Source organism: Somniosus microcephalus, unplaced genomic scaffold (genome assembly GCF_052327205.1).
Source record: "Somniosus microcephalus isolate GS21.2 unplaced genomic scaffold, FLI_Smic_1.0 scaffold98, whole genome shotgun sequence".
Lineage (NCBI taxonomy): Eukaryota > Metazoa > Chordata > Chondrichthyes > Squaliformes > Somniosidae > Somniosus > Somniosus microcephalus.
In genome coordinates this window covers 461,329-749,686 of record NW_028225285.1, presented here as the reverse complement: position 1 = coordinate 749,686, position 288,358 = coordinate 461,329, and the positions used below count along the sequence as shown (strand labels likewise).

Below are 288,358 nucleotides of genomic sequence, written 5' to 3'. Positions count from 1 at the left end.
GCGCGGGAGAGAGCAAGGGAGCGGCACTGCGCCTGCGCGGGGGGTAAGGGAGCGGTACTACGCCTGCGCCGGAGGGCAGGGGAGCGGCACTGCGCCTGCGCGGGAGAGAGAGAGAGTGCGAGAAAGAGAGAGGAAAGGGAGCGGTACTACGCCTGCGCGGTACAGCTATGTCGCACGAACGGATCACTGTCGCTCCCAGTGGTGGGAGGACTACATCGGAACATATACAGGCCCAGGTTACCGGCAGCCATCTTTGTAAAGGAGGAAGGAAAGTTTCAGTGCGACGTCACCATATGCCTGAGACAAAGAGCCTTGTGTCCAATGCGGGGAATAAAGGCCCACAGCCTCCCCGGGCCCTGAACAAGGGACTGGAGAAACTCGCTGCCCTGCGGATCAGACAATCAGCCGGCGCTAGTCCCGCCCCTCGGGCTCCCCGATTGGTTGGAGGACCCGCCGCCGGCTCGCACCTCCAGCCCCGCCCACTGGGTGCCGCTAGTCCCGCCCCTCGGGCTCCCCGATTGGTTGGAGGACCCGCTGCCGGCTCGCTCCTCCAGCCCCGCCCCTCAGTCTCCTCGATTGGTTGGAGGACCCGCCGCCGGCTCGCTCCTCCAGCCCCGCCCCGCTCGCACCCTATTGGTCGAAAGCTCCCGTCAATCAGGCCGCGGGCCCGGGTCACGTGTCCCCGATGAGATCACGTCACCGTCCAACTGCCGCTGCTCGGTCCGGGGCCTCGCGGACTCTGAGGTTTTTCTATTTCTCTCGATTCTCTCCCGATCCACCCCGCGCCATTCTCCACCCAATCGGAGCGGAGAAAACTCAATTCGCGTCACCGATCGCGACTCTGGAACCGACACCAAGGCCTTTCCCTGGAATGGCCCCGCGCCGACTCCGTCCGGCAGAATCCGAGTGCGCAGGCGCAGCTCCGAGTGGGGGGAGGCGGGCTGGTCTCCTCTGGGCATGCGCGGTCATTACCCTTGGTGACCGGGAGGTGTCGCTGTGCCGGACCCGGCCCAAACCGCGGCTCCCTGTGCGCATGCGCGGGCTCTCGTCTGTCAATCAACCAACCGCCAGAAGAGGTCGCTGCTGAGACCAGTGAAGGAAGAAAGACTTGCATTTATATAGCGCCTTTCACCACCACCGGACGTCCCAAAGTACTTTACAGCCAATGAAGTACTTTTGCAGTGTAGTCACTGTTGCAATGTAGGAAATGCGGCAGTCAATTAGCGCACAGCAAGCTCCCACAAACAGCACTGTGATAATGACCAGATAATCTATCATTTTTTATGTTGATTGAGGGATAAACATTGGCCCGGACACTGGGGATAATTCCCCTGCTCTTTCCCACATTGCAACAGTGACTACTTCATTGTAGTACTTCATTGGCTGTAAAGCACTTTAGGATATCTGGTGGCACTATATAAATGCAAGTCTTTCTTTCCTGAAATAATGCCATGGGATCTTTTACATCCACCTGAGAGAGCAAACAGGGCCTCAATTTAACATCTCATCCGAAAGACGGCACCTCCGACAGTGCCGCACTCCCTCAGCACTGCACTGGAGTGTCAGCCTGGATTTTTGTGCTCAAGTCTCTGGAGTGGGACTATGAACCCACAACTTTCTGACTCAGAGGCGAGAGTGCTGCCCACTGAGCCACTGGCTGACACTAAAGAGCAAGCAGTTCTGACGAATGGTCATCGACCTGAAACGTTAACTCTGTTTCTCTCTCCACAGATGCTGCCTGACCTGCTGAGTATTTCCAGCATTTTCTGTTTTTGTTAAAGAAACGAGGGAGTGATTGCTGACGGGAAGAATGTTGGGTCGTCCTGCACATGCGCACCTCCCTGGCGGCTGAGGCGAAACACCGACTCACCCCCACCTGAGCCGCTCACGCGTACCAGATGTTGCGGCTCCGCATGCACGCCCGATGTTCCAACCGCGGGGTTTTGTGTGCTGAGCATGCGTGTTGCGGACCGATCGGGACGGGCGATTGTAGAGCAGGAGGGAGAGCGCGGGGGCCATGAGCACATGCACGGGACTCAGAGTCAATAGAGTGCTTTCTGGAGCGCGGGGGCTTGTGGGTATTACAGCCGCCATTACTGCTGATCCTTTCAACCAACCTGTGCAGCAGCTGGGGCCTGAAAATCAGCTTCACTGCCCCTAGGTTCGGAAAGGGGAAAATTAAACAACAGTTTGCCTCTGATCCTTTTCTGATCTCAATTTACAGGGTTATAGAAGTGGAGCAGTTACAGGCGGGAAGCTCAGACCAAACATCACGTCAAGATCTGACAGAGTCGCTGGATTCATCAGGACCTGAATATCATCGACCTTTGCACATGGAAGGAGAGAGCAGGGATCGCAACGCAGACAAACCGCACACGTGTTCAGTGTGTGGACGCGGATTCAGCCGATCGCCTGACCTGGTGAGACACGTGCACCGTCACACCGGGGAGAAACCGGGTAAAGGTGGGGACGGCGAGAAGGGCTTCAGTTCCCCGTCTGCATTGAAAGTTCAATGGCGCAGTCACACCAGGGACAGTCTGTTCACCTGCTCCGTGTGTGGAAAGGGATTTGTTTGTTCATCCCACCTGCAAACACACCAGGGAGTTCACACTGGGGAGAGACCATTTCAGTGTCCTGACTGTGGGAAGAGCTTTAAAAGCACTCAGTATCTGAAGGGACACCAGCTTGTTCACACTGATGAGAGACCATTTCAATGTTCTGACTGTGGGAAGAGCTTTAAAAGCCCCCGGGAGCTGAAGAAACACTGGTTCCTACACACTGGGGAGAGGCCGTTCACCTGCTCTGTGTGTGGGAAGGGATTCACTCAGTCATCCAACCTGCTGAATCATCAGCGAGTTCACACTGACGAGAGGCCCTTTAAATGTTCTGACTGTGGGAAGAGCTTTAAAAGCTCCGGGGAGCTGAAGGGACACCAGGGAGTTCACACTGACGAGAGGCCCTTTAAATGTTCTGACTGTGGGAAGAGTTTTAAAAGCTCCAGGGAGCTCAAGAAACACCAACACCTACACACTGGGGAGAGGCCGTTCAGCTGCTCTGTGTGTGGGAAGGGATTCACTGATTCATCCAACCTGCTGGTACATCAGCGAGGCCACACTGGGGAGACGCCGTTCACCTGCTCTGTGTGTGGGAAGAGATTCACGCATTTATCCAACCTGCTGACACATCAGCGAGTCCACACTGACGAGAGGCCCTTTAAATGTTCTGACTGTGGGAAGAGCTTTAAAAGCTCCAGGGACCTGAGGGTACACCAGCGAGTTCACACTGGGGAGAGACAGTTCACCTGCTCTGTGTGTGGGAAGGGATTCACTCAGTTACCCAACCTGCTGATACATTAGCGAGTTCACACTGACGAGAGGCCCTTTAAATGTTCTGACTGTGGGAAGAGCTTTAAAAGCTCCGGGGAGCTGAAGGGGCACCAGCGAGTTCACACTAACGAGAGACCCTTTAAATGTTCTGAGTGTGGGAATAGTTTTAAAAGCTCCCGGGAGCTCAAGAGACACCAACACCTACACACTGGGGAGAGGCCGTTCACCTGCTCCGTGTGTGGGAAGGGATTCACTCAGTCATCCAACCTGCTGACACACCAGCGACTTCACACTGATCATAGAATCTAACAGCACAGAAGGAGGTGATTCGGCCCATCGTGTCTGTTGGAGGAAAATTTAAAATGGCACCGTAGTGCCTGCTGAAATACTTGACATTTATTGACATTTTGCAGAGACTGGCATAACAGACAGCTGACTTGATCTGCTTGCACCAACTTGTGATATCACTTGTACAGATGTAAGACAGGAACGGCTAGTCAACTGTTGGGGTAAAAGTGTAAGAGCGAAAAATTATGTTTAGGAAGAACAAGGGAGGTAAAGGGTGTTTAAGGGCGGGGTTACGCAACTGGCAGGACACAGGTATCACTGTGAGAATAGGGTTGCGAAATACCAACATGTCACATGAAAGAAGCTAGCTAACAGTAATATAATTAAGTTGTTTGTGAAAGAAGCTAGCTAACGGTATAATAATATAATTAACTTGTTTTTGACAGAATGTGATTAAGGGTTGCTAAGGTATCGGATTGGCCAAAGTTGAAGGATGCTAAAGTACCAGATTGGCCAAGGAATTAATGTAATAACTGCTGATATGGTACCTTTCCTGTTTTTAAACTGTATAAAAGAAGCTCGGCTACTATTGTAAAACCGAGAAGCTGGCAGCTGAGACCGCGGGGTCTACTGTTCTTCTCCTAGAGCGCTCTGTACATTAAACTGTGCATTTTTACTTCTCTCAAACTATTTGGTTGTGTGAGTTTATTCACATAAGTCTAAGTTGGGTACCGCGTCGACCTGGTATATCACTTGGCCCGCTCAGGCTCCAATTAGACCCTAACAAATTGACGTAGTCGGCAGGATCAGCTCGGAGGGCGCCGGAGCACCCAGAGGTGATCTCGGGCGAGTAGTCAAATTTTTGACCATCCATCAATTAGCGACGCTAGACGGGTGACACCAGAGCACCGACTGATCAAAAGAACAAGAAAGGGGTTTGACGAGAGGTGAGAATTCACAGTTAACCGAAAGTTTGTGGTATTCTTTGTTTGTTTGTATCTCGTAGAGCATTTATAAGGATCATAAGGTAAAACTCGTAGATGTCGCTTACTACCTTCGGGGTTGGACCGGCAGAAGGTCCCGGGGAACCACCGATATATAGGTTGCACGTACGCTTGCTTCTCTTCGTGAGGAGGACGTACCTCTGACAACACAGGGTAAGAAGAGGATTTACAAGATCACAGGTAAGGGTCAAACATGGGGGCCTTCGGGCTCCCTTAGTAATCAGTATATGGCTGATAGGAGAACCCTAATTAAAAAAATGCGGAGAGATGGATGGGATACGAGTCAGACATTGGGAGCACAAAGAGAATGGTGGGAAACAAGGACACTTTGCTAAAGAATGTAGAGCCCCGCGACAGGAATGCTCATTTTGTAAAAAGAGAGGTCACACATGGGACAAATGTTATAGTAGATTAAATCCAGAACCGGGAAAAATGACCAGTGATGAATACCGAGAACTCCAAGCCTTTAGGGATGCTCGGGACGGAGGGCACTGACATGCAGCGGCCCCCGTAATTAAAGATAAGGGAGATAGTAGAATTTATGTGTCCGCACTAGTAGGGGGCCGACAGTGTAACATGCTAGTGGACACTGGCACATCGATGTCTATAACCGATTTACCTTTACCCATCACACAAACTAACATTTATTTGACCGGATTAGGGGGGACAAAGACCCCCGCCTTTTTAAGTACAGTACAAGTGGTCGAATTAGATGGCCATTTGATCCCGATGAGATTTTATGTGTGTAAAAATAATGAAGGAACTATAATGGGAAATGACCTTATGAGGGAATATAAAATCCTGATTGACTGTCATAAAGGAAAATTGATCTGGCCTAGACAGGATGGAAGTAAAACTGAAGTAAACCAATATGCTGCAAATTGCACTAAAATAGCAACTGCTAAACCTCTTTCCCGGGATTGGAAATTAGAAACTGGTAATTTTGGAACAATATGTAATGCCGTAAAAGGCGTATGGGCAGAGGATAAATTAGAGACCGGAAAAGTAAGAATGGAACCAATTAAAATCCCTGGACCAGAGCATAAACCGCACAGACAATGCCCAATAAAACCCGAAGCTAAGAAAGCAATTACGGAAATAATTAAAACATTGGAAGAACAGGGAGTAGTGCGTAAAACGGAAAGCACAACCAATTCCCCTACCTGGCCGGTAGGAAAACCCGATGGAACTTGGAGATTAACTATTGACTATACCGCTTTAAATAAAGTAACACCAAAGTTACATCCTATTGTAGCAAGTCCAGCGACAATATTAAATGGGTTAAGCGCAGAACATAAAGTTTTCACAGTATTAGATATTGCAAATGGATTCTGGTCATTACCTTTGGACCCAGAATCCCAGGAGAAATTTGCGTTCACTATAGGAGATACGCAATACACATGGACCCGCTTGCCACAAGGGTTCCATAACAGTCCGGCTATATTCCATAGAGTCATGCAGTCTCTACTGGAGACAGTTGACCTCCCAAAGGGAAGTACTATTCTACAATATGTGGATGACCTCTGTGGTGTATGTGCCTTTAAGAGCAATTGTGGTGTATGTGCCTTTAAGAGCCCCAGGTGTGCGTAATGCCGGTAATTGCCACTTGGGCTATATAAGCCTGTGTATTGTGTATATCCTTTAGAACCCCCCCCAGACTTGCTTAGTAAATACCTATGAACCAACTCCTGTCTTCAGTGTCTTTATCTACACACGGACACTACAGTGGCGACGAAGTGGAAACGGACTTACCTGCAATTCGGCAGCACCTCAAGGACATCGATTCCTCCAGCGTCCAGAAGACTCAAAGAAGTAAGAGAAATTGTGGTTTCACCAGCTGGCCAAGCTGGTGGCAGGTACTGCGCTAATCCTTCCTGGGCGTCAGGCTGGGGCTCCAGCGGCGGGCTCTACAGCTGAGACAGGCAGCAAAATCGGAGGCAAGCAATAACGGACTGGGAGGGTGCACTCGGGAGACGGCCGGCGCGGCAAGCAGGTCAGCGTTTAGACCTCCGTCGGGAACGAGTCTCCAACAGTGAATAAACGGAAACCACAGTGAAACATCGTTGTTATCGGTAGCAGCGGCGGGAAAGTGCAGGAAGCGCCATATCGTTGCTACAGAGAAGAAGAAAAAAGCGCGGGAAGCGCCATATCTTTTTTTTGAAATGCCTAAGTCTGGCAATATTGATGCTTTTGATAAGGAAACAGAGCCTAACTTTGGCAATATTGATGTTTTTGATAACAAGATAGAGGATTGGACCACATATGTAGAAAGAGTGGAGGTGTTTTGCACCGCAAATGGAATAGAAGATGAAAAAAAAGCTTCAGTGCTTCTGGATCTAATGGGCGCAGAAACATACAAGCTGTTACGCAACTTAATCACTCCAGCCGAACCGATGGACAAGAATTTTGAAGAGATTGTTGATACCCTACACTGCCAATTCGAGGCAGGACTGGCAGATTCTCTGCAAGACAAATTCATCTGCGATCCCCTAAGTGTAGAAACACAAAAAAAGGTATCTTCTGGAAAAGATTTAACACTGGACAAGGCTTTCAGTACAATAGGAGCGGCAAAGATACAGCAAAGGCCACAGGACTTCGGCACCCATGAAATGACACGCGGTTTCGAGAGATGTTATCGCTGCGGCAGATCCAACCATGACCAGAGGGATTGCTGGTTCAAAGAAAAAGCATGCAGGCAATGCGGAAAGATGGGACACATTCCATGTGTATGCCGATCTGAAAATAAAAAATCCACTAACGGGAAAAGAATCAATAAGGAAAAGCACAGAAAGGTACAAATGATGACGGACAGTAGCTCCAAAGACCAGAAGAGCGATAGCGACTCCGGGAACAAGAGACTAAGCTCTCTCAAATTACATAATGTAATTGCCAATGAAGATTACCAGACCATTTGGGTTACCCTCATAATAGCAGGGTCCCCAGTTAAAATGGAGCTAGATACAGGATCAGCTCTAACCGTAATAAATCGACGAGATTACGAGAGGCTATTTTCGCATATACCTCTAAAAGACACATCCATTATCTTAAAAACATATACGGGGCAGAAAGTATACCCCAAAGGAAAAATAAAGGTGCCTGTGGTATAAAACGGCAAAGAAATACAAAAGTTGTATTTATACATTCTACAAGATGGTGGTCCACCGTTATTGGGACGTGAATGGATAAGGAAGATACGTTTAGACTGGCACTCCATTCAGGCACTGACGGTGACCAATAAGGAAAAAAACAATGATGACATCATACCTGAACGATTAAAAGACATCTTGGCCAACGCCAAAGAAGTGTTTCAAGAGAAACTAGGAAGCTTGAAAGGCATCACCGCCTCAATAAAATTGGAAGATGCAGCAATTCCAAAAATTTTTAAGGCAAGGCCAGTGCCATACGCAATACGTCCGGCAGTCGAAGCAGAGCTGGAGAATTTGGAAAAGTCAGGCGTATTATCCAAAATAGATTGGAGCGAATGGGCAACACCCATCGTTCCAGTCATGAAAAAAGCATTGAAAAATAACTTTGAGGAACAGAGAAAAATTCGCATCTGTGGGGACTTTAAGGTGACTGTAAACCCGGTCCTTCACACGGTACAGTATCCTCTTCCGAGGATAGAAGATATTTTCGCCTCACTATCCAGAGGGAAACGTTTCACAAAAATTGACTTGGCACAGGCATATCTACAAATGGAGGTTGAGGAGACCTCTAAAAAGTATCTCGCAATAAACACACACAAAGGCCTGTACCAGCACAATCGACTGGTTTTTGGAGTAGCATCAGCTCCAGCTATCTGGCAAAGAGCTATGGAGCAAGTCCTGCAAGGGATTCCAGGGACTCAATGCTACCTAGATGACATCCTTATAGCAGGCGAAAACGACAACGAGCACCTTGCCAATTTGGAGCAGGTGCTCACTAGACTGAAAGAACGGGGCCCACGAGCAAATCGCCCCAAGTGCGAATTTTTCCAAAATCAGATATCATATTGTGGCCACATAATTAATAAGGAAGGGTTGCATAAGTCACCTGAAAAAATTGAAGCAGTTATAAAAGCCCCAGCACCTGAAAATGTTTCACAATTGAGGTCATTCTTGGGATTAATAAATTACTATCCTAAATTTTTACCAAACTTATCAACTATTCTACACCCTCTTAATGATCTTCTACACACAGGAGTGATTTGGAAATGGAACGAAGACTGTAAACGTGCCTTCCATAAATGTAAAGACTTAATCACATCCGAGAAAGTTTTGGCTCATTACAGCCCATCACTACCAATCAGACTGGCGTGCGATGCATCCCCTTACGGCATAGGAGCGGTATTGTCCCATAGATTCCCTGATGGCTCGGAACGGCCGATAGCTTTTGCGTCACGCTCACTGAACTCAGCTGAGTGTAACTATTCCCAGATAGACAGGGAATCACTCAGCCTGGTATGGGGAGTGAAGAAATTCAACCATTACCTACACGGACAAAAATTTACCTTGCTGACTGACCATCAACCCCTCATCTCCATATTCAACCCTAAGAAAGGTGTCCCCATTATGACGGCACAAAGACTACAGAGGTGGTCCCTTTTTCTAGGGGCACACCAATACAACATTGAATACAAAGGGTCAAAACAGCATGGGAATGCTGATGGTTTATCACGCCTGCCGTTGCCAACGATAGAAGAGGCACCTACAGTAGACCCAGTAGAGATATTCCACTCTACCATAGTGGAATGTCTACCGGTGACAAATTCTGCCATTGAAAGGGAGACAAGAAATGACCCTACTCTCTCACGGGTCTACGATTTAACAGTGAAGGGATGGCCAGCACATGGCGAACCACTGTTGCCAGCATTCTCACAAAGAAGAGAACAGCTGTCAGTGTGCCGAGGAACCTTGATGTGTGGATCCAGAGTGGTGATTCCACCCAAACTCCAGGATAAAGTGCTAAAGGAGCTTCACGAGGGGCATCTGGGTGGAGTGAAAATGAAGAACCTAGCTAGGGCGTTTGTATGGTGGCCAGGTATCGATGGAGACATCGAAGACATGACCAAGAGCTGCCTAGGATGCCAGAAGGTCCAAAATGCTCCGCCACAGGCCCCTCTACATCCATGGGAGTGGCCCTCATCTCCCTGGCAAAGGGTGCACATCGACTTTGCTGGTCCATTTATGGACTCAATGTTCTTAATCGCAGTTGATGCACACTCCAAGTGGCCGGAGGTAATAAAGATGTCCTCCACCACCACGGAAAAAACCATCACAGTATTAAGGACCATATTTGCCAGGAATGGGCTGCCGGAACAGATATGTTCTGATAATGGACCGCAATTTGTGTCCGAAGAATTCAGAAAGTTCTTAAAGAACAATGGGGTAAAGCACTATACGTCCGCCCCATACCATCCCGCCACCAATGGATTGGCTGAAAGGTTTGTCCAGACCTTCAAGAAGGCCATAAAGGCCATGGGTAATGAAGACATAAAACTTCAGCACAAGGTGGATAACTTCTTATTTGCATATAGGAATGCAACACATATGGTTACAAACCAAACTCCCGCCATGATGTTCTACAATAGAAACCTAAGATGCCGGCTGGATTTGGTCAAGCCCAACATCCGAAGGGATGTGGAGAACCGGCAGTTTCAGGGCATGAATGAAAGGCCAACTAGGGCCTTCCAGATAGGCCAACCGGTTTTGGCCCGGGACTACCGTACCGAGAAATGGCAGCCTGGAACTATCTGCACACGACTAGGACCACTGATGTATACCGTGGACATCGGAGAAAGCATAATAAGGCGCCATGCTGACCAAATCATCAAGTCATCCGAAAAGGGACAACCTACACCACCATGCTATACATCTAACGATGAAGTAGAGATACCCATATCTACCTCCGATCCGGTGATACTGGAACCCGATGAACCCGACACTGGCCTTCAAGCCGAATCAGCCTTGCCAGAAGAACCTACTACACCACCAGAAACTACTACACCCCCGAGGCGTTATCCGGACCGAGTCAGGAAGCCTCCTGAGAGACTAACTTATAATTAATTAATACAGCAATGTATATTATTTTGCATATAACATGTAATTAATAATTACTTAAAATATGATGTACTAGTTAGCTAGAAGGGGAGGAATTGTGGTGTATGTGCCTTTAAGAGCAATTGTGGTGTATGTGCCTTTAAGAGCCCCAGGTGTGCGTAATGCCGGTAATTGCCACTTGGGCTATATAAGCCTGTGTATTGTGTATATCCTTTAGAACCCCCCCCAGACTTGCTTAGTAAATACCTATGAACCAACTCCTGTCTTCAGTGTCTTTATCTACACACGGACACTACAACCTCCTCATTGCTTCAGAGAAGGAGGAAGACCACAATTGTGCACTCGATTTGCTGTTATGAGCACTAAATAGTAAAGGGTTTAAAGTGAACCCCAAAAAAGCGCAAGTTGGGAAATCAGAAGTAACCTATTTGGGCCATAAAATTTCGCAAGGAACTAAAACAATGCCAGAAGATAGAAAAGCGGCTATACAGGCTATGCCCAGACCCAGTACAGTTAGAGGAGTTAGGAAAGTATTAGGACTCTTTAACTATAGTAGGAACTTCATCCCCAACTTTGCTAAAATAGCGGAGCCAATACAAAGATTAGTAAAAGGAGGGAAAGCGGCCCTCGATCAGATAGAATGGGGATCGGAACAAGAAAATGCGTATACCGAACTAAAAACTGCCTTAACATTAGCTCCAGGATTAGGATTACCCAATATAGGTAAGCCATTTCACATCTATTGTGAAAATGAAGGAGGCTTCTACGCTGCGGTAGTCACTCAAGACCACGGGGGTGATAATAGACCGGTAGCCTATTATTCCACACGACGATGTCCGGCAGCAGCCGGACTTTCGCGGTGTGTAGCTGCCCTGGATTGTGCAGCATGGGCGGTAAAGGTTAGTGAGCCCATCGTAATGACAGGAGAAATTATCCTCCATACCAAACACACCTTGGTAGAAATGTTAAATACCGGAAGATTAAGGTCAGTTTCAAATATGAGGAGGGCAAGATGGGAAGCCGTATTAGTACATAAGAACATAAGAACATAAGAAATAGGAGCAGGAGTAGGCCAATCGGCCCCTCGAGCCTGCTCCACCATTCAATAAGATCATGGCTGATCTGATCCTAACCAGTGGATAAATCAGTACGAATAGTTCGGGACACCGGAGTTAACCCAGCCGCAGGAATGTTAAACGAAGGAGAACCACATAAGTGTGGGGATATAGATGAGGAAGCTGAGGAAAGTTGGATTAAGGAAGAAGCTTTGGAACAGACAGAAGAGGTCTTCTATGTAGATGGATCCCGCAAACATATTAACGGCTTACCTAGAACAGGCTGGGCAATAGTGGACAATCCTCTTAAAACAGTAAAATCCGGGCGATTAGAAGGAGGACTATCCGCACAGGTTGCGGAGATAGTCGCCCTAACCAAAGCCCTTGAATTAGCAGAAGGAAAAACTGTCAATATTTATACAGATAGCCGGTACGCCTTTGGGGTAGTACATGACTAGTACCATTATTCAAGAAGGGTAGCAGGGATAAACCAGGGAATTACAGGCCAGTGAGCCTAACATCTGTGGTAGGGAAATTATTGGAAAAAATTCTGAGGGACAAAATTAGTCTCCACTTGGAGAGGCAAGGATTAATCGGGGATAGTCAGCATGGCTTTGTCAAGGGTAAATCATGTCTGACCAATCTGATTGAATTTTTCGAGGGGGTGACTAGGTGTGTGGATGAGGGAAATGCTGTGGATGTGGTTTACATGGACTTCAGTAAAGCTTTTGACAAGGTCCCGCATAGGAGACTGGTCAAGAAGGTAAGAGCCCATGGGGTCCAGGGGGCCTTGGCGCGTTGGATCCTAAACTGGCTGAGTGGCAGGAGGCAGAGGGTGATGGTCGAAGGTTGCTTTTGTGACTGGAAGCCTGTGTCCAGTGGGGTACCTCAGGGATCGGTGCTGGGTCCCTTATTGTTTGTGATCTACATAAATGATTTGGATGAGAATGTAAAGGGTATGATCAGTAAGTTCGCGGATGACACGAAAATTGGTGGGGTGGTAAATTGCGAGGAGGAAAGCCTCCGGCTACAGGACAATATTAACGGGTTGGTCAGATGGGCGGAAAAGTGGCAAATGGAATTTAACCCGGAAAAGTGCGAGGTGATGCATTTTGGACGGACAAATAAGGCAAGGGAATACACAATGAGTGGTAGGACCCTAGGAAGTACAGAGGGTCAGAGGGACCTTGGTGTACATGTACAAAATTCCCTGAAGGCAGCGGAACAGGTAGATAAGGTGGTTAAAAAGGCTTATGGGATACTTGCCTTCATTAGCAGAGGCATAGAATATAAGAGCAGGGAGGTTATGATACAAAACGCTGGTGAGGCCACAGCTGGAGTACTGTGTACAGTTCTGGTCGCCTCACTATAGGAAGGATGTGATTGCTTTGGAGAGGGTGCAGAGAAGATTCACCAGGATGTTACCTGGGATGGAGCGCCTCAGCTATGAAGAGAGACTGGACAGGCTGGGGTTGTTTTCCTTGGAGCAAAGAAGGCTGAGGGGGGACCTGATTGAGGTGTACAAAATGATGAGGGGCATAGATAGGGTAGATAAAGAGGAACTTTTCCCCTTAGTAGGGGGGTCAATAACAAGGGGGCACAGATTCAGGGTAAGGGGCAGGAGATTTAGGGGGGATTTGAGGAGGAACTTTTTCACCCAGAGGGTGGTTGGAAGCTGGAACTCACTGCCTGAAAGGGTGGTAGAGGCAGGAACACTCACAACATTCAAGAAGCATTTGGATGAGCACTTGAAATGCCATTGCATACAAGGCTATGGACCAAATGCTGGAAAATGGGATTAGACTGGACAGGGAGGGACGGGCGGCGCAGACACGATGGGCCGAAGGGCCTCTTTCTGTGCTGTAAAACTCTATGGCCTAGAAATTGGGTTTTGGCGCAGCGACGGCTTTAGCGCCGGAAGTTAGTGCCGGAGCTAAGTCGCGCTGGGCGGGCCAAAAATTCAATAGTTCTGTGCCCAAACGGCTGCCGGCGCTGCTGAGAGCTGTTTGCGCCTGAAAACTGGCGCTAACTGCTGAATTTCGGCGCTATTCCGGCGCTGCGGCGCCCGCTGCGGTGCGGCAGGTTCGGGAAGTGCAGGCCTCCTCCTTCCCTTAAGGAGGAGCTGCCTGCACCCGGCCGCGGCCCGCGAAAATCTTTTTAAAAATGAGCCCGGCACCTCGGACAAGTGCCGGGCTTGCTTCTGTTCCGGGGGGGGTGGGGGGGGAAGTCCGGGGAGGGAGCTGCGGCCAGGCGGCCGGCGACAAAGCGACCGGCCGCCGCGGGGCCTTTAATGCGCCGGCGCAAACACTTGTTGGACTCTGTTGCCAGAGTCTTAGTTGCGGCTGCCACGGGCGAGGCGGCCGCAACTGAATTTCGGCGCTGGGGCCCGTCGGCATGGCAACCGGGACGCTGCGCACACCGATGACGTCATCGGTGCCGGCGCAGCGCTACCGGTCTACCGCGGCGGAAGGGCCCCAGGCAATTTAGGCGCCGGCGCCAATTGCAGCGCGAGGCCCTCTAGCGCCGCAAAATCGGCGCTAAGGGCACTGAATTTCTAGGCCAATGACTCTATGACTATATGACAGCCTGGGGAAGACGTGGATTTGTAACCACTACTGGGGAACCTATTAAACATCAACAATGAATAAGAGCCTTATTAGATGCGGCGGCAAAACCAAGTAAGGTAGCCGTTATAAAAATAAAGGCACACCAGAAGGCCCCAGAACAGGGTAACCCTGACTGGCTAAAGCAACAGGGTAATCAGGCGGCCGATTTGGCAGCCAAGGCAGCTCTAGAATTAGAGGAAGAGGAAGACAGTTATCCCGTAGGGAGCGTACAAATGGAAGAAATTGAAATACAGAAATTGCAGAAAGATACCCCGCCAGTAGAAAAGGATGAATGGAAACAGAAAGGGGTAGTACAAGGATCAGATGGAATCTGGAGGAAGGATACTAAAGTATTAGCACCAGAGTGTGTAAGGTTAACGTTACTGGATCTGCATCATGGCCTGACGCATTCAGGACGAGATGCCATGCAGGAAGCTCTCTCAAGAGATTGGTGGTGGCCTGGAATGGGAAGAGATATAGCAAAACACTGACGTGTGCACAATATAATCCAATGTAAGAAGTCACACAACACCAGGTTATAGTCCAACAGCTTTATTTGAAATCACAAGCTTTCGGAGCGCTGCTCCTTCTTCAGGTGAAGGGGCAGCGCTCTGAAAGCTTGTGATTTCAAATAAAGCTGTTGGACTATAACCTGGTGTTGTGTGACTTCTTACATTTGTCCACCCCAGTCCAACTCCGGCATCTCCACACCAATATAATCCAGGCAGGCCTGCAAAAATTAGAATGGCACATCAGCCTCAACCTAGGGGACCTTGGGAACACTTACAAATTGACTTTACTGGCCCCCTGCCATCATCACATGGAAAAATATATTGTTTAGTAATAATTGATCAGTTTACAAGGTGGGTAGAGGCTTTTCCTACCCGAAATTGTACCGCATTAACAGTTGCGCGTCTTTTGGCAGAAGAAGTTATCCCAAGGTGGGGAGTACCATTGCAAATAGATTCTGATCAAGGAACGCACTTTACTGGAACAGTGGTAAAAACCATTTGCAAATTGATGGGAATCAAACAGAAATTCCACATAACTTACCACCCCGAAAGCTCCGGGATGGTAGAGAGAATGAACAGAACTTTGAAATTAGCTCTGGCCAAAGCTATAGCCGAAACTGGAAAAACATGGGTGGAGGTGTTACCCATAATATTAATGAAGTTGAGAGCAACTTCCAATCGTACCACTGGACTAACCCCTTATGAACTAATGACAGGACAAGCAATGCAATTACCAGAAGGCATTATAACAGGTGGAGCAGATGTGGGGCCCTTAAAAGACAGGCTAAAACGATATGTGTTGGAACTAAGTAACCAACTAAAAGAAATGAGGGCGGGGGTTAGGAACCGTCAACAGGAAAGGGACGAGGAGCTGAAATTACAAATGCTCCCCGAGGTTCCACCCGCTGGATCTAAGGTAATGTTAAAAAACTTACCTGGAAAACCGGGATTTGCCCCAAAATGGTCTGGACCCTATGAGGTTATAATCAGTGGAGACACCTGTGCCTGTCTGGACATAAGGGGTGTAGGAAAGTGGAAACATTGGACCCAATTAAAAGTCTATAACCCATAAATTGTTCCCGAGAGAAAAAAACCATGTAATTTAAACCTACAAATTGAATACTGCAAGCAAACGGTGACAGCCCCAAAACAACATGAGGCTGTTAAGTGTTTTATGTATAGTTGCGTTAATTGGTATTGTCACGGAAGGTATACTTAACTCCCGCAAGAAAAGAGAGCTGCATGTAAATACGTTTTTATAAATGTAATATAAGTAATCCAAACTGAGTGGGATAGATGCCTGTTGGGTATGTCGCCATACTCCCACTCATGCGAAAGGAGGGATACCCTTGAACCTCACAGATATGGCAGAATGGATAATTAATAAAAATCATACGAAACAGAAAAATACCACCTTATCCACCTTCGGAAAAACATGGGAACAGAAATGGACTAGCCTAAGGAATGTGTTCCAGGGGGGAGGATATTCGTTCGAAAATTTTAAAGAATGGTATAAGCCAACATATGATTATACGAAAGAACCCCCCTTTTTAGTTCTTAACAATACGTCAGGAAAGGGCCAGCCGATCGGGGAGATATGTTGGGAGCGCGGTACAGAACAGACTGAAGGGATCAGAATTGATGTGGGAAAAAGTCATTTTATACAAAATTTTACCACATATAATGCAGGAAATTCCATGGAAAGCTGGTGGTTCAATACCACCAATTTGATGAATTTGACCAATAATAAACCATGGAATGGGACCAGTTGAACAGATACTGAAAACCAGATGGGTTTTACCGTCTTCCGCGCCAACATAAACCCCGAACAACCGGGACAGATAATGACAGCCTATAATGGGACATACTTCATATGCGGTCACAGAGCATACCCCTAGCTACCAGAGAATTGGGCAGGATCATGCTATTTGGGGTATGTAGTACCATACGTACACCACATAAAGGAATTGAAAGACCACCACAAGCATAGTCGTACTAAAAGAGAACTTCCCACCTGGCAGGTGGTACTAGGAGCTATGTTCCCCATGGCTGGAATAGTGTTTATTTCTCAAGAAATATGGTTATTGGCAACCATAATTGAGGGAGTAGCCAATGACATGGCTGAATCCCTGAGAGAGATGAGTGCCGAAATGGTAGCCCTAAGAACTGTTGCCCTACAAAATAGAATGGCACTAGATTACCTACTAGCTGCACAGGGAGGTACACGTGCCATGATCGGAGCAGAATGCTGTACATATATCCCAGACAGTTTTGAAAATATTACCAACCTAGCGGACCATATTCAAAAACAAGTAGCTTTGCTCCATCAATCCAATATTGGAGGCGGATGGTTTGATTGGTTACTGGGAGGATCAGGCTGGGGTGCTTGGCTAATGCAAATGATATTGATCATGGTTGTGATATGTATACTGCTGTGCTGTGCATTGAGTATCATTAAAATGTGCTGTCAAACTGCTGTGAAAGCTGTGCTGCCAGTAGCTTCTGTCGAAGAATACACCGACCTTCTGCCCAGAAATACGGGTGAAGAAGAAGAAACGTATGATGACGTGGCCGGAACGGCCGGTTCTCACGAGATGAGTCAGTGGTTGTAAACCAACCCTGTGAAGAAACGAAGAACGATGGTCATCTGGGAGCAAGAGGATCGTGCTCCAGGACCAAAAGGAGGAGCTGTTGGAGGAAAATTTAAAATGGCACCGTAGTGCCTGCTGAAATACTTGACATTTATTGACATTTTGCAGACACTGGCATAACAGACAGCTGACTTGCTCTGCTTGCACCAACTTGTGATATCACTTGTACAGACGTAAGACAGGAACGGCTAGTCAACTGTTGGGGTAAAACTGTAAGAGCGAAAAATTATGTTCAGGAAGAACAAGGGAGGTAAAGGGTGTTTAAGGGCGGAGTTACGCAACTGGCAGGACATAGGTCTCACTGAGAATAGGGTTGCGAAATACCAACATGTCACATGAAAGAAGCTAGCTAACATTAATATAATTAAGTTGTTTGTGAAAGAAGCTAGCTAACGGTATAATAATATAATTAACTTGTTTTTGACAGAATGTGATTAAGGGTTGCTAAGGTATCGGATTGGCCAAAGTTGAAGGATGCTAAAGTACCAGATTGGCCAAGGAATTAATGTAATAACTGCTGATCTGGTACCTTTCCTGTTTTTAAACTGTATAAAAGAAGCTCGGCTACTATTGTAAAACCGAGAAGCTGGCAGCTGAGACCGCGGGGTCTACTGTTCTTCTTCTCCCAGAGCGCTCTCTACATTAAACTGTGCATTTTTACTTCTCTCAAACTATTTGGTTGTGTGAGTTTATTCACATAAGTCTAAGTTGGGTAACGCGTCGACCTCGTATATCACTTGGCCCGCTCAGGCTCCAATTAGACCCTAACCCCAATCCTAACCAATAACCACTAGCCCCAACAACTAACCCAAATCCTAACCAATAACCACTAACCCCCAACCACTAACCCCAATCCTAACCAATAACCACTAACCCCAACCACTAACCCCAATTCTAACCAATAACCACTAACCCCAACTACTAACCCCAATCCTAACCAATAACCACTAGCCCCAACCACTAACCCCAATCCTAACCAATAACCACTAGCCCCAACAACTAACCCCAATCCTAACCAATAACCACTAGCCCCAACCACGAACCCAATCCTAACCAGTAACCACTAGCCCCAACCATTAACCCCAATCCTAACCGATAACCACTAGCCCCAACCACTAACCCCAATCCTAACCAATAACCACTAACCCCAATCCTAACCAATAACCACTAACCCCAACCACTAACCCCAATCCTAAACAATAACCACTGGCCTCAACCACTAACCCCAATCCTAACCAATAACCACTAGCCCCAACCACTACCCAATCCTAACCAATAACCACTAGCCCCAACCACGAACCCCAGTCCTAAGCAATAACCACTGGCCTCAACCACTAACCCCAATCCTAACCAATAACCACTAACCCCAATCCTAACCAATAACCACTAGCCCCAACCACTAACCCCAATCCTAACCAATAACCACTAGCCCCAACCACTAACCCCAATCCTAACCAATAACCACTGGCACCAACCACTAACCCCAATCCTAACCAATAACCACTGGCCCCAACCACTAAACCCAATCCTATCCAATAAACAATAGCCCCAACCACTAACCCCAATCCTAACCAATAACCACTAGCCCCAACAACTAACCCCAATCCTAACCAATAACCACTAGCCCCAACCACTAACCCCAATCCTAACCAATAACCACTAAACCCAACCACTAACCCCAATCCTAACCAATAACCACTAGCCCCAACCACTAACCCCAATCCTAACCAATAACCACTAAACCCAACCACTAACCCCAATCCTAACCAATAACCACTAACCCCAACCACTAACCCCAATCCTAACCAATAGCCACTAGCCCCAACCACTAACCCCAATGCTAACCAATAACCACTGGCCTCAACCACTAACCCCAATCCTAACCAATAACCACTAACCCCAACCACTAACCCCAATCCTAACCAATAACCACTAGCCCCAACCACTAACCCCAATCCTAACCAATAACCACTAGCCCCAACCACTAACCCCAATCCTAACCAATAACCACAAACCCCAACCACTAACCCCAATCCAACCAATAACCACTGGCCCCAACCACTAACCCCAATCCTAACCAATAACCACTAACCCCAACCACTAACCCCAATCCTAACCAGTAACCACTAGCCTGAACCACTAACCCCAATCCTAACCAATAACCACTGGCCCCAACAACTAACCCCAATCCTAACCAATAACCACTAACCCCAACCACTAACCCCAATCCTAACCAATAACCACTAACCCCAATCCTAACGAATAACCACTAGCCCCAACCACTAACCCCAATCCTAACCAATAACCTCTGGCCCCAACCACTAACCCCAATCCTAACCAATAACCACTAACCCCAACCAATAACCCCTATCCTAACCAATAACCACTAGCCCCAACCACTAACCCCAATCCTAACCAATAACCACTAACCCCAACCACTAACCCCAATCCTAACCAATAACCACTAGCCCCAACAACTAACCCCAATCCTAACCAATAACCACTGGCCGCAACCACTAACCCCAATCCTAGCCAATAACCACTGGCCCCAACCACTAACCCCAATCCTAACCAATAACCACTAACCCCAACCACTAACTCCAATCCTAACCAATAACCACTAACCCCAACCACTAACCCCAATCCTAACCAATAACCACTAACCCCAATCCTAACCAATAACCACTACCCACAACCACTAACCCCAATCCTAACCAATAACCACTAACACCAACCACTAACCCCAATCCTAACCAATAACCACTGGCCCCAACCACTAACCCCAATCCTAACCAATAACCACTAACCCCAACCACTAGCCCCAATCCTAACCAATAACCACTGGCCCCAACTACTAACCCCAATCCTAACCAATAACCACTGGCCCCAACCACTAACCCCAATCCTAACCAATAAACACTAGCCCCAACCACTAACCCCAATCCTAACCAATAACCACTGGCCCCAACCACTAACCCCAATCCTAACCAATAACCACTGGCCCCAACTACTAACCCCAATCCTAACCAATAAACACTAGCCCCAACCACTAACCCCAATCCTAACCAATAACCACTGGCCCCAACCACTAACCCCAATCCTAACCAATAACCACTGGCCCCAACTACTAACCCCAATCCTAACCAATAACCACTAGCCCCAACCACTAACCCCAATCCTAACCAATAACCACTGGCCCCAACCAGTAACCCCAATCCTAACCAATAACCACTAGCCCCAACCACTAACCCCAATCCTAACCAATAACCACTGGCCCCAACCACTAACCCCAATCCTAACCAATAACCACTGGCCCCAACTACTAACCCCAATCCTAACCAATAACCAAGAGCCACAACCACTAACCCCTAAGCCTACACCCTAACCCCAGCCCCTAACAAAGGACCATTGACAGGGATCAATGGAGGAAATAAAGACCTGATAATGGAAGTATTTGAAATAATTATCTCGATGAAAGAAATAGTGCAATGTATGTTAGTAACAAGAGATTAAATCAACTGGACCATCAAGCTCAGAAATTACTACTACAAAGATCAGAACCTTTCAAAGGTTATCACGTGCAGTCCGTGTGGAGGAGTTTTACTAAATCGAATCCACAAAGGGTTAAATGATACGGATAATAACAGATTTCAAAACTTATGCAAGTAGTTCTATAAAGTTATGGTTCAAAGGAATTGCAGTTGAGTGTGCTCTTTTGTGTTAACAAATAAACTGTAGCTTAACTTAAAACATTAAAGGAAACTTAATAATTCAATTAACATTTCATTACCTGTGGTGATAAGCACTCCAGTCCCTGCGGTGTGTAGATGAGTTTACTCTTTTGTAGGGACCATAAACAAATAAACTGTAACTTAAAAAACCATTAAATGAAAGTTAACAAATTAAATTAAAATTGTGTTGGCTGGGGTGATGATACACTCCAGTCCCCGCAGCGCCCACTGGTCGCGGAAGGCCTTGAGCCTGCCGGCGGACACCATGTGCTCCATCTCCAGGGCCACCGGAAGAGAGGCAGGCAGTCGGGCCGAACGACCCCCTCGACCGCCCGCTGCCTGGACCAGTTGATGGCAGTTGAGTGTAAGTGAGACACTACAGTTCAGTCTATGACACCCACAAGTTGTGTACTCAAACGGAGCAAGCTTGGGGTTTGATGTGGTAGAAGGCGAATGAGATGAGAATGGAAATAATCTCGAGTAAGAAAAGGCCCGAAAATTAAACAGTCTGGAACAGAACATCAATTCGTCTTCTCTTATCATGGAGAAATCAAATACTTGGCACACTGTGTGTTTGAAACAAAGCTTATTTATTCACTGAAATAACAACAGAAAATGCTGGAAATACTCAGCAGGCCAGGCAGGATCCGTGGAGAGAGAAACAGCGTTAACGTTTCAGGTCTGGGACCCTTCATCAGAACTGGAAAAAGCTGGAGATGTAACAGATATTGCTAAGGTAAGAGGCAGGAAAGTTATCCTGGGTGGATCTGAAACACGAAGGGTGGAAGTTCAGTTGGAATCCACGTGGAATAAGTTGGAACCGGAGACAGGTGCTGAGGAAAGAAATGTGGCTGTGAAACCGAGTCTTGGAAAATGTTGCAAATGGGGATGGCAAAATCATACAGCATGTAAAATGGGAGTAAGGGTTAAAGTCTGAAATTGTTGAACTCAATGTTGAGTCCAGAAGGCTGTAAAGTGCTGAATCGAAAGATGAGGTGCTGTTCCTCGAGCTTTATTTATTCACTATTTAAACAGAATATTAATCTCCAGCGCAGATACAGGAGTTATTAAGATCAGCAGAAACAAACCATGACTACTAGAATGAACATGGTTCAGTCCTCAATCTGATCACAGTAAATCATGTTCCATTCACTAATCTGGTCTTTTACCCAGCATTCCCCGCGGTGGACCACGTGCCGCACCCAGACTACAAGAGCCCAGCGCGCAGGCGCAGGAGGGACCGGTATATTGAGCATGCGCAGTGCGTTACTGGAGATGGAGAGGAGCTGAAGCCGGGAGCGCGATGGGTGGGTGGGGAGGCTTCATAAACAACTCGTGCAGGAGGCAAGCCCCCGAATAATAACTTGAAGATCCCATGTTTGCAGTTGCGGGGATTTCTTCCCCTTACAGGCCCAGGTTAATGGCAGCCATCTTTGTAAAGGAGGGCGGAAAGTTTCAGTGTGACGTCACCCTATGCCTGAGACAAAGAGCCTTGTGTCCAATGCGGGGAATAAAGGCCCACAGCCTCCCCGGGCCCCGGGCCCTGAACAAGGGACTGGAGAAACTCGCTGCCCTGCGGATCAGACAATCAGCCGGCACTAGTCCTGCCACTCGGGCTCCCCGATTGGTTGGAGGACCCGCCGCCGGCTCGCTCCTCCAGCCCCACCCACTGGGTGCTGCTAGTCCCGCCCCTCGGGCTGCCCGATTGGTTGGAGGACCCGCCGCCGGCTCGCTCCTCCAGCCCCGCCCCGCTCGCTCCCTATTGGTGGGAAGCTGCCGTCAATCAGGCCGCGGGCCCGGGTGACGTGTCCCCGAGGAGATCACGTGCACCGTCCAAGTGCCGCCGCTCGGTCTGGGGCCTCGCGGACTCTGAGGTTTTTCTATTTCTCTCGATTCTCTCCCGATCCACCCCGCGCCATTCTCCACCCAATCGGAGCGGAGAAAACTCACTTTGCGTCACCGATCGGGACTCTGGAACCGACACCAAGGCCTTTCCCCGGAATGGCCCCACGCCGACTCCGTCCGGCAGGATCCGAGTGCGCAGGCGCAGCTCCGAGTGGGGGAGCGGGGTTGGTCTCCTCTGGGGATGCGCGGTCATTAACCTTGGTGACCGGGAGGGGTGACTGTGCCGGACTCGGCCCAAACCGACGCTCCCTGTGCGCATGCGTGGACTCTCGGCTGTCATCAACCAACTGCCAGAAGAGGTCGCTGGTGAGACCAGTGAAGGAAGAAAGACTTGCATTTATATAGTGCCTTTCACCAGCACCTGACGTCCCAAAGTGCTTTACAGCCAATGAAGTACTTTTGCAGTGTAGTCACTGTTGTAATGTAGGAAATATGGCAGTCAGTTAGCGCACAGCAAGCTCCCACAAACAGCACTGTGATAATGACCAGATAATCTATCATTTTTTATGTTGATTGAGGGATAAACATTGGCTCAGACACTGGGGATAATTCCCCTGCTCTTTCCCACATTACATAGATACATAGATACATAGAAGATAGGAGCAGGAGTAGGCCATTCGGCCCTTCGTGCCTGCTCCGCCATTCGATGAGATCATGGCTGATCCTTTAATTCAGTATCCCGTCCCCGCCTTCTCTCCGTAACCCTTAACCCCTTTTGCCCGTAGAAATATATCTAATTCCCTCTTAAATATATTTAATGAGCTGGCGTACACTGCCCTCTGTGGCAATGAGTTCCACAGGTTCACCACTCTCTGAGTGAAGAAATTCCCCCTCATCTCTGTCCTAAATGGTTTAGCCCTTATCCTTAAATTATGTCCTCTAGTTCTGTTCTCACCCGCCAAGGGAAACATTCCTTCTGCATCCAGTCTGTCTAGACCTGTCAGAATTTTATACACTTCTATGAGGTCCCCTCTCAATCTTCTAAACTCCAGTGTGTACATCCCTAAACTACATAGTCTCTCCTCATAGGTCATTCCCGCCATTCCTGGTATCAGCCTGGTGAATCGCCGCTGCACCCCCTCCATGGCAAGAACATCCTTCCTCAGATGAGGCGACCAAAACTGTACACAGTACTCGAGGTGTGGTCTCACCAGTGCCCTGTACAGCTGCAGCAAGGTATCCCTGTTCCTGTATTCTAACCCTTTTGCTATGAAGGCCAGCATACCGTTTGCCTTCTTGACCGCCTGTTGCACCTGCATGCTCGCCTTCAGTGACTGGTGTACAAGAACACCCAGGTCTCTCTGTACTTCCCCCTCTCCCAATCTATTGCCATTTAAATAATAATTTGCCCTCCCGTTCCTGCACCCAAGGTGGATAACTTCGCACTTGTCCACATTATAGTGCATCTGCCATTTATCCGCCCAATCGCCCAGTCTGTCCAAATCGCTCTGGAGCTTCCTGGTCTCTTCCTCTGAGCCCACCCCCCCTCCTAGTTTAGTGTCGTCTGCAAATTTGGAAATGCTACATCCGACTCCCTGATCCAGGTCATTAATGTAAATTGTGAACAGCTGGGGGCCCAGGACAGATCCCTGTGGTACCCCACTTGTTACTGCCTGCCATTCAGAAAATGAGCCGTTTATTCCAACTCTCTGTTTTCTATCTGACAGCCAGTTCCCTATCCACGCCAAAACTTTCCCCTTTATCCCATGAGCCTCAATTTTCCATGCTAATCTTTTATGTGGGACCTTATCGAAGGCCTTTTGGAAGTCCAGGTACACCACATCTACTGGCTCTCCCCCATCTATTCTACCAGTTACTCCCTCAAAAAATTCCAATAGATTAATCAAGCACGATTTACCCTTTGTAAATCCATGTTGACTCTGTCCTATCCTGTCCCCATTTGCTAAGTGCTCCGCTATTTCATCCTTAATGATGGACTCCAGCATTTTGCCCACAACTGATGTAAGGCTTACAGGTCTGTAATTACCTGCTTTTTCCCTACCCCCCTTTTTGAATAGTGGGGTAACGTTAGCTACCCTCCAATCCATCGGCACTGTTCCCGAGTCTAATGAATTCTGAAAAATCATCCTTAGTGCATCCGCTATCTCTAGGGCCACCTCCTTCAGTACCCTAGGATGCATGTTATCAGGCCCTGGGGATTTGTCCACCTTCAATCCCTTTAGCTTCCTTAACACCATATCCTTAGAGATATTGATTTGCGTCAGTTCCTCCTTTGCCAATGTCCCTATTTTTCCCGATATCCCAGGGAGGTTTTTTGTGTCTTCCTTCGTAAAGACTGACCCAAAGTATGCATTTAGTTGATCTGCCATTTCCTTATTTCCCATTATATATTCCCCCGTATCTGACTGCAATGGACCAACTTTGGTTTTCACCAGTCTTTTCCTTTTGATATACTTATAAAAGCTTTTGGAGTTAGTTTTTATATTTTCCGCCAGCTTGTTTTCGTAAGCTATTTTGCCCCTCTTGATTATGCCCTTTGCCCTCCTTTGCTCTATCTTAAACTGTTCCCAATCTTCCGCTCTGGCGCTTTTTTTGGCTATTTTATACGCCCTACCTTTGGATTTTATGCTGTCTCTAATTTCCCCTGTTATCCACGGTTGAGTCACCTTTTTAGATTTCCTTTTATGCCAGATTGGTATAAACAATTTTTGCAATTTTGTCATTCTATCTTTAAATGTTTGCCATTGTTTATCTACCTCCAGTCCTCCCAGGAACGTTGTCCAATCAGACCTACTCAGTTCCCGTCTCATGGCATCATAATTCCCCTTGTTTAAATACAACAGTAACTACTTCATTGTAGTACTTCATTGGCTGTAAAGCACTTTAGGATATCTGGTGGCACTATATAAATGCAAGTCTTTCTTTCCTGAAATAATGCCATGGGATTTTTACATCCACCTGAGAGAGCAAACAGGGCCTCAATTTAACATCTCATCCGAAAGACGGCACCTCCGACAGTGCAGCACTCCCTCAGCACTGCACTGGAGTGTCAGCCTGGATTTTTGTGCTCAAGTCTCTGGAGTGGGACTATGAACCCACAACTTTCTGACTCAGAGGCGCGAGTGCTGCCCACTGAGCCACTGGCTGACACTAAAGAGCAAGCAGTTCTGACGAATGGTCATCGACCTGAAACGTTAAATCTGTTTCTCTCTCCACAGGTGCTGCCTGACCTGCTGAGTATTTCCAGCATTTTCTGTTTTTATTAAAGAAACGAGGGAGTGATTGCTGACGGGAAGAATGTTGGGTCCTCTTGCGCATGCACACCTCCCTGGCGGCTGAGGCGGAACACCGACTCGCCCCCACCTGAGCCGCTCACGTGTACCAGATGCTGTGGCTCCGCATGCACGCCCGATGTTCCAACCGCGGGGTTTTGTGTGCTGAGCATGCGTGTTGTGGGCCGATCGGGACGGGCGATTGTAGAGCAGGAGGGAGCGCGCGGGGGCCATGAGCACATGCGCGGGACTCAGAATCAACAGAGCACTTTCTGGAGCGCGGGGGCTTGTGTGTATTACAGCCGCCATTACTGCTGATCCTTTCAACCAACTTGTGCAGCAGCTGGGGCCTGAAAATTGGCTTCACTGCCCCTCGGTTCGGAAAGGGAAAAGTTGAACAACAGTTTGCCTCTGATCCTTTTCTGATCTCAATTTACAGGGTTATAGAAGTGGAGCAGTTACAGGCGGGAAGCTCAGACCAAACACCACGTCAAGGTCTGACAGAGTCGCTGGATTCATCAGGACCTGAATATCATCGGCCTTTGCACATGGAAGGAGAGAGCAGCGATTGCAACGCAGACAAACCGCACACGTGTTCAGTGTGTGGACGTGGATTCAGCCGATCGCCTGACCTGGTGAGACACGTGCACCGTCACACCGGGGAGAAACTGGGTAAAGGCGGGGATGGCGGGAAGGGCTTCAGTTCCCCGTCAGCATTGGAAGTTCAATGGCGCAGTCACACCAGGGACAGTCTGTTCACCTGCTCCGTGTGTGGAAAGGGATTTGTTTGTTCATCCCACCTGCAAGCACACCAGGGAGATCACACTGAGGAGAGACCATTTCAATGTTCTGACTGTGGGAAGAGCTTTAAAAGCCCCGGGGAACTAAAGCTACACCAACTTGTCCACACTGATGAGAGACCATTTCAATGTTCTGACTGTGGGAAGAGCTTTAAAAGCGCTCGGTATCTGAAGGGACACCAGCTTGTTCACACTGATGAGAGACCATTTCAATGTTCTGACTGTGGGACGAGCTTTAAAAGCCCCAGGGAAATGAAGGGACACCAGCTTGTTCACACTGATGAGAGACCATTTCAGTGTCCTAACTGTGGGAAGAGCTTTAAAAGCCCTGGGGAACTAAAGCGACACCAACTTATTCACACTGACGAGAGACCCTTTAAATGTTCTGACTGTGGGAAGAGCTTTAAAAGCCCCCAGGAGCTGAATAGACACTGGCTCCTACACACTGGGGAGAGGCCATTCACCTGCTCCGTGTGTGGGAAGGGATTCACTAATTCATCCCACGTGCTGGTGCATCAGCGAGTTCACACTGGGGAGACGTCGTTCACCTGCTCTGTGTGTGGGAAGGGATTCACTGATTCATCCTACCTGCTGGTACATCAGCGAGTTCACACTGACGAGAGACCCTTTAAATGTTCTGACTGTGGGATGAGCTTTAAAAGCTCCAGGTATTTGAAGATACACCAACACCTACACACTGGGGAGAGGCCGTTCACCTGCTCCGTGTGTGGGAAGGGATTCGCTCGGCCCTCCAGCGTGCTGGTGCACCAGCGAGTTCACACTGACGAGAGACCCTTTCAATGTTCTGACTGTGGGAAGAGCTTTAAAAGCTCTGGGGAGCTGAAGGGACACCAGCGAGTTCACACTGGGGAGAGACTCTTGCTATGTTCTGAGTGTGGGAAGAGTTTTTAAAGCTCCGGGGAGCTCAAGAAACACCAACACCTACACACTGGGGAGAGGCCGTTAACCTGCTCCGTGTGTGGGAAGGGATTCACTCAGTCATCCAACCTGCTGACACATCAGCGAGTTCACACTGGGGAGAGACAGTTCACTTGCTGTGTGTGTGGGAAGGGATTCACTCAGTCATCCAACCTGCTGATACATCAGCGAGTTCACACTGACGAGAGGCCCTTTAAATGTTCTGACTGTGGGAAGAGTTTTAAAAGCTCTGGGGAGCTGAAGGGACACCAGCGAGTTCACACTGGGGAGAGACTCTTGCAATGTTCTGAGTGTGGGAAGAGTTTTAAAAGCTCCGGGGATCTCAAGAAACACCAACACCTACACACTGGGGAGAGGCCGTTCAGCTGCTCTGTGTGTGGGAAGGGATTCGCTGATTCATCCAACCTGCTGGCACATCGGCGAGTTCACACTGGGGAGAGCCCGTTCACCTGCTCCGTGTGTGGGAAGGGATTCACTCAGTCATCCAACCTGCTGACACATCAGCGAGTTCACACTGACGAGAGGCCCTTTAAATGTTCTGACTGTGGGAAGAGCTTTAAAAGCTCCGGGGAGTTGAAGAGACACCAGCGACTTCACACTGATCATAGAATCTAACAGCACAGAAGGAGGTGATTCGGCCCATCGTGTCTTTGAAAGAGCTGTCCAATTTAGTCCCACACCCCAGCTTTATCCCCAGAACTCTGCAAACTAGTCCTCTTTAAGGACTCATCCAATTACTGTTTGAAAGTTCCTGTGGAACCTGATTCCAGCATCCTTTCAGATGGTGCGTTCCAGATCTTAACAACCCTCTATGAAAAAAATTCCCCTCATTTCCCCTCTAGTTCTTTTAGCAACTATTTTAAATCTGTGACCTTTGGTTACCGACCCACTTGCCAGAGTGAACAGTTTCTCCCTACTTGCTCGATCAAATCCCCTCATCATTTTGAACACCTCTATTAGGTCTCCTCTTAATCTTCCCTGCTCTAAGGGAACAATCCCAGCTTCTCCAGTCTCTCCACATAACTGAAGTCCCTCATCCCTGGTACCATCCTGGTCAACCTCCTCTGCATCCTCTCCAAGGCCTTGACATCCTTCCTAAAGTGTGGTGCCCAGAACTGTACACAAGACTCCAGCTGAGGCCAAAACCCTGCAGCTGTACAAAACCCAGGTTAGACCGCACCTGGAGCACTGTGAGCAGTTCTGGGCACCACACCTTAGGAAGGATATATTGGCCTTGGAGGGAGTGCAGCGTAGGTTTACCAGAATGATACCTGGACTTCAAGGGTTAAGTTACGAGGAGGGATTACACAAATTAGGGTTGTATTCCCTGGAATTTAGAAAGTTAAGGGGTCATCTGATCGAAGTTTTCAGGATATTAAGGGGAACAGATAGGGTAGATAGAGAGAAACTATTTCCGCTGGTTGGGGATTCTAGGACTAGGGGGCAGAGTCTAAAAATTAGAGCCAGACCTTTCAGGAGTGAAATTAGGAAACACTTCTACACACAAAGGGTGGTAGAAGTTTGGAACTCTCTTCCACAAACAGCAATTGATGCGAGATCAATTGTTAATTTTAAATCTGAGATTGATAGGTTTTTGTTAACCAAAGGTATTAAGGGATATGGGCCAAAGGCGGGTGTATAGAGTTAGGTCGCAGATCAGCCATGATCTCATAAGAACATAAGAACATAAGAAATAGGAGCAGGAGTAGGCCAATCGGCACCTCTAGCCTGCCCCGCCATTCAATAAGATCATGGCTGATCTGATCCTAACCGCCAATCCACTATCACAGAACCATCTCCTGAATCTAACAGAATTAGACACACGAAATAGGAGCAGGATCAGGCTACACGGCCCCTGGGCCCGCTCCGCTACCCACAGGGCCACGACCGATCCGAACCCAGACTCATGTCCAAATTCCTGCCCGCTCCCCGTAACCCTTAATTCCCTTTACTTCTAGGAAACTGTCTATTTCTGTTTTAAATTTATGTAATGATGTAGCTTCTACAGCTTTTGGGGCAGAATATTCCATGGACCTACCACCCTCTGAGTGAAGTAGTTCCTCCTCATCTCAGTTTTGAAAGAGCAGCCCCTTATTCTAAGACTATGCTCCCTAGTTCTAGTTTCACCCATCATCGAGAACATCCTCCCCGTATCCGCCCGATCCAACCCCTTCACAATCTTATATGTTTCAATAAGATCGCCTCTCATTCTTCTGAACTCCAATGAGTAGAGTCCCAATCTACTCAACCTCTCCTCATATGTCCATCCCCTCATCCCCAGGATTAACCGAGTGAACCTTCTTTGTACTGACTCGAGAGCAAGTATGTCTTTTCTTAAGTATGGAGACCAAAACTGTACGCAGTATTCCAGGTGCGGTCTCACCAATACCTTGTACAACTGAAGCAATACCTCCCTATTTTTATATTCTGTCCTCCTAGCAATGAAAGCCAACATTCCATTGGCCTTCTTAATCACTTGCTGCACCTGCATACTAACCTTTTGAGTTTCGTGCACCAGGACCCCCAGATCCCTTTGTATTTCAGTACTTTCCAGTTTCTTGCCATTAAGATATTAAATTGCTCTACGATTTTTCCTGCCAAAGTGCATAACCTCACACTTTCCAGTATTGTATTCCATCTGCCAAATCTCTGCCCACTTACTTAGCCTGTCTATGTCCCCTTGCTGGTTTTTTATGTCCTCCTCACTCACTACTTTCCCTCCCATTTTAGTATCATCTGCAAACTTTGATATGTTACACTCGGTCCCCTCCTCCAAATCGTTAATATAGATTGTAAAGAGTTGGGGACCCAGCACTGACCCCTGCGGAACACAACTAGTTACTGATTGCCAGTCTGAGAATGAACCATTTATCTCATTGAATGGCGGAACAGGCTCGAGGGGCTGAATGGCCTCCTCCTGTCCTATGTTCCTAACTAGTGATTTGTAAAAGTTTAGTGTAACTTCCTTGTTTTTGTATTCAATGGCACTGTTTACAAAGCCAAGTATCCCATACGCTTTCTGAACCGCCTCACCAACTTGCCGTGGCACTTTCAAAGACTTGTGAATATGGACCCCCAGGTCCCTCTGCTCTTGCACCCCCTCAAAATAGTCCCATTTAGATTATACGGCCTCTCCCTGTTGTTTCTCCCAAAGTGCATCACTTCACACTTATCCTCATTTAATGTCATCTGCCTTGTGTCTGCTCATTTCACAGTCTGTCTCTGTCCTTCTGAAGTCTGCTACTACTACACTCACAAAACTTGGCAACATAGTAAATAGTATCATCCGTAAACTTTGAAATTGTTCACCTATTCCCAAGTCCAGGTCATTTATATCTAACAAGAAAAGCAATGGTCCTAATTCCGACCCCTGGGGGAGCCCACTGCATACTTCCCTCCAGTCAGAAAAACATCCCTCAACACTGCTCACTGCCTCCTCTCCCTTAGCCAATTATATACCCAAATTACCATCAGCCCTTTAATTCCCTCTGCTTCTATTTTCAGAGTAAGTCTCTTATGTGGTATTTTATCAAATGCCTTTTCAAAGTCCATATATACAACATCTGCTGCACTACCTTCATCAACCCTCTGTTACTTCATCAGAGAACTCAATCAGGTTAATCAGACACGATTTACCTTTAACAAATCCATACTGGCTGCCCCTTATTAATCCATGCTTCTCCAAGTGAGAATTAATTTTGTCCTTGACAATGGTCTCTACTCGTTCACCCACCACTGTAGGGGTCGCAAAATCCCCTCAGCCCCCGAAGATCGGGAAATATTAATCCACATCGTGGACGAAGACTTGTGTGACTTAAATTGTCTCTGGGTTGGACAATGTTTTAAAACATACCCAGAACCGCAAAAGGCTGCGTTAAAAAGCTCGTAAGCTAGGCAGCACTTGGACACTGGAATCAAAGAACGTTGTGAAAATCACACACTTTAAGATTGTACATTTTATTAAAAGATGTACTCTTGAGTTTTGGACTGTTTAAATTGCCCAGGGCATAAAAATGGCTGAACAGACCTCATGGAAACAGAATTTTAAAAGGCAGCAAAAAAGGACAGACAGGCTGTTAGCATATGAAAAGCTCAGCGCTGCCCTGTAGTAAGTTTGAATGGAGCCCGAGCTGTCAGTCACCCTGGGGTATTCGGTGAGTCCGGTAACCTACAAGCTGCTTGTTTACACTGGGGAGTGGCCCATTTGAATCAGCCAATCATCGGATGGCAAGCACAATCGGTTGTTAACACACATCCATTCACTGAAATTGATTCTACTACGTGATGTCTCCATGTATGAATGGAGGAAGTTAAAAGCCCTTCTCTTGTGTATTCGGACTTTTCGGCGCGAAAACAGCAGGGACTCCCAGGGTATAAAGATTAAGCCCAGGAAGTCCTCTGCCCCCTTTTTTGTCTCTTTTACTCTTTGGACTGCAGGTGAGCAAGGCTTCTGACCCACTAGCAAGACAATCTAGGGAGAAGTAAAGGGGTGGTAATTTAAGGGAAATGTTGCTAAGATTGTACGGTTAACATTGTAGCCATTTATCCCTCGTTTTTGCCATCTGCCTTCCCCTGTTAAGCAATTTTACCGTGATTACCTTGATCGTGTGGTGTAGTTTCTTTAGTTTTAATAAAATTTGACTTTCTTGCATCCAGACCATTTGTCTGTTTTTAATATATCATTAATTATAAGTTCCTCCAGTCAGAACTGGAGGGGGGGTTTTTAGCAATTCGAAACCGCTGATTGAAATTGGTCACAGTGCAGTGGCAAAGGCTGCCTGACCAGGTAAATTACCGTAAACCAGGTAAAGGATGCCCACCTACAAATTGGCGACCGCGGCAGGACTGGAGGCAGTTTTTGATAGGATAATTGGTCTGGATCTGGAGAAAGCATCAGCTCTTGCTTTTCTTGCTTTCAGTCTGTGGGTAGCCCTGCAGAAGTTAGTGGCAGCATGTAAGCTGACCTATTATACTATAGGTGGCTGGGTTAAGAAGGGTGAGATGAGGCTGCGGGAAGAGGTTACAGAGGCCAAGAATCGGGAGTCAGAGTTTGAAAAATGCCAGGCGGAGGTAGAACGCCTCATAAGAAAGGTGAATGAGGCCAGAGATAGTGGGATGAGGGTGTGGGAAGAAAATGCACGCCTCACACTAGAGGTCACAAAATGCCAGGCAGAGATAGAGCGTCTTGTGCAGGGAGTCACAGAGGCTAGGGACAGTGAGATGAGGCTACAGGAGGAAAACGCACATCTCACCCAAGAAGCTAGCAAGGGCAAAAGCCACACGAGGCACAAGGTAGAGTTCCTAAAGTGCCAAATTACAGAAGCAAAGAGTAACGAGATGAGTCGGCGGGAAGAGAATGCCCGCCTCACCTCAGAAGTAACAGAGCAGGATGAAAAGGTTAGGGAGGTAAAGGCAGCTTATAAGCTGGCCTGCGACCAAAGATTTAGTGGAGCAGATCATACCCCATGTAACAGACAGATAGAGAATTTGGGTATGGAGTTATTAAGGACTAAAGGGATGGTATGTCTCATAAGTCCGAAGGGAAGACTGTTGGACAGTACCAGCAGCCGAAATCAAACCGCCCCACGGGCAGCACCCAGAACACAGCTGGCTAGGGAATTAGAGATCCCAAGACTGCAGCCCACAGCTCCGAGTTTTGAGGAGCTCTGGCAGCAAGAAGGGGTGGACAATGGGGTGGTAGGAGAACACCAGCAAGTCCCACTAGGCAGGCAGGGACCAGGACCAGTGTACCCCCTCCGACAACGGAGGTACGGTCCGCCCGTGAACGATAATGACCCAGGGGCTGTACAGCATACCTATCTGGTACCCTATGATACCCAACAGCTCAGAGGCCTAGTGAAACATATTCCCCTGCTCTCCGAAAAGGGAGACCCCTCAGTGCACTTCCAAGAGATAGAACAGGCAGCCTGTGTTAACGGTTGTGATGATGAAGAGAAAGCCAAAATGTTGCTTTTCTCTGTAGATAGTAAGCTCTATCAGACCCTTTCAGATGAGGCTCAGAGAGGGCAGAAGGGTTTTGAGGACCTAAAGGAGGAAACACTGGAAGCCATGGGTGCGACCGACGGCAGTCCGTTCGATCGCATAGGGAAAACTCTGCAGAAGGAAGGGGAGACCCCACAGGCATTTGCAGACAGGCTGTGGCCAGTCTACAACAGCGCGTGTACAGGGGGACAAGATAGGGCACACCTGAACCAGCGGCAGCGGACCCAATGGCTTTGTTGCCTGGTGTCCAATTGCCTGCCCCAGATAAAAGCAAAGGCTGATACTTGGTTTGACCACCGAGACCCCCTAGCAACCGAAGAGACTGTAATCCGGCAGCTCATGGTAGCATATAGGAACGGTAGGAATAGTGGGACCCCCCAGCAAAAGGGTAAGGTCCACGAGGTTAAACCTGGGGCTCAAAACAAGAAAGAGTGGCGCCAGGAGGGGATCCGTCCCTCCCAGAACAAGGTCACTTGTTACAGGTGCGGGGAGGATGGCCACTGGCGCAGGGATTGTGAAAAGCCTGGGAGAGATGATAAAGCCAGGACCCCCGAGGCCCAACTCAGAAGGCAGAGACAGAAACTTCTCCCGATACAGTCGAGTCCATCATGGAGTCGATAAAATCTTTCCTCAGGGCCAATCAGGGAAAGGTAGCAGCAATCAGTGGTGCTGCAGCCCACTCGCCCACCTCTGCCTCCCCACAATGACTGGAGCCCGCGCAACCTGTCCGTCTGTGTAATCTCCGGTACGATGAATGGAAGAGACCGCTCGTACAGATGGAGGTAGAGAAGGTTACAGGGACTTATCTATTGGATACGGGGGCATCATGCACCGGGATCCATACGGATAATCCCACCACCTCACCTCTGTCTAACGGGGTTCCATACATACTATCGGGATTCACCGGTCAGGAACAGGCGGGGGTAATTTATGGGCGGGCAGCAGACAGCATGGGGAAGCAGCATCGGAATAACCGGCTGCTGCTCGAGCCTAGCAAGAGCCACCAGTGGGAGATAGGAGACCTAGTGATGGTAAGAAACTATGCCCAGGTGGGAAGTTTAGAGCCACTCTACATGGGACCCTATAGTATAGTTGATAGGGCCAGCCCCACGGTCTATGCAGTAAAACTACCCCGGTGCACAAAGTGGTTCCACGCCAACCAATGTAAATTGTATAAATCTGACCATACAAGTTCAAGTTCACAGGCTGTAAAGACAGGCGCTGTGGCTTGTTTCAAGGGAAAAGTTGTCCGGCCCACCAATTGGGACACTTCCCCGCCCCAGTGGGACCTAAGTTTTGGCCAAAGTTTAAATTTGAACCAGTTATTTAGTTCAGAAACAGAGAAACCGCAGCCTGAGAGTAGAAATCTGCAGGCTGCTGCGAGTTCATTCACAGAAAATCGCTTGGGGGGCTCCAGGGAGGAGCCGCCTTTTGAAGAGACTGCCTGCTCATGCGTAGTCGCCGGTCTGGAGACAGGAATTCCCCAGTCTTTTGAGCGGCCTGTTCGCGCAGGTGCAGTTCCCCAGCCCGTGACCACAGCGGCTCCTCTTCAGTTTTCTCACGCAGGCACAGTCGCCTGGTTAAAGGGACAAGCTTCCCAGCCCGCTTCTAGAGTGGTTCCCCCTATGGTGTGGGACTCTGGGAGGAAGGGATAGCAATTCCTCTTGCAGGGGACATATGGAAGGAGCTGGTAGCATGTTTTGGACCTGGAGAGGAAGATTTTCAGCCACCAGCAGCGGGTTGTGAGGGGATACCTGCCCCCAGTACAGGAGTGGGTAGGGAAAAGGAGACAAACCCGGATTACTGGCAGGCTGCCAGGTGTATTAAACAGTGCGGGCTGTTTGCATCCGGGGAAGAAGGTTCCCAGACAGCTAGGGCTGTGACCCAGGCTCAGGGTCCGTCAGCCAAAGTTTCCCCCACAGAGACGCCCCTCAGAAGGTCTCAGCGGGTCCACAAGCCCAAGATAAGATGGTCAGCAGAGTACCCACCACAAAGAGCAATCTCCCGAGCCGGGGAGGAAACATCACAGAGGTCCCCAACTAGCAGCCATAAGCTGCCAGGGACCAGAAGCAGGAGGCAGTCCAGCTTTGCTGCAGGCAGCAGTAATCTGCGACAGTGACACCAGAGATTAACCTGGCCGTCCGGAGATGGGCGGCATTTGTATTATAGCTTTGTGTTAAGTTACCAATGTTTATAGCTTGCTTTTAAGGTGTTTAAATTTTAAGTTTAGAATGTAACTAGTAGTTTTAAGTTTAGGTTCAAGGTTTAAGTTTATTAGTGTGCGAAATGCTTGTATTTTGGTCCGAAGTTGAGGGACCTGACCATGTCTCCACCTAAGACAGCAGGTCAGTGAGAGACCTGGCTGCATGTCCTTTTAAGTTCTTTTGCAGGAGAGTGGACAAAGGAGCAGCCCTGTTCGCCCAGCCCGAGCTGAGCATTGAATGAAGATATGGTTATGCAGAATGTTGGGGATCACCTCGCCACTGGACGAATCCAGGAGGAGACCCCGCAGCGACCTTCGGGAGAAACCGGACAGGGTCCGGAGGAACCTGCCTATTCATCCTACGTGGAAGAGATGGCCCCAGCTGGGTGGGGCACGGCCCCAACCCAGCACTATCCTGACCGAATTTCACTTGCGGGAGACCTCGCTATTGAGGAGTCATGGTGGGGAAGTGCAGGCGCCTTGTCAGATAGGGACGCGTTCCCCGGGAGTGGGTGGTGGTGGCCAGGGAAAGATTGTAAAGGGGAGGGGTAGACCCAAGAATCGCGTGGGTGCGTTCGGGGAAAGGAGGAACTCATCCAGAGCCCACGGGCAAAGTTAGAGTGTAAGTGTGGCTGGGAAGGATGAGTGGGTGGCCGGATCTGGGATCCAAGTTTGAGTGTGGGGCCAGTGAGAGCCGCCACACAGGCACCCATCATTTTCTGCAGCCAGTCGAGGGAAGACGGGAGGGGGAGGGACTGGGAGTCACAATCCCATACTCCCCGGTCTCGGTCTGTGAAACATGAGGGTTACCCAGCCTCCACAAAGGGACAAGGGAACGGCTCGGGGCTGGCGGATCAGACTGTTCTGTAAAATCAATTCTGTATGTTTTAAAAGTTTAAGACCATTAAAGGGGGGGTGGAAGGAACATTTACTGCCCAGGTGGGAGGAGCAATACCCACTCGAATTTCGCGACCCATCATTGGCACGTGATGGTTGGGGTTTATTTCAGCGTTTTGTTTCAAATGTTTAATGAAGATATTTGTATGTCACTCTGGAGCATACGCGATGCTGAGGATGTTGTGGATAGCACATTCAGTGAGTTGGTCACACCGCAGGTAAAGGCTAGCTCAGACAGTAAATGGGTGACCAAAAGGCAGGGTAAAGGCAGGAAGGTAGTGCAGGAGTCACCTGCGGTCATCTCCCTCCAAAACAGGTTTACCGTTTTGGGTACTGTTGGGGGAGATGACTTATCAGGGGAAGGCACCAGCAGCCAGGTTCAGGGCACCATGACTGGCTCTGCTGCACAGAAGGGCGGGAAAAAGAGGGATAGGGCTATAGTGATAGGGGATTCAATTGTAAGGGGGATAGATAGGAGTTTCTGTGGCCGAGACCGAGACTCCAAGATGGTATGTTGCCTCCCTGGTGCAAGGGTCAAGGATGTCTCGGAGCGGGTGCAGAGCATTCTGAAGGGGGAGGGGGATCAGCCAGTTGTCGTGGTACATGTAGGTACCAACGATGTAGGTAAAAAGAGGGAGGAGGTCCTACAAGCTGAATTTAGGGAGTTAGGAGCTAAATTGAAAAGTAGGACCTCAAAGGTAGTAATCTCTGGATTGCTACCAGTGCCACGAGCTAATAAGTTTAGAGAGAGTAAGATAGATAAGCTAAATACGTGGCTTGAGCAGTGGTGCAAGGGAGAGGGATTTAAATTCTTGAGGCATTGGAACCAGTTCTTGGGGAGGAGTGACCTGTACCAAGGGGACGGTCTACACCTGAGCTGTGAGGGAGCCGATGTCCTCGGGGTAATATTTTCTAGGGCGGTTCGGGAGGATTTAAACTAATTTGGCAGGGGGATGGGAACCTAGATAGTGGAAAAGAGGGAAGTCATATGAAGTCAGAAATAGATGGTAGAAAGGTGAGAAGCAATAAGCAAAGGAGAGAAACACAAAGGGCCAAACTAATTCATAATGAGAGTGTGAAAAAAGCAAGCCTGAAGGCTTTGTATCTTAATGCTAGAAGCATTAGGAACAAGGTGGATGAATTAGTTGTGGAAATAGAGGTAAACAAGTATGATTTGATTGGGATTACAGAAACGTGGCTGCAGGGTGGGCAAGGCTGGGAACTTAACATCCAGGGATATACAATATTTAGGAAGGATCGGCAAAAAGGTAGGGGAGGTGGGGTAGCATTGCTGGTAAAGGAGGGGATTAATGCAATGGAAAGGAAGGATATTAACTCGGATGAAACGGAATCTGTATGGGTAGAAATGAGAAATAGCAAGGGGAGGAAAACGTTAGTGGGTGTGATATATAGGCCTCCAAATAGTAATATGGAGGTGAGGGAAGGCATAAAAAGGGAAATTAGAGAAGCGTGCGATAAGAGCACAGCTGTCATCATGGGTGACTTTAATTTACATATTGATTGGACTACCCAAATTAGTAAAAATTCTGAGGAGGAGGAATTCCTGGAATGTTTTCGGGACGGTTATCTGGACCAATATGTCGAGGAGCCGACTCGAGATCAGGCCATTTTAGACTGGGTATTGTGCAATGAGAAGGGACTTATCAACAATCTTCTTGTACGAGGCCCCTTGGGTCAGAGCGATCATAATATGATCGAGCTCTCAGTCGAGATGGAGAGTGAGGAAATTGAATCAGAGACTAAGGTCCAGAACTTAAATAAAGGGAATTACGAGGGTATGAGACGGGAATTGGGTAAGATTGATTGGGTGGTGTTTCTGGGGGGATTGACAGTGGATAGACAATGGCAAGCATTCAAAGATAGAATGGAAGAATTCCAGAACATGTTTATACCGGTTTGGCATAAAAATAAACCTAAAAAGGTGACTCAACCGTGGATAACGAGGGAAATTAGGGACAGCATAAAATCAAAAAAAGGGCATATCAACTGGCAAAAAAAAGCACCAGACCGGAAGATTGGGGGCAGTACAGGATACAGCAAAAGAGGACAAAGGGATTAATCAGGAAGGGGAAAATAGAATACGAAAGTAAACTTGCAGCAAACATAAAGACAGACTGCAAAAGCTTTTATCGGTATATCAGGAGGAAAAGACTGGTAAAATCCCAAGTCGGTCCCTTGCAGTCCGATTCGGGAGAATATATAATGGAGAATAAGGAAATGGCAGACCAATTAAACTCATACTTTGGTTCTGTATTCACAAAGGAGGACACAAATAACCTCCCAGGAATATCGGCAAACATAGGGACTAATGAGAGGGAGGAGCTGACAGAAATTAGTATCTCTAGGGATATGGTGTTGGGTAAGTTGAGGGGACTGAAGGCCGACAAATCCCCGGGGCCTGATAAACTACATCCTAGGGTACTTAAGGAGGTGGCCCTGGAGATAGCAGATGCTCTAAGGATCATCTTCCGGAACTCCATTGACTCGGGAACAGTACCCGTGGATTGGAGGGTAGCTAATGTTACCCCAATATTTAAAAAGGGGGGTAGAGAGAAAGCAGGGAATTATAGACCAGTAAGCCTTACATCGGTTGTGGGCAAAATGCTAGAGTCCATTATTAAGGATAAAATAGCGGAGCACTTGACAAATGGGGAAAGGATCGGACAGAGTCAACATGGATTTACAAAGGGTAAATCGTGTTTGACTAATCTGCTGGAATTTTTTGAGGAAGTAACTGGTAAAATAGATGGGGGAGAGCCAGTGGATGTGGTGTACCTTGACTTCCAGAAAGCCTTCGATAAGGTTCCACACAAAAGATTATCATGCAAAATTAAGGCTCATGGGATTGGGGGCAAAGTATTAACGTGGATAGAGAACTGGCTGGCGGATAGAAAACAGAGAGTTGGAATAAACGGCTCGTTTTCGGAGTGGCAGGCAGTGACCAGCGGGGTGCCGCAAGGATCTGTCCTGGGACCCCAGCTGTCCACAATATATATAAATGATCTGGATCAGGGAATTGGATGCAATATTTCCAAATTCGCTGACGACACTAAACTAGGAGGAGGGGTGGGCTCTGATGAGGATGTCAGGAGGCTACAGTGCGATTTGGACAGGTTGGGAGAATGGGCGGATACGTGGCAGATGCACTATAATGTGGATAAATGCGAGGTTATCCACTTTGGGGGTAAAAACAGGAGGGTAGATTATTATCTAAATGGCAATAGATTGGGAGATGGGGAAGTGCAGAGGGACCTGGGTGTTCTTGTGCACCAGTCACTGAAGGAGAGCATGCAGGTGCAACAGGCGATTAAGAAGGCAAATGGTATGTTGGCCTTCATATCAAGGGGGTTCGAGTATAGGAATAGGGATACCTTACTACAGCTGTACAAGGTGCTGGTGAGACCGCATCTGGAGTATTGTGTACAGTTTTGGTCGCCCCATCTGCGGAAGGATGTTCTTGCCATGGAAAGAGTGCAGCGGCGATTCACCAGGCTGATACCTGGAATGGCGGGAATGACCTACGAGGAGAGATTGAATAGTTTGGGCTTGTACTCACTGGAGTTTAGAAGATTGAGAGGGGATCTCATCGAAACATATAGAATTATGGCAGGCCTGGACAGGCTGAATTCAGAGAGAATGTTTCCAATGGCGGGGGAGCACAGAACCAGGGGCCACAGTCTGAGAATAGCGGGCAAATCATTTAAAACAGAGATGAGGAAGAATTTCTTCACTCAAAGAGTGGTGAGCCTGTGGAATTCCCTGCCACAGAGGGCTGTGAAGGCTAATTCAATAAATATTTTCAAGAGAGAATTGGATATATTTCTGAAGGCTAAGGGGATTAAGGGTTACGGAGAAAAGGCGGGGACGGGGTACTGAACTGGTAAGATCAGCTAAGATCTCAGAGGAAGATCAGCCATGATCTCATTGAATGGCGGAGCAGGCTCGAAGGGCCGAATGGCCTACTCCTGTTCCTATCTCTATGTTTCTATGTTTAACTGTGAGGGAGCCGATGTCCTCGGGGTAATATTTTCTAGGGCGGTTCGGGAGGATTTAAACTAATTTGGCAGGGGGATGGGAACCTAGGTAGTGGAAAAGAGGGAAGTCATATGAAGTTAGAAATAGATGGTAGAAAGGTGAGAAGCAATAAGCAAAGGAGAGAAACACAAAGGGCCAAACTAATTCATAATGAGAGTGTGAAAAAAGCAAGCCTGAAGGCTTTGTATCTTAATGCTAGAAGCATTAGGAACAAGGTGGATGAATTAGTTGTGGAAATAGAGGTAAACAAGTATGATTTGATTGGGATTACAGAAACGTGGCTGCAGGGTGGGCAAGGCTGGGAACTTAACATCCAGGGATATACAATATTTAGGAAGGATCGGCAAAAAGGTAGGGGAGGTGGGGTAGCATTGCTGGTAAAGGAGGGGATTAATGCAATGGAAAGGAAGGATATTAACTCGGATGAAACGGAATCTGTATGGGTAGAAATGAGAAATAGCAAGGGGAGGAAAACGTTAGTGGGTGTGATATATAGGCCTCCAAATAGTAATATGGAGGTGAGGGAAGGCATAAAAAGGGAAATTAGAGAAGCGTGCGATAAGAGCACAGCTGTCATCATGGGTGACTTTAATTTACATATTGATTGGACTACCCAAATTAGTAAAAATTCTGAGGAGGAGGAATTCCTGGAATGTTTTCGGGACGGTTATCTGGACCAATATGTCGAGGAGCCGACTCGAGATCAGGCCATTTTAGACTGGGTATTGTGCAATGAGAAGGGACTTATCAGCAATCTTCTTGTACGAGGCCCCTTGGGTCAGAGCGATCATAATATGATCGAGCTCTCAGTCGAGATGGAGAGTGAGGAAATTGAATCAGAGACTAAGGTCCAGAACTTAAATAAAGGGAATTACGAGGGTATGAGACGGGAATTGGGTAAGATTGATTGGGTGGTGTTTCTGGGGGGATTGACAGTGGATAGACAATGGCAAGCATTCAAAGATAGAATGGAAGAATTCCAGAACATGTTTATACCGGTTTGGCATAAAAATAAACCTAAAAAGGTGACTCAACCGTGGATAACGAGGGAAATTAGGGACAGCATAAAATCAAAAAAAAGGGCATATCAACTGGCAAAAAAAAGCACCAGACCGGAAGATTGGGGGCAGTACAGGATACAGCAAAAGAGGACAAAGGGATTAATCAGGAAGGGGAAAATAGAATACGAAAGTAAACTTGCAGCAAACATAAAGAAAGACTGCAAAAGCTTTTATCGGTATATCAGGAGGAAAAGACTGGTAAAATCCCAAGTCGGTCCCTTGCAGTCCGATTCGGGAGAATATATAATGGAGAATAAGGAAATGGCAGACCAATTAAACTCATACTTTGGTTCTGTATTCACAAAGGAGGACACAAATAACCTCCCAGGAATATCGACAAACATAGGGACTAATGAGAGGGAGGAACTGACAGAAATTAGTATCTCTAGGGATATGGTGTTGGGTAAGTTGAGGGGACTGAAGGCCGACAAATCCCCGGGGCCTGATAAACTACATCCTAGGGTACTTAAGGAGGTGGCCCTGGAGATAGCAGATGCTCTAAGGATCATCTTCTGGAACTCCATTGACTCGGGAACAGTACCCGTGGATTGGAGGGTAGCTAATGTTACCCCAATATTTAAAAAGGGGGGTAGAGAGAAAGCAGGGAATTATAGACCAGTAAGCCTTACATCGGTTGTGGGCAAAATGCTAGAGTCCATTATTAAGGATAAAATAGCGGAGCACTTGACAAATGGGGAAAGGATCGGACAGAGTCAACATGGATTTACAAAGGGTAAATCGTGTTTGACTAATCTGCTGGAATTTTTTGAGGAAGTAACTGGTAAAATAGATGGGGGAGAGCCAGTGGATGTGGTGTACCTTGACTTCCAGAAAGCCTTCGATAAGGTTCCACACAAAAGATTATCATGCAAAATTAAGGCTCATGGGATTGGGGGCAAAGTATTAACGTGGATAGAGAACTGGCTGGCGGATAGAAAACAGAGAGTTGGAATAAACGGCTCGTTTTCGGAGTGGCAGGCAGTGACCAGCGGGGTGCCGCAAGGATCTGTCCTGGGACCTCAGCTGTTCACAATATATATAAATGATCTGGATCAGGGAATTGGATGCAATATTTCCAAATTCGCTGACGACACTAAACTAGGAGGAGGGGTGGGCTCTGATGAGGATGTCAGGAGGCTACAATGCGATTTGGACAGGTTGGGGGAATGGGCGGATACGTGGCAGATGCACTATAATGTGGATAAATGCGAGGTCATCCACTTTGGGGGTAAAAACAGGAGGGTGGATTATTATCTAAATGGCAATAGATTGGGAGATGGGGAAGTGCAGAGGGACCTGGGTGTTCTTGTGCACCAGTCACTGAAGGAGAGCATGCAGGTGCAACAGGCGATTAAGAAGGCAAATGGTATGTTGGCCTTCATATCAAGGGGGTTCGAGTATAGGAATAGGGATACCTTACTACAGCTGTACAAGGTGCTGGTGAGACCGCATCTGGAGTATTGTGTACAGTTTTGGTCGCCCCATCTGCGGAAGGATGTTCTTGCCATGGAAAGAGTGCAGCGGCGATTCACCAGGCTGATACCTGGAATGGCGGGAATGACCTACGAGGAGAGATTGAATAGTTTGGGCTTGTACTCACTGGAGTTTAGAAGATTGAGAGGGGATCTCATCGAAACATATAAAATTATGGCAGGCCTGGACAGGCTGAATTCAGAGAGAATGTTTCCAATGGCAGGGGAGCACAGAACCAGGGGCCACAGTCTAAAAATAGCGGGCAAATCATTTAAAACAGAGATGAGGAAGAATTTCTTCACTCAAAGAGTGGTGAGCCTGTGGAATTCCCTGCCACAGAGGGCTGTGAAGGCTAATTCAATAAATATTTTCAAGAGAGAATTGGATATATTTCTGAAGGCTAAGGGGATTAAGGGTTACGGAGAAAAGGCGGGGACGGGGTACTGAACTGGTAAGATCAGCTATGATCTCAGACGAAGATCAGCCATGATCTCATTGAATGGCGGAGCAGGCTCGAAGGGCCGAATGGCCTACTCCTGTTCCTATCTCTATGTTTCTATGTTTCTATGTTTTACAGTTCCAAGCGGTGCAGAGGCATAGGACCCTCCCCATGCTTGGGGTCATTTTGATTACATTGTATAGCCAAGATTGCAACATTTTGTAATATGTTATAATATAACAAGTGGTGCAGGGGTATGACACCCCTTATTGTAACATTTTGTAATTGATGTATCTGTAGATGCCTACTGTACCATGGTTTTTCTCGGATTTGAGGGGAATAGACGGGTCGGGGAATCAGTGATAGGTAGCTATAGGTAAATACAGGGGATGATTGTTTGTGGGTGGTCAGAAAATTTTGCTCACTTCTTCAAGAGGATACTACAAGCAAGTTGGAAGTATCCAACGGGGGAATGTAGGGGTCACAAAATCCCCGCAGCCCCCGAAGATTGGGAAATATTAATCCACATCGTGGACGAAGACTTGTGTGATTTAAATTGTCTCTGGGTTGGACAATGTTTTAAAACAGACCCAGAACCGCAAAAGGCTGCGTTAAAAAGCTCGTAAGCTAGGCAGCACTTGGACACTGGAATCAAAGAACTTTGTGAAAATCGCACACTTTAAGATTGTACATTTTATTAAAAGATGTACTCTTGAGTTTTGGACTGTTTAAATTGCCCAGGGCATAAAAATGGCTGAACAGACCTCATGAAAACAGAATTTTAAAAGGCAGCAGAAAAGGACAGACAGGCTGTTAGCATATGAAAAGCTCAGCGCTGCCCTGTAGTAAGTTTGAATGGAGCCCGAGCTGTCAGTCTCCCTGTGGTATTGGGCGGGTCCGGTAACCTACAAGCTGCTTGTTTACACTGGGGAATGGCCCATTTGAATCAGCCAATCATCGGACGGCAAGCACAATGGGTTGTTAACACACATCCATTCACTGAAATTGACTCTACTACGTGAAGTCTCCATGTATGAATGGAGGAAGTTAAAAGCCCTTCTCTTGTGCATTTGGACTTTTCGGTGTGAAATTGCGCACGGACCTTTTCGGCGTGAAAACAGCAGGGCCTCCCAGGGTATAAAGATTAAGCCCAGGAAGTCATCTGCCCCCTTTTTTGTCTCTTTTACTCTTTGGACTGCAGGTGAGCAAGGCTTCTGACCCACTAGCAAGACAATCTAGGGAGAAGTAAAGGGGTGGTAATTTAAGGGAAATGTTGCTAAGATTGTAATGTTAACATTGTAGCCATTTATCCCTCGTTTTTGCTGTCTGCCTTCCCCTGTTAAGCAATTTTACCATGATTACTTTGATCGTGTGGTGTAGTTTCTTTAGTTTTAATAAAATTTGACTTTCTTGCATCCAGACCATTTGTCCGTTTTTAATATATCATTAATTATAAGTTCCTCCAGTCAGAACTGGAGGGGGGGGGTTAGCGATTCGAAACCGTTGATTGGAATTGGCCACAGTGCAGTGGCAAAGGCTGCCTGACCAGGTAAATTACCGTAAACCAGGTAAGGGATGCTCACCTACACCACTGACATTAGACTGATTGGCCTGTAGTTACCAGGTTTATCCCTCTTCCCCCTTTTTTAAACAGGGTGTAACATTTGCAATCCTCCAGTCCTCTGGCACCACTCCCATATATCTGAGGGAGATTGAAAGATTGTGGTCGGAGCTTCTGCTATCTCCACCCTAGCTTCCCTCTGGAATCTAGGATGCATCCACCTGGACTGGATGACTTGCTAACTTTGAGTGATGACAACCTATTTAGCACCTCCTTTCTATCCAGTTTTATCCAATTTCTCTACTCCCCTCGCCTCTAATGCGACATTAACTTCATCCTCTTCTTTTGTGAAGACAGATGCTAAGTACTCATTCAGTACCTCAGCCACGCCCTCTGCCTCCGTATGATGAGCTCTTATTTGGTCCCTAATCGGCCCCACCATTCCTTTAACTATCCTTTTACTTTTCATATGTTTATAAAAGATTTTTGGGTTCCCTTTTACATTACCCACTAATCATTTCTTGTACTCTCTCCCTTGTGCCAGCTGTGGCTCAGTGGGTAGCACACTTGCTCTCTGCGTCAGAAGGTAGTGGGTTTTAGTCCCACTCCAGGGACTTGAGCACATAAAGCAAGGTTAACACTCCAGTGCAGTGCTGAGGGAGTACTCCACTGTTTCTGATGAGACTTTAAACTGAGGCCCCGTCTGCTCTCTCAGGTGGATGTAAAAGATCCCATGGCACTCTTTTGAAGAAGAGTAGGGGAGTTATCCCCGATGTCCTGGCCAGTATTTATCCCTCAACCAACATAACAAAAACAGATTACCTGGTTATTATCACAATGCTGTTTGTGGGAGCTTGCTGAGCACAAATTGGCTGCTGTGTTTCCCACATTACAACAATGACTCCACTTCAAAAGTACTTCATTGGCTGTAAAGAGCTTTGAGATGTCTGGTGGTCATGAAAGGCGCTATATCAATGCAAGTCTTTCTTTCATATATCCTTTTTCAATTTCCCCCCACTCTCTGTATTCTCCTGGTTTTTGACTGTATTCTGTACCTCCTTTTTCTGTTTTATTCTAACGTCTACATCCTTTGTCATCCAGGGAGCTTGAGCTTTGGACGCCCCATCTTTCCTCCTTATGGGAATATGCTTGGTTTGTACCTGGTGTCAAATTTTGTTTTATAACGCTCCCGTGAAGCACGTTGGGACATTTTACTACATTAAATACGTTCTATAAATACAAGTTGTTGTTATTGTCTGAAACTAACACATTCCACAGAGGAAAAATAACAGTATTTTTACTCCCAAATATTAAATATTTTGTTCCACGAGATTTATTTGCTTTTATTGATGAATTTAAAAAGTCTCTATTAAAACCTGAGTCAGTGTGTTGTGAGACAAAGAGCCTTGTGTCCAATGCGGGGAATAAAGGCCCACAGCCTCCCTGGGCCCCGGGCCCTGAACAAGGGACTGGAGAAACTTGCTGCCCTGCGGATCAGACAATCAGCCGGCGCTAGTGCTGCCCCTCGGGCTCCTCGATTGGTTGGAGGACCCGCCGCCGGCTCGCTCCTCCAGCCCCGCCCCACTCACTCCCTATTGTTTGGAAGCTCCCGTCAATCACCCGGGCAGTGCGAGCTGAGCATGCGCGGACCTTGGCAGCTGCCACTGACACATCAGGTGAGAGAGCTCAGGCAGCGGGTTAATGAACCCCAGGGGAGGCTGCGAGATTCTCAGCAGCTCAGCTCTGCTCGGTGCTGTGTGAACGGGCTGCTCCACACCCCGGCTGCTCACGGGGAATGTCAGTGCGGAGGGCCCAGTACAGAAGACCCAGGGTGGAAGACCCAGAGGAGAGTGTCCTAGGCGGGGGGCCCAGCACGGAGGACCCCAGGCGGGGGGCCCAGCACGGAGGACCCCAGGCGGGGGGCCCAGCACGGAGGACCCCAGGCAGGAGGCCCAGCATGGAGGACCCCAGGCGGGGGGCCCAGCATGGAGGACCCCAGGCGGGGGGCCCAGGGCGGAGTGGCTGGTCAACAGAAGCGGAGTCGGGAGATGCTGTGGGTGAGCATGCTGCACGGTTTGTAAAGTTGAAGAACGGTCTCCGGCCCGAATGAGTTCCAGCGGCCCCGCCTGTGCTTCGTCTGGAGGCAGCTGTGAGGCTTTGTTTCGGTGATGGGATCGGGTTTGTGCGCTGCCATTTTGGTGGAGGAAAGACAGACTGGTCCTATCTATAGTCTGGTGCTTGAACAGCCATAAGATGGGAAAAGAGAACGGGATACAAGTGAAAAAGGAAAATAAAAGACAAAACAAGGTGTATCGGCAAGGAATAACCAATGTCTTGATGGCTGGGTCCTGTGAGTGACAACAGCAAGAAGAAGGAAATTTGAGTACTCGTTTTCCTCTTTTACGGGAGTTGAGAAAGTGGTCGGCTTCTTTTCTGTGGAAAGGTTGAAGACTGTGGATAAGGATTATGACATTATATGGTTGGATAACATCAAGTGAAGACTAGGAGTTATTAGAGTGCCAATAGGACTGGCGTTGAACTGGTATTACTTGTTTTTTGAAGAAGTTTCGGGTTCTGGTTAAAAGTAGTTTACTTGAAGTCTTAAGTGATTTTTGGATATGGTTGTAGGACTTTGTATATTGTGGTGTTATTTAGTGTTAAAGCCTTCCTTAATCGAACGAACGAACGCTCTAGTGAACGCACGCATGCGGATACAAATATATGCACACACGCACGCATACACAATGGAACTTACGTTCGACCGAATGAAGGACCCTCACTCCCCAGGATGAAGGCCCACTTGGTGAGCGTGAAGCCTGCCGGATGGATGAATGAACGCACGCAAGCATGCAGATAGAAATGGCACACATGTACACAGTCATGCACAATGGAACTTACACTTGAGCGAACGAACAGACGAATGGAGGAATGAATGATTGAACGATGCCAGTTGGACTGGTGTGTATGGATTCTTGGTTTATTAAATAGTTGTAGTTTGTACTGTAAATATTATTGATTTACCTGTAAAATTTATTGTTGTGTTTATATTGTTGACCATAATTGGTCAATGAATGTAATGGATTTACTATGTAACTGATGAGTTGTATAAGTACTGTTGTACTTGAATGTTAAAATTTTAAAAAGGACAACAGGTTATACCAAGCAAAAATAACGAGTTACTAGATTGCCAGTAGGACTGGTATGTATTGTTTTTTACTATGGGTACCTGTATTGTTGACATTGTTTTTGTCTAGAAAAATGTATTATTGTATTTGTACTGTTAATCTTAAAGCTGTTTTTTTTTAAGGCTTAGCCTTATTGTGGTTAATGAATGTAATGGATTTATCATGTAATTGATGAGTTGTAACAAGTACTACCAGATTTAAATAAAAGAGAAAAAATGAACCCCGGGATCCCTGATAGCCAGCCAGGAATCTTGTGCTCAATGGACAATTAATGGATATGAGGTGCCTCTTTAGAGAGAGACAAAGAGAGAGAGAAAGGGGGGTGGGAAGGAGGGAGGCCGCAGGGGCTGGGTCTCCACTCAAGATGGTGGGTGGGTGCTCGCAGGGGTGCACTCTGTGAAAAATAAGTCTCTTTTGATGGTCTTCTTGTGGGGGGAGTAGATGTCTTCACCTGGGAAAATAAAGCTGGAGATGCCCAGGCTCAGTCCACCACCAGGTCTTAACGATGTGATAATTAAATGATGACTTCACCTGGGCAGCTCCAGCTGTCCCAGGTCAAGCAATAGGGAGGGGTGTTTGCTGGTGGTGTGTGTGGCCTAGTTTTTACAAGAGCCACACACTCACACACACCCCTAGATGTTTTCTTCTCCTTCTTCTTTCCTCCTCCCCACTTAAATACAAAGGCCTAGAATTTCACTATCGCCGCACCAGGTGTTTAGCGCCCGAAATTTAGCGCTCGCCCGGATTCCCGTAGCGCCCGCCTGAAATTCAGTTGCAGCACCCCAAGAGGGAGGCGGGCACTATTGCAGGGTTTGGCCGCCTCACTTGGGGCGCTGAAAGTCAGTTTCAGGCGTCCAGCTGCCGCTGCGCCACCCGATGCGGTGCGGCAGGCTGGGGTACTGCAGGCCTCCTCCTTCTCTTAAGGAGGAGCTGCCTGCAGCCGTGAGATCACCGCTGGATTCCCCCGGCAAATGAGCCCGGCACCACGGAGAAGTGCCGGGCTCGCGGGGGTCAGACACCAATGCCGCGGGGGGGTGGTGTGGGAGTCCGGGGAGGAAGGAGCGGCCAAGCGGCCGCCGGTAAAGCGGACGGCCGCACCTCCACCTTTATGCCCCGGCCTCTCAGAGCTGCAAGGCCCCGTTTTACAAACACTCCTTGCGCCCGCTACGGGTGAGGCGGCGGCAAGTGAATTTGGGCGTTGGGCCGGCATCGCGTTGAAACCGGGGCGCTGCGCACACCGATGACGTCATCGGTGCCGGCGCAGCGCTACCGGTTAATGCCACCATTTGCGCTACACTGAATTCCAGGCTACCAACAGCGCCGGCGCTAAAGACCTCTTTAGGCGCTAAGTGGGTGCTAACACCACTGAATTTCTCGGCCAAAGTCTTTATGAGAGTGCACCATGAAACACCCACCTGTAGAAGTTTTCCAACGGCTCTCCCTCCTTCTGAACAGATGTAGGATGTTCGTTTTTCTCACCTCTCTCCCTCTCCTGTAATGGAGACCAGTTGGGGAAACAGTGATGGAATGGCTTCCCTTTGTTGTTAGCTCTGATCTGGTCTCCTGGTCTCTCCTCTCCTCTGGCACCCCAATAGTAGCTGCAGCAGCAACAGATATGGTCTCTCCTCCTGGACACAGAGAGAGAGACCTCACCTGTCCTGTCCTGTCCTGTCCTCTCCTCTCCTCTCCTCTCTTCTGGCACAGCAGCAGCACAAGATTCCTGGCTGGCTATATCCCAAGGTTCATTTTTTCTCTTTTATTTAAATCTGGTAGTACTTGTTACAACTCATCAATTACATAATAAATCCATTACATTCATTAACCACAATAAGGCTAAGCCTTAAAAAAACAGCTTTAAGATTAACAGTACGAATACAATAATAAATTTTTCCAGACAAAAACAATGTCAACAATACAGGTACCCGTAGTTAAAAACAATACATACCAGTCCTACTGGCAATCTAGTAACTCGTCATTTTTGCTTGGTATAACCTGTTGTCCTTTTTAAAATTTTAACATTCAAGTACAACAGTACTTATACAACTCATCAGCTACACAGTCAATCCATTACATTCATTGACCAATTATGGTCAACAATATAAATACAACAATAAATTTTACAGGTAAATCAATAATGTTTACAGTACAAACTGCAACTATTTAATAAACCAAGAATCCGTACACACCAGTCCAACTGGCATCGTTCAATCATTCATTCCTCCATTCGTCCGTTCGTTTGCTCAAGCGTAAGTTCCATTGTGCATGACTGTGTACATGTGTGCCATTTCTATCTGCGTGCATGCGTGCGTTTGTTCATCCGTCCGGCAGGCTTCACGCTCACCAAGCGGGCCTTCATCCTGGGGAGTGAGGGCCCTTCATTCGATCGAACGTAAGTTCCATTGTGTATGTGTGCGTATCATTTGTCTACCTGTGTGCATGCGTGCGTTCGTTTATCCATCCGGCAGGCCTCACACTCACCGAGTGACTCCCGTCCTGGGAAGCGGGCCCTTCATTCAGTCGAATGTAAGTTCCATTGTGTATGCGTGCGTATCATTTGTCTACCTGTGTGCATGCGTGTGTTCGTTCATCCGTCCGGCAGGCCTCACACTCACCGAGTGACTCCCGTCCTGGGGAGCGGGCCCTTCATTCGTTCGAACGTAAGTTCCATTGTGTATGCATGTGTGCATATATTTGTATCCGCATGCGTGCGTTCACTAGAGCATTCATTCATTCGATTAAGGAAGGCTTTAACACTAAATAACACCACAATATACAAAGTCCTACAACCATATCAAAAAATCACTTAAGACTTCAAGTAAACTATTTTTAACCAGAACCCGAAGCTTCTTCAAAAAACAAGTAATACCAGTTCAACGCCAGTCCTATTGGCACTCTAATAACTCCTCGCCTTCACTTGATGTTATCCAACCATATAATGTCATAATCCTTATCCACAGTCTTCAACCTTTCCACAGAAAAGAAGCCGACCACTTTCTCAAATCCCGTAAAAGAGGAAAACGAGTACTCAAATTTCCTTCTTCTTGCTGTAATCACTCACAGGACCCAGCCATCAAGACATTGGTTATTCCTTGCCGATACACCTTGTTTTGTCTTTTATTTTCCTTTTTCACTTGTATCCCGTTCTCTTTTCCCATCTTATGGCTGTTCAAGCACCAGACTATAGATAGGAACAGTCTGTCTTTCCTCCACCAAAATGGCAGCGCACAAACCCGATCCCATCACCGAAACAAAGCCTCACAGCTGCCACCAGACGAAGCACAGGCGGGGCCGCTGGAACTCATTCGGGCCGGAGACCGTTCTTCAACTTTAGAAACCGTGCAGCATGCTCACCCACAGCATCTCCCGACTCCGCTTCTGTCGACCAGCCGCTCAGCCCTGGGCCCCCGCCTGGGGTCCTCCGCCCTGGGCCCCCCGCCTGGGGTCCTCTGTGCTGGGCCCCCCGCCTGGGGTCCTCCGTGCTGGGCCTCCCACCTGGGGTCCTCCGCCCTGGGCCCCCCGCCTGGGGCCCTCCATGCTGGGCCTCCCACCTGGGGTCCTCCGCCCTGGGCCTCTCGCCTGGGACACTCTCCTCTGGGTCCTCCGTACTGGGCCTCCTGCCTGGGGTCCTCCATGCTGGGCCCCCCACCTAGGGTCCTCCGTGCTGGGCCTGCCGCCTAGGACACTCTCCTCTGGTCCTTCCACCCTGGGCCTTCTACACTGGGCCCTCCGCACTGACATTCCCCGTGAGCAGCCGGGGTGTGGAGCAGCCCATTCACACAGCACCGAGCAGAGCTGAGCTGCTGAGAATCTCGCAGCCTCCCCTGGGGTTCATTAACCCGCTCCCTGAGCTCTCTCACCTGATGTGTCAGCGGCAGCTGCCAAGGTCCGCGCATGCTCAGCTCACACTGCCCGGGTGATTGACGGGAGCTTCCGACCAATAGGGAGTTAGCGGGGCAGGGCTGGAGGAATGAGCCGGCGGCGGGTCCTCCAAATAATCGGGGAGCCCGAGGGGCGGGACTAGCGGCACCCAGTGGGCGGGGCTGGAGGAGCGAGCCAGTGGCGGGCCCTCCAACCAATCGGGGAGCCCGAGGGGCGGGACTAGCGGCACCCAGTGGGCGGGGCTGGAGGAGCGAGCCAGTGGCGGGCCCTCCAACCAATCGGGGAGCCCGAGGGGCGGGACTAGCGGCACCCAGTGGGCGGGGCTGGAGGAGCGAGCCAGTGGCGGGCCCTCCAACCAATCGGGGAGCCCGAGGGGCGGGACTAGCGGCACCCAGTGGGCGGGGCTGGAGGAGCGAGCCAGTGGCGGGCCCTCCAACCAATCGGGGAGCCCGAGGGCGGGACTAGCACCGGCTGATTGTCTTATCTGCAGAGCAGCGAGTTTCTCCAGTCCCTTGTTCAGGGCTCGGGGCCAGGGGAAGCTGTGGGCCTTTATTCCCCGCATTGGACACAAGTCTCTTTGTCTCACAACACACTGGCTCAGGTTTTAATAGAGACTTTTTAAATTCATCAATAAAAGCAGATAAATCTCGTGGAACAAAATATTTTATATTTGGGAGTAAAAATACTGTTATTTTTCCTCTGTGGAATTTGTTAGTCTCAGACAATAACAACAACTTGTATTTATATAACGTATTTAAGGTAGTAAAATGTCCCAACATGCTTCACGGGAGTGTTATAAAACAAAATTTGACACCAGGTACAAACCAAGCATATTCCCATAAGGAGGAAAGATGGGGCGTCCAAAGCTCAAGCTCCCTGGATGACAAAGGATATCGAGGTTAAAATAAAACAGAAAAAGGAGGTTTACGACAAATGTCAGGTACAGAATGCAGTCAAAAACCAGGAGAATACAGAGAGTGGGGGGAAATTGAAAAAGGATATATGAAAGAAAGACTTGCATTGATATAGCGCCTTTCATGACCACCAGACATCTCAAAGCTCTTTACAGCCAATGAAGTACTTTTGAAGTGGAGTCATTGTTGTAATGTGGGAAACACGGCAGCCAATTTGTGCTCAGCAAGCTCCCACAAACAGCATTGTGATAATAACCAGGTAATCTGTTTTTGTTATGTTGGTTGAGGAATAAATATTGGCCAGGACACCGGGGATAACTCCCCTACTCTTCTTCAAAAGAGTGCCGTGGGATCTTTTACATCCACCTGAGAGAGCAGACGGGGCCTCAGTTTAAAGTCTCATCAGAAACAGTGCAGCACTCCCTCAGCACTGCACTGTCAGCCTAGCTTTGATGGGCTCAATTCCCTGGAGTGGGACTAGAACTCACAAACTTCTGACTCAAGAGAGCAAGTGTGCTACCCACTGAGCCACAGCTGGCACAAGGGAGAGAATACAAGAAAAGATTAGTGGGTAATGTAAAAGGGAACCCAAAAACCTTTTATAAACATATGAAAAGTAAAAGGTAGTTAAAGGAATGGTGGGGCCGATTAGTGACCAAATAGGAGCTCATCATACGGAGGCAGAGGGCGTGGCTGAGGTACTGAATGAGTACTTAGCATCTGCCTTCACAAAAGAAGAGGATGAAGTTAATGTCGCAGTAGAGGATGGGGGAGTAGAGAAATTGGATAAAAATGGATAGAAAGGAGGTGCTAAATAGGTTGTCATCACTCAAAGTTAACAAGTCACCCAGTCCAGGTGGATGCATCCTAGATTGCAGAGGGAAGCTAGGGTGGAGATAGCAGAAGCTCCGACCACAATCTTTCAATCTCCCTCAGATATATGGGAGTGGTGCCAGAGGACTGGAGGATTGCAAATGTTACATCCTGTTTAAAAAAAGGGGAAGAGGGATAAACCTGGTAACTACAGGCCAATCAGTCTAATGTCAGTGGTGTAGGTGGGCATCCTTTACCTGGTTTACGGTAATTTACCTGGTCAGGCAGCCTTTGCCACTGCACTGTGGCCAATTCCAATCAGCGGTTTCAAGTCGCTAAACCCCCCCCCTCCAGTTCTGACTGGAGGAACTTATAATTAATGATATATTAAAAATGGACAAATGGTCTGGATGCAAGAAAGTCAAATTTAATTGAAACTAAAGAAACTACACCACACGATCAAAGTAATCACGGTAAAATTGCTTAACGGGGAAGGCAGACGGCAAAAACGAGGGATAAATGGCTACAATGTTAACCGCACAATCTTAGCAACATTTCCCTTAAATTACCACCCCTTTACTTCTCACTAGATTGTCTTGCTAGTGGGTCAGAAGCCTTGCTCACCTGCAGTCCAAAGAGTAAAAGAGACAAAAAAGGGGCAGAGTACTTCCTGGGCTTAATCTTTATACCCTGGGAGTCCCTGCTGTTTTCACGCCGAAAAGGTCCGTGCGCAATTTCGCGCCGAAAAGTCCGAATACACAAGAGAAGGGCTTTTAAGTTCCTCCATTCATACATGGAGACATCACGTAGTAGAGTCAACTTCAGTGAATGGATGTGTGTAAACAACCCATTGTGCTTGCTGTCCGATGATTGGCTGATTCAAACGAGCTACTCCCCAGTATAGACAAGCAGCTTGTAGGTTACCGGACCCGCCCAATACCACAGGGTGACTGACAGCTCGGGCTCCATTCAAACTTACTACAGGGCAGCACTGAGCTTTTCATATGCTAACAGCCTGTCTGTCCTTTTCTGCTGCCTTTTAAAATTCTGTTTCCATGAGGTCTTTCAGCCGTTTTTATGCCCTGGGCAATTTAAACAGTCCAAAACTCAAGAGTACATCTTTTAATAAAATGTACAATCTTAAAGTGTGCGATTTTCACAAAGTTCTTTGATTCCAGTGTCCAAGTGCTGCCTAGCTTACGAGCTTTTTAACGCAGCCTTTTGCGGTTCTGGGTATGTTTTAAAACATTGTCCAACCCAGAGACAATTTAAATCACACAAGTCTTCGTCCACGATGTGGATTAATATTTCCCAATCTTCGGGGGCTGAGGGGATTTTGTGACCCCTACATTCCTCCCTTGGATACTTCCAACTTGCTTGTAGTATTCTCTTGAAGAAGTGAGCAAAATTTTCTGACCCCCCACAAACAATCATCCCCTGTATTTACCTGTAGCTACCTATCACTTATTCCCCGACCCGTCTATTCCCCTCAAATCCGAGAAAAACCATGGTACGGTAGGCATCTACAGATACATCAATTACAAAATGTTACAATAAGGGGTGTCATACCCCTGCACCACTTGGTACATTATAACATATTACAAAATGTTGCAATCTTGGTTATACAATGTAATCAAAATGATCCCAAGCACGGAGAGGGTCCTACGCCTTTGCATAACTTGCAACTGTAAAACAAAATACAAAAATCTTCATTAAACATTTGAAACAAAACGCTGAAATAAACCCCAACCATCACGTGCCAATGATGGGTCGCGAAATTCGAGTGGGTATTGCTCCTCCCACCCGGGCAGTAAATGTTCCTTCCACCCCCCCTTTAATGGTCTTAAACTTTTAAAACATACAGAATGGATTTTACAGAACAGTCTGATCCACCAGCCCCGAGCCGTTCCCTTGTCCCTTTGTGGAGGCGGGGTACCCCTCATGTTTCACAGACCGAGACCGGGGAGTATAGGATTGTGACTCCCAGTCCCTCTCCCTCCCGTCTTCCCTCGACTGGCTGCAGAAAATGATGGGTGCCTGTGTGGCAGCTCTCACTGGCCCCACACTCAAACTTGGATCCCAGATCCGGCCACCCACTCATCCTTCCCAGCCACACTTACACTCTAACTTTACCCATGGGCCCTGGGTGAGTTCCTCCCTTCCCCGAACGCACCCACGTGACTCTTGGGTCTAGCCCTCCCCTTTACAATCTTTCCCGGGCCACCACCACCCACTCCCGGGGAACGCGTCCCTATCTGACAAGGCGCCCGCACTTCCCCACCATGACTCCTCAATAGCGAGGTCTCCCGCAAGTGAAATTCGGTCAGGATAGTGCTGGGTTGGGGCCATGCCCCACCCAGCTGGGGCCATCTCTTCCACGTAGGATGAATAGGCAGGTTCCTCCGGACCCTGTCCGGTTTCTCCCAAAGGTCGCTGCGGGATCTCCTCCTGGATTCGTCCAGTGGCGAGGTGATCCCTAACATTCTGTATAACCACACCTTCATTCGATGCCCAGCTCGGGCTGAGTGAACAGGGCTGCTCCTTTGTCCACTCTCCTCCAAAAGAACTTAAATGACATGCAGCCAGTGTAGTGTATGTACTTTGAAGAAGGAACTATATTCTGCAGCCTGTATACTGCAATACCAGTAGTGACCACCCCTGTATATAAGCCTTTGTAGTAACTTTGCATAGTTAGTTCCCATTTGTCTCCACTCAGTAAAGACCTGTTATAACCAACTCCTGCAGTCCGTGTCTCAATTACACACGGACATAATACTGGCGAGGAGCAGATCCGAACTTACCTACAGTCTGCACCACCTCATGGGGATCCATCCCTGAAGCGAAGTTGCCAGAGGTCGAGGCCAGAAGGAAGAAAGAGAAAAAAAACAAAGAGAAGAAACGGGCGTCGACCGTGGGCAACCGCCTCTGACAGGCTTGGTTATCCTGTCGATGGTGTTACAGCTAATCGGGCTGGTGGCAGGTAGTACACTGATCCTTCCTGGGCTGCAGCGGGCTAGAGCTCGATCGGGTGGCTTTTCAATGGGGCCGAGCAGCGTTGTCGGGAAGAGGAGAGAGGGTGGAGCACACAGGGCGTGGCTGGTACTACGAAGCCGGGCAGCGTACAGACCCGAGAAAGGGAGGAAAGTGTCCTGTGGGTTGCTCCGACGACGGGGAAGATAAAAGAAATTAGAAGTGCAGAAAGCCGCGAGGAGCTGCAGTTTGCCACGGGAACCGCGGAGAGCGGCGTTAGCAGCAGCGCGGGGGGGAAGTGCACGAAGACCATAGGGCGTCACCATCAAGGCATAACATGCCAGCAACAGCGCTAGCAGCGGCGGAGAAGACGGAAAGCGCGGGAGGCGAAGACGGAAAGCGCGGGAGGCGCCATTTTGTTAAATCGGGGAAGAAGGCAAAGTGCGGGAGGCGCCATCTTAGATTTCCAAGATGCCAAAGACTGGCAATATCACTGCCTTCGATAATGCAATAGAAGACTGGACCACGTATGTGGAAAGAGTCACAGTATATTGCGAGGCAAACGAAGTAGCCGATGAGAAAAAGGCATCGGTACTACTAAACTTAATGGGCGCAAGAACGTACGGCCTATTGCGGAACCTGATTACTCCAGCCAAACTGATGGTGAAGAGTTTTAACGAAATTGTTGATATCCTACAGGAACACCTAAATCCTACACCGCTGCTGATAGCAGAAAGATTTAAATTCCACAGGAGAAATCAGCATAAAGATGAGAGCAATGCTGATTACCTTACGGAACTACGCAAGCTATCAAAGCACTGCCAGTTTGGAGCAGGACTGACAGATACTCTACGGGACAAATTTGTCTGTGGACTCCTCAGTGAAGGAACCCAGAAGAGGTTACTCTCAGAGAAAGAGCTGATGCTAGATAAGGCTTTCAGCGTGGCAGTATCGTACTGTGAGGACCGGGACTCGGTGAACCCAACTGCAGTAAGGCAAACTGAGGCAGAGGTTAGGTTGCAAAAACAAAGGTAAACTTTACTTGAAATAAACAAAATAACAACAGCACAGAATACAGGCTAGCAGGCCAGCAAGAGGTATCACAAGGCAGTGAAACTCAAGACTGAGCAATGAACATAAACTGAACACTGATGCACTATCAATTACTACAAAAGACTGGAAGTTGAGAGAGTAACAAACAGGCTTTTATTACCAAAGAACAGAGCATGCCTCTTGTGGTTGCCTGGTATCCAAAAGGGCCGGGGGCTGCCGAGCAGCCACCTTTATACCCAGCCATGAGGGTGGAGCCAGGGGCGGAGTCAGCTGAGGCATGCACAGACAAGTACAACAATATGCAAGAGTGAACAACAGTACTAACAACCGTGGTTTACCACATTCACCCCTTGTTTAGAATTGAGTCCGGCGGGGTGAAGTGCACTAAAAATTCGTGTACTGAAGTCTATCAGGAGGCCTTGTAAGCCGTCCTGAGCATCGCAGCAGCGGCGGTGATGGTGCAGCATCCAACGTTGAACCCGGTGTCTCGTTCAGAGGAGGTGTAGCCGGTGACGGGCCCTGGGGCTGCTGCATGCCGTCTACAGGGGTCAGAGCACGGGTAATGGGAGGTAGCGATGGTGGTCTCTCAGAGGCACCCGAAGGTGCGAGGTCTCGTGCGGGGACTGTGTCCTGGGGGTAGGCAAGAGTAGCGGTGGGTGGCGAAGAGGGTGTTTCAGGAGCACCCGCAGGCGCGAGGTCTCGAATGGAGACTGTGTCCTCCCGCCCATCTGGGTACACCACGTAAGCATACTGTGGGTTGGCGTGGAGGAGGCTCACCCTCTCGACCAGGGGGTCCGCCTTATGGGTCCTCATGTGCTTCTGCAGTAGGACAGGTCCTGGAGAAGTCAGCCATGTTGGTAACGAAATCCCCGACGTGGACTTCCTGGGGAAGGAGAACATTCTCTTGTGAGGAGTGGCATTGGTGGGTGTACAGAGCAGCGACCGAATGGAATGGAGCGCCGCAGGGAGGACCTCCTGCCAGCTGGAGGTCGGAAGGCCCTTAGATTTTAAGTTTAAAAGGACTGCCTTCCAGACTGTCGCATTATCCCTTTCCACCTGGCCGTTCCCCCGGGGGTTGTAGCTGGTGGTCCTGCTTGTAGCAATGCCTCTCGCAAGCAGGTACTGCCGAAGTTCGTCGCTCATAAAAGATGAGCCCCTGTCGCTATGGATATAGCTAGGGAAACCGAACAAGGCGAAGAGGTCATTCAGACATTTAATGACCGTGGTACTGGTCATGTCCGAGCAAGGGATGGCAAACGGGAAACGGGAGTACTCATCAATTATATTGAGGAAGTACACATTGCAGTCAGAGGAGGGGAGGGGCCCTTTAAAATCGATGCTCAGCCGCTTGAAGGGGCGCGTGGCTTTGATCAGGCTCGCTCTGTCTGGCCTATAAAAATGCGGCTTGCACTCGGCACAGATTTGGCAGTTCCTGGTCATGGTCCTGACCTCCTCGATGGAGTAGGGCAGGTTACGCGATTTGATAAAATGGAAGAACCTGGTGACCCCCGGGTGGCAGAGGTCATTGTGGAGGGTCTGTAGTCTATCAACCTGCGCGTTGGTGCACGTACCACGTGATAGGGCATCTGGGGGCTCATTGAGTTTCCCGGGCCGGTACAAGATATCGTAATTGTAGGTGGAGAGTTCGATTCTCCACCTTAATATCTTGTCATTCTTGATTTTGCCCCGCTGCTTATTATGAAACATAAAAGCCACTGAACGCTGGTCAGTGAGCAGGGTAAATCGTTTTCCGGCCAGGTAATGCCGCCAATGTCGCACGGCTTCCACAATGGCCTGGGCCTCCTTTTCGACAGAGGAGTGTCGAATCTCGGGGCCCTGGAGGGTCCTTGAGAAAAAGGCCACGGGTCTCCCTGCCTGGTTAAGGGTTGCAGCCAGGGCAAAGTTGGATGCATCGCTCTCCACTTGAAAAGGGAGGGACTCATCCACAGCGTGCATTGTGGCCTTCGCAATATCGCTTTTTATGAGAGTGAAGGCTGCACAGGCCTCTGCTGTCAGGGGGAAGGAGGTGGACTTGATGAGGGGTCCGGCTTTATCCGCATAGTTGGGCACCCACTGAGCATAGTAAGAGAAAAACCCTAGGCATCTCTTCAGTGCTTTCTGGCAGTGGGGAAGGGGGAGCTCCATAAGAGGGTGCATTCTATCGGGGTCGGGGCCGATGACTCCGTTCTCCACTACGCAGCCAAGAATGGCGAGGCGCGTGGTGCGAAACATACATTTGTATTTGTTGTATGTGAGATTCAGCCGCTGGGCCGTACGGAGGAATTTCTCTAGATTAACGTCGTGGTCCTGCTGGTCGTGGCCGCAGATGGTGACGTTATCTAGATATGGGAAAGTGGCCTGGAGCGCGTTCTGGTCAACCATCCGGTCCATCTCCTGTTGGAAGACAGAAACTCCATTGGTGACGCCGAAGGGAACTCTGAGAAAGTGATAGAGCCGACCGTCAGCTTCAAAAGCTGTGTACTGGCGGTCCTCAGCCCTGATGGGGAGCTGGTGGTATGCCGACTTCAGATCAATCATTGAGAACACCCGGTATTGTGCTATCTGATTGACCATGTCAGATATGCGGGGGAGTGGGTATGCATCCAACTGGGTGTAGCGATTGATCGTCTGGCTGTAGTCAATAACTAGGCGCTGTTTTCCACCAGTCTTCACCACCACCACTTGTGCTCGCCATGGGCTATTGCTGCTCTCGATAATCCCTTCCTTCAGGAGTCTCGCTACCTCGGATTTAATGAAACCCCTATCCCCGGCACTGTAACGCCTACTTTTGGTAGCGATGGGCTTACAGTCGCGGGTGAGGTTAGCAAACAAGGAGGGGTGGGAGACTTTAAGGGTGGAGAAGCTGCAAATGGCACGTGGCGGGCGATTTAAAAACTGCTGGCTGCAGACCGTGAGAGGGGGGAGGGGTCCACCGTACGCTAAAGTGACATTCTTAAGGTGGCACTGAAAATCCAACCCCAGTAGGACGGCAGCGCAGAGATCGGGCAGGGCCTGAAGTTTAAAATTTTTGTATTCAGTACCCCGCACTGAAAGAGTCACCATACAGTAGCCACCGACATCCGCTGACTGGGCTTTGGAAGCCATAGAGATGCGATGACGCGTCGGCAGGACCGGGAGAGAGTAACTGCGCACCGTGTCGGGGTGTATAAAACTCTCCGTGCTCCCGCTGTCAAAAAGGCAGGTAGTGGCGCGGCCGTTTACCATAATGTCCATCATGGACCTGGACAGTTGATGCGGGAGAAATTGATCCAGCGTCACGGAAGCCAGTGTATGTTCAAGCGTGTCGATGCGGTCGTCCGATGAGGCGGTGGTGGAGTCCGGGTCCCCCGTAACCGAAATCGGAGGCGTCCAAGATGGCAGACAAAATGGCGGCGCCCACGGTCCCGATCCCCACGCGGCTGGGGGAGCCCAAGATGGTGGACACGATGGCTGCGCCCACGGTTCACACGCGGCGCTGCTGGCGTTAATGGTCTTCCCTTTGCAGGCGCTAACGTAGTGACCTTTCTTCCCGCAGCCGGAGCAGGTAGCATTCTTCACGGGGCAGCGTGCTCTAGGGTGTTTAGCTTGGCCACAAAAATAGCATTTTTGTGCCTTGGACATCGCTGCAGCAGTTGGAGGTGGCGGTCCCATGGCCCAAGATTGCGGCGTCCACGGCGCGGGGCGATTAGGGGAGAAAGCATCCATATTTCTGTGGGCCGCGTCGAGCGAGAGCGCGAGGGACACTGCCTTTGTCAGGTCTATTTCACCCTTCTCCAGCAGCCTCTGCCGGGAGTAGTCGGACCTTAGACCCGCAACGAAAGCGTCTCGTATCAGTCCCTCCGCATGTGCCGCACCCGATACTTCCTTGCAGTCGCAGCCACGTCCGAGTACCCGCAGTGCCCGTAGGAAGGCCTCCACCGATTCCCCGGGCTGCTGTCTGCAAGATCTTAAAAGGTGCCTGGCATAGACCGTGTTAACCGGGCGTGCATACTGCCCTTTCAGTAGGTCGATAGCCGCCGCGTAGGTCATCGCATCTTGGATTAAAGTATAGACTTGGTGGCTCACCTTCGAGGCCAGGATTTTCAGTTTATTTTCATCGAGAGTCATGGTCGAGGCTTCCAGATACGCCTCAAAGCAACGCAGCCATTGTGCGAATTTAGTCGATGAACCCGCTTCTTGGGGGTCTAGGTCCAGGCATGTTGGTCTGAGGGCTCGCAGCAGCGCCTGCTGCTCAGCGTTTTGCGCCATCGGTTGATCAGCATTTGGAGCCAACATTTAACTTTGGTAATAAAATTGATGCACTATCAATTACTACAAAAGACTGGAAGTTGAGAGAGTAACAAACAGGCTTTTATTACCAAAGAACAGAGCATGCCTCTTGTGGTTGCCTGGTATCCAAAAGGGCCGGGGGCTGCCGAGCAGCCACCTTTATACCCAGCCATGAGGGTGGAGCCAGGGGCGGAGTCAGCTGAGGCATGCACAGACAAGTACAACAATATGCAAGAGTGAACAACAGTACTAACTACTGTGGTTTACCACAAACACCACTTAAATAGTAGGCATATAACAATGCACAGGTGAGTACAATTATGAATAAAGAAGGACACAATTAAGAGAGTTCATGGGGCCCTCTGGTGGCGAGGCGAGGCAGAATCTGGGTCATTCCTGACAGGACCGCCCCCCCTAGGAACGGCCCCTGACGTTCCCCCAGAAGGTCCATGGTGACGGCGAAGAAAGTTCCGCACTAAATCGCGATCCAGGATGTCCCGGTCCGGGACCCAGGAGCGTTCCTCCGGACCATATCCCTCCCAGTCCACCAGGAACTGGAGGCCCCCGTGAACCCGGCGAGAGTCCATCAGGCGACGGACCGTGTAAGCAGGCTGGCCGTCGATGATGCGGGGAGCAGGAGGAGGCCTCGTGGCGGGCGCCAGGGAACTGATGGCCACTGGCCAAAGCCGGGAGACATGGACAGTAGGATGAATCCGCATGGAGCGGGGCAGCTGGAGACGGTAGGACACCGGGTTGACCTTCCTCAACACCGTGAAGGGACCGATGTAACGGGGTGCCAGCTTGCGGGACTCCACTCACAGCGGGAGATCCTGCTTAGAAAGCCAGACCCTCTGACCAGGACGGAATGAAGGAGCCGGTCTGCGCCGCTTGATGGCCTGGATCTGTCGTTGCCGAGAAGCTCGTTGCAAGACCAGCCGCGCTCTCCTCCAGGTCCGCCGACAACGCTGGACAAACTTCTCTGCAGAAGGAACCCCCACCTCGAGCTCCTGCTCCTGGAACAGTGGAGGTTGAAAACCGAACTGGCACTCGAACGGCGACATTCCTGTGGGGGAGCAGCACAAGGTGTTGTGCGCGTACTCAGCCCAGATGATGTGACGACTCCAGGTCGCAGGGTTAGCAGATACGAGACACCTCAGGGTCATCTCCAGGTCTTGGTTGATCCGTTCTGTTTGACCGTTAGACTGAGGGTGGAAACCCGAGGAAAGGCTGACAGTAGCTCCAATGAGCTTGTAGAAGGCCCTCCAAAACCGGGAGGCAAATTGTGGACCACGGTCAGAGACGATGTCAAGAGGCAAACCGAACAACCTGAAAACATGCTGGACCATGAGCTCGGCTGTCTCTTGGGCTGAGGGAAGCTTGGGCAAGGGCAGAAAGCGACAGGCTTTGGAGAAGCGATCTACGATGACCAGAATGACAGTGTTGCCTTGAGATGGTGGAAGGCCTGTGATGAAATCCACAGAGAGGTGTGACCAGGGGCGAGTGGGAATGGGGAGAGGATGCAGCAAACCCTGGGGGCGAGATCGAGGGTTCTTGTTTCGTGCACAAATGGCACAAGCTGCCACGAACGCCTTTACGTCCTTCTCCATGGTGGGCCACCAGAACCTTCTGCGAAGAAACTCCAGCATCCTGGATGTGCCTGGATGACCGGTGAGTCACGACGAATGCCCCCACTGCAGGACTTGTGAGCGAGTCATGTTGGGGACAAAAAGGCGACTGGGTGGGCCATTGCCAGGGTCTGCCTCCCTCTGTTGTGCCTTTCTGACCAGCGTCTTGATCCCCCAGTGAACCGGTGCTACAATTCGAGAAGTAGAAAGAATAGGTTCTGGTTGTCTCTCCCGCTCGGGTGGATCAAATTGCCTGGAGAGAGCATCAGGCTTGAGATTCTTGGATCCTGGACGATATGACAGGACAAAGTCAAAATGATTAAAAAACAGTGCCCAGCGAGCTTGACAAGAGTTAAGTCGTTTGGCCTCCTGGATATAGGCCAGATTCTTATGGTCTGTCCAGACAATGAATGGGTGTTTAGACCCCTCCAACCAATGTCTCCACTCCTCCAGTGCCAACTTAACTGCTAGTAATTCCATTTCCAATATCATAGTTTCGTTCAGCAGGAGTGAGTCGGCGAGAAAAAAAGGCGCAAGGGTGCAGTTTGTTGTCGTTAGACCACAGGGACAAAACGGCGCCCACTCCTATATCCGAGGCATCCACCTCGACAATGAAGGGGAGTGAGGGATCCGGAATCACGAGGACAGGAGCAGACGTGAAGCGCCGCTTGAGATCCTCGAAAGCCTGCGCAGCCTCAGCGGACCAACTGAACTGGGTAGAAGCGGTCTTGGTGAGGGCGTTGAGAGGGGCAGCAATGGTGCCAAAGTTCCTGATGAATCTCCGATAGAAATTAGAAAACCCCAAGAAATGTTGCACCTGTTTGAGAGAGGTGGGTGGTGGCCAATCTCGGACAGCTTGGGTCTTGCCAGGATCCATTTGGATGTTGCCGTTGGAGATGATGAAGCCCAGAAATGAAACCGTGGAAACATGAAACTCACACTTCTCAGCCTTGACAAACAAGAGGTTGTTAAGCAGATGTTGCAGGACTTGCCTTACATGCTGGATATGATCGTGAAGAGTTTTGGAGAAAATGAGAATGTCATCCAGGTAGACAAAGACAAAGTGATTCAGCATGTCTCGGAGGACGTCGTTGATGAGCGCCTGGAACACAGCAGGGGCGTTGGTCAATCCAAAGGGCATAACCAGGTTCTCATAGTGCCCAGTAGGTGTGTTGAATGCCGTCTTCCACTCGTCCCCTTCGCGGACGCGGATGAGGTTGTAGGCGTTGCGGAGATCCAATTTTGTGAAGACTGTGGCTCCCTGTAGTAGCTCGAAGGCCGTCGACATAAGCGGAAGAGGATAACGGTTTTTTATAGTAATCCAGTTAAGGCCATGGTAGTCGATGCAGGGGCGGAGACCTCCATCTTTCTTACTCACGAAGAAAAAACCGGCACCAGCAGGAGAGGTGGACGGACGGATGAAGCCAGTGGCGAGGGCATCACGGATGTACTCCTCCATGGCGGTGGTCTCTGGAGCAGAAAGGGAGAAGATCCTACCCATAGGTGGGCATGTCCCAGGCAGGAGGTCAACGGCACAGTCATATGGCCTATGAGGGGGAAGTGATGTGGCTCGAACCTTACTGAAGACCTCTTTTAGATCCTCATACTCGGGAGGCACTCGGGACAATTCAGAGTGCGATGGGGACTCCTGGGGCTGGGAAGGAGACTTGGAGCGAAGACAGGTTGTATGGCAGGCGGAGCCCCATTCTGTAAGCCGGCCAGTGGCCCAATCCAAGTGAGGATTATGGCAGGCCAACCAAGGGTACCCCAGAACCAATGGAAACTCAGGAGAGTGGATAAGGGAGAATTGGATGGTCTCGAAATGTTGTCCTTCCATGCCCAAACACAGGGGACAGTATGATGGTGAATGGTTCCAGAGCCCAGGGGCCTTCCATCCAGGGCAACAACAGTGAGGGGGTGATCAGGATGGGTCAGGGGAATCTTGAGCTGTTTAGCTAACCCCAGATCCATGAAGTTATCATCAGACCCCGAATCCAGCAGGGCCTTAAGATCATGTTGTTGATTGCCCCAGAAAAGGGAGGATGCCAGCAGGACCCTAGAAACAGTGGGGCCGGGAGGGATGGCTACGCTCATCTCAGGTCCCTCTGTCCTGGACGAGCCCTGGCTTTTCCCACCAACTCTGGACAAGAAGAGCGAAAGTGGCCCGATTCCCCACAATAGAGGCAAGATCCCTCTCTCATTCGGCGATCACGTTCAGGCTGCGAGAGACGGGTTACTCCCAACTGCATGGGCTCCTCTGGATCAGTCAAAGATGGGCTCGGGATGGCTCAGAGGTTCTCGGATGGCTTCAAAGCAGGAAAGGCTCTGGTCTCTGGAAGCGGGGTGAAAAAGGAGTGGCGTTCTCTTCGCCTCTCACGGAGACGATTATCCACCCGAATGGAGATATCAAAAAGAGACTCCAAATCACTCACCGGATCTCTGGAAGCCAGTTTGTCCTTGATTTCATCCGTGAGACCGTGGCGAAAAGTGGCAATGAGCGCCTCCGAATTCCATTAGCTTTCTGCAGCGAGAGTGCGAAACTCAATAGCGCAGTCCGCAATGCTACGAGCCCCCTGGCGAAGCCGAAGCAGTTTGTTAGATGCCTCTCTCCCACTAACAGGATGATCAAAGACCCTTCTCATTTCCTCCGAGAAAAGTTGGTAGTTTGAACATGCCGGAGTTTGCTGTTCCCAGATGGCCGTAGCCCAGGTAAGTGCTTTGCCAGTGAGTAGCGAAATGATGTAGGCCACTCGGGAACAGTCACTGGGAAATAATGAACCTTGCAGTTGGAAAGCCAGGGAACACTGGGTTAGAAAACCTCGACATCCTCTTGGGTTACCATCGTAGCGCTCGGGTGCAGGTAATCGGGGTTCTTTCAGAGGGGGAGGCGAAACCGAAGGAGCGGGTAATGGTGCTGGAGCAGCTTGGATCACCTGACTCTGGTTCTGGCTCTGATGGAAAGCAATGACGAGGGCCTCCAGCTGTTTCTGGCTTCGGGAGAATGCCATGGCGAGGCACCGCAGTTCGTCCAAGATCAGTTGTAGCTGCTCAGAAGTTTATCTTAGCCATTGGTCCTTCTCTGCTGGGTCCATGTTTTGGCTCAGTCTTGCTGTGAGGACCGGAACTCGGTGAACCCAACTGCAGTAAGGCAAACTGAGGCAGAGGTTAGGTTGCAAAAACAAAGGTAAACTTTACTTGAAATAAACAAAATAACAACAGCACAGAATACAGGCTAGCAGGCCAGCAAGAGGTATCACAAGGCAGTGAAACTCAAGACTGAGCAATGAACATAAACTGAACACCATTTAAATAGTAGGCATATAACAATGCACAGGTGAGTACAATTATGAATAAAGAAGGACACAATTAAGAGAGTTCATGGGGCCCTCTGGTGGCGAGGCGAGGCAGAATCTGGGTCATTCCTGACACGTACGAAGCAGCAGCAAGGGGAGCTGCGGAAATACAGCAAAAGCCACAGGAATACGGCACCCACGAAATGTCACGGGGATTTGAAAAATGTTATCGCTGCGGCAGAACAACCCATGACCAGAAGGACTGCTGGTCCAAGGACAAAATATGCAGGCAATGCGGAAAGATGGGACACATTGCACGAATTTGCAGGTCTGGGAAGAAGACTAATGTTGTATCCGTGTGTTAATGGAGACACGGAATGCAGGAGTTGGTTTAACAGGTGTTTACTGAACAAAGTCTGGAGGTGAACTAAAAGATACAAGATGCTATACAGGCTTATATACCCGAGTGGTCACTACCAGTATTACAGTACACAGGGGCTCTTAAAGGTACATACACTACAATTCCACCCCTTTTAGATAATTAGTACATAACATTTTAAGTAATCATTAATTAACATGTTTACAAGAACAATAATCTACACATTTGCTGCAGTTAATCAATTATAAGTCAGTCTCTCTGGAGGCTTCCTGACTCGGTCCGGATAACGCCTCGGTGGTGTAGTAGTTTTCGGTGGTGTAGTAGGTTCTTTTGGCAAGGTCGATTCGGCTTGACTGCCAGTGTCGGGTTCATCTGGTTCCAGTATCACCGGATCGGAGGTAGATATTATGGTTATCTCTGCTTCATCATTAGGCGTATAGAGTTGTCCCTTTTCGGATGACTCTATGATCTGGTCAGTATGGTGCCTTATTATGCTTTCTCCAATGTCCACGGTATACATCAGTGGTCCTAGTCGTGTGCAAATAGTTCCAGGCTGCCATTTCTCGGTACGGTAGTCCCGGGACAAAACTTGTTGACCTATCTGGAAGGTTCTAGTTGGCCTTTCATTCATGCCTTGAAATTGTCGGTTCTCTACGTCCCTTCTGATGTTTGGCTTGATCAAATCCAGCCGGCATCTTAGTGTTCTATTGAAAAACATCATGGCGGGGGTTTGGTTTGTAACCACATGTGTTGCATTCCTGTACGCAAACAAGAAGTTATCTACCGTATGTTGTAGATTTATGGCTTCATTACCCATGGCCTTTATGGCCTTCTTGAAGGTCTGGACAAACCTTTCAGCTAATCCATTGGTGGCGGGATGGTATGGGGCGGACATGTAGTGCTTAACCCCATTGTTTTTTAAGAACTTCTTGAATTCTTCGGACACAAATTGTGGTCCATTATCAGAACAGATCTGTTCAGGCAGCCCATTCCTGGCAAATATGGTCCTTAATACTGTGATGGTTTTTTCCGTGGTGGTGGAGGACATTTTTATTACCTCCGGCCACTTGGAGTGTGCATCAACCGTGATTAAGAACATTGAGTCCATAAATGGACCAGCAAAGTCGATGTGTACCCTTTGCCATGGAGATGAGGGCCACTCCCATGGATGTAGAGGGGCTTGTGGTGGGGCGTTTTGGACCTTCTGGCATCCTCGACAGCTCTTGGTCATATCTTCGATGTCTCCATCGATACCTGGCCACCACACAAATGCTCTGGCTAGGTTCTTCATTTTCACTCCACCCAGATGCCCCTCGTGAAGCTCCTTTAGCACTTTATCCTGGAGTTTGGGTGGAATCACCACTCTGGATCCACACATCAAGGTTCCTCGGCACACTGACAGCTGTTCTCTTCTTTGCGAGAATGCTGGCAACAGTGGTTCACCATGTGCTGGCCATCCCTTCACCGTTAAATCGTAGACTCGTGAGAGAGTCGGGTCATTTCTCATTTCCTTTTCAATGGTAGAATTTGTTACTGGTAGACATTCCACTATGGTTCAGTGGAACATCTCCACTGGGTCCACTGTAGGTGCCTCTTCTACCGTTGGCAACGGTAGGCGCGATAAACCGTCAGCATTCCCATGCTGTTTTGATCCTTTGTATTCTATGTCTATTGGTGTGCCCATAGGAAAAGGGACCACCTCTGTAGCCTTTGCGCTGTCATAATGGGAACGCCCTTTTTAGGGTTGAATATGGAGACGAGGGGTTGATGGTCAGTCAACAAGGTAAATTGTTGTCCGTGTAGGTAATGGTTGAATTTCTTCACTCCCCACACCAGGCTGAGTGCTTCCCTGTCGATCTGGGCATAGTTACGCTCAGCTGAGTTCAATGAGCGTGACGCAAAAGCTATCGGCCGCTCCGAGCCATCAGGGAATCTATGCGATAATACCGCTCCTACGCCATAAGGGGATGCATTGCATGCCAGTCTGATTGGCAGTGATGGGTTGTAATGAGCCAACACTTCCTTGGACGTGATCAAGCCTTTGCAATTATGGAAGGCACGTTTACAGTCTTCGCTCCATTTCCAAATTACTCCCGTTTGTAGCAGTGCATTAAGAGGGTGCAGAAGAGTTGACAAGTTCGGTAAAAATTGATGATAGTAATTTATCAATCCCAGGAACGACGTTAATTGTGAGACATTTTCAGGTGCTGGGGCTTTTATGACTGCTTCAGTTTTTTCAGGTGACTTATGCAACCCTTCTTTGTTAATTATATGGCCACAATATGATAATTGTTTCTGGAAAAATTCGCACTTGGGGCGATTTGCTCGTAGGCCCCGTTCTCTCAGCCTAGTGAGCACCTGCTCCAAATTGGCAAGGTGCTCATTGTCATTTTCTCCTGTTACAAGGATGTCGTCTAGGTAGCATTGAGTCCCTGGAATCCCTTGCAGGACTTGCTCCATAGCTCTTTGCCAGATAGCTGGAGCTGATGCTACTCCGAAAACCAGTCGATTGTACAGGTACAGGCCTTTGTGTGTGTTTATCGTGAGATACTTTTTAGAGGCCTCCTCAACCTCCATCTGTAGATATGCCTGTGCCAAGTCAATTTTGGTGAAACATTTCCCTCCGGATAGTGAGGCAAAAATAACTTCTATCCTCGGAAGAGGATACTGTACCGTGTGAAGGACCGGGTTTACAGTCACCTTGAAGTTCCCACAGATGCAAATTTTTCTCTGTTCTTCAGATTTATCATTATTCAACGTTTTCTTCATGACCAGGACGATGGGTGTTGCCCACTCGCTCCAATCTACCTTGGATAACACGCCTGCCTTTTCCAAATTCTCCAGCTCTGCCTCGACTGCTGGACGAATTGCGTATGGCACCAACCTTGCCTTAAAAAACTTGGGAATTGCCGCATCTTCTACTTTTATTGAGGCGGTGACGCCTTTCAAGGTTCCTAGTTCCTGTAGAAGCACTTCTTTGGCATTGGCCAAGATGTCTTTTAATCGTTCAGGTGACGTCATCATCATTTTTTTTCTTACTGGTCACCGTCAGTGCCTGAATGGAGTGCCAGTCTAAACGTATCTTCCTGATCCATTCACGTCCCAACAGCGGTGGACCACCATCTTGCAGAACGTATAAATACAACTTCTGTATTTCCTTGCCGTTGTATACAACAGGCACCCATATTTTCCCTCTGGGGTATACTTTCTGCCCCATATATGTCTTCAAGATAATGGATGTGTCTTTCAAAGGTATATGCGGAAATAGCCGCTATCGTGAGGGTAACCCAAATGGTCTGGTAATCTTCTTTGGCAATTACATTATGTAATTTGAGACAGCTTAGTCTCTTGTTTCTGGAGTCGCTATCACTCTTCTGGTCTTCGGAGCTACTGTCCATCATCATTTGTACCTTTCTGTACTTTTCCTTATTGATTTTTTTTCTGTCAGTGGATTTTTTGTTTCCAGATCTGCATACACGTGCAATGTGTCCCATCTTTCTGCATTGCCTGCATGCTTTGTCCTTGAACCAGCAGTCCCTCTGGTCATGGGTGGATCAGCCACAGCGATAATATCTCTCGAAACCTCGTGTCATTTCATGGGTGCCGAAGTACTGTGGCTTAAAGGCTTAAAAGGGAGCAGTCAGAGGCACCGAGGCCCACAGCCCCGAGAACGGAGAAGCAGCGGACCTGCGCGGGAGCAGCCCGAGGCAGCTGAGTATAAGAGGGAGCAGTCAGAGGCACACCAATCCAGGTTCCAGGAGAGAGGTAAAAAGTAATCCAAGTGTGACGTCACCAGGGAGCAGGTAAGTGATTGGTTGGTGAGTATTTCTCTCTTTTCAATACAAGCTTGAATTCTGTGGTGTTAAATTTCTGTGGTGTAGTGGGGATAGTTGGTAAATAAAGCGCCCTAGAGTATACCTGTAACTGGGGTATTGAATAAATTTTGAAATTAATTAAAGGAGTAAGTCATGGCAGGAGAGTTCAGACCCGTGTTCTGCTCCTCTTGCTCCATGTGGGAAGTCAGGGATGCTGCCAGTGTCCCTGACGACCATGTGTGCGGGAAATGCATCCAGCTGCAGCTACTTGTAGGCTGCATTGCGGCGCTCGAGCTGCGGGTGGATGAATTTTGGAGCATGCGCGATGCTGAGAGGCTCGTGGATAGCATATTTAGCGAGTTGTTCATGCCTCAGGGTAGGGCAGCACAGGGGGTGACCATCAGGTGGAGCAACAAAGGCAGGCAGGTAGTGCAGGGAACCCCTGCGGACATCCCCCTTTCAAACAAGTATACCGCTTTGGATACTGTTGAGGTGGATGACTCACCAGGGGAAGGCAGCAGCAGCCAACTTCCTGGCACTGGGGGTGCTCCTGCTGCCCAGGAAGGGGGGAAAAAGAATGGGAGAGCAATAGTGATAGGGGATTCTATAGTAAGGGGAACAGATAGGCGTTTCTGTGGCCGTAGACGTGAATCCAGGATGGTTTGTTGCCTCCCTGGTGCCAGGGTCAAGGATGTCACTGAGCGGCTGCAGGGCATTCTGGAGGGGGAGGGTGAACATCCAGTGGTCGTGGTCCACATTGGTACCAACGACATAGGTAAAAAGAGGGATGAGGTCCTGCAGCAAGAATTTAGGGAGCTAGGTGAAGGATTAAAGAGCAGGACCTCAAGGGTTGTAATCTCTGGATTACTCCCGGTGCCACGTGCTAGTGAGTATAGGAATAGGAAGATAGAACAGATGAATGCGTGGCTAAAGGGATGGTGCAGGGGGGAGGGCTTTAGTTTCCTGGATCACTGGGTCTGCTTCTGGGAAAGGTGGGACTTGTACAAGTCGGACGGTTTACACCTGAACCAGAGGGGAACCAATATCCTTGCGGGGAGGTTTGCTAGCACTGCTGGGGGGGGGTTTAAACTAACTTGGCAGGGGGATGGGGTACAGAGTGGAGCTATAGTAGGGGGTGATTTACAGCCAAATACAGAGGGAAAAACAAGTCAGCTGGGAAGGCAGAGCAAATATGTGAAGGCAAAAGAGAATATGGCAGGGCTGGAAGGCATTTATTTTAATGCAAGGAGTCTTGCAAATAAGGTGGATGAACTGAAGTTGTTGTTGAACACATGGGAGTACGATATTGTTGCTATCACGGAGACATGGTTGAGGGAGGGTCAGGACTGGCAGCTCAATATTCCGGGGTATAGAATCTTCAGGCGAGACAGAGGGGGGTGTAAAAGGGGAGGGGGTGTTGCAATATTAATTAAGGAGTCAATTACTGCTGTAAGGAGGGATGATATATTAGCGGGTTCCTCTAATGAGGCCATATGGGTAGAACTTAAAAACAAAAAGGGGGCAAGCACTTTGCTGGGAGTGTACTATAGGCCCAAACAGTCAGGGGGAGATAGAGGAACAGATATGTAGGCAAATCTCAGAAAAGTGCGAAAATAATAGGGTAATAATAGTGGGGGATTTCAACTTCCCCAATATAAATTGGAATAGTCAGAGTGTGAAAGGCTTAGAGGGTGCAGAATTCTTAAAGTGCATCCAGGAGAGCTTTTTGAGCCAACATGTAGAAAGTCCTACAAGAGAGGGGGCGGTACTGGACCTAATTCTGGGGAATGTAGCCGGGCAAGTGGTGGAAGTGTCAGTAGGAGAGCATTTTGGCGACAGTGACCATAATTTGGTGAGATTTAAGGTGGTCATGGAAAAAGACAAAGATGGCCTGGAAATAAGGGTTCTAAATTGGGGGAGGGCCGATTTTAATATGATAAGGCAGGATCTGGCCAAAGTGGACTGGGAGCAGCTACTTATAGGAAAATCCACATCAAAACAGTGGGAGACTTTCAGAAGGGAAATAGAGAGAGTACAACGCCAACATGTTCCTGTAAAGGTCAAGGGTGGGACCAACAAGCAAAGGGAACCTTGGATGACAAGGGATATACAAAAATGCATTAGAAATAAAAGGGGGGCTTTTGGCAGTTACAAAAGACTAAAGACGGAAGAAGCCCTAGAGGAGTATAAAAAGTGCAGGGGCATACTTAAAAAAGAAATTAGGAGGGCGAGGAGGGGCCATGAAATAACACTGGCGAGCAAAATAAAGGAAAATCCTAAGATGTTTTATAAGTATATTAAGGGCAAGAGGATAACCAGGGAAAGGGTAGGGCCCATTAGGGACCAAAGTGGCAATCTGTGTGTAGAGCCAGATGATGTAGGCAGGGTTTTAAATGAATTTTTTGCATCTGTGTTCACTATGGAGAAAGACGATGCAGACATAGAAATCGGGCAAGGGGACTGTGACATACTTGAACATATGAGGGAGGAGGTGCTAACGGTTTTAGCAGGCCAAAAAGTGGATAAATCCCCAGGCCCGGACGAGATGTATCCCAGGCTGCTGTGGGAGGCAAAGGAGGAAATTGCAGGGGCTCTGACACACATTTTCAGAACCTCTCTGGCCACAGGGGATGTACCAGAGGACTGGAGAACAGCTAGCGTAGTACCATTATTCAAGAAGGGTAGCAGGGATAAACCAGTGAATTACAGGCCAGTGAGCCTAACATCTGTGGTCGGGAAATTATTGGAAAAAATTCTGAAAGACAAAATTAGTCTCCACTTGGAGAGGCAAGGATTAATCGGGGATAGTCAGCATGGCTTTGTCAAGGGTAAATCATGTCTGACAAATCTGATTGAATTTTTCAAGGGGGTGACTAGGTGTGTGGATGAGGGAAATGCTGTGGATGTGGTTTACATGGACTTCAGTAAAGCTTTTGACAAAGTCCCGCATAGGAGACTGGTCAAGAAGGTAAGAGCCCATGGGATCCAGGGTGCCTTGGCGCGTTGGATCCTAAACTGGCTGAGTGGCAGGAGGCAGAGGGTGATGGTCGAAGGTTGCTTTTGTGACTGGAAACCTGTGTCCAGTGGGGTACCTCAGGGATCGGTGCTGGGTCCCTTGTTGTTTGTGATCTACATAAATGACTTGGATGAGAATGTAAAAGGTATGATCAGTAAGTTCGCAGATGACACGAAAATTGGTGGGGTGGTAAATTGCGAGGAGGAAAGCCTCAGGCTACAGGATGATATAAACGGGTTGGTCAGATGGGCAGAAAAGTGGCAAATGGAATTTAACCCTGAAAAGTGCGAGGTGATGCATTTTGGACGGACAAATAAGGCAAGGGAATACACAATGAGTGGTAGGACCCTAGGAAGTACAGAGGGTCAGAGGGACCTTGGTGTACATGTACATCGATCCCTGAAGGCAGCGGAACAGGTAGATAAGGTGGTTAAAAAGGCATATGGGATACTTGCCTTCATTAGCTGAGGCATGGAATATAAGAGCAGGGAGGTTATGATGGAGCTGTACAAAACGCTGGTGAGGCCACAGCTGGAGTACTGTGTGCAGTTCTGGTCACCTCACTATAGGAAGGATGTGATTGCTTTGGAGAGGGTGCAGAGAAGATTCACCAGGATGTTACCTGGGATGGAGCGCCTCAGCTATGAAGAGAGGCTGGACAGGCTGGGGTTGTTTTCCTTGGAGCAAAGAAGGCTGAGGGGGGACCTGATTGAGGTGTACAAAATGATGAGAGGCATAGATAGGGTAGATAAAGAGGAACTTTTCCCCTTAGTAGGGGGGTCAATAGCAAGGGGGCACAGATTCAGGGTAAGGGGCAGGAGATTTAGAGGGGATTTGAGGAGGAACATTTTCACCCAGAGGGTGGTTGGAATGTGGAACTCAATGCCTGAAAGGGTGGTAGAGGCAGGAACCCTCACAACATTCAAGAAGCATTTGGATGAGCACTTGAAATGCCATTGCATACAAGGCTATGGACCAAATGCCGGAAAATGGGATTAGATTAGACAGGGCTTGAAGGCCGGCGCAGACACGATGGGCCGAAGGGCCTCTTTCTGTGCTGTAAAACTCTATGACTCTATGACTATGACTTTTGCTGTATCTCTGCAGCTCCTCTTGCTGCTGCTTTGTATGATACAGACACACTGAAAGCCGTGTCCAGTGTCAAATCTTTCTCAGAAAGTAGTCTTTTCTGTGTTCCTTCATTTAGGAGACCGCAGACGAATTTGTCTCGTAGAGAATCTGCCAGTCCTGCCCCGAATTGGCAGTGCTTTGACAGCTTTCTTAATTCGGTGAGGTAATCAGCATTACTTTCATTCTTGTGCTGATTCCTCCTGCAGAATTTGAATCGTTCCGCTATCAGCAGCAGTGTTGGGTTTAAGTGCTCCTGTAGGGTATCAACAATCTCCTTAAAATTCTTGTCCATCGGTTTGGCTGGAGTGATTAAGTTTCGTAACAGCCCGTATGTCCTTGCACCCATCAGATTTAGAAGTACCGATGCCTTTTTATCATCCTCTACTTCATTCGCTGTGCAATATACCTCCACTCTTTCCACATATGTGGTCCAATCCTCTATATCACTATCGAAAGCAGTAATATTGCCAGTCTTAGGCATCCTGAAAATCAAAAATGGCGCCTCCCGCGCTTTCCTTTCTTCCCTGCCAAGAAAAAATGGCGCCTCCCGCGCTTTCCTGCCGCTGCCGCTGCTGACAACGCTGTTCTTCGCGGTTTTTATTTACACAGATATTTTTAATAGTTGGAGACTCGTTCCCACCGGACTCTCTGGGACTTTTCCCTCCCTCTGCTTGGTCCGAACGCCGACCTGCTTTGCAGCGCCGGCCATCTCCTGAGTGCTCCACCCTCCGTCTCTGTTTGCCTCTGCCTTCCGACTCGCTGCTTGGCCCCGCTGCAGAGCCACCCGATCGATCCCCAGCCCGCCGCCCAGGAAGGATTAGTGCAGTACCTGCCACCAGCCCGGCTAGCTGGTGAACTCAGTTTTTTTTGGTTTTTTTTTTTCTTCGACCTTCGTCTGAGGAATCAATCTCCTTGAGGTGCTGCCGAATTGCAGGTAAGTCCGTTTCCAATTCGTCGCCACTGCTGTATCCGTGTGTTAATGGAGACACGGAATGCAGGAGTTGGTTTAACAGGTGTTTAATGAACAAAGTCTGGAGGTGAACTAAAAGATACGGGACGCTATACAGGCTTATATACCCGAGTGGTCACTACCGGTATTACAGTACACAGGGGCTCTTAAAGGTACATACACTACAACTAACGACAACAAAAAAGCTACTAAGGAACAGTACAGGAAAGTACAAAAGCTGACAGACAGTAGTTCCGAAGACCAGATGAGCGATAGTGAATCCGGGAACAAGAGACTAAGCTGTCTCAAACTTCACAACATAATCGCAAAAGAGGATCACCGAACCATTTGGGTCACCCACACGATAGCAGGGTCCCAAGTCAAAATGGAATTGGATACAGGATCAGCTCTGACCGTCATGAATCGACAAGACTATGAGCGGCTATTCTCACACATACCCTTGAAAGAGACATCCATTGTCTTGAAGATGTATACGGGGCAGAAAGTACACCCCAGAGGGAAAATAAGGGTGCCTGTCGAATACAACGGCAAGGAAATACAGAAATTGTATCTGTACATACTGCAAGGTGGTGGACCACCGTTATTGGGACATGAATGGATCAGAAAGATAAATTTAGACTGGCACTCCATTCAGGCACTGACGGTGGCTGGTAAAAAGGATGACGACGGCACACCTGGATGATTGTCAAAAATCTTGGCTAACGCCAAAGAGGTATTTCAACAGGAACTGGGAACTCTTAAAGGCGTAACCGCCTCGATAAAAATAGAAGAGAATACAATTCCCAAGTTTTTCAAAGCAAGACCGGTACCATATGCAATTCGCCCAGCCGTCGAGGCAGAGCTGGAGAAACTGGAGAATGCAGGCGTGTTACCTAAGGTAGACTGGAGCGAGTGGGCGACATCCATCGTTCCTGTCATGAAGAAAACGTTAAACAATAAGTCTGAGGAGCCAAGGAAGGTTTGCATCTGTGGGGACTTCAAGGTGATGGTGAACCCAGTCCTTCACACAGTACAATATCCTCTCCTGAGGATAGAAGATATTTTCGCCTCACTATCGGGAGGGAAGCGTTTTACAAAAATTGACCTAGCACAAGCATATTTGCAGATGGAGGTTGAAGAATCCTCTAGGAAGTATCTCACGATAAACACTCACAAAGGTCTTTACCAGTATAATCGACTGGTATTCGGAGTAGCATCAGCTCCGGCGATATGGCAAAGCGTGATGGAACAAGTCCTGCAAGGGATTCCGGGGACTCAGTGTTACTTGGACGACATCCTAGTGACAGGTGAAGATGACAGTGAACACCTTGCCAACCTAGAGCAGGTGCTCACTAGACTAAGAGAACATGGGCTACGAGCCAATCGCCCCAAGTGCGAGTTTTTTAAGATATCGTATTGTGCCCACGTGATTGATGAAGAGGGGTTACATAAGTCCCCTGACAAAATTGAAGCGGTAGTTAAGGCTCCAGCGATTGAAAATGTGTCGCAACTGAGGTCATTCCTCGGATTGGTGAATTACTACCATAAGTTTTTGCCGAATTTGTCCACAATTCTGCACCCACTGAACGCCCTACTACAAACTGGAGTAGCATGGAAATGGAGCGATGAATGTAAGTGGGCCTTTCAGAAGAGTAAAGACCTAATCACTTCAAGAGAAGTATTGGCTCACTACAACCCATCACTACCGATAAGACTGGCGTGTGATGCATCTCCCTACGGCATTGGAGCGGTACTGTCACATAAATTCCTTGATGGTTCAGAGAGGCCGATAGCTTTTGCGTCACGCTCGTTAACTTCAGCCGAGCGTAACTACACCCAGATTGACAGAGAGGCCCTCAGCCTGGTGTGGGGGGTGAAGAAGTTCAATCACTACCTGCACGGTCAGAAATTTACTCTACTAACCGCTCATCAAACTCTTGTCTCCATTTTCAACCCTCAGAAGGGCATCCCGATAATGACAGCACAATGGCTACAGAGGTGGTCCCTTTTCCTAGGGGCACACCAATATGACATCGAGTACAAAGGAACTAAACAGCATGGGAATGCTGATGGGTTGTTGCGCCTACCATTGCCGATGGTGGAAGAAGCACCTGCAGTGGATCCAGTGGAGATATTCCACTCGACCTTAGTCGAATGTCTACCTGTGACGAATGCAAACATAGAAAAGGAAACACGAAATGACCCGACACTCTCCTGGGTCTATGATTTAACGGTGAATGGATGGCCAGCACATGGCGAACCACTGCTGCCAGCATTCTCGCCGAGAAGAGAACAGCTGTCAGTGTGCAGAGGAACCTTGATGTGTGGATCCAGAGTAGTAATTCCACCCAAATTGAAGGATAGAGTGCTCAATGAGCTTCATGAGGGTCATCTGGGAGGGGTAAAAATGAAGAACTTAGCCAGAGCATTTGTGTGGTGGCCGGGAATCGATAGAGAAATCGAAGAGATGACCAAGAGCTGTGCAGGATGACAGAAGGTCCAAAACGCCCCACCACAAGCCCCTCTACATCCATGGGAGTGGCCCTCATCTCCATGGCAAAGGGTGAACATTGATTTTGCTGGTCCATTTATGGACTCGATGTTTTTAATTGCGGTGGATGCACATTCAAAGTGGCCAGAGGTAATAAAAATGTCCTCAACAACCACAGAAAAAACTATAACAGTCTTACGAACCATATTCGCCAGAAATGGGCTGCCTGAACAGATTTGCTCCAACAACGGACCACAGTTTGTGTCTGAAGAGTTCCGGAGGTTCTTAAAGAACAATGGTGTTAAGCATTACACATCCGCCCCATATCATCCAGCCACCAATGGATTGGCTGAGAGGTTCGTTCAAACATTCAAGAAGGCTATCAAGGCAATGTGTAATGAAGACATACCCCTACAACACAAGGTAGATAACTTATTGTTTGCCTACCGGAATGCGACACATGCGGTTACCAACCAAACTCCAGCCATGATGTTCTTCAATCGAAGACTACGATGCCGCTTGGATTTGGTTAAGCCAAACATCAGAAGAGATGTGGAGAACAGGCAGTTTCAGAATATGAATGAAAGGCCGACCAGGAGTTTTAAGATAGGTCAACCAGTTTTGGCCCGGGACTACCGCACAGAGAAATGGCAGCCAGGAATGATCTGCACATGGCAAGGACCTCTAATGTATACCGTGGACATTGGAGAGAGCATTGTAAGATGCCATGCTGACCAGATTCTAGAGTCACTGGAAAACATCAATTCCACACCACGATCCGATACACCTGGTGATGAAACCGAAGTACCAATTGCATCTACCTCAGAATCGGGAATATTGGAAGCAGACGAACCCAACAACGACGTTGATTCCGAATAAACTCTGCCAGAAGAACCTGATACCCCAAAGAGGCGTTATCCAGACAGAATCAGGAAGCCTCCTCAAAGACTGAACTTATAATTGCTTAACTTCAGCTAATGTATATGACAACTGTAATTGTAAATATGTTATTTAATTATTAATCGAATGTTATGTACTGTTTAGCTAAAAGGGGAGGAATTGTAGTGTATGTACTTTGCAGAAGGAACTATATTCTGCAGCCCCTGTATACTGCAGTACCAGTAGTGACCACCCCTGTATATAAGCCTGTGTAGTGTATGTACTTTGCAGAAGGAACTATATTCTGCAGCCCCTGTATACTGCAGTACCAGTAGTGACCACCCCTGTATATAAGCCAGTGTCGTGTATGTACTTTGCAGAAGGAACTATATTCTGCAGCCTGTATACTGCAGTACCAGTAGTGACCACCCCTGTATATAAGCCTGTGTAGTAACTTTGCATAGTTAGTTCCCGTTTGTCTCTACTCAGTAAAGACCTGTTTATACCAACTCCTGCAGTCCGTGTCTCAATTACACACGGACATAATAGCCAGGTCTCTCACTGACCTGCTGTCTTAGGTGGAGACATGGTCAGGTCCCTCGCCCTCAGACCAAAATACAGGCATTTGGCACACTTATAAACTTAAACTCAAAACTATTAGTTACATTCTAAACTTAAAATTTAAACACCTTAAAAGCAAGCTATAAACATTGGTAACTTAACACAAAGCTATAATACAAATGCCGCCCATCTCCGGATGGCCAGGTTAATCTCTGGTGTCACCGTCGCAGATTACTGCTGCCTGCAGCAAAGCTGGACTGCCTGTTGCTTCCGGTCCCTGGCAGCTTATGGCTGCTAATTGGGGACCTCTGTGATCTGTTTCCTCCCGGGCTCGGGAGATTGCTCTTTGTGGCGGGTACTCTGGTGACCATCTTATCTTGGGCTTGTGGACCCACTGAGACCTTCTGAGGGGCATCTCTGTGGGGGAAACTTTGGCTGATGGACCCTGAGCCTGGGTCACAGCCCTAGCTGGCTGGGAACCTTCTCCCCCTGATGCAAACAGCCCGCACTGTTTAATATACCTGGCAGCCTGCCAGTAATCCGGGTTTGTCTCCTTCTCCCTACCCACTCCTGTACTGGGGGCAGGTATCCCCTCACCACCCGCTGCTGGTGGCTGAAAATCTTCCTCTCCAGGTCCAAAACCTGGTACCAGCTCCTTCCATATGTCCCCTGCAAGAGGAATTGCTATCCCTTCCTCCCAGAGTCCCACACCATAGGGGGAACCACTCTAGAAGCGGGCTGGGAAGCTTGTTCCTTTAAACAGGTGACTGCGCCTGCGCGAGAAAACTGAAGAGGAGCCGATGTGGTCACGGGCTGGGGAACTGCACCTGTGTGAACAGGCCATTCAAAAGACTGGGGAATTCCTGTCTCCAGACCTGCGACTACGCATGAGCAGGCAGTCTCTTCAAAAGGTGGCTCCTCCCTGGAGCCCCCCAAGCGATTTTCTGTGAATGAACTCGCAGCAGCCTGCAGATTTCTACTCTCAGGCTGCGGTTTCTCTGTTTCTGAACTAAATAACTGGTTCAAATTTAAACTTTGGCCAAAACTTAGGTCCCACTGGGGCGGGGAAGTGTCCCAATTGGTGGGCCGGACAACTTTTCCCTTGAAACAAGCCACAGCGCCTGTCTTTACAGCCTGTGAACTTGAACTTAGAAACATAGAAACATAGAGATAGGAACAGGAGTAGGCCATTCGGCCCTTCGAGCCTGCTCCGCCATTCAATGAGATCATGGCTGATCTTCCTCTGAGATCATAGCTGATCTTACCAGTTCAGTACCCCGTCCCCGCCTTTTCTCCGTAACCCTTAATCCCCTTAGCCTTCAGGAATATATCCAATTCTCTCTTGAAAATATTTATTGAATTAGCCTTCACAGCCCTCTGTGGCAGGGAATTCCACAGGCTCACCACTCTTTGAGTGAAGAAATTCTTCCTCATCTCTGTTTTAAATGATTTGCCCGCTATTTTTAGACTGTGGCCCCTGGTTCTGTGCTCCCCGGCCATTGGAAACATTCTCTCTGAATTCAGCCTGTCCAGGCCTGCCATAATTTTATATGTTTCGATGAGATCCCCTCTCAATCTTCTAAACTCCAGTGAGTACAAGCCCAAACTATTTAATCTCTCTTCGTAGGTCATTCCCGCCATTCCAGGTATCAGCCTGGTGAATCGCCGTTGCACTCTTTCCATGGCAAGAACATCCTTCCGCAGATGGGGCGACCAAAACTGTACACAATACTCCAGATGCGGTCTCACCAGCACCTTGTACAGCTGTAGTAAGGTATCCCTATTCCTATACTCGAACCCCCTTGATATGAAGGCCAACATACCATTTGCCTTCTTGATCGCCTGTTGCACCTGCATGCTCTCCTTCAGTGACTGGTGCACAAGAACACCCAGGTCCCTCTGCACTTCCCCATCTCCCAATCTATTGCCATTTAGATAATAATCTACCCTCCTGTTTTTACCCCCAAAGTGGATAACCTCGCATTTATCCACATTATAGTGCATCTGCCACGTATCCGCCCATTCCCCCAACCTGTCCAAATCGCACTGTAGCCTCCTGACATCCTCAACAGAGCCCACCCCTCCTCCTAGTTTAGTGTCGTCAGCGAATTTGGAAATATTGCATCCAATTCCCTGATCCAGATCATTTATATATATTGTGAACAGCTGGGGTCCCAGGACAGATCCTTGCGGCACCCCGCTGGTCACTGCCTGCCACTCCGAAAACGAGCCGTTTATTCCAACTCTCTGTTTTCTATCCGCCAGCCAGTTCTCTATCCACGTTAATACTTTGCCCCCAATCCCATGAGCCTTAATTTTGCATGATAATCTTTTGTGTGGAACCTTATCGAAGGCTTTCTGGAAGTCAAGGTACACCACATCCACTGGCTCTCCCCCATCTATTTTACCAGTTACTTCCTCAAAAAATTCCAGCAGATTAGTCAAACACGATTTACCCTTTGTAAATCCATGTTGACTCTGTCCGATCCTTTCCCCATTTGTCAAGTGCTCCGCTATTTTATCCTTAATAATGGACTCTAGCATTTTGCCCACAACCGATGTAAGGCTTACTGGTCTATAATTCCCTGCTTTCTCTCTACCCCCCTTTTTAAATATTGGGGTAACATTAGCTACCCTCCAATCCACGGGTACTGTTCCCGAGTCAATGGAGTTCCGGAAGATGATCCTTAGAGCATCTGCTATCTCCAGGGCCACCTCCTTAAGTACCCTAGGATGTAGTTTATCAGGCCCCGGGGATTTGTCGGCCTTCAGTCCCCTCAACTTACCCAACACCATATCCCCAGTCTGTCTTTATGTTTGCTGCAAGTTTACTTTCGTATTCTATTTTCCCCTTCCTGATTAATCCCTTTGTCCTCTTTTGCTGTATCCTGTACTGCCCCCAATCTTCCGGTCTGGTGCTTTTTTTTGCCAGTTGATATGCCCTTTTTTTTGATTTTATGCTGTCCCTAATTTCCCTCGTTATCCACGGTTGAGTCACCTTTTTAGGTTTATTTTTATGCCAAACCGGTATAAACATGTTCTGGAATTCTTCCATTCTATCTTTGTATGGTCAGATTTATACAATTTACATTGGTTGGCGTGGAACCACTTTGTGCACCGGGGTAGTTTTACTGCATTGACCATGGGGCTGGCCCTATCAACTATACTATAGGGTCCCATGTAGAGTGGCTCTAAACTTCCCACCTGGGAAAAGTTTCTTACCATCACTAGGTCTCCTATCTCCCACTGGTGGCTCTTGCTAGGCTCAAGCAGCAGCCGGTTATTCCGATGCTGCTTCCCCATGCTGTCTGCTGCCTGCCCATAAATTACCCCCGCCTGTTCCTGACCGGTGAATCCCAATAGTATGTATGGAACCCCGTTAGACAGAGGTGAGGTGGTGGGATTATCCATATGGATCACGGTGCATGATGCCCCCGTATCCAATAGATAAGTCCCTGTAACCTTCTCTACCTCCATCTGTACGAGCGGTCTCTTCCATTCGTCGTACCGGAGATTACACAGACGGACAGGCTGCGCGGGCTCCAGTGATTGTGGGGAGGCAGAGGTGGGCGAAGGGGCTGCAGCACCACTGATGGCTGCTACCTTTCCCTGATTGGCCCTGAGGAAAGATTTTATCGACTCCATGACGGACTCAACTGTATCGGGAGAAGTTTCTGTCTCTGCCTTCTGAGTTGGGCCTTGGGGGTCCTGGCTTGATCATCTCTCCCAGGCTTTTCACAATTCCTGCGCCAGTGGCCATCCTCCCCGCACCTGTAACAAGTGACCTTGTTCTGGGAGGGACTGCTCCCCTCCTGGTGCCACTCTTTCTTGTATTGAGCCCCACGTTTAACCTCGTGGACCTTACCCTTTTGCTGGGGGGTCCCACTATTCCTACCGTTCCTATATGCTACTGTGAGCTGCCGGATTACAGTCTCTTCAGTTGCTAGGGGGCCTCGATGGTCAAACCAAGTATCAGCCTTTGCTTTTATCTGGGGCAGGCAATTGGACACCAGGCAATGAAGCCATTGGGTCCGCTGCTGCTGGTTCAGGTGTGCCCTATCTTGTCCCCCTGTACACGCGCTGTTGTAGACTGGCCACAGCCTGTCTGCAAATGCCTGTGGGGTCTCCCCTTCCTTCTGCAGAGTTTTCCCTATGCGATCGAACGGACTGCCGTCGTTCGCACCCATGGCTTCCAGTGTTTCCTCCTTTAGGTCCTCAAAACCCTTCTGCCCTCTCTTAGCCTCATCTGAAAGGGTCTGATAGAGCTTACTATCTACAGAGAAAAGCAACATTTTGGCTTTCTCTTCGTCATCACAGCCGTTAACACAGGCTGCCTGTTCTATCTCTTGGAAGTGCATTGAGGGTTTCCCTTTTCGGAGAGCAGGGGAATATGTTTCACCAGGCCTCTGAGCTGTTGGGTATCATAGGGTACCAGATAGGTATGCTGAACAGCCCCATGGTCATTATCGTTCACGGGCGGACCGTACCTCCGTTGTCGGAGGGGGTACACTGGTCCTGGTCCCCGCCTGCCTAGTGGGACTTGCTAGCATTCTCCTACCACCCCATTGTCCACCCCTTCTTGCTGCCAGAGCTCCTGGAAACTCGGAGCTGTGGGCTGCGGTCTTGGGATCTCTAATTCCCTAGCCAGCTCTGTTCTGGGTGCTGCCTGTGGGGTGGTTTGATTTGGGCTGCTGGTACTGTCCGACGGACTTCCCTTCGGACTTATGAGACATACCATCCCTTTCGTCCCTAATAACTCCATACCCAAACTCTCTATCTGTCTGTTACATGGGGTATGATCTGCTCCACTAAATCTTTGGTCGCAGGCCAGCTTATAAGCTGCCTTTACCTCCCTAACCTTTTCCTCCTGCTCTGTTACTTCTGAGGTGAGGTGGGCATTCTCTTCCCGCAGTCTCATCTCATTACTCTTTGCTTCTGTAATTTGGCACTTTAGGAACTCTATCTTGTGCCTTGTGTGGCTTTTGCCCTCACTAGCTTCTTGGGTGAGATGTGCATTTTCCTCCTGTAGCCTCATCTTACTGTCCCTAGCCTCTGTGAGTTCCTGCACAAGGCACTCTATCTCTGCCTGGCATTTTGTGACCTCTAGTGTGAGGCGTGCATTTTGTTCCCACACCCTCATCCCACTATCTCCAGCCTCATTCACCTCTCTTATGAGGCATTCTACCTCCGCCTGGCATTTTTCAAACTCTGACTCCCGATTCTTGGCCTCTGTAACCTCCTCCCGCACCCTCATCTCACCCTTCTTAACCCAGCCACCTATACTATAATAGGTCAGCTTACACGCTGCCGCTAACTTCTGCAGGGCTACCCACAGACTGAAAGAAAGAAAAGCAAGAGCTGATGCTTTCTCCAGATCCAGACCACTTATCCTATCAAAAACTTCCTCCAGTCCTGCCGCGGTCGCCAATTTGTAGGTGGGCATCCTTTACCTGGTTTACGGTAATTTACCTGGTCAGGCAGCCTTTGCCACTGCACTGTGACCAATTTCAATCAGCGGTTTCAAATTGCTAAAAAAAAAACTCCAGTTCTGACTGGAGGAACTTATAATTAATGATATATTAAAAACGGACAAATAGTCTGGATGCAAGGAAGTCAAATTTTATTAAAACTAAAGAAACTACACCACACAATCAAAGTAATCATGGTAAAATTGCTTAACAGGGGAAGGCAGATGGCAAAAATGAGGGATAAATGGCTATAATGTTAACCTTACAATCTAAGCAACATTTCCCTTAAATTACCACCCCTTTACTTCTCCCTAGATTGTCTTGCTAGTGGGTCAGAAGCCTTGCTCACCTGCAGTCCAAAGAGTAAAAGAGACAAAAAAGGGGGCAGAGGACTTCCTGGGCTTAATCTTTATACCCTGGGAGTCCCTGCTGTTCTCACGCCGAAAAGGTACATGCGCAATTTCGCGCCGAAAAGTCCGAATACTCAAGAGAAGGGCTTTTAACTTCCTCCATTCATACATGGAGACATCACGTAGTAGAGTCAATTTCAGTGAATGGATGTGTGTAAACAACCCATTGTGCTTGCTGTCCGATGATTGGCTGATTCAAATGGGCCACTCCCCAGTGTAAACAAGCAGCTTGTAGGTTACCGGACCCGCCCAATACCACAGGGTGACTGACAGCTCGGGCTCCATTCAAACTTACTACAGGGCAGCGCTGAGCTTTTCATATGCTAACAGCCTGTCTGTCCTTTTCTGCTGCCTTTTAAAATTCTGTTTCCATGAGGTCTGTTCAGCCATTTTTATGCCCTGGGCAATTGAAACAGTCCAAAACTCAAGAGTACATATTTTAATAAAATGTACAATCTTGAAGTGTGCGATTTTCACAAAGTTCTTTGATTCCAGTGTCCAAGTGCTGCCTAGCTTACGAGCTTTTTAACGCAGCCTTTTGCGGTTCTGGGTATGTTTTAAAACATTGTCCAACCCAGAGACAATTTAAATCACACAAGTCTTCGTCTACGATGTGGATTAATATTTCCTGATCTTCGGGGGCTGAGGGGATTTTGCGACCCCTACAGTGGTGGGTGAACGACTGGAGACCATTGTCAAGGACAAAATTAATTCTCACTTGGGGAAGCATGGATTAATAAGGGGCAGCCAGTATGGATTTGTTAAAGGTAAATCGTGTCTGATTAACCTGATTGAGTTCTCTGATGAAGTAACAGAGGGTTGATGAAGGTAGTGCAGTAGATGTTGTATATATGGACTTTCAAAAGGCATTTGATAAAATACCACGAGAGACTTACTCTGAAAATAGAAGCAGAGGGAATTAAAGGGCTGATGGTAATTTGAGTACATAATTGGCTAAGGGAGAGGAGGCAGTGAGCAGTGCTGAGGGATGTTTTTCTGACTGGAGGGAAGTATGCAGTGGGCTCCCCCAGGGGTCGGAATTAGGACCATTGCTTTTCTTGTTATATATAACTGACCTGGACTTGGGTATAGGTGAACAATTTCAAAGTTTACGGATGATACTATTTACTATGTTGCCAAGTTTTGTGACTGTAGTAGTAGCAGACTTCAGAAGGACAGAGACAGACTGTGAAATGAGCAGACACAAGGCAGATGAAATTAAATGAGGATAAGTGTGAAGTGATGCACTTTGGGAGAAACAACAGGGAGAGGCCGTATAATCTAAATGGGACTATTTTGAGGGGGTGCAAGAGCAGAGGGACCTGGGGGTCCATATTCACAAGTCTTTGAAAGTGCCACGGCAACTTGGTGAGGCGCTTCAGAAAGCATATGGGATACTTGGCTTTGTAAATAGTGCCATTGAATACAAAAACATGGAAGTTACACTAAACCTTTACAAATCACTAGTTAGTAACATAGGACAGAAGGAGGCCATTCAGCCCCTCGAGCCTGTTCCACCATTCAATGAGATCATGGCTGATCTGTGACCTAACTCCATACACCCGCCTTTGGCCCATATCCCTTAATACCTTTGGTTAACAAAAACCTATCAATCTCAGATTGAAAATTAACAATTGATCGAGCATCAATTGCTGTTTGCGGAAGAGAGTTCCAAACTTCTACCACCCTTTGTGTGTAGAAGTGTTTCCTAATTTCACTCCTGAAAGGTCTGGCTCTATTTTTAGACTCTGCCCCCAGTCCTAGAATCCCCAACCAGCAGAAATAGTTTCTCTCTATCTACCCTATCTGTTCCCCTTAATATCCTGAAAACTTCGATCAGATGACCCCTTAACTTTCTAAATTCCAGGGAATACAACCCTAATTTGTGTAATCCCTCCTTGTAACTTAACCCTTGAAGTCCAGGTATCATTCTGGTAAACCTACGCTGCACTCCCTCCAAGGCCAATATATCCTTCCTAAGGTGTGATGCCCAGAACTGCTCACAGTGCTCTAGGTGCGGTCTAACCAGGGTTTTGTACAACTGCAGGGTTTTGGCCTCAGCTGGAGTCTTGTGTACAGTTCTGGGCACCACACTTTAGGAAGGATGTCAAGGCCTTGGAGAGGGTGCAGAGGAGGTTGACCAGGATGGTACCAGGGATGAGGGACTTCAGTTATGTGGAGAGACTGGAGAAGCTGGGATTGTTCCCCTTAGAGCAGAGAAGGTTAAGAGACCTAATAGAGGTGTTCAAAATGATGAGGGGTTTTGATCGAGCAAGTAGAGAGAAACTGTTCACTCTGGCAAGTGGGTTGGTAGCCAAAGGTCACAGATTTAAAAGAGTTACTAAAAGAACTATAGGTCATAGAGTCATAGAGTTTTACAGCACAGAAAGAGGCCCTTCGGCCCATCGTGTCTGCGCCGCCCATCCATCCCTGTCCAGTCTAATCCCATTTTCCAGCATTTGGTCCATAGCCTTGTATGCAATGGCATTTCAAGTGCTCATCCAAATGCTTCTTGAATGTTGTGAGGGTTCCTGCCTCTACCACCCTTTCAGGCAGTGAGTTCCACATTCCAACCACCCTCTGGGTGAAAAAGTTCCTCCTCAAATCCCCTCTAAATCTCCTGCCCCTTACCCTGAATCTATGCCCCCTTGTTATTGACCCCCCTACTAAGGGGAAAAGTTCCTCTTTATCTACCCTATCTATGCCCCTCATCATTTTGTACACCTCAATCAGGTCCCCCCTCAGCCTTCTTTGCTCCAAGGAAAACAACCCCAGCCTGTTTAGTCTTTCTTCATAGCTGAGGCGCTCCATCCCAGGTAACATCCTGGTGAATCTTCTCTGCACCCTCTCCAAGGCAATCACATCCTTCCTATAGTGAGGCGACCAGAACTGCACACAGTACTCCAGCTGTGGCCTCACCAGCGTTTTGTACAGCTCCATCATAACCTCCCTGCTCTTATATTCTATGCCTCGGCTAATGAAGGCAAGTATCCCCTATGCCTTTTTAACCACCTTATCTACCTGTTCCGCTGCCTTCAGGGATCTATGTACATGTACACCAAGGTCCCTCTGACCCTCTGTACTTCCTAGGGTCCTACCACTCATTGTGTATTCCCTTGCCTTATTTGTCCGTCCAAAATGCATCACCTCGCACTTTTCAGGGTTAAATTCCATTTGCCACTTTTTCGCCCATCTGACCAACCCATTTATATCGTCCTGTAGCCTGAGGCTTTCCTCCTCGCAATTTACCACCCCACCAATTTTCGTGTCATCTGCGAACTTACTGATCATACCTTTCACATTCTCATCCAAATCATTTATGTAGATCACAAACAACAAGGGACCCAGCACCGATCCCTGAGGTACCCCACTGGACACAGGCTTCCAGTCACAAAAGCAACCTTCGACCATCACCCTCTGCCTCCTGCCACTCAGCCAGTTTAGGATCCAACGCGCCAAGGCACCCTGGATCCCATGGGCTCTTACCTTCTTGACCAGTCTCCTATGCAGGACTTTGTTAATGAGTGAAATGAGGAGAATTGTTTTCATACAGAGGGTTGTTCAGATCTGGAATGCACCATCTGAAAGGATGCTGGAATCAGGTTCCACAGGAATTTTCAAACAGTAATTGGATGACTCCTTGAAGAGGACTAGTTTGCAGAGTTCTGGGGATAAAGCTGGGATTTGGGACTAAATTGGACAGCTCTTTCAAAGACACGATGGGCCGAATCACCTCCTTCTGTGCTGTTAGATTCTATGATCAGTGTGAAGTCGCTGGTGTCTCTTCAACTCCCCGGAGCTTTTAAAGCTCTTCCCACAGTCAAAACATTTAAAGGGCCTCTCGTCAGTGTGAACTCGCTGATGTGTCAGCAGGTTGGATGACAGAGTAAATCCCTTCCCACACACGGAGCAGGTGAACGGTCTCTCCCCAGTGTGAACTCGCTGATGTGTCAGCAGGTGGGATGACTGAGTGAATCCCTTCCCACACACGGAGCATGTGAACGGTCTCTCCCCAGTGTGAACTCGCTGATGTGTCAGCAGGTGGGATGACTGAGTGAATCCCTTCCCACACACGGAGCAGGTGAACGGCCTCTCCCCAGTGTGTAGGTGTTGGTGTTTCTTGAGCTCCCCGGAGCTTTTAAAACTCTTCCCACACTCAGAACATTGAAAGAGTCTCTCCCCAGTGTGAACTTGCTGGTGTCCCTTCAGCGCCCCGGAGCTTTTAAAGCTCTTCCCACAGTCAGAACATTTAAAGGGCCTCTCGTCAGTGTGAACTCGCTGATGCATCAGCAGGTCGGATGACTGAGTGAATCCCTTCCCACACACGGAGCAGGTGAACGGTCTCTCCCCAGTGTGAACTCGCTGATGTAGCAGCAGGTGGGATGAATGAGCGAATCCCTTCCCACACACGGAGCAGGTGAACGGTCTCTCCCCAGTGTGAACTCGCTGATGTAGCAGCAGGTGGGATGAATGAGCGAATCCCTTCCCACACACAGAGCATCTGAACGGCCTCTCCCCAGTGTGTAGGAGCCAGTGTCGCTTCAGATACTGAGCGCTTTTAAAGCTCTTCCCACAGTCAGAACATTGAAATGGTCTCTCCCCAGTGTGAACTCGCTGGTGTCCCTTCAGCTCCCCGGAGCTTTTAAAGCTCTTCCCACAGTCAGAACATTTAAAGGGCCTCTCGTCAGTGTGAACTCGCTGATGTGTCAGCAGGTTGGATGACTGAGTGAATCCCTTCCCACACACAGAGCAGGTGAACGGCCTCTCCCCAGTGTGTAGGAGCCAGTGTCTCTTCAGATACTGAGCGCTTTTAAAGCTCTTCCCACAGTCAGAACATTGAAATGGTCTCTCCCCAGTGTGAACTCCCTGGTGTGTTTGCAGGTGGGATGAACAAACAAATCCCTTTCCACACACGGAGCAGGTGAACAGACTGTCCTTGGTGTGACTGTGCCGTTGAACTTCCAATCCTGACGTGGAACTGAAGCCCTTCCCGCCGTCCCCACCTTTACCCGGTTTCTCCCCAGTGTGACAGTGCACGTGTCTCACCAGGTCAGGCGATCGGCTGAATCCGCGTCCACACACTGAACACGTGTGCAGTTTGTCTGCATTGCGATCCCTACTCTCTCCTTCCATGTGCAAAGGCCGATGATGTTCAGGTCCTGATGAATCCAGCGACTCTGTCGGATCTTGACGTGATGTTTGGTCTGAGCTTCCCGCCTGTAACTGCTCCACTTCTATAACCCTGTAAATTGAGATCAGAAAAGGATCAGAGGCAAACTGTTGTTTAATTTTCCCCTTTCCGAACCTAGGGGCAGTGAAGCTGATTTTCAGGCCCCAGCTGCTGCACAGGTTGGTTGAAAGGATCAGCAGTAATGGTGGCTGTAATACCCACAAGGCCCCGGCTCTGCAGAAAGTGCTCTGTTGACTGAGTCCCGCGCATGTGCTCATGGCCCCCGCGCTCTCCCTCCTGCTCTACAATCGCCCGTCCCGATCGGTCCGCAACACGCATGCTCAGCACACAAAACCCTGCGGTTGGAACATCGGGCGTGCCTGCGGAGCCGCAACATCTGGTACGCGTGAGCGGCTCAGGTGGGGGCGAGTCGGTGTTTCGCCTCAGCCACAGGGAGGTGCGTATGCGCAGGACGACCCAACATTCTTCCCGTCAGCAATCACTTCCTCATTTCTTTAATAAAAACAGAAAATGCTGGAAATACTCAGCAGGTCAGGCAGCATCTTTGGAGAGAGAAACAGAGTTAACGTTTCAGGTCGATGACCTTTCGTCAGAACTGCTTGCTCTTTAGTGTCAGCCAGTGGCTCAGTGGGCAGCACTCTCGCCTCTGAGTCAGAAAGTTGTGGGTTCATAGTCCCACTCCAGAGACTTGAGCACAAAAATCCAGGCTGACACTCCAGTGCAGTGCTGAGGGAGTGCGGCACTGTCAGAGATGCCGTCTTTCAGATGAGATGTTAAATTGAGGCCCTGTTTGCTCTCTCAGGTGGATGTAAAAGATCCCATGGCATTATTTCAGGAAAGAAAGACTTGCATTTGTATAGTGCCACCAGATATCCTAAAGTGCTTTACAGCCAATGAAGTACTACAATGAAGTAGTCACTGTTGTAATGTGGGAAAGAGCAGGGGAATTATCCCCAGTGTCCGAGCCAATGTTTATCCCTCAATCAACATAAAAAATGATAGATTATCTGGTCATTATCACATTGCTGTTTGTGGGATCTTGCTGTGCGCTAACTGACTGCCGCATTTCCTACATTACAACAGTGACTACACTTCAAAAGTACTTCATTGGCTGTAAAGCACTTTGGGACGTCCGGTGGTGGTGAAAGGCGCTATATAAATGCAAGTCTTTCTTCCTTCACTGGTCTCACCAGCGACCTCTTCTGGCGGTTGGTGGATGGACAGCCGAGAGCCCGCGCATGCGCACACGGGACGGCGGTTTGGGCCGAGTCCGGCACAGCGACCCCGCCCGGTCACCAAGGGTAATGTCCGCGCATGCACAGAGGAGACCAACGCCCCTCCCCCACTGGAAGCTGCGCCTGCGCACTCGGATCCTGCCGGACGGAGTCGGCGCGGGGCCATTCCGGGGAAAGGCCTTGGTGTCGGTTCCAGAGTCGCGATCGGTGACGCGAAGTGAGTTTTCTCCGCTCCGATTGGGTGGAGAATGGCGCGGGGTGGATTGGGAGAGAATCGAGAGAAATAGAAAAACCTCAGAGTCCGCGAGGCCCCGGACCGAGCGGCGGCACTTGGACGGTGCACGTGATCTCCTCGGGGACACGTCACCCTGGCCGGCCGCCTGATTGACGGCAGCTTCCCACCAATAGGGAGCGAGCGGGGCGGGGCTGGAGGCGCGAGCCGGCGGCGGGTCCTCCAACCAATCGGGGAGCCCGAGTGGCGGGACTAGCGGCACCCAGTGGGCGGGGCTGGAGGAGCGAGCCGCGGGCGGGACAAGCGGCACCCAGTGGGCGGGGCTGGAGGCGCGAGCCGGCGGCGGGTACTCCAACCAATCGGAGAGCCCGAGGGGCGGGACTAGTGGCACCCAGTGGGCGGGACTGGAGGAGCGAGCCGGCGGCGGGTCCTCCAACCAATCGGGGAGCCCGAGGGGCGGGACTAGCGGCACCCAGTGGGCGGGGCTGGAGGGGCGAGCCGGCGGCGGGTCCTCCAACCAATCGGAGAGTCCGAGGGGCGGGACTTGCGCCGGCTGAGTGGGACAGAGGAGGCTGAAGGGAGATTTAATTTAAATGAATTTAATTTCCCGCCTGCTCCAACCGCCCACCCTGCAACGTCACGACGTCGCCGGCGTACACCGACTGACACTCAGCTCGCCACCAATGAGCGAGGGAAGGCGGAGCCTGGAGGACCGACCGAAGGGCTTTGGTCCTCCAACCAATCGCGGCGAAGGAGGAGGCGGGGCCTGGGATCGGCCCGCCGCCATTTTGTAAAGCGGCCTGGTCAGGATCTGTGAGCCTGGGAAAGTTTATTTTTAATGTTCCTTTCACATTTTACAGCTCAAACTAATTGAATATGGAATTCAACCATGTTATGGTCACTCATTCCAAGGGGATCCTTTACTAGGACATTTTTAATTAATCCTGTCTCGTTACACAGGACCAGATCGAAGGTTGCTTGCCCCCTGGTCGGTTCAGCTACATACTGCTCAAGAAACCCATCCCTAATACACTCAATGAACTCATCCTCAAGGCAGCCCTGCCCAATTTGATTTGTCCAATTAATATGATAGTTAAAATCCCCCATAATTATAGATGTTCCCTTATTACAAGCCTCAACTATTTCCTGATTGATACTCCGTCCAACAGAGTTGCCACTGTTCGGAGGCCTATAGACTACGCCCACTAGTGTTTTTTCCCCTTATTATTCCTTACCTCCACCCAAACTGTTTCATTATCCTGATCTTTTGACCCAATATCATTTCTCTGTATTACAGTGATTCCTTCCTTTATTAACATAGCCACCCCACCTCCCCTTCCTTCCTGCCTGTCCTTCCTGATCGTTAAATAACCTGGTATGTTTAATTCCCAGGCATTGTCACCCTGCAGCCATGTTTCTGTAATGGCCACAAGATCATACCCATATGTAGATATTTGTGCCATTAACTCATCTATTTTGTTACGAATGCTACGTGCATTCAGATAGAGGACTTTCAAAGATGTTTTGTGACACTTAGTTCCTGCTTTTGCCCTTTTTATTACTTTACCTTTTACTCCATACCTTCTGCCCCTTCCTGACACGCTCTGGTTTTTAATTTCCCCACTGCTACCTAAGTCTATGACCTTCTCTGTTGTCATTTTTATTATTTGCTCTCTAGGAACCTCCCCCCCCACTAGTTAGATTAAAGCCCTCTCTACAGCCCTAGTTATATGATCCGCCAGGACTCTAGTCCCAGCACTGGCCAAGTGAAGCCCATCCCAACGGAACAGCTCCCTCCTGCCCCAGTACTGGTGCCAGTGTCCCAGGAAGCAAAACCCATTTCTCCCACACCAGTCTTTGAGCCACGCATTTAACTCTCTAATTTTATTTGTCCTAGCCAAATTCGCTCGTGGCTCAGGTAATTATTACCCTTGTGGTTCTGCTTTTTAATTTGGCCCCTAGCTGCTCAAACTCCCTCAGCAGAACCTCCTTCCTTGTCCTATCTATGTCGTTGGTACCAACATGGACCACGACAACTGGATCCTCCCCCTCCCACTCCAAGTTTCTCTCCAGTCCAGAGGAGATGTCCTTAACCCTGGCACCGGGCAGGCAAACACAGCCTTCGGGACTCTCGCTTGCGGCTGCAAAGAACTCTATCTATCTCCCTAATGATACTATCCCCCACCACTACAACATTTCTTTTAACTCCCCCCACTTGAATGGCCCCCTGCTCCACGGTGCTGTGGTCAGGTTGCTCATCCTCCCCGCAGTCCCTGTTCCCCGACATCTCTGGGAGGTTATTTGTGTCCTCCTTTGTGAAGACAGAAGCAAAATATGTATTTAGTTGGCCTGCCATTTCTTTGTTCCCCATTATAAATTCCCCTGATTCTGACTGCAAGGGACCTACTCTTGACTTCACCAATCTTTTTCTCTTCACATATCTATAAAAGCTTTTACAGTCAGTTTTTATGTTCCCTGAAAGCTTACTCTCATACTCTATTTTCCCCTTCTTAATTAATCCCTTTGTCCTCCTTTGTTGAATCCTAAATTGCTCCCAATCCTCAGGATTATTGTTTTTTCTGGCCAATTAAAATGTCTCTCCTTGGATCTTATGCTATCCCTAATTTCCCTTGTTAGCCACGGTTGAGTCACCTTTTTTGTTTTATTTTTATGCCAAACTAGGATGAACAAATTCTGTAGTTCATCCATTCGGTCTTTGAATGTTTGCCATTGCCTATCCACCGTCAACCCTTTGAGTGACATTCCCCAATCAATCCTACACAACTCATGCCTCAGACCATCGTAGTTTCCTTTATTTAAATTGAGGACCCTAGTCTCTGAGTCAACTACTTAATTCTCCATCTTAATGAAGAATTAAATCATATTATGATCACTCCGACCCAAGGGGCCTCGTACAACAAGATTGCTAATTAATCCTTTCTCGTTACATAATACCCAGTCTAAGATGGCCTGATCTCTGGTTGGTTCCTCGACATATTGGTCCAGGAAACCATCCCGTAAACACGCCAGGAATTCCTCCTCCACAGTAGAGGACATGAGAGGGGGGGAGGGAGTCCCTTTAAATGTGGAGGAGGTGGGTGTCCCTTTAAATGTGGAGGGGGTGGGTGTCCCTTTAAATGTGAAGGGGTGGGTGTCCCTTTAAATGTGAAGGGGGTGGGTGTCCCTTTAATTGTGAAGGGGGTGGGTGTCCCTTTAAATGTGGAGAGGCGGGGCCGCGCATGCTCATTCGGCCCCTCCACAACACCAGGCTGCCAGTGCGCCTGCGCGGGGTCTCCGGGGAGCAGACGGAAGCCCGGGCCCGGGGAAGAGGCGGAATCAGCGGCCGAGGTAAAGTCAAGTGTTGGGGAATCGATTTAAATCGAGGTGAGGGGGGAGCGGAGAGCGAGATTATAAAGTAAAAGACGAGAAAATCCAAACCTGAGAGGCGGGCGGGCGGGACCTCCGTGGACGCCGGACGGAACGAATTGAGCCGCGCGGGGTGGCAGAGTGAGCCGGACCAATGTGATTCTGACTGACGGGAGCTCTGACCAATAGGAAGAGGGCTGAGGTGGGAGGACTGAACTGGGCGGCCTGGCCCTCCAACCAATGGCGGCGCGGCAAGGGGGCGGGGCCTCCTCTCCAGCTCAGGTGCGCTGGGCCCGATTGTGACGCGCTGTCCCCAGGTGAGAGCAGCTCAGTCAGCACAGAGCTGGGGCTGGAATCTGAGAGAGGGGCCGCAGGCAGCACAGAGCTGGGGCTGGAATCTGGGAGAGGGGCCGCAGGCAGCACAGAGCTGGGGCTGGAATCTGGGAGAGGGGCCGCAGGCAGCAGGCCTGGCAAAGGGGCAGAAGCTTTACAATACAAGCTTCTTTCAAATGCAAAATTGTTTCCTACAGACAGCCTGGGTCACTCTGCAGAAAATAACTGTTTAACAATTCATCATAACTCCCCTGCTTTAGGAGAGGCGTAGAGTGCAAAAGCAAGGAAGTTATCATGAAACTGTGTAAAAGACTGGAGTCAGCTGTGGCTCAGTGGATAGCAGAGTCAGAAGGTTGTGGGTTCAAATCCCGCTCCAGGGACTTGAGCATATAAAGCGAGGCTGACACTCCAGTACGGTGCTGAGGAAGCGCCGCACTGTCGGAGGGGCAGTGCTGAGGGAGTGCTGCACTGTCGGAGGGGCAGTACTGAGGGAGCGCCGCACTGTCGGAGGGGCAGTACTGAGGGAGCGCCGCACTGTCGGAGGGGCAGTGCTGAGGGAGCGCCGCTCTGTCGGAGGGGCAGTACTGAGGGAGCGCCGCACTGTCGGAGGGGCAGTACTGAGGGAGCGCCGCACTGTCGGAGGGGCAGTGCTGAGGGAGTGCCGCACTGTCGGAGGGACAGTACTAAGGGAGCGCCGCATTGTCGGAGGGACAGTGCTGAGGGAGCGCCGCACTGTCGGAGGGACAGTGCTGAGGGAGCGCCGCACTGTCGGAGGGGCAGTACTGAGGGAGCGCCGCACTGTCGGAGGGACAGTGCTGAGGGAGCGCCGCACTGTCGGAGGGGCAGTACTGAGGGAGCGCCGCGCCATCGGAGGGGCAGTACTGCGGAAGCGCCGCACTGTCGGAGGGACAGTGCCACGGGAGAGCTGCATTGTCGGAGGGGCAGTGCCACGGGAGAGCCGCATTGTCGGAGGGGCAGTAATGAAGGGGCGCTGCAGTGTCGGAGGTGCCGTCCGAAGGGTGAGACGTTAAACCGAGGCCCCCGCCTGCCCCCTCAGGTGGACGTAAAAGATCCCGTGGTGCTATTTCGAAGAAGTTATCCCCGGTGTTTTGAGCCCAATATTTATCCCTCAATCAACACGACGAAAAAACAGATTATCTGGCCATTATCACATTGCTGTTTGTGGGAGCTTGCTGTGCGCAAATTGGCTGCAGCGTTTCCCACATTACAACAGTACACTTCAAAAGTACTTCATTGGCTGTAAAGCGCTTTGGGACGTCCGGTGGTCGTGAAAGGCAGTTAAGAAGGCAAATGGTATGCTGGCCTTCATTACAAGAGGATTTGAGTACAGGAGTAAAGAAGTCTTACTCCAATTATATCTTCTTCTTTCTTCTTAGGCAGTCCCCCGGAACCGAGGATGACTTGCTTCCACATTAAAAATGAGTTCTCAGGTGTAAGGGGAAACCGGGAGAGCTTCTTCTCCCCGAGACCGACCCTCTGATATAAAGGGTCGACTGGATCCATGTTTATCTGTAATTTAAACAGAGGTCTGGTCGTCTTCCGAGCTCTTTCCCCTAGAGGAGAGGGTAGAATCGGGGTCTTTAGTGTTAAATGGTTTCACCTGGGTCCATTGCTTCCATCACATACCCATCGGTTCCTGTAGACAAACACACGTATCACTTGTCATTAATACAGTACATGGCCCCATCCAACGGCCCCCATTCCCTTTCTTCCGATAACTTGCGTCATTGCTTGTTGACCTATTCTGGGCAACTCATCTGGTTTAAGTCCAGCATTCTGCCTTTCTAGATCTTTAATCTGTTGGTTCCTTACTTCTTTATTTAGGGCTTGTACCTCCTGATTTAGTTGTATTAAGTATCGCCTTAATCTATCTTGCACTGGTCCTGGTCTTAAACACATACTTTGGTTCTGTCTTCACAAAGGAGGACACAAATAACCTCCCAGAGATGTCGGGGAACATAGGGTCTGATGAAAGGGTGGAACTGAAAGAAATCAATATTTGTAGGGAAATGCTGTTAGGGAAATTGACGGGATTGAAGGCCGATAAATCCCCAGGGCCTGATAATCTACATCCTAGGGTACTTAAGGAAGTGGCCCCAGAAATAGTAGATGCATTGCTGGTCATCTTCCAAAATTCGATAGACTCTGGAACAGTTCCCATGGATTGGAGGGTAGCTAATGTTACCCCACAAAAAAGGTGGTAGAGAGAAAACGGGGAATTACAGACCAGTAAGCCTGACATCGGTAGTGGGGAAAATGCTAGAGTCCATTATAAAGGATGTAATGGCAGAGCACTTGGAAGCAAGTGACCGGATCAGACAAAGTCAACATGGATTTACAAAGGGTAAATCATGCTTGACTAATCTACTGGAATTTTTTGAGGATGTAACTGGTAAAATAGATAAGGGAGAACCAGTGGATGTGGTGTATCTGGACTTTCAGAAGGCTTTCGATAAGGTCCCGCATAAGAGATTAGCGTGTAAAGTTAAGGCACATGGGATTGGGGGCAAGGTACTGACTTGGATAGAGAACTGGTTGGCAGACAGGAAACAAAGAGTTGGAATAAACGGCTCTTTTTCCGAGTGGCAGGCAGTTACTAGTGGGGTACCGCAGGGATCAGTCCTTGGACCCCAGCTATTCACAATATATATTAATGATCTGGGCGAGGGAACTAGATGTAATATCTGCAAGTTTGCAGACGACACAAAGCTGGGTGGGCGTGTGTGCTGTGAGGAGGATGCCGAGAAACTCCAGTATGATTTGGACAGGTTGGGTGATTGGGCAGAAGCATGGCAGATGCAATATAACGTGGATAAATGTGAGGTTATCCACTTTGGTGTCAAAAACAGCAAGGCAGATTATTATCTGAATGGCAATAGATTGGGAGAAAGGGAAGTGCAACGAGACCTGGGCGTCCTTGTGCACCAGTCGCTGAAGGTAAGCATGCAGATGTAGCAGGCAGCTAAGAAGGCAAATGGTATGTTGGCCTTCATAGCGAGAGGGTTTGAGTACAGGAACAATGATGTCTTGCTGCAGTTGTACAGGGCCTTGGTGAGACCACATCTTGAGTATTGTGTGCAGTTTTGGTCGCCTTATCTGAGGAAGGATGATCTTGCCATGGAGGGAGTGCAGCGAAGATTCACCAGGCTGATACCTGGGATGGCAGGAATGACGTATGAGAAGAGATTGGGTCGATTGGGCTTATACTCACTGGAGTTTAGAAGAATGAGAGGGGATCTCATTGAAACTTATAAAATTCTAATAGGACTGGACAGACTGGATGCAGGGAGGATGTTCCCGATGGCGCGGGAGTCCAGAACCAGGGGTCACAGTCTAAGGATAAGGGGTAAACCATTTAGGACAAAGATGAGGAATTTCTTCACCCAGAGAGTGGTGAACCTGTGGAATTCTCTACCACAGAAGGCAGTGGAGGCCAATTCATTAAATATATTCAAGAAGGAGTTGGATATATTTCTTAAGGCTAAAGGGATCAAGGGATATGGGGAGAAGGCAGGGACAGGGTACTGAATTTGGATGATCAGCCATGATCTCATTGAATGGCGGAGCAGGCTCGAGGGGCCGAATGGCCTACTCCGGCTCCTATCTTCTATGTTTCTATGAACCCCAGGACCAGGCCCCTATGGGGAATAGGTATGCAGATCTAGCCGCAAAACTAGCTGCGGGAGAAATGCAACCAGAGGACGCGTTCAAAAACGAAATAAATATGGTCATGATAGTCAGTGGGGTACAGGAAGTGAATATAATGGAGCTACAAGAAAATACTCGTAAAGAGCAAAAAGAGAAATGGAGACAAGCTGGTGCGCAATTACAAGATGGAATTTGGAAATGGGGCCCACGTAACCAGGTGGTGGCACCGGAATGTTGTAGACAACAACTGATGGCGCTATACCATGGTGTAACACATACTGGCAGAAGTAACATGTTGCACCTACTGACACAGTACTGGTGGTGGCCAAAGATAGGTCGGGAAGTAGTGAAATATTGCCACCGCTGTATAATATGCGCAAGAATAATGTAGGACAGAGATGTCGAGTTAGAGTAGCAAACCAACCCAGGCCCCAAGGACCCTGGGAAAACTTACAAATTGACTTCGCTGGCCCCTTAGCGCAGGACCGGGGGAAGAAATATTGCCTGGTAATAATTGACCAATTTACCAGGTGGGTGGAAGCCTTTGCCACCCGAGACTGCTCTACAAAAACAGTTGCACTAATATTGGCTACCGAGGTTATACCCCGTTGGGGAGTGCCTCTGCAAATTGACTCAGACAACGGCACTCATTTCACCAGCAAAATAATGAAAGAAATCTGTAAACTGCTACATGTGACACAAAATATCACAAACCATATCACCCCCAGAGCTCGGGGATGGTAGAAAGAATGAATAGGACACTGAAAAACGCGCTGACAGCAGCCATCCAAGAAACAGGGAAGGGATGGTCGGAAATATTACCCAGCATACTAATGGGGCTGTGAGCCACCCCAGGACGAACGACCAGACTGACCCCCTATGAATTAATGACAGGACGAGCTATGAGACTACCAGAGGATTTGGCTGGAGGGGTGGGAAACATAGAAACATAGAAGATAGGAGCAGGAGTAGGCCATTCGGCCCCTCGAGCCTGCTCCGCCATTCAATGAGATCATGGCTGATCATATATCAAGGAGCGCAGAGATCGGGGAGGGTTGTGGGGCTGGAGGAGGTTACAGAGATAGGGAGAGACCGAGGGCCATGGAGAGATTTGAGAACAAGGATGAGATCACTGGACCGGGAGCCAATGTAGGTCAGCGAGCACAGGGTGAACGGGACTTGGTGCGAGTTAGGGTACGAACAGCCGAGTCTGGAGGTAACAAAGGTTTGGATGAGGGTTTCAGGCAGGAAACGTGGCAGTGAATTCACTCACACCAAGCTCACACAGATAGTAGTGTGATAATGACTGGATAAGCTGTATTGGTGATGTTGGGTGAGCGATAAACATTGGCCCCAGGACACAGGGAGAACTCCCCCTGCACTTTTTAGTTTTTTAACTGTCATTCAAGTTTCCCTCCCTCTGTTGTGAAGGGTGGGGATCCGCTGGGATACAGTCACTGGTTGCCTTCTGGTGCCCCTATGAGTGGCCAATGTGTGAGGGTGTGCAGGGATTGTTGGCAGCCTATTCAACCTTGGGGGCATCACAGACAAAATCAAGCCCCCTTTGCAGACTCGGCCTTTGCTGCCGGGGTGACTGGACAGTGATCAGTAGCAGGAGCCCAGGGCACTGAGGCTAACTGCAGTCTCCCCAACTGCATCCCAGGCCGGGATCAGCTGAGCACCCCCACAGTGAGCAGCTGGAATGGGCAACCTATCCTGGGGAGCGGGGGAAAGGGAGGTCAAGGGTCAGCACGGACTGTCAGTCAACCTTGACCCCCAGGTTCCCTCACTCATAGAATCATAGACATTTACAGCACAGAAGGAGGCCATTCGGCCCATCATGTCCATGCCGGCCGACAAAGAGCTATCCACCCTAATCCCACTTTCCAGCACTCGGTCCGTAGCCCTGTAGGTTACGGCACTTCAAGTACACATCCAAGTACTTTTTAAATGTGATGAGGGTCTCTGCCTCTACCACCCTGTCAGGCAGTGAGTTCCAGACCCCCATCACCCTCTGGGTGAAAAAATTTTGCCTCAAATTCTCTCTGAACCTTCAACCAATTACTTTAAATCTATGCCCCCTGGTTATTGACCCTTCTGCCAAGGGAAATAGGTCCTTCCTACCCACTCTATCTAGGCCTCTCATAATTGTATACACCTCAGTTAAGTCTCCCCTCAGCCTTCTCTGTTGCAAAGAAAACAACCCCAGCCTATCCAATCTTTCCTCATAGCTAAAATTCCCCAGCCCAGGCAACATCCTGGTAAATCTCCTCTGTACCCTCTCTAGTGCAATCACATCCTTCCTGTAATGTGGTGACCAGAACTGCACGCAGTACTCTAGCTGTGGCCTAACTAATGTTTTATACAGTTCGAGCATAACCTCCCTGCTCTTATATTCTGCGCCTCAGCTAATAAAGGCAAGTATCCCGTGTGTCTTCTTAACCACCTTATCTACCTGTCCTGCTACCTTCAGGGATCTGTGGACATGCACTCCAAGGTCCCTCTGATCCTCTGCACTTCTCAGTGTCCCACCATTTATTGTGTATTCCCTTGCCTTGTTAGCCCTCCCCAAATGCATTACCTCGCACTTCTCTGGATTGAATTCCATTTGCCTCTGTTCTGCCCACCTGACCAGTCCATTGATATCTTCCTGCAGTCTGCAGCTTTCTTCTTCATCCACCACACGGCCAACTTTTGCATCATCTGCAAACTTCATACTTGCTCTGTTCAAGACCAACTCATTGATGTACAGCACTCAGCAGAAACACGTTATGACACCTGCACTTTTTATGACATCAAGACGTTGGAGAGCGCATCACCCGCCGCCTGCCCACTGCTCCCGCGATCTCTCTCCCTATTGGTCGGCGGACACATCAATCCCACCCGCTGCCCACGGTCACGTGCCCCTGAGGCACTCTCCGGCTCCGCCCGAGTGAAGTCGCTCCATTCAGTGCCTGCAGAGCCCTCGGACTCTCAGGTTTGGATTCCCCTTTATTCTCTCCCCTCCTCTGATCTCAATCGGATCTGGGGGAAAACTCACTTTCCCTCACTGATTGCGGCTCTTCACCAACACCGACTTTACAAAGAAAGCCCCGTGCAGCAGCCTGGAGCTCAGGGGCTGAAATAAAGAATAGATTTGCCTTCCAAAGCTAGGCTTTATTAACTTTAAAATCTGCAGCACATCTTCCCACATCCAGTCCCAACCAAAGCTGGAAAAGAACTGAATTTAAGGTGGCCACAACACATCATGTGATCATCAACTACCAATGAGATTACAACATATATCCCAAGGCAGTTAACAAACAACCAATCACAATACTTTTACTAAACAAGGAATTATCACCACATTCACCCCTCCTTTTAAAATATACTCCAACCTAAATAACCTTTACAATTTATAATTAATTATTTACAACTAAAACTATGCACAACAAGAATAAAACTGTTCACATGACACAATACTAAGTGAACAACAACAAATAGTAACATTGCACATAAGTATTAAGTATCTCTCAACTAAAACAATATACTATAATATTTCAACAATTTTAAAACATTACTATCAATTTAAAAGTCCATTTTCAATCGGTCGACCGGATATCTTGTTCGTGTCGACCTTCTTAACCTTGGTGAAATTCCTTGCCCTCCCACACCAGAAGGCACAGAAGTATCTTCAGCAGGAAGGCTATCCATATCCCGATTTTCAACGGTTTCCGGATTAGAAATCCCATCAGAAGGTAAACTGGGACGGTCATAAACATCTATCAAGGGCTGACTAATAGAAGTATAATTATCTGCAATCGGATTGGAAATATTCGTAATATCTGTAACAGCATCCACATTATCTGAATCATGACTATTGTTAATATCCTCAGAAGAGGGCTGGCCCCCACAAGGAGCCAAGTCTTTAATTGAAACAGTACTTTCTTTCCCATCTTGGAATCGAATATGAGCATATTGGAAATTTGCCTCCAACAGCTCCACCTCCTCCACCAAAGGATCATATTTTGACAATCTAACATGGCGTCGAAGCAGCACAGGTCCCTGCATAGTAAGCCATGAAGGTACCAAATATCCCGTAGTAGATCTCCGCGGATAGTTAAAGAGCCTTTCATGGGGGGTCACATTAGTAGCCGTTGAAAGCAATGATCTAATGGAATGCAGGGCATCAGGCAATACCTTTTCCCACTGTGTATTCTTAAGGTTCCGGGATATCAAAGCCAACATAACTGCCTTCCAGATCACCCCATTGTATCGTTCGCACTGTCCATTACCCTGGGGATTATACGGGGTAGTTCTACTAGTAGAAATTCCCCGACTCTGAAGGTATTCCTTCAACTGGGAAGATATAAAAGAACTTCCCTGATCCGAATGGATATACGCAGGCATCCCAAAGATGAGAAAAAGTTGTCAGACATTTAATAACTGTAGCAGCTGATACATCTGCACAAGGAAAAGCAAAAGGGAACCTTGAAAATTCATCCACAACAGTAAATATATATCGGTTTTGAGTAGTTGAAGGAAGAGGCCCCTTAAAATCGACGCTCAAACGTTCAAAAGGAGAAGTAGCCTTTATAAGATGAGCTCGTTGAGGCTTAAAGAAATTCGGTTTACACCGAGCACAGATAGAACATGATGAAGTCATCCGCTTGACGTCTTCAACTGAAAAAGGCAAGTTCTTACTGCGTACAAAGTGTATCATCCTCGTAACCCCAGGATGACATAAGGCATTGTGAAGATTAATAAGTGTATCTCCGTGAATCACAGAACAATAAGCCCTCGACAGTGCTTCAGCAGCAACATTATCCTTCCCCGGACAATAAACTATGTCAAAATGGTAACATGCCAACTCAATCCTCCATCTCATTATTTTATCATTTTTGATCTTTCCAAAATGTTTAACATCAAACATAAAGGACACAGATTTTTGATCAGTTACCAACGTGAAATGTCGCCCCGATAAATAATGTCTCCATTTACGCAATGCTTCTACTATTGCGTATGCCTCTTTCTCTATTGAAGAATGTCTTTTTTCACTATTGTTCAAAGTACGTGAGAAAAAGGCCACAGGTCTTCCATTTTGGTTCAGAGTAGCCCCAATTGCAAAATCTGAAGCATCCGTCTCGATCACAAAGGGAACCTGCTCATCAATAGAATGCACAACTGCTCCTAAAATATCCTTTTTAAAATTCTCAAAACATGTCCTGGCCTCCCATGATAGAGGATATGTCGTAACCCGAATAAGAGGCCGGATCTTCCGTGAAAAATTTGCAATCCAATTAGAATATTAAGAAAACAGTCCAACAACTCGTTGCAAAGCCTTAGAATTAGTAGGACAAGGTAAATCAATCAATGGTCGCAGACGTTCTGGATCTGGTTTAATCTTGTTTCCCGAGATAATATACCCCAATAGATTTACCTCAGTAGTCGAAAAGATACATTTCTCTTTGTTAAAAGTTAAACCAACTTTTTCCGCAGCTTGAAGGAATCTTTTAAAATTAGAATCATGCTCCACCCTTGATTTGCCACACACTGTGATGTCATCTAAGTATGAAAAGGTGTCAGAGAGGGAGTTATCACTTATAAAAGCATCCATTGCCCGTTGAAAACAAACAACACCATTAGTAACACCAAATGGTATTCGGCAAAACTGATACAGCTTTCCACCAGCCTCAAAGGCCGTATATGGTTGATCCTTCTTAACAATGGGAATCTGATGATAAGCACTCTTTAAATCAATAGTGCTAAAAACCTTATACTGAGATACTTTGTTGATAAGCTCATCAATCTTAGGCAAAGGGTACGCATCTAATTGAGTATACCTATTAATAGTTTGGGAATAGTCTATCACCGTTCGCTTCTTGTGTCTCTCGTTAGTCGTGACAACTACCTGTGCTCGCCAAGGCGAACAACTAGGTTCAATGATTCCTTCCAATAAGAGACGTTGAACTTCAGAATTAATAAATTCTCTATCCTGACTACTATATCTTCTTGACTTGGTAGCAATTGGCTTACAATCCGACATCAAATTGGAAAAAAGTGATAATGGAGAAATAGATAAAGAGGTTAATCCACAAATAGATAAAGGTGGCTTAGTCCCTCCAAATGAAAGACTAAGAGACTCGTGTAACTGAAGCACATCATGTCCAATCAAAATATCCGCACAGAGATTAGGCAAAACAGATAGGCGTATATCAGTATACGTATTACCTAGAAGAACCATTTTCACAAAGCAACAACCAGCTATTTGTGAAGTAAGGGTCGTCTGAGCCATACACAGCTGATACGTAACAGGCAAAATTTTCAAATGCTTCTCCTTCGCAAACTGAAGACTTATAAAACTCTCAGTACTGCCCGTATCTATAAGGGCCTTCACTTCCAACCCATTAACTTGAGCCGTAACTATAGCTTTGTTTAGGCCATGAGCAAATGCAGCAGAAATTGATGCAATAAACGTCCTATCTAAAGGCTGAATAGTCACAGAGGAGGTAGTGGAGGAGGGCCCTCCCACACCAGGAGAGGAGGAGGTAATTGAACCTGATGATTTGCACACGCGTGCATAATGACCTCTCTTGCCGCATTTACTACACACAGCCTCCCGAGCAGGACACTTCAGACGAGGGTGCCGGATATTCCCACAAAAATAACACTTCTGAATCCTAGAGGCAACAGCCGCCGAAGTAGAAACTGTTTCAGAATCTAGTAAACCACTCCCATTAAGTCCACATAATTCCTTTTCATCTGAAACTGCCGAAACCATAGTCGCAGGCCGATTAAAAAGAGCATAAGAATCCGAACTTCTCTGAGCCACATCCAATGTAGAAGCTTGCTCAAAAGCACTTTTAAGATCCAAAGTCTTATTTTCTAACAACCGCTGACGAATTGATCTGGACAGTAATCCATTAATAAAAGCACCCCGTACCGATTCTTCCTTATATTCTTCAGCCGTCACGGCCTTATAATTACAGTTAACACTAAGGCACCGAAGTGCTTGTAAATAAGTATCCAAAGATTCTCCCACCTGCTGCCTACGGGCAGATAGAAGGTGACGTGCAAATACCTCATTCTTTGGTTTAACAAAAATCTTTTCCAATGTAGAAATAGCCACTTTATAAGTTTTACAGTCCAAAATATATTTATATACATCTGGAGCAATGTAGTTGATCAGCATATTCAGCTTATTTAGAGACTCTTGATCCAACACACCCAAAAAGTTTTTAAATGTACAATACCAATGTTTCCATTTATCATCCACTCCAGCAGAATTGGGGTCAGCCTTGAATCGTTCTGGTTGAAGATATCGCTCCATTCTAACATAAAGTTAATAAATTGAAATAAAGAATAGATTTGCCTTCCAAGGCTAGGCTTTATTAACTTTAAAATCTGCAGCACATCTTCCCACGTCCAGTCCCAACCAAAGCTGGAAAAGAACTGAATTTAAGGTGGCCACAACACATCATGTGATCATCAACTACCAATGAGATTACAACATATATCCCAAGGCAGTTAACAAACAACCAATCACAATACTTTTACTAAACAAGGAATAATCACCACAGGGGCCCAGCGCGCAGGCAAGGATGATTGACAGGGGCCCAGGGTGTGTGCTGAGCATGCGCGGTGTGGGCCGGGCGCCTGTGGAGGAGGAGAGGGCGGGGCCATGGGGCACATGCGCGGGGTCAGCTACAACTCAGCGCGGCGGCTGGAGCGTGGGAGCTTGTGGGGATTGCAGCCGCCATTACTGTTGATCCTTTCAACCAGTTAGAGTCCAGACGGCTGTGTTGCCTGCCCGGTGCCAGGGTTCGGGACATCTCTTCCGGGCTGGAGAGGAACTTGCAGTGAGAGGGGGAGGAGCCAGTGGCCACGGTCCATGTTGGTACCAACGACATAGGTAGAACTAGGAAAGAGGTTCTGCTGAGAGAGTGTGAGCAGCTAGGGGCTAAATTAAAAAGTAGAACCTCAAGGATAATAATGTCTGCATTCTTACCTGAGCCACGAGCAAATTGGCATAGGGTAAATAAAATTAGAGAGATGAATGCGTGGCTCAAAGACTGGTGTGGGAGAAATGGGTTTCGATTCCTGGGCACTGGCACTACACTGGGGAAAGTGGGATCTGTATCGTTGGGACGGTCTTCACTTGAACCGTGCTGGGACCAGTGTTCTGGCAAGTCATATAACTGGGGCGGTAGAGAGGGTTTTAAACTAAATAGTGGGGGCAAGGGATCAAACTTGTTGAGATGTGGTAAATCAAAGAGTGGAGACAAGGCAACAGAGAAAGGTATTAATATGAGAAATGATAAACAGACCGTGACAGGACGGGATAGAGAGGACAAATCTAAGAGTAAATCAACAGATAAGGCTAGAGGTTACAAAAATAATAAAAGGACAAAACTAAAGGCTCTGCATCTGAATGCACGAAGCATTCAAAACAAAACAGATGAACTGATAGAGCAAATAGGAATAAATAAGTACGACCTGATCGCCATTACAGAAACATGGCTGCAGGGTGACATAGATTGGGACCTGAATATTGAAGGGTACATGACATTTAGGAAGGACAGGAAGGTGGGAAAAGGTGGAGGGGTGGCTCTGTTAATTAATGATGGTAGTAGCACAATAGAGAGGGATGACCCAAGTTCAGGAAACCAGGATGTCAAAGTGGTTTGGGTAGAGATGAGAAATGATAAAGGCAAAATGTCACTTGTGGGAGTGGTGTACAGGCCCCCTAACAGTAGGATGGAGTGTAAAGGAAGAAATAATGAGAGCTTGTCAGAAAGGTATGGCAATAATTGTGGGAGATTTTATTCTACATATAGATGGGAAAAATCAGATGGGCAAAGGTAGCCTAGATGAGGAGTTCATAGAATGTTTTCGGGATAGTTTCTTTGAACAGCACGTTCTGGAGCCAACCAGAGAGCAGGTTATACCAGACCTGGTATTGTGCAACGAGGTAGGATTAATTAATGACCTCATAGTGAAGGCGCCCCTAGGTAGCAGCGATCATAATATGATTGAATTTTACCTTCAGTTTGAGGGAGAGAAGAGTGGGTCCCAGACTAGTATTTTAAACTTAAATAAGGGCAATTCTGAGGGCATGAAAACAGAGCTAGCTAAAGTGAACTGGCAAATTAGGTTAAGGGATCGGTCAATAGAGTTACAGTGGCAGACATTTAAGGGGATATTTCAGAATACAGGAAACTTTCATTTATCCGGAGGTTAAATGTCCGGAAAACTCTATGCCATGGCAAAATTCAGGAGTCAGTTCAGCTAAGTTTTTTTCTTTTCATTGCTTCTTTTCTCCAGTCCTGGCTCTGCAAGCGTCTCTGTAGCTAAGCAACAGCTTCAGCTAGATGCTTGCAAGCTGCTCAGAAGCTCCGTATGTTTTAACATTAGCGCTGGTTTCTCCGGCAGTTTTGATCTAACGGCACCAGCTCGGTCCCATCAGTGCCGGATACCAGAAAGTTTCCTGTACACAGAATAGATACATTCCAACAAGAAAGAAAAATTCCACGGGGAGGACCCACCATCCGTGGTTAACTAAAAAAGTTAAAGATAGTATCAAACTTAAAGAAAAAGCATATAATTGCGCAAAGATGGGTGGCAGGTCAGAAGATTGGACAGAATATAAAAACCAGCAAAGAATGAATATAAGATTAATAAGGAGAGAAAAATGAGAGTACCAGAGAAAGCTAACTAGAAATATAAAAACAGATAGTAAGAGTTTCTATAGATATTTAAAAAAGAGTTAACAAAGTGAGCATTGGTCCTATAGAAAGTGAGTCTGGGGAATTAATAATGGAAAATAAGGAGATGGCAGTTGAATTAAACAGGTATTTTGCATCGGTCTTCATTATAGAGGATTCAAGTAACATCCCAGAAATAGCTGTAAATCAGGAAATGGAAGGGAGGGAGGAATTCAAGAAATTCCTCCCTCCCTGTGTGGAGTTTGCACATTCTCCCCGTGTTTGCGTGGGTTTTCTCCGGGTGCTCCGGTTTCCTCCCACAGTCCAAAGATGTGCGGGTTAGGTTGATTGGCTATGATAAATTGACCCTTAGTGTTAGGGGATTAAATAAGTGGGGTTACAGGGATAGGGTGGGATATGTGTTGGTGTAGGGGTTACGGGGATCGGGTGGGATATGTGTTGGTGTAGGGGTTACGGGGATAGGGTGGGATATGTGTTGGTGTAGGGGTTACGGGGATCGGGTGGGATATGTGTTGGTGTAGGGGTTACGGGGATCGGGTGGGATATGTGTCGGTGTAGGGGTTACGGGGATCGGGTGGGATATGTGTTGGTGTAGGGGTTACAGGGATAGGGTGGGATATGTGTTGGTGTAGGGGTTACGGGGATCGGGTGGGATATGTGTTGGTGTAGGGGTTACGGGGATCGGGTGGGATATGTGTCGGTGCAGGCTCGATGGGCCGAAATGGCCTCTATCTGCACTGTGGGGTTTCTGTGATTTCTGTGATCTGTGAAAATGACAATCACCAGGGAAGTGGTACTGAGCAAATTGTTGGAGCTGCGGCCTGACAAGTCCCCGGGGCCTGATGGCCTTCTTTGGAACTCTCTTCCTCAGAGGGCGGTGGAAGCAGAGGCTTTGAATATTTTTAAGGCAGAGGTAGATAGATTCTTGATAAGCAAGGGGGTGAAAGGTTATCGGGGGTAGGCAGGAATGTGGCGTAATCGGATCAGCCATGATCTTATTGAATGGCGGAGCAGGCTCGAGGGGCCGAGAGGCCGACTCCTGCTCCTAATTCGTATGTTCGTATGTAACCTGTGCAGCAGCTGGGGCCTGAAAATCAGCTTCACTGCCCCTGGGCTGGGAAAGGGGGACATGAGGCAACATTCTCCCTCTTACCCCTTTCTACACTCCTTTTACAGGGTTTTAGAAGTGGAGCATTTACAGACAGGAAGCTCAGACCAAACATCACGTCAAGAACAGACAGAGTCGCTCGATTCATCAGGACCTGATTCAGTCGCTCCTCCAATCTGCTGGCACCCCAGCGAGTTCACAATGATGTGAGACCTTTTAAATGTTCTGAGTGTGGGAAGAGCTTCAAAACCAACAAGTACCTGAAGCGACACCAGTGGCTACACACTGGGGAGAGGCTGTTCACCTGCTCTGAGTGTGGGAAGGGATTCACTCGGTCCTCTAATCTGCTGGCACACCAGCGAGTTCACGCTGGGGACAGGCCGGTAAAACATTCCAACTGTGGGAAAAGCTTTAAAAGGTCCCAGGAGCTGAAGGGCCACCAGCTGGAGACAGCAGGAAAGAGACCGTTCACCTGCTCTGTGTGTGGGAAGGGATTCACTCAGCCATCAAGCCTGGTGAGACACCAGCGAGTTCACTCCGATGAGAGACCATTTAAATGTTCTGACTGTGGGAAGAGCTTTAAAACCTCTGGGGATCTGAAGGGGCACCAGCGAGTTCACACTGGGGAGAGAGCGTTCACCTGCTCTGTGTGTGGGAAGGGATTCACTCAGTCACCCCACCTACTGACACACCAGCGATATCACACTGATGAGAGACCATTTAAATGTTCTGACTGTGGGAAAGACTTTAAAACCTCTAGGGATCTGAAGGGACACCAGCGAGTTCACACTGGGGAGAGGCCGTTCACCTGTTCTGTGTGTGGGAAGGGATTCTCTCAGTCACCCCACCTACTGACACACCAGCGATATCACACTGATGAGAGACCATTTAAATGTTCTGACTGTGGGAAAGACTTTAAAACCTCTAGGGATCTGAAGGGACACCAGCAAGTTCACACCGATGAGAGACCATTTAAATGTTCTGTCTGTGGGAAGAGCTTTAAAAGCTCCAGGAATCTGAACGGACACCAGCGAGTTCACACTGGGGAGAGAATGTTCACCTGCTCCGTGTGTGGGAAGGGATTCACTCAGTCATCCAACCTGCTGACACACCAGCAAGTTCACACTGATGAGAGACTATTTAAATGTTCTGACTGTGGTAAGAGCTTTAAAGGCTCTGGGGAGCTGAAGAGACACCAGCGAATTCACACTGGGGAGAGGCCGTTCACCTGCTCTGTGTGTGGGAAGGGATTCTCTCAGTCCTCGACTCTGCGGAGACACCAGCGGGTTCACACTGTTCTGTAGCACAGGGCCCTGTAGACAGCTGGGGTGACATGAACATGGAATGGATGAATGTTTTATAAAATCTTTAAGACTGTTGTGCTGATGATTACCTTTGATTAACTGTTCATGGTGTTACAGGAAAGGAAAATATACGGACAAAATCAGGGAGGTAGTTTTTATTTTATTCATTCATGGGATCTGGGCGTCGCTGGTAATGCCAGCATTTATTGCCCATCCCTAGTTGCCCTTGAGAAGGTGGTGGTGAGCCGCCTTGAACCGCTGCAGTCCGTGTGGTGAAGGTGCTCCCACAGTGCTGTTCGGGAGGGAGTTCCAGGATTTTGACCCAGCGACGATGGAGGATCGGCCGATATACTTCCAAGTCAGGATGGTGTGGCACATGGAGGGGAACTTGGAGGTGGTGGTGTTCCCATGCGTCTGCTGCCCTTGTCCTTCTAGGTGGTAGAGGTCATAGAGTCATAACAGCACAGAAGGAGGCCATTCAGCCCATCAAGTCCGTGCCGGCTCTCTGTAGAGCAATCCAGTCAGTCCCATTCCCCCGCTCTATCCCTGTAGCCCTGCAGGTTTATTTCCCTCAAGTGCCTATCCAGTCTCCCCTTGAAAACATTGGGTGTCTCCACTTCCACCACTTCCGTCGGCAGCGAGTTCCAGGTCATCACCACTGGCTGCGTAAAAAAGTTTTTCCTCACATCCCCACTGTATCTCTTGCCCAAAACATTAAATCTGTGTCCCCTAGTCCTTGTACCATCAACTAGTGGGAACAGCCTTTCCCCATCTAGCCTATCCAAACCTGTCATAATCTTGTACACCTCTTATCAAATCACCCCGCAACCTCCTTTGCTCTAATGAAAACAAATCCAGCTTCTCCAACCTGTCCTTGTAGCTAAGATCCCCCCATCCCCGGAACCATTCTGGTGAATCTCCTCTGCACCCTCTCAAGGGCCTTCACATCCTTCCTAAAGTGTGGTGACCAGAACTGGACGCAATACGACAGTTGTAGCCTAACCAGCGTTTTATAAAGGTTCAGCATAACTTCTCTACTTTTGTACTCAATACCTCTATTTATGAAGCCCAAGATTGTAGGATTCGCAAAATTGAACATTGTCTTATAAGGGTCTATTGGCAGAAAAGGCCTTAATTTTTTAAAGACTGTTTGAAAAGAAGCCCAGGAAAAGGGGCACACAAAATGGCCACCAGACCCCGTGACCAGCTTTTTGGGACATTTTTAAATGGTTCCTGCAGTCCACAGACAGCTTTTGTGGATTCAGCCCACAGTAAGTTCTGGAATGCAATTTCGGAGAATGCGAAACCAGACAGAACCCCATACATATAGATTGGATGCAGATCTGATCAGATCGGCCTGTAGATAAATGCCATCAAACTGTTTACCCAGACAAAGGGAAACAGCTTCAAGTTCAAAGGGGGACATCAAGACCCATTAAAGACAATACAAGGTCATTCCAGACCAGAGATGGCAGTTACCGGCCATCCTGAAGGTACTTCAAACACAATGACTACCCCGCTGTGCTACAAGCCCACCAAAAGTTAAACAAAGACTAACCTTGATATGGTGGGAGATAAGGGCCTCGATGAAAAGTATAACTGGAGACCCGGGGTAGGCATCGGGGGCTATTGATTCGAGATCATCGGAGATTGAGGCCATCGGGAAGGATCGGGAACATCGAGGCCATCAGAGATCATCGGGAGCACTTCTCGAAGGGAGAGCATCCGGGAGATGACCGACGGAGTTGATCGAAAGAGAGCTTTGTAGAGGCATTGGTGGTCCAGGCAGAGTCTGCGTCCAGACCCGGGGTAGCTACCGGGAGATCATCGATAAACCCCGGGCCATTGACGAGACAAAAGACGGCGACCCTCCACAAAGAAACCGATTAAAAAATGGTCAAACAGTTGGTCTCTCTCCACGCCGACGTCCAGGCCTGCTAACATCCAGCCTGGCCGTGTCCATCACCTCGAGGGAGAAAAGAGTGTGTCACTACCCACTGCGTTCCGCTGACCACGTGGAGACAGGACGCCTGAGAGGACCAAAACGCAGACTTCAAAACCTCTACTTTCTAACTGGGACTGGTGAGCATGTTTCTGGCCCCTCATAATCTAACCTAGCTAGGTTTAGGGGGTGGGCATTTTAAGGGATAATTAACAATGAGTTGTTGTCCCTCGATGTTCCGTGTGTTTCCAATATTTCACGTTGAACCTTGTAAAGTATAATATGCCTGCGGATATATTGGTCAGCACTGTATTATGATTTGTTTTCCCCTCCCATGTACCTTATTGGCTTACATCCAATTTTTCTTCATGCAATAAAATTTCAGTTCGTTTCATTAAACCTGGCCTACAGAGTATTCTCTGCATTGTAGTTCCTGCCTCAAAGTCCAGTGTACAGAACCTAAGGGGTGAGTGGGTCGAAACTCTCGGTAAATTACTGTGTAAAAGAGAGAGGTCTCACAGGAGAGAGAGACCGAGGACAAAACCCCTTACAAGATCCCAAATGCTTTGTTAACCACACTCTCAATATGACCTGCCACCTTCAGGGACCTACGCACATTAACTCCCAGGTCCCTCTGTCCCTGCACACTCTTTAAAACTGTGCCATTAAGTGTATATTGCCTCTCCCTGTTCCTTCTGCTAAAATGCATCACCTCACACTTCTCTGTATTAAATTCCATCTGCCACTTGTCTGCCCATTCTGCTATTCTTCTATGTCTTGTTGCAGTCGATTGGTATCATCCTCACTGTTTGCCACACCTCCAAGTTTGGTGTCATCGGCAAATTTAGAAATTCTACTCTGTATTCCAATATCCAGGTCATTTATATTTATCCAAAAAAAGCAGTGGCCCCAGCACTGCCCCTCGGGGAAGACCACTGTCTACAATCCTCCAGTTTGAAAAACAGCCATTTACCACAACTCGCTGTTTTCAGTCCTTAAACCAATTCCTTATCCAAGCTGCCACTGACCCACATATTCCATGACCCAACCAGTCTTCTATGTGGTCGGGGGAGGGGCGGGGACAGTCTCGGCCATCAGCACAGGACGGGTCGGGGGAGGGGCGGGGACAGTCTCGGCCATCAGGACTGGACGGGTCGGGGGAGGGACAGTTTCGGCCATCAGGACTGGTCGGGTCGGGGGAGGGGCGGGGACAGTCTCGGCCATCAGGACTGGTCGGGTCGGGGGAGGGGCGGGGATAGTTTCAGCCATCAGGACTGGTCGGGTCGGGGGAGGGGCGGGGACAGTCTCGGCCATCAGGACTGGACGGGTCGGGGGAGGGGTGGGGACAGTCTCGGCCATCAGGACTGGTCGGGTCGGGGGAGGGGCGGGGACAGTCTCGGCCATCAGGACTGGTCGGATCGGGGGAGGGGCGGGGACAGTCTTGGCCATCAGGACTGGTCGGGTCAGGGGAGGGGCGGGGACAGTCTCGGCGATCAGGACTGATCAGGTCGGGTCGGGGGCGGGGCAGGGACAGTCTCGGCCATCAGGACTGGTCGGGTCGGGGCTGGGACAGTCTCGGCCATCAGGACTAGTCGGGTCGGGTCGGGGGAGGGGCGGGGACAGTCTCGGCCATCAGGAATGGTCGGGTCGGCTCGGGGGAGGGTCAGGGACAGTCTTGGCCATCAGGATTGGTCAGGTCGGGCGAGTGGCGGGGACAGTCTCGGCCATCAGGACTGGTCGGGTCGGGCCGCGGGAGGGTCGGGGACAGTCTTGGCCATCAGGATTGGTCAGGTCGGGTGAGTGGCGGGGACAGTCTCGGCCATCAGGACTGGTCAGGTTGGGTCGGGGAGGGACGGGGACAGTCTCAGCCATCAGGACTGGTCGGGTCAGGTCGGGGGAGGGGCGGGGACAGTCTCGGCCATCAGGATTGGTCAGGTTGGGCGAGGGGCGGGGACAGTCTCGGCCATCAGGACTGGTCGGGTCAGGTCGGGGGAGGGCAGTCTCGGCCATCAGGATTGGTCAGGTTGGGCGGGGGGCGGGGAAAGTCTCGGCCATCAGGACTGGTCGGGTCAGGTCGGGGGAGGGGCGGGGCAGTCTCGGCCATCGGGACTGGTCGGGTCGGGGGAGGGTCGGGGACAGTCTCGGCCATCAGGACTGGTCGGGTCGGGGACAGTCTCGGCCATCAGGACTGGTTGGGTCGGGGGAGGGGCGGGGACAGTCTCGGCCATCAGGACTGGTCGGGGGAGGGGCGGGGACAGTCTCGGCCATCAGGACTGGTCGGGTCGGGGGAGGGGCAGGGACGGTCTCGGCCATCAGGACTGGTCGTGTCGGGGGAGGGGCGGGGACATTCTTGGCCATCAGGACTGGTCGGGGGAGGGGCGGGGACAGTCTCGGCCATCAGGACTGGTCCGGTCGGGGGAGGGGCGGGGACAGACTCGGCCATCAGGACTGGTCGGGTCGGGGGAGGGTCGGGGACGGTCTCGGCCATCAGGACTGGTCGGGTCGGGGGAGGGGCGGGGACAGTCTCGGCCATCAGGACTGGTCGGGTCGGGGGAGGGTCGGGGACGGTCTCGGCCATCAGGACTGGTCGGGTCGGGGGAGGGGCGGGGACAGTCTCGGCCATCAGGACTGGTCGGGTCGGGGGAGGAGCGGGGACAGTCTTGGCCATCAGGACTGGTCGATTCGGGGGAGGGGCGGGGAGAATCTCGGCCATCACGACTGGTCGGGTCGGGTGAGGGCGGGGACCGTCTCGGCCATCAGGACTGGTCGGGTCGTGGGAGGGGCGGGGACAGTCTCGGCCATCAGGACTGGTCGGGTCGGGGGAGGGGCGGGGACAGTCTCGGCCATCAGGACTGGTCGGGTCGGGGGAGGGGCGGGGACATTCTTGGCCATCAGGACTGGTCGGGGGAGGGGCGGGGACAGTCTCGGCCATCAGGATTGGTCGGGTCGGGGGAGGGGCGGGGACGGTCTCGGCCATCAGGACTGGTCGTGTCGGGGGAGGGGCGGGGACATTCTTGGCCATCAGGACTGGTCGGGGGAGGGGCGGGGACAGTCTCGGCCATCAGGACTGGTCGGGTCGGGGGAGGGGCGTGGACAGACTCGGCCATCAGGACTGGTCGGGTCGGGGGAGGGTCGGGGACGGTCTCGGCCATCAGGACTGGTCGGGTCGGGGGAGGGGCGGGGACAGTCTCGGCCATCAGGACTGGTCGGGTCGGGGAGAATCTCGGCCATCAGGACTGGTCGGGTCGGGGGAGGGGCGGGGCCAGTCTCAGCCATCATGACTGGTCGGGTCGGGTGAGGGCGGGGACCGTCTCGGCCATCAGGACTGGTCGGGTCGGGGGAGGGGCGGGGACAGTCTCGGCCATCAGGACTGGTCGAGTCGGGGGAGGGGCGGGGAGAATCTCGGCCATCAGGACTGGTCGGGTCGGGGGAGGGGCGGGGCCAGTCTCAGCCATCATGACTGGTCGGGTCGGGTGAGGGCGGGGACCGTCTCGGCCATCAGGACTGGTCGGGTCGGGGGAGGGGCGGGGACAGTCTCGGCCATCAGGACTGGTCGGGTCGGGGGAAGGGCGGGGTCAGTCTCGGCCAACATGACTGGTCGGGGGAGGGGCGGGGACAGTCTCGGCCATCAGGACTGGTGTGTTCGGGGGAGGGGCGGGGACAGTCTCGGCCATCAGGACTGGTCGGGTCGGGGGAGGGGCGGGGACATTCTCGGCCAGCAGGACTGGTCGGGGGAGGGGCGGGGACGGTCTCGGCCATCAGGATTGGTCAGGTCGGGTCAGGGGAGGGGCGGGGACAGTCTCGGCCATCAGGACTGTTCGGGTCGGGGGAGGGGCGGGGACAGTCTCGGCCATCAGGACTGGTCGGGTCGGGGACGGTCTCGGCCATCAGGACTGGTCGGGTCGCGGGAGGGGCGGGGCCAGTCTCGGCAATCAGGACGGGTTGGGGGGAGGGGCGGGGCCAGTCTCGGCCATCAGGACTGGTCGGGTCGGGAGAGGGGGGGGGACAGTCTCGGCCATCAGGACTGGTCAGGTCGGGAGAGGGGCGGGGACAGTCTCGGCCATCAGGACTGGTCGGGTCAGGGAGGGGACAGTCTCGGCCATCAGGACTGGTCGGGGGAGGGGCGGGGACAGGCTCGGCCATCAGGACTGGTCGGGTCAGGGGAGGGGCGGGGACAGTCTCGGCCATCAGGACTGGTCGGGGGAGGGGCGGGGACAGGCTCGGCCATCAGGACTGGTCGGGTCAGGGGAGCGGCGGGGACAATCTCGGCCATCAGGACTGGTCGGGGGAGGGGCGGGGACAGTCTCGGCCATCCGGACTGGTGGGGTCAGGGGAGGGGCGTGGACAGTCTCGGCCATCAGGACTGGTCGGGGGAGGGGCGTGGACAGTCTCGGCCATCAGGACTGGTCGGGGGAGGGGCGTGGACAGTCTCGGCCATCAGGACTGGTCGGGTCGGGGGAGGGGCGGGGACAGTCTCGGCCATCAGGTCTGGTCGGGTCGGGGACAGTCTCGCCATCAGGACTGGTCGGGTCGGGGGAGGGGCGGGGAAAGTCTCGGCCATCAGGACTGGTCGGGACGGGGACAGTCTCGCCATCAGGACTGGATGGGTCGGGTCGGGGGAGGGGCGGAGACAGTCTCGCCATCAGGACTGGTTGGGACGGGGACAGTCTCGCCATCAGGACTGGTTGGGTCGGGTCGGGGGAGGGGCGGGGACAGACTCGGCCATCAGGACTGGTCGGGACGGGGACAGTCTCGCCATCAGGACTGGTTGGGTCGGGTCGGGGGCGGGGCGGGGACAGTCTCGGCCATCAGGTCTGGTCGGGTCGGGGGAGGGGCGGGGACAGTCTCGGCCATCAGGACTGGTCGGGACGGGGACAGTCTCGCCATCAGGACTGGTTGGGTCGGGTCGGGGGAGGGGCGGGGCAGTCTCGCCATCAGGACTGGTTGGGACGGGGACAGTCTCGCCATCAAGACTGGTTGGGTCGGGTCGGGGGAGGGGCGGGGACAGTCTCGCCATCAGGACTGGTTGGGTCGGGGGAGGGGCGGGGACAGTCTCGGCCATCAGGTCTGGTCGGGTCGGGGACAGTCTCGCCATCAGGACTGGTCGGGTCGGGGACAGTCTCGCCATCAGGACTGGTTGGGTCGGGGACAGTCTCGCCATCAGGACTGGTTGGGTCGGGTCGGGGGAGGGGCGGGGACAGTCTCGGCCATCAGGACTGGTCGGGACGGAGACAGTCTCGCCATCAAGACTGGTTGGGTCGGGTCGGGGGAGGGGCGGGGACAGTCTCGGCCATCAGGTCTTATCGGGTCGGGGACAGTCTCGCCATCAGGACTGGTCGGGTCGGGTCGGGGGAGGGGCGGGGACAGTCTCGGCCATCAGGTCTGGTCGGGGACAGTCTCGCCATCAAGACTGGTTGGGTCGGGTCGGGGGAGGGGCGGGGACAGTCTCGGCCATCAGGTCTGGTCGGGTCGGGGGAGGGGCGGGGACAGTCTCGGCCATCAGGTCTGGTCGGGTCGGGGACAGTCTCGCCATCAGGACTGGTTGGGTCGGGTCGGGGGAGGGGCGGGGACAGTCTCGGCCATCAGGTCTGGTCGGGTCGGGGACAGTCTGGCCATCAGGACTGGTTGGGTCGGGGACAGTCTCGCCATCAAGACTGGTTGGTTCGGGGACAGTCTCGCCATCAAGACTGGTTGGGTCGGGGACAGTCTCGCCATCAAGACTGGTTGGGTCGGGTCGGGGGAGGGGCGGGGACAGTCTCGGCCATCATGACTGGTTGGGTCGGGGACAGTCTCGCCATCAAGACTGGTTGGGTCGGGTCGGGGGAGGGGCGGGGACAGTCTCGGCCATCAGGACTGGTTGGGTCGGGGACAGTCTCGCCATCAAGACTGGTTGGGTCGGGGACAGTCTCGCCATCAAGACTGGTTGGGTCGGGTCGGGAGAGGGGCGGGGACAGTCTCGCCATCAGGACTGGTTGGGTCGGGGGAGGGGCGGGGACAGTCTCGGCCATCAGGACTGGTTGGGTCGGGGACAGTCTCGCCATCAAGACTGGTTGGGTCGGGTCGGGGGAGGGGCGGGGACAGTCTCGCCATCAGGACTGGTTGGGTCGGGGGAGGGGCGGGGACAGTCTCGGCCATCAGGTCTGGTCGGGTCGGGGACAGTCTCGCCATCAGGACTGGTCGGGTCGGGGACAGTCTCGCCATCAGGACTGGTTGGGTCGGGGATAGTCTCGCCATCAGGACTGGTTGGGTCGGGTCGGGGGAGGGGCGGGGACAGTCTCGGCCATCAGGACTGGTCGGGACGGAGACAGTCTCGCCATCAAGTCTGGTTGGGTCGGGTCGGGGGAGGGGCGGGGACAGTTTCGGCCATCAGGTCTGGTCGGGTCGGGGATAGTCTCGCCATCAGGACTGGTCGGGTCGGGTCGGGGGAGGGGCGGGGACAGTCTCGGCCATCAGGTCTGGTCGGGGACAGTCTCGCCATCAAGACTGGTTGGGTCGGGTCGGGGGAGGGGCGGGGACATTCTCGGCCATCAGGTCTGGTCGGGTCGGGGGAGGGGCGGGGACAGTCTCGGCCATCAGGTCTGGTCGGGTCGGGGACAGGCTCGCCATCAGGACTGGTTGGGTCGGGTCGGGGGAGGGACGGGGACAGTCTCGGCCATCAGGTCTGGTCGGGTCGGGGACAGTCTCGCCATCAGGACTGGTTGGGTCGGGGACAGTCTCGCCATCAAGACTGGTTGGGTCGGGGACAGTCTCGCCATCAAGACTGGTTGGGTCGGGGACAGTCTCGCCATCAAGACTGGTTCGGTCGGGTCGGGGGAGGGACGGGGACAGTCTCGGCCATCAGGACTGGTTGGGTCGGGGACAGTCTCGCCATCAAGACTGGTTGGGTCGGGGACAGTCTCGCCATCAAGACTGGTTGGGTCGGGTCGGGGGAGGGGCGGGGACAGTCTCGCCATCAGGACTGGTTGGGTCGGGGGAGGGGCGGGGACAGTCTCGGCCATCAGGTCTGGTCGGGTCGGGGACAATCTCACCATCAAGACTGGTTGGGTCGGGTCGGGGGAGGGGCGGGGACAGTCTCGGCCATCAGGTCTGGTCGGGTCGGGGACAGTCTCGCCATCAGGACTGGTCGGGTCGGGGGAGGGGCGGGGACAGTCTCGGCCATCAGGACTGGTCGGGACGGGGACAGTCTCGCCATCAGGACTGGATGGGTCGGGTCGGGGGAGGGGCGGAGACAGTCTCGCCATCAGGACTGGTTGGGACGGGGACAGTCTCGCCATCAGGACTGGTTGGGTCGGGTCGGGTCGGGGGAGGGGCGGGGACAGTCTCGGCCATCAGGACTGGTCGGGACGGGGACAGTCTCGGCCATCAGGTCTGGTCGGGTCGGGGACAGTCTCGCCATCAGGACTGGTTGGGTCGGGGACAGTCTCGCCATCAGGACTGGTCGGGGGAGGGGCGGGGACAGTCTCGGCCATCAGGACTGGTCGGGACGGGGACAGCCTCGGCCATCAGGACTGGTTGGGTCGGGTCGGGGGAGGGCGGGGGGGACAGTCTCGGCCATCAGGACTGGTCGGGTCGGGGGAGGGGCGGGGCCAGTCTCGGCCATCAGGACTGGTCGGGTCGGGGGAGTGGCGGGGCCAGTCTCAGACATCAGGACTGGTCTGGTCGGTTCGGGGGAGGGGTGTGGACAGTCTCGGCTATCAGGACTGGTCGGGTCGGGGCTGGGGAGGGGTGGGGACAGTCTCGGCCATCAGGACTGGTCGGGTCGGGGGAGGGGCGGGGACAGTCTCGGCCATCAGGATTGGTCGGGTCGGGGGAGGGGTGGGGACAGTCTCGGCCATCAGGACTGGTTGGGTCGGGGGATGGGCGGGGACAGTCTCGGCCATCAGGACTGGTTGGGTCGGGGGAGTGGCGGGGCCAGTCTCGGACATCAGGACTGGTCTGGTCGGTTCGGGGGAGGGGTGTGGACAGTCTCGGCCATCAGGACTGGTCGGGTCGGGGCGGGGGAGGGGTGGGGACAGTCTCGGCCATCAGGACTGGTCGGGTCGGGGGAGGGGTGGGGACAGTCTCGGCCATCAGGATTGGTCGGGTCGGGGGAGGGGTGGGGACAGTCTCGCCCATCAGGACTGGTCGGGTCGGGGGATGGGCGGGGACAGTCTCGGCCATCAGGACTGGTTGGGTCGGGGGAGGAGCGGGGACAGTCTCGGCCATCAGGACTGGTCTGGTCGGGTCGGGGGAGGGGCGTGGACAGTCTCGGCCATCAGGACTGGTTGGGTTGGGTCGGGGGAGGGGCAGGGACAGTCTCGGCCATCAGGACTGGTTGGGTTGGGTCGGGGGAGGGGCAGGGACAGTCTCGGCCATCAGGACTGGTCGGGTCGGGTCGGGGGAGGGGTGGGGACAGTCTCGGCCATCAGGACTGGTTGGGTTGGGTCGGGGGAGGGGCAGGGACAGTCTCGGCCATCAGGACTGGTCGGGTCGGTTCGGGGGAGGGTTGGGGACAGTCTCGCCATCAGGACTGGTCGGGTCGGGTCGGGGGAGGGGTGGGGACAGTCTCCGCCATCAGGACTGGTCGGGTCGGGTCGGGGAAGGGGTGGGGACAGTCTCGGACATCAGGACTGGTCGGCTCGGGTTGGGGGAGGGGTGGGGACAGTCTCGCCATCAGGACTGGTCGGGTCGGTTCGGGGGAGGGGTGGGGACAGTCTCGCCATCAGGACTGGTCGGGTCGGTTCGGGGGAGGGGTGGGGACAGTCTCGCCATCAGGACTGGTCGGGTCGGGTCGGGGGAGGGGCGTGGACAGTCTCGGCCATCAGGACTGGTTGGGTCGGGTCGGGGGACGGGTGGGGACAGTCTTGGCCATCAGGACTGGTCGGGTCGGGTCGGGGGAGGGGTGGGGACAGTCTCGGCCATCAGTACTGGTCGGGTCGAGTCGGGGTAGGGGTGGGGACAGTCTCGGACATCAGGACTGGTCGGGTCGGTTCGGGGGAGGGGCCGGGACAGTCTCGGCCATCAGGACTGGTTGGGTCGGGTCGGGGGAGGGGCGGGGACAGTCTCGGCCATCAGGACTTGTCGGGTCGGGTCGGGGGAGGGGTGGGGACAGTCTCGGCCATCAGGACTGGTCGGGTCGGGTCGGGGGAGGGGTGGGGACAGTCTCGGACATCAGTACTGGTCGGGTCGGGTCGGGGGAGGGGTGGGGACAGTCTCGGACATCAGGACTGGTCGGGTCGGTTCGGGGGAGGGGCCCGGACAGTCTCGGCCATCAGGACTGGTTGGGTCAGGTCGGGGGAGGGGTGGGGACAGTCTCGGACATCAGGAGTGGTCAGGTCGGGGGAGGGGCGGGGACAGTCTCGGACATCAGGTCTGGTTGGGTCGGGTCGGGGGAGGGGTGGGGACAGTCTCGGACATCAGGCCTGGTTGGGTCGGGTCGGGGGAGGGGTGGGGACAGTCTCGGACATCAGGTCTGGTCGGGTCGGGTCGGGGGAGGGGCGGGGACAGTCTCGGACATCAGGACTGGTCGGGTCGGTTCGGGGGAGGGGTGGGGACAGTCTCGGACATCAGGCGTGGTCTGGTCGGGGGAGGGGCGGGGACAGTCTCGGACATCAGGACTGGTTGGGTCGGGTCGGGGGAGGGGCCGGGACAGTCTCGGCCATCAGGACTGGTCGGGTCGGGTCGGGGGAGGGGTGGGGACAGTCTCGGACATCAGGAGTGGTCGGGTCGGGGGAGGGGCGGGGACAGTCTCGGACATCAGGACTGGTCGGGTCGGTTCGGGGGAGGGGCGGGGACAGTCTCGGACATCTGGACTGGTCGGGTCAGTTCGGGGGAGGGGCGGGGACAGTCTCGGACATCAGGACTGGTCGGGTCGGTTCGGGGGAGGGGCGGGGACAGTCTCGGACATCAGGACTGGTCGGGTCGGGTCGGGGGAGGGGTGTGGACAGTCTCGGCCATCAGGAGTGGTCGGGTCGGGTCGGGGGAGGGGTGGGGGACAGTCTCGGCCATCAGGACTGGTCGGTTCGGGGGAGGGTCGGGGACAGTCTCGGCCATCAGGACTGGTCGGGTCGGGGAAGGGGCGGGGACAGTCTCGGCCATCAGGACTGGTCGGGTCGGGGAAGGGGCGGGGACAGTCTCGGCCATCAGGACTGGTCGGGTCGGGGGAGGGGCGTGGACAGTCTCGGCCATCAGGACTGGTCGGGTCGGGGGCGGGGCGTGGACAGTCTCGGCCATCAGGACTGGTCGGGTCGGTTCGTGGGCGGGGCATGGACAGTCTCGGCCATCAGGACTGGTTGGGTCGGGTCGGGGGAGGGGTGGGGACAGTCTCGGCCATCAGGACTGGTCGGGTCGGGTCGGGGGAGGGGTGGGGACAGTCTCGGCCATCAGGACTGGTCGGGTCGGGGGAGGGGCAGGGACAGTCTCGGCCATCAGGACTGGTCGGGTCGGTTCGGGGGCGGGGTGTGGACAGTCTCGGCCATCAGGACTGGTTGGGTCGGGTCGGGGGAGGGGTGGGAACAGTCTCGGCCATCAGGACTGGTCGGGTCGGGTCGGGTCGGGGGAGGGGTGGGGACAGTCTCGGCCATCAGGACTGGTCGGGTCGGGTCGGGGGAGGGGTGGGGACAGTCTCGGCCATCAGGACTGGTTGGGTCGGTTTGGGGGAGGGGTGGGGACAGTCTCGCCATCAGGACTGGTCGGGTCGGGGGAGGGGCGGGGACAGTCTCGGCCATCAGGACTGGTTGGGTCGGGTCGGGGGAGGGGCGGGGACAGTCTCGGCCATCAGGACTGGTCGGGTCGGTTCGGGGGAGGGGCGGGGACAGTCTCGGCCATCAGGACTGGTTGGGTCGGGGGAGGGGCGGGGACAGTCTCGGCCATCAGGACTGGTTGGGTCGGGTCGGGGGAGGGGCGGGGACAGTCTCGGCCATCAGGACTGGTCGGGTCGGTTCGGGGGAGGGGCGGGGACAGTCTCGGCCATCAGGACTGGTCGGGTCGGGGGAGGGGCGGGGACCGTCTCGGCCATCAGGACTGGTTGGGTCGGGGACAGTCTCGGCCATCAGGACTGGTCGGGTCGGGGGAGTGGGTGGGGCGGGACCAGTCTCGGCCATCAGGACTGGTTGGGTCGGGGGAGGGGCGGGGACAGTCTCGGCCATCAGGACTGGTCGGGTCGGGTCGGGGGAGGGGTGTGGACAGTCTCGGCCATCAGGAGTGGTCGGGTCGGGTCGGGGGAGGGGTGGGGGACAGTCTCGGCCATCAGGACTGGTCGGTTCGGGGGAGGGTCGGGGACAGTCTCGGCCATCAGGACTGGTCGGGTCGGGGAAGGGGCGGGGACAGTCTCGGCCATCAGGACTGGTCGGGTCGGGGAAGGGGCGGGGACAGTCTCGGCCATCAGGACTGGTCGGGTCGGGGGAGGGGCGTGGACAGTCTCGGCCATCAGGACTGGTCGGGTCGGGGGCGGGGCGTGGACAGTCTCGGCCATCAGGACTGGTCGGGTCGGTTCGTGGGCGGGGCGTGGACAGTCTCGGCCATCAGGACTGGTTGGGTCGGGTCGGGGGAGGGGTGGGGACAGTCTCGGCCATCAGGACTGGTCGGGTCGGGTCGGGGGAGGGGTGGGGACAGTCTCGGCCATCAGGACTGGTCGGGTCGGGTCGGGGGAGGGGCAGGGACAGTCTCGGCCATCAGGACTGGTCGGGTCGGTTCGGGGGCGGGGTGTGGATAGTCTCGGCCATCAGGACTGGTTTGGGTCGGGTCGGGGGAGGGGTGGGAACAGTCTCGGCCATCAGGACTGGTCGGGTCGGGTCGGGTCGGGGGAGGGGTGGGGACAGTCTCGGCCATCAGGACTGGTCGGGTCGGGTCGGGGGAGGGGTGGGGACAGTCTCGGCCATCAGGACTGGTCGGGTCGGTTTGGGGGAGGGGTGGGGACAGTCTCGCCATCAGGACTGGTCGGGTCGGGGGAGGGGCGGGGACAGTCTCGGCCATCAGGACTGGTTGGGTCGGGTCGGGGGAGGGGCGGGGACAGTCTCGGCCATCAGGACTGGTCGGGTCGGTTCGGGGGAGGGGCGGGGACAGTCTCGGCCATCAGGACTGGTCGGGTCGGGGGAGGGGCGGGGACAGTCTCGGCCATCAGGACTGGTCGGGTCGGTTCGGGGGAGGGGCGGGGACAGTCTCGGCCATCAGGACTGGTCGGGTCGGGGGAGGGGCGGGGACAGTCTCGGCCATCAGGACTGGTTGGGTCGGGGACAGTCTCGGCCATCAGGACTGGTCGGGTCGGCGGAGTGGGTGGGGCGGGACCAGTCTCGGCCATCAGGACTGGTTGGGTCGGGGGAGGGGCGGGGACAGTCTCGGCCATCAGGACTGGTCGGTTCGGGGGAGGGGTGAGGACAGTCTCGCCATCAGGACTGGTCGGGTCGGTTCGGGGGAGGGGTGGGGACAGTCTCGGCCATCAGGACTGGTCGGGTCGGGGGAGGGGTGGGGACAGTCTCGCCATCAGGACTGGTCGGGTCGGTTCGGGGGAGGGGTGGGGACAGTCTCGGCCATCAGGACTGGTCGGGTCGGGGGAGGGGTGGGGACAGTCTCGGCCATCAGGACTGGTCGGTTCGGGGGAGGGGTGGGGACAGTCTCGCCATCAGGACTGGTCGGGTCGGTTCGGGGGAGGGGTGGGGACAGTCTCGGCCATCAGGACTGGTCGGTTCGGGGGAGGGGTGGGGACAGTCTCGGCCAGCAGGACTGGTCGGTTCGGGGGAGGGGCGGGGACAGTCTCGCCATCAGGACTGGTCGGTTCGGGGGAGGGGTGGGGACAGTCTCGGCCAGCAGGACTGGTCGGGTCGGTTCGGGGGAGGGGTGGGGACAGTCTCGGCCAGCAGGACTGGTCGGTTCGGGGGAGGGGCGGGGACAGTCTCGCCATCAGGACTGGTCGGTTCGGGGGAGGGGTGGGGACAGTCTCGCCATCAGGACTGGTCGGGTCGGTTCGGGGGAGGGGTGGGGACAGTCTCGCCATCAGGACTGGTCGGGTCGGTTCGGGGGAGGGGTGGGGACAGTCTCGGCCATCAGGACTGGTCGGTTCGGGGGAGGGGTGGGGACAGTCTCGGCCAGCAGGACTGGTCGGTTCGGGGGAGGGGTGGGGACAGTCTCGCCATCAGGACTGGTCGGGTCGGGTCGGGGGAGGGGCGGGGACAGTCTCGCCATCAGGACTGGTCGGGTCGGTTCGGGGGAGGGGCGTGGACAGTCTCGGCCATCAGGACTGGTTGGGTCAGGTCTGGTCGGGTCGGGTCGGGTCGGGGGAGGGGTGGGGACAGTCTCGCCATCAGGACTGGTTGGGTCAGGTCTGGTCGGGTCGGGTGAGGGGTGGGGACAGTCTCGCCATCAGGACTGGTCGGGTCGGTTCGGGGGAGGGGTGGGGACAGTCTCGGCCATCAGGACTGGTCGGGACGGGTCGGGTTGGGCCGGGGCGGCCGCGAGCAGGGCCGGAGCTGGAGGAGCGGAGTGGGGACAGTCTCTAATAATAATTTTGAATACCATGCTCTCAAATTCTCCCAACAGTTTGGGGATAGTTTAGTCAGTGTCTGGCGAAATGAGATTAACCTCGCCACGGGACTAATAGGTACTTTGACGCCATTGGTTCAATGACAGTCACCTTATGCTGATTTCTGATTGGTTGTGGCCGGGCAGTTATTTTCATTCCGCTTAAGCAAATGAGGCTCCTGTTGCATCACATTACTGCTGGGAGATTTTAATTTTATCATGGGGAGATTTTTGCAGTGAGTTTGTTCCCAGTGTTGTTGCATTCAATCGAAATTAAATTCATTTTTAATAGATTAAGTAAATATACTTGCTTCCCAAGAATGATTCGTTTTTCTCCCATGTAATTGAAGGTTACTTGAAATAACTTATAATTCAACAGAAATGATTTTTTTGTTTTAATTAATTCATAAATTAATTGCAGAAACAACATATAAGCACAAAGGAACATGTTTCCCTTTTTCCTACCCAGTTTTGCCTTGTAGGAATGTTCGGATTCCTAACTAAAGGACTGAGGTCGAGTCAGTCTATCAAAGAAACGATGTTTAATACTATTCAACAGAGTTTAATATGCAAGTGCAGGAGAACTTAGGTTTGTGGTAAACCACTGTCATACCTGTCTGTGTCTGTATGTGTATTCCACTAGGTACAGGTCTGGACATGCCTCGGCTGACTCCTCCCACTATTCCAGGTATATAAGTGACTACCTCCCAGTCCCTTAGTATTCTGGACGGGTCGACCACTCGAGACAAGACCTTCATTCTTTAGTTAATAAAAGCCTGATTGTTACTCGCTCAACTTCAGTCTTTTGAGTAATTGATGGCGCATCAATTTTATTAACTAAATTTTTTATAATGGAGAAGATCCTCACACCAGCATGCCTGGACCTGGACAGTCGGGAAGCGGACGCTTCCACCAAGTTTGCTCACTGGCTCACGTGCTTCGAGACATTCCTGACTGCCTCCACTGCGGTCGAAACGGATGCGGACAAACTGTCTGTCCTGATCTCCAAGGTGAACCACCGAGTGTACTCAGTCATCCGGGACGCGACCTCGTACACAGCCGCCCTCCAGCTCCTCAAGACCCAGTACACGCGCCCTGTGAACGAAGTATACGCTAGGCACCTTCTGGGGAGTCGCAAGCAACAACCTGGGGAATCGACTGAGGAATACCTCCAAGCACTGTCCGTGCTTGGCCGGGCCTGTGGGTGTAAGGCGGTAACGCCCACTAAGTACACGGAGGAACTGATCCGGGATGCCTTCGTAGCGGGCCACAGGTCCAACTACACCCGACAGCGACTGCTGGAGCAGAGTGACCTCACCCTCGACAAAGCCTCCGACATCGCACTAACGCTGGACGCAGCCTTCCGGGGCATGGATGCCTACTCCTCTGCACCGTGGACGCCGCGGGGAACGACAACCTGGGACACGGTAGGACAGCCCCATAGCACCGTGCCACCCCAGCCACAGCCCAACAACGGCCCAACTGCCGCAGCAGTGTCCCAAAGCCAGACAGCAGTATCCCAAGGCCAGAAATGCTACTTCTGTGGCCAGGCCAAACACCCCAGAGTGCGCTGCCCGGCGAAGAATGCAACCTGCTCGGGCTGCGGGAAAAAGGGACACTACGCCAGCGTCTGCAAGGCCAAAGCCACCCCGAACGCCAGCAGCGCCGCGTGTGGGCCGTGCGAGCCGCCATCTTGGGCCTCCCCAGCCATGTGCGAACCACCGCAGCAGCAGCCATCTTGGACGACTCCAGCCACATGGGAATCATGGGCGCCGCCATCTTGGACACCAGCCGGGACGCAGCAGACCGCCAACCCCCACCCATCTGATACTCGCAGCGACACACCGACCCCTACGCTGGCCTCTGTGACGCTGGACCAAACGAGACCGCACCAGTTAGCTCGGTCCAAAATGGACGTTAAGGTAAACGGCCATGCAATAAACTGCCTTTTTGACTCCGGGAGCACAGAGAGCTTCATCCACCCCGACACGGTGCGGCGTTGCTCTCTCCCAGTCCTGCCTGCGCACCAGCGGATTTCTATGGCCTCCGAGTCCCAGTCAGCGGACATTGGCGGCTACTGCGTGGTGACACTAGTAGTAGACGGGACTGTGTTCAATAATTTTAAACTCCTGGTCCTGCCCGACCTCTGCGCTGCCGTTCTACTGGGGTTGGATTTCCAGTGCCACCTCAAAAGCGTTACGATGGCGTACGGTGGCCCCCTCCCCCCACTCACAGTCCGCAGCCAGCAGCCTCCAAATTGCCCGCCGCGCACTAGATGCAACCTCTCCACACTCAGAGTCCCACCCCCCCCACTGTTTGCTAACCTCACCCCTGACTGTAAGCCCATCGCCACAAAGAGCAGGCGATACAGTGCCGGGGACAGGGTTTTCATCAAAACCGAAGTGGAACGGCTCCTGAAGGAGGGGATTATTGAGGGCAGCTCCAGCCCCTGGCGAGCCCAGGTTGTGGTCGTTAAGACCGGCGAGAAACAACGCCTGGTCATCGACTACAGCCAAACAATAAACCGCTACACCCTGCTGGACGCCTACCCACTCCCCCGCATAGCTGACATGGTCAACCAGATCGCGCAGTACCGCGTCTTTTCGACCATTGACCTGAAATCAGCGTACCACCAGCTCCCCATCAGCCCTGAAGACCGCCAGTATACTGCTTTTGAGGCAAACGGCCGCCTCTATCACTTCCTTAGGGTTCCCTTCGGCGTTACCAACGGGGTCTCCGTCTTCCAAAGGGAGATGGACCGGATGGTCGATCAAAACGAGCTGCAGGCCACTTTCCCTTACCTAGATAATGTGACCATCTGCGGCCATGACTTGCAGGACCATGACGCAAACCTCGAGAAATTCCTCCGCACCGCCCAACTCCTGAACCTGACATATAACAAGGAGAAGTGCATATTCCGCACAGACCGCCTCGCCATCCTTGGCTGTGTTGTAGAACACGGGGTCATCGGTCCCGACCCGGACCGGATGCGTCCCCTTATGGAACTCCCACTGCCCCACTGCCTAAAAGCTCTGAAGAGGTGCCTAGGGTTTTTTTCCTACTACGCTCAGTGGGTCCCCTACTATGCAGACAAAGCCCGTCCGCTGATCAAGTCCACCTCTTTTCCCGTGACGGCAGAGGCCCGCTTAGCCTTCCACCGTATCAAGGAAGACATTGCCAAAGCCACCATGCACGCAGTGGACGAATCCATCCCCTTCCAGGTGGAAAGCGATGCGTCCGACTTCGCTCTGGCCGCCACCCTTAATCAGGCGGGGAGACCTGTGGCATTCTTCTCACGAACCCTCCAGGGCCCGGAGACCAGACACTCCGCGGTCGAGAAGGAGGCCCAGGCTATCGTGGAGGCTGTGCGTCATTGGAGGCACTACCTGGCCGGAAAACGATTTACCCTGCTCACTGACCAGCGTTCAGTTGCTTTTATGTTCAACAACAAGCAGAGGGGCAAAATCAAAAATGACAAGATCTTGAGGTGGAGAATCGAACTTTCCACCTACAATTACGAGATCTTGTACCGGCCTGGGAAGCTCAATGAACCCCCAGATGCCCTATCGCGTGGCACCTGCGCCAGCGCGCAGATCGATAGGCTGAGGGCCCTCCACAATGACCTCTGCCACCCGGGGGTCACCAGGTTCTTCCACTTCATCAAGGCCCGCAACCTGCCTTACTCCATTGAGGAGGTCAGGACCATGACCAAGAACTGCCAAGTCTGCGCTGAGTGCAAACCGCACTTTTATAGACCAGACAGAGCCCACCTGATAAAAGCCACTCGCCCTTTCGAACGCCTGAGCGTCGATTTTAAAGGGCCTCTCCCCTCCTCCGACCGCAATGTGTACTTCCTCAACATCATTGATGAGTACTCCCGTTTCCCGTTCGCTATCCCCTGCTCGGACATGACCAGTGCCACGGTCATTAAATCTCTGAACAGCCTCTTCACCCTGTTCGGTTTCCCCAGCTATATCCATAGCGACCGGGGCTCGTCGTTTATGAGCGACGAACTCCGCCAGTACCTGCTCGCTAGGGGTATAGCCACAAGCAGGACCACCAGTTACAACCCCCGGGGGAACGGACAGGTGGAAAGAGAGAATGCAACAGTTTGGAAGGCCGCCCTACTAGCCTTAAAGTCTAGGGGCCTTCCGACCTCCCGCTGGCAGGAGGTGCTCCCCGATGCGCTCCACTCGATTCGGTCACTGCTCTGCACTGCCACCAATGCCACCCCTCACGAGAAAATGTTTGTCTTCCCAAGGAAGTCCACATCGGGGACATCGTTACCGCCATGGCTGACGTCCCCAGGGCCGGTACTACTGAGAAGACACGTGAGGGCCAATAAAACGGACCCCCTGGTCGAGAGGGTCGACCTCCTCCACGCCAACCCCCAGTACGCTTACATTGCGTACCCGGACGGGCGGGAGGACACAGTCTCCATACGAGACCTCGCACCCTCGGGGACCGCTGTAACCCACTACCCATTACCACCCCCCCCCACGCCCCGATATCCAACCCCAGCAGCCGGCTCGCCTTGGACCGTCACCCATGAGGACTACACTCCAGGGCCCCAGCCTACACGGGACGCGACGCCGGAAGCTCCACCACCCCTGCCGTCGCCACGTCGATCACAGCGGCAGACAAGACCTCCGGAGAGACTCCAATACACGAACTTTTAAATACACTTCACCCCGCCGGACTCATTTTTAAACAAGGGGTGAATGTGGTAAACCACTGTCATACCTGTCTGTGTCTGTATGTGTATTCCACTAGGTACAGGTCTGGACATGCCTCGGCTGACTCCTCCCACTATTCCAGGTATATAAGTGACTACCTCCCAGTCCCTTAGTATTCTGGACGGGTCGACCACTCGAGACAAGACCTTCATTCTTTAGTTAATAAAAGCCTGATTGTTACTCGCTCAACTTCAGTCTTTTGAGTAATTGATGGCGCATCAAGGTTACAGGTCTGTACAGTTCGATGGCTCCACGAGGACTGACTGGGGCGGCTTCCCAGGTCACGTTTTCCCGCCGGAGGATCACGTGATCAACGTGATGACGTCATCGCATTTGGTCTCGCTCTTAAAGGGACCGCGCTATGTACATGCAACAATATAAACAAAGATACAGATTCAGCCTGTAGCTAACAAATTGTTAAAGGGAATTATGTACAGTTGATCAAAGTCCCTTAGTGGCTCTGCCACATGCACCCCCCCAGAATTATCTTTAACAGAAAAAGTCAATCGACTAGGAGGTCTGACAAGCCTGTCGGAGCGACTTCTATATTCCTGGAGTGGAAGCTGTTGGACGGTGGGCGGGCTGGCGGGTGGAAGCATTTGGTTTGGCACGGCTGCAGCAGGCGGTCGACCACGTCGTGGCGGCTGTGCGGTCTCGACAGGACGGCCGAGGTCCGGGTGTGCCGGCTTGAGACGGTCAATGGAAACGTGGTCGGGTTTACCACCGATGTCAACGGAGAAACTTCTGTCACCTGCCTCCAGTACAAATGAAAAGGGCCTGTGTAAGGGGCCTTGAGCGGATCCCGATGGGTGTCATGTCGGATGAACACAAATTCGGCATTCTTTAGCTCTGCTGGGACGTGCGAGGTTGGGAGGCCATGATGCGACGTTGGGATTGGCGCAAAAGACTTGGTTGTTTCGCAGTGGCTGCTGAGTTGGTCGGATGCAGACCATGGCGCTGTTGGAATCGGAAGGAAGTCTCCTGGTACGCGGAATGGCTGACCGTACATGAGCTCAGCAGAAGACGATTGAAGATCTTCTTTGGGTGCCGTGCGAAGACCCAACATGACCCACGGAAGCTTATCTACCCATCCGGCGCCTTGGCGGCTGGCCCTCAGCGATGCTTTTAGCGACCTGTGAAAATGCTCGCACAAGCCGTTTGCCTGTGGATGGTAGGCCATGGTGCGGTGTAGCTTGGTGCCGAGACCCTGGGCCACAGCGTTCCAAAGCTCAGAAGAAAACTGTGGACCGCAGTCTGAAGAAATGTCTGCCGGAATGCCCAAACGGGCGACATTAGCGGAAGTGGTAGATGACAAAGGAACCGCCTCTGGCCATCTAGCAGTGCGGTCTACTATGGTGAGGAGGTGTGTGAACCTGTGATGGTGGAAGCGGCCCAACGAGATCCACGTTTACATGGTCAAACCGACGCTCTGGTACTGTAAAAGTGGCCAATGGAGCCTTGACATGAGGCTGTACCGTAGATTTTTGGCAGACAATGCAGGTGTTAGCCCAGTCGCGGATATCCTTATGCATACATTTCCAGACAAATTTAGACATTAATTTTTGGGAGGCCTTCATTCCAGGATGCGAAAGCCCGTGTATGGCATCAAAAACTTTGCCGTGCCAGGCAACCGGAACGATTGGGCGAGGGTCTCCCATGGAGACGTCACAGAGTAGTGTGGTGCCTGCTGCATGGAATTCAACATCAGCCGGTTGGAGGCTGGAGATGTCGGTGCGGTATGCCTGTGTTTCAGGATCGGATACTTGGTCGGCAGCCATGAGGGCATAGTCGATGCCCAGCTGGAGTGCTTGGACGGTCGCACGAGAGAGGCAATCTGCTACCAAGTTGTCCTTGCCAGCTATGTGTTGGATATCTGTCGTGAATTCTGATATGAACGTTAACTGACGTTGTTGTCGAGCTGACCACAGTTCGGTGGTCTTGGCCATGGCGAAGGTTAGTGGTTTGTGGTCCACAAACGCAGTAAAGGGACGTCCCTCTAACAAGAAGTGGAAATGGCGGATAGCCAGAATGAGTGCCAGCAACTCCCGGTCGAAAGTGCTGTATTTTCGTTCGTTGCGCCGTAGTTGATGGCTGAAAAACGCCAGTGGTTGCCACGTCCCATTGACCCACTGTTCCTGTACAGCGCCAATGGCGTAGTCGGAAGCGTCGGTGGTAAGTGCGATGGTGGCACCTGGCAGTGGGTGCGCCAGCATGGTCGCGTTGGCCAAAGCGGTTTTCGTGTTGTCGAAGGCGTTGTGCATTTCGACTGTCCAGGTTACCGAATCCTTGCCAGACTTGCCTTTGAGGGCCTCGTAGAGGAGCTGCATTAGCCGTGCTGCCTTAGGTACAAAGCGGTGGTAAAAATTTACCATGCTGAGGAATTCCTGCAGGGCCTTGATGGTCTGCGGCCGTGGGAACGCCGTGACTGCCTCTACCTTCGTCTGCAACAGAATTGCACCTTCCGAAGTAATGCGGTGGCCCAAGAAATCAATCTGCTGCAGGCCGAACTGACACTTGGCTGGGTTAATGATCAGGCCGTGTTGGCTGAGGCGTCGAAAGAGGGTGCGTAAATGGCAGATGTGCTCCTCTTTGTTAGGGCTGGCGATAAGGATATCGTCGAGGTAGACAAATATAAATTTAAGGTCCCGCAGTACCGAGTCCATCAGGTGCTGGAAAGCCTGTGCAGCATTCTTCAGCCCAAATGGCATCCGTAGGAACTTGAACAGGCCAAAGGGGGTAATGACTGCAGTTTTCTGGACGTCTTACGGGTGTACGGGGACCTGGTGGTAGCCATGGACGAGGTCGACCTTGGAGAATATAGAATTTCCCGCCAAGTGGGCAGAGAAATCTTGAATATGAGGGATCGGGTACCGATCGGGAGTAGTGGCGTCATTAAGGCATCGGTAGTCGCCGCATGGCCGCCATCCGCCGCTGGGTTTTGGGACAATGTGGAGAGGTGAAGACCAGGGACTATTCGACTGGCGAATAATCCCTAGCCGCTCCATCGTGGTGAACTCCGCCTTCACAGCCGCGAGCTTGCCAGGTTCCAGACGCCAAGCCCGTGCGTAGACCGGGAAGCCAGTCATAGTGATGTGATGTTCGACACCATGTTTAGTGGCCGAGGAGAAGGTGGGCCTGGTCAAGTACGGGAATTCGCCTAGCAGGCGAGTGAAATCGTCCGGAGAGGGCAATGTGCAGGAGACAGTGCGCGACATGGCGGTACTGCGGAAGCAAGGGATGGAGTGGAAAGTGGCCGCATTAATTAACCGTCAGTTCCTTACATCAACCAAGAGGCTGTTGGCACATAAGAAATCCGCACCGAGGATGGCTTGCGAGACCTTGGCTGTGATGAATTCCCAATGAAACCGTTGCCCGCCGAAGCACACCTGGACCCGCCATTTGCCAAAGGTACGAATAGCCCCGCCATTAGCTGCTTCGAGGGAGAGGCCATGCCTCCCAGCCTGTATATCCAGTGCTGATGCAGGAAGGATGCTACACTGCGCCCCGGTGTCGCATAAAAACCGCCGACCAGAGAGGTAATCTGTGACATAGAGGAGCTTCCCTGAAATTCCCAATCGCCATCGCGGCCGCAGGACATCCCTCAGATTCGGTCCTCCTTTGCCAGGGGTGAAGGAGCCCCACCGCTACCGGCCCCGGGCGGGGTGAAGAAGCCCCACCGCTACCGGCCCCGGGCGGGGTGAAGGAGCCCCACCGCTACCGGCCCCGGGCGGGGTGAAGAAGCCCCACCGCTACCGGCCCCGGGCGGGGTGAAGGAGCCCCACCGCTACCGGCCTCGGGCGGGGTGAAGAAGCCCCACCGCTACCGGCCCCGGGCGGGGTGAAGAAGACCCAACGCTACCGGCCCCGGGCGGGGTGAAGAAGCCCCATCGCTACCGGCCCCGGGTGGGGTGAAGGAGCCCCACCGCTACTGGCCCCGGGTGGGGTGAAGGAGCCCCACCCCTACCGGCCCCGGGTGGGGTGAACAAGTCCCACCGCTACCGGCCCCGGGTGGGGTGAACAAGTCCCACCGCTACCGGCCCCGGGTGGGGTGAACAAGTCCCACCGCTACCGGCCCCGGGTGGGGTGAACAAGCCCCACCGCTACCGGCCCCGGGTGGGGTGAACAAGTCCCACCGCTACCGGCCCCGGGTGGGGTGAAGGAGCCCCACCGCTACCGGCCCCGGGTGGGGTGAAGAAGTCCCACCGCTACCGGCCCCGGGTGGGGTGAAGGAGCCGCACCGCTACCGGTCCCAGGCGGGGTGAAGAAGCCCCACCGCTACCGGCCCCGGGCGGGGTGAAGAAGTCCCACCGCTACCGGCCCCGGGCGGGGTGAAGAAGTCCCACCGCTACCGGCCCCGGGCGGGGTGAAGAAGCCCCACCGCTACCGGCCCCGGGCGGGGTGAAGAAGCCCCACCGCTACCGGCCCCGGGCGGGGTGAAGAAGCCCCACCGCTACCGGCCCCGGACGGGGTGACGAAGCCCCACCGCTACCGGCTCGGGGCGGGGTGAAGAAGCCCCACCGCTACCGGCCCCGGGCGGGGTGAAGAAGTCCCACCGCTACCGGCCCCGGGCGGGGTGAAGGAGCCCCACCGCTACCGGCCCCGGGCGGGGTGAAGAAGCCCCACCGCTACCGGCCCCGGGCGGGGTGAAGAAGCCCCACCGCTACCGGCCCCGGGCGGGGTGAAGAAGTCCCACCGCTACCGGCCCCGGGCGGGGTGAAGAATTCCCACCGCTACCGGCCCCGGGCGGGGTGAAGAAGTCCCACCGCTACCGGCCCCGGGCAGGGTGAAGAAGCCCCACTGCTACCGGCCCTGGGCGGGATGAAGAAGTCCCACCGCTACCGGCCCCGGGCAGGGTGAAGAATTCCTACCGCTACCGGCCCTGGGCGGGGTGAAGAAGCCCCACCGCTACCGGCCCCGGGCGGGGTGAAGAAGCCGCACCGCTACCGGCCCCGGGCAGGGTGCAGTCCCACCACTACCGGCCCCGGGCGGGGTGAAGAAGCCCCACCGCTACCGGCCCCGGGCGGGGTGAAGAAGCCCCACCGCTACCGGCCCCGGGTGGGGTGAAGTCCCACCGCTACCGGCCCCGGGCGGGGTGAAGAAGCCCCACCGCTACCGGCCCCGGGCGGGGTGAAGAAGTCCCACCGCTACCGGCCCCGGGCAGGGTGAAGAAGCCCCACTGCTACCGGCCCCGGGCGGGGTGAAGAAGCCCCACCGCTACCGGCCCCGGGCGGGGTGAAGAAGCCCCACCGCTACCGGCCCCGGGTGGGGTGAAGTCCCACCGCTACCGGCCCCGGGCGGGGTGAAGAAGTCCCATGGCTACCGGCTCTGGGCAGCGTGAAGAAGTCCCACCGCTAGCGGCTCCGGGCGGGGTGAAGAAGCCCCACCGCTACCGGCCCCGGGCGGGGTGAAGAAGCCCCACCGCTACCGGCCCCGGGCGGGGTGAAGAAGCCCCACCGCTACCGGCCCCGGGTGGGATGAAGTTCCACCGCTACCGGCCCCGGGCGGGGTGAAGAAGTCCCATGGCTATTAGCCCCTGGCGGGGTGAAGAAGGGTTTGCTGCCCACGTCATCGTCAGGAGCCTGCACATCAGCTGTGATAAAAGTGCAATCTGACGGAGGGCGCAAGTTTAAAGCAGAGCTTGAATTCCTCACGGAGAAGGAACAGGGGTCAGATTCCCAGAGAGCACGCTCACCAATAACAATAAAACAATCACCAACATACTGTGGTAAACCACTGTTACCGTTCCCAACCGTTCACTATTGTTACACTGTTGTTATCACTACACAAGGTTACCTCTTGCCACGCACGCTGTTATACCTAGGCATACCTCAGCTGACTCCGCCCATGGCTCCACCTGCTTGCCCAGGTATAAAGGTGACCGCTTGGCTAGTATTCTTCCTTGTTGGAACCGATCACCCACGAGTGTGGGCTCTGTTATTTAGCCAATAAAAACCTATAGTTACTACCTTAACTCGTCGCTTTTCATGGACTGAATTGATAGGTATATCAATTTTATTGGCTAAATTTTGAAATGTATGGACCGGAGCAGCCAACCGACCAGCCAAATGGTCAGCTACAACAGCCCCAGCCAAGCGGCCAGCTACAACAGCCCCAGCAGCCGACCTGGCTGCGAGCCCTCCGACCGCCGTACCTGGATCTAAACCCACAGGCAGCGAATTCAGCCCTCGACTTCGAACACTGGCTTAGCTGTTTCGAATCCTACCTGGGAGCCTCCGGCGTGCCTCCGGAATCCAAACTAAGAGTTCTGACCGCCCAGGTGAGCCCTAAAGTATTTGCACTCATCCGGGACCTTGCTACATACGAGGACGCCCTCAACCTGCTAAAAGAGCAGTACCGGAGCCCAGTAAATTCAATGTATGCCAGACATCTCCTAAGGTCCCGCTCGCAACAGCCAGGAGAGTCTGTAGATGAATTTTTACGGGCGCTACAAACACTCGGCAGGGACTGTGACTTTAAAGCTGTAACGGCTGCAGAACATACTGAAGGAAATATCCGCGATGCCTTCGTGAAAGGCCTTCGGTCCAACTACTCACGGCAAAGACTGCTCGAATCAAAGGACCTCGACTTGAAAACAGCTGCAGCCCTCGCTCGCTCCCTGGAAGTGGCCCATCGGGACCTCGAGGCGTACTCCAGGTACAGTGCTGCGCGACCCTGGGACTCGGGCCCGACTCCGGCCGCTATACCCCTCGCACCGCCGCCCCTGGGACCTACTACGGCGTCGGTGTCCCGGAATCGATCGGGACCGCCACCCCCGGGACCTGTTGCGGCAGCGGACCTCCGCGATCGGGCCGCCAGCTGCTTCTTCTGTGGCCAGGCGAGACGTCAAAGGGCGCGCTGCCCTGCAAGGAACGTGACCTGCTCTGGCTGCAAAAAGAAAGGCCACTTCATAAACGCCTGCAGGGGGAAAGCCACAGACGCCAGCAGTGCCTCGTGAGTTGTGGGGGCGGCCATCTTTGATCAAGGCCACATGTGTCGTGGGGCGGCCATCTTTGATCAAGGCCACAGACGCCAGCAGTGCCTCATGTGAGTTGTGGGGGCGGCCATCTTCTCCGCCATTTTGTCCAACTTCGTGGGGATCCGCGTCATGGGCGCCGCCATTTTGTTCGCCGCACTCGGCCGCCGTTTTGTCTCCAGACCCGACCACCGCCTCACCTGCAGACTACAGCAGCTCACTCAGCCATACACTGGCCTCCGTCACGCTTGACCAAGCTCTCCCGCATCATCTGTCCAAGTCCATGATGGACATCGAAGTAAACGGCCACGCCACGACCTGCCTGTTCGACAGCGGAAGCACGGAGAGTTTTATTCACCCAGACACGGTGAGCTGCTACTCCCTCACTGTCCGGCCAACGCGCCATCGGATCTCGATGGCGGCGAAGTCCCATTCAACAGACATCAGCGGCTACTGTGTGGTGACCCTGTCGGTTGGGGGCACGGAATATAAAAACTTTAAACTTCTCGTCCTGCCCCAGCTCTGCGCTGCCGTCCTACTAGGGCTGGATTTCCAATGCCACCTTCAAAGTGTCACTTTGGCTTACGGTGGACCCCTCCCCCCACTCACAGTCTGCAACCAGCAAAATTTAAACCGCCCGCCGCGTACCACCTGCGGCCTCTCCACCCTCAAAGTCCCGCCCCCCTCCTTGTTCGCTAACCTCACCCGTGACTGTAAACCCGTTGCTACCAAGAGCAGGCGGTACAGCGCCGGGGACAGAGCTTTTATTAGCTCTGAGGTGCAGCGACTCCTGAAGGAGGGCATCATCGAGGGGAGCACCAGCCCCTGGCGTGCTCAGGTCGTAGTCGTTAAGACTGGCGATAAACACCGCCTGGTCATCGACTACAGCCAAACCATAAACTGGTACACCCAGCTGGATGCATACCCCCTCCCCCGCATATCTGATATGGTCAACCAGATTGCACAGTACCGGGTATTCTCCACCATCGACCTCAAGTCGGCCTATCACCAACTCCCTATCCGCCCTGAGGACCGCCAGTATACCGCCTTCGAGGCGAATGGCCGCCTCTACCACTTCCTTAGGGTTCCCTTCGGCGTCACCAACGGGGTTTCGGTCTTCCAAAGGGAGATGGACCGGATGGTCGACCAGAACGCGCTGCAGGCCACGTTCCCTTATCTAGATAACGTCACCATCTGCGGCCACGGCCAGCAGGACCATGATGTTAATCTGGAGAAATTCCTCCGTACGGCCCAACGGCTGAACCTCACTTACAATAAGGAGAAATGTGTGTTTAACACCTCGCGCCTTGCCATCCTCGGCTGCGTAGTAGAGAACGGAGTCATCGGCCCCGACCCCGAAAGAATGCGCCCCCTCATGGAGCTTCCCCTCCCCCACTGTCCAAAGGCGCTGAAGAGAACCCTGGGGCTCTTCGCTTACTATGCCCAATGGGTGCCCAATTATGCGGACAAAGCCAGACCCCTCATGAAGTCCACCTCCTTCCCCCTGATAGCAGAAGCAGGCGCAGCCTTCTCCCTCATAAAAGGAGACATTGCGAAGGCCACAATGCACGCAGTGGATGAGTCCATCCCTTTCCAAGTGGAAAGCGATGCATCCGACTTCGCCCTAGCTGCAACCCTTAACCAGGCGGGGAGACCTGTGGCCTTCTTCTCAAGGACCCGCCAGGGCCCTGAGATCCAACACTCTTCTGTCGAGAAGGAGGCCCAGGCGATTGTGGAGGCGGTACGACGCTGGAGGCATTACCTGGCAGGCAAACGATTTACCCTCCTCACCGACCAGCGTTCGGTTGCTTTTATGTTTAATAACAAGCTGAAGGGCAAAATCAAGAACGACAAGATCTTGAGGTGGAGAATTGAGCTCTCCACCTACGATTATGATATCTTGTACCGGCCTGGTAAACTGAACGAACCCCCAGATGCTCTGTCGCGAAGTACATGCGCCAACACGCAAGTTGATAGACTGCGGACCCTCCACAACGACCTCTGCCACCCCAGGGTCACCAGACTTTACCACTTCATTAAGGCCCGCAACCTGCCCTACTCCATCGAGGAGGTCAGGACCATGACCAGGAACTGCCAAACCTGTGCCGAATGCAAACCGCATTTCTTTAGGCCGGACAAAGCAAGCCTGATCAAGGCCACCCGCCCCTTCGAGCGCTTGAGCATCGATTTTAAGGGGCCCCTCCCGTCCTCTGACCGTAATGTGTACTTCCTCAACATTGTTGACGAGTACTCCCGTTTCCCCTTTGCCATCCACTGCCCAGACATGACCAGTACCACGGTCATCAAATGCCTGAACGACCTCTTCGCCTTGTTCGGGTTCCCGAAGTATATACATAGCGACCGGGGCGCATCCTTCATGAGCGAGGAACTTCGCCAGTTCCTGCTCGCGAGAGGTATTGCTACGAGCAGGACCACCAGCTACAACCCCCGGGGGAACGGCCAGGTGGAAAGAGAAAATGCGACAGTTGGAAGGCCGTCCTCTTAGCCCTAAAGTCTAAGGGCCTCCCAACCTCTCGCTGGCAGGAAGTCCTCCCGGCAGCGCTCCACTCCATCCGGTCACTGCTTTGCACTGCCATTAACGCCACCCCCCATGAACAAATGTTTGTTTTCCCCAGGAAGTCAACTACAGGAACCTCGCTACCAACATGGCTGACTTCTCTGGGGCCCGTCCTGCTGCGGAAGCACGTGAGGACCCATAAAGCGGACCCCCTGGTCGAGAGGGTGGACCTCCTGCACGCCAACCCCCAGTACGCCTATGTGGCATACCCAGACGGGCGGGAGGACACTGTCTCCTTGCGAGACCTCGCACCCTCGGGCACCCCTGAGATACCACCGTTACCCCCCACCACTCCCCCAAATCCAGCTCCTGTAGACGGCATGCCGGAACCCCAGGAACCTTCGTCGACCACGCAGACACCAGCATTAACATCAGATACTGCACCACCGCTGCTGCGCCGATCAGAAAGGCTTACGAGGCCTCCTGAGAGATTGACATACACGAACTGGTAGTACACTTCACCCCGCCGGACTCAATTTTAAACAAGGGGTGAATGTGGTAAACCACTGTTACCGTTCACAACTGTTCACTATTGTTACACTGTTGTTATCACGACACAAGGTTACCTCTTGCCACGCACGCTGTTATACCTAGGCATACCTCAGCTGACTCCGCCCATGGCTCCGCCTGCTTGCCCAGGTATAAAGGTGACCGCTTGGCTAGTATTCTTCCTTGTTGGAACCGATCACCCACGAGGGTGGGCTCTGTTATTTAGCCAATAAAAACCTATAGTTACTACCTTAACTCGTCGCTTTTCATGGACTGAATTGATAGGTATATCACATACCATTTGCCTTCTTAACCGCCTGCTGCACCTGCATGCTTAACTTCAGCGACTGGTGCACAAGGACACCCAGGTCTCGTTGCACTTCCCCCTTCTCCCAATCTATTGCCGTTCAGATAATAATCTGCCTTCCTGTTTTTGACACCAAAGTGGATAACCTCGTGAAGGAATAAATTACAGTCCTAGCCCTTTTGGGCTATTCCAGATCAGGCGTATTCCCCAGACGTTCACCCTCAACTTAAGTTAGAGATAGCCGAATTCCATAAGATGCTTAAATGGGTCTAAAGATTCAGGCTATCTCTCCCTAAAGGAAAGGAACGACTAAAGATGTTACCGTCCACCAGATAGTATTTTTAATAAGTTGAACTAGACTGTAACCTTCCGGATATTATGAGGGTCCGGAATACCCCCCAGAATTCTGCACCTCATTACAAGAGTATACAGAATTTGTGTGTTCGCAAATCTATACAGAATTACTCTGAGACAATTCTAAAAATATATAGTTTAATTTAAGAGCCGACATTCAGTTAACATCTGTTGAATCAGTCGCAACATTAACAATTCAAAATACAATTAGCTTACATTTCTGAGATCCTTATTCTCAAATCTTTACTTTCGTTACATTTATTTCTCACTTATTTCTAAATCCAGAACATCCACCAAAATCAATCACTTTGATTTACCCGAGACTCAAAGTTAAAAACTTAGAGATGCCTCCGTAGAGTTGAGAAACATTTTGCCCGTTCAGCATGTTCTTATTTTTATACCCTTTTGGCAGTGGTTTCTTCTTTGATGTTCTCTGCTGATGTCAGCTAATTGTCTTTATTGATACCTCTTTTGAATGCTTTCTATTCTTACTATCAATTCAACTATTGCATGAATAATTATTTCTCTACTTTTAGGTGTTAAAAAAACCATCATAAAAACAATGACAGCAATGGTTTCTGTTTAATGCCATTCTTATCAAAGATTCTTCATTCAATTCTTAATATTGGCTTTACTGGTTCTTAGCAGCCATTTTGACTCTCATTCTCCAAGTTCAATACAAACACAATGCAATTGCTTGGTGTCTCTATTGAAGTCATATCTTCAAAGCCTTCTTTTTGGTATTATATTTATAATATGTAAATCAAAACCACTTTAACTGTGTGTTTACTTGTTTTCTAGCTATCTCAATTGGTTGCATATTTAATCTTATGGTTCCTGTTTTCCAAGTTTAACATAAAACTATTTGACCAGATGTTTCTTTTACTTGATGTCACGTTTTCAAAGGCACGTGCCTCTTTCAATGTTTGTGTTTCTGTTTTACGTGTTAGCTCTTCACACTTTAAACTGGGTCTTTTCATTGTGTTCATTGCAAACCGTCGACCTTTTGGAAGCACCAATGGTTTGCTTCAATCTTTCATTGTTTTAGAATATTTAACTAATTCCCATTTCAAAGCTTGTTTACAACTTTGTTATCAACTGATTCTTTCTCAGAAGCCGGTATTTCTGTTTACAGCCTGTGTCTGCTGAGACGTGTGTCTTTTAAACCCAGTATGTTCTGTAATAATATTAGAAATCTGTTCATGGTATCGTGTATTTCTCTGAATCAAGGCTATTCCTTCACACTCGCATTTATCCACATTTTACTGCATCTGCCCAATCACCCAACCCAGGATAGTGCTTTATGTGGGCCAGCCAGATCTGGCGATGAATGGCTAAACCAGTTGTCCACAATATACGTTCAAGTCTGCGTCCCTTGGACTTAAGTTGGTGGAGATGAGGGTCGAACCAGGGGGAATGATGGGGTGAGAGAGAGCAATGGTTTTAATAGGGACTAGGGCATCAAAGGTGGAGGTGAGGGTCGAACCAGGGGGAATGATGGGGTGAGAGAGAGCAATGGTTTTAATAGGGACTAGGGCATCAAAGGTGGAGGTGAGGGTCGAACCAGGGGGAATGATGGGGTGAGAGAGAGCAATGGTTTTAACAGGGACTAGGGCATCAAAGGTGGAGGTGAGGGTGTGGTTGAGCAGATCGGTAGCTGCAGAAATGTTCAGGTGAATGGAGGGCCAAAGGCTAGGCAGTTGGAATTTTGAAAGTGAATTGGGAGAGAATATTTTCCAGGGGCGGAAACAGAAGGAAGGAGGTTTGGGAAGGAGTGTTTGGGTGGAGAGTGATACAAGGAAGTGACCAGAGATGGCCTTATCTGTGATTGACACGATGGGAGTAGCAAGGACACGCGAGATGGCGAGGTCAAGGGGGTGGTTGTGAATATGGGTAGGGTAGTTTATATGGAGGGAGAGATTAAGGGAGGATGAAACGTTGAAGCACCGACTATCCTTGAGGAAACATGTGTGATTGGCAATTGTGGCAAGTTGTGTCAAAGAGATTGAAGGAGCCGCACCGCTACCGGCCCTGGGCGGGGTGAAGGAGCGCCACCGCTACCGGCCCCAGGCGGGGTGAAGTCCCACCGCTACCGGCCCCGGGCGGGGTGGAGGAGCCCCACCGCTACCGGCCCCGGGCGGGGTGAAGGAGCGCCACCGCTACCGGCCCCGGGCGGGGTGAAGTCCCACCACTACCGGCCCCGGGCGGGGTGAAGAAGTCCCACCACTACCGGCCCCGGGCGGGGTGAAGGAGCCCCACCGCTAATGGCCCCGGGCGGGGTGAAGAAGTCCCACCGCTACCGGCCCCGGGCGGGGTGAAGGAGCCCCACCGCGACCGGCCCCGGGCGGGATGAAGTCCCACCGCTACCGGCCCCGGGCGAGGTGAAGAAGTCCCACCGCTACCGGCCCCGGGCGGGGTGAAGGAGCCCCACCGCGACCGGCCCCGGGCGGGGTGAAGAAGCCCCACCGCTACCGGCCCCGGGCGGGGTGAAGAAGCCCCACCGCTACCGGCCCCGGGCGGGATGAAGAAGCCCCACCGCTACCGGCCCCGGGCGGGGTGAAGGAGCCCCACCGCTACCGGCCCCGGGCGGGGTGAAGGAGCCCCACCGCGACCGGCCCCGGGCGGGATGAAGTCCCACCGCTACCGGCCCCGGGCGAGGTGAAGAAGTCCCACCGCTACCGGCCCCGGGCGGGGTGAAGGAGCCCCACCGCGACCGGCCCCGGGCGGGGTGAAGTCCCACCGCTACCGGCCCCGGGCGGGGTGAAGAAGTCCCACCGCTACCGGCCCCGGGCGGGGTGAAGAAGTCCCACCGCTACCGGCCCCGGGTGGGGTGAAGGAGCCCCACCGCTACCGGCCCCGGGCGAGGTGAAGAAGTCCCACCGCTACCGGCCCCGGGCGGGGTGAAGGAGCCCCACCGCTACCGGCCCTGGGCGGGGTGAAGAAGTCCCACCGCTACCGGCTCAGGGTGGGTGAAGGAGCCCCACCGTTACCGGCCCCAGGCGGGGTGAAGGAGCCCCACCGCTACCGGCCCCGGGCGGGGTGAAGAAGCCCCACTGCTACCGGCCCTGGGCGGGGTGAAGAAGTCCCACCGCTACCGGCCCCGGGCGGGGTGAAGAAGCCCCACCGCTACCGGCCCCGGGCGGGGTGAAGAAGCCCCACCGCTACCGGCCCCGGGCGGGATGAAGAAGCCCCACCGCTACCGGCCCCGGGCGGGGTGAAGGAGCCCCACCGCTACCGGCCCCGGGCGGGGTGAAGTCCCACCCCGGGTGGGGTGAAGAAGTCCCACCGCTACCGGCCCCGGGCGGGGTGAAGTCCCACCCCGGGTGGGGTGAAGAAGTCCCACCGCTACCGGCCCCAGGTGGGGTGAAGAAGTCCCACCGCTACCGGCCCCAGGCGGGGTGAAGGAGCAGTGATATCATCAATTGGAAATGGTCACACAATGGGAGCAGTGATGTCATCACTTGGAATGGTCACACAATGGGAGCAGTGATGTCATCACTTGGAATGGTCACACAATGACAGCAGTGACGTCATCACTTGGAATGTTCACACAAGGAGCAGTGAGGTCATCACTTGGAATGGTCACACAATGGGAACAGTGACATCATCACTTGGAAAGGTCACACAATGGGAGCAGTGACATCATCACTTGGAATGGTCACACAATGGGAGCAGTGACATCATCACTTGGAATGGTCACACAATGGGAGCAGTGAGGTCATCACTTGGAATGGTCACACAATGGGAGCAGTGAGGTCATCACTTGGAATGGTCACACAATGGGAGCAGTGAGGTCATCACTTGGAATGGTCACACAATGGGAGCAGTGACATCATCACTTGGAATGGTCACACAATGGGAGCAGTGAGGTCATCACTTGGACTGTTCACACAATGGGAGCAGTGAGGTCATCACTTGGAATGGTCACACAATGGGAGCAGTGAGGTCATCACTTGGAATGGTCACACAATGGGAGCAGTGAGGTCATCACTTGGAATGGTCACATAATGGGAGCAGTGAGGTCATCACTTGGAATGATCACACAATGGGAGCAGTGAGGTCATCACTTGGAATGGTCACACAATGGGAGCAGTGAGGTCATCACTTGGAATGGTCACACAATGGGAGCAGTGAGGTCATCACTTGGAATGGTCACACAATGGGAGCAGTGACGTCATCACTTGGAATGGTCATCACTTGGAATGGTCACACAATGGGAGCAGTGAGGTCATCACTTGGAATAGTCACACAATGGGAGCAGTGACATCATCACTTGGAATGGTCACACAATGGGAGCAGTGAGGTCATCACTTGGAATGGTCACACAATGGGAGCAGTGAGGTCATCACTTGGAATGGTCACACAATGGGAGCAGTAACATCATCACTTGGAATGGTCACACAATGGGAGCAGTGAGGTCATCACTTGGAATGGTCACACAATGGGAGCAGTGAGGTCATCACTTGGAATGGTCACACAATGGGAGCAGTGAGGACATCACTTGGAATGGTCACACAATGGGAGCAGTGAGGTCATCACTTGGACTGTTCACACAATGGGAGCAGTGACATCATCACTTGGAATGGTCACACAATGGGAGCAGTGAGGTCATCCTTGGAATGTTCACACAATGGGAGCAGTGAGGTCATCACTTAGACTGGTCACACAATGGGAGCAGTGAGGTCATCACTTGGAATGGTCACACAATGGGAGCAGTGAGGTCATCACTTGGAATGGTCACACAATGGGAGCAGTGAAGTCATCACTTGGAATGGTCACACAATGGGAGCAGTGAGGTCATCACTTGGACTGTTCACACAATGGGAGCAGTGAGGTCATCACTTGGACTGTTCACACAATGGGAGCAGTGAGGTCATCACTTGGACTGTTCACACTTCCACACTCAGTCCGCGTCTTGTTCCCCGCAGTAACTCCAGCTGTTTTTCTCCGGATGAACTGAACTGATTCCACCCCAGCCTGAAACAGATTAAAGATTAAACAGGAAATAAACAGATTGAACAACAGTGTAAATAACCGCGAGACAGGGGTTAATATTTCAATAATAATTACAGACAAATATTACCCAAAACAGTGACTGAATCCCACTGATATTTTATTTATTACATTAAACATTAACACAAACACTCACCTGATGTACTCCAGACTCCTGCAGGTCAGTATGAGGCGGCGGATAGCGGGGACAGATCGGTCTGTGAAGGAGTTTCCTCCCAGGTCCAGATCCCTCAGTGAGCGCATTGTACTGAGAGCGGAGGCGAGATCCTCGACACAAGAATCTGTGAGACCGACAGACCATAGCCTGGGGATGAGAGAGAGAAATAACAGGAATCAGAGTCAATCCCCAGAGTTTATTAATAACACTATTACTGATACTAATAATAATGTTCAGTGTCAGACATCCAGTTATTATAAACACAATCTCACACAGTCTGGTACTTACCCCAGTGTCTGTATTTTACAGTCCGGGTTCCTCAGAGCCACAGACAGTAGTTTCACTCCTGAATCTCCCAGTTTATTATTACTCAGGTTCAGATCCGTCAGTGAGCGGTTTGTACTGAGAGCGGAGGCGAGATCCTCGGCACAAGAATCTGTGAGACTGTTAGCCTCCAGCCTGGGGATCAGAGAGAGAAATAACAGGAATCAGAGTCAATCCCCAGAGTTTATTAATAACACTATTACTGATACTAATAATAATGTTCAGTGTCAGACATCCAGTTATTATAAACACTATCTCACACAGTCTGGTACTTACCCCAGTGTCTGTATTTTACAGTCCGGGTTCCTCAGAGCCACAGACAGTAGTTTCACTCCTGAATCTCCCAGTTCATTATTACCCAGGTTCAGATCCGTCAGTGAGCGGTTTGTACTGAGAGCGGAGGCGAGATCCTCAGTACAAGAATCTGTGAGACTGTTAGCATCCAGCCTGGGGATCAGAGAGAGAAATAACAGGAATCAGAGTCAATCCCCAGAGTTTATTAATAACACTATTACTGATACTAATAATAATGTTCAGTGTCAGACATCCAGTTATTATAAACACAATCTCAGAGTCTGGTACTTACCCCAGTGTCTGTAATTTACAGTCCGGGTTCCTCAGAGCCACAGACACTAGTTTCATTCCTGAATCTCCCAATTGAATGCCATTCAGCCTAAAAACAGAGAGAGAGAAACAAACTGAATCAAAGTCCGGATCTGATATACTTTTCTCTCTGGGATATTACAACAATCACTGAAAGTACTTCAGGAAATTAATCACCCGGTTTTCCCCATCGGCGACGGTCGGGTGGGGTCCGGTGGAGGGTCGGGCGGGGGCGGGGTCCGGTGGAGGGTCGGGCGGGGGTCGGTGGAGGGTCGGGCGGGGGTCGGTGGAGGGTCGGGCGGGGGCTGGGGTCGGTGGAGGGTCGGGCGGGGGTCAGGGTCGGTGGAGAGTTGGTGGCGGGTCGGGTGGGGTCGGTGTTGGGTGCGGCCGGGGTCGGGGAGGGTCAGGCGGGGCCGGGGTCGGCAGAGGGTCGGGCGGGGCCGGGGCCGGGAGAGGGTCGGTGCGAGGGTCGGGCGGGGCTGGGAGAGGGTCGGGCGGGGCCGGGGTCGGGAGAGGGTCGGGGGCGGCGGTTGGGCGGGGGCAGCCGGAGGGTTGGGCGGGGCCGGGCCGGGTTTGGCGGAGGGTTGGGCGGGGCCGGGGTTGGCGGAGGGTCGGGCGGGGCCGGGGACGGCGGAGGGTCGGGCCGGGGTCGGGTCGGGTCGGGTGTGTCCGGGGTCGGGGACGGCGGGGGGGTCGGGTGTGTCCGGGGTCGGGTGTCGCGGCCTCGCTCTGGGGAATTGGGGGAAGCGGGTTTGATGACACACATTGACTTTGCCCATTGTGCTCTGTGTTCTACAGTATTGAGGTTCTACAAACACTGACATCAGCACAGAGGAGCTCGGCTGCACCCAGGCTCTCCCAGAACTCCCTCTAGATGATTATGGAGGGAGCCACAGCCCGCAGGGAGGTTCTCGTCTCTTCCAAGGGGCGGAAGAGACCAACACAGCCTGGGTGCACATTGCACCGTGGGGCTCAAGAAGGGATGTCATCGGGAGGACCAGCCTGCAGTGACACAAACCTTTCAATGATCTCAGTAGATCACAAAACGTTACTGCAAAGCCTCACTTAACCTCATCAGGCTGTGCTCTCATCACATCCCCATCACTCTGCCTTCCCCACCCTACTCCTGAACATCCTTACTCTCACCAACTTACCCTGCACCTCCACCCATCTCTCTCTATATTATCACATCCCCATCACTCTGCCTTCCCCACCCTACTCCTGAACATCCTTACTCTCACCAACTTACCCTGCACCTCCACCCATCTCTCTCTATATTATCACATCCCCATCACTCTGCCTTCCCCACCCTACTCCTGAACATCCTTACTCTCACCAACTTACCCTGCACCTCCACCCATCTCTCTCTATATTATCACATCCCCATCACTCTGCCTTCCCCACCCTACTCCTGAACATCCTTACTCTCACCAACTTACCCTGCACCTCCACCCATCTCTCTCTATATTATCACATCCCCATCACTCTGCCTTCCCCACCCTACTCCTGAACATCCTTACTCTCACCAACTTACCCTGCACCTCCACCCATCTCTCTCTATATTATCACATCCCCATCACTCTGCCTTCCCCACCCTACTCCTGAACATCCTTACTCTCACCCACTTACCCTGCACCTCCACCCATCTCTCTCTATATCACATCCCCATCACTCTGCCTTCCCCACCCTACTCCTGAACATCCTTACTCTCACCAACTTACCCTGCACCTCCACCCATCTCTCTCTATATTATCACATCCCCATCACTCTGCCTTCCCCACCCTACTCCTGAACATCCTTACTCTCACCAACTTACCCTGCACCTCCACCCATCTCTCTCTATATTATCACATCCCCATCACTCTGCCTTCCCCACCCTACTCCTGATCATCCTTACTCTCACCAACTTACCCTGCACCTCCACCCATCTCTCTCTATATTATCACATCCCCATCACTCTGCCTTCCCCACCCTACTCCTGATCATCCTTACTCTCACCAACTTACCCTGCACCTCCACCCATCTCTCTCTATATTATCACATCCCCATCACTCTGCCTTCCCCACCCTACTCCTGAACATCCTTACTCTCACCAACTTACCCTGCACCTCCACCCATCTCTCTCTATATTATCACATCCCCATCACTCTGCCTTCCCCACCCTACTCCTGAACATCCTTACTCTCACCAACTTACCCTGCACCTCCACCCATCTCTCTCTATATTATCACATCCCCATCACTCTGCCTTCCCCACCCTACTCCTGAACATCCTTACTCTCACCAACTTACCCTGCACCTCCACCCATCTCTCTCTATATTATCACATCCCCATCACTCTGCCTTCCCCACCCTACTCCTGAACATCCTTACTCTCACCAACTTACCCTGCACCTCCACCCATCTCTCTCTGTATTATCACATCCCCATCACTCTGCCTTCCCCACCCTACTCCTGAACATCCTTACTCTCACCAACTTACCCTGTACCTCCACCCATCTCTCTCTATATTATCACATCCCCATCACTCTGCCTTCCCCACCCTACTCCTGAACATCCTTACTCTCACCAACTTACCCTGCACCTCCACCCATCTCTCTCTATATTATCACATCCCCATCACTCTGCCTTCCCCACCCTACTCCTGAACATCCTTACTCTCACCAACTTACCCTGCACCTCCACCCATCTCTCTCTATATTATCACATCCCCATCACTCTGCCTTCCCCACCCTACTCCTGAACATCCTTACTCTCACCAACTTACCCTGCACCTCCACCCATCTCTCTCTATATTATCACATCCCCATCACTCTGCCTTCCCCACCCTACTCCTGAACATCCTTACTCTCACCAACTTACCTTGTACCTCCACCCATCTCTCTCTATATTATCACATCCCCATCACTCTGCCTTCCCCACCCTACTCCTGAACATCCTTACTCTCACCAACTTACCCTGCACCTCCACCCATCTCTCTCTATATTATCACATCCCCATCACTCTGCCTTCCCCACCCTACTCCTGAACATCCTTACTCTCACCAACTTACCCTGCACCTCCACCCATCTCTCTCTATATTATCACATCCCCATCACTCTGCCTTCCCCACCCTACTCCTGAACATCCTTACTCTCACCAACTTACCCTGCACCTCCACCCATCTCTCTCTATATTATCACATCCCCATCACTCTGCCTTCCCCACCCTACTCCTGAACATCCTTACTCTCACCAACTTACCTTGTACCTCCACCCATCTCTCTCTATATTATCACATCCCCATCACTCTGCCTTCCCCACCCTACTCCTGAACATCCTTACTCTCACCAACTTACCCTGCACCTCCACCCATCTCTCTCTATATTATCACATCCCCATCACTCTGCCTTCCCCACCCTACTCCTGAACATCCTTACTCTCACCAACTTACCCTGCACCTCCACCCATCTCTCTCTATATTATCACATCCCCATCACTCTGCCTTCCCCACCCTACTCCTGAACATCCTTACTCTCACCAACTTACCCAGCACCTCCACCCATCTCTCTCTATATTATCACATCCCCATCACTCTGCCTTCCCCACCCTACTCCTGAACATCCTTACTCTCACCAACTTACCCTGCACCTCCACCCATCTCTCGCTATATTATCACATCCCCATCACTCTGCCTTCCCCACCCTACTCCTGAACATCCTTACTCTCACCAACTTACCCTGCACCTCCACCCATCTCTCTCTATATTATCACATCCCCATCACTCTGCCTTCCCCACCCTACTCCTGAACATCCTTACTCTCACCAACTTACCCTGCACCTCCACCCATCTCCCTCTATATTATCACATCCCCATCACTCTGCCTTCCCCACCCTACTCCTGATCATCCATACTCTCACCCACTTACCCTGCACCTCCCCCATCTCTCTCTATATTATCACATCCCCATCACTCTGCCTTCCCCACCCTACTCCTGAACATCCTTACTCTCACCAACTTACCCTGCACCTCCACCCATCTCTCTCTATATCACATCCCCATCACTCTGCCTTCCCCACCCTACTCCTGAACATCCTTACTCTCACCAACTTACCCTGCACCTCCACCCATCTCTCTCTATATTATCACATCCCCATCACTCTGCCTTCCCCACCCTACTCCTGAACATCCTTACTCTCACCAACTTACCCTGCACCTCCACCCATCTCTCTCTATATTATCACATCCCCATCACTCTGCCTTCCCCACCCTACTCCTGAACATCCTTACTCTCACCAACTTACCCTGCACCTCCCCCCATCTCTCTCTATATTATCACATCCCCATCACTCTGCCTTCCCCACCCTACTCCTGAACATCCTTACTCTCACCAACTTACCCTGCACCTCCACCCATCTCTCTCTATATTATCACATCCCCATCACTCTGCCTTCCCCACCCTACTCCTGAACATCCTTACTCTCACCAACTTACCCTGCACCTCCACCCATCTCCCTCTATATTATCACATCCCCATCACTCTGCCTTCCCCACCCTACTCCTGATCATCCTTACTCTCACCAACTTACCCTGCACCTCCACCCATCTCTCTCTATATTATCACATCCCCATCACTCTGCCTTCCCCACCCTACTCCTGAACATCCTTACTCTCACCAACTTACCCTGCACCTCCACCCATCTCCCTCTATATTATCACATCCCCATCACTCTGCCTTCCCCACCCTACTCCTGAACATCCTTACTCTCACCCACTTACCCTGCACCTCCACCCATCTCTCTCTATATCACATCCCCATCACTCTGCCTTCCCCACCCTACTCCTGAACATCCTTACTCTCACCAACTTACCCTGCACCTCCACCCATCTCTCTCTATATTATCACATCCCCATCACTCTGCCTTCCCCACCCTACTCCTGAACATCCTTACTCTCACCAACTTACCCTGCACCTCCACCCATCTCTCTCTATATTATCACATCCCCATCACTCTGCCTTCCCCACCCTACTCCTGAACATCCTTACTCTCACCAACTTACCCTGCACCTCCCCCCATCTCTCTCTATATTATCACATCCCCATCACTCTGCCTTCCCCACCCTACTCCTGAACATGCTTACTCTCACCAACTTACCCTGCACCTCCCCCATCTCTCTCTATATTATCACATCCCCATCACTCTGCCTTCCCCACCCTACTCCTGAACATCCTTACTCTCACCAACTTACCCTGCACCTCCACCCATCTCTCTCTATATTATCACATCCCCATCACTCTGCCTTCCCCACCCTACTCCTGAACATCCTTACTCTCACCAACTTACCCTGCACCTCCACCCATCTCTCTCTATATTATCACATCCCCATCTCACGAGCCACCCCTCACACTCACCCTCATCCTAGTCCAATCATACCAACTAACACACAAGGATAGGCAATTGTGTGTTTTAGCCAATGTTCATGTGAAGTTTCTGTTAATGTGGTGTCAAACATTGAAATCTTTATTTTCAACACTTTCCGTTCTTCGAAAGATTTGTGTCCATGTTTGGAAGTGGCTTAGTGAGTTGCAGTGAATGGTGAGACATAACGGTAGCCCCCGCAATGCTGATGAGTGTGACAGGAATGGTTTGGGCATTGTCGGGATGCTTTGTGTTGTTGGTGTGGGCTGGTGTTAACCTGGCACATCATGTGTCATCCAGGGCGAGCAGCACCAAGTGAAGAAATTCTGGCCATGGTGAGGCCATCTCTGGTGACCCGGTCAGCAATGTGGCCGGGTGTTGATGCCCTCTGTGCGGTGCAGCATCAGGAGTTGTGAAGAAGGTTGGTGTTGCTGTTGGTGCTGCTGGTGTCCCTGGTGCTGCTGGTGTTGGGGCTGATCGTGGTGAGACTCTGAGGCCCAAGGTGAGACAGTATAAACCAGACCCATGCTGGTGTAATAGATGGCAGGTGAACTTGAGATGTCAGAAGCAATCTGTTAATGGTGAGAGAGGTTGTTCCAATGAGGTGACACTGGATAGAGAGTTTGCTCCAAACACTTGCAACCTGCATAAAGCTCAATCTGTCTTCCAAATGCAGTAAGCAACAGCTTCTGAGCTTGGAAAGTGAACAGCTGTGAGATGGGAGCTTTTATAGCACATTTCCAGCTGTCAAGTAATGAAATGATTCCATGGCCTTTCAACTCCCGCCCTGGTTACCTGACGTGATCCCCGAGCAGCGTGGACCACAGGAACATAGGGTCTGATGAAAGGGAGGAACTGAAAGAAATCAGTATTTGTAGGGAAATGGTGTTAGGGAAATTGATGGGATTGAAGGCCGATAAATCCCCAGGGCCTGATAATCTACATCCTAGGGTACTTAAGGAAGTGGCCCCAGAAATAGTAGATGCATTGCTGATCATCTGCCAACATTTGATGGAATCTGGAACAGTACCCATGGATTGGAGGGTAGCTAATGTTACCCCACTGTTCAAAAAAGGTGGTAGAGAGAAAACAGGGAATTACAGACCGGTAAGCCTGACATCGGTAGTGAGGAAAATGCTGGAGTCCATTATAAAAGATGTAATAGCAGAGCACTTGGAAAATAGTGACAGGATCGGACAAAGTCAACATGGATTTACAAAAGGTAAATCGTGCTTGAATAATCTACTGGAATTTTTTGAGGATGTAACTAGTAAAATAGATAAGGGAGAACCAGTGGATGTGGTGTATTTGGACTTTCAGAAGGCTTTCGATAAGGTCCCACATAAGAGATTAGCGTATAAAGTTAAGGCACATGGGATTGGGGGGCAAGGTATTGACTTGGATAGAGAACTGGTTGGTAGATAGAAAGCAAAGAGTTGGAATAAACGGGTCTTTTTCCGAGTGGCAGGCAGTGATTAGTGGGGTACCGCAGGGATCGGTCCTTGGACCCCAGCTATTCACAATATATATTAATGATCTAGACAAGGGAACTAGATGTAATATCTCCAAATTTGCAGGTGAAACAAAGCATGGGTGGGCGTGTGTGTTGTGAGGAGGATGCCGAGAAACTACAGGATGATTTGGACAGGTTGGGTGATTGGGCAGAAGCATGGCAGATGCAATACAACGTGGATAAATGTGAGGTTATCCACTTTGGTGTCAAAAACAGGAAGGCAGATTATTATCTGAATGGCAATAGATTGGGAGAAGGGGAAGTGCAATGAGACCTGGGTGTCCTTGTGCACCAGTCGCTGAAGGTAAGCATGCAGGTACAGCAGGCGGTTAAGGCGGCAAATGGTATGTTGGCCTTCGTAGCGAGAGGGTTTGAGTACAGGAACAAGGAGGTCTTGCTGCAGTTGTACAGGGCCTTGGTGAGGCCGCACCTTGAGTATTGTGTGCAGTTTTGGTCGCCTTATCTGAGGAAGGATTTTCTTGCCATGGAAGGAGTGCAGCGAAGATTCACCAGGCTGATACCTGGGATGGCAGGAATGACGTATGAAGAGAGATTGGGTCGATTGGGCTTGTACTCGCTGGAGTTTAGAAGAATGAGAGGGGATCTCATTGAAACTTATAAAATTCTAACCGGACTAGACAGACTAGATGCAGGAAGGATGTTCCCGATGGCGGGGGAGTCCAGAACCAGGGGTCACAGTCTAAAGGATAAGGGGTAGACCTTTTAGGACAGAAATGAGGAGGAATTTCTTCACCCAGAGAGTGGTGAACCTGTGGAATTCTCCACCACAGAGGGCAGCAGAGGCCAATAAACGGTGGCATAGTGGTTAGCACTGTTGCCTCACAGCGCCAGGGACCCGGGTTCGAATCCGGCCTCGGGCGACTGTCTGTGTGGAGTTTGCACATTCTCCCCGTGTTTGCGTGGGTTTCCTCCGGGTGCTCCGGTTTCCTCCCACAGTCCAAAGATGCGCGAGTTAGGTTGATTGGCTATGATAAATTGACCCTTAGTGTTAGGGGGATTAAATACGTGGGGTTACAGGGATAGGGTGGGATATGTGTTGGTGTAGGGATTACGGGGATCGGGTGGGATATGTGTCGGTGCAGGCTCGATGGGCCGAAATGGCCTCTATCTGCACTGTGGGGTTTCTGTGATTTCTGTGATATTCAAGGAGGAGTTGGATATATTTCTTAAGGCTAAAGGGATCAAGGGGTATGGGGAGAAAGCAGGGACCGGGTACTGAATTTGGATGATCAGCCATGATCGCATTGAATGGCGGAGCAGGCTCGAGGGGCCGATTGGCCTACTCCTGCTCCTATCTTCCATGTTTCTATGTAAACTCTGAAGGCGAGCTGAAAATAGTTGTTACTGTAATCCTCTGTTAACAAGGTTATAATGACCTGAATTGCCTCCCCCGCCGCAACGTGTCGGGTCTGCTCTGCTCTGACAGACCTGACATTTGGGAAAGGCACGTGGTGGCGGGTTGACAGCGAGGTCCCGACCCACTGGGGAAAAATCCATTTTCCCACCCGACCCGCCACTGATCGCGCCCGCTGACCCCTGCGAAATTCCCCCCTCACTGGGAATGTATCTCACTCTGTCCAACTGCCCATATATTCAGGGACTGTCCGTTAATGTATTTATTAAATAAAGTGCTGTCTGTGTGGAGCCTTTAAATGTCCCTCAGTCCGGTCTCATTCCCTGATGATGAGAATTACCCTCCTGGAGCTCAGTGACCGGCCTCGTCATGTTTGGAGAAACTTGTCTCAGTTCTGCTGCTCCTTAAATCCCGGATTTTATGGGAATCGGTCGAATTTCCCAGAATTAAATGATAAAGCGGTGATTCCCTGTGCTTTCTACTCTGTGCATTATATTAATCTGTACAATAACTCTGGGTGAGTTATATTGTGAAACGCTCACTGCTGCTGTAAAATCCGCCCCCCAGGATTTTATATAACAAGGAGAATTTATTCTGAAATAAAAACAGGAAATGCTGGAAATACCCAGCAGGTCAGGCAGCATCTAGAGAGAGAGAAACAGAGTTAATGTTTCAGGACAAGGACCCCTCGTCAGAACTGGAACAAGTTACAGATGTAACAGATGTTTAAGCAAGTGTCGGGGCCGGGAAAGGTGGGGGGAGCGGAGGACAGAACAAAAGGGAAGGTCTGTGATAGGGTGGAAGACAGGAGAGATTAAATGTGGAGGCTGGTGGGGTGAAAGGTGAAGACAAGGGGAACCTATCGTGGTTCTGGGAGGGAGGGGCAGGGGTGAGAGCAGAAGTGTGGGAAACAGAACAGACACGGTCAAGAGCCGCGTCAACCACGGTAGAGGGGAATCCTCGGTTGAGGGAAAAGGAAGACATGTCGGAAGCACTGGATGGAACGTGGCATCATCAGAAAAACTGGGAGAATGGGCCAGCGTCCTTACAGGAAGTGAGGTGGGAGGAAGTGTATTCCAGGTAGCTGTGGGAGTCAGAGGGCTTATAGTGAATGTTTGTCAATAGCAGCAAGAGAGTTTATTCTGTCCCGTTACAAGTTTTAAATGTCCCTGTGCTCCTAGTTTATAGGGGAGGGGAATCTCTCACTTTATTCCCATTATTAAACTGGCTCTACATTTATTTCGGGGTAACTGGCCCGACAGTTTTTGGGGAATTTTCGGAAGTTCCCTCCCCGAGCGGGGCCTCACACACAGGGGGTGGATTATGGGGAATTCCCGGGTTCACTGCCCCCGGTTTACCCAGGAGCCGCCCGCTGTGTGCGAGGCCCCACCGCTGGCCGGTGTGTGTCTGTACTCCGGTTAGATTGGAACCTTTTCACCGGCAGGTTTAAGATCCTGAATATCAACCTTTACTCAATGTTCAGGACTGTGAATAATTGTAAACATTTACAGCTGAAAGAATTCCCGATTCCCCAATATTCCCAATCCAGGAAACTACCCCCTCGACAGGACACACCCTGCACGGTATTGGAGTAAATATCGAACTGTTAGTGATTTAAACTCGGGTTTCTCTCCTGTTTCTAGTTGAAATGGTGGATGTGGAAAATATTTTACATTAATTTTATCTTTACTGCCAGATTCTATTTTATGTTTATCTTCCGCTATCCAGTCTTATTAAATGTGACTTATTGTAATTATCAGACTCTCTGTGACCTGTATCTGCTGATCCGATAAAGACTGTAAAATCCCTACTTGTTCACAAGGATCCATTTTAGATTCTCCAGTCCTGAGGGAATTACTGACCGATCCTCTTATTATTGGTCATATTTGTGTTGAATCCGCTTCTCCCTGGTTTAACTGAACTGTTTGTTTCCCTACATTACGGAGCAACAACACAATCCGTGACTGTTCTACAATTCACCCAACAGTTAGAGACAAATAAACAGTTACCTCAACACCCGGCATTTGTGCAGTATGGGTCCCAGCCGCTGGAGTCCTTCACACTGAATGGAGCAGCCTCCTAGATCGAGGTCTTTTATTGTATCACAGAGTCCAATGATGTGAGACAGGACCGCACAGTCAATCGGGGTCAATGTCAATCTATTAAATGTAAGTGTTTCCACAGATCCCACTGTTTGCCGAGCCAGTGCTTTATTCTGAGACTCAAACAGGTAGTGGAATGTGTTCAGGAGGTCCCTTTGACCAGTTTCACTCCCTGTGTCTCCAATCTGTCCTTCAATCTTCTCCTTCACCCAGTCAATCACTCGGCAGGTGGTTTGATGAAGAAATCGACCCAGAAACTCCTCCAGGGGCCGAGCTGCCTGTGGGGAGGAGAGACCAGCAACAAAACGGAGAAATATCTCAAATCGCCCATCTTCCTTGCTGTGGGCTTCTCTGAGGAGTTTCAGGATGTCCCCAGGATCTGGAGTCAGGAATTGTGCGAGTGCGGCTACAAACTCTTGGATGGTGAGGTGTGGGAATGTGTACACCACGCTCTGGACAGAATCATCTCTCTCCAGAAGTTCCATCATGAACCCAGACAGGAACTGGGAAGGTTGTAGATTGTACTTGATCAAATCTCCATTTCCAAACACAATCTTCTTCTCGGAGACTCCTGTGAAGGCCATCTCACCAAGCTTCAGTAACACATCACGGGGGCTTGCAATCTCTCGGCCATGGTTTTTCAGAATGTTGTAAATATAGTAGGAATATAGTTGGGTGATGGTCTTGGGAACTCGCTGCTGATTCCTGTCTCTTTGTGTAAAGAAGGGGCCCAGTGACAGACCGAGGATCAAGCAGTAGGAAGGGTTGTAGCACATTGTGTACAGGATCTCGTTCTCCTCCACGTGTTTGAAAACAGCTGCTGCCACCGTCTGATCTTCAAAAAGCTTGTTGAAATATTCCTTCCGTTCTTCACCAACAAATCCCAGGATTTCAGCCCAGACACTGATCTCAGCCTTTTCCAATAAATGTAATGCAGTGGGGCGGCTGGTCACTAGCACTGAACATCCTGGGAGCAGCTTGTGCTGTATTAAACTGTACACAATGTCAGACACTTCACACCAGTCTTCAGGATCTGTGCACATGTGCTGAGGTTCAGTATTTCTCCGATTGTCAGCAAAATCGATCCTGTCCTTGAATTCATCCAAACCATCGAATATAAACAGCAATACCTCTGGGTTCTTCCAGAGCTCCCTAAGAATATTCCCAAAGTAAGGATACTGATCCAGTATCAGATTCCTCAGGTTTATTCTACAGTTAAATGCGTTCAAATCCCGGAATTTAAAGCTGAAAACAAATTGAAAGTGTTGGTATATTTTCCCAGTGGCCCAGTCATGAACAATCTTTTGTATCATTGTTGTTTTTCCAATCCCCGGGACTCCGCTCACTGCTCCTGAACTCCCAGATTTGGATTCTCTCTGGGAAAAACTGCTGTGGAACAATTGATCAGTTCGGATTTTTTCCAGCACTCCCCGGAGATGTTGTTTTCTCCACTCTTCATGGTCTCGGCCTCTTGCCAGCAGTTCATGTTCTACAAGTGTCCGATCTCGAACAGTAGAAATGATCGTTAGCTCAGCGTATCGATCAACCAGCTGGAAAATCTTAACTTTCTCCTTTATTAGGATCGTGTTCACTCTCAGTGTTTCAGTTTGTACCCGGAGTGTTTCCTTGTGTTTCTGCTGAACATCTTCAATTAGAACAGACAGAAAGTGGTTTCAATGTTAGTTGTATTGACAAAAACAACTTCTCAATAACATTGAATGTTCAGTAAAATATTGCACGGTTTAATTCACAGCTTCAATAGACGTGCGTGTAGAAATTAAATCTCAGTTAATGGAAACCTCGCTTGAAAGCGAACAATGGGCGAGAAAAGTTTCAAATCCTCACTTGATTCTAATATTCACTGAACATGGAGGTTTCAATGAAGGTGATATTTTCCCTCTGATGGTTAATACTCTCCGGCCTGCGCTGTGCTTTAGAAATCACATTACAAATCCACACGTGATCCTGTTTATATGACAGTAGAAGTTCTAGTGGATCAAACTCTGAAACCGTCAGTGGTGCTTCCATTCTGAAGCAATGGAAAACGGGATTGATCGCTCACCGAGAGGGACAATGTGCAGAAGACCCGCCGTTAGTGTGTCTGGTCCTGGGCAGGTTATCTGGGTTAGTGTGTACACTGGGAGAGGGACAGACTGTGAATGGACAGAACTTGCACTGTTACTGTATCAGACCGTGGGCAGGTTATCTGGGTTAGTGTGTACACTGGGAGAGGGACAGACTGTGAATGGACAGAACTTGCACTGTTACTGTATCAGACCGTGGGCAGGTTATCTGGGTTAGTGCGTACACTGGGAGAGGGACAGACTGTGAATGGACAGAACTTGCACTGTTACTGTATCAGACCGTGGGCAGGTTATCTGGGTTAGTGCGTACACTGGGAGAGGGACAGACTGTGAATGGACAGAACTTGCACTGTTACTGTATCAGACCGTGGGCAGGTTATCTGGGTTAGTGTGTACACTGGGAGAGGGACAGACTGTGAATGGACAGAACTTGCACTGTTACTGTATCAGACCGTGGGCAGGTTATCTGGGTTAGTGTGTACACTGGGAGAGGGACAGACTGTGAATGGACAGAACTTGCACTGTTACTGTATCAGACCGTGGGCAGGTTATCTGGGTTAGTGTGTACACTGGGAGAGGGACAGACTGTGAATGGACAGAACTTGCACTGTTACTGTATCAGACCGTGGGCAGGTTATCTGGGTTAGTGTGTACACTGGGAGAGGGACAGACTGTGAATGGACAGAACTTGCACTGTTACTGTATCAGACCGTGGGCAGGTTATCTGGGTTAGTGTGTACACTGGGAGAGGGACAGACTGTGAATGGACAGAACTTGCACTGTTACTGTATCAGACCGTGGGCAGGTTATCTGGGTTAGTGTGTACACTGGGAGAGGGACAGACTGTGAATGGACAGAACTTGCACTGTTACTGTATCAGACCGTGGGCAGGTTATCTGGGTTAGTGTGTACACTGGGAGAGGGACAGACTGTGAATGGACAGAACTTGCACTGTTACTGTATCAGACCGTGGGCAGGTTATCTGTGTTAGTGTGTACACTGGGAGAGGGACAGACTGTGAATGGACAGAACTTGCACTGTTACTGTATCAGACCGTGGGCAGGTTATCTGGGTTAGTGTGTACACTGGGAGAGGGACAGACTGTGAATGGACAGAACTTGCACTGTTACTGTATCAGACCGTGGGCAGGTTATCTGGGTTAGTGTGTACACTGGGAGAGGGACAGACTGTGAATGGACAGAACTTGCACTGTTACTGTATCAGACCGTGGGCAGGTTACCTGGGTTAGTGTGTACACTGGGAGAGGGACAGACTGTGAATGGACAGAACTTGCACTGTTACTGTATCAGACCGTGGGCAGGTTATCTGGGGTAGTGTGTACACTGGGAGAGGGACAGACTGTGAATGGACAGAACTTGCACTGTTACTGTATCAGACCGTGGGCAGGTTATCTGGGTTAGTGTGTACACTGGGAGAGGGACAGACTGTGAATGGACAGAACTTGCACTGTTACTGTATCAGACTGTGGGCAGGTTATCTGGGTTAGTGTGTACACTGGGAGAGGTACAGACTGTGAATGGACAGAACTTGCACTGTTACTGTATCAGACCGTGGGCAGGTTATCTAGGTTAGTGTGTACACTGGGAGAGGGACAGACTGTGAATGGACAGAACTTGCACTGTTACTGTATCAGACCGCGGGCAGGTTATCTGTGTTAGTGTGTACACTGGGAGAGGGACAGACTGTGAATGGACAGAACTTGCCCTGTTACTGTATCAGACCGTGGGCAGGTTATCTGGGTTAGTGTGTACACTGGGAGAGGGACAGACTGTGAATGGACAGAACTTGCACTGTTACTGTATCAGACCGTGGGCAGGTTATCTAGGTTAGTGTGTACACTGGGAGAGGGACAGACTGTGAATGGACAGAACTTGCACTGTTACTGTATCAGACCGTGGGCAGGTTATCTGGGTTAGTGTGTACACTGGGAGAGGGACAGACTGTGAATGGACAGAACTTGTACTGTTAGTGTATCAGACCGTGGGCAGGTTATCTGGGTTAGTGTGTACACTGTGAGAGGGACAGACTGTGAATGGACAGAACTTGCACTGTTACTGTATCAGACCGTGGGCAGGTTATCTGGGGTAGTGTGTACACTGGGAGAGGGGCAGACTGTGAATGGACAGAACTTGCACTGTTAATGTATCAGACCGTGGGCAGGTTATCTGGGGACAGGAGACAATTCGTTGTGTTTGTGTGTGAAATCAGGGTAATATTTTTGACTGAAGGGCAATAGAGTGGGAGACCAGTTACCAGGGAGGACACTAAGGGGCAGTGTGATTGGGGACAAGAGACAATTGGTTGTGTTTCTGTGTGAAATCAGGGTAATATTTTTCACTGAAGGGTAGTAGAGTGAGAGACCAGTTACCAGGGAGGACACTAAGGGGCAGTGTGATTGGGGACAAGAGACAATTGGTTGTGTTTCTGTGTGAAATCAGGGTAATATTTTTCACTGAAGGGTAGTAGAGTGGGAGACCAGTTACCAGGGAGGACACTAAGGGGCAGTGTGATTGGGGACAAGAGACAATTGGTTGTGTTTCTGTGTGAAATCAGGGTAATATTTCTCACTGAAGGGTAATAGAGTGGGAGACCAGTTACCAGGGAGGACACTAAGGGGCAGTGTGATTGGGGACAAGAGACAATTGGTTGTGTTTCTGTGTGAAATCAGGGTAATATTTCTCACTGAAGGGTAGTAGAGTGGGAGACCAGTTACCAGGGAGGACACTAAGGGGCAGTGTGATTGGGGACAAGAGACAATTGGTTGTATTTCTGTGTGAAATCAGGGTAATATTTTTCACTGAAGGGTCGTAGAGTGGGAGACCAGTTACCAGGGAGGACACTAAGGGGCAGTGTGATTGGGGACAAGAGACAATTGGTTGTGTTTCTGTGTGAAATCAGGGTAATATTTTTCACTGAAGGGTAGTAGAGTGGGAGACCAGTTACCAGGGAGGACACTAAGGGGCAGTGTGATTGGGGACAAGAGACAATTGGTTGTGTTTCTGTGTGAAATCAGGGTAATATTTTTCACTGAAGGGTAGTAGAGTGGGAGACCAGTTACCAGGGAGGACACTAAGGGGCAGTGTGATTGGGGACAAGAGACAATTGGTTGTGTTTCTGTGTGAAATCAGGGTAATATTTTTCACTGAAGGGTAGTAGAGTGGGAGACCAGTTACCAGGGAGGACACTAAGGGGCAGTGTGATTGGGGACAAGAGACAATTGGTTGTGTTTCTGTGTGAAATCAGGGTAATATTTTTCACTGAAGGGTAGTAGAGTGGGAGACCAGTTACCAGGGAGGACACTAAGGGGCAGTGTGATTGGGGACAAGAGACAATTGGTTGTGTTTCTGTGTGAAATCAGGGTAATATTTTTCACTGAAGGGTAGTAGAGTGGGAGACCAGTTACCAGGGAGGACACTAAGGGGCAGTGTGATTGGGGACAAGAGACAATTGGTTGTGTTTCTGTGTGAAATCAGGGTAATATTTTTCACTGAAGGGTAGTAGAGTGGGAGACCAGTTACCAGGGAGGACACTAAGGGGCAGTGTGATTGGGGACAGGAGACAATTGGTTGTGTTTCTGTGTGAAATCAGGGTAATATTTCTCACTGAAGGGTAGTAGAGTGAGAGACCAGTTACCAGGGAGGACACTAAGGGGCAGTGTGATTGGGGACAAGAGACAATTGGTTGTGTTTCTGTGTGAAATCAGGGTAATATTTCTCACTGAAGGGTAGTAGAGTGGGAGACCAGTTACCAGGGAGGACACTAAGGGGCAGTGTGATTGGGGACAAGAGACAATTGGTTGTGTTTCTGTGTGAAATCAGGGTAATATTTTTCACTGAAGGGTAGTAGAGTGGGAGACCAGTTACCAGGGAGGACACTAAGGGGCAGTGTGATTGGGGACAAGAGACAATTGGTTGTGTTTCTGTGTGAAATCAGGGTAATATTTTTCACTGAAGGGTAGTAGAGTGGGAGACCAGTTACCAGGGAGGACACTAAGGGGCAGTGTGATTGGGGACAAGAGACAATTGGTTGTGTTTCTGTGTGAAATCAGGGTAATATTTTTCACTGAAGGGTAGTAGAGTGGGAGACCAGTTACCAGGGAGGACACTAAGGGGCAGTGTGATTGGGGACAAGAGACAATTGGTTGTGTTTCTGTGTGAAATCAGGGTAATATTTTTCACTGAAGGGTAGTAGAGTGGGAGACCAGTTACCAGGGAGGACACTAAGGGGCAGTGTGATTGGGGACAAGAGACAATTGCTTGTGTTTCTGTGTGAAATCAGGGTAATATTTTTCACTGAAGGGTAGTAGAGTGGGAGACCAGTTACCAGGGAGGACACTAAGGGGCAGTGTGATTGGGGACAAGAGACAATTGGTTGTGTTTCTGTGTGAAATCAGGGTAATATTTTTCACTGAAGGGTAGTAGAGTGGGAGACCAGTTACCAGGGAGGACACTAAGGGGCAGTGTGATTGGGGACAAGAGACAATTGGTTGTGTTTCTGTGTGAAATCAGGGTAATATTTTTCACTGAAGGGTAGTAGAGTGGGAGACCAGTTACCAGGGAGGACACTAAGGGGCAGTGTGATTGGGGACAAGAGACAATTGGTTGTGTTTCTGTGTGAAATCAGGGTAATATTTCTCACTGAAGGGTAGTAGAGTGGGAGACCAGTTACCAGGGAGGACACTAAGGGGCAGTGTGATTGGGGACAGGAGACAATTGGTTGTGTTTCTGTGTGAAATCAGGGTAATATTTCTCACTGAAGGGTAGTAGAGTGGGAGACCAGTTACCAGGGAGGACACTAAGGGGCAGTGTGATTGGGGACAAGAGACAATTGGTTGTGTTTCTGTGTGAAATCAGGGTAATATTTCTCACTGAAGGGTAGTAGAGTGGGAGACCAGTTACCAGGGAGGACACTAAGGGGCAGTGTGATTGGGGACAAGAGACAATTGGTTGTGTTTCTGTGTGAAATCAGGGTAATATTTTTCACTGAAGGGTAGTAGAGTGGGAGACCAGTTACCAGGGAGGACACTAAGGGGCAGTGTGATTGGGGACAAGAGACAATTGGTTGTGTTTCTGTGTGAAATCAGGGTAATATTTTTCACTGAAGGGTAGTAGAGTGGGAGACCAGTTACCAGGGAGGACACTAAGGGGCAGTGTGATTGGGGACAAGAGACAATTGGTTGTGTTTCTGTGTGAAATCAGGGTAATATTTTTCACTGAAGGGTAGTAGAGTGGGAGACCAGTTACCAGGGAGGACACGAAGGGGCAGTGTGATTGGGGACAAGAGACAATTGGTTGTGTTTCTGTGTGAAATCAGGGTAATATTTTTCACTGAAGGGTAGTAGAGTGGGAGACCAGTTACCAGGGAGGACACTAAGGGGCAGTGTGATTGGGGACAAGAGACAATTGGTTGTGTTTCTGTGTGAAATCAGGGTAATATTTTTCACTGAAGGGTAGTAGAGTGGGAGACCAGTTACCAGGGAGGACACGAAGGGGCAGTGTGATTGGGGACAAGAGACAATTGGTTGTGTTTCTGTGTGAAATCAGGGTAATATTTTTCACTGAAGGGTAGTAGAGTGGGAGACCAGTTACCAGGGAGGACACTAAGGGGCAGTGTGATTGGGGACAAGAGACAATTGGTTGTGTTTCTGTGTGAAATCAGGGTAATATTTTTCACTGAAGGGTAGTAGAGTGGGAGACCAGTTACCAGGGAGGACACTAAGGGGCAGTGTGATTGGGGACAAGAGACAATTGGTTGTGTTTCTGTGTGAAATCAGGGTAATATTTTTCACTGAAGGGTAGCAGAGTGGGAGACCAGTTACCAGGGAGGACACTAAGGGGCAGTGTGATTGGGGACAAGAGACAATTGGTTGTGTTTCTGTGTGAAATCAGGGTAATATTTTTCACTGAAGGGTTATAGAGTGGGAGACCAGTTACCAGGGAGGACACTAAGGGGCAGTGTGATTGGGGACAAGAGACAATTGGGTTGTGTTTCTGTGTGAATCAGGGTAATATTTTTCACTGAAGGGTAGTAGAGTGGGAGACCAGTTACCAGGGAGGACACGAAGGGGCAGTGTGATTGGGGACAAGAGACAATTGGTTGTGTTTCTGTGTGAAATCAGGGTAATATTTTTCACTGAAGGGTAGTAGAGTGGGAGACCAGTTACCAGGGAGGACACTAAGGGGCAGTGTGATTGGGGACAAGAGACAATTGGTTGTGTTTCTGTGTGAAATCAGGGTAATATTTCTCACTGAAGGGTAGTAGAGTGGGAGACCAGTTACCAGGGAGGACACTAAGGGGCAGTGTGATTTGGGACAAGAGACAATTGGTTGTGTTTCTGTGTGAAATCAGGGTAATATTTCTCACTGAAGGGTAGTAGAGTGGGAGACCAGTTACCAGGGAGGACACTAAGGGGCAGTGTGATTGGGGAAAAGAGACAATTGATTGTGTTTCTGTGTGAAATCAGGGTAATATTTCTCACTGAAGGGTAGTAGAGTGGGAGACCAGTTACCAGGGAGGACACTAAGGGGCAGTGTGATTGGGGACAAGAGACAATTGGTTGTGTTTCTGTGTGAAAATCAGGGTAATATTTTTCACTGAAGGGTAGTAGAGTGGGAGAACCAGTTACCAGGGAGGACACTAAGGGGCAGTGTGATTGGGGACAAGAGACAATTGGTTGTGTTTCTGTGTGAAATCAGGGTAATATTTTTCACTGAAGGGTAGTAGAGTGGGAGACCAGTTACCAGGGAGGACACTAAGGGGCAGTGTGATTGGGGACAAGAGACAATTGGTTGTGTTTCTGTGTGAAATCAGGGTAATATTTCTCACTGAAGGGGTAGTAGAGTGGGAGACCAGTTACCAGGGAGGACACTGAGGGCAGTGTGATTGGGGACAAGAGACAATTGGTTGTGTTTCTGTGTGAAATCAGGGTAATATTTTTCACTGAAGGGTAATGGAGTGGGAGACCAGTTACCAGGGAGGACACTAAGGGGCAGTGTGATTGGGGACAAGAGACAATTGGTTGTGTTTCTGTGTGAAATCAGGGTAATATTTTTCACTGAAGGGTAGTAGAGTGGGAGACCAGTTACCAGGGAGGACACTAAGGGGCAGTGTGATTGGGGACAAGAGACAATTGGTTGTGTTTCTGTGTGAAATCAGGGTAATATTTCTCACTGAAGGGTAATAGAGTGGGAGACCAGTTACCAGGGAGGACACTAAGGGGCAGTGTGATTGGGGACAAGAGACAATTGGTTGTGTTTCTGTGTGAAATCAGGGTAATATTTTTCACTGAAGGGTAGTAGAGTGGGAGACCAGTTACCAGGGAGGACACTAAGGGGCAGTGTGATTGGGGACAAGAGACAATTGGTTGTGTTTCTGTGTGAAATCAGGGTAATATTTCTCACTGAAGGGTAGTAGAGTGGGAGACCAGTTACCAGGGAGGACACTAAGGGGCAGTGTGATTGGGGACAAGAGACAATTGGTTGTGTTTCTGTGTGAAATCAGGGTAATATTCTCACTGAAGGGTAGTAGAGTGGGAGACCAGTTACCAGGGAGGACACTAAGGGGCAGTGTGATTGGGGACAAGAGACAATTGGTTGTGTTTCTGTGTGAAATCAGGGTAATATTTTTCACTGAAGGGTAGTAGAGTGGGAGACCAGTTACCAGGGAGGACACTAAGGGGCAGTGTGATTGGGGACAAGAGACAATTGGTTGTGTTTCTGTGTGAAATCAGGGTAATATTTCTCACTGAAGGGTAGTAGAGTGGGAGACCAGTTACCAGGGAGGACACTAAGGGGCAGTGTGATTGGGGACAAGAGACAATTGGTTGTGTTTCTGTGTGAAATCAGGGTAATATTTCTCACTGAAGGGTCGTAGAGTGGGAGACCAGTTACCAGGGAGGACACTAAGGGGCAGTGTGATTGGGGACAAGAGACAATTGGTTGTGTTTCTGTGTGAAATCAGGGTAATATTTTTCACTGAAGGGTAGTAGAGTGGGAGACCAGTTACCAGGGGGGACACTAAGGGGCAGTGTGATTGGGGACAAGAGACAATTGGTTGTGTTTCTGTGTGAAATCAGGGTAATATTTTTCACTGAAGGGTAGTAGAGTGGGAGACCAGTTACCAGGGAGGACACTAAGGGGCAGTGTGATTGGGGACAAGAGACAATTGGTTGTGTTTCTGTGTGAAATCAGGGTAATATTTCTCACTGAAGGGTAGTAGAGTGGGAGACCAGTTACCAGGGAGGACACTAAGGGGCAGTGTGATTGGGGACAAGAGACAATTGGTTGTGTTTCTGTGTGAAATCAGGGTAATATTTCTCACTGAAGGGTAATAGAGTGGGAGACCAGTTACCAGGGAGGACACTAAGGGGCAGTGTGATTGGGACAAGAGACAATTGGTTGTGTTTCTGTGTGAAATCAGGGTAATATTTTTCACTGAAGGGTAGTAGAGTGGGAGACCAGTTACCAGGGAGGACACTAAGGGGCAGTGTGATTGGGGACAAGAGACAATTGGTTGTGTTTCTGTGTGAAATCAGGGTAATATTTTTCACTGAAGGGTAGTAGAGTGGGAGACCAGTTACCAGGGAGGACACTAAGGGGCAGTGTGATTGGGGACAAGAGACAATTGGTTGTGTTTCTGTGTGAAATCAGGGTAATATTTTTCACTGAAGGGTAGTAGAGTGGGAGACCAGTTACCAGGGAGGACACTAAGGGCAGTGTGATTGGGGACAAGAGACAATTGGTTGTGTTTCTGTGTGAAATCAGGGTAATATTTCTCACTGAAGGGTAATAGAGTGGGAGACCAGTTACCAGGGAGGACACTAAGGGGCAGTGTGATTGGGGACAAGAGACAATTGGTTGTGTTTCTGTGTGAAATCAGGGTAATATTTTCACTGAAGGGTAGTAGAGTGGGAGACCAGTTACCAGGGAGGACACTAAGGGGCAGTGTGATTGGGGACAAGAGACAATTGGTTGTGTTTCTGTGTGAAATCAGGGTAATATTTCTCACTGAAGGGTAGTAGAGTGGGAGACCAGTTACCAGGGAGGACACTAAGGGGCAGTGTGATTGGGGACAAGAGACAATTGGTTGTGTTTCTGTGTGAAATCAGGGTAATATTTTTCACTGAAGGGTAGTAGAGTGGGAGACCAGTTACCAGGGAGGACACTAAGGGGCAGTGTGATTGGGGACAAGAGACAATTGGTTGTGTTTCTGTGTGAAATCAGGGTAATATTTTTCACTGAAGGGTAGTAGAGTGGGAGACCAGTTACCAGGGAGGACACTAAGGGGCAGTGTGATTGGGGACAAGAGACAATTGGTTGTGTTTCTGTGTGAAATCAGGGTAATATTTTTCACTGAAGGGTAGTAGAGTGGGAGACCAGTTACCAGGGAGGACACTAAGGGGCAGTGTGATTGGGGACAAGAGACAATTGGTTGTGTTTCTGTGTGAAATCAGGGGTAATATTTTTCACTGAAGGGTAGTAGAGTGTGAGACCAGTTACCAGGGAGGACACTAAGGGGCAGTGTGATTGGGGACAAGAGACAATTGGTTGTGTTTCTGTGTGAAATCAGGGTAATATTTTTCACTGAAGGGGTAGTAGAGTGGGAGACCAGTTACCAGGGAGGACACTAAGGGGCAGTGTGATTGGGGACAGGAGACAATTGGTTGTGTTTCTGTGTGAAATCAGGGTAATATTTCTCACTGAAGGGTAGTAGAGTGGGAGACCAGTTACCAGGGAGGACACTAAGGGGCAGTGTGATTGGGGACAAGAGACAATTGGTTGTGTTTCTGTGCGAAATCAGGGTAATATTTCTCACTGAAGGGTAGTAGAGTGGGAGACCAGTTACCAGGGAGGACACTAAGGGGCAGTGTGATTGTGGACAAGAGACAATTGGTTGTGTTTCTGTGTGAAATCAGGGTAATATTTTTCACTGAAGGGTAGTAGAGTGGGAGACCAGTTACCAGGGAGGACACTAAGGGGCAGTGTGATTGGGGACAAGAGACAATTGGTTGTGTTTCTGTGTGAAATCAGGGTAATATTTTTCACTGAAGGGTAGTAGAGTGGGAGACCAGTTACCAGGGAGGACACTAAGGGGCAGTGTGATTGGGGACAAGAGACAATTGGTTGTGTTTCTGTGTGAAATCAGGGTAATATTTTTCACTGAAGGGTAGTAGAGTGGGAGACCAGTTACCAGGGAGGACACTAAGGGGCAGTGTGATTGGGGACAAGAGACAATTGGTTGTGTTTCTGTGTGAAATCAGGGTAATATTTTTTCACTGAAGGGTAGTAGAGTGGGAGACCAGTTACCAGGGAGGACACTGAGGGGCAGTGTAATTGGGGACAAGAGACAATTGGTTGTGTTTCTGTGTGAAATCAGGGTAATATTTCTCACTGAAGGGTAGTAGAGTGGAGACCAGTTACCAGGGAGGACTCTAAGGGGCAGTGTGATTGGGGACAAGAGACAATTGTTGTGTTTCTGTGTGAAATCAGGGTAATATTTCTCACTAAAGGGTAGTAGAGTGGGAGACCAGTTACCAGGGAGGACACTAAGGGGCAGTGTGATTGGGGACAAGAGACAATTGGTTGTGTTTCTGTGTGAAATCAGGGTAATATTTCTCACTGAAGGGTAGTAGAGTGGGAGACCAGTTACCAGGGAGGACACTAAGGAGCAGTGTGATTGGGGACAAGAGACAATTGGTTGTGTTTCTGTGTGAAATCAGGGTAATATTTTTCACTGAAGGGTAGTAGAGTGGGAGACCAGTTACCAGGGAGGGCACTAAGGGGCAGGTGTGATGGGGACAGGAGACAATTGGTTGTGTTTCTGTGTGAAATCAGGGTAATATTTTTCACTGAAGGGTAGTAGAGTGGGAGACCAGTTACCAGGGAGGACACTAAGGGGCAGTGTGATTGGGGACAAGAGACAATTGGTTGTGTTTCTGTGTGAAATCAGGGTAATATTTCTCACTGAAGGGTAGTAGAGTGGGAGACCAGTTACCAGGGAGGACACTAAGGGGCAGTGTGATTGGGGACAAGAGACAATTGGTTGTGTTTTCTGTGTGAAATCAGGGTAATATTTCTCACTGAAGGGTAGTAGAGTGGGAGACCAGTTACCAGGGAGGACACTAAGGGGCAGTGTGATTGGGGACAAGAGACAATTGGTTGTGTTTGTGTGTGAAATCAGGGTAATATTTTTCACTGAAGGGTAGTAGAGTGGGAGACCAGTTACCAGGGAGGACACTAAGGGGCAGTGTGATTGGGGACAAGAGACAATTGGTTGTGTTTCTGTGCGAAATCAGGGTAATATTTCTCACTGAAGGGTAGTAGAGTGGGAGACCAGTTACCAGGGAGGACACTAAGGGGCAGTGTGATTGGGGACAAGAGACAATTGGTTGTGTTTGTGTGTGAAATCAGGGTAATATTTTTCACTGAAGGGTAGTAGAGTGGGAGACCAGTTACCAGGAGGACACTAAGGGGCAGTGTGATTGGGGACAAGAGACAATTGGTTGTATTTCTGTGGATAAGCTGAAGAGAGGAAGGTGAGTTCATCTCGAACAGGGACAGACTGGTTTGGACCAAAGTAGCCTTTTGTTCCCCTAAACATCCTCCTGTTGTGTTTCAGAAAATGCGATCAGCTTTCAGTAATTTTACATTTATATTATTTTTAGGTAACAGTCTCATCAGATAACCGATCAGAATCAGAACTAGAACTACCACCCACTTCACTCAGTATTACATTAGGGAAGACAGACTTCATTTCAACAGTTACTATTATTAAACTCCATCGTTTCATTTGGATACGAGTTGCCGATAATGTAGTTTTGAAAATTCTAAATATGTTTGTGATAATAATTAAATTGGGATTCAAAATCCCCCTGAATGAAATGACGGTTCTTTCAGTACAACAAGATTCTCTGTGCCTAGTTTGTCTGTTTTACTGCCAGAGGTAATCGGCACAGTCAATTTCAAATCACCCAGAACATGGCCTATTGCTCATGTTCCTCCTCAGTGAATGTTTGATTGTGAAACTCTGAACATCTTCTCAGATTAGAGCGAACACTATCGGATGTTCATGAGGTGATGTACAATGGTAATGCTTAACCTTTTCCCAATTCTCCAACACTTACCACAGTTTGTGCTGAATAGCTGCCCAGGGGCAGAGATAACATCCACATCAGGCACAAAGGCATTCGTTTCACACGGTATAATCGTCTGGCCAGGTGTGTGTGGGGTTTCACAGTGTATCAGGATCCTGCCAGGTGTGTATGGGGTTTCACAGTGTATCAGGATCCTGCCAGGTGTGTATGCGGTTTCACAGTGTATCAGGATCCTGCCAGGTGTGTCTGGGGTTTCACAGTGTATCAGGATCCTGCCAGGTGTGTGTGGGGTTTCACAGTGTATCAGGATCCTGCCAGGTGTGTATGGGGTTTCACAGTGTATCGGGATCCTGCCAGGTGTGTATGGGGTTTCACACAGTATAATGATCTGGCCAGGTGTGTATGGGGTTTCACAGTGTATCGGGATCCTGCCTGGTGTGTATGGGGTTTCACAGTGTATCAGGATCCTGCCTGGTGTGTATGGGGTTTCACAGTGTATCAGGATCCTGCCAGGTGTGTATGGGGTTTCACAGTGTATCAGGATCCTGCCAGGTGTGTATGGGGTTTCACAGTGTATCGGGATCCTGCCTGGTGTGTGTGGGGTTTCACAGTGTATCAGGATCCTGCCAGGTGTGTATGGGGTTTCACAGTGTATCAGGATCCTGCCAGGTGTGTATGGGGTTTCACAGTGTATCAGGATCCTGCCAGGTGTGTATGGGGTTTCACAGTGTATCAGGATCCTGCCAGGTGTGTATGGGGTTTCACACAGTATAATGATCTGGCCAGGTGTGTATGGGGTTTCACAGTGTATCGGGATCCTGCCTGGTGTGTATGGGGTTTCACAGTGTATCAGGATCCTGCCTGGTGTGTATGGGGTTTCACAGTGTATCAGGATCCTGCCAGGTGTGTATGGGGTTTCACAGTGTATCAGGATCCTGCCAGGTGTGTATGGGGTTTCACAGTGTATCGGGATCCTGCCTGGTGTGTGTGGGGTTTCACAGTGTATCAGGATCCTGCCAGGTGTGTATGGGGTTTCACAGTGTATCAGGATCCTGCCAGGTGTGTATGGGGTTTCACAGTGTATCAGGATCCTGCCAGGTGTGTACGGGGTTTCACAGTGTATCAGGATTCTGCCAGGTGTGTACGGGGTTTCACAGTGTATCGGGATCCTGCCAGGTGTGTATGGGGTTTCACAGTGTATCGGGATCCTGCCAGGTGTGTATGGGGTTTCACAGTGTATCAGGATCCTGCCAGGTGTGTATGGGGTTTCACAGTGTATCAGGATCCTGCCAGGTGTGTATGGGGTTTCACAGTGTATCGGGATCCTGCCAGGTGTGTATGGGGTTTCACACGGTATAATGATCTGGCCAGGTGTGTATGGGGTTTCACAGTGTATCGGGATCCTGCCAGGTGTGTATGGGGTTTCACAGTGTATCAGGATCCTGCCAGGTGTGTATGGGGTTTCACAGTGTATCAGGATCCTGCCTGGTGTGTATGGGGTTTCACAGTGTATCAGGATCCTGCCAGGTGTGTATGGGGTTTCACAGTGTATCGGGATCCTGCCAGGTGTGTATGGGGTTTCACAGTGTATCAGGATCCTGCCTGGTGTGTATGGGGTTTCACAGTGTATCAGGATCCTGCCAGGTGTGTATGGGGTTTCACAGTGTATCAGGATCCTGCCAGGTGTGTATGGGGTTTCACCGTGTATCAGGATCCTGCCAGGTGTGTATGGGGTTTCACAGTGTATCAGGATCCTGCCAGGTGTGTATGGGGTTTCACAGTGTATCAGGATCCTGCCTGGTGTGTATGGGGTTTCACAGTGTATCAGGATCCTGCCAGGTGTGTATGGGGTTTCACAGTGTATCAGGATCCTGCCAGGTGTGTATGGGGTTTCACAGTGTATCAGGATCCTGCCAGGTGTGTATGGGGTTTCACAGTGTATCAGGATCCTGCCAGGTGTGTCTGGGGTTTCACAGTGTATCAGGATCCTGCCAGGTGTGTATGGGGTTTCACAGTGTATCGGGATCCTGCCAGGTGTGTATGGGGTTTCACAGTGTATCAGGATCCTGCCTGGTGTGTATGGGGTTTCACAGTGTATCAGGATCCTGCCAGGTGTGTATGGGGTTTCACAGTGTATCAGGATCCTGCCTGGTGTGTATGGGGTTTCACAGTGTATCAGGATCCTGCCAGGTGTGTATGGGGTTTCACAGTGTATCGGGATCCTGCCAGGTGTGCATGGGGTTTCACAGTGTATCAGGATCCTGCCTGGTGTGCATGGGGTTTCAGTGTATCAGGATCCTGCCAGGTGTGTATGTGGTTTCAGTGTATTGGAATCCTGCCAGGTGTGTATGGGGTTTCACAGTGTATCAGGATCCTGCCAGGTGTGTATGGGGTTTCACAGTGTATCAGGATCCTGCCAGGTGTGTATGGGGTTTCGCAGTGTATCAGGATCCTGCCAGGTGTGTATGGGGTTTCGCAGTGTATCAGGATCCTGCCAGGTGTGTATGGGGTTTCGCAGTGTATCAGGATCCTGCCAGGTGTGTATGGGGTTTCGCAGTGTATCAGGATCCTGCCAGGTGTGTATGGGGTTTCACAGTGTATCAGGATCCTGCCAGGTGTGTATGGGGTTTCGCAGTGTATCAGGATCCTGCCAGGTGTGTATGGGGTTTCGCAGTGTATCGGGATCCTGCCAGGTGTGTATGGGGTTTCGCAGTGTATCGGGATCCTGCCAGGTGTGTATGGGGTTTCGCAGTGTATCGGGATCCTGCCAGGTGTGTATGGGGTTTCACAGTGTATCAGGATCCTGCCAGGTGTGTATGGGGTTTCACAGTGTATCAGGATCCTGCCAGGTGTTTATGGGGTTTCACAGTGTATCGGGATCCTGCCAGGTGTTTATGGGGTTTCACAGTGTATCAGGATTCTGCCAGGTGTGTATGGGGTTTCACAGTGTATCAGGATCCTGCCAGGTGTGTATGGGGTTTCAGTGTATCAGGATCCTGCCAGGTGTGTATGGGGTTTCACAGTGTATCAGGATCCTGCCAGGTGTGTATGGGGTTTCAGTGTATCAGGATCCTGCCAGGTGTGTATGGGGTTTCAGTGTATCAGGATCCTGCCAGGTGTGTATGGGGTTTCACAGTGTATCAGGATCCTGCCAGGTGTGTATGGGGTTTCACAGTGTATCAGGATCCTGCCAGGTGTGTATGGGGTTTCAGTGTATCAGGTTCCTGCCAGGTGTGTATGGGGTTTCAGTGTATCAGGATCCTGCCAGGTGTGTATGGGGTTTCACAGTGTATCAGGATCCTGCCAGGTGTGTATGGGGTTTCACAGTGTATCAGGATCCTGCCAGGTGTGTATGGGGTTTCAGTGTATCAGGATCCTGCCAGGTGTGTATGGGGTTTCACAGTGTATCAGGATCCTGCCAGGTGTGTATGGGGTTTCACAGTGTATCGGGATCCTGCCAGGTGTTTATGGGGTTTCACAGTGTATCAGGATCCTGCCAGGTGTGTATGGGGTTTCACAGTGTATCAGGATCCTGCCAGGTGTGTATGGGGTTTCACAGTGTATCGGGATCCTGCCAGGTGTTTATGGGGTTTCACAGTGTATCAGGATCCTGCCAGGTGTGTATGGGGTTTCACAGTGTATCAGGATCCTGCCAGGTGTTTATGGGGTTTCACAGTGTATCAGGATTCTGCCAGGTGTGTATGGGGTTTCACAGTGTATCAGGATCCTGCCAGGTGTTTATGGGGTTTCACAGTGTATCAGGATTCTGCCAGGTGTGTATGGGGTTTCACAGTGTATCAGGATCCTGCCAGGTGTGTATGGGGTTTCACAGTGTATCAGGATCCTGCCAGGTGTGTATGGGGTTTCACAGTGTATCAGGATCCTGCCAGGTGTGTGTGGGGTTTCACAGTGTATCAGGATCCTGCCAGGTGTGTATGGGGTTTCACAGTGTATCAGGATCCTGCCAGGTGTGTATGGGGTTTCACAGTGTATCAGGATCCTGCCAGGTGTGTATGGGGTTTCACAGTGTATCAGGATCCTGCCAGGTGTAGGCAATGTGCAGTTGGATTAACTGCAGCATACAAGACCAGCAAATTTACCAATAATTCAAAAATCGGCTTTATTTGTGAATTGAATCTATGCAGAACTTTTGTGGATTAATCACGAATCCAAATAATGTTCAATCCTATTCCCTGAGCCTTGGACCTTCTCATTCACAGATTCTGACAACATTTAAACAAATCAGCTCCAGTCAAATATTTGGATTCTATCGTGAGATAAACGGTTTCAAATCTCCATTTCATCACTTACCTCTCAGGTGTCTGGGTACTTCGGATAAACCTCGTGCCATGTTCATGTAATCAAATGGTTCAGAACCTGTTTAAATCAATTAGTGTTCATGAAATCAGATCTGTGTAATATTATAGTAAAATCCTGTTTGAATGTGAAATTGAATTCAGCGTGTGATTTTACCGTACCAAGTTCCTGTATTTCTTTCAGTATTTTGTTCAGCTTTGGTACCCCATGGCGCATTTTCACAAAGGATTCCCACATCACCCTTCGGGCCCGAGAGCCTTTCTCCATCACCAGAGTTAGGAGAAGTTTGGAACTGCCCGCCCGGTTTCCCTTCTCCGCGAGCTCAGTGACTTTCTGTAAAGAATAGTAATGAATGAATTGAGGAGCTGAGTGAAATATAAACACCGAGAATGAGAAGGAAAGGATCTGCTCAGTGATGGGATCTCCCAGTTGTTGAGCACAGGAAGCAGTCACTGTGCCGGGTTCTGATCCATTCTGAACATGGGCTGAATATTCTGTAAACATCTTGATTCAGTCATTAATGGCAAAGAAATTTGATGAATTATAGTTCTCGGAGAGTGAGGAATCACTGAGAATCTGCAGCAGTTTTAACGTGATTATTTGTCTCTGTCCTTCAGTGTCCAACATGACATCAGATTACTGACTGACAGATAGAATTTCTCTCAGTTTTTCCTGCTGCTGCACTTTGCGATTTCCCGAGAAATAAAAAAGCGAGTCAGAACTGTAGTGGCACGGAAGGAACGAATCTGAAGTGAGAGAAACAGCTAGAAAACTGCCTGAGAAATTACACTGACTAATCGAAACAATCACTGTTGGTGTAGGGCTGGGGAATCGACCAATAAAAATAATGAAAAATCTAATCGCTTTCCCCCCCGGGTAATTGAAATGTCCGACACCCGTTATTTTACACATCCGCTGCCGGTATGAAACCTCGGTAACTGGGAACAGATATCCAGCAATGGGGTTGGTGTAGTCAGGACTTTCATCATCAAAGATTACATTTATATAACACCTTTAATGCAGAAAAGAAAGCGTCGAAAGGCACTTCAGAGGTGCAATCAGACAATGGACACAGAGATGATGAGACGTCGAGAACGATAGCCTGTTAGTTATGTTACTGGACGAGTAATGATAGAGAGGGCGAGGTGTGGAGAACGATAGCCTGTTGGTTATGTTACTGGATGGGTAACGATATGGAGAGGGCGAGGTGTGGAGAACGATAGCCTGTTGGTTATGTTACTGGACGGGTAATGATATAGAGAGGGTGAGGTGTGGAGAACGATAGCCTGTTGGTTATGTTACTGGACAAGTAATCCTGAGATAACGGTCCAAATATCATCGTGGACGTTTCATGAATTTGAATTCAAATTTGAAACATTTCAAAACAAAAAGCTGATTAGTAAAGATTGTTGTAAAACCCAATGCCCTTTATACCTGGTCTATACGTGACTCCAGTCCTTCACCAATGTGATGGCCTCTGAAATGGCCTAGAAAGCCTCTCGAAAGAAGGATACAGAAGAATAAAACTGGGCGGACCGCTCAGCTTCGGCATTGGATTCGGACACCACAAAGGAACACCCAGCCCAGTCAAGCCTGCAAAGCCCTCCTCATTAACTCCTGGGGACTGGTGCCAAAGTAGGGAGAAGTGGACCACACATTAGTCAAGCAACTGTGTGACGTAGTGATACATTTAAAATCATAGTTATTAGGCAAAGTCCCAGGTACCTCCATCAGCAGTCATCGGACAGGACAGACCCACCAGTGGTGGGCGCAGTGATGTACCCTCAGATGCAAGTGTCCTTCGTGTCATTAACATTGACTCCAGAGCCAAGGAAATCTCATGCCTTCAGGTCAAACATGGGCAAGGAAACCTCCTGCTGATTACCACCTACCGCCCTCCCTCAGCCGATGAATCAGTGCTCCTCCATTTTGAGCACAACTTGGAGGAAGCACTAAAGGTGACAAAAGTTCCAGAATGTACAGTAGGTGTGAGATTTAGTGCAGAGTTCCCCCGCATTTCAGTATCAAGAAACAAATGAACGAACTGGGCACAGCAAATGCTAAAGGTCCTGATATACCTATCAATTCATCCAATGAAAAGCGACGAGTTAAGAAAGTAACTATAGGTTTTTATTGGCTAAATAACAGAGCCCACCCTCGTGGGTGATCGGATCCAACAAGGAGGAATACCAGCCAGTCGACCACCTTTATACCTGGGCAGGTAGGTGGAGCCATGGGCGGAGTCGGCAGTGGTCAGCCCAGGTATAACAGTGTGACAAGAGGCGACCTCGTACAGTGATAACAATGTGAACAGTGATAACTATAGGGAAACGATCTAACAGTGATAACTATAGTGTAACGATAGTGAACGATAAAAGTGGTTTACCACATTCACCCCTTGTTTAGATTGGAGTCCGGCGGGGTGAAGTGTACTACCAGTTCTGGTATGTCAGTCTGTCCGGAGGCCTCGTAAGCCTTTCTGATCGTCGCAGCGGCGGTGTTGCGGTATCCGGTGTTAATGCTGGCGTCTGCGAGGTAGGCGAAGGCTCTTGGGGTTCCGGCGTACCGTCTACCTGGGCTAGAATTGGGGGGGGTGGTGGGGGGGTAAAGGTGGTGTCTCCGGAGTGCCCGAGGGTGTGAGGTCTCGTAAGGAGACTGTATCCTCCCGCCCGTCTGGGTATGCCACGTAGGCGTACTGGGGGTTGGCGTGCAGGAGGTTCACCCTCTCGACCAGGGGGTCCATTTTATGGGCCCTCACGTGCTTTCGCAGCAAGACAGGTCCCGGAGAGGTCAGCCAGGTTGGTAGCGTGGTTCCTGTAGTCGACTTCCTGGGGAAAACAAACATTCGTTCATGGGGGGTGGCGTTAATGGCAGTGCAGAGTAGTGACCGGGTGGAATGCAGCGCTGCCGGGAGGACTTCCTGCCAGCGGGAGGTTGGGAGGCCCTTAGACTTTAAGGCTAAGAGGACGGCCTTCCATACAGTCGCGTTCTCTCTTTCCACCTGGCCGTTCCCTCGGGGGTTGTAGCTGGTGGTCCTGCTTGCAGCAATACCTCTCGCTAGTAGGAACTGGCGGAGTTCCTCGCTCATGAAGGAGGAGCCCCGGTCACTATGTATATAGTTTGAGAACCCGAACAAGGCAAAGAGGTCGTTCAGGCATTTAATGACCGTGGTACTGGTCATGTCTGGGCAGGGGAAGGCAAAGGGGAAACGGGAGTACTCATCAACAATGTTGAGGAAGTACACATTACGGTCAGAGGACGGGAGGGGCCCCTTAAAATCGATGCTCAAGCGCTCGAAGGGGCGGGTTGCCTTGATCAGGCTTGCTCTGTCCGGTCTAAAGAAGTGCGGTTTGCACTCGGCACAGGCCTGGCAGTTCCTGGTCCTGACCTCCTCGATGGAGTAGGGCAGGTTGCGGGCCTTAATGAAGTGGTAAAGTCTGGTGACCCCAGGGTGGCAGAGGTCATTGTGGAGGGTCTGAAGTCTATCAGTTTGCGCGTTGGCGCATGTAATTCGCGATAGAGCATCGGGGGGTTCGTTCAGCTTACCAGGCCGGTACAAGATATCATAATCGTAGGTGGATAGCTCGATTCTCCACCTCAAGATCTTGTCGTTCTTGATTTTACCCCTCAGCTTGTTATTAAACATAAAAGCGACCGAACGCTGGTCGGTGAGGAGGGTAAATCGCTTGCCTGCGAGGTAATGCCTCCAGCGGCGTACCGCCTCCACAATCGCCTGGGCCTCCTTCTCGACCGAAGAGTGTCGGATCTCAGGGCCCTGTAGGGTCCTTGAGAAGGCGGCCACCGGTCTCCCCTCGTGGTTGAGGGTAGCGGCTAGGGCGAAGTCGGATGCATCGCTCTCCACTTGGAAGGGGATGGACTCATCCACCGCGTGCATAGTGGCCTTAGCAATGTCTCCCTTGATGAGGGAGAAGGCCGCGCACGCTTCTGCCATCAGGGGGAAGGATGTGGACTTCATGAGGGGTCTGGCTTTGTCCGCATAATTCGGCACCCATTGGGCATAGTAGGCGAAGAGCCCCAGGGTTCTCTTCAGCGCCTTTGGACAGTGTGGGAGGGGTAGCTCCATGAGGGGGCGCATTCTTTCGGGATCAGGGCCGATGACTCCGTTCTCTACTACGCAGCCGAGGATGGCAAGGCGCGAGGTGTTAAACACACATTTCTCCTTATTGTAGGTGAGGTTCAGCCGTTGGGCCGTACGGAGGAATCTTTCCAGATTAACGTCATGGTCTTGCCGGTCGCGGCCGCAGATGGTGACGTTATCTAGATAGGGGAACGTGGCTTGCAGCCTGTTCTGGTCAACCATCCGGTCCATCTCCCTTTGGAAGACCGAAACCCCGTTGGTGACGCCGAAGGGGACCCTAAGGAAGTGGTAGAGGCAGCCATTCGCCTCGAAGGCGGTATACTGGCGGTCCTCGGGGCGGATAGGGAGTTGGTGGTAGGCCGACTTGAGGTCGATGGTAGAGAATACCCGGTATCGTGCAATCTGATTGACCATATCAGATATGCAGGGAAGGGGGTATGCGTCCAGCTGGGTGTACCGGTTTATGGTTTGGCTGTAGTCGATGACCAAGCGGTTTTTATTGCCGGTCTTAACGACTACGACCTGGGCACGCCAGGGGCTGGTGCTCCCCTCGATGATGCCCTCCTTCAGGAGACGCTGCACCTCAGAGCTAATAAAAGCTCTGTCCCCGGCGCTGTACCGCCTGCTCTTGGTAGCGACGGGTTTGCAGTCGGGGGTGAGGTTAGCGAACAGGGAAGGTGGCGGGACCTTGAGGGTGGATAGGCCGCAGGTGTTACGCGGTGGGCGATTTAAAGGCTGCTGGTTGTCGACTGTTAGCGGGGGGAGGGGTCCGCCGTATGCTAGAGTGACACTTTGGAGGTGGGATTGAAAGTCCAGCCCTAGGACGGCAGCGCATAGCTGGGGCAGGACGAGGAGTTTAAAGTTTTTATACTCCGTGCCCTTAACCGACAGGGTCACAACACAGTAGCCGCTGATGTCTGTGGCGTGGGACCTCGATGCCATCGAGATTCGGTTGCGCGTTGGCTGGACAGTGAGGGAGTAGTGGCTCACCGTGTCTGGATGGATGGATGAAACTCTCCGTGCTTCCGCTGTCGAACAGGCAGGTCGTGGCGTGGCCGTCTACTTTGATGTCCATCATTGATTTGGACAGATGATGCGGGCGAGCTTGGTCTAGTGTGACGGAGGCTAGTGTGTGGCCGAGCGAGTCGCTGTAGTCTGTGGGTGAAGCGGTCGTCAGGTCTGGAGGTAAGGTGGCGGTCGAGTGCGGTGGGTAAAATGGCGGCGAAGATGGCTGCCCCCACAACCCACATGAGGCACTGCTGGTGTCGGTTGCCTGGATCAAAGATGGCCGCCCCCACTGCTCACACGAGAGAATGCTGGCATCTGTGGCCTTGATAAAAGATGGCCGCCCCCACAACTCGCATGAGGCACTGCTGGCCTCTGCTGCTCTCCCTCTGCAGGCCTTAGCGAAATGGCCTTTTTTCTGGCAGCTGGAACACGTCGTGTTTCTGGCTGGGCAGCGCGACCTCGGGTGTTTCGCCTGCCCACAGAAGAAGCAGCCGGCGGCCCGATCGCGGGGGTCCGAAGTCGCAGCCGGTACCGGGGGTGGCGGTCCCGGTCGGGTCCGGGACGCCGACGCTGAGGTAGGTCCTGGGGGCGGCGCTGCGGGGGGTATTGCGGTCGGGGTCGGGCCCGAGTCCCAGAGTCGTGAACAGTACCTGGAATACACCGAGGTCCCGCTGGGTCACTTCTAGGGAGTAGGCCAGGGCTGCAGCTGTGTTCAGGTCGAGGTCCTTTGATTCCAGCAGTCTCTGCCATGAGTAGTCGGACCGAAGGCCTTTCACGAAGGCATCGCGGATGTTATCTTCAGTGTTTTCTGCAGCCGATACTGCTTTAAAGTCACAGTCCCTGCCGAGTGTTCGTAGCGCCCGTAAAAATTCAGCTACAGACTCTCCTGGCTGTTGCGGGCGGGATCTTAGGAGGTGTCTGGCATACATGGAATTTACCGGGCTCCGGTACTGTTGTTTCAGTAGGTTGATAGCGGCCTCGTATGTAGTAATGTCCTGGATGAGTGCGTATACTCTCGGGCTCGCTTGGGCGGTCAGAACTCTTAGTTTGGATCTCTGAGGGACGCCGGATTCTTCCAGGTAGGATTCGAAGCAGCACAGCCAGTGTTTGAAGTCGAGGGCTGAGTTTGCTGCCTGTGGGTTTAGATCCAAGTACGGTGGTCTGAGGGCTCGCAGCCAAGCCGGCTGCTGTGGCTGTTGTAGCTCGGCGTGTGGCTGTTGTAGCTGGGCGTCTGACTGGTCTGGCACGTTAGACATTTTAAAATTTAGCCAATAAAATTGATATACCTATCAATTCATCCAATGAAAAGCGACGAGTTAAGAAAGTAACTATAGGTTTTTATTGGCTAAATAACAGAGCCCACCCTCGTGGGTGATCGGATCCAACAAGGAGGAATACCAGCCAGTCGACCACCTTTATACCTGGGCAGGTAGGTGGAGCCATGGGCGGAGTCGGCAGTGGTCAGCCCAGGTATAACAGTGTGACAAGAGGCGACCTCGTACAGTGATACAACAATGTGAACAGTGATAACTATAGTGTAACGATAGTGAACGATAAAAGTGGTTTACCACAGGTCCCGTCAATATTCTGGCTGTGGTGCTGAAGATCTGTGCTCTGGAACTAACCGCACATCTAGTGAAGTTGTTCCAGATATCCAGAATTGTCCAGGTATGTCCTGTCCACAAAGAGCAGGACAAATCCAACCCGATCAATTACTGCCCTATCAGCCTGTTCGCAATCATCAAAGTGTTGGCAGGAATTATAAACACTGCGATCAAGCAGCGCTTCGTCACAAATAAGCTGCTCACCGAGGCTCAATTTGAGTTCCACCAGGACCAATCGACTCCAAACAAAGGACCAAAGAACTGAATTCCAGCTGTGAGGTGACAGTGACTGTGTTTGACATCAAGGCAGTGTTCGACATGTGTGGCACCATGGAGTGTGGTTATTGGAGGAGAATCGTCTCAGCACCAGGACATCACTGCAGGAGATCCTCGGGACAGTGTTCGACGTGTGTGACACCATGGAGTGTGGTTATTGGAGGAGAATCGTCTCAGCACCAGGACATCACTGCAGGAGACCCTCGGGACAGTGTTCGACGTGTGTGACACCATGGAGTGTGGTTATTGGAGGAGAATCGTCTCAGCACCAGGACATCACTGCAGGAGATCCTCGGGACAGTGTTCGACGTGTGTGACACCATGGAGTGTGGTTATTGGAGGAGAATCGTCTCAGCACCAGGACATCACTGCAGGAGATCCTCGGGACAGTGTTCGACGTGTGTGTGGCACCATGGAGTGTGGTTATTGGAGCATCGTCTCAGCACCAGGACATCACTGCAGGAGATCCTCGGGACAGTGTTCGACGTGTGTGACACCATGGAGTGTGGTTATTGGAGAATCGTCTCAGCACCAGGACATCACTGCAGGAGATCCTCGGGACAGTGTTCGACGTGTGTGACACCATGGAGTGTGGTTATTGGAGAATCATCTCAGCACCAGGACATCACTGCAGGAGATCCTCGGGACAGTGTTCGACGTGTGTGGCACCATGGAGTGTGGTTATTGGAGAATCGTCTCAGCACCAGGACATCACTGCAGGAGATCCTCGGGACAGTGTTCGACGTGTGTGACACCATGGAGTGTGGTTATTGGAGGTGAATCGTCTCAGCACCAGGACATCACTGCAGGAGATCCTCGGGACAGTGTTCGACGTGTGTGGCACCATGGAGTGTGGTTATTGGAGAATCGTCTCAGTACCAGGACATCACTGCAGGAGATCCTCGGGACAGTGTTCGACGTGTGTGACACCATGGAGTGTGGTTATTGGAGAATCGTCTCAGCACCAGGACATCACTGCAGGAGATCCTCGGGACAGTGTTCGACGTGTGTGACACCATGGAGTGTGGTTATTGGAGAATCGTCTCAGCACCAGGACATCACTGCAGGAGATCCTCGGGACAGTGTTCGACGTGTGTGACACCATGGAGTGTGGTTATTGGAGAATCGTCTCAGCACCAGGACATCACTGCAGGAGTTCCTCGGGACAGTGTTCGACGTGTGTGGCACCATGGAGTGTGGTTATTGGAGGAGAATCGTCTCAGCACCAGGACATCACTGCAGGAGATCCTCGGGGCAGTGTTCGACGTGTGTGACACCATGGAGTGTGGTTATTGGAGAATCGTCTCAGCACCAGGACATCACTGCAGGAGATCCTCGGGACAGTGTTCGACGTGTGTGACACCATGGAGTGTGGTTATTGGAGAATCGTCTCAGCACCAGGACATCACTGCAGGGTTTCCTCGGGACAGTGTTCGACGTGTGTGGCACCATGGAGTGTGGTTATTGGAGGAGAATCGTCTCAGCACCAGGACATTACTGCAGGAGATCCTCGGGACAGTGTTCGACGTGTGTGGCACCATGGAGTGTGGTTATTGGAGGAGAATCGTCTCAGCACCAGGACATCACTGCAGGAGATCCTCGGGACAGTGTTCGACGTGTGTGGCACCATGGAGTGTGGTTATTGGAGGAGAATCGTCTCAGCACCAGGACATTACTGCAGGAGATCCTCGGGACAGTGTTCGACGTGTGTGGCACCATGGAGTGTGGTTATTGGAGAATCGTCTCAGCACCAGGACATCACTGCAGGAGATCCTCGGGACAGTGTTCGACGTGTGTGACACCATGGAGTGTGGTTATTGGAGAATCGTCTCAGCACCAGGACATCACTGTAGGAGATCCTCGGGACAGTGTTCGACGTGTGTGACACCATGGAGTGTGGTTATTGGAGAATCATCTCAGCACCAGGACATCACTGCAGGAGATCCTCGGGACAGTGTTCGACGTGTGTGGCACCATGGAGTGTGGTTATTGGAGGAGAATCGTCTCAGCACCAGGACATCACTGCAGGAGATCCTCGGGACAGTGTTCGACGTGTGTGGCACCATGGAGTGTGGTTATTGGAGGAGAATCGTCTCAGCACCAGGACATCACTGCAGGAGATCCTCGGGACAGTGTTCGACGTGTGTGACACCATGGAGTGTGGTTATTGGAGGAGAATCGTCTCAGCACCAGGACATCACTGCAGGAGATCCTCGGGACAGTGTTCGACGTGTGTGACACCATGGAGTGTGGTTATTGGAGAATCGTCTCAGCACCAGGACATCACTGCAGGAGATCCTCGGGACAGTGTTCGACGTGTGTGACACCATGGAGTGTGGTTATTGGAGGAGAATCGTCTCAGCACCAGGACATCACTGCAGGAGATCCTCGGGGCAGTGTTCGACGTGTGTGACACCATGGAGTGTGGTTATTGGAGAATCGTCTCAGCACCAGGACATCACTGCAGGGGATCCTCGGGACAGTGTTCGACGTGTGTGACACCATGGAGTGTGGTTATTGGAGGAGAATCGTCTCAGCACCAGGACATCACTGCAGGAGTTCCTCGGGACAGTGTTCGACGTGTGTGGCACCATGGAGTGTGGTTATTGGAGGAGAATCGTCTCAGCACCAGGACATCACTGCAGGAGATCCTCGGGACAGTGTTCGACATGTGTGACACCATGGAGTGTGGTTATTGGAGAATCGTCTCAGCACCAGGACATCACTGCAGGAGTTCCTCGGGACAGTGTTCGACGTGTGTGACACCATGGAGTGTGGTTATTGGAGAATCGTCTCAGCACCAGGACATCACTGCAGGAGATCCTCGGGGCAGTGTTCGACGTGTGTGGCACCATGGAGTGTGGTTATTGGAGAATCGTCTCAGCACCAGGACATCACTGCAGGAGATCCTCGGGACAGTGTTCGACGTGTGTGACACCATGGAGTGTGGTTATTGGAGAATCGTCTCAGCACCAGGACATCACTGCAGGAGATCCTCGGGACAGTGTTCGACGTGTGTGACACCATGGAGTGTGGTTATTGGAGAATCGTCTCAGCACCAGGACATCACTGCAGGAGATCCTCGGGACAGTGTTCGACGTGTGTGGCACCATGGAGTGTGGTTATTGGAGAATCGTCTCAGCACCAGGACATCACTGCAGGAGATCCTCGGGACAGTGTTCGACGTGTGTGACACCATGGAGTGTGGTTATTGGAGAATCGTCTCAGCACCAGGACATCACTGCAGGAGATCCTCGGGACAGTGTTCGACGTGTGTGACACCATGGAGTGTGGTTATTGGAGAATCGTCTCAGCACCAGGACATCACTGCAGGAGATCCTCGGGGCAGTGTTCGACGTGTGTGGCACCATGGAGTGTGGTTATTGGAGAATCGTCTCAGCACCAGGACATCACTGCAGGAGTTCTTCGGGGCAGAGTCTTCGGACTAACCACTTCAGCTGCTTCGCCAATGACCTTCCCTCCATCATAAAGCCAGGAGTGGGGATGTTCTCTGATGATTGCAGTGTTCAGCTCCATTTTCAATTTGTCAGATAATGAAGCAGCCCGTGCTCGAATGCAGCAAGTCCTGGACAAAATCTAGACTTGGGCAGACAAGTGGCAAGTAACATTCGCACCCCACAAGTGTCAGGCAATGCCCATCTCTCACAGGAGTGTCCAACCATGTCCCTTTGTCATTCACTGGCATTGCCATCGTCAAATCCCTACCATTGACCAGCCACAAAAAACTCGTGGCTGCTAGAGCAGGTAAGAGGCTGTGTATTCTGTGGCGAGTGGCTCAACTCCCGGCCACCCAGGAGCCTCTCCTGCACCTATAGGTACAACTGCGGTGTGATGGAAAACTCGCCACTTGCCTGGATAGGTGCAGCTGCAACAACACTCGAAGCTCCCCGCAATCCAGGACAGAGAAATACGCTTCATCAGTCCACCCACCCACCACCTTAAACATCCAATCCCTCCACCAACAGTGCACCATCACTGCAGTGTGTGCTATTTACAGAAAGAACTGCAGCAGTTCACCAAGGCTTCTTTGACAGCACCTCTCAAACCCGCGCCCTCTGCCACCTAGAAGGACAAGAGCAGCATCCGCATGGAAACACCGCCACCTCCAAGTTCCACTTCAAGTAACATACGATCCTGACTTGAACAGATATCGCCGTTCCTTCATCATCAGTGTAAATTAGAGCCAAAACACCCAGCGCCCTCTACAGATGGAACAGGAGAAGCGACTGTATGTTTCTGTAGTGTCCGTGTGTTGATAGAGACACTGAAGACAGGAGTTGGTTCATAGGTGTTTACTAAGCAAAGTCTGGAGGGGTACTAACGGATATAACACAATATACAGGCTTATATAGCCCGAGTGGCCATTACCGGCATTACAGCACATATGGGGCTCTTAAAGGCACATACACTACAGTTTCCTTAACCAATCAGCTTGAAAAATCCTTATGCAAAGTCTGAACCAGGAAGTCTTAGTTAGAATATAGAATGCAATGTCAAATCACATTCAGGAAGTGAAATGAAGAGAGAGAAAGAAAGATTGGATTCAGAATGGTTCTCACTGAAACATACAGCGTTCTTACAGGGCTTGACAGGGTAGATGCAGGGAGGATCTTTCCCCTGGCTGGGGAGTCTGTAACCAGGGGTCACAGTCTCAGAAAAAGGGGTCGGCCATTTAGGACTGAGATAAGGAGAAATTTCTTCACTCACAGGGTGGTGAATCTTTGGAATTCTCTACCCCAGAGGGCTGTGGAGACTCAGTCATTGGGTATATTCAGGACAGAGATCGACAGAGATCAACAATCCTGTTGTGCGAGGCCCCTTGGGGAGGAGAGATCATAATATGATCGAAATCTTCATTAAGATTGAGAGTGAAGTAGTTGACTCAGAGACTAAGGTCCTGAATTTTAATAAAGGAAACTACGATGGTATGAGGCGTCAGTTGGCTAGGATGGATTGGGGAACGTTACTTAAAGGGTTGATGGTGGATAGGCAATAGCAAACATTTAAAGATCGCATGGATGAACTACAGAATTTGTTCATCCCTTTTTGGCATAAAAATAAAACAAAAAAGGTGACTCAACCGTGGCTAACAAGGGAAATTAGGGATAGCATAAGATCCAAGGAGAGGACATATAAATTGGCCAGAAAGAGCTGCAAACCTGAGGATTGGGAGCAGTTTAGGATTCAGCAAAGGAGGACAAAGGGATTAATTACGAGGGGGAAGACAGAATATGAAAGTAAGCTTGCAGGGAACATAAAAACTGACTGTAAAAGCTTCTATAGATATGTGAAGAGAAAACGATTGGTGAAGTCAAGTGTAGGTCCCTTGCAGTCAGAATCAGGGGAATTTATAATGGGGAACAAAGACATGGCAGACCAATTAAATACATACTTTGGTTCTGTCTTCACAAAGGAGGACACAAATAAACTCCCAGATATGTCGGGGAACATAGGGTCTAATGAGAGGGAGGAATTGAATTAAATCAGTATTTGTAGGGAAATGGTGTTAGGGAAATTGATGGGATTGAAGGCCGATAAATCTACATCCTAGGGTACTTAAGGAAGTGGCCCTAGAAATAGTAGATGCATTGCTGGTCATCTTCCAAAATTCAATAGACTCTGGAACAGTTCCCATGGATTGGAGGGTAGCTAATGTAACCCCACTATTCAAAAAAGGTGGTAGAGAGAAAATGGGGACTTACAGACCGGTAAGCCTGACATCGGTAGTGGGGAAAATGCTAGAGTCCATTATAAAAGATGTAATAGCAGAGCACTTAGAAAACAGTGACGGGATCGGACAAAGTCAACATGGATTTACAAACGGTAAATCATGCTTGACTAATCTACTGGAATTTTTTGAGGATGTAACTGGCAGAATAGATAAGGGAGAACCAGTGGACACAGTATATTTGGACTTTCAGAAGGTTTTCGATAAGGTCCTGCATAAGAGATTAGCGTGCAAAGTTAAGGCACTTGGGATTGGGGGTAAGGTACTGACTTGTATAGAGAACTGGTTGGCAGACAGGAACAAAGTGTTGGAATAAACGCGCCTTTATCCGAGTGGCAGGCAGTGACTAGTGGGGTACCACAGGGATCAGTGCTGGGATCTCAGCTATTCACAATATATGTTAATGATCTGGACAAGGGAACTAGATGTAATATCTCCAAGTTTGCAGATAACACAAAGCTGGGTGGGCGTGTGTGCTGTCAGGAAGATGCAGATTATCTGAACGGCAATAGATTGAGAAAAGGGGAAGTGCAACATGATCTGGGTGTCCTTGTGCACCAGTCACGGAAAGTAAGCATGCAGGTGAGTCATAGAGTTTTACAGCACAGAAAGAGGCCCTTCGGCCCATCGTGTCTGCGCCGTCCATCAATCCCTGTCCAGTCTAATCCCATTTTCCAGCATTTGGTCCATAGCCTTGTATGCAATGGCATTTCAAGTGCTCATCCAAATGCTTCTTGAATGTTGTGAGGGTTCCTGCCTCTACCACCCTTTCAGGCAGTGAGTTCCAGATTACAACCACCCTCTGGGTGAAAAAGTTCCTCCTCAAATCCCCTCTAAATCTCCTGCCCCTTACCCTGAATCTATGCCCCCTTGTTATTGACCCCCCTACTAAGGGGAAAAGTTCCTCTTTATCTACCCTATCTATGCCCCTCATCATTTTGTACACCTCAATCAGGTCCCCCCTCAGCCTTCTTTGCTCCAAGGAAAACAACCCCAGCCTATTTAGTCTTTCTTCATAGCTGAGGCGCTCCATCCCAGGTAACATCCTGGTGAATCTTCTCTGCACCCTCTCCAAAGCAATCACATCCTTCCTATAGTGAGGCGACCAGAACTGCACACAGTACTCCAGCTGTGGCCTCACCAGCGTTTTGTACAGCTCCATCATAACCTCCCTGCTCTTATATTCTATGCCTCGGCTAATGAAGGCAAGTATCCCATATGCCTTTTTAACCACCTTATCTACCTGTTCCGCTGCCTTCAGGGATCTATGTACATGTACACCAAGGTCCCTCTGAACTTCCTAGGGTCCTACCACTCATTTTGTATTCTCTTGCCTTATTTGTCCGTCCAAAATGCATTACCTCGCACTTTTCAGGGTTAAATTCCATTTGCCACTTTTCCGCCCATCTGACCAACCCGTTTATATTGTCCTGTAGCCTGAGGCTTTCTTCCTCGCAATTTACCACCCCACCAATTTTCGTGTCATCTGCGAACTTACTGATCATACCTTTTACATTCTCATCCAAATCATTTATGTAGATCACAAACAGCAAGGGACCCAGCACCGATCCCGGAGGTACCCCACTGGACACAGGTTTCCAGTCACAAAAGCAACCTTCGACCATCACCCTCTGCCTCCTGCCACTCAGCCAGTTTAGGCTCCAACGCGCCAAGGCACCCTGGATCCCATGGGCTCTTACCTTCTTGACCAGTCTCCTATGCGGGACTTTGTCAAAAGCTTTACTGAAGTCCATGTAAACCACATCCACAGCATTTCCCTCATCCACACACCTAGTCACCCCCTCGAAAAATTCAATCAGATTTGTCAGACATGGTTTACCCTTGACAAAGCCATGCTGACTATCCCCGATTAATCCTTGCCTCTCCAAGTGGAGACTAATTTTGTCCCTCAGAATTTTTTCCAATAATTTCCCTACCACAGATGCTAGGCTCACTGGCCTGTAATTCCCTGGTTTATCCCTGCTACCCTTCTTGTATAATGGTACTACGTTAGCTGTTCTCCAGTCCTCTGGTACATCCCCTGTGGCCAGAGGGGCTCTGAAAATTTGTGTCAGAGCCCCTGCAATCTCCTCCTTTGCCTCCCACAACAGCCTGGGGTACATCTCGTCCGGGCCTGGGGATTTATCCACTTTTTGGCCTGCTAAAACCGCTAGTACCTCCTCCCTCTCGATGCTAATATGTTCAAGTATGTCACAGTCCCGTTGCCCGATTTCTATGTCTACATCGTCCTTCTCCATAGTGAACACAGATGCAAAAAATTCATTTAAAACCCCGCCTACATCATCTGGCTCTACACACAGATTGCCACTTTGGTCCCTACCCTTTCCCTGGTTATCCTCTTGCCCTTAATATACTTATAAAACATCTTAGGATTTTCCTTTATTTTGCTCGCCAGTGTTTAAAAAGGCAAGTGGTATGTTGGCCTTTGTAGGGAGAGGATTAGAGTACAGGAGTAAGAATGTCTTGCAGCATTTGTACAGGGCCTTGGTGAGACCACACCTTCAGTATTGTGTGCAGTGTGCAGTTTTGGTCACCTTATCTGAGGAAGGATGTTCTTGTCATGGAGGGAGTGCAGCGAAGATTCACCAGACTGACACTTGGGATGGCAGGAATGATGTATGAAGAGAGATTGGTTCAATTAGACTTATACTCGCTGGAGTTTAGAAGAATGAGAGGGGATCTCATTGAAACTTATAAAATTCTGACAGGACCGGACAGACTTGATGCAGGAAGGATGTTCCCGATGGCGGGGGAGTCCAGAACCAGGGTTCACAGTCTAAGGATAAGGGGTAAGCCATTTAGGACAGAGATGAGGAGGAATCTCTTCACCCAGAGAGTGGTGAACCTGTGGAATTCTCTGCCACAGAATGCAGTTGAGGCCAATTCATTAAATATATTTAAGAAGGAGTTGGATATATTTCTTAAGGCTAAAGGGATCAAGGGATATGGGGAGAAGGCAGGGACAGGGTACTGAATTTGGATGATCAGCCATGATCTCATCAAATGGCGGAGCAGGCTCGAAGGGATAAATGGGCTCCTGCTATTATTTCTTATCTTATGTTCAGAGGGAACGAAAAAAGTGACAAAGGAAAAGGTACCAACATTATTGAGTTTTTGTTTGTACAGCTCCAACAATGATTAAAATCTGAAGGAATGAGACTCCACAGGTGTAAAGTTTAATTTTCAGTGCAAGAGAGGTTGTCTGGCATCAGTTAAGGCTGATCACACCGTTAAACAAATAATTACACTGGAATAGGCAAGTCCTGACGTTTCCTGGCGAGTTTCCTGTGTATCTATCAGGTAAGTACAGTAATTTTACGCCATTCCATTTCAATGGCGAGTCTCTCGGCGAGACACCATTCTCGCGCAGCTGAGAGAGCAGCAGGGCAACTCGGACAGGACATTCCTGATTTTCCTGTTTAACTCCGCATGTGCAGTCGCTGGAAGTTACTGTCCAATTTACACTTTAATAACAGTGAGCGCTGCTAGCCCCACCGTTAATTCTACCGCAAAATCTGGCCTATTACGAAAATATGAAACCGTGGGGGACTACGGTCTCCCGCGTAAAGAAATAGGCAACACAGCGAGCTACAAGAAATAGGTCTTTACTCCAACTCTCACAATACAGGACTGAATTCGTGAAGCCTGCGAGCCTGTGATGACTCACGGATTGGTCACCTGCTGGAACCCGATTGGTTTTCCTTCTCAGCAGCAGGCAAGTCTGAACATGCCTTATTCCTCTCAGCTTGCAACTGTCTTGCGGGGGGGGGGGGGGGGGGGGGGGGAGGGGAATACAGCAGTTAAAAAGGGGATTATACAGGGTTATCTACATACACAGTGTTTCCCCAATGTGGCAACGCCCCCCCCCAGAATCCTCGTTAACTGTAAAAGTCAGTCTCTGCGGAGGTTTGACCAAGCGGCCGTAGCGGCTGTAGTAGCCATCTGGCGTGTGAGGAGGGCTGTCTGGGAGGTCGGCCGGTTGGTTCGTCGGCTGGTCTGCCGGTGGGCGGGCTGCCGGCGAAGGTGGAGCGGCGGCGGGAAGTAAGGTTCTGGCGTGTCTTGGTCCTCTTGTGGGGCCGCCGCCAACGCGGGAGGTCTGCCCCGCCATGGGGGGAAGAGCCGGCCGAAACGGGAAGCTGAGGTCCAGGTGCGCCGGTTTGAGGCGGCCTACTGAAATAAGGTCCGGCTTCCCGCCGACGTCGATAAGAAAAGCTTTGTACCCAGTCTCCAATACTGGGAAGGGGCCGGTGTATGGTGCCTGCAGCGGGCCTCTGTGCGCGTCCCAGCGCACGAAGACAAACTCCGCATGTCGTAAGTCTCGAGGCACGTAGGACGGCTGCGGGCCGTGTTGCGAAGTGGGCACTGGACGGAATTGCTGGGCCGCGTCCTGGTGCAGGGAAAACTGTCTGGCGGCTGACCACGGCTCCGTTGTCAGGGGGAGGAAGTCGCCTGGTACTCTGAGCGGTTGGCCATGGACCATCTCGGGCGCGGAGGTCCTCTTTGGGCGCGGTGCGCAATCCCAGGAGGACCCAGGGTAGTTTGTCGATCCAGCTGGTGTCGGCCAGGCTGGCGCGGAGAGAGGCTTTCAAGGAATGATGAAAGCGCTCGCAGAGCCCATTGGCCTACGGGTGGTAGGCTGTTGTCCTGTGCAACTTGGTGCCGAGGCCGGCGGTGATGGCATTCCACAAGTGGGAGGTGAACTGGGGGCCTCTGTCCGAGGATATGTCGGTCGGCACGCCGAACCGGGCCACCCATGTCGAGGCGAATGCTCTCGCGACGTCGGTCGTGGGGGTGGAGGCGAGGGGAACCACCTCGGGCCATCTGGTGGTGCGGTCGACGATCATGAGGTGTGTAAAACCGTGCGACGGCAGCAAGGGGCCTACCAGATCGACGTGGACGTGGTCGAAACGCCTCTCTGGCACCGGGAAACACTCCAATGGCGCCTTGGTGTGCTGCTGGACCTTAGCGCGCTGACACGCCACGCATGTGTTGGTCCAGTCTCACATCCTTGTGGAGTCCAGGCCAGACGAACTTGGCGGACATAAGTTTCTGAGACGCACGCATCCCTGGATGTGAGAGGCCGTGGATGATGTCGAAAACTCGCTTGCGCCAGGCGGATGGGACGACCGGCCTAGGCAAGGGGACTGAGACGTCGCACAAGAGGGTTGTGCCGACTGTGTGGAAGTGGATGTCGGCCAGGGTGAGGCTGGTAGTTGACGTCCTGAGGGCCTGGATCTCCGCGTCGGCGGCCTGGTCTCTCGCCATGCTGGCATAGTCGACGCCCAGGTGCACTGCGTGGAACGAGGGTCTTGATAGGCAGTCGGCCACCAAATTGTCCTTGCCGGCGACATGGCGGATGTCCATGGTGAACTCCGAGATGAAGTTGAGTTGGCGCGCGGACCAGGGTTCGGTTACTTTGGCCATGGCGAAAGTGAACGGCTTGTGGTCCACGAATGCGGTGAACGGCCGGCCTTCCAGAAGGAAACGGAAGTGCTGGATTGCCAGGAACAGGGGCTCTCTGTCGAACGTGTAGGCCTGCTCGTTCTTGCGCAGCTGTCGGCTGAAAAATGCCAGTGGCTGCCACGCGCCTTCGACCCACTGTTGCTGGACGGCGCAATCCGAGGCGTCCGTGGTGAGGGTGGTCTTGGCACCTGGGATGGGGTGGGCCAGCAGTGTGGCGTTGGCCAAGGCGCTTTTGGTCTGGTGGAAGGCTGTCGCCATCTCGCTGGACCAGGTGAGTTGCTCTTTGCCAGTTTTGCCCCTGGTGGCTTTGTAGAGGGGGCGCATGAGTGCGGCAGCCTTGGGCACGAACCGGTGATAGAAATTGACCATCCCCAAAAATTTCTGCAGCGCCTTGACCGAGGTGGGCTAGGGAAAGTCCGCCACCGCCTGCACCTTGGAAGGTAGGGGAATGGCTCCCCTTGGCGAGATTCTGTGGCCGAGAAAGTCAATTTGGGCTGCTCCGAACTGGCATTTGGTCGGGTTGACGATTAGCCCGTGTTGGCTGAGGCGCTGGAAAAGGGAGCGCAAATGCGCGATGTGCTCGGCCTTGCTGGTGCTGGCCACGAGGATATCGTCCAGATAGACGAACAGGAAGCTCAGGTCCTGTAGGACGGAATCCATGAGCCGTTGGAAGGCCTGTGTGGCGTTCTTGAGCCCGAAGGGCATGCGCAGGAACTCGAACAGTCTGAAGGGGGTGATGACCGCCGTCTTCTGGACGTCTGCGTGGCGGACGGGGACCTGATGGTAGCCGCGAATCAAGTCGGCCTTGGAAAAGACGGACTTTCCTGCTAGGTGTGCCGAGAAGTCTTGGATGTGCGGAATGGGGTATCTATCGGGCGTGGTGGCGTCGTTGAGCCATCTGTAGTCACCGCAGGGGCGCCAGCCACCGCCCGGCTTGGGCACAATGTGGAGGGGGGACGACCAAGGGCTGTTCGAGCGGCGGATGATGCCCAGTTTTTCCATCGTGGCGAATTCTTCCTTGGCCGCCATCTTGGCTGGGTCCAGGCGTCTGGCTCGAGCGAACACTGGTGGTCCCGTAGTGGCGATGTGGTGCTCGACCCCATGCTTGGCTGCCGCGGCTGAGAAGGTAGGTTGTGTGAGCCTCGGGAAATCTGCGAGTAGGCGGGCGTAGTCGTCATGCGCCGGGGCGGAGCAGGACCCGACGAGGGCCGGGCTGTTGCTCTGCTGGCAGGCCAGTGAAGCGAAAGTTGCTGCGTCGATCAGGCGCCTGTCGCGGACGTCGATCAGGAGTCCGTGGGCGCAAAGAAAATCGGCGCCCAGCAAGGGATGTGCCACCGAGGCCGTCACGAAATCCCACGTAAATCGCTGGCCGTTGAAACAAACCTCGGCCAGTCGCTTTCCGAAAGTAGCGATGGCCACGCCATTTGCCGCCACGAGGGGTGGGCCGCTGCGGCCTGCCTGGATGTCGAGCTGGGAGGCAGGAATTACGCTGCATTGGGCTCCGGTGTCGTAAAGGAATCTGCGCCCTGAAAGAGAGTCGGTTATGTACAGCAGTTTACCTGCGGTGCCGATGGCCATCGCGGCGGCGGGGGTGCGGTCGAGCGGGCCTAGGCGGTGGCGCGGGGCTGGTGCGTTGGGCCGGGTGGCCATCTTGGTTTGATCGAAAGAGCAGGGTGCTCTGCAGCGTTGGGCCTTGTGGCCGAAACGCGCGTGGTAATAGCAGTTGGGCGGCCTGGCGTGGCGGCGCGCGCTCGGTGGTGTCGGGGAGCCTCGCGGCTGCACAGCCGAGTTGGGCGACGGCGAAGACTTTGTCCGTGGCGGCTGCCAGTTGTACGCAGTCCGTGATCGGGGACCCCGTGAGGGCAGTCTGTACCTGCTGAGGAAGCAGGCTGAGGAAAAGGGCCCGAAAGAAGAAGCACTGCGGTTCAGAGCCCAGGAGCGCAAGCATCCGGCTCATCAACTGGGTCGGGGTAGAATCGCCGAGGCCTGGTAGTGAGAGAAGCTTGCGGGCCCTCTCCTCCCTGGACAGGCCGTAAGCCTGCAGCAAGCAGCCCTTAATGGTTGAGTACTTGCCGGTCTGTGGTGGGTTCCCCAGCAGGTCGAGAACTTCGGCGGCGGTAGAGCTTGCTAGTGCTGAGACTACGTGGAGGTACCTTTCTTCATCGTCTTGAACCCTGCGAAGGGTGAATTGGGCCTCCGAGTGCGCGAACCAAGCTGATGCTTGGTGTTCCTAGAAGGTGGGGAGCTTCAAGGACGCGGCGCCGGCCGACATCGGGCTGCTGCTGGTTGCCATCGGGTCGTTGCTGGCCTCTGTAGGGCTGCGTGAGTCGGGGGCTTCGGCCGCCGACATTCGGGGTCACCAATGTGGGGGACTACGGTCTCCCGCGTAAAGAAATAGGCAACACAGCGAGCTACAAGAAATAGGTCTTTACTCCAACTCTCACAATACAGTACTGAATTCGTGAAGCCTGCGAGCCGATGATGACTCACGGATTGGTCACCTGCTGGAACCTGATTGCTGCTGAGAGAAGGAAAACCAGGCAAGTCTGAACGTGCCTTATTCCTCTCAGCTTGCAACTGTCTTGCGGGGGGGGGGGGGGGGGAATACAGCAGTTAAAAGGGGATTATTCATGTTTATCTACATACACACAGTGTTTCCCCAATGTGGCAACGCCACAAAACTATCACTAATTTATCCCCCAGTCACTCAGTCCGTGAACAAAATGGTGCAGAAACCAAACCATTAAAGTGAGCGGATGGAAAATCCCGACTGAGAAATCTCAATTTCCTCATGTTCCCCCTGGGGAGTGACGTCCCACACCAAGAGCACAGGGGCAGGTAATTACAGACTGAGAAATCTCAATTTCCCCATGTTCCCCCTGGGGAGTGACGTCCCACACCGAGAGCACAGGGGCAGGTAATTACAGACTGAGAAATCTCAATTTCCTCATGTTCCCCCTGGGGAGTGACGTCCCACACCGAGAGCACAGGGGCAGGGAATTACAGACTGAGAAATCTCAATTTCCCCATGTTCCCCCCTGGGGAGTAATGTCCCACACCAAGAGCACAGGGGCAGGTAATTACAGACTGAGTAATCTCAATGTCCTCATGTTCCCCCTGGGGAGTGACGTCCCACACCAAGAGCACAGGGGCAGGTAATTACAGACTGAGAAATCTCAATTTCCTCATGTTCCCCCCCTGGGGAGTGACGTCCCACACCAAGAGCACAGGGGCTGGTAATTTACCCAGTTGTGTACAGGTTTGGACACTCCATTTATAGGATGTAAAAGCAGTGGAAAAACTGGCGAGCAATTGCACGAGGATGTTACCAGGGATGTGGAGTTACCGTTAGAGAGTGCGATTTGAGAACGTTGGGCTCATTCCACGAGAGGTGAGCAGGTTAAGTGAGGAGTTCAGATCAAAAATATTTACTGATATTTCCACTGATTGCCCAGAGGGCAAATATTTAGGCAAATTCAAAGAATGGGGTGAAGGTTGATAAATGTAATTACACATGCGGTGGTTCGAAAGCAGAATTCAATCCCACAAGCTATGGTGGAAGCAAGTGGACATTTATTTACTAAAATCTCTTTCTATTGCTGCGTGGATAGAAAGGAATGTTGGAGTGTGGGGAGTGAAGGGAAGATTGCACCTGGACTGACTGGGATACTAACCTTAATGTGGTCAACAGGTGGTGGGATTAGACTAGGTGGGATATTAACAGAAATGGGTAGTGAGCAGGAGGTTGGGATTAGACTACGTGGGATATTAACAGTAATGGGCAGTGAGCAGGAGGTTGGGATTAGACTAGGTGGGATATTAACGGTAATGGGCAGTGAGCAGGAGGTTGGGATTAGACTAGGTGAGATATTAACAGTAATGGGCATTGAGCAGGAGGTTGGGATTAGACTAGGTGGGATATTAACAGTAATGGGCAGTGAGCAGGAGGTTGGGATTAGACTAGGTGGGATATTAACAGTAATGGGTAGTGAGCAGGAGGTTGGGATTAGACTAGGTGGGATATTAACAGTAATGGGCAGTGAGCAGGAGGTTGGGATTAGACTAGGTGGGATATTAACAGTAATGGGCAGTGAGCAGGAGGTTGGGATTAGACTAGGTGGGATATTAACAGTAATGGGCAGTGAGCAGGAGGTTGGGATTAGACTAGGTGGGATATTAACGGTAATGGGCAGTGAGCAGGAGGTTGGGATTAGACTAGGTGGGATATTAACGGTAATGGGCAGTGAGCAGGAGGTTGGGATTAGACTAGGTGGGATATTAACAGTAATGGGTAGTGAGCAGGAGGTTGGGATTAGACTAGGTGGGATATTAACAGTAATGGGCAGTGAGCAGGAGGTTGGGATTAGACTAGGTGGGATATTAACGGTAATGGGCAGTGAGCAGGAGGTTGGGATTAGACTAGGTGGGATATTAACAGTAATGGGTAGTGAGCAGGAGGTTGGGATTAGACTAGGTGGGATATTAACAGTAATGGGCAGTGAGCAGGAGGTTGGGATTAGACTAGGTGAGATATTAACAGTAATGGGCAGTGAGCAGGAGGTTGGGATTAGACTAGGTGGGATATTAACAGTAATGGGCAGTGAGCAGGAGGTTGGGATTAGACTAGGTGGGATATTAACAGTAATGGGCATTGAGCAGGAGGTTGGGATTAGACTAGGTGGGATATTAACGGTAATGGGCAGTGAGCAGGAGGTTGGGATTAGACTCGGTGGGATATTAACAGTAATGGGCAGTGAGCAGGAGGTTGGGATTAGACTAGGTGGGATATTAACAGTAATGGGCAGTGAGCAGGAGGTTGGGATTAGACTAGGTGGGATATTAACAGTAATGGGCAGTGAGCAGGAGGTTGGGATTAGACTAGGTGGGATATTAACAGTAGTGGGCAGTGAGCAGGAGGTTGGGATTAGACTAGGTGGGATATTAACAGTAATGGGCAGTGAGCAGGAGGTTGGGATTAGACTAGCTGGGATATTAACAGTAATGGGCAGTGAGCAGGAGGTTGGGATTAGACTAGGTGGGATATTAACAGTAGTGGGCAGTGAGCAGGAGGTTGGGATTAGACTAGGTGGGATATTAACAGTAATGGGCAGTGAGCAGGAGGTTGGGATTAGACTAGGTGGGATATTAACAGTAATGGGCAGTGAGCAGGAGGTTGGGATTAGACTAGGTGGGATATTAACAGTAATGGGTAGTGAGCAGGAGGTTGGGATTAGACTAGGTGGGATATTAACAGTAATGGGCATTGAGCAGGAGGTTGGGATTAGACTAGGTGGGATATTAACGGTAATGGGCAGTGAGCAGGAGGTTGGGATTAGACTAGGTGGGATATTAACAGTAATGGGTAGTGAGCAGGAGGTTGGGATTAGACTCGGTGGGATATTAACAGTAATGGGCATTGAGCAGGAGGTTGGGATTAGACTAGGTGGGATATTAACGGTAATGGGCAGTGAGCAGGAGGTTGGGATTAGACTAGGTGGGATATTAACGGTAATGGGCAGTGAGCAGGAGGTTGGGATTAGACTAGGGGGGATATTAACAGTAATGGGCAGTGAGCAGGAGGTTGGGATTAGACTAGGGATATTAACAGTAATGGGCAGTGAGCAGGAGGTTGGGATTAGACGAGGTGGGATATTAACGGTAATGGGCAGTGAGCAGGAGGTTGGGATTAGACGAGGTGGGATATTAACAGTAATGGGCAGTGAGCAGGAGGTTGGGATTAGACTAGGTGGGATATTAACGGTAATGGGTAGTGAGCAGGAGGTTGGGATTAGACTAGGTGGGATATTAACGGTAATGGGCAGTGAGCAGGAGGTTGGGATTAGACTAGGTGGGATATTAACAGTAATGGGCAGTGAGCAGGAGGTTGGGATTAGACTAGGTGGGATATTAACAGTAATGGGCAGTGAGCAGGAGGTTGGGATTAGACTAGGTGGGATATTAACGGTAATGGGCAGTGAGCAGGAGGTTGGGATTAGACTAGGTGGGATATTAACAGTAATGGGCAGTGAGCAGGAGGTTGGGATTAGACTAGGTGGGATATTAACGGTAATGGGCAGTGAGCAGGAGGTTGGGATTAGACTAGGTGGGATATTAACAGTAATGGGCAGTGAGCAGGAGGTTGGGATTAGACTAGGTGGGATATTAACGGTAATGGGCAGTGAGCAGGAGGTTGGGATTAGACGAGGTGGGATATTAACAGTAATGGGCAGTGAGCAGGAGGTTGGGATTAGACTAGGTGGGATATTAACAGTAATGGGCAGTGAGCAGGAGGTTGGGATTAGACTAGGTGGGATATTAACAGTAATGGGCAGTGAGCAGGAGGTTGGGATTAGACTAGGTGGGATATTAACTGTAATGGGCAGTGAGCAGGAGGTTGGGATTAGACTAGGTGGGATATTAACGGTAATGGGCAGTGAGCAGGAGGTTGGGATTAGAGTAGGTAGGATATTAACAGTAATGGGCAGTGAGCAGGAGGTTGGGATTAGACTAGGTGGGATATTAACAGTAATGGGCAGTGAGCAGGAGGTTGGGATTAGACTAGGTGGGATATTAACAGTAATGGGCAGTGAGCAGGAGGTTGGGATTAGACTAGGTGGGATATTAACAGTAATGGGCAGTGAGCAGGAGGTTGGGATTAGACTAGGTGGGATATTAACAGTAATGGGCAGTGAGCAGGAGGTTGGGATTAGACTAGGTGGGATATTAACGGTAATGGGCAGTGAGCAGGAGGTTGGGATTAGAGTAGGTAGGATATTAACAGTAATGGGCAGTGAGCAGGAGGTTGTGATTAGACTAGGTGGGATATTAACAGTAATGGGCAGTGAGCAGGAGGTTGGGATTAGACTAGGTGGGATATTAACAGTAATGGGTAGACTAGGTGGGATATTAACAGTAATGGGCAATGAGCAGGAGGTTGGGATTAGACTAGGTGGGATATTAACAGTAATGGGTAGTGAGCAGGAGGTTGGGATTAGACTAGGTGGGTTATTAACAGTAATGGGCAGTGAGCAGCAGGTTGGGATTAGACTAGGTGGGATATTAACAGTAATGGGCAGTGAGCAGGAGGTTGGGATTAGACCAGGTGGGATATTAACGGTAATGGGCAGTGAGCAGGAGGTTGGGATTAGACCAGGTGGGATATTAAGGGTAATGGGCAGTGAGCAGGAGGTTGGGATTAGACTAGGTGGGATATTAACAGTAATGGGCAGTGAGCAGGAGGTTGGGATTAGACTAGGTGGGATATTAACAGTAATGGGCAGTGAGCAGGAGGTTGGGATTAGACTAGGTGGGATATTAACAGTAATGGGCAGTGAGCAGGAGGTTGGGATTCGTCTAGGTGGGATATTAACAGTAATGGGCATTGAGCAGGAGGTTGGGATTAGACTAGGTGGGATATTAACAGTAATGGGTAGTGAGCAGGAGGTTGGGATTAGACTAGGTGGGATATTAACAGTAATGGGTAGTGAGCAGGAGGTTGGGAATAGACTAGGTGGGATATTAACAGTAATGGGCAGTGAGCAGGAGGTTGGGATTAGACTAGGTGGGATATTAACAGTAATGGGGAGTGAGCAGGAGGTTGGGATTAGACTAGGTGGGATATTAACAGTAATTGGTAGTGAGCAGGAGGTTGGGATTAGACTAGGTGGGATATTAACAGTAATGGGCAGTGAGCAGGAGGTTGGGATTAGACTAGGTGGGATATTAACAGTAATGGGCAGTGAGCAGGAGGTTGGGATTAGACTAGGTGGGATATTAACAGTAATGGGTAGTGAGCAGGAGGTTGGGATTAGACTAGGTGGGCTATTAACAGTAATGGGCACTGAGCAGGAGGTTGGGATTAGACTAGGTGGGATATTAACGGTAATGGGCAGTGAGCAGGAGGTTGGGATTAGACTAGGGATATTAACAGTAATGGGCAGTGAGCAGGAGGTTGGGATTAGACTAGGTGGGATATTAACGGTAATGGGCAGTGAGCAGGAGGTTGGGATTAGACTAGGTGGGATATTAACAGTAATGGGCAGTGAGCAGGAGGTTGGGATTAGACTAGGTGGCATATTAACAGTAATGGACAGTGAGCAGGAGGTTGGGATTAGACTAGGTGGGATATTAACAGTAATGGGGAGTGAGCAGGAGGTTGGGATTAGACTAGGTGGGATATTAACGGTAATGGGCAGTGAGCAGGAGGTTGGGATTAGACTAGGGATATTAACAGTAATGGGCAGTGAGCAGGAGGTTGGGATTAGACTAGGTGGGATATTAACGGTAATGGGCAGTGAGCAGGAGGTTGGGATTAGACTAGGTGGGATATTAACAGTAATGGGCAGTGAGCAGGAGGTTGGGATTAGACTAGGTGGCATATTAACAGTAATGGACAGTGAGCAGGAGGTTGGGATTAGACTAGGTGGGATATTAACAGTAATGGGCAGTGAGCAGGAGGTTGGGATTAGACTAGGTGGCATATTAACGGTAATGGGCAGTGAGCAGGAGGTTGGGATTAGACTAGGTGGGATATTAACAGTAATGGGGAGTGAGCAGGAGGTTGGGATTAGACTACGTGGGATATTAACGGTAATGGGCAGTGAGCAGGAGGTTGGGATTAGACTCGGTGGGATATTAACGGTAATGGGCAGTGAGCAGGAGGTTGGGATTAGACTAGGTGGGATATTAACAGTAATGGGCAGTGAGCAGGAGGTTGGGATTAGACTAGGTGGGATATTAACAGTAATGGGCAGTGAGCAGGAGGTTGGGATTAGACGAGGTGGGATATTAACAGTAATGGGCAGTGAGCAGGAGGTTGGGATTAGACTAGGTGGGATATTAACAGTAATGGGCAGTGAGCAGGAGGTTGGGATTAGACTAGGTGGGATATTAACAGTAATGGGCAGTGAGCAGGAGGTTGGGATTAGACTAGGTGGGATATTAACAGTAATGGGTAGTGAGCAGGAGGTTGGGATAGACTAGGTGGGATATTAACGGTAATGGGCAGTGAGCAGGAGGTTGGGATTAGACTAGGTGGGATATTAACAGTAATGGGCAGTGAGCAGGAGGTTGGGATTAGACTAGGTGGGATATTAACGGTAATGGGCAGTGAGCAGGAGGTTGGGATTAGACTAGGTGGGATATTAACAGTAATGGGTAGTGAGCAGGAGGTTGGGATTAGACTAGGTGGGATATTAACAGTAATGGGTAGTGAGCAGGAGGTTGGGAATAGACTAGGTGGGATATTAACAGTAATGGGCAGTGAGCAGGAGGTTGGGATTCGTCTAGGTGGGATATTAACAGTAATGGGCATTGAGCAGGAGGTTGGGATTAGACGAGGTGGGATATTAACAGTAATGGGTAGTGAGCAGGAGGTTGGGATTAGACTAGGTGGGATATTAACAGTAATGGGTAGTGAGCAGGAGGTTGGGATTAGACTAGGTGGGATATTAACAGTAATGGGCAGTGAGCAGGAGGTTGGGATTAGACTAGGTGGGATATTAACAGTAATGGGTAGTGAGCAGGAGGTTGGGATTAGACTAGGTGGGATATTAACGGTAATGGGCAGTGAGCAGGAGGTTGGGATTAGACTAGGGATATTAACAGTAATGGGCAGTGAGCAGGAGGTTGGGATAAAACTAGGTGGGATATTAACGGTAATGGGCAGTGAGCAGGAGGTTGGGATTAGACTAGGTGGGATATTAACAGTAATGGGCAGTGAGCAGGAGGTTGGGATTAGACTAGGTGGCATATTAACAGTAATGGACAGTGAGCAGGAGGTTGGGATTAGACTCGGTGGGATATTAACAGTAATGGGGAGTGAGCAGGAGGTTGGGATTAGACTAGGTGGGATATTAACGGTAATGGGCAGTGAGCAGGAGGTTGGGATTAGACTAGGGATATTAACAGTAATGGGCAGTGAGCAGGAGGTTGGGATTAGACTAGGTGGGATATTAACGGTAATGGGCAGTGAGCAGGAGGTTGGGATTAGACTGGGTGGGATATTAACAGTAATGGGCAGTGAGCAGGAGGTTGGGATTAGACTAGGTGGGATATTAACAGTAATGGGCAGTGAGCAGGAGGTTGGGATTAGACTAGGTGGGATATTAACATTAATGGACAGTGAGCAGGAGGTTGGGATTAGACTAGGTGGCATATTAACAGTAATGGACAGTGAGCAGGAGGTTGGGATTAGACTAGGTGGGATATTAACAGTAATGGGCAGTGAGCAGGAGGTTGGGATTAGACTAGGTGGCATATTAACGGTAATGGGCAGTGAGCAGGAGGTTGGGATTAGACTAGGTGGGATATTAACAGTAATGGGGAGTGAGCAGGAGGTTGGGATTAGACTACGTGGGATATTAACGGTAATGGGCAGTGAGCAGGAGGTTGGGATTAGACTAGGTGGGATATTAACGGTAATGGGCAGTGAGCAGGAGGTTGGGATTAGACTAGGTGGGATATTAACAGTAATGGGCAGTGAGCAGGAGGTTGGGATTAGACTAGGTGGGATATTAACAGTAATGGGCAGTGAGCAGGAGGTTGGGATTAGACTAGGTGGGATATTAACAGTAATGGGCAGTGAGCAGGAGGTTGGGATTAGACTAGGTGGGATATTAACAGTAATGGGCAGTGAGCAGGAGGTTGGGATTAGACTAGGTGGGATATTAACAGTAATGGGCAGTGAGCAGGAGGTTGGGATTAGACTAGGTGGGATATTAACAGTAATGGGCAGTGAGCAGGAGGTTGGGATTAGACTAGGTGGGATATTAACAGTAATGGGCAGTGAGCAGGAGGTTGGGATTAGACTAGGTGGGATATTAACAGTAATGGGCAGTGAGCAGGAGGTTGGGATTAGACTAGGTGGGATATTAACTGTAATGGGCAGTGAGCAGGAGGTTGGGATTAGAGTAGGTAGGATATTAACAGTAATGGGCAGTGAGCAGGAGGTTGTGATTAGACTAGGTGGGATATTAACAGTAATGGGCAGTGAGCAGGAGGTTGGGATTAGACTAGGTGGGATATTAACAGTAATGGGTAGTGAGCAGGAGGTTGGGATTAGACTAGGTGGGATATTAACAGTAATGGGCAATGAGCAGGAGGTTGGGATTAGACTAGGTGGGTTATTAACAGTAATGGGCAGTGAGCAGCAGGTTGGGATTAGACTAGGTGGGATATTAACAGTAATGGGCAGTGAGCAGGAGGTTGGGATTAGACTAGGTGGGATATTAACAGTAATGGGTAGTGAGCAGGAGGTTGGGATTAGACTAGGTGGGTTATTAACAGTAATGGGCAGTGAGCAGCAGGTTGGGATTAGACTAGGTGGGTTATTAACAGTAATGGGCAGTGAGCAGCAGGTTGGGATTAGACTAGGTGGGATATTAACAGTAATGGGCAGTGAGCAGGAGGTTGGGATTAGACTAGGTGGGATATTAACAGTAATGGGTAGTGAGCAGGAGGTTGGGATTAGACTAGGTGGGTTATTAACAGTAATGGGCAGTGAGCAGCAGGTTGGGATTAGACTAGGTGGGATATTAACAGTAATGGGCAGTGAGCAGGAGGTTGGGATTAGACCAGGTGGGATATTAACGGTAATGGGCAGTGAGCAGGAGGTTGGGATTAGACCAGGTGGGATATTAAGGGTAATGGGCAGTGAGCAGGAGGTTGGGATTAGACTAGGTGGGATATTAACAGTAATGGGCAGTGAGCAGGAGGTTGGGATTAGACTAGGTGGGATATTAACAGTAATGGGCAGTGAGCAGGAGGTTGGGATTAGACTAGGTGGGATATTAACAGTAATGGGCAGTGAGCAGGAGGTTGGGATTAGACTAGGTGGGATATTAACAGTAATGGGTAGTGAGCAGGAGGTTGGGATTAGACTAGGTGGGATATTAACAGTAATGGGCAGTGAGCAGGAGGTTGGGATTCGTCTAGGTGGGATATTAACAGTAATGGGCATTGAGCAGGAGGTTGGGATTAGACTAGGTGGGATATTAACAGTAATGGGTAGTGAGCAGGAGGTTGGGATTAGACTAGGTGGGATATTAACAGTAATGGGTAGTGAGCAGGAGGTTGGGAATAGACTAGGTGGGATATTAACAGTAATGGGCAGTGAGCAGGAGGTTGGGATTAGACTAGGTGGGATATTAACAGTAATGGGGAGTGAGCAGGAGGTTGGGATTAGACTAGGTGGGATATTAACAGTAATTGGTAGTGAGCAGGAGGTTGGGATTAGACTAGGTGGGATATTAACAGTAATGGGCAGTGAGCAGGAGGTTGGGATTAGACTAGGTGGGATATTAACAGTAATGGGCAGTGAGCAGGAGGTTGGGATTAGACTAGGTGGGATATTAACAGTAATGGGTAGTGAGCAGGAGGTTGGGATTAGACTAGGTGGGCTATTAACAGTAATGGGCACTGAGCAGGAGGTTGGGATTAGACTAGGTGGGATATTAACGGTAATGGGCAGTGAGCAGGAGGTTGGGATTAGACTAGGGATATTAACAGTAATGGGCAGTGAGCAGGAGGTTGGGATTAGACTAGGTGGGATATTAACGGTAATGGGCAGTGAGCAGGAGGTTGGGATTAGACTAGGTGGGATATTAACAGTAATGGGCAGTGAGCAGGAGGTTGGGATTAGACTAGGTGGCATATTAACAGTAATGGACAGTGAGCAGGAGGTTGGGATTAGACTAGGTGGGATATTAACAGTAATGGGGAGTGAGCAGGAGGTTGGGATTAGACTAGGTGGGATATTAACGGTAATGGGCAGTGAGCAGGAGGTTGGGATTAGACTAGGGATATTAACAGTAATGGGCAGTGAGCAGGAGGTTGGGATTAGACTAGGTGGGATATTAACGGTAATGGGCAGTGAGCAGGAGGTTGGGATTAGACTAGGTGGGATATTAACAGTAATGGGCAGTGAGCAGGAGGTTGGGATTAGACTAGGTGGCATATTAACAGTAATGGACAGTGAGCAGGAGGTTGGGATTAGACTAGGTGGGATATTAACAGTAATGGGCAGTGAGCAGGAGGTTGAGATTAGACTAGGTGGCATATTAACGGTAATGGGTAGTGAGCAGGAGGTTGGGATTAGACTAGGTGGGATATTAACAGTAATGGGGAGTGAGCAGGAGGTTGGGATTAGACTACGTGGGATATTAACGGTAATGGGCAGTGAGCAGGAGGTTGGGATTAGACTCGGTGGGATATTAACGGTAATGGGCAGTGAGCAGGAGGTTGGGATTAGACTAGGTGGGATATTAACAGTAATGGGCAGTGAGCAGGAGGTTGGGATTAGACTAGGTGGGATATTAACAGTAATGGGCAGTGAGCAGGAGGTTGGGATTAGACGAGGTGGGATATTAACAGTAATGGGCAGTGAGCAGGAGGTTGGGATTAGACTAGGTGGGATATTAACAGTAATGGGTAGTGAGCAGGAGGTTGGGATAGACTAGGTGGGATATTAACGGTAATGGGCAGTGAGCAGGAGGTTGGGATTAGACTAGGTGGGATATTAACAGTAATGGGCAGTGAGCAGGAGGTTGGGATTAGACTAGGTGGGATATTAACGGTAATGGGCAGTGAGCAGGAGGTTGGGATTAGACTAGGTGGGATATTAACAGTCATGGGCAGTGAGCAGGAGGTTGGGATTAGACTAGGTGGGATATTAACAGTAATGGGTAGTGAGCAGGAGGTTGGGATTAGACGAGGTGGGATATTAACAGTAATGGGTAGTGAGCAGGAGGTTGGGATTAGACTAGGTGGGATATTAACAGTAATGGGCAGTGAGCAGGAGGTTGGGATTAGACTAGGTGGGATATTAACAGTAATGGGTAGTGAGCAGGAGGTTGGGATTAGACTAGGTGGGATATTAACGGTAATGGGCAGTGAGCAGGAGGTTGGGATTAGACTAGGGATATTAACAGTAATGGGCAGTGAGCAGGAGGTTGGGATTAAACTAGGTGGGATATTAACGGTAATGGGCAGTGAGCAGGAGGTTGGGATTAGACTAGGTGGGATATTAACAGTAATGGGCAGTGAGCAGGAGGTTGGGATTAGACTAGGTGGCATATTAACAGTAATGGACAGTGAGCAGGAGGTTGGGATTAGACTCGGTGGGATATTAACAGTAATGGGGAGTGAGCAGGAGGTTGGGATTAGACTAGGTGGGATATTAACGGTAATGGGCAGTGAGCAGGAGGTTGGGATTAGACTAGGGATATTAACAGTAATGGGCAGTGAGCAGGAGGTTGGGATTAGACTAGGTGGGATATTAACGGTAATGGGCAGTGAGCAGGAGGTTGGGATTAGACTGGGTGGGATATTAACAGTAATGGGCAGTGAGCAGGAGGTTGGGATTAGACTAGGTGGGATATTAACAGTAATGGGCAGTGAGCAGGAGGTTGGGATTAGACTAGGTGGGATATTAACATTAATGGACAGTGAGCAGGAGGTTGGGATTAGACTAGGTGGCATATTAACAGTAATGGACAGTGAGCAGGAGGTTGGGATTAGACTAGGTGGGATATTAACAGTAATGGGCAGTGAGCAGGAGGTTGGGATTAGACTAGGTGGCATATTAACGGTAATGGGCAGTGAGCAGGAGGTTGGGATTAGACTAGGTGGGATATTAACAGTAATGGGGAGTGAGCAGGAGGTTGGGATTAGACTACGTGGGATATTAACGGTAATGGGCAGTGAGCAGGAGGTTGGGATTAGACTAGGTGGGATATTAACGGTAATGGGCAGTGAGCAGGAGGTTGGGATTAGACTAGGTGGGATATTAACAGTAATGGGCAGTGAGCAGGAGGTTGGGATTAGACTAGGTGGGATATTAACAGTAATGGGCAGTGAGCAGGAGGTTGGGATAGACTAGGTGGGATATTAACGGTAATGGGTAGTGAGCAGGAGGTTGGGATTAGACTAGGTGGGATATTAACAGTAATGGGCAGTGAGCAGGAGGTTGGGATTAGACTAGGTGGGATATTAACAGTAATGGGCAGTGAGCAGGAGGTTGGGATTAGACTAGGTGGGATATTAACAGTAATGGGCAGTGAGCAGGAGGTTGGGATTAGACTAGGGGGGATATTAACAGTAATGGGCAGTGAGCAGGAGGTTGGGATAGACTAGGTGGGATATTAACAGTAATGGGCAGTGAGCAGGAGGTTGGGATTAGACTAGGTGGGATATTAACAGTAATGGGCAGTGAGCAGGAGGTTGGGATTAGACTAGGTGGGATATTAACAGTAATGGGCAGTGAGCAGGAGGTTGGGATTAGACTAGGTGGGATATTAACAGTAATGGGCAGTGAGCAGGAGGTTGGGATTAGACTAGGGGGGATATTAACAGTAATGGGCAGTGAGCAGGAGGTTGGGATAGACTAGGTGGGATATTAACAGTAATGGGCAGTGAGCAGGAGGTTGGGATTAGACTAGGTGGGATATTAACAGTAATGGGCAGTGAGCAGGAGGTTGGGATTAGACTAGGTGGGATATTAACAGTAATGGGCAGTGAGCAGGAGGTTGGGATTAGACTAGGTGGGATATTAACAGTAATGGGCAGTGAGCAGGAGGTTGGGATTAGACTAGGGGGGATATTAACAGTAATGGGCAGTGAGCAGGAGGTTGGGATAGACTAGGTGGGATATTAACAGTAATGGGTAGTGAGCAGGAGGTTGGGATTAGACTAGGTGGGATATTAACAGTAATGGGCAGTGAGCAGGAGGTTGGGATTAGACTAGGTGGGATATTAACAGTAATGGGCAGTGAGCAGGAGGTTGGGATTAGACTAGGTGGGATATTAACAGTAATGGGCAGTGAGCAGGAGGTTGGGATTAGACTAGGGGGGATATTAACAGTAATGGGCAGTGAGCAGGAGGTTGGGATAGACTAGGTGGGATATTAACAGTAATGGGCAGTGAGCAGGAGGTTGGGATTAGACTAGGTGGGATATTAACAGTAATGGGCAGTGAGCAGGAGGTTGGGATTAGACTAGGTGGGATATTAACAGTAATGGGCAGTGAGCAGGAGGTTGGGATTAGACTAGGTGGGATATTAACAGTAATGGGCAGTGAGCAGGAGGTTGGGATTAGACTAGGTGGGATATTAACAGTAATGGGTAGTGAGCAGGAGGTTGGGATTAGACTAGGTGGGATATTAACAGTAATGGGCAGTGAGCAGGAGGTTGCGATTAGACTAGGTGGGATATTAACAGTAATGGGTAGTGAGCAGGAGGTTGGGATTAGACTAGGTGGGATATTAACAGTAATGGGCAGTGAGCAGGAGGTTGGGATAGACTAGGGGGGATATTAACAGTAATGGGCAGTGAGCAGGAAGTTGGGATTAGACTAGGTGGGATATTAACAGTAATGGGCAGTGAGCAGGAGGTTGGGATTAGACTAGGTGGGATTTTAACAGTAATGGGCAGTGAGCAGGAGGTTGGGATTAGACTAGGTGGGATAGTAACAGTAATTGGTAGTGAGCAGGAGGTTGGGATTAGACTAGGTGGGATATTAACAGTAATGGGCAGTGAGCAGGAGGTTGGGATTAGACTAGGTGGGATATTAACAGTAATGGGCAGTGAGCAGGAGGTTGGGATTAGACTAGGTAGGATATTAACGGTAATGGGCAGTGAGCAGGAGGTTGGGATTAGACTAGGTGGGATATTAACGGTAATGGGCAGTGAGCAGGAGGTTGGGATTAGACTAGGTGGGATATTAACAGTAATGGGCAGTGAGCAGGAGGTTGGGATTAGACTAGGTGGGATATTCACAGTAATGGGCAGTGAGCAGGAGGTTGGGATTAGACCAGGTGGGATATTAACAGTAATGGGCAGTGAGCAGGAGGTTGGGATTAGACTAGGTGGGATATTAACAGTAATGGGTAGTGAGCAGGAGGTTGGGATTAGACTAGGTGGGATATTAACAGTAATGGGCAGTGAGCAGGAGGTTGGGATTAGACTAGGTGGGATATTAACAGTAATGGGTAGTGAGCAGGAGGTTGGGATTAGACTAGGGGGGATATTAACGGTAATGGGCAGTGAGCAGGAGGTTGGGATTAGACTAGGTGGGATATTAACAGTAATGGGTAGTGAGCAGGAGGTTGGGATTAGACTAGGTGGGATATTAACAGTAATGGGCAGTGAGCAGGAGGTTGGGATTAGACTAGGTGGGATATTAACAGTAATGGGGAGTGAGCAGGAGGTTGGGATTAGAGTAGGTGGGATATTAACAGTAATGGGCAGTGAGCAGGAGGTTGGGATTAGACTAGGGGGGATATTAACAGTAATGGGCATTGAGCAGGAGGTTGGGATTAGACTAGGTGGGATATTAACAGTAATGGGCATTGAGCAGGAGGTTGGGATTAGACTAGGGGGGATATTAACAGTAATGGGCAGTGAGCAGGAGGTTGGGATTAGACTAGGTGGGATATTAACGGTAATGGGCAGTGAGCAGGAGGTTGGGATTAGACTAGGTGGGATATTAACAGTAATGGGCATTGAGCAGGAGGTTGGGATTAGACTAGGGGGGATATTAACAGTAATGGGCATTGAGCAGGAGGTTGGGATTAGACTAGGGGGGATATTAACAGTAATGGGCAGTGAGCAGGAGGTTGGGATTAGACTAGGTGGGATATTAACGGTAATGGGCAGTGAGCAGGAGGTTGGGATTAGACTAGGTGGGATATTAACAGTAATGGGCAGTGAGCAGGAGGTTGGGATTAGACTAGGTGGGATATTCACAGTAATGGGCAGTGAGCAGGAGGTTGGGATTAGACCAGGTGGGATATTAACAGTAATGGGCAGTGAGCAGGAGGTTGGGATTAGACTAGGTGGGATATTAACAGTAATGGGTAGTGAGCAGGAGGTTGGGATTAGACTAGGTGGGATATTAACAGTAATGGGCAGTGAGCAGGAGGTTGGGATTAGACTAGGTGGGATATTAACAGTAATGGGTAGTGAGCAGGAGGTTGGGATTAGACTAGGGGGGATATTAACGGTAATGGGCAGTGAGCAGGAGGTTGGGATTAGACTAGGTGGGATATTAACAGTAATGGGTAGTGAGCAGGAGGTTGGGATTAGACTAGGTGGGATATTAACAGTAATGGGCAGTGAGCAGGAGGTTGGGATTAGACTAGGTGGGATATTAACAGTAATGGGGAGTGAGCAGGAGGTTGGGATTAGAGTAGGTGGGATATTAACAGTAATGGGCAGTGAGCAGGAGGTTGGGATTAGACTAGGGGGGATATTAACAGTAATGGGCATTGAGCAGGAGGTTGGGATTAGACTAGGGGGGATATTAACAGTAATGGGCATTGAGCAGGAGGTTGGGATTAGACTAGGTGGGATATTAACAGTAATGGGGGAGGAAAAACCTGCACAGCGTCGGGTTTTCAATCCTCATTCTTTGGGGGGTTAGTTTTCCTGTTCGTGTCTCATACATTTTAACCAGTGTTTTTTTCTTGAAAAGCCTCTCATTTACTCCACAGATGATTTTTGTCATCTCTCATTTCCTTCATTTACTTTATAGTTTTGGTTTATAGTTTCTAAGGTGTGATATTCACCATGTAGAATCGGGGCAGAGGATATTTAAGAATAATATTAATAAATTTAATTAATTACATAGAATGGGAGATCAGATGATGTGTTGCTGCTGCAATATGTGGGAGCTGGTGGACACCATTGATGCTCACGGTGATCACATTTGCAGTAAGTGTTGGCTGCTCGAGGAACTCCGGCTCCGTGTTGAAGAGCTGGAGTCCGAGCTTCAAACACTGAGACATATCAGGGAGGGGGAAGAGTTACCTGGACTCTGTTCCAGGAAGTAGTCACACCAATTAGATTAATTAATTCAGATGTAGTCCGTGGCCAGGGTCAGGATGGTGTGACTAGAAGTGAGGCAGGTACGGGGATCCAGGAGGTAGTGTTGGAGGAGCCGCAGCCCTTGCACTTGTCCAACAGGTTCGAGGCTCTTACTCCCTGTGGGGACAGGAGCAGGGACTGCAGGGAGGATGAGCAACCTGGCCACAGCACCGTGGAGCAGGGGGCCATTCAAGTGGGGGGGGGGGGCGGGAGTTAAAAGAAATGTTGTAGTGGTAGGGGATAGTATCGTTAGGGGGATAGATAGAGTTCTTTGCAGCCGAGAGCGAGAGTCCCGAAGGCTGTGTTGCCTGCCCAGTGCCAGGGTTAAGGACACCTCCTCTGGACTGCAGAGAAACTTGGAGTGGGAGGGGGAGGATCCAGTTGTCATGGTCCATGTTGGTACCAACGACATAGATAGGACAAGTAAGGAGGTTCTGCTGAGGGAGTTTCAGCAGCTAGGGGCCAAATTAAAAAGCAGAACCACAAGGGTAATAATCTCTGGATTATTACCTGAGCCACAAGCGAATTTGGCTAGGACAAATAAAATTAGAGAGTTAAATGTGTGGCTCAAAGACTGGTGTGGGAGAAATGGGTTTTGCTTCCTGGGACACTGGCACCAGTACTGGGGCAGGAGGGAGCTGTTCCGTTGGGACGGGCTTCACTTGGCCAGTGCTGGGACTAGAGTCCTGGCGGATCATATAACTCGGGCTGTAGAGAGGGCTTTCAACTAACTAGTGGGGGGGGGGGGGGCGGGGAGGTTCCTAGAGAGCAAATAATACAAATGACAACAGAGAAGGTCATAGACTTAGGTAGCAGTGGGGAAATTAAAAACCAGAGCGTGTCAGGAAGGGGCAGAAGGTATGGAGTAAAAGGTAAAGTAATAAAAAGGGCAAAAGCAGGAACTAAGTGTCACAAAACATCTTTGAAAGTTCTCTATCTGAATGCACGTAGCATTCGTAACAAAATAGACGAGTTAATGGCACAAATAACTACATATGGGTATGATCTTGTGGCCATTACAGAAACATGGTTGCAGGGTGACAATGACTGGGAATTAAACATACCAGGTTATTTAACAATCAGGAAGGACAGGCAGGAAGGAAGGGGAGGTGGGGTGGCTATGTTAATAAAGGAAGGAATCACTCATACAGAGAAATGATATTGGGTCAAAAGATCAGGATAATGAAACAGTTTGGGTGGAGGTAAGGAATAATAAGGGGAAAAAACACTAGTGGGCGTAGTCTATAGGCCTCCGAACAGTGGCAACTCTGTTGGCCGGAGTATCAATCAGGAAATAGTTGAGGCTTGTAATAAGGGAACATCTATAATTATGGGGGATTTTAACTATCATATTAATTGGACAAATCAAATTGGGCAGGGCTGCCTTGAGGATGAGTTAATTGAGTGTATTAGGGATGGGTTTCTTGAGCAGTATGTAACTGAACCGACCAGGGGGCAAGCAACCTTAGATCTGGTCCTGTGTAACGAGACGGGATTAATTAAAAATGTCCTAGTAAAGGATCCCCTTGGAATGAGTGACCATAAAATGGTTGAATTCCATATTCAATTAGAGGGTGAGAAGGTTGGATCTCAAACAAGCGTGCTAAGCTTGAATAAAAGGAGACTATGAAGGTATGAGAGCGGAATTGAGTAGAGTGGATTGGGAGAATAGATTAAAGGGTAAGACGATACATGATCAGTGGTGTACATTTAAGGAGTTATTTTACAACTTCCAATACATATTCTACTGAGAAGAAAAGGGTGTAAAAGAAAAGACAGCCATCCGTGGCTAAGTAAAGAAATTAAGGATAGTATGCGACTAAAAACAAGGGCATATAAGGTAGCCAAATCTAGTGGGAGGATAGGGAAAACTTTAAAAGACAGCAAAAAACAACAAAAAGATTAAGAAAGGGAAGATAGATTATGAAAGTAAATTAGCACAAAATATAAAAACAGATAGTAAGAGTTTTTATAGTTATATAAAAAGAAAAAAGGGTGGCTAAAGTAAATGTTGGTCCCTTACAGGATGAGACTGGGAAATTAATGGTGGGAAATATGGAGATGGCAAAAACACTGAATGAATATTTTACATCAGTCTTTACAGCAGAAGACACTAAGAATATCCCAACACTGGACAAACAGGGGGCGAAAGGGGGGGGGGGAGGAGCTAAACACGATCAATCACTAAGGAAGTGGTACTCGGTAAAATAATGGGACTCAAGGCGGATAAATCACCTGGACCTGATGGCTTACATCCTAGGGTCTTGAGGGAAGTGGTGGTAGGGATTGTGGATGCATTGGTAATAATTTTCCAAAACTCCCTGGACTCGGCAAAGGTCCCAGCAGACTGGAAAACTGCTAATGTAACACCCTTATTTAAAAAGGGCAGTAGACAGAAGGCTGGAAACTATAGACCGGTTAGCCTAACATCTGTGGTAGGTAAAATTTTGGAGTCCATTATTAAGGAGACAGTAACAGGACATTTGGATAATCACAATTTAATAGGACAAAGTCAGCATGGTTTTATGAAGGGGAAGTCATGTTTGACAAATTTGCTGGAGTTCTTTGAGGAAGTAACATATAGGGTGGATAAAGGGGAACCAGTGGACGTAGTGTATTTAGACTTCCAAAAGGCATTTGACAAGGTGCCACACAAAAGATTATTGCTTAAGATAAAAAATCACGGGATTGGGGGTAATATTCTGGCATGGATAGAGGATTGGCTATCTAACAGAAGGCAGAGAGTTGGGATAAATGGTTCATTCTCAGACTGGCAATCAGTAACTAGTGGTGTTCCGCAGGGGTCAGTGCTGGGTCCCCAACTCTTCACAATCTATATTAACGATTTGGAGGAGGGGACCGAGTGTAACATAGCAAAGTTTGCAGCTGATACTAAGATGGGAGGGAAAGTAGTGAGTGAGGAGGACATAAAAAACCTGCAAGGGGACATCGACAGGCTAAGTAAGTGGGCAGAGATTTGGCAGATGGAATACAATACTGGAAAGTGTGAGGTTATGCACTTTGGCAGGAAAAATCGTAGAGCAAGTTATTATCTTAATGGCAAGAAAATGGAAAGTACTGAAGTACAAAGGGATCTGGGGGTCCTGGTGCACGAAACTCAAAAGGTTAGTATGCAGGTGCAGCAAGTGATTAAGAAGGCCAATGGAATGTTGGCTTTCATTGCTAGGGGGATAGAATATAAAAATAGGGAGGTATTGCTTCAGTTTAACAAGGTATTGGTGAGACCGCACCTGGAATACTGCATACAGTTTTGGTGTCCATACTTAAGAAAGGACATTCTTGCTCTCGAGTCAGTACAAAGAAGGTTCACTCGGTTAATCCTGGGGATGAGGGGATGGACATATGAGGAGAGGTTGAGTAGATTGGGACTCTACTCATTGGAGTTCAGAAGAATGAGAGGCGATCTTATTGAAACATATAAGATTGTGAAGGGGTTGGATCGGGTGGATGCGGGGAAGAGGTTCCCGATGATGGGTGAAACTAGAACTAGGGGGCATAGTCTTAGAATAAGCGGCTGCTCTTTCAAAACTGAGATGAGGAGGAACGACTTCACTCAGAGGGTGGTAGGTCCATGGAATATGCTGCCCCAAAAAGCTGTAGAAGCTACATCATTACATAAATTTAAAACAGAAATAGACAGTTTCCTAGAAGTAAAGGGAATTAAGGGTTACGGGGAGCGGGCAGGAATTTGGGCATGAATCTAGGTTCGGATCGGTCATGGCCCTGTGGGTAGCGGAGCGGGCCCAGGGGCCGTGTAGCCTGATCCTGCTCCTATTTCGTGTGTCTAATTCTGTTAGATTCCGGAGATGGTTCTGTGATAGTGGATTGGCGGTTAGGATCAGATCAGCCATGATCTTATTGAATGGCGGAGCAGGCTCGAGGGGCCGATTGGCCTACTCCTGCTCCTATTTCTTATGTTCTTATGTAAGTAGTTTCCAGGTCAGTAAACTCATGACGTTCCCTGTAATTCCTGCCTGTTGCCTCTGGCCTCTCCTTTTCCCAGTCCCACTAAAACTGTTCCCTTTGTTTTCAGTCCACAAAGAGTTATACCCGAACCGTTCCCCTGTCCTTTGTACAGATACTGACTGATCCGCTGGGTATTTTCACCTCTTCATATCATTGTTTCAGATTCAGAATATTTTCAGTTTATCTATTTAGTTCCTATTTGACGAGTTTCTCTTCGGTAACATTGTGATTCTAAGATCTGATATCCTGTCAGTTCTGTGATGTTTGGATAATCCAGACTCATTCTGTGTCCCTCCCACTTACTCGATGTTCTTGTCCACTGAAATGCCTCTCCTGTGTTAACAACGAGCTCAGTCCGTCCACCCCTCCTTCAATCGCCTGTTCCAGTCTGTCCCAGTAGAATTTCGTGAACTGGAACAGCTGGTAATCGTCGCACTTTGTCAAGAACTCAGTGATTGTAGAGTTCGGATCTGTGAACACAAATGGAGAAAACTAAACATATTATCCACTTTCTACCCAGGTGGCTACATGTCATCGTATACCAAACGGCTACAGCTTCCTGTGAGCCACATTATCAAACACCTTCTGGTGAGCCACATTATCAAACACCTTCCTGTGAGCCACATTATCAAACAGCTTCTGGTGAGCCACATTATCAAACACCTTCCGGTGAGCCACATTATCAAACACCTTCTGGTGAGCCACATTATCAAACACCTTCCGGTGAGCCACATTATCAAACACCTTCCGGTGAGCCACATTATCAAACACCTTCTGGTGAGCCACATTATCAAACACCTTCTGGTGAGCCACATTATCAAACACCTTCTGGTGAGCCACATTATCAAACACCTTCTGGTGAGCCACATTATCAAACACCTTCTGGTGAGCCACATTATCAAACACCTGGTGAGCCACATTATCAAACACCTTCCTGTGAGCCACATTATCAAACACCTTCTGGTGAGCCACATTATCAAACACCTTCCTGTGAGCCACATTATCAAACACCTTCTGGTGAGCCACATTATCAAACACCTTCTGGTGAGCCACATTATCAAACACCTTCTGGTGAGCCACATTATCAAACACCTTCCTGTGAGCCACATTATCAAACACCTTCCGGTGAGCCACATTATCAAACACCTTCCGGTGAGCCACATTATCAAACACCTTCCGGTGAGCCACATTATCAAACACCTTCCGGTGAGCCACATTATCAAACACCTTCTGGTGAGCCACATTATCAAACACCTTCTGGTGAGCCACATTATCAAACACCTTCTGGTGAGCCACATTATCAAACACCTGGTGAGCCACATTATCAAACACCTGGTGAGCCACATTGTCAAACACCTTCTGGTGAGCCACATTATCAAACACCTTCTGGTGAGCCACATTATCAAACACCTTCTGGTGAGCCACATTATCAAACACCTTCTGGTGAGCCACATTATCAAACACCTGGTGAGCCACATTATCAAACACCTGGTGAGCCACATTGTCAAACACCTTCCTGTGAGCCACATTGTCAAACACCTTCCTGTGAGCCACATTGTCAAACACCTTCTGGTGAGCCACATTATCAAACACCTTCTGGTGAGACACATTATCAAACACCTTCTGGTGAGCCACATTATCAAACACCTTCTGGTGGGCCACATTATCAAACACCTGGTGAGCCACATTATCAAACACCTGGTGAGCCACATTGTCAAACACCTTCCTGTGAGCCACATTGTCAAACACCTTCCTGTGAGCCACATTGTCAAACACCTTCTGGTGAGCCACATTATCAAACACCTTCTGGTGAGCCACATTATCAAACACCTTCTGGTGAGCCACATTATCAAACACCTTCTGGTGAGCCACATTATCAAACACCTGGTGAGCCACATTGTCAAACACCTTCTGGTGAGCCACATTATCAAACACCTGGTGAGCCACATTGTCAAACACCTTCTGGTGAGCCACATTATCAAACACCTGGTGAGCCACATTATCAAACACCTGGTGAGCCACATTATCAAACACCTTCTGGTGAGCCACATTATCAAACACCTTCTGGTGAGCCACATTATCAAACACCTGGTGAGCCACATTATCAAACACCTTCTGGTGAGCCACATTGTCAAACACCTTCCGGTGAGCCACATTATCAAACACCTTCTGGTGAGCCACATTGTCAAACACCTTCTGGTGAGCCACATTATCAAACACCTGGTGAGCCACATTATCAAACACCTTCTGGTGAGCCACATTATCAAACACCTGGTGAGCCACATTATCAAACACCTTCTGGTGAGCCACATTATCAAACACCTTCTGGTGAGCCACATTATCAAACACCTGGTGAGCCACATTATCAAACACCTTCTGGTGAGCCACATTATCAAACACCTTCTGGTGAGCCACATTATCAAACACCTTCTGGTGAGCCACATTATCAAACACCTTCTGGTGAGCCACATTATCAAACACCTTCTGGTGAGCCACATTATCAAACACCTTCTGGTGAGCCACATTATCAAACACCTGGTGAGCCACATTATCAAACACCTTCCTGTGAGCCACATTATCAAACACCTTCCGGTGAGCCACATTATCAAACACCTTCCGGTGAGCCACATTATCAAACACCTTCTGGTGAGCCACATTATCAAACACCTTCTGGTGAGCCACATTATCAAACACCTTCTGGTGAGCCACATTATCAAACACCTTCTGGTGAGCCACATTATCAAACACCTTCTGGTGAGCCACATTATCAAACACCTTCTGATAACCCACATACACCACATGTACAACATTCCATCAACCTGTATAGTCACAGCTCCACAAAACTGCATCTTAATGTGTTGGGAGATTGGGCACATGACTGGCAAATGGTGTTTAGCTTGGATAAGTGCCGTGTTATGCCTGTGGGCAGTGCGAGTGCTCAACATTCATACACCCTTCATGGCATTAAATAAGGGGGAGAACGGAAGATCCGGGCATTCTAGTGTATACATCTCTAAAGGTACAGGAGCAATGTCGTGAAGTGATAGCTAGAACAAAGGAAATATTGGGGTGTATTCATAGGACAGTAGGGTATAAGACGACCTATTCTGTCCCAGTACAAGACCTTGGTAAAGGCCTCACTTGGAATACTGTGTCCAGTTATAGCCCCCACATAAGTTGGGTGATATTGGGGCTTTGAACCTGTTGCAGAGGAGGGACATTAGACTAATTCCCAGTATAAAGCACCTTAGTTATCAAGATAGGCTAAGAATGTGGACTCTACACTTTAGAGAAGCAAAGACTAAGCGGTGATCTGATTGAGGTTCATAAGATGATGAAGGGAATCGATTGTGTTCCATTTAACAGTTTGTTCCAATTACATAGCTTACGGAGGGCCAGGGGTCACCATTTTAAGTTGTGAAAGGCCAAATTTAAGTTAGCTGTCAGGAGGTGGTTCTTTTCCCCAGAGAATAGTCGACCTCTGGAACAGGATACCTTCTCTGGCGGTGGACAATGACTCGGTGAATTCCTTCAGGCGAGAGCTGGACCTGTTCCTGTTTGGTGCGGACATCACCGCTTAAAACAGGAAGACACTTCCGGGAATTCAGTGTAAGATGGATCTGCTGGACTAGTTTCAATCGCCTAGATGGGTCGGAGAGGAATTTCCCGTATTTTAATTCCCCAAATTGGCTGTGTTTTTACCTGTGTTTTTTCACCTCACCCATGGTTTGGTTTGGGATAGCTAGAACAAAGTATGACAAAGCATTGCAATTGCCTAGGAAAGTCTGGATGGACCAAAAGGTCAAATTGTCAAATACAACTTTTCTACAGCTAATCCGTTCCAGCCACCCCGCATCATCATCTTTATCGCTAAATGCTCACTAATTCGACCTGGATTAACAGATTTGAGGAGTTTCTACACAATGGTCTCTGGTTACCAGGTTGATCCTCTCTCCACATTAGAACAGAATCACTTGGGCTCCTTCAGCCCACCTGTATATTTTTGATATTAAACCTGGGTTGAAATGCTGTGCTCCGTCCCTCCTATCTCCTCTCTGACTTCCTCTAACAGTCTGGGGTGTATTATCTCGGAGCCCAGTGACTTCTCCACCTCGGCTATTTTACTCAGATCCAAATCCTTCTCTCCAGTGATGTCTAACTGTGGGCCCACATCCTCATCTAGTACATCAAAACTTCACTTCCACCATCATTTTTTAGAAAGTTAAGGAAATATTTTGTATCGCCCCAAATTGCATCCGTCAGAACTAGTTTCCCCAGTCCCACCTCTCTCACCTCCACTGCTCGCTGACCTGTAAAACCCAGAGAATTGTGCTATCTCCCTTCCTGTTGCTGAACTGTGTACATATGGATTCCATCTTAGCATTGCTCCCTGGAACACCCTTACCTTCTAAACCTCTCCGCCTCGCTCTCCTCCTTTCAGGCGTTCCTTAAACTTTACCTGCCCCAATATCTCCTTATGTGACTCGGTGTCAAATTCTGATTGGTCACACTCCTGCGAAGCACCGCGAGAGGTTTTTCAACATTAAAGGCGCTATATAAACACCAGTTTGTTCTTGTTGTTGCTGCGTTGTCATAGAATGCTTTATTAATACTGGTGTCCACAATTTTGTTGCTCTTCCCTCAAAATGTTATCACCAGGAACATTTCCCTCCGAGTCCTGTGAAAACCAAGGCCGTGTCTTATAGATACTAGATCACATCTCATGTTTCTGAATGTTTGGAATGATTTGTACACTCACACACAACTCAATACTCGCTCCAACACTGGGAATGTTGACTTGTCCCCGTTTCTTCTATAGATACTAGATCACATCTCATGTTTCTGAATGTTTGGAATGATTTGTTCACTCACACACAACTCAATACTAGCTCCAACACTGGGAATGTTGACTTGTCCCCGGTTCTTTTAATAAACAAGTGAATTTCTCTCTCACTATTTCAAATCCTCTTTCCTTTTTCTTGCTAATACCTTTTTCACTATTTCTTAAATCTTCTGTTTCAGCTCCAGCATTTTTATTAATTCCTCTCTCTAGTCTGAGGTCTGGATATTTCCCACTCTCCAGTCACATCCCGATACCCTCCCACTGCTCCATTCACCTTTTCTGTAAAACCATTAATGTTGGTCGGTACAGATCGCGGCCGTCCCTTCCCTTCCAACTGAACTCACCCTCGTGCCCCAAGACCGTGAACACTTCCCTCCTGCTCCAGCCCTCAGCCACACATTGACTAGCCTCATATTACCCGTCTTAAGCAGCCCAGTGCAAAACAATCCGGAGATCAACAGCTTGAGGCCTGGTTTCTTAGTTTAGTGCCTCAGTCTCAATAGTCCCTCTATAAACGTATTTCTATCCGTGTTACTGGCTCCGACCGTGGCTATTTTCTGCTTTCCTTTCCTGCCCAGAGGTGGTTCCACCGGTCAAGGATGTTCTTCCCTCGGCACCAGGGAGGTAACTAACCATTCAGGACCTGCTCAGGGCTACAGAAGAGGTTGTTTATTCCCCCGACTATACAATCTGACACCAGTCCCGCTCTCCTATTCCTGGGCCCCACCTGCCTCTCACTCTCGCCCCGCTGGGTGGCCTCCTGCTCTCTGGGGCCACACTGTTTGCTCAAGAATACGATCCTGAGTCACTGTCTCTCTCCACCTTACAGTCCCCAATACCAGGTATCTATTGGGCAGTTCCAGTACTCAGGGGCTCCCTCCACCTGTGACTGTGATCCTCTGAGTCACTGTCTCTCTCCACCTTACAGTCCCCAATACCAGGTATCTATTGGACAGTTCCAGTACTCAGGGGCTCCCTCCACCTGTGACTGTGATCCTCAGTCACTGTCTCTCTCCACCTTACAGCCCCCAATACCAGGTATCTATTGGACAGTTCCAGTACTCAGGGGCTCCCTCCACCTGTGACTGTGATCCTCTGAGTCACTGTCTCTCTCCACCTTACAGACCCCAATACCAGGTATCTATTGGACAGTTCCAGTACTCAGGGGCTCCTCCACCTGTGACTGTGATCCTCAGTCACTGTCTCTCTCCACCTTACAGTCCCCAATACCAGGTATCTATTGGACAGTTCCAGTACTCAGGGGCTCCTCCACCTGTGACTGTGATCCTCAGTCACTGTCTCTATCCACCTTACAGTCCCCAATACCAGGTATCTATTGGACAGTTCCAGTACTCAGGGGCCCCTCCACCTGTGACTGTGATCCTCAGTCACTCTCTCTCTCCACCTTACAGTCCCCAATACCAGGTATCTATTGGGCAGTTCCAGTACTCAGGGGCTCCTCCACCTGTGACTGTGATCCTGAGTCACTCTCTCTCTCCACCTTACAGTCTCCAATACCAGGTATCTATTGGACAGTTCCAGTACTCAGGGGCTCCCTCCACCTGTGACTGTGATCCTCTGAGTCACTGTCTCTCTCCACCTTACAGTCTCCAATACCAGGTATCTATTGGACAGTTCCAGTACTCAGGGGCTCCCTCCACCTGTGACTGTGATCCTCAGTCACTGTCTCTATCCACCTTACAGTCTCCAATACCAGGTATCTATTGGACAGTTCCAGTACTCAGGGGCTCCCTCCACCTGTGACTGTGATCCTCAGTCACTGTCTCTATCCACCTTACAGTCCCCAATACCAGGTATCTATTGGACAGTTCCAGTACTCAGGGGCTCCCTCCACCTGTGACTGTGATCCTCAGTCACTGTCTCTCTCCACCTTACAGTCCCCAATACCAGGTATCTATTGGACAGTTCCAGTACTCAGGGGCCCCTCCACCTGTGACTGTGATCCTGAGTCACTGTCTCTCTCCACCTTACAGTCCCCAATACCAGGTATCTATTGGACAGTTCCAGTACTCAGGGGCTCCCTCCACCTGTGACTGTGATCCTCAGTCACTGTCTCTCTCCACCTTACAGTCCCCAATACCAGGTATCTATTGGACAGTTCCAGTACTCAGGGGCTCCCTCCACCTGTGACTGTGATCCTCAGTCACTGTCTCTCTCCACCTTACAGACCCCAATACCAGGTATCTATTGGACAGTTCCAGTACTCAGGGGCTCCCTCCACCTGTGACTGTGATCCTCAGTCACTGTCTCTCTCCACCTTACAGTCCCCAATACCAGGTATCTATTGGACAGTTCCAGTACTCAGGGGCTCCCTCCACCTGTGACTGTGATCCTCAGTCACTGTCTCTCTCCACCTTACAGACCCCAATACCAGGTATCTATTGGACAGTTCCAGTACTCAGGGGCTCCCTCCACCTGTGACTGTGATCCTCAGTCACTGTCTCTCTCCACCTTACAGTCCCCAATACCAGGTATCTATTGGACAGTTCCAGTACTCAGGGGCTCCCTCCACCTGTGACTGTGATCCTGAGTCACTGTCTCTCTCCACCTTACAGTCCCCAATACCAGGTATCTATTGGACAGTTCCAGTACTCAGGGGCCCCTCCACCTGTGACTGTGATCCTGAGTCACTGTCTCTCTCCACCTTACAGTCCCCAATACCAGGTATCTATTGGACAGTTCCAGTACTCAGGGGCCCCTCCACCTGTGACTGTGATCCTCTGAGTCACTGTCTCTCTCCACCTTACAGTCCCCAATACCAGGTATCTATTGGACAGTTCCAGTACTCAGGGGCCCCTCCACCTGTGACTGTGATCCTCTGAGTCACTGTCTCTCTCCACCTTACAGTCCCCAATACCAGGTATCTATTGGACAGTTCCAGTACTCAGGGGCTCCCTCCACCTGTGACTGTGATCCTCAGTCACTGTCTCTCTCCACCTTACAGTCCCCAATACCAGGTATCTATTGGACAGTTCCAGTACTCAGGGGCTCCCTCCACCTGTGACTGCGATCCTCTGAGTCACTGTCTCTCTCCACCTTACAGTCCCCAATACCAGGTATCTATTGGACAGTTCCAGTACTCAGGGGCTCCCTCCACCTGTGACTGCGATCCTCTGAGTCACTGTCTCTCTCCACCTTACAGTCCCCAATACCAGGTATCTATTGGACAGTTCCAGTACTCAGGGGCTCCCTCCACCTGTGACTGCGATCCTCTGAGTCACTGTCTCTCTCCACCTTACAGTCCCCAATACCAGGTATCTATTGGACAGTTCCAGTACTCAGGGGCTCCCTCCACCTGTGACTGTGATCCTCTGAGTCACTGTCTCTCTCCACCTTACAGTCTCCAATACCAGGTATCTATTGGACAGTTCCAGTACTCAGGGGCTCCCTCCACCTGTGACTGTGATCCTCTGAGTCACTGTCTCTCTCCACCTTACAGTCCCCAATACCAGGTATCTATTGGACAGTTCCAGTACTCAGGGGCTCCCTCCACCTGTGACTGTGATCCTCAGTCACTGTCTCTCTCCACCTTACAGCCCCCAATACCAGGTATCTATTGGACAGTTCCAGTACTCAGGGGCTCCCTCCACCTGTGACTGTGATCCTCTGAGTCACTGTCTCTCTCCACCTTACAGTCCCCAATACCAGGTATCTATTGGACAGTTCCAGTACTCAGGGGCCCCTCCACCTGTGACTGCGATCCTCTGAGTCACTGTCTCTCTCCACCTTACAGTCCCCAATACCAGGTATCTATTGGACAGTTCCAGTACTCAGGGGCTCCCTCCACCTGTGACTGCGATCCTCTGAGTCACTGTCTCTCTCCACCTTACAGTCCCCAATACCAGGTATCTATTGGACAGTTCCAGTACTCAGGGCCTCCCTCCACCTGTGACTGTGATCCTCAGTCACTGTCTCTCTCCACCTTACAGTCTCCAATACCAGGTATCTATTGGACAGTTCCAGTACTCAGGGGCTCCCTCCACCTGTGACTGCAATGTCCCTCTAGATGGTCACTCATTTCCCTCTTTGCACTCAGCCCCTGTCCTGTTCCCTCGACCTGTGAGAGCTGAAGGTTCAGGCAATAGATCTGGACCTTTTGTCGGGGCAGAAGTTGTATTTAAAGAGTTTTGTGAGCCTACCTGTGTCCATTCTCATTCTTCTTGAAGATGTTGGATCTTCTCCCCTGTCTGGACCTTCAGCCATGGTGGTGACAGGCGTTCCCAGGTTCTGATGCTCTGTAACAAATATAGCATTAATGGAGGGCTAGACAGAAATATTAATGAGAAGGAGAACGTTGCCTTGTTAACATGATATCAAGTCCCTCCTCCCCCATCAGTACAGCAGCTGGTAGCTCTGGGATCTCAGAAAACACCATGAATGTACAACTGGTGGATGTGACTGCTGTTTTACAATCAGAATCCTCCATTTGTGTTTGAGCCCGCACACGTGCGTCCATTGAAACTATCAATCAGCGGCCTTTCCTTTCCCCACTGTGGAAATGCAAAAGCGATTCAGTTAATTCAGTACCAGTTTGAGTCTTTGTAAAATTCAGTACTTTGCTGTTTCACTAACGCTGCCACTAGTGGAATAAACACACAACAGCAACAGAGGGGCAAGGAGAATGTGTGAGAAATGATTAGTGGCAACATAATAGGGAACACTAACGCCTTTTATAAACATATAGTGAAAGAATAGTCCAAGGAAAGGTGGGGCCGATTAAGGACCAAAAAGGCAACCATCTTGTGGAAGCAGAGGGCGTGGCTGAGGTACTAAATTCACACTTTGCATCCGTATTCACTAAAGGAGAGGATGCTGCCAATCGTACAGTAAAGGAGGAGGTGGTAGAGAAATTGGACGATGAACTAAAACGGTTGGCAGGGCTCAAAGTAGAAATGTCACCCGCTCTGCCACAATCTTCCAATCCTTGGATATGGGAAAGGTGCCAGAGGACTGGAGGGCTGCAAACATTACTTCCCTGATCAATAAAGGAGAGTGTGATGAACCAACTAACTACAGGCGACTCAGCTTAACATCGGTGTTGAGGAAACTCCTCGGGACAACATTTCCGAAACAAAATTAACTGTCACTTGGAAGAACAGACAAAATGGATTTTTTGTAAAGGCAAATCAAACCTGGCTGACTTGAATGAGCTAATGGATGAAATTGGTTCTTTACCCTAACACACGGAACAGCCATGGGGACCAAATTCGCACCCCAATATGCCAACATCTTCATGCACAAGTTCGAGCAAGACTTCTTCACTGCACAGGACCTCCAACCAATGCTATACACCAGATACATAGATGACATTTTCTTCCTATGGACCCATGGCGGAGAATCACTGAAAAGACGACACGATAACATCAACAAGTTCCATCCCACCATCAAACTCACCATGGACTACTCCTCAGAATCGGTTTCATTCTTGGACACACTAATCTCCATCAAAGACGGACACCTCAGCACTTCACTCTCCTGCAAGCCCACGGACACCCTCATGATGCTCCACTTCTCCAGCTTCCACCCTAACCACGTTAAAGAAGCCATCCCCTATGGACAAGCCGTGCAAATACACAGGATCTGCTCAGGCGAGGAGGAATGCGATGCAGACGCTGAAAGATGCCCTCGTAAGAATGGGATATGGCGCTCAACTTGTCGATTGACAGTTCCGACGGGCCACAGCGAAAAATCGCATAGACCTCCTCAGAAGACAAACACGGGACACAACCAACAGAGTACCCTTCGTCGTCCAATACTTCCCCAGAGCAGAGAAACTACGCCATGTTCTTCGCAGCCTTCAACATGTCATCAATGACGATGAACACCTCGCTAAGGCCATCCCCACGCCTCCACTACTCGCCTTCAAACAGCCGCCTAACCTCAAACAGACCATCGTTCGCAGCAAATTACCCAGCTTTCAGGAGAACAGCGACCACGACACCACACAACCCTGCCACGGCAGCCTCTGCAAGACATGCCAGATCATCAACACAGATACCATCATCACACGTGAGGACACCACCCACCAGGTACATGGTACATACTCATGTGACTTGGCCAACGTTGTCTACCTCATACGTTGCAGGAAAGGATGCCCCGGAGCATGGTACATCGGCGAGACCATGCAGACACTGCGACAACGGATGAACGGACACCACACAACAATCACCAGGCAGGAGTGTTCCCTCCCAGTTGGGGAACACGTCAGCAGTCAAGGACATTCAGCCTCCGATCTTCGGGTAAGCATTCTCCAAGGCAGCCTTCGAGACACACAACAACGCAAAATCGTCGAGCAGGAACTGATAGCCAAGTTCCGCACTCATGAGGACAGCCTCAACCGGGATCTTGGGTTCATGTCACACTACATGTAACCCCACATGATGTAGGGTCATCCAGACTCGAGTCGTCGTTGGCTTGTTCCCTCTACACAGATGCAGCCGGACCTGCTGCGATTTCCAGCAAAAAAAGTCTTTTGTCTGTTTTTTGTTTTTCATACAGACCCCAGCATCTGCAACATTTGACCCCTTGTGACCCCACCTCATTGTTCTTTGATGTAATGTTTTCCTGACTGACCTGTTTGGACACCATTCACACCTTTGATCGCTGTGATTCTCTCTATGCCGAGGTGTGATAAATGGCAGTTAGAAAGATTACCTGTAATCATCTGGCATTATTCTCTGACTATATAAGCTGTGTCTTTATGCATCTCTCCACTTCACCTGACGAAGGAGCAGTGCGCCGAAAGCTTGTGATTTCAAATAAAGCTGTTGGACTATAACCTGGTGTTGTGTGACTTCTTACAACAAAATTGGAGCCAATGATATTAAAGGAGCAGTGGCAGCGTGGATACTAAATTGGTGAAGGGACAGAAAACAGACAGTAGTTGTGAACCAATATTGTTCACACTGGAGGGAAGTTTACAGTGTCCCCAGGGGGCGGGATTAGGACCACTGCTCTTTGATTTATTTCAGTGACATGGACTTAGGTATACAGGGCATAGTTTAAAAGTTTGTCGATGACACGAATCTCGGAAAAGTCGTAAACCATGAGGACAGCAGAAGACTTCAGGAGGAAATAGAGACACTGGTGAAATGGGCAGACACATGGCAGGTGAAATTTAATGCAGAGAAGTGTGAAATGCTGCATTTTTGAAGGAAGAATGAGGCGATGCAATTTAAACCAACTGGTACAATTTAAAGGGGTTGCAGGAACAGTAAAACTTGGGGGTATAGATACAGAAATCTTTGATGGTGACAGGACAGGATGATAAGGCTTTTAGAAACTTATATGGGAGCATTGGCTTTACAATTAGAGGCACAGGAACATCGGAACAGGAGTAGGCCACTCATTCACTCGAGCTTGTTCCTCCATTCAATTCGATCATGACTGAGCTGTATCTTAACTCCATCTCCCCGCCTTGGTTCCATATCCCTAAATACCATTGCCTAACACAAATCTATCAATGACAGTTCCGTCATTTTCAATTGACCGAACCTCAACAGCTTCTTGAGGGCGAGTGTTCCAGATTTCCACTACACTGTGTCTGAAGAAATGCTTTGTAACATCACCCCTGAACGGCCTCGCTCTGCGGTTAAGGTTACGTGGACCCCTCGTTCTCTCTGCCCATCCACAGTTCCTAACTTCTAACATCACCCCTGAACGGCCTCGCTCTGCGGTTAAGGTTACGTGGACCCCTCGTTCTCTCTGCCCATCCACAGTTCCTAACTTCTAACATCACCCCTGAACGGCCTCGCTCTGCGGTTAAGGTTACGTGGACCCCTCGTTCTCTCTGCCCATCCACAGTTCCTAACTTCTAACATCACCCCTGAACGGCCTCGCTCTGCGGTTAAGGTTACGTGGACCCCTCATTCTCTCTGCCCATCCACAGTTCCTAACTTCTAACATCACCCCTGAACGGCCTCGCTCTGCGGTTAAGGTTACGTGGACCCCTCGTTCTCTCTGCCCATCCACAGTTCCTAACTTCTAACCATTTAGAACATTCTCTGATCGATTCTTTTTAGGTCCAACGTGAATGAGCTCATTTCTTTCTGAAGTGAGGGGAGTGCGACAAACTCGCTCAATCCACTCCAGGAGGGTGGGTTCTCCGGCGTTCTGAATGTTATTTAATATTGGTGTCACGAGTCTAACGCCCTCGAACGTCTATGTGGACACGGTGTCAAGATGTAATGAGAGTGGGAGGAGGCTCCCGTGGAGTATAAACACAGCATAGACCACTAGAGCCGAATGGACTGTTTCTCTGCTGCAGTTTCGATGTAAATCTAATCTGCCCCGAACTGTCACAAACTCCAATCTCTGTGACTGTGACCATGGTGTGTAACCCTTCCTTGTCCAGTCAATATAGTCTCATCTGGCATCCTTTTCCATGTCATGGCCTCCATTGTCCATCCCATAAAACTGTTCTTTAATTCGCTAATGGCATCTGGCATCGCTGGCAAGGCCAGCATTTATTGCCCATCCCTAGTTGTCCTCGAGAAGGTGGTGGTGAGCCACCTTCTTGAACCGCTGCAGTCCGTGTGGTGAAGGTACTCCCACAGTGCTGTCAGGGAGGGCGTTCCAGGATTTTGACCCAGTGATGATGAAGGATTGGCGATATACTTCCAAGTCAGGTAGGTGTGTGACTCGGAGGGGAACTTGGAGGTGGTGGTATTCCCATACACCTGCTGCCCTTGTCCTGCTAGGTGGGAGAGGTTGCGGGTTTGGGAGGTGCTGCCGAAGAAGCCTTGGCGAGTTGCTGCAGTGCATCTTGTAGATGGTACACACTACAGCCACGGTACGCCGATGGTGGAGGGAGTGAATGTTTAAGGTGGTGGACGGGGTGCCAATCAATAGGCTGCTTTGTCCTGGATGGTGTCGAGCTTCTTGAGTGTTGTTGGAGCTGCACTCATCCAGGCAAGTGGAGAATATTCCATCACACTCCTGACTTGTGCCTTGTAGATGGTGGAAAGGCTTTGGGGAGTCAGAAGGTGAGACACGCGCCACAGAATTCCTAGCCTCTGACCTGCTCTTGTTGCCACAGTATTTATGTGGCTAGTCCAGTTAAGTTTCTGGTCAATGCTAACCCCCAGGATGTTGATGGTGGGGGATTCGGTGATGAAAATGCCATTGAATGTCAAGGGGAGGCGGTTAGACTCTTGCTTGTTGGAGATAATCATTGCCTGGCACTTGTGTGGTGCGAACATTACCTGCCACTTATCAGCCCAGACCTGAACGTCAGCCAGGTCTTGTTGCATGCGGGCATGGACTGCTTCATTGTCTGAGGAGTTGTGAATGGCGCTGAACACACTGCAGTCATCAGCGAACATCCCCATTTCTGACCTTATGTTGGAGGGAAGGACGTTGATGAACCAGCTGAAGATGGTTGGGCCTAGGACACTGCCCTGAGGAACTCCTGCCTCGATGTCCTGGGGCTGTGATGATTGACCTCCAACCACCACAGCCATCTTCCTTTGTGCTAGGTATGACTCCAGCCAGTGGTGAGTTTTCCCCCTGATTCCCATTTACTTCAGTTTTACTAGGGCTCCTTGATACCACAATCGGTCAAATGCTGCCTTGATGTCAAGGGCAGTCACTCTCACCTCACCTCTGGAATTCAGCTCCTTTGTCCATGTTTGGACCAAGGCTGTAATGAGGTCGGGAGCCAAGTGGTCCTGGTGGAACCCAAACTGGGCATCATTGAGCAGGTTATTGGTGAGTAAGTGCCGCTTGATAGCACTGTCGACGACACCATCCATCACTTTGCTGATCATTGAGGGTAGACTGATGGGGCGGTAATTGGCCAGGTTGGATTTGTCCTGCTTTTTGTGGACAGGACATACCTGGGCAGTTTTCCACATTGTCGGATAGATGCCAGTGTTGTAGCTGTACTGGAACAGCTTGGCTAGAGGCGTGACTAGTTCTGGAGCACAAGTCTTCAGCACGATAGCTGGGATGTTGTCGGGGCCCATATCCTTTGCTGTATCCAGTGCAGTCAGCCATTTCTTGATATCATGTGCAAACAGTATGTTTAAATCTGAGACACTGATTGGGACAGGGAGGGAACAGAATTCCTGGCAGGGGCCAAAGACCATGTCTTTGGTCTTCGCAATGTTTAATTGGAGAAATGTGTAGCTCATCACAGATGGACGTCGGACAAGCAGCGTGAGAAAGCAGAGTCAGTGGAGGGTTCAAGAGAGCTGGTGGAGATGTGGAGCAGAGTGTCGTCAGGGTACATGTGAAAGCTGACCACTTGTCTTCGGCTGTCTCCAAGGGGTAGCACGTAGATGAGAAATAGGAGGGGGCGAGGATAGATCCATGGGGAACTCCAGAGGGAACAGTGCGGGAGCGGGAAGAGAAGCCATTGATGGAGATTCTCTGGCTACGACTGGATGGGTAAAAGTGGAGCCAAGTGAGGACAGACCCACTGAGCTGGACAACGGGGGTGAGGCCTTGGAGGATGTTGTGCTCGACTGTGTCAAAGACGGCAGAGGTCGAGAAGAATGAGGAGGGATGGTTTACCATGGTCACAGTCTCATAATGTGACGACTGGGACTTTGGTTGCTGCCATTTCAGTGCTGTGGCAGGAGCAGAAACCCGATTGGAGAGATTCAAACATGAGGCTGTGAAAAAGATGGGCAGAAATTCGGGAGGCGGCAAAACATTGAGGAAAGGGAGGCTGGAGATGGAGATGCTCCTGCCTGACTCTTCACCCACGTGTCAAACGGGACGAGTCTCTGATCAAACCCTCCTCTGTGAAATACACAAACCTTATTTGTGATTCAATGTTATAGAAACAGTTAAATTCATTTCACTTTTACAGAATATTCCACGGACTCTGGCTGGGCGACTGGAATCTCCCAGTTCCACCGGAGCAGTTTGCTTGTATCAGGCTACAGAGTTAGAGCAAAGCTTCTGATGTTCTCTTTATACCAAACTGTCTCAGAAAATGCAGCATCGTCACCTCCTGTGTTACATGGAATTAACAGCAGAGAAACAAGCCATTCAGCCCAAGTGGTCTGTGGCACTTTATGGTCCACACGAGCCTGCTGCCAGCGCTCTTCATCTACCCCCATCAGCATAACCTGAGATTCCTTTCTCCCTCATGCATTTATCAAACATCCCATTCAATCCACCTTTTATTTGCAGTGAGGCTCAGCAACATGGAACTTACCTTCTGACCGATCCTATACAATTCAAGTGATGCTGATCCTCCGTCCCCCCACGGCCACCCCCCCCCCTCAAACTGGCTCAGCCCTCTGCCACCTCACTGGCCCAGATACCCGCCCCCTCCACTGGGCCAGGCCCCCGCCGCCCCCTCCGCCCCAGCACTCCGCACCCTCCCCGCCACACTGGCCTTGGCCGCCGCACCCCACACCCACTGGCACAGCTCCACGCCCTAATGAAAAAGTAATGGATAGCATTAGATTGAAAGAAGAAGCTTATAATGTTGCAAAGAATAATAGTAAGCCTGAGGATTGGGAGAGTTTCAGAAACCAGCAAAGGATGACCAAAAAATTAATAAGGGTAAAAAATAGAATGAGAAAAGTAGCAAGAAATATAAAAGCAGATAGTAAGAGCCTCCACAAGTATGTAAAAAGGAAGAGAGCAGTAAAAGTAAATGTTGGTCTCCGAGAGGCTGAGACAGGAGAAATTATTATGGGGAATAAGGAAATGGCAGAAACGTTAAAACAAATATGTTGCATTTGTCTTCACAGTTAGCTCTGATGAAGTGGAATCTGTATGGGTAGAATTGAGAAATACCGAGGGGCAGAAAACATTAGTGGGAGTGGTATATAGACCTCCAAACAGCAAGGCAGAGGTTGGGGATGGCATTAAAAGGATGCCACTGTCTGATCTCACTGGGCCCACCCTCCCCGGGTTACACACTGTCTGATCTCACTGGGCCCATCCTCCCCGGGTTACACACTGTCTGATCTCACTGGGCCCATCCTCCCCGGGTTACACACTGTCTGATCTCACTGGGCCCATCCTCCCCGGGTTACACACTGTCTGATCTCACTGGGCCCATCCTCCCCGGGTTACACACTGTCTGATCTCACTGGGCCCATCCTCCCCGGGTTACACACTGTCTGATCTCACTGGGCCCATCCTCCCCGGGTTACACACTGTCTGATCTCACTGGGCCCATCCTCCCCGGGTTACACACTGTCTGATCTCACTGGGCCCATCCTCCCCGGGTTACACACTGTCTGATCTCACTGGGCCCATCCTCCCCGGGTTACACACTGTCTGATCTCACTGGGCCCATCCTCCCCGGGTTACACACTGTCTGATCTCACTGGGCCCATCCTCCCCGGGTTACACACTGTCTGATCTCACTGGGCCCATCCTCCCCGGGTTACACACTGTCTGATCTCACTGGGCCCATCCTCCCCGGGTTACACACTGTCTGATCTCACTGGGCCCATCCTCCCCGGGTTACACACTGTCTGATCTCACTGGGCCCATCCTCCCCGGGTTACACACTGTCTGATCTCACTGGGCCCATCCTCCCCGGGTTACACACTGTCTGATCTCACTGGGCCCATCCTCCCCGGGTTACACACTGTCTGATCTCACTGAGCCCATCCTCCCCGGGTTACACACTGTCTGATCTCACTGGGCCCATCCTCCCCGGGTTACACACTGTCTGATCTCACTGGGCCCATCCTCCCCGGGTTACACACTGTCTGATCTCACTGGGTCCATCCTCCCCGGGTTACACACTGTCTGATCTCACTGGGCCCATCCTCCCCGGGTTACACACTGTCTGATCTCACTGGGCCCATCCTCCCCGGGTTACACACTGTCTGATCTCACTGGGCCCATCCTCCCCGGGTTACACACTGTCTGATCTCACTGGGCCCATCCTCCCCGGGTTACACACTGTCTGATCTCACGGGGCCCATCCTCCCCGGGTTACACACTGTCTGATCTCACTGGGCCCATCCTCCCCGGGTTACACAGTGTCTGATCTCACTGGGCCCATCCTCCCCGGGTTACACACGGTCTGATCTCACTGGGCCCATCCTCCCCGGGTTACACACTGTCTGATCTCACTGGGCCCATCCTCCCCGGGTTACACACTGTCTGATCTCACTGGGCCCATCCTCCCCGGGTTACACACTGTCTGATCACACTGGGCCCATCCTCCCCGGGTTACACACTGTCTGATCTCACTGGGCCCATCCTCCCCGGGTTACACACTGTCTGATCTCACTGGGCCCATCCTCCCCGGGTTACACAATGTCTGATCTCACTGGGCCCATCCTCCCCGGGTTACACACTGTCTGATCTCACTGGGCCCATCCTCCCCGGGTTACACACTGTCTGATCTCACTGGGCCCATCCTCCCCGGGTTACACACTGTCTGATCTCACTGGGCCCATCCTCCCCAGGTTACACACTGTCTGATCTCACTGGGCCCATCCTCCCCGGGTTACACACAGTCTGATCTCACTGGGCCCATCCTCCCCGGGTTACACACTGTCTGATCTCACTGGGCCCATCCTCCCCGGGTTACACACTGTCTGATCTCACTGGGCCCATCCTCCCCGGGTTACACACTGCCTGATCTCACTGGGCCCATCCTCCCCGGGTTACACACTGCCTGATCTCACTGGGCCCATCCTCCCCGGGTTACACACTGTCTGATCTCACTGGGCCCATCCTCCCCGGGTTACACACTGTCTGATCTCACTGGGCCCATCCTCCCCGGGTTACACACTGTCTGATCTCACTGGGCCCATCCTCCCCGGGTTACACACTGTCTGATCTCACTGGGCCCATCCTCCCCGGGTTACACACTGTCTGATCTCACTGGGCCCATCCTCCCCAGGTTACACACTGTCTGATCTCACTGGGCCCATCCTCCCCGGGTTACACACTGTCTGATCTCACTGGGCCCATCCTCCCCGGGTTACACACTGTCTGATCTCACTGGGCCCATCCTCCCCGGGTTACACACTGTCTGATCTCACTGGGCCCATCCTCCCCGGGTTACACACTGTCTGATCTCACTGGGCCCATCCTCCCCGGGTTACACACTGTCTGATCTCACTGGGCCCATCCTCCCCGGGTTACACACTGCCTGATCTCACTGGGCCCATCCTCCCCGGGTTACACACTGTCTGATCTCACTGGGCCCATCCTCCCCGGGTTACACACTGTCTGATCTCACTGGGCCCATCCTCCCCGGGTTACACACTGTCTGATCTCACTGGGCCCATCCTCCCCGGGTTACACACTGTCTGATCTCACTGGGCCCATCCTCCCCGGGTTACACACTGTCTGATCTCACTGGGCCCATCCTCCCCGGGTTACACACTGTCTGATCTCACTGGGCCCATCCTCCCCAGGTTACACACTGTCTGATCTCACTGGGCCATCCTCCCCGGGTTACACACTGTCTGATCTCACTGGGCCCATCCTCCCCGGGTTACACACTGTCTGATCTCACTGGGCCCATCCTCCCCGGGTTACACACTGTCTGATCTCACTGGGCCCATCCTCCCCGGGTTACACACTGTCTGATCTCACTGGGCCCATCCTCCCCGGGTTACACACTGTCTGATCTCACTGGGCCCATCCTCCCCGGGTTACACACTGTCTGATCTCACTGGGCCCATCCTCCCCGGGTTACACACTGTCTGATCTCACTGGGCCCATCCTCCCCGGGTTACACACTGTCTGATCTCACTGGGCCCATCCTCCCCGGGTTACACACTGTCTGATCTCACTGGGCCCATCCTCCCCGGGTTACACACTGTCTGATCTCACTGGGCCCATCCTCCCCGGGTTACACACTGTCTGATCTCACTGGGCCCATCCTCCCCGGGTTACACACTGTCTGATCTCACTGGGCCCATCCTCCCCGGGTTACACACTGTCTGATCTCACTGGGCCCATCCTCCCCGGGTTACACACTGTCTGATCTCACTGGGCCCATCCTCCCCGGGTTACACACTGTCTGATCTCACTGGGCCCATCCTCCCCGGGTTACACACTGTCTGATCTCACTGAGCCCATCCTCCCCGGGTTACACACTGTCTGATCTCACTGGGCCCATCCTCCCCGGGTTACACACTGTCTGATCTCACTGGGCCCATCCCCGGGTTACACACTGTCTGATCTCACTGGGCCCATCCTCCCCGGGTTACACACTGTCTGATCTCACTGGGCCCATCCTCCCCGGGTTACACACTGTCTGATCTCACTGGGCCCATCCTCCCCGGGTTACACACTGTCTGATCTCACTGGGCCCATCCTCCCCGGGTTACACACTGTCTGATCTCACTGGGCCCATTCTCCCCGGGTTACACACTGTCTGATCTCACTGGGCCCATTCTCCCCGGGTTACACACTGTCTGATCTCACTGGGCCCATCCTCCCCGGGTTACACACTGTCTGATCTCACTGGGCCCATCCTCCCCAGGTTACACACTGTCTGATCTCACTGGGCCCATCCTCCCCGGGTTACACACTGTCAGCTCACTGGGGACCGGCACACAGCAATCCCCACCCAATGCACATCCTCTGATCAGCCATGTATCGACACTGCACCTGCACCGGGGAGCAAAGGAGAGACACCGCCCCTGTGCCTGCTCAGGAGAGCAAGGGAGCGAGAATTTTTCACCACAGCCGCCCCAGAGGAAGGAGGACCACTCATGATCATAGTAACAGTAGAAGGACATTCAGCCCCTGCAACATATTCCATCATTTAGTAAGTCATGACTAATCTGTCTTAACTCCATGGCCCTGACTTGGTTTTGTAACCAGTAATGCCCAGCCAACGTCTCTTAAGTTTTTCCGCCATCCAAACGGAACTTGAGAAGTACCAGGAAAAAAATTGCTGGTTATAGGGAAAAGGCGGGGGATTGAGCTGAAGTTCTCAGAGCCGGCACGGGCTCGAGAGGCCGAATGGCCTCCTCCTGTCCCGTGACGATGATTCTATCACCCATTAACGGCCAAGCTCTAATCTGAAGTTTATGCTTTGTTGTTCTGGACTTCCGCACCAGTGGCAAAACAGTTTCCCCATCTATCCTATCAAAACCTTTCATCATATTAAACACCTCAATTAGATCACTGCTTGATCATCGAAATTCAAGGGAATCCTAGCCAATCTTTGCAACCAGTGAAGGACAGGACCTGGTGGGAGCAGGGTCAGAGCAGAGCAGTTAAAAGGAGCAGGCCCGAGCGGCTGGAGCCCGAGACTGTTGTGTCCGTGCACAATAAGACACAGACTGCGGAGAACGGTACAACAGGTGTTTACTCAACATGGCTCACACTGCAACTGATCTGTAGAGATTACTACTCAGTGCTATATACAGGTGTGGTCACTGCCGGTACTGCAGTATACATGAGCTGTAAAACATAGTTCCCCCCTTAAAGGTATATACATGACAGAGACTGGAAGGAGCAGGTCTGGTGGGAGCACAGCGAGAGTGGGGCAGTTATAAGGAGCAGGCCCGAGGGGCAGGAGCCCAGGACTGGAAGGAGCAGGTCTGGTGGGAGCACAGTGAGAGTGGGGCAGTTATAAGGAGCAGGCCCGAGGGGCAGGAGCCCAGGACTGGAAGGAGCAGGTCTGGTGGGAGCACAGCGAGAGTGGGGCAGTTATAAGGAGCAGGCCCGAGGGGCAGGAGCCCAGGACCGGAAGGAGCAGGTCTGGTGGGGGCACAGCGAGAGTGGAGCAGTTATAAGGAGCAGGCCCGAGGGGCAGGAGCCCAGGACTGGAAGGAGCAGGTCTGGTGGGAGCACAGCGAGAGTGGAGCAGTTATAAGGAGCAGGCCCGAGGGGCAGGAGCCCAGGACCGGAAGGAGCAGGTCTGGTGGGAGCACAGCGAGAGTGGAGCAGTTATAAGGAGCAGGCCCGAGGGGCAGGAGCCCAGGACCGGAAGGAGCAGGTCTGGTGGGAGCACAGCGAGAGTGGGGCAGTTATAAGGAGCAGGCCCGAGGGGCAGGAGCCCAGGACTGGAAGGAGCAGGTCTGGTGGGAGCACAGCGAGAGTGGGGCAGTTATAAGGAGCAGGCCCGAGGGGCAGGAGCCCAGGACCGGAAGGAGCAGGTCTGGTGGGAGCACAGCGAGAGTGGGGCAGTTATAAGGAGCAGGCCCGAGGGGCAGGAGCCCAGGACCGGAAGGAGCAGGTCTGGTGGGAGCACAGCGAGAGTGGAGCAGTTATAAGGAGCAGGCCCGAGGGGCAGGAGCCCAGGACCGGAAGGAGCAGGTCTGGTGGGAGCACAGCGAGAGTGGAGCAGTTATAAGGAGCAGGCCCGAGGGGCAGGAGCCCAGGACAGGAAGGAGCAGGTCTGGTGGGGGCACAGCGAGAGTGGGGCAGTTATAAGGAGCAGGCCCGAGGGGCAGGAGCCCAGGACTGGAAGGAGCAGGTCTGGTGGGGGCACAGCGAGAGTGGAGCAGTTATAAGGAGCAGGCCCGAGGGGCAGGAGCCCAGGACTGGAATGAGCAGGTCTGGTGGGAGCACAGCGAGAGTGGAGCAGTTATAAGGAGCAGGCCCGAGGGGCAGGAGCCCAGGACAGGAAGGAGCAGGTCTGGTGGGAGCACAGCGAGAGTGGAGCAGTTATAAGGAGCAGGCCCGAGGGGCAGGAGCCCAGGACTGGAAGGAGCAGGTCTGGTGGGAGCACAGCGAGAGTGGGGCAGTTATAAGGAGCAGGCCCGAGGGGCAGGAGCCCAGGACCGGAAGGAGCAGGTCTGGTGGGAGCACAGCGAGAGTGGAGCAGTTATAAGGAGCAGGCCCGAGGGGCAGGAGCCCAGGACCGGAAGGAGCAGGTCTGGTGGGGGCACAGCGAGAGTGGAGCAGTTATAAGGAGCAGGCCCGAGGGGCAGGAGCCCAGGACTGGAAGGAGCAGGTCTGGTGGGAGCACAGCGAGTGGAGCAGTTACAAGGAGCAGGCCCGAGGGGCAGGAGCCCAGGACTGGAAGGAGCAGCTCTGGTGGGAGCACAGCGAGAGTGGGGCAGTTATAAGGAGCAGGCCCGAGGGGCAGGAGCCCAGGACTGGAAGGAGCAGGTCTGGTGGGGGCACAGCGAGAGTGGGGCAGTTATAAGGAGCAGGCCCGAGGGGCAGGAGCCCAGGACTGGAAGGAGCAGGTCTGGTGGGAGCACAGCGAGAGTGGAGCAGTTACAAGGAGCAGGCCCGAGGGGCAGGAGCCCAGGACCGGAAGGAGCAGGTCTGGTGGGAGCACAGCGAGAGTGGAGCAGTTATAAGGAGCAGGCCCGAGGGGCAGGAGCCCAGGACCGGAAGGAGCAGGTCTGGTGGGAGCACAGCGAGAGTGGGGCAGTTATAAGGAGCAGGCCCGAGGGGCAGGAGCCCAGGACCGGAAGGAGCAGGTCTGGTGGGAGCACAGCGAGAGTGGGGCAGTTATAAGGAGCAGGCCCGAGCGGCAGGAGCCCAGGACCGGAAGGAGCAGGTCTGGTGGGAGCACAGCGAGAGTGGGGCAGTTATAAGGAGCAGGCCCGAGGGGCAGGAGCCCAGGACCGGAAGGAGCAGGTCTGGTGGGAGCACAGCGAGAGTGGGGCAGTTATAAGGAGCAGGCCCGAGGGGCAGGAGCCCAGGACCGGAAGGAGCAGGTCTGGTGGGAGCACAGCGAGAGTGGGGCAGTTATAAGGAGCAGGCCCGAGGGGCAGGAGCCCAGGACTGGAAGGAGCAGGTCTGGTGGGAGCACAGCGAGAGTGGGGCAGTTATAAGGAGCAGGCCCGAGGGGCAGGAGCCCAGGACCGGAAGGAGCAGGTCTGGTGGGAGCACAGCGAGAGTGGGGCAGTTATAAGGAGCAGGCCCGAGGGACAGGAGCCCAGGACCGGAAGGAGCAGGTCTGGTGGGGGCACAGCGAGAGTGGAGCAGTTATAAGGAGCAGGCCCGAGGGGCAGGAGCCCAGGACCGGAAGGAGCAGGTCTGGTGGGAGCACAACGAGAGTGGGGCAGTTATAAGGAGCAGGCCCGAGGGGCAGGAGCCCAGGACCGGAAGGAGCAGGTCTGGTGGGGGCACAGCGAGAGTGGGGCAGTTATAAGGAGCAGGCCCGAGGGGCAGGAGCCCAGGCCCGGAAGGAGCAGGTCTGGTGGGAGCACAGCGAGAGTGGAGCAGTTTTCAGGAGCAGGCCCGAGGGGCAGGAGCCCAGGACTGGAAGGAGCAGGTCTGGTGGGAGCACAGCGAGAGTGGGGCAGTTATAAGGAGCAGGCCCGAGGGGCAGGAGCCCAGGACCGGAAGGAGCAGGTCTGGTGGGAGCACAGCGAGAGTGGGGCAGTTATAAGGAGCAGGCCCGAGGGGCAGGAGCCCAGGACCGGAGGGAGCAGGTCTGGTGGGAGCACAGCGAGAGTGGAGCAGTTATAAGGAGCAGGCCCGAGGGGCAGGAGCCCAGGACTGGAAGGAGCAGGTCTGGTGGGAGCACAGCGAGAGTGGGCCAGTTATAAGGAGCAGGCCCGAGGGGCAGGAGCCCAGGACTGGAAGGAGCAGGTCTGGTGGGAGCACAGCGAGAGTGGAGCAGTAATAAGGAGCAGGCCCGAGGGGCAGGAGCCCAGGACCGGAAGGAGCAGGTCTGGTGGGAGCACAGCGAGAGTGGGGCAGTTATAAGGAGCAGGCCCGAGGGGCAGGAGCCCAGGACCGGAAGGAGCAGGTCTGGTGGGAGCACAGCGAGAGTGGAGCAGTTATAAGGAGCAGGCCCGAGGGGCAGGAGCCCAGGACCGGAAGGAGCAGGTCTGGTGGGAGCACAGCGAGAGTGGGGCAGTTATAAGGAGCAGGCCCGAGGGGCAGGAGCCCAGGACCGGAAGGAGCAGGTCTGGTGGGAGCACAGCGAGAGTGGAGCAGTTATAAGGAGCAGGCCCGAGGGGCAGGAGCCCAGGACCGGAAGGAGCAGGTCTGGTGGGAGCACAGCGAGATTGGAGCAGTTATAAGGAGCAGGCCCGAGGGGCAGGAGCCCAGGACCGGAAGGAGCAGGTCTGGTGGGAGCACAGCGAGAGTGGGGCAGTTATAAGGAGCAGGCCCGAGGGGCAGGAGCCCAGGACCGGAAGGAGCAGGTCTGGTGGGAGCACAGCGAGAGTGGGGCAGTTATAAGGAGCAGGCCCGAGGGGCAGGAGCCCAGGACCGGAAGGAGCAGGTCTGGTGGGAGCACAGCGAGAGTGGGGCAGTTATAAGGAGCAGGCCCGAGGGGCAGGAGCCCAGGACCGGAAGGAGCAGGTCTGGTGGGAGCACAGCGACAGTGGGGCAGTTATAAGGAGCAGGCCCGAGGGGCAGGAGCCCAGGACCGGAAGGAGCAGGTCTGGTGGGAGCACAGCGAGATTGGAGCAGTTATAAGGAGCAGGCCCGAGGGGCAGGAGCCCAGGACCGGAAGGAGCAGGTCTGGTGGGAGCACAGCGAGAGTGGGGCAGTTATAAGGAGCAGGCCCGAGGGGCAGGAGCCCAGGACCGGAAGGAGCAGGTCTGGTGGGAGCACAGCGAGAGTGGGGCAGTTATAAGGAGCAGGCCCGAGGGGCAGGAGCCCAGGACAGGAAGGAGCAGGTCTGGTGGGAGCACAGCGAGAGTGGGGCAGTTATAAGGAGCAGGCCCGAGGGGCAGGAGCCCAGGACCGGAAGGAGCAGGTCTGGTGGGAGCACAGCGAGAGTGGGGCAGTTATAAGGAGCAGGCCCGAGGGGCAGGAGCCCAGGACCGGAAGGAGCAGGTCTGGTGGGAGCACAGCGAGAGTGGGGCAGTTATAAGGAGCAGGCCCGAGGGGCAGGAGCCCAGGACCGGAAGGAGCAGGTCTGGTGGGAGCACAGCGAGAGTGGAGCAGTTATAAGGAGCAGGCCCGAGGGGCAGGAGCCCAGGACCGGAAGGAGCAGGTCTGGTGGGGGCACAGCGAGAGTGGGGCAGTTATAAGGAGCAGGCCCGAGGGGCAGGAGCCCAGGACTGGAAGGAGCAGGTCTGGTGGGGGCACAGCGAGAGTGGGGCAGTTATAAGGAGCAGGCCCGAGGGGCAGGAGCCCAGGACTGGAAGGAGCAGGTCTGGTGGGAGCACAGCGAGAGTGGGGCAGTTATAAGGAGCAGGCCCGAGGGGCAGGAGCCCAGGACCGGAAGGAGCAGGTCTGGTGGGAGCACAGCGAGAGTGGGGCAGTTATAAGGAGCAGGCCCGAGGGGCAGGAGCCCAGGACCGGAAGGAGCAGGTCTGGTGGGAGCACAGCGAGAGTGGAGCAGTTATAAGTAGCAGGCCCGAGGGGCAGGAGCCCAGGACCGGAAGGAGCAGGTCTGGTGGGAGCACAGCGAGAGTGGGGCAGTTATAAGGAGCAGGCCCGAGGGGCAGGAGCACAGGACTGGAAGGAGCAGGTCTGGTGGGAGCACAGCGAGAGTGGAGCAGTTATAAGGAGCAGGCCCGAGGGGCAGGAGCCCAGGACTGGAAGGAGCAGGTCTGGTGGGAGCACAGCGAGATTGGAGCAGTTATAAGGAGCAGGCCCGAGGGGCAGGAGCCCAGGACCGGAAGGAGCAGGTCTGGTGGGAGCACAGCGAGAGTGGAGCAGTTATAAGGAGCAGGCCCGAGGGGCAGGAGCCCAGGACCGGAAGGAGCAGGTCTGGTGGGGGCACAGCGAGAGTGGAGCAGTTATAAGGAGCAGGCCCGAGGGGCAGGAGCCCAGGACTGGAAGGAGCAGGTCTGGTGGGGGCACAGCGAGAGTGGGGCAGTTATAAGGAGCAGGCCCGAGGGGCAGGAGCCCAGGACTGGAAGGAGCAGGTCTGGTGGGGGCACAGCGAGAGTGGAGCAGTTATAAGGAGCAGGCCCGAGGGGCAGGAGCCCAGGACTGGAAGGAGCAGGTCTGGTGGGGGCACAGCGAGAGTGGAGCAGTTATAAGGAGCAGGCCCGAGGGGCAGGAGCCCAGGACTGGAAGGAGCAGGTCTGGTGGGAGCACAGCGAGAGTGGGGCAGTTATAAGGAGCAGGCCCGAGGGGCAGGAGCCCAGGACCGGAAGGAGCAGGTCTGGTGGGGGCACAGCGAGAGTGGAGCAGTTATAAGGAGCAGGCCCGAGGGGCAGGAGCCCAGGACTGGAAGGAGCAGGTCTGGTGGGAGCACAGCGAGAGTGGGGCAGTTATAAGGAGCAGGCCCGAGGGGCAGGAGCCCAGGACCGGAAGGAGCAGGTCTGGTGGGGGCACAGCGAGAGTGGAGCAGTTATAAGGAGCAGGCCCGAGGGGCAGGAGCCCAGGACAGGAAGGAGCAGGTCTGGTGGGGGCACAGCGAGAGTGGAGCAGTTATAAGGAGCAGGCCCGAGGGGCAGGAGCCCAGGACAGGAAGGAGCAGGTCTGGTGGGAGCACAGTGAGAGTGGAGCAGTTATAAGGAGCAGGCCCGAGGGGCAGGAGCCCAGGACTGGAAGGAGCAGGTCTGGTGGGAGCACAGCGAGAGTGGAGCAGTTATAAGGAGCAGGCCCGAGGGGCAGGAGCCCAGGACAGGAAGGAGCAGGTCTGGTGGGAGCACAGCGAGAGTGGGGCAGTTATAAGGAGCAGGCCCGAGGGGTAGGAGCCCAGGACAGGAAGGAGCAGGTCTGGTGGGAGCACAGCGAGAGTGGGGCAGTTATAAGGAGCAGGCCCGAGGGGCAGGAGCCCAGGACCGGAAGGAGCAGGTCTGGTGGGAGCACAGCGAGAGTGGGGCAGTTATAAGGAGCAGGCCCGAGGGGCAGGAGCCCAGGACAGGAAGGAGCAGGTCTGGTGGGAGCACAGCGAGAGTGGAGCAGTTATAAGGAGCAGGCCCGAGGGGCAGGAGCCCAGGACAGGAAGGAGCAGGTCTGGTGGGAGCACAGCGAGAGTGGGGCAGTTATAAGGAGCAGGCCCGAGGGGCAGGAGCCCAGGACTGGAAGGAGCAGGTCTGGTGGGAGCACAGCGAGAGTGGGGCAGTTATAAGGAGCAGGCCCGAGGGGCAGGAGCCCAGGACTGGAAGGAGCAGGTCTGGTGGGAGCACAGCGAGAGTGGAGCAGTTATAAGGAGCAGGCCCGAGGGGCAGGAGCCCAGGACAGGAAGGAGCAGGTCTGGTGGGAGCACAGCGAGAGTGGGGCAGTTATAAGGAGCAGGCCCGAGGTGCAGGAGCCCAGGACCGGAAGGAGCAGGTCTGGTGGGAGCACAGCGAGAGTGGGGCAGTTATAAGGAGCAGGCCCGAGGGGCAGGAGCCCAGGACCGGAAGGAGCAGGTCTGGTGGGAGCACAGCGAGAGTGGGGCAGTTATAAGGAGCAGGCCCGAGGGGCAGGAGCCCAGGACCGGAAGGAGCAGGTCTGGTGGGGGCACAGCGAGAGTGGGGCAGTTATAAGGAGCAGGCCCGAGGGGCAGGAGCCCAGGACTGGAAGGAGCAGGTCTGGTGGGAGCACAGCGAGAGTGGAGCAGTTATAAGGAGCAGGCCCGAGGGGCAGGAGCCCAGGACAGGAAGGAGCAGGTCTGGTGGGAGCACAGCGAGAGTGGGGCAGTTATAAGGAGCAGGCCCGAGGGGCAGGAGCCCAGGACCGGAAGGAGCAGGTCTGGTGGGAGCACAGCGAGAGTGGGGCAGTTATAAGGAGCAGGCCCGAGGGGCAGGAGCCCAGGACTGGAAGGAGCAGGTCTGGTGGGAGCACAGCGAGAGTGGAGCAGTTATAAGGAGCAGGCCCGAGGGGCAGGAGCCCAGGACCGGAAGGAGCAGGTCTGGTGGGAGCACAGCGAGAGTGGGGCAGTTATAAGGAGCAGGCCCGAGGGGCAGGAGCCCAGGACCGGAAGGAGCAGGTCTGGTGGGAGCACAGCGAGAGTGGAGCAGTTATAAGGAGCAGGCCCGAGGGGCAGGAGCCCAGGACAGGAAGGAGCAGGTCTGGTGGGAGCACAGCGAGAGTGGAGCAGTTATAAGGAGCAGGCCCGAGGGGCAGGAGCCCAGGACTGGAAGGAGCAGGTCTGGTGGGGGCACAGCGAGAGTGGGGCAGTTATAAGGAGCAGGCCCGAGGGGCAGGAGCCCAGGACCGGAAGGAGCAGGTCTGGTGGGAGCACAGCGAGAGTGGAGCAGTTATAAGGAGCAGGCCCGAGGGGCAGGAGCCCAGGACCGGAAGGAGCAGGTCTGGTGGGGGCACAGCGAGAGTGGGACAGTTATAAGGAGCAGGCCCGAGGGGCAGGAGCCCAGGACTGGAAGGAGCAGGTCTGGTGGGGGCACAGCGAGAGTGGAGCAGTTATAAGGAGCAGGCCCGAGGGGCAGGAGCCCAGGACTGGAAGGAGCAGGTCTGGTGGGGGCACAGCGAGAGTGGGGCAGTTATAAGGAGCAGGCCCGAGGGGCAGGAGCCCAGGACTGGAAGGAGCAGGTCTGGTGGGGGCACAGCGAGAGTGGGGCAGTTATAAGGAGCAGGCCCGAGGGGCAGGAGCCCAGGACTGGAAGGAGCAGGTCTGGTGGGGGCACAGCGAGAGTGGGGCAGTTATAAGGAGCAGGCCCGAGGGGCAGGAGCCCAGGACTGGAAGGAGCAGGTCTGCTGGGAGCACAGCGAGAGTGGAGCAGTTATAAGGAGCAGGCCCGAGGGGCAGGAGCCCAGGACTGGAAGGAGCAGGTCTGGTGGGGGCACAGCGAGAGTGGGGCAGTTATAAGGAGCAGGCCCGAGGGGCAGGAGCCCAGGACTGGAAGGAGCAGGTCTGCTGGGGGCACAGCGAGAGTGGGGCAGTTATAAGGAGCAGGCCCGAGGGGCAGGAGCCCAGGACCGGAAGGAGCAGGTCTGGTGGGAGCACAGCGAGAGTGGGGCAGTTATAAGGAGCAGGCCCGAGGGGCAGGAGCCCAGGACCGGAAGGAGCAGGTCTGGTGGGAGCACAGCGAGAGTGGGGCAGTTATAAGGAGCAGGCCCGAGGGGCAGGAGCCCAGGACTGGAAGGAGCAGGTCTGGTGGGAGCACAGCGAGAGTGGAGCAGTTATAAGGAGCAGGCCCGAGGGGCAGGAGCCCAGGACTGGAAGGAGCAGGTCTGGTGGGAGCACAGCGAGAGTGGGGCAGTTATAAGGAGCAGGCCCGAGGGGCAGGAGCCCAGGACCGGAAGGAGCAGGTCTGGTGGGGGCACAGCGAGAGTGGAGCAGTTATAAGGAGCAGGCCCGAGGGGCAGGAGCCCAGGACCGGAAGGAGCAGGTCTGGTGGGAGCACAGCGAGAGTGGAGCAGTTATAAGGAGCAGGCCCGAGGGGCAGGAGCCCAGGACCGGAAGGAGCAGGTCTGGTGGGAGCACAGCGAGAGTGGGGCAGTTATAAGGAGCAGGCCCGAGGGGCAGGAGCCCAGGACCGGAAGGAGCAGGTCTGGTGGGGGCACAGCGAGAGTGGGGCAGTTATAAGGAGCAGGCCCGAGGGGCAGGAGCCCAGGACTGGAAGGAGCAGGTCTGGTGGGAGCACAGCGAGAGTGGAGCAGTTATAAGGAGCAGGCCCGAGGGGCAGGAGCCCAGGACTGGAAGGAGCAGGTCTGGTGGGGGCACAGCGAGAGTGGGGCAGTTATAAGGAGCAGGCCCGAGGGGCAGGAGCCCAGGACTGGAAGGAGCAGGTCTGGTGGGAGCACAGCGAGAGTGGAGCAGTTATAAGGAGCAGGCCCGAGGGGCAGGAGCCCAGGACCGGAAGGAGCAGGTCTGGTGGGAGCACAGCGAGAGTGGGGCAGTTATAAGGAGCAGGCCCAAGGGGCAGGAGCCCAGGACTGGAAGGAGCAGGTCTGGTGGGAGCACAGCGAGAGTGGGGCAGTTATAAGGAGCAGGCCCGAGGGGCAGGAGCCCAGGACCGGAAGGAGCAGGTCTGGTGGGGGCACAGCGAGAGTGGGGCAGTTATAAGGAGCAGGCCCGAGGGGCAGGAGCCCAGGACTGGAAGGAGCAGGTCTGGTGGGAGCACAGCGAGAGTGGAGCAGTTATAAGGAGCAGGCCCGAGGGGCAGGAGCCCAGGACAGGAAGGAGCAGGTCTGGTGGGAGCACAGCGAGAGTGGGGCAGTTATAAGGAGCAGGCCCGAGGGGCAGGAGCCCAGGACCGGAAGGAGCAGGTCTGGTGGGAGCACAGCGAGAGTGGAGCAGTTATAAGGAGCAGGCCCGAGGGGCAGGAGCCCAGGACTGGAAGGAGCAGGTCTGGTGGGGGCACAGCGAGAGTGGGGCAGTTATAAGGAGCAGGCCCGAGGGGCAGGAGCCCAGGACCGGAAGGAGCAGGTCTGGTGGGGGCACAGCGAGAGTGGGGCAGTTATAAGGAGCAGGCCCGAGGGGCAGGAGCCCAGGACTGGAAGGAGCAGGTCTGGTGGGAGCACAGCGAGAGTGGAGCAGTTATAAGGAGCAGGCCCGAGGGGCAGGAGCCCAGGACAGGAAGGAGCAGGTCTGGTGGGAGCACAGCGAGAGTGGGGCAGTTATAAGGAGCAGGCCCGAGGGGCAGGAGCTCAACAGAAGCAGTTTTTGTAAAAGTGACGTCAGAGCAAAAAATAGTGGCGCCCGCACAAGGGAAGGAGCTGATTGGTGAGTATATTTTTTAATGTTTAAAAGCTTATTTCTGCCAAGTTAGTTGATAGCCAATTAAATAGATGGAAGGAGCTGATTGGTGAGAAGCTGGCAAGTATTTTATGTTAAGTTTTAACTTTAGTTCTTAGTCTATTAAATAGAGGCATGGCAGGGCATTTCAGTCCCGTGGAGTGCACATCCTGTGCCATGTGGGAAGTCCTGGATGATTCGCGTAGTCTGGACGACCACCTGTGCAGGAAGGGTCACCAGTTACAGCAACTCGAGCTCCGGGTTTTGGAGTTTGAGCGGCGGCTGGATTCACTGCAGTGCATACACGAGGTTGAGAGTTACGTGGATAGCACGTTTCTAGAGGTGGTCATCCCACATCTCAGGAGTGCGCAGGCAGAGAATGAACGGGTTACCGCCAGGCAGAAGAGGAGCACCAGGCAGGTAGTTCAGGAGTCCCCAGTGTGCATCGTGCTCTCTAACCAGTATTCTGTTCTGAGTACTATTGAGGGCCATGGTTCCTCTGTGGAGTGTAGCCAGAGTCATGTCCATTGCACCAAGGGTGGCTCAGATGCACAGGGGTGGAGCAAAAAGTGTGGAGGGGATTCGAAAGTTAGGGGATCAGACAGGTGTTTCTGCAGCCATAGACGTGACTCCAGGATGCTATGTTGACTCTCTGGTGCCAGGGACAAGGATGTCACTGAGCAGCTGCAGGTAACTCTGAGGGGGGAGGGTGAACAGCCAGAGGTCGTTGTCCATATCGGTACCAACGACAGACAGAAAGAGGGATGAGGTGCTGCAGGCAGAATTTAGGGAGCTAGGAGAGAGATTAAGCAGGACCTCAAAGGTAGTAATCTCTGGTAGTAATCTCTGGTTTACTCCCGGTGCCACATTCTAGTGAGTACAGGAATAGAAGGATAGTGTAGTGTATGTACCTTTAAGAGAGAACTACTTTTACAGCTCCTGTATACTGTAGTACCGGCAGTGACCACACCTGTATATAAGCCTTGAGCAGGCATCTGTACTGTTAGTCTTTAGACTACCCTCATCCAGTAAACACCTGTTGATTGTTAATCTGCAGTCTCCGTCTATTTATTGAAGAACACCATACTTTAGATTCACGGATTTAACAGATAGAACAGATAAATTAAAGCACATGGGATTGGGGGTAAGGTACTGACTTGTATAGAAAACTGTTTGGCAGACAGGAAGTAAAGAGTTGGAATAACCGGTTCTTTTTCCGAGAGGAAGGCAGTGACTAGTGGGGTACCGCAGGGATCGATGCTCGGACCCCAGCTATTCACAATATATATTAATGATGATCTAGATAGGACCCCAGCTATTCACAATATATATTAATGATGATCTAGACGAGGGAACTAGATGTAATATCTCCAAGTTTGCAGATGACACAAAGCTGGGTGTGTGTGTGTGCTGTGAAGAGGATGCAGAGAAACTCCAGTACGATTTGGACAGGTTGGGTGATTGGGCAGATGCATGGCAGATGCAGTATAATGTGGATAAAGCTGAGGTTATCCACTTTGGTGGCAAAAACAGGAAGGCAGAAGTGCAACGAGACCTGGGTGTCCCTGTGCACCAGTCGCTGAAGGTAAGCATGCAGGTGCAGCAGTCGGTTAAGAAGGCAAACGGTATGTTGGCCTTCGTAGCGAGAGGATTCGAGTACAAGAGCAAGGATGTCTTGCTGCAGTTGTACAGGGCCTTGGTGAGACCACATCTTGAGTATTGTGTGCAGTTTTTTCACCTTATCTGAGGAAGGATGTTCTTGCCATGGAAGGAGTGCAGCAAAGATTCACCAGACTGATACCTGGGATGGCAGGAATGACGTATGAGGAGAGATTGGGTCGATTGGGCTTATACTCGCTGGAGTTTAGAAGAATGAGAGGGGATCTCATTGAAACTTATAACATTCTTACTGGACTAGACAGACTAGATGCAGGAAGGCTGTTCCCGATGGCGGGGGAGTCCAGAACCATACAAACGATATAGGTAAAACGGGATGAGGTCCTAAAAGCTGAATATAGGGAGTTGAGGTAAATTAAAAAATAGGACCTCAAAAGGTAGTAATCTCAGGATAGCTACCAGTGCCACGTGCTAGTCAGCGTAGAAATAGAAGAATATTTCAGATGAATACGTGGCTAGAGGAATGGTGCCAGGGGGAGGGATTCAAATTCCTGAGACATTGGAACCGGTTCTGGGGGGAGGAGAGACCAGTTCCACCGGGACGGTTTGCACCTGGGCAGGGCCCGATGTCCTAGGGGGAGTGTTTGCTAGTGCTCTGGGGGAGGGTTTAAACTAAAATGGCAAGGGGTTGGGAACCTGAGCAGGGGGACAGAGGAAAGGGAAACAAGGATAAAAGCAAAAGATAGGAAGGAGAAAAACAAAAGTGGCAGTCAGAGAATTCAACGGTTTAAATCAAACATGGCCACAGTAAATAATAATTCTAATAGGTCTATGAGCGTTAAAAAAACAAGCCTGAAGGGTTTGTGTTTTAATGCAAGAAGCATTCGTAATAAAGTGGATGAATTAGCTATGCAAATAGAGGTAAACAAATATGATTTGATTGGGATTACGTAAACATGGCTCCAGGGTGGCGAAGGCTGGGAACTCAACATCCAGGGGTATTCAATATTCAGGAAAGATAGGCAAAAAGGAAAGGGAGGTGGGGTAGCATTACTGGTTAAAGAAGGGATTAACACAATTGTAAGTAAGGATATCAGCTCTGATTATGTGGAATCTGTATGGGTAGAACTGAGAAATACCAAGGGGCAGAAAACGTTAATGGGAGTGGTATATAGACCTCCAAACAGTAATGCGGAGGTTGGGGATGGCATTAAAAGGGAAATTAGAGAAGCGTGCAAAAAGGGCACAGCAGTCATCATGGGTGACTTTAATCTACATATAGATTGGGCTAACCAAATTAGTAACAATACTGTGGAGGAGGAATTCCTGGAGTGTATACGGGATGGTTTCCTGGACCAATATGTCGATGAACCAACCAGAGATCAGGCCATCTTAGACTGGGTATTATGTAACGAGAAATGATTAATTAGCAATCTTGTTGTACGAGGCCCCTTGGGTCGGAGCGATCATAATATGATCGAATTCTTCATTACGATGGAGAGTGAAGTAGTTGACTCAGAGACTAGGGTCCTGAATTTAATTGAAGGAAACTACGATGGTCTGAGGCGTGAATTGGGTAGAATTGATTGGGGAATGTCACTCAAAGGGTTGATGGTGGATAGGCAATGGCAAACATTCAAAGACCGAATGGATGAACTACAGAATTTGTTCATCCCAGTTTGGCTAAAAAATAAAACAAAAAAGGAGAATCAACCGTGGGTAACAAGGGAAATTAGGGATAGCATAAGATCCAAGGAGAGGACATATAAATTGGCCAGAAAAAGCAGTAAACTTGAGGATTGGGAGCAGTTTAGGATTCAACAAAGGAGGACAAAGGGATTAATTAAGAAAGGGAAAATAGAATATGAGAGTAAGCTTGCAGGGAACATAAAAACTGACTGTAAAAGCTTTTATAGATATGTGAAGAGAAAAAGATCGGTGAAGTCAAGCGTAGGTCCCTTGCAGTCAGAATCGGGGGAATTTATAATGGGAAACAAGGAAATAGCAGACCAATTAAATACATATTTTGGTTCTGTCTTCACAAAGGAGGACACAAATAACCTCCCAGAGATGTCAGGGAACATAGGGTCTGATGAAAGGGAGGAACTGAAAGAAATCAGTATTTGTAGGGAAATGGTGTTAGGGAAATTGATTGGATTGAAGGCCGATAAATCCCCAGGGCCTGATAATCTACATCCTAGGGTACTTAAGGAAGTGGCCCTAGAAATAGTAGATGCATTGCTGGTCAACTTCCAACATTCGATGGAATCTGGAACAGTACCCATGGATTGGAGGGTAGCTAATGTAACCCCACTATTCAAAAAAGGTGGTAGAGAGAAAACGGGGAATTACAGACCGGTAAGCTTGATATCGGTAGTGGGGAAAATGCTAGAGTCCATTATAAAAGATGTTATAGCAGAGCACTTGGAAAACAGTGACAGGATTGGACAAAGTCAACATGGATTTACAAAAGGTAAATCGTGCTTGACTAATCTACTGGAATTTTTTGAGGATATAACTACTAAAAGAGATAAGGGAGAACTAGTGGATGTGGTGTATTTGGACTTTCAGAAGGCTTTCAAGAAGGTCCCACATAAGCGATTAGCATGTAAAATTAAGGCACATGCGATTGGGGGCAAGGTATTGACTTGGATAGAGAACTGGTTGGCAGACAGGAAGCAAAGAGTTGGAATAAACGGTTCTTTTTCCGAGTGGCAGGCAGTGACTCGTGGGGTATAGCAGGGATCGGTCCTTGGGCCCCCAGCTATTCACAATACATATTAATGATCTAGACAAGGGAACTAGATGTAATATCTCCAAATTTGCAGACGACACAAAGCTGGGTGGGCGTGTGTGCTCTGAGGAGGATGCCGAGAAACTACAGGATAATTTGGACAGTTTGGGTGATTGGGCAGAAGCATGGCAGGTGCAATATAATGTGGATAAATGTGAGGTTATCCACTTTGGTGGCAAAAACAGGAAGGCAGATTATTGTCTGAATGGCAATAGATTGGGAGAAGGGGAAGTGCAACGAGACCTGGGTGCCCTTGTGCACCAGTCGCTGAAGGTAAGCATGCAGATGCAGCAGGCGGTTAAGAAGGCAAATGGTATGTTGGCCTTCATAGCAAGAGGGTTTGAGTACAGGAACAAGGATGTCTTGCTGCAGTTGTACAGGGCCTTGGTGAGACTACATCTGGAGTATTGTGTGCAGTTTTGGTCATCTTCTGAGGAAGGTTATTCTTGCCATGGAAGGAGTTCAGAGACGATTCACCAGGCTGATACCTGGGATGGCATTAATGACGTATGAGGAGAGATTGGGTCGATTGGGCTTGCACTCGCTGGAGTTTAGAAGAATGAGAGGGGATGTCATTGAAACTTATAAAATTCTGGCAAGACTGGACAGACTAGATGCAGGGAGGATGTTCCCGATGGTCAGGGAATCCAGAACCAGTGGTCACAGTCTAAGGATAAGGGGTAAGCCATTTAGGACAGAGATGAGGAGGAATTTCTTTACCCAGAGAGTGGTGAACCTATGGAATTCTCTACCACAGAAGGCAGTAGAGGCCAATTCATTAAATATATTCAAGAAGGAGTTGGATATATTTCTTAAGGCTAAAGGGATCAAGGGATATGGGGAGAAGGCAGGGACAGGGTACCGAATTAGAATGATCAGCCATGAACGCATTGAATGGCGGAGCAGCTTCGAGGGGCCGAATAGCCTACTCCTGCTCCTATCTTCTATGTTTCTATAAATGCATAGCTGGAGAGATGGTGCAGGAGGGAGGGCTTTAGATTCCTGAGGCATTGGGACCGTTTCTGGGGAAGGTGGGACATGTACAAGCCAGACAGGTTAAACCTCATCAGAGCCGAGACCAATATTGTCGTGGGGAGGTTTGTTAGTGCTATCAGGGAGGATTTAACCTCGCTTGGCAGGGAGACAGAAAAATAGAAAGTTGCAGCACAGAAGGAGGCCATTTCGGCCCACTGTGTGCGCGCCAGCCAACAAAGAGCTATCCAGCCCTATCCCATGTCCCAGCTCTTGGTCTGTAGCCCTGCAGGTTACAGCATCCCAAGTACACATCCAAGTACTTTTTAAATATTGTTAGGGTTCCTGTCTCTACCACCCTTTCAGGCAATGGGTTCCAGACCCCCACAACTCTCTGGGTGAAGAAATGTCCCCTCAAAACCCCTCTAAATCTTCCAATTACTTCAAAACTGTGCCTCCTGATTTTTGACCACTTTAATAAGGGAAATAGCTCTTTTCTATCCACTTTATCGATGGCCCTCATAATTTTATACACCTCAATAAGGTCTCCCCTCAGCCTCCTCTATTCAAGGAAAACAGTCCCAGCCTATCCAGTCTTTCCTCATAGCATATCGGCCTTCAATCCCGTCAATTTCCCTAGAAATACTGATTTTTCAGTTCCTCCCTCTCATTAGACCCGATGTTCCCCGACATCTCGGAGTTTATTTGTGTCCTGTTTTATGAAGACAGAAGCAAAGTATGTATTTAACTGGTCTGCCATTTCTTTGTTCCCCATTATAAATTCCCCTGATTCTGACTGCAAGGGACCTACACTCGACTTCACCAAACTTTTTCTCTTCACATATCTATAGAAGATTTTACAGTCAGTTTCTATGTTGCCTGCAAGCTTACTCTCATACTCTATTTTCCCCCTCTTAATGAATCCCTTTCTCCTCCTTTGCGGAATCCTAAACTGCTCCCAATCCTCAGGTTTACTGCTTTTTCTGGCCAATTTATATGTCCTCTCCTTGGATCTTATGCTAGCCCTAATTTCCCTTGTTAGCCACGGTTGAGTCAACTTTTTTGTTTTATTTTTATGCCAAACAGGGATGAACAAATTCTGTAGTTCATCCATGCGATCTTTGAATGTTTGCCATTGCCTATCCACCATCAACCCTTTGAGTAACATTCCCCAATCAATCCTACCCAACTTGCGCCTCATACCATCGTAGTTTCCTTTATTTAAATTCAGGACCCAAGTCTCTGAGTCAACTACTTCACTCTCCATCTTAATGAAGAATTCGATCATATTATGATCGCTCTGACCCAAGGGGCCTCACACAACAAGATTGCTAATTAATTCTCTCATTACATAATACCCAGTCTAAGATGGCCTGATCTCTAGTTGGTTCCTCGACATATTGGTCCAGGAAACCATCCCGTAGACACTCCAGGAATTCCTCCTCCGCAGTATGGTTACTAATTTGGTTAGCCCAAATATATGTAGATTAAAGTCACCTGTGATAACTGCTGTGCCCTTATTGCACCCTTCTCTAATTTCCCTTTTATTGCCATCCCCATCCTCCACATTACTGTTTGGAGGTCTATATGGCACTCCCACTAACGTTTTCTGCCCCTTGGCAATTCTCAGCTCTACCCATACAGATTCCACATCATCAGAGCTAATATCCTTCCTTACCATTGTGTTAATCCCTCTTTAACCAGCAATGCTACCCCACCTCCTTTTCCTTTTTGCCTATCTTTCTTGAATATTGAATACCCCTGGATGTTGAGTTCCCAGCCTTGGTCACTCTGGAGCCATGTTTCCGTATTGTGAGCCAGTTCAGCTCATTCCCCGGGACCTGCTAAACCCATCGCGCCCTCCACCCTCGGACCAGCCCCTGTATTGTGAGCTGGTTCAGCTCATGTCCCGGGATCTGATGAATCCACCGCGCCCTCCACCCCCGGACCAGCCCCGGTATTGTGAGCCGGTTCAGCTCATTCCCCAGGACCTGATGAACCCACCGCGTCCTCCACCCCCGGACCAGCCCCTGTATTGTGAGTCGGTTCAGCTCATTCCCCAGGACCTGATGAACCCACCGCCCCCTCCACCCCCGGACCAGCCCCTGTATTGTGAGTTGGTTCAGCTCATTCCCCGGGACCTGATGAACCCACCGTGCCCTCCACCCCCGGACCAGCCCCTGTATTGTGAGTCGGTTCAGCTCATTCCCCGGGACCTGATGAACCCACCGCCCCCTCCACCCCCGGACCAGCCCCTGTATTGTGAGTCGGTTCAGCTCATTCCCCGGGACCTGATGAACCCACCGTGCCCTCCACCCCCGGACCAGCCCCTGTATTGTGAGTTGGTTCAGCTCATTCCCCAGGACCTGATGAACCCACCGCCCCCTCCACCCCCCGGACCAGCCCCTGTATTGTGAGTCGGTTCAGCTCATTCCCCGGGACCTGATGAACCCACCGTGCCCTCCACCCCCGGACCAGCCCCTGTATTGTGAGTCGGTTCAGCTCATTCCCCGGGACCTGATGAACCCACCGCGCCCTACACCCCCGGACCAGCCCCTGTATTGTGAGTCGGTTCAGCTCATTCCCCGGGACCTGATGAACCCACCACGCACTCCACCCCCGGACCAGCCCCTGTATTGTGAGTCGGTTCAGCTCATTCCCCAGGACCTGATGAACCCACCGCGCCCCCTCCACCCCCGGAGCAGCCCCTGTATTGTGAGTCAGTTCAGCTCATTCCCCAGGACCTGATGAACCCACCGCCCCCTCCACCCCCGGACCAGCCCCTGTATTGAGAGTCGGTTCAGCTCATTCCCCGGGACCTGATGAACCCACCGTGCCCTCCACCCCCGGACCAGCCCCTGTATTGTGAGCCGGTTCAGCTCATTCCCCAGGACCTGATGAACCCACCGCGCCCTCCACCCCCGGACCAGCCCCTGTATTGTGAGCTGGTTCAGCTCATTCCCCGGGACCTGATGAACCCACCGTGCCCTCCACCCCCGGACCAGCCCCTGTATTGTGAGCCGGTTCAGCTCATTCCCCGGGACCTGATGAACCCACCGCGCCCTCCACCCACGGACCAGCCCCTGTATTGTGCGTCGGTTCAGCTCATTCCCCGGGACCTGATGAACCCACCGCGCCCTCCACCCCCGGACCAGCCCCTGTATTGAGAGTCGGTTCAGCTCATTCCCCGGGACCTGATGAACCCACCGCCCCCTCCACCCCCGGACCAGCCCCTGTATTGAGAGTCGGTTCAGCTCATTCCCCGGGACCTGATGAACCCACCGTGCCCTCCACCCCCGGACCAGCCCCTGTATTGAGAGTCGGTTCAGCTCATTCCCCGGGACCTGATGAACCCAGCACCCCCTCCACCCCCGGACCAGCCCCTGTATTGTGAGTCGGTTCAGCTCATTCCCCGGGACCTGATGAACCCACCGCCCCCTCCACCCCCGGACCAGCCCCTGTATTGTGAGTCGGTTCAGCTCATTCCCCGGGACCTGATGAACCCACCGCCCCCTCCACCCCCGGACCAGCCCCTGTATTGTGAGTCGGTTCAGCTCATTCCCCAGGACCTGATGAACCCACCGCGCCCTCCACCCCCGGACCAGCCCCTGTATTGTGAGCTGGTTCAGCTCATTCCCTGGGACCTGATGAACCCACCGTGCCCTCCACCCCCGGACCAGCCCCTGTATTGTGAGTCGGTTCAGCTCATTCCCCGGGACCTGATGAACCCACCGTGCCCTCCACCCCCGGACCAGCCCCTGTATTGAGAGTCGGTTCAGCTCATTCCCCGGGACCTGATGAACCCACCGCCCCCTCCACCCCCGGACCAGCCCCTGTATTGTGAGTCGGTTCAGCTCATTCCCCGGGACCTGATGAACCCACCGCCCCCTCCACCCCCGGACCAGCCCCTGTATTGTGAGTCGGTTCAGCTCATTCCCCGGGACCTGATGAACCCACCGCCCCCTCCACCCCCGGACCAGCCCCTGTATTGTGAGTCGGTTCAGCTCATTCCCCGGGACCTGATGAACCCACCGCCCCCTCCACCCCCGGACCAGCCCCTGTATTGTGAGTCGGTTCAGCTCATTCCCCGGGACCTGATGAACCCACCGCGCCCTCCACCCCCGGACCAGCCCCTGTATTGTGAGTCGGTTCAGCTCATTCCCCGGGACCTGATGAACACACCGCGCCCTCCACCCCCGGACCAGCCCCTGTATTGAGAGCCGGTTCAGCTCATTCCCTGGGACCTGATGCTGACAGGAATCTGCCCTCCATTACAGACCGATTCTGTTGCACATTAACACCCCTCCCTGTGATATAAATCATTAGAACTGAGACTTCCGCTTTCTCACTCCTGTAGATGAAAATGCGCCATTTTCTCTGCAGAGTTACTAACCAGCGCTGTGACCCTCCCTCCCTCGCTGTTATCTAAACTCGGGGCTGGGCATCCGCTGTCGGGCTGTGTGCTGAATGGAGCCGAGTTCCCTCAGTCACAGGGCGCCAGCCTAGCTCCAAGTTGAAGTTTAAGCCTCATTGTTCAGGACTCACCCACCAGAGGAAAAATAGTTTCTCTTTCGATCCTGACAACTCCTTTAATCATCTTAAACACCTCAATTAGATCATCCCCTGATCTTCTATATTCAAGGGAATAGAAGGCTTGTCTTTGCAACCTGTCCTGATAATTTAACCATTTTAGCTCAGGTATCATCCGATGAATCGACGCTACATCCCCTCCAAGGCCAACATCTCTCTCCTGAGGGGCGGTGCCCAGAACTGAACAACATGTGCAACAATATTCACTACTCAAAAATATAATGAGACAGAGTTTATCAAATTTAAAAAAGAAAGTTACTAAACCATAGCAAGAGGAAGTCTTACCAATTATATGTATCTACATACCCTACTGCTCAGAACCAACAGGTTCCTACTCCTGGACTGCCGAGTACATGGACAGTTTACACTGAATGTTTCACAGTCTTTCAGATATAAATTGGAGCCAAGGCCTCTTGTACTGAGATCTGACAGATTGTTACCCTGACAACAGAGGAAATCAGTCACCGACAATAACTGAAAACGGAAATAACAAAACCAACATCACATGTTCGGAGTTTAGTGAAGAACATTAACCCTGAACATTCAGCCAGTGTTTCTAACCATGAAGCTGTGATTCCAATAACGGATTTTTTACACCACCAGACCAGACACTGCGGGTTTACTGAATCCACCGCCAGTTCCAGCTGTACAGAACATTAAGCAGCGCCGCATCTACAGAAATACATCAATAAAATAGTCACATTGTTGGAGATACACCCTGTGACCGTTGAAAATCAGATTGTCTTAAACCATCTAAATCTGTTACTGTTATGGAATGGTCTGTATCCATACACCTGGATCATGGGACCAACGAGAAACTTTTTTCTGACAACACAAAATAATTTTACTAATCATTAAAATATAAGATTTACGTATCATTATCAGTTTTTACTAAAACGATAATCATTTAATTCAACTGCCATCGTGAAATTCAGAAATAGATTTACTGATACAAAATAACTCAGTAAATCCAGCGTCCAGTTCAGAACTGTAATTCACAACATGGTGCAGTTTGTCACGGAGTGCAGCTTGGAACAGAAACATAGAAGATAGGAGCAGGAGTCGGCCATTCGGCCCCTCGAGCCTGCTCTGCCATTCAATGAGATCATGCATAATCATCCAAATTCAGTACCCTGTCCCTGCCTTCTCCCCATATCCCTTGATCGCTTTAGCCTTAAGAAATATATCCAACTCCTTCTTGAATATATTTAATGAATTGGCCTCTACTGCCTTCTGTGGTAGAGAATTCCACAGGTTCACCACTCTCTGGGTGAAGAAATTCCTCATCTCTGTCCGAAATGGCTTACCCCTTATCCTTAGACTGTGACCCCTGGTTCTGGACTCCCCCGCCATCAGGAACATCCTTCCTGCATCTAGTCTGTCTAGTCCTGTTAGAATTTTAAAAGTTTCAATGAGATCCCCTCTCATTCTTCTAAACTCCAGCGAGTATATGCCCAATCGACCCAATCTCTCCTCATACGTCATTCCTGCCATCATAAGAACATAAGTAGGATCAGGAGTAGGAGCAGGAGTAGGCCATACGGCCCCTCGGGCCTGCTCCGCCATTCAATAGGATCATGGCTGATCCGAATCTAGACTCATGATCACTTCCCTGCCCTCTCCCCGTAACCCCTAATTCCCTTATCAGCTGGGAAACTGTCTATCTCCGTTTTAAATTTATTTAATGTTGCAGCTTCCACAGCTCTCTGGGGCAGCAAATTCCATAGATTTACTACCCTGAGTGAAGAAATTTTTCCTCATCTCAGTTTTGAAAGGGCAGCCCCTTATTCTTAGATTATGCCCCCTAGTTCTAGTCTCACCCATCAGTGGAAACTGTTGTGTATGTCCCTTTAAGGGAATAACTGGTCTCAGACTGCAGTACCGGCAGTGACCATCCCTGTATAAAAGGCCCTAGCAGGCTTCTGTAGTTTCAGTTTCCAGATTGTCTCCATTCAGTAAAGACTTGTTAAACCAACTCCTGCATTCCGTGCCTCCATTAACACACGGATTTAATACTGGCGACGAGTAAGAAACGAACTTACCTGCAACTCGGCAGATTGAAGGTCGACGCCAGAAAAGAAAAAAAATAATAATCCAAAGAAACTCGAGAAACGGGCGTCGACCGTGAGCAACCGCCCTCCAAATCATCAGATTGAAAACTTGCAGGGGAGACGGTCAAGAGCCAGGCTTGGTTCCCCAGTCTGTGGTTTCCCAGCTAATCGGGGTGGTGGCAGGTAGTGCACTGATCCTTCCTGGGCTGCGGCGGGCTAGAGCTCGATCGGGTGGCTCTGCAACGGGGCCGGGCAGCGAGTCGGGAAGCAGAGAGAGAGAGGGAGGGTGGAGCACACAGGGCGCGGCCGGTGCTTCGCAGCTGGGCAGCGTTCGGACCTAAGAGGAGGGAGGGAAGTGTCCCAGAGGGTCCGCTCCACGATGGGAATGGTTAGAAATAAAAATACCGCGGAGAGCGGCGTTGACAGCAGCGGCGGGAAAGCGCGGGAGGCACCATCTTAACTCGGCGGGGAAGAAGGAAAAACGCGGGAGGCACCATCTTAGATTTTCAAGATGCCAAAGACTGGCGATATCACTGCCTTCGATAATGCAATAGAAGACTGGACCACGTGTGTGGAAAGAGTCGAGGTATATTGCGAGGCAAACGAAATAGCCGAGGGGAAAAAGGCATCGGTATTGCTAAATTTAATGGGCGCAAGAACATACGGCCTATTGCAGGACCTGATTACTCCAGCCAAACCGAAGGCGAAGAGTTTTAACGAAATTGTTGCTATCCTACAGGAACACCTAAATCCTACACCGCTGCTGATAGCAGAAAGGTTTAAATTCCACAGGAGAAATCAGCATAAAAATGAGAGCAATGCTGATTACCTTACGGAACTACGCAAGCTATCAAAGCACTGCCAGTTCGGAGCAGGACTGGCAGATACCTTACGGGACAAATTTGTCTGTGGACTCCTGAGTGAAGGAACCCAGAAGAGGTTACTCTCAGAGAAAGAGCTGACGCTAGATAAGGCTTTCAGCGTGGCAGTATCGTACGAAGCAGCAGCAGGGGAGCTGCGGAAATACAACAAAAACCACAGGAATACGGCATCCACGAAATGACACGGGGATTTGCAAAATGTTATCGCTGTGGCAGAACAAACCATGACCAGAAGGACTGCTGGTCCAAGGACAAAATATGCAGGCAATGCGGAAAGATGGGACACATTGCACGAGTTTGCAGGTCTGAGAAGAAGACCAACGACAATAAAAAGGCTACTAAGGAACCGTACAAGAAAGTACAAAAGATGACGGACAGTAGTTCCGAAGACCAGATGAGCGATAGTGAATCCGGGAACAAGAGACTAAGCTGTCTCAAACTTCACAACGTAATCGCAAAAGAGGATCACCGAACCATTTGGGTCACCCTCACGATAGCAGGGTCTCAAGTCAAAATGGAATTGGATACAGGATCAGCTCTAACCATCATGAATCGACGAGACTACGAGCGGCTATTCTCACACATACCCTTGAGAGAGACATCCATTGTCTTGAGGACGTATACGGGGCAAAAAGTATACCCCAGAGGAAAAATAAGGGTGCCTGTCGAATACAACGGCAAGAAAATACGGAAATTGTATCTCTACATTCTGCAAGATGGTGGACCACCGTTATTGGGACGTGAATGGATCAGAAAGATAAGTTTAGACTGGCACTCCATTCAGGCACTGACGGTAGCTGGTAAAAAGGATGACGACGTCACTCCTGGACGATTGTCAACAATCTTAGCTGACGCCAAAGAGGTATTTCAACAAGAACTGGGCACGCTTAAAGGCGTAACCGCCTCGATAAAAATAGAGGAGACTGCAATTCCCAAGTTTTTCAAAGCAAGACCGGTACCATATGCAATTCGCCCAACCGTCGAGGCAGAGCTGGAGAATCTGGAGAATGCAGGCGTGTTATCTAAGGTAGACTGGAGCGAGTGGGCGACACCCATCGTTCCTGTCATGAAGAAAACGTTAAACAATAAGTCTGAGGAGCCAAGGAAGGTTCGCATCTGTGGGGACTTCAAGGTGACTGTGAACCCAGTCCTTCACACAGTACAGTATCCTCTTCCAAGGATAGAAGATATCTTCGCCTCACTATCCGGAGGGAAGCGTTTTACAAAAATTGACCTAGCGCAAGCATATTTGCAGATGGAGGTTGAAGAATCCTCTAGGAAGTATCTCACGATAAACACACTCAAAAGTCTTTACCAGTATAATCGACTGGTATTCGGAGTAGCATCAGCTCCGGCGATATGTCAAAGAGCGATGGAACAAGTCCTGCAAGGGATTCCGAGGACTCAGTTACTTGGACGACATCCAAGTGACAGGTGAAGATGACAGTGAACACCTTGCCAACCTTGAACAGGTGCTCACTAGACTACGTGAACATGGGCTACGAGCCAATCGCCCCAAGTGCGAGTTTTTTAAGAAACAGATATCGTATTGTGGCCACGTGATTGATGAAGAGGGGTTGCATAAGTCCCCTGACAAAATTGAAGCGGTAGTTAAGGCTCCAGCGCCTGAAAATGTGTCACAACTGAGGTAATTCCTCGGATTGGTGAATTACGACCATAAGTTTTTGCTGAATTTGTCCACAATTCTGCATCCACTGAATGCCCTACTACGAACGGGAGTAGCATGGAAATGGAGCAATGAATGTAAGCGGGTCTTTCAGAAGAGTAAGGACCTAATCACTTCAAGAGAAGTATTGGCTCACTACAACCCATCACTACCGATAAGGCTGGCGTGTGATGTGTCTCCCTACGGCATTGGGGCGGTACTGTCACATAAATTCCTTGATGGTTCTGAGAGGTTGATAGCTTTTGCGTCACGCTCGTTAACTTCAGCCGAGCGTAACTATGCCCAGATTGACAGAGAGGCCCTCAGCCTAGTGTGGGGGGTGAAGAAGTTCAATCACTACCTGCACGGTCAGAAATTTACTCTACTAACTGATCATCAACCTCTCGTCTCCATTTTCAACCCTCAGAAGGGCGCACCGATAATGACGGCACAACGGCTACAGAGGTGGTCCCTTTTCCTAGGGGCACACCAATATGACATAGAGTACAAAGGAACTAAACAGCATGGGAATGCTGATGGATTGTCGCGCCTACCGTTGCCGATGGTGGAAGAAGAACTGGCAGTGGATCCAGTGGAGTTATTCCACTCAACTATTGTCGAATGTTTCCCTGTGACGAATGCAAACATAGAAAAGGAAACACGAAATGACCCGACACTCTCCTGGGTCTATGATTTAACGGTGAAGGGATGGCCAGCACATGGTGAACCACTGCTGCCAGCATGCTCGCAGAGAAGAGAACAGCTGTCAGTGTGCAGAGGAACCTTGATGTGTGGATCCAGAGTAGTAATTCCACCCAAATTGAAGGATAGAGTGCTCAATGAGCTTCATGAGGGTCATCTGGGAGGGGTAAAAATGAAGAACTTAGCCAGAGCATTTGTGTGGTGGCCGGGAATTGATTGAGAAATCGAAGAGATGACCAAGAGCTGTACAGGATGCCAGAAGGTCCAAAACGCCCCACCACAAGCCCCTCTACATCCATGGGAGTGGCCCTCATCTCCATGGCAAAGGGTGCACATTGATTTTGCTGGTCCCTTTATGGACTCGATGTTTTTAATTGCGGTGGATGCACAAAGTGGCCAGAGGTAATAAAAATGTCCTCAACCACCACAGAAAAAACTAACAGTCATATTCGCCAGGAATGGGCTGCCTGAACAGATTTGCTCTGACAATGGACCACAGTTTGTGTCTGAAGAGTTCGAGGTTCTTAAAGAACAATGGTGTTAAGCATTACACATCCTCCTCATATCATCCAGCCACTAATGGATTGGCCGAGAGGTTTGTTCAAACATTCAAGAAGGCTATCAAGGCAATGTGTAATGAAGATATACCCCTACAACACAAGGTGGATAACTTGTTTGCCTACCAGAATGCAACACATGCGGTTACCAACCAAACTCCAGCCATGATGTTCTTCAATCGAAGGCTACGATGCCACTTGGATTTGGTTAAGCCAAACGTCAGAAGAGTTGGAGAACAGGCAGTTTCAGAATATGAATGAAAGGCTGACCAGGAGTTTGAAGATAGGTCAACCAGTTTTGGCCCGGGACTACCGCACAGAGAAATGGCAGCCAGGAACGATCTGTACATGGCAAGGACCTCTAATGTATACCATGGATGTTGGAGAAAGCATTGTAAGATGCCATGCTGACCAGATTCTAGAGTCACTGGAAAACCTCAACTCCACACCACGATCTGATACACCTGGCGATGAAACCGAAGTACCAATTGCATCTACCGCAGAATCGGTGATATTGGAAGCAGACGAACCAAGCAACGACATTGATCCCAACTCAAACTTGCCAGAAGAATCTGATATCCCAAAGAGGCGTTATCCAGACAGAATCAGGAAGCCTCCTCAAAGACTGAGCTTATAATTGCTTAACTTCAACTAATGTATCTAGCAACAGTAATTGTAATTAGTTATTATTTAGTTGTTAAATGAATGTTATGTACTGTTTATCTAAAAGGGGAGGAATGGTTGTGTATGTCCCTTTAAGGGAATAACTGGTCTCAGACTGCAGTACCGGCAGTGACCATCCCTGTATAAAAGGCCCTGGCAGGCTTCTGTAGTTTCAGTTTCCAGATTGTCTCCATTCAGTAAAGATTTGTTAAACCAACTCCTGCATTCCGTGTCTCCATTAACACACGGATTTAATAGAAACATCCTCACCGCATCCACCCGATCAAGCCCCCTCACAATCTTATATGTTTCGATAAGATCACCTCTCATTCTTCTGAACTCCAATGAGTAGAGTCCCAACCTACTCAACCTTTCCTCATACGTCAACCCCCTCATCTCCGGAATCAACCGAGTGAACCTTCTCTGAACCGCCTCGAGAGCAAGTATATCTTTTCTTAAATATGGAAACCAAAACTGCACGCAGTATTCCAGGTGTGGCCTCACCAATACCCTGATCCCAGGTATCAGTCTGGTGAATCTTCGCTGCACTCCCTCCATGGCAAGAACATCCTTCCTCAGATAAGGCGACGAAAACTGCACACAATACTCAAGATGTTGTCTCACTAAGGCCCTGTACAACTGCAGCAAGGCATCCTTGTTCCTGTACTCGAACCCTCTCGCTACGAAGGCCAACATATCATTTGCCTTCTTCACCGCCTGCTGCACCTGCATGCTTACCTTCAGCGACTTGTGCACAAGGACACCCAGATCTCATTGCACTTCCCCTTCTCCCAATCTATTACCGTTCAGATAATAACCTGCCTTCCTGTTTTTGCCACCAAAGTGGATAACCTCGCATTTATCCACATTATACTGCATCTGCCATGCTTCTGCCCAATCACCCAACCTGTTCAAATCATACTGGAGTTTCTCAGCATCCTCCTCACAGCACACACGCCCACCCAGCTTTGTGTCGTCTGCAAACTTGGAGATATTACATCTAGTTCCCTCGTCTAGATCATTTATATATATTGTGAATAGCTGGGGTCCGAGGACCGATCCCTGGGGTACCCCACTAGTCACTGCCTGCCACTCGGAAAAAGACCCATTTATTCCAACTCTGCTTCCTGTCTGCCAACCAGTTCTCTATCCAAGTCAGTACCTTGCCCCTAATCCCATGTGCCTTAACTTTACACGCTCATCTCTTATGCGGGACCTTATCGAAAGCCTTCTGAAAGTCCAAATACACCACATCCACTGGTTCTCCGTTACCTATTTTACCAGTTACATCCTCAAAAAATTCCAGTAGATTAGTCAAGCACGATTTACCTTTTGTAAATCCATGTTGACTTTGTCCGATCCGGTCACTGTTTTCCAAGTGCTCTGCTATTACATCTTTTATAATGGACTCTAGCATTTTCCCAACTACCGATGTCAGGCTCATCGGTCTGTAATTCCCCATTTTCTCTCTACCACCTTTGGTGAATAGTGGGGTAACATTAGCTACCCTCCAATCCATGGGAACTGTTCCAGAATCTATCGAATGTTGGAAGATGACCAGCAATGCATCTACTATTTCTCGGGCCACTTCCTCAAGTACCCTAGGCTGTAAATTATCAGGCCCTGGGGATTTATCGGCCTTCAATCCCGTCAATTTCCCTACAAATACTGATTTCTTTCAGTTCCTCCCTCTCATTAGCCCCCATGTTCCCCGACATCTCTGGGAGGTTACTTGTGTCCTGCTTAGTGAAGACAGAACCAAAGTATGTATTTAATTGGTCTGCCATTTCTTTGTTCCCCATTATAGATTTCCCTGATTCTGACTGCAAGGGACCTACACGCAACTTCACCAAACTTTTTCTCTTCCCATATCTATAGAAGATTTTACAGTCAGTTTCTATGTTCCCTGCAAGCTTACTCTCATACTCTATTTTCCCCTCTTAATTAATCCCTTTGTCCTCCTTTGCTGAATCCTAAACTGCTCCCAAACCTCAGGTTTGCTGCTTTTTCTGGCCAATTTATATGTCCTCTCCTTGGATCTTATGTTATCCCTAATTTCCCTTGTTAGCCATTGTTGAGTCAACTTTTTTGTTTTATTTTTATGTCAAACAGAGATGAACAAATTATGTAGTTCATCCATGCGATCTTTGAATGTTTGCCATTGCCTATCCACCGTCAACCCTTTGAGTAACATTGCCCAATCAATCCTACCCAACTCGTGCCTCATACCATCATAGTTTCCTTTACTTAAATTCAGGACCCTAGTCTGAGTCAACTACTTCACTCTCCATCTTAATGAAGAATTCTATCATATTATGATCGCTCCGACCCAAGGGGCCTCGCACAAGATTGCTAATTAATCCTCTCATTACATAATACCCAGTCTAAGATGGCCTGATCTCTAGTTGGTTCCTCGACATATTGGTCCAGGAAACCATCCCGTAAACACTCCAGGAATTCCTCCTCCACAGTATTGTTACTAATTTGGTTAGCCCAATCTATATGTAGATTAAAGTCACCCATGATGACTGCTGTGCCCTTATTGCACGCTTCTTTAATTTCCCTTTTAATGCCATCCCCAACCACCGCATTACTGTTTGGAGGTCTATATGAGACTCCCACTAAGATTTTCTGCCCCTTGGTATTGCTCAGCTCTACCCATACAGCTTCCACATCATCAGAGCTAATATCTTTCCTTACCATTGTGTTAATCCCACTTTAACCAGCAATGCTACCCCACCTCCTTTTCGCTTATCTTTCCTGAATATTGAATACCCCTGGATGTTGAGTTCCCAGCCTTGGTCACTCTGGAGCCATGTTTCCGTATTGTGAGCCAGTTCAGCTCATTCCCCGGGACCTGATGAACCCACCACGCCCTCCACCCTCGGACCAGCCCCTGTATTGTGAGCTGGTTCAGCTCATTCCCCGGGACCTGATGAACCCACCAAGCCCTCCACCCCCGGACCAGCCCCTGTATTGTGAGCTGGTTCAGCTCATTCCCCGGGACCTGATGAACCCACCGCCCCCTCCACCCCCGGACCAGCCCCTGTATTGAGAGTCGGTTCAGCTCATTCCCCGGGACCTGATGAACCCACCGTGCCCTCCACCCTCGGACCAGCCCCTGTATTGAGAGTCGGTTCAGCTCATTCCCCGGGACCTGATGAACCCACCACGCCCTCCACCCCCGGACCAGCCCCTGTATTGAGAGTCGGTTCAGCTCATTCCCCGGGACCTGATGAACCCACCGTGCCCTCCACCCCCGGACCAGGCCCCTGTATTGAGAGTCGGTTCAGCTCATTCCCCGGGACCTGATGCTGACAGGAATCTGCCCTCCATTACAGACCGATTCTGTTGCACATTAACACCCCTCCCTGTGATATAAATCATTAGAACTGAGACTTCCGCTTTCTCACTCCTGCAGACGGAAATGCGCCATTTTCTCTGCAGTGTTACTAACCAGCGCTGTGACCCTCCCTCCCTCCCTGTGATCTAAACTCGGGGCTGAGCATCCGCTGTCGGGCCGGGTGCTGAATGGAGCCGAGTTCCCTCAGTCACAGGGCGCCAGCCTAGCTCCAAGTTGAAGTTTAAGCCTCATTGTTCAGGACTTCCCCACCAGAGGAAATAGTTTCTCTATCGATCCTGTCAACTCCTTTAATCATCTTAAACACCTCAATTAGATCACCCCTTGATCTTCTATATTCAAGGGAATAGAAGGCAAGTCTTTGCAACCTGTCCTGATAATTGAACCATTTTAGCTCAGGTATCATCCGATGAATCGGCGCTACATCCCCTCCAAGGCCAACATCTCTCTCCTGAGGGGCGGTGCCCAGAACTGAATAACATGTGGAACAATATTCACTACTCAAAAATATGAGACAGTTTATCAAATTTAAAATGCATCATTACTAAACCATGGTAACAGGAAGTCTTACCAATTATATGTATCTACATACCCTACTGCTCAGAAACAACAGGTTCCTACTCCTGGACTGCCGAGTACATGGACAGTTTACACTGAATGTTTCACGGTCTTTCAGATATAAATTGGAGCCAAGGCCTCTTGCACTGAGATCTGACAGATTGTTACCCTGGCAATAGAGGAAATCACTCACCGACAATAACTGAAAACGGAAATAACAAAACCAGCATCACATGTTCGGAGTTTAGTGAAGAACATTAACCCTGAACATTCAGCCAGTGTTTCTAACCATGAAGCTGCGATTCCAATAACGGATTTTTTTACACCACCAGACCTGACACTGCGGGTTTACTGAATCCACCGCCAGTTCCAGCTGTACAGAACATTAAGCAGCGCCGCATCTACAGAAATACACCAATAAAATAGTCACATTGTTGGAGATACACCCTGTGACCGTTGAAAATCAGATTGTCTTAAACCATCTAAATCTGTTACTGTTATGGAATGGTATGTATCCATACATCATGGGATCAACAAGAAACTTTTTTCTGACAACACAAAATAATTTTACTAATCATTAAAATATAAGATTTACGTATCATTATCAGTTTTTACTAAAACGATAATCATTTAATTCAACTGCCATCGTGAAATTCAGAAATAGATTTACTGATAGAAAATAACTCAGTAAATCCAGTGTCCAGTTCAGAACTGTAATTCACAACATGGTGCAGTTTGTCACGGAGTGCAGCTTGGAACAGAAACATAGAAACATAGAAGATAGGAGCAGGAGTAGGCCATTCGGCCCCTCATAAAAACATAAGAAATAGGAGCAGGAGTAGACCATTCGGCCCCTCGAGCCTGCTCCGCCATTCAATAAGATCATGGCTGATCTGATCCTAACCTCAAATCTTCTATCACTCTCCATCCACCTGAACCCATGTGATCTCCTGGTAGAGGCGAAAAACCAGATAAAAGACACAATGGCCAATTTGGGAGAAAAAAAATCTGGGAAATTCCTCTCCGACCCATCTAGGCGATCGAAACTCGTCCAGGAGATCACTCTGTCCCTATATTTTCTACAGTACTTACCTTCTGTAAAGGCAATCTCCACCCCAGCCAGGAACAGGAATAAAACCATCTCCTGAAATCTAACAGAATTAGAACACAGTAGGAGCAGAACCAGGCTACACGGCCCCTGGGCCCGCTCCACTACCCACAGGGCCATGACCATTCCGAACCTAGACTCATGTCCAATTTCCTGCCCGCTCCCTGTAACCCTTAATTCCCTTTACTTCTAGGAAACTATCTATTTCTGTTTTAAATTTATTTAATGATGTAGCTTCCACAGCTTTCTGGGGCAGCAAATTCCACAAACCTACCACCGAGTGAAGAAGTTTCTCCTCATCTCAGTTTTGAAAGAGCAGCCCCTTATTCTAAGATTATGCCCCCTAGTTCTAGTTTCACCCATCATTGGGAACATCCTTACCGCATCCACCCGATCAAGCCCCTTCGCAATCTTATATGTTTCAATAAGATCGCCTCTCATTCTTCTGAACTCCAATGAGTAGAGTCCCAATCTACTCAACCTCTCCTCATATGTCCATCCCCTCATCCCCAGGATTAACCGAGTGAACCTTCTTTGTACTGACTCGAGAGCAAGTATGTCTTTTCTTAAGTATGGACACCAAAACTGTATGCAGTATTCCAGGTGCGGTCTCACCAATACCTTGTACAACTGCAGCAATACCTCCCTGTTTTTATATTCTATCCCCCTAGCAATAAAAGCCAACATTCCATTGGCCTTCTTGATCACTTGCTGCACCTGCATACTAACTTTGAGTTTCGTGCACCAGGACCCCCAGATCCCTTTGTACGACAGTACTTTCCAGTTTCTTGCCATTAAGATAATAACTTGCTCTATGATTTTTCCTGCCAAAGTGCATAACCTCACACTTTCCAGTATTGTATTCCATCTGCCAAATCTCTGCCCACTTACTTAGCCTGTCTATGTCCCTTTGCAGGTTTTTTATGTCCTCCTCACTCACTACTTTCCGTCCCATCTTTGTATCATCTGCAAACTTTGAAATGTTACACTCGGTCCCCTCCTCCAAATCGTTAATATAGATTGTGAAGAGTTGGGGACCCAGCACTGACCCCTGCGGAACACCACTAGTTACTGGTTGCCAGTCTGAGAACGAACCATTTATCCCAACTCTCTGCTTTCTGTTAGAGAGCCAATCCTCCACCCACGCCAGAATATAACCCCCAATCCCGTGATTTTTTATCTTGAGCAATAATCTTGTGTGGCACCTTGTCAAATGCCTTTTGGAAGTCTAAATACACTACGTCCACTGGTTCCCCTTTATCCACCCTGTATGTTACTTCCTCAAAGAACTCAAGCAAATTTGTCAAACATGATTTCCCCTTCATGAAACCTCGAGCCTGCTCCGCCATTCAATGGGATCATGGCTGATCATCCAAATTCAGTACCCGGTCCCTGCTTTCTCCCCATATCCCTTGATCCCTTTAGCCTTAAGAAATATATTTAACTCATTCTTGAATATATTTAATGAATTGGCCTCTACTGCCTTCTGTGGTAGAGAATTCCACAGGTTCACCACTCCCTGGGTGAAGAAATTCCTCCTCATCTCTGTCCTAAATGGCTTACCCCTTATCCTTAGTCTGTGACCTCTGGTTCTGGACTCCCCGGCCATCGGGAACATCCTTCCTGCATCTAGTCTGTCTAGTCCTGTTAGAATTTTATAAGTTTCAATGAGATCCCCTCTCATTCTTCTAAACTCCAGCGAGTATAAGCCCAATCGACCCAATCTCTCCTCATATGTCATTCCTGCCATCCCAGGTATCAGAAACATTGAAACATAGAAGATAGGAGCAGGCCATTCGGCCCCTTCAGCCTGGTGAATCTTCGCTGCACTCCTTCCATGGCAAGTACATCCTTCCTCAGATAAGGCGACCAAAACTGCACACAGTACTCAAGGTGTGGTCTCACCAATGCCCTGTACAACTGCAGCAAGACATCCTCGTTCCTGTACTCAAACCCTCTTGCTACGAAGGCCAACATACTATTTGCCTTCTTAACCGCCTGCTGCACCTGCATGCTTACCTTCAGCGATTGGTGCACAAGGACGCCCAGGTCTCGTTGCACTTCCCCTTCTCACAATCTATTACCGTTCAGATAATAATCTGCCTTCCTGTTTTTGACACCAAAGTGGATAACCTCGCATTTATCCACGTTATATTGCATCTGCCATGCTTCTGCCCAATCACCCAACATGTCCAAATCATCCTGGAGTTTCTCGGCATCCTCCTCACAGCACACATGCCCACCCAGCTTTGTGTCGTCTGCAAACTTGGAGATATTACATCTAGTTCCCTCGTCTAGATCATGAATATATATTGTGAATAGCTGGGGTCCAAGGACCGATCCCTGCGGTACCCCACTAGTCACTGCCTGCCACTCGGAAAAAGAGCCATTTATTCCAACTCTTTGCTTTCTGTCTGCCAACCAGTTCTCTATCCAAGTCAGTACCTTGCCCCCAATCCCATGTGCCTTAACTTTACACGCTCATCTCTTATGCGGGACCTTATCGAAAGCCTTCTGAAAGTCCAAACACACCACATCCACTGGTTCTCCCTTACCTATTTAACCAGTTACATCCTCAAAAAATTCCAGTAGATTAGTCGAGCACGATTTACCTTTTTAGATCCATGTTGACTTTGTCCGATCCGGTCACTGTTTTCCAAGTGCTCTGCTATTACATCTTTTATAATGGACTCTAGCATTTACCCCACTAGCCATGTCAGGCTTATCGGTCTGTAATTCCCCGTTTTCTCTCTACCACCTTTTTTGAATAGTGGGGTAACATTAGCTACCCTCCAATCCATGGGAACTGTACCAGAGTCTATTGAATTTTGGAAGATGACCGGCAATGCATCTACTGTTTCTCGGGCCACTTCCTTAAGTACCCTAGGATGTAAATTATCAGGCCCTGGGGATTTATTGGCCTTCAATCCCGTCAATTTCCCTACAAATACTGATTTCTTTCAGTTCCTCCCTCTCATTAGACCCTATGTTCCCTGACATCTCTGGGAGGTTATTTGTGTCCTGCTTTGTGAAGACAGAACCAAAGTATGTATTTAATTGGTCTGCCATTTCTTTGTTCCTCATTATAAATTCCCCTGATTCTGACTGCAAGGGACCTACACTCGACTTCACCAATCTTTTTCTCTTCACATATCTATAAATAAAAGCTTTTACAGTCAGTTTCTATGTTCCCTGAAAGCTTACTCTCATACTCTATTTTCCCCCTCTTAATTAATCCCTTTGTCCTCCTTTGCTGAATCCTAAACTGCTCCCAATCCTCAGGTTTACTGCTTTTTCTGGCCAATTTATATGTCCTCTCCTTGGATCTTATGCTATCCCCAATTTCCCTTGTTAGCCACGGTTGAGTCAACTTTTTTTTTTTTTTTTTATAAATTGTTATGCCAAACAGAGATGAACTAATTCTGTAGTTCATCCATGCGATTTGAATGTTTGCCATTGCCTATCCACCGTCAACCCTTTGAGTAACATTCCCCAATCAATCCTACCCAACTCGCGCCTCATACCATCGTAGTTTCCTTTATTGAAATTCAGGACCCTAGTCTCCGAGTCAACTACTTCACTCTCCATCTTAATGAAGAATTCTATCATATTATGATCGCTCCGACCCAAGGGGACTCGCACAACAAGATTGCTAATTAATCCACTCATTACATAATACCCAGTCTAAGATGGCCTGATCTCTAGTTGGTCCCTTGACATATTGGTCCAGGAAACCATCCTGTATACACTCCAGGAATTCCTCCTCCACAGTATTGTTACTAATTTGGTTAGCCCAATCTATATGTAGATTAAAGTCACCTGTGTTAACTGCTGTGCCCTTATTGCACGCTTCTCTAATTTCCCTTTTAATGCCATCTCCAACCTCAGCATTACTGTTTGGGGGGTCTATATGACACTCCCACTAACGTTTTCTGCCCCTTGGTATTTCTCAGCTCTACCCATACAGATTCCACATCATCAGAGCTAATATCCTTCCTTTCAATTGTGTTAATCCCTCTTTAACCAGCAATGCTACCCCATCTCCTTTTTGTCCATTTTGCTGAATATTGAATACCCCTGGATGTTGAGTTCCCAGCCTTGGTCACCCTGGAGCCATGTTTCCCTAATCCCAATCATACATCCGTTTACCTCTATTTGCGCAGCTAATTCATCCACCTTATTACGAATGCTCCTCGCATTAAGACACAAAGCCTTCAGGCTTGTTTTTTTAACACTCTTAGACCTTTTTAGAATTATTATTTACTATGGCCATGTTTGATTTAAACCCTTGATTTTTCTGTCTGCCACTTTTGTTTTTCTCTTTCCTGTCTTTTGCTTTTATCCTTGTTTCCCTTTCCTCTGTCTCCCTGCTCAGGTTCCCAACCCCCTGCCATTTTAGTTTAAACCCTCCCCCAGAGCACTAGCAAACACTCCCCCTAGGACATCGGTCCCGGCCCTGCCTTGGTGCAAACCGTCCATTTTGTACTGGTCCCACCTCGCCAGAACCGGTTCCAATGTCCCAGGAATTTGAATCCCTCCCCCTGGCACCATTCCTCTCGCCACGTATTCATCTGAAATATTCTTCTATTTCTACTCTGACTAGCACATGGCACTGGTAGCAATCCTGAGATTACTACCTTTGAGGTCCTGTTTTTTAATTTACCTCCTAACTCCCTATATTCAGCTTTTAGGACCTCATCCCGTTTTTTACCTACATCGTTGGTACCTATATGCACCACTACAACTGGCTGTTCACCCTCCCCTTCCAAAATATTCTGCAGCCACTCAGACATCCTTGACCCTTGCACCAGGGAGGCAACATACCATCCTGGAGTCACGTTTGCGGCCACAGAAACGCCTATCTGTTCCCTGTACAATAGAATCCCCTATTACTATAGCTCTCCCACTCTTTTTCGTCCCGTCCCGTGCAGCAGAACCACCCACAGTGCCATGAAGTTGGCTGCTGCTGGCTTCCCCTGATAAGCCATCCTCCCCAACAATATCCAAAGCGGTATATCTGTTTGAGAGGGGTATGACCACAGGGGACCCCTGCACTAACTACCTGCACCTACTACTCTGCCTGGCCGTCACCCATTCTCTTCCTGCCTGTGCAGCCTTTACCTGCAGTGTGACCAACTCCCTAAATGTACTATCCACGACGTCCTCAGCACCGCAAATGCTCCAGTATGTATCCACTCGCACCTCCAGCGCCGCATGTGGTCTGCCAGTAGCTGCAGCTGGATACACTTCCCGCACACATGGTCGTCAGGGACACAGGAAGTGACCCTGATTTCCCACATAGTGCAGGAAGAGCATACCACGGCACAGAGCTCTCCTGCCATGACTTACCCTTTAATTAAATCAAATTAAATTTTAAAAAGTGAGGCAGGTATGGGGACCCAGGAGGTGGAGGAGCCTCAGCCTTTGCAACTGTCCAACAGGTTTGAGGTTCTTGCGGCCTGTATGGGTGAAAGTGGTGGCTGCAGGGTGGATGAGCAAACTGACCATGGCACCGAGGTACAGGAAGCGATTCAAGCGGGGGGGAGTTAGTAGGAAGATAGTGGTCATTGGACAGCATAGTCAGGGGGATAGATACAGTTCTCTGCAGCCAAGAGCAGGAGTCCAGACAGCTGTGTTGCCTGCCGGATGCCAGGATTCAGGACATCTACTCTGGGCTGGAGAGGAACTTGCAGTGGGAGGGGGAGGAGCCAGTCGTCGTGGTCCATGTAGGTACCAACGACACAGTTAGAACTAGGAAAGAGGTTCTGCTGAGAGACTGAGCAGCTAGGGGCTAATTCAAAAAGCAGAACCTCAAGGGTAATAATGTCTGCATTATTACCTGAGCCACAAGCAAATTGGCATAGGGTAAATCAAATTAGAGAGATGAATGCGTGGCTCCAAGACTGGTGTGGGAGAAATGGGTTTCGATTCCTGGGGCACTGGCACCACACTGGGGAAAGTGGGATCTGTATCGTTGGGACGGTCTTCACCCGAACCGTGCTGGGACCAGTGTTCTGGCGAGTCATAACTAGGGCGGTAGAGAGGGTTTTAAACTAAATAGTGGGGGCAAGGGATCAAATTTGGGAAGATGTGGTAAATCAAAGAGTAGAGACAAGGCAAGAGAGAAAGGTATTAATATGGGAAATGATAAACAGACCGTGACAGGAAGGGATAGAGAGGACAAATCTAAGAGTAAATCAACAGGTAAGGCTAGAGTTACAAAAATAATAAAAGGGCAAAACTAAAGGCTCTGCATCTGAATACACGTAGCATTCGAAACAAAACAGATGAACTGATAGCGCAAATAGAAATAAATAAGTCTGATCTGATCGTCATTACAGAAACATGGCTGCAGGATGACGTCGATTGGGACCTGAATATTGAAGAGTACATGACATTTAGGGAGGACAGAAAGCTAGGAAAAGGTGGAGGGGTGGCTCTGTTAATTAATGGTATTAGCACAATAGAGAGGGATGACCTAAGTTCAGGAAACCAGGATGTAGAAGCGGTTTGGGTAGAGATGAGAAATGATAAAGGCAAGAAGTCACTTGTGGGAGTGGTGTACAGGCCCCCGAACAGTAACCACACGGTAGGATGGAGTATAAAGGAAGAAATAATGGGAGCTTGTCAGAAAGGTACGGCAATAATCATGGGGGATTTAATCTACAGAGACTGGAAAAATCAGATCGGCAAAGGTAGCATAAATGAGGAGTTCATAGAATGTTTTCTGGATAGTTTCTTACAACAGCACGTTCTGGAGCCAACCAGAGAGCAGGCTATACTAGACCTGGTATTGTGCAACGAGATAGGATTAATTAAAGACCTCATAGTGAAGGAGCCCCGAGGTAGCAGCGATCAAAATATGATTGAATTTTACCTTCAGTTTGAGGGAGAGAAGAGTGGGTCCCAGACTAGTATTTTAAGCTTAAATAAGGGCAATTCTGAGGGCATGAAAGCAGAGCTAGCTAAAGTGAACTGGCAAATTAGGTTAAGGGACAGGTCAATAGAGATGCAGTGGCAGACATTTAAGGGGATATTTCAGAATACACAGAATAGATACATTCCAACGAGAAAGAAAATTTCCAAGGGGAGGACCCACCATCCGTGGTTAACTAAAGAAGTTAAAGAAAGTATCAAACTTAAAGAAAAAGCATATAATTGCGCAAAGGCGGCTGGCAGCTCAGAAGATTGGACAGAATATAAAAAACAGCAGAGCATGACTAAAAGATGAATTAAGGAGAGAAAAATTAGAGTATGAGAGAAAGCTAGCTAGAAATATAAAAACAGATAGTAAGAGTTTCTATAGATATTTTAAAAAGAAAAAAGTGTTAACAAAGTGAGCATTGGTCCTTTAGAAAGTGAGTTTGGGGAATTAATAATGGAAAATAAGGAGATGGGAGCTGAATTGAACAGGTATTTTGCATCGGTCTTCACTATAGAGGATTCAAGTAACATCCCAGAAATAGCTGTAAATCAGGAAATGGAAGGGAGGGAGGAACCAGTGTGTATCGGAGTCAGTCAATCAGACTCTCTGACCTTTCTCCCCAGTCCATCTCCAGGACCAGTGTGTATCTAAGTCATTGGGACTCTCTGACCTTTCTCTCCAGTCCATCTCCAGGACCAGTGTGTATCGGAGTCAATGGGACTCTCTCTGACCTTTCTCCCCAGTCCATCTCCAAGACCAGTGTGTATCTGAGTCAATGGGACTCTCTCTGACCTTTCTCCCCAGTCCATCTCCAGGACCAGTGTGTATCTGAGTCAATGGGACTCTCTGACCTTTCTCCCCAGTCCATCTCCAGGACCAATGTGTATCTGAGTCAATGGGACTCTCTCTGACCTTTCTCCCCAGTCCATCTCCAGGACCAGTGTGTATCTGAGTCAATGGGACTCTCTCTGACCTTTCTCCCCAGTCCATCTCCAGGACCAGTGTGTATCTGAGTCAATGGGACTCTCTCTGACCTTTCTCCCCAGTCCATCTCCAGGACCAGTGTGTATCTGAGTCAATGGGACTCTCTCTGACCTTTCTCCCCAGTCTATCTCCAGGACCAGTGTGTATCTGAGTCAATGGGACTCTCTGACCTTTCTCCCCAGTCTATCTCCAGGACCAGTGTGTATCTGAGTCAATGGAACTCTCTCTGACCTTTTTCCCCAGTCGATCTCTGGAAGCTCTTTGAATCGGAAGAGTTCTCTCCAGTTGGTGCTCTCACAATCCTGTGTTGGTTCACCTGCTGTCGCTCCTCAGTCTACAATCCCTGTTTACTCTCAGCTGTGAACCTGTCTCAATCACTCAGTCTTTCACCAGGAGATCTAATTATGGCAGGACTGAAAATAACAACATGAATAGTGTGAACTAATGTAATCGACATTTCTTCTGCTTAATAAAAATAAAAGTTTGGGTCCAAGTACTTCGGTCTGATGTTGTCCCTTTTCTCAGATCCCTGCCATGCCCGCCTGGGCTTCCAGCAAATCACCAAGGTTCTGGAGAGAAATGTACAATTTCCCTGTACTTTAGGTAAACCGAAGCTGGGGCCATCTTTCCCAGGAAACATTGTCTGATCTCACTGCACCTATCCTCCCCGGGTTACACACTGTCTGATCTCACTGGGCCCATCCTCCCCGGGTTACACACTGTCTGATCTCACTGGGCCCATCCTCCCCGGGTTACACACTGTCTGATCTCACTGGGCCCATCCTCCCCGGGTTACACACTGTCTGATCTCACTGGGCCCATCCTCCCCGGGTTACACACTGTCTGATCTCACTGGGCCCATCCTCCCCGGGTTACACACTGTCTGATCTCACTGGGCCCATCCTCCCCGGGTTACACACTGCCTGATCTCACTGGGCCCATCCTCCCCGGGTTACACACCGTCTGATCTCACTGGGCCCATCCTCCCCGGGTTACACACCGTCTGATCACACTGGGCCCATCCTCCCCGGGTTACACACTGTCTGATCTCACTGGGCCCATCCTCCCCGGGTTACACACTGTCTGATCTCACTGGGCCCATCCTCCCCGGGTTACACACTGTCTGATCTCACTGGGCCCATCCTCCCCGGGTTACACACTGTCTGATCTCACTGGGCCCATCCTCCCCAGGTTACACACTGTCTGATCTCACTGGGCCCATCCTCCCCGGGTTACACACTGTCTGATCTCACTGGGCCCATCCTCCCCGGGTTACACACTGTCTGATCTCACTGGGCCCATCCTCCCCGGGTTACACACTGTCTGATCTCACTGGGCCCATCCTCCCCAGGTTACAGACTGTCTGATCTCACTGGGCCCATCCTCCCCGGGTTACAGACTGTCTGATCTCACTGGGCCCATCCTCCCCGGGTTACACACTGTCTGATCTCACTGGGCCCATCCTCCCCGGGTTACACACTGTCTGATCTCACTGGGCCCATCCTCCCCGGGTTACACACTGTCTGATCTCACTGGGCCCATCCTCCCCGGGTTACACACTGTCTGATCTCACTGGGCCCATCCTCCCCGGGTTACACACTGTCTGATCTCACTGGGCCCATCCTCCCCGGGTTACACACCGTCTGATCTCACTGGGCCCATCCTCCCCGGGTTACACACCGTCTGATCTCACTGGGCCCATCCTCCCCGGGTTACACACTGTCTGATCTCACTGGGCCCATCCTCCCCGGGTTACAGACTGTCTGATCTCACTGGGCCCATCCTCCCCGGGTTACACACTGTCTGATCTCACTGGGCCCATCCTCCCCGGGTTACACACTGTCTGATCTCACTGGGCCCATCCTCCCCGGGTTACAGACTGTCTGATCTCACTGGGCCCATCCTCCCCGGGTTACACACTGTCTGATCTCACTGGGCCCATCCTCCCCAGGTTGCACACTGTCTGATCACACTGGGCCCATCCTCCCCGGGTTGCACACTGTCTGATCACACTGGGCCCATCCTCCCCGGGTTACACACTGTCTGATCTCACTGGGCCCATCCTCCCCGGGTTACACACTGTCTGATCTCACTGGGCCCATCCTCCCCGGGTTACATACTGTCTGATCTCACTGGGCCCATCCTCCCCAGGTTGCACACTGTCTGATCTCACTGGGCCCACCCTCCCCGGGTTACACACTGTCTGATCTCACTGGGCCCATCCTCCCCGGGTTGCACACTGTCTGATCACACTGGGCCCATCCTCCCCGGGTTACACACTGTCTGATCACACTGGGCCCATCCTCCCCAGGTTACACACTGTCTGATCTCACTGGGCCCATCCTCCCCGGGTTACACACTGCCTGAGCTCACTGGGCCCATCCTCCCCGGGTTACACACTGCCTGATCTCACTGGGCCCATCCTCCCCGGGTTACACACTGTCTGATCTCACTGGGCCCATCCTCCCCGGGTTACAATGTCTGATCTCACTGGGCCCATCCTCCCCGGGTTACACACTGTCTGATCTCACTGGGCCCATCCTCCCCGGGTTACACACTGTCTGATCTCACTGGGCCCATCCTCCCCGGGTTACACAGTGTCTGATCTCACTGGGCCCATCCTCCCCGGGTTACACACTGTCTGATCACACTGGGCCCATCCTCCCCGGGTTACACACTGTCTGATCTCACTGGGCCCATCCTCCCGGGGTTACACACTGTCTGATCTCACTGGGCCCATCCTCCCCGGGTTACACACTGTCTGATCTCACTGAGCCCATCCTCCCCGGGTTACACACTGTCTGATCTCACTGGGCCCATCCTCCCCGGGTTACACACTGTCTGATCTCACTGGGCCCATCCTCCCCGGGTTACACACTGTCTGATCTCACTGGGCCCATCCTCCCCGGGTTACACACTGTCTGATCTCACTGGGCCCATCCTCCCCGGGTTACACACTGTCTGATCTCACTGGGCCCATCCTCCCCGGGTTACACACTGTCTGATCTCACTGGGCCCATCCTCCCCGGGTTACACACTGTCTGATCTCACTGGGCCCATCCTCCCCGGGTTACACACTGTCTGATCTCACTGGGCCCATCCTCCCCGGGTTACACACTGTCTGATCTCACTGGGCCCATCCTCCCCGGGTTACACACTGTCTGATCTCACTGGGCCCATCCTCCCCGGGTTACACACTGTCTGATCTCACTGGGCCCATCCTCCCCGGGTTACACACTGTCTGATCTCACTGGGCCCATCCTCCTCGGGTTACACACTGTCTGATCTCACTGGGCCCATCCTCCCCGGGTTACACACTGTCTGATCTCACTGGGCCCATCCTCCCCGGGTTACACACTGTCTGATCTCACTGGGCCCATCCTCCCCGGGTTACACACTGTCTGATCTCACTGGGCCCATCCTCCCCGGGTTACACACTGTCTGATCTCACTGGGCCCATCCTCCCCGGGTTACACACTGTCTGATCTCACTTGGCCCATCCTCCCCGAGTTACACACTGTCTGATCTCACTGGACCCATCCTCCCCGGGTTACACACTGTCTGATCTCACTGGGCCCATCCTCCCCGGGTTACACACTGTCTGATCTCACTGGGCCCATTCTCCCCGGGTTACACACTGTCTGATCTCACTGGGCCCATCCTCCCCGGGTTACACACTGTCTGATCACACTGGGCCCATCCTCCCCAGGTTACACACTGTCTGATCTCACTGGGCCCATCCTCCCCGGGTTACACACTGTCTGATCTCACTGGGCCCATCCTCCCCGGGTTACACACTGTCTGATCTCACTGGGCCCATCCTCCCCGGGTTACACACTGTCTGATCTCACTGGGCCCATCCTCCCCGGGTTACACACTGCCTGATCTCACTGGGCCCATCCTCCCCGGGTTACACACTGCCTGATCTCACTGGGCCCATCCTCCCCGGGTTACACACTGTCTGATCTCACTGGGCCCATCCTCCCCGGGTTACACACTGTCTGATCTCACTGGGCCCATCCTCCCCGGGTTACACACTGTCTGATCTCACTGGGCCCATCCTCCCCGGGTTACACACTGTCTGATCTCACTGGGCCCATCCTCCCCGGGTTACACACTGTCTGATCTCACTGGGCCCATCCTCCCCGGGTTACACACTGTCTGATCTCACTGGGCCCATCCTCCCCGGGTTACACACTGCCTGATCTCACTGGGCCCATCCTCCCCGGGTTACACACTGTCTGATCTCACTGGGCCCATCCCCCCCGGGTTACACACTGTCTGATCTCACTGGGCCCATCCTCCCCGGGTTACACACTGTCTGATCTCACTGGGCCCATCCTCCCCGGGTTACACACTGTCTGATCTCACTGGGCCCATCCTCCCCGGGTTACACACTGCCTGATCTCACTGGGCCCATCCTCCCCGGGTTACACACTGTCTGATCTCACTGGGCCCATCCTCCCCGGGTTACACACTGTCTGATCTCACTGGGCCCATCCTCCCCGGGTTACACACTGTCTGATCTCACTGGGCCCATCCTCCCCGGGTTACACACTGTCTGATCACACTGGGCCCATCCTCCCCGGGTTACACACTGCCTGATCACACTGGGCCCATCCTCCCCGGGTTACACACTGTCTGATCTCACTGGGCCCATCCTCCCCGGGTTACACACTGTCTGATCTCACTGGGCCCATCCTCCCCGGGTTACACACTGTCTGATCTCACTGGGCCCATCCTCCCCGGGTTACACACTGTCTGATCTCACTGGGCCCATCCTCCCCGGGTTACACACTGTCTGATCTCACTGGGTCCATCCCCCCCGGGTTACACACTGTCTGATCTCACTGGGCCCATCCTCCCCGGGTTACACACTGTCTGATCTCACTGGGCCCATCCTCCCCGGGTTACACACGGTCTGATCTCACTGGGCCCATCCTCCCCGGGTTACACACTGTCTGATCTCACTGGGCCCATCCTCCCCGGGTTACACACTGTCTGATCTCACTGGGCCCATCCTCCCCGGGTTACACACTGTCTGATCTCACTGGGCCCATCCTCCCCGGGTTACACACTGTCTCACTGGGCCCATCCTCCCCGGGTTACACACTGTCTGATCTCACTGGGCCCATCCTCCCCGGGTTACACGCTGTCTGATCTCACTGGGCCCATCCTCCCCGGGTTACACACTGCCTGATCTCACTGGGCCCATCCTCCCCGGGTTACACACTGTCTGATCTCACTGGGCCCATCCTCCCCGGGTTACACACTGTCTGATCTCACTGGGCCCATCCTCCCCGGGTTACACACTGTCTGATCTCACTGGGCCCATCCTCCCCGGGTTACACACTGTCTGATCTCACTGGGCCCATCCTCCCCGGGTTACACACTGTCTGATCTCACTGGGCCCATCCTCCCCGGGTTACACACTGTCTGATCTCACTGGGCCCATCCTCCCCGGGTTACACACTGTCTGATCTCACTGGGCCCATCCTCCCCGGGTTACACACTGATCTCACTGGGCCCATCCTCCCCGGGTTACACACTGTCTGATCTCACTGGGCCCATCCTCCCCGGGTTATACACTGTCTGATCTCACTGGACCCATCCTCCCCGGGTTACACACTGTCTGATCTCACTGGGCCCATCCTCCCCGGGTTACACACTGTCTGATCTCACTGGGCCCATCCTCCCCGGGTTACACACGGTCTGATCTCACTGGGCCCATCCTCCCCGGGGTTACACACTGTCTGATCTCACTGGGCCCATCCTCCCCGGGTTACACACGGTCTGATCTCACTGGGCCCATCCTCCCCGGGGTTACACACTGTCTGATCTCACTGGGCCCATCCTCCCCGGGTTACACACTGTCTGATCTCACTGGGCCCATCCTCCCCGGGTTACACAGTGTCTGATCTCACTGGGCCCATCCTCCCCGGGTTACACACTGTCTGATCTCACTGGGCCCATCCTCCCCGGGTTACACACTGTCTGATCTCACTGGGCCCATCCTCCCCGGGTTACACACTGTCTGATCTCACTGGGCCCATCCTCCCCGGGTTACACACTGTCTGATCTCACTGGGCCCATCCTCCCCGGGTTACACACTGTCTGATCACACTGGGCCCATCCTCCCCGGGTTACACACTGTCTGATCTCACTGGGCCCATCCTCCCCGGGTTACACACTGTCTGATCTCACTGGGCCCATCCTCCCCGGGTTACACACTGTCTGATCTCACTGGGCCCATCCTCCCCGGGTTACACACTGTCTGATCTCACTGGGCCCATCCTCCCCGGGTTACACACTGTCTGATCTCACTGGGCCCATCCTCCCCGGGTTACACACTGTCTGATCTCACTGGGCCCATCCTCCCCGGGTTACACACTGTCTGATCTCACTGGGCCCATCCTCCCCGGGTTACACACTGACTGATCTCACTGGGCCCATCCTCCCCAGGTTACACACTGTCTGATCTCACTGGGCCCATCCTCCCCGGGTTACACAATCATAGAAATTTACAGCACAGGAGGGGGACATTCGGCCCATCTTGTCCGAGCCGGCTGACAAAGATCTATCCACTCTAATCGCACTTTCCAGCACTTGGTCCGTAGCCCTGTAGCTTACGGCACTTCAAGCAGTTTTTAAACGTGATGAGTGTCTCTGCCTCTAAAACCCTTTCAGGCAGTGAGTTCCAGACCTCCACCACCCTCTGGGTGTAAATAACTCTCCTCAAAACCCCTCTAATCCTTTGACCATCTGCTTTAAATCTATGCCCCCTGGCTATTGACCTCTCCACTAAGGGAAATAGGTCCTTCCTATCCACTCAATCTAGGCCCCTAATAATTTGATACACCTCAATCGAGTCTCCCCTTGGCCTTCTCTGTTCCAAAGAAAACAACCCCAGCCTATCCAATCTTTCCACAGAGCAAAAATTCCCCAGCCCAGGCAAAATCCCCGTAAATCTCCTCTGCACTCTGGTGCAATCACATCCTTCCTGTAATGTGGTGACCAGAACTGCACCCAGTATTCTAGCTGCGGCCTAGCCATACAGTTCACTCATTACCTCCCAGCTCTTATATTCTATGCCTCGGCTAGTAAAGACCTTTCTCCCCAGTCCATCCACTAGAGGGTGCAGAGCAGATGTAATTTTTTTTCACCCAGAGGGTGGTCGGGGTCTGGAACTCACTGCCTGAAAGGGTGGTAGAGGCAGAGACCCTCAGCACATTTAAAAAGTACTTGGGTGTACACTTGAAGAGCTGTAACCTACAGGGCTGTGGAGCAAGAGTCTGCAGGACAAGTTCATGGAATCCATTCGGGACATTTTCCTGGAACAAAATGTCATGGAACCAACAATGTTAGAACTTGTATTGTGTAATAAGACAGGGTTAATTAGCAACCTCATAGTAAAGGATCCAGTGGGGCAGAGTGATCATAATATGTTAGAACTTCACATTAATTTTGAGAGAGAGTGACTTGCCTAAGTCCGAAACTAGTGTCTTAAACTTAAATAAAGCCAATTACATAGGTATGAGGGGCGAGTTGGCTGAGGTAGATTGGAAAAATAGATTAAAAGGTATGGCGGTAGATAAGCAGTGGCTAGCATTTAAAGAAATATTTCATAATTCTCAACTAAAATACATTCCATTGAGAAACAAAAACTCCACGGGAAGTGATCCAACCGTGGCTAACTAAAG

At 50.8% G+C, this 288,358-nt stretch overlaps 1 protein-coding gene across 1 annotated transcript; it reads right to left on the bottom strand.

The window, feature by feature from the left end:
- Positions 1-144,016: 144,016 nt before the first annotated feature.
- Positions 144,017-281,035, bottom strand: LOC147083074 (NACHT, LRR and PYD domains-containing protein 3-like). Its single transcript, XM_085980282.1, has 11 exons — positions 280,890-281,035; positions 228,965-229,060; positions 220,265-220,431; positions 179,055-179,226; positions 178,888-178,953; positions 160,288-162,025; positions 149,976-150,062; positions 149,666-149,836; positions 149,354-149,524; positions 149,045-149,212; positions 144,017-148,872 (listed from the first exon to the last, which is right to left on the bottom strand). Exons 2-11 carry the CDS (start codon positions 229,026-229,028, stop codon positions 148,785-148,787), a joined length of 2,892 nt encoding a protein of 963 aa, XP_085836408.1. The 5' UTR covers positions 229,029-229,060; positions 280,890-281,035; the 3' UTR covers positions 144,017-148,784.
- Between the last annotated feature and the right edge of the window lie 7,323 nt (positions 281,036-288,358).

Coding starts and splice junctions, on each gene's coding strand:
- LOC147083074 (XM_085980282.1), bottom strand. CDS start 229,028: ATGGCTGAAGGTCCAGACAGGGGAGAAGATCCAACATCTTCAAGAAGA. Junction 178,954..179,054: donor GAAAGAAATACAGGAACTTG/GTACGGTAAAAT, acceptor TGATTTAAACAG/GTTCTGAACCATTTGATTAC. Junction 149,525..149,665: donor TGTAAAATACAGACACTGGG/GTAAGTACCAGA, acceptor TCTGATCCCCAG/GCTGGAGGCTAACAGTCTCA.